Source organism: Acomys russatus, chromosome 21 (genome assembly GCF_903995435.1).
Source record: "Acomys russatus chromosome 21, mAcoRus1.1, whole genome shotgun sequence".
In the NCBI taxonomy this organism is placed as follows: domain Eukaryota; kingdom Metazoa; phylum Chordata; class Mammalia; order Rodentia; family Muridae; genus Acomys; species Acomys russatus.
The window spans coordinates 30846667-31135024 of NC_067157.1; the positions used below are offsets into that span (position 1 = coordinate 30846667).

General features: G+C 40.4%; 1 protein-coding gene across 11 annotated transcripts; it reads left to right on the plus strand.

Moving 5' to 3' along the window:
• Positions 1-26277: 26277 nt before the first annotated feature.
• On the plus strand, positions 26278-240444 carry Eya4 (EYA transcriptional coactivator and phosphatase 4). Of its 11 annotated transcripts, none has more exons than XM_051164321.1 (20): positions 26278-26586; positions 51599-51698; positions 130795-130844; positions 178871-178995; positions 180310-180378; positions 187325-187417; positions 191579-191645; positions 193513-193655; positions 193779-193925; positions 196057-196136; positions 200250-200415; positions 207914-208050; positions 209273-209356; positions 222147-222236; positions 228926-228984; positions 229084-229244; positions 231731-231845; positions 234207-234328; positions 236446-236546; positions 239630-240444. In XM_051164321.1, the coding sequence occupies exons 2-20, from the start codon at positions 51666-51668 to the stop codon at positions 239708-239710; spliced, it is 1923 nt and encodes a 640-aa protein (XP_051020278.1). In that variant the 5' UTR covers positions 26278-26586; positions 51599-51665; the 3' UTR covers positions 239711-240444. The 11 variants fall into 11 exon arrangements, with proteins under 11 accessions (XP_051020278.1, XP_051020279.1, XP_051020280.1 ...); XM_051164322.1 differs by lacking the exon at positions 236446-236546 and adding an exon at positions 236305-236405 and having other exon boundaries at positions 193782-193925; XM_051164323.1 differs by having other exon boundaries at positions 193782-193925.
• Positions 240445-288358: the final 47914 nt, after the last annotated feature.

Consider the following 288358-nt stretch of genomic DNA (forward strand, 5'->3'; position numbering starts at 1 on the left):
ACTAAGGTGACTCAAGAGGAAAATGCATGTCTCTAAGTACTCACACAAAAATTAGAGAGAGAGCTAGTGAGATGGCTCAGTGGGTAAAAGTTTATCAACAAGCCTAATGACCTGGTTTAGTCCCAAGAAACCATGTACTGGAAGGAGAGAATCAACTTCTGGATGTCACACAGGTGCCATCATGAAAATTCTTACCAGTACATGTACACATAAATATAAATGTGAAAAATTAAATCAAAGAGATCATAAATAAATAATCTAATAGTGCCTCTTAAGGAACTAGGAAAAATAACAGGAAGCTAATATCCATTCCAGTGGATGGTAAGAAATTATTAAGAGTAGGGAAGGAATAAATAACTATAGACGAAAGGAAGAATACATATGATCAATCAAACCATAATCTACTTTTTTTTTTGAGACAGGGTTTCTCTGTGACGCCTTGGCTGTCCTGGACTCGCTTTGTAGGCTAGGTTAGCCTGAAACTCACAGCAATCCACCTGCCTATGCCTCCCAAGTGCTGGGATTAAAGGCGTGCACCACCACACCCGGCTTAATAATCTACTTTTGTTGAAGGCCTCAACCACGTTGACAAACCCATGGAGAGAACATCCAAATTAATAAATATAGGAAAGCTTTTTATGTTGCAGATTTTAAATAAGCTAAAGAAATTAAAATATTAAACTGTATTGTCTTTTTGTCTAGAGAGGATTTTTTATAACAATGTATATATATATATATATATATATATATATATATATATATATATATATATATATATATACACACACACACACACACACACACAAGTGTTAGGTGTGGAAAGCATAAACATTTGTTGTATGTATGGATAAGCTGCCCTGTTCTGTTCCCAAGAATGGTTCTTGAAGAATCTATAATATTTTGGTTTAAGTTGGTTTGACTAGTGTAAAACAACTGAAAAGTTTAGTCAGGGAGTATTTTAAGGGGATAAAATATTGGAACAATAAATCTGAGGTACATTTTTAAAAGAAAACCAATCAACTGAAATTTCTTATACTTCTGTGATAAACTCAGTACTCTGGCTAGTTTTAGAGTCAACATCATACAAGCTATAGTCATTTTCAAAGAGGGAACCTTGACTGAAAAACTATCCATACCGATTTGCCAGTAGGCACGCCTGTAATTGATGACTGATGTGAGTGGCGCATCCCTGAGCTAATGGTGCTATGTGCTATAAGAAGGCAGGCTGGACCAGTTAGTAGCAGTATTCTATAGGACCTGCATCAGACCCTGCCCTGACTTCCTTGAATGATGGACTACAAAGATGAAGTAAACCTTTTCCTTCTCAGATTAAATTTGGTTGTGGTGTTTTGTCATAGTGATAGGAACCAAGATGCTGAATAATATTAGAAATTTGTAGAGTTCATTGAAATACTCATTAAAGTCCATAGGCTCTCAGAGGATGTTTTTGCCAATGTATGAATATGTGTGTTCATACATGTATGGTTGTGTGTGGGTATGGAGGTTCAAGTGCATGTGTGTGCACATGCATAAGTGTGTGTGGGCCTGAGAGTGATATTTGATATTGTCTTTAAGTACCCTCCACTTTATACATTGAGAATCAGTCAGTTGCTGAACCCCAGCTTCCTGTTTTGACTAGTCTCTCTGACTAGCCAGTTTTCTCTGAGCGTCAGTGACACACTTCTGGGATTACAGGGCCTCCACACCCACCTGGCCTTTACATCAGTTTTGGAGCTCTGAACTTATGATTGCTTGGCAAGTGTTTTTACCTGCAGAGTCATTTCCCCAGAACTAAAGCCAGAGTTTTAATAAAAACTGTAACTGTGAACATTTGGGGGGGGGGGGACTTAAGAGGAAATTTACAATTTTCATTATATTTATAGAGAGTATTTATGAGCCCCAAAAGGGCTAAGAGCATATGATACATCAACAGAATATCCAAGAATAAGGATCATAATGGTAGAAGACAGTTCAAGTTAGTGTTTTTCCATTTCTCAGCATCAATTTTATTTGACATTTTCCATCCAAAACTTGGAAAAGTACATCAAAATTCAAGTTGAACAGTAAAGTAGATAACTTACTGAGGATTCACAGAAGAGCTCTTAAGATGAGGAAGGGGTAAGAAAATAAGAGTTTACTAGATAAGACAACAAAAAATGAGGTCAGTTACATGGTAAGCTAATAACGATTTTACATTTAGAGTGTGTCATATAGCAATATAGATCAACTCTTATTTACCCCCTTTTGGGTTTTAATTTTTATCATTGACTTGTTACAAAATTTCCATGTGTGTTGGGTCATGCTAAGCACCATCTATCAATCATCTTTTTTTACCGTGAGTTTCATGGCAAACCAATAAAGGAAAATAGCCTCTTCATGTTTCAGGCAAGGAAAGAATAAGTCATATTGGAAGAATACCCAAAAAAAGATACAGTGGGTTTTCTTTTTTTTAAATTAAGAGTTTAAAAATCATTATTGTGTTTACGTGTGTGTGTGTGTGTGTGTGTGTGTGTGTGTGTGTGTGTGTGTGTGAAAGAGAGAGAGACAAACAGAGACAGAGAGACAGAAAGATCTGAATGTGTCAATATGGGCATGGCCTGTGGAAGCCAGAGAACAACCTTTGGGAGTTGATTCTGGCCTTCCCACTCCTTCTACTGTGGGTTCTAACAGCCATCTGTCCCATTTCTTGGAGTGCCATTAAACCGTGCACTTACAATGCTTATCATGATAGGTCTTATATTATGTGTATTTTATCACTATATGAACAATGATATGTAGTATTAGACACTCTATATATACCTGTTTATTATGCAAACTTATGTGGTATATGTAAATATAACATGTATATTTGTAAAGAGAACATAGCATAAGTAAGTTGACATTCTTACTACTCCTATAAAGCAGGTTTCCATTCCTAGCCTTTAAACACATTATATGCAGTTGAAATCCACTCTGCACAAAGCTAGGTTCAAACTTATACAGAACATATTTGCTAACAGGTTTACATATTTGTAGTCATATGAATGTTTTGCCTTAGATACCTAAATGTTACACAACTTGATTTAAAATCACTTGGAGTAGCACATGGTTGACACATATCTCTTAGTTATTTACCAGGCACAGTCGGGTTAGGGCTTCGTTATCCACTTGGAAACGCTATTGGCTACTATTGATGGGCAGTGGCTAATGTGTTGGGAAACATTTCACAGGAATTCCTAAGTCGTGGGAAGGCCAAAAAGCTGCATTATCAACACCTTACAATGGTGGTCTAGTCGCAGAGGGCACTATCTAATAGGTGTCTAGCAATCTGACAAATATATTTTTAAAATTAAATATACTGGAATGTCTCTGTAATGTTTTCCAGGGATCTGGGCTGTTTTTCAGCAATAGACGATCCCCTTTGGGCTCTTAGCCAGCCCTTTAAAAAATGACCATGAACTGGAGGAAAATGTTAAAGGGAGGCACATTGTGAGGAATTTTACCGCCTAATATTTATTTTAAAGGGTTTAACCTAATATACAACACGGAGAAGCCTTGCTTTCTCATGCATAATGGTTTTAAATTTTTACTCTCTTTGAAAACATTACCAAAGAGCTACAGTGAGTAACAAAGCTATACCTACTTAGAGATACAGGTTTTTGTTTTCAGGACAGTTTATTTTTTCATAGCTATTCTGAATGAATATTTTAAACTTAAATGAGCTCCATTTCTCCTCAAATAAAGCATCTTTAGAAGAGAAATTTGAAGGGAACAGATGAAATTTCATTACGATGCATACGGCAACATCTTTGGAACTCAGGTCCCCTGAGTTTCACTGTAACACTGTTACTCGTACACATTTAAAGTGTGTGCCCTTTGGCAACTGAACAAACACTCATTTTTTTCTTCAAGGCACATGATACTGACTAACCATCTACTACAAGGCTAAAACATTTTTTTAAAATCACTTGCTAATATGATAAGACCAGGCTCATATTTTTTAACCTCAGTTCCAGTTGCCTTTTTGCTCAGGCAGTAGGTGAAGAACTGCTGGCAACTGACAGATACAGCTATATTTCAAATGCAAAAACCAGCAAGATCCTCACCGGAAATGACTGACTTTTGTCTTCATGACCATAAATATTTTCTTCTTTTTGCATATTGAGTAGGGCTTTTAATAGAATGGCTTAGCTTGACTCCAGACCCAGGGTTCTATCTCTGTGAATGCACTAGTTGGATTAATTTTGCAAAATATATTCCTGGAAGAATTCTGCTCTAGAGAAAAACTGTAAAATTATCAAAGACCTTTTTTCTGTTCTACCAATTACTTTCTTTCTTGGCTCGTCATAGAGAATCTGCCAAGCTAAATAAATTCACCAGATGCTTAGACTTAACGTTTATCATTCTCACTGTCCATAAGTGTGTCCCCAGTTAATGAATTTTTTTGGGTAGGGTATTTAGTAGAAATTCAACTGTTCCACTTTGACTTTCCATAAGCTGTACAGATTGGTGGTGTTGATATCTCCCAATAATATTTAAAACAGTTTTGGTTTTGACTGACTACCTGGAAAAGCCAGGCTTATCACAGTATGGTTGCTGTTCGTAGGTAACACATTAGGTTGTATCTTCTACACTTCTTATGATTCCTCTTTCTCTCTTTTCCTATCTTCTTGTGAACAGAAAAATGCTGAACTCTTCATTCATCCCACAGCCTCACCACAGCTATTGTCTCTGGGACCCCTTTTGTGCAGAATCTAGATTATGGTCAAGGAGTGGATGGATCATGCCTCCATGTGAACACATAATTATTTGCCTCTCATGAGTAGCTTCTTCAATTCAGCATCTGATTCGCAAATTATAGAGATTGATGGTATGAAGGCAATCATTTCAGAAATTACCATATATGGCCAGATTAACAAATAAGATACAATTTTTAAGATAAAATGTTTTTGTGGGAAGCAGGCCCGCCTGGGCTGCCTACCTGTCTTTGCTGTTTCATGTCCTGTTTTAGCAGCTTCCATGTCTGTGTTTATGTTGGTTAGCTAGTCATGTTTACTACTCTGAGACTGCACCCCTCCCCGCCTCAGGACTTTCCCTGCTGTGAGCAATCACCTCTTGAGGGATCTCACCTGCGAGTGGCATACCTATTTTGCTGCCTATAAAAAGGCTGTTTGGACACTAAATAAAAGCTGCTGCAGCCGCTGCTGTTCTCTTAGCCCAAAGGACCCGCTGTCTTAATGTGTGTTAAATCCGCAGTCCCTCACCCTTGACTTGGTACCGCGGTGGCGTGGGCACCTCAAGTGGATGTCCCACCGAGATCGGCAAAGAAGGATCACCTCGGGAAGCTGGCCAGCGCCTCAGAGAGGTAGGAAATGGGAGTGTTGGAAATAGGTGCCCGCATGTTCTTCCACGGTTCTGGTGGATCAACTAGTGAGACTGTTAGAGGATCAAGGCACCGGGGTTAAGCAGAAGACTGTAAAAATTTTATAAAAAAATAGAATCGAGTAATCCCTTGGTTTATGGTATCAGGAGAACTAAATATCCAAGATTGGCATCAGGTGAAGTCTGATCTCCAGAGGATTTCACAAAACCAAGGATCCAACAGTGTTCCTTTCGCTACCTTTTCATTATGGTGTCTCGTTAGAGATGAGCTTAAGAATGAAGATGAGAAAACAAGAGAGTAGCTAGGAAGTATGGAACTTGCCCTGAATGAAGTGCAGGAGGAGCAGTCTGTAAAAACTTTGGTCCAGTCTGAGGTTGCCTCTGATATATCTTCTTCTAATTCTGAGGAGGAAGAGGTAACTTTAATCTCCGAAATACGGGCCCTAAAGAAGAAGTCGAGGGAGTGTAAGGTCAAAGAAAAAGAAACTAGGGGAGAGTGGCCCCTGGCGTATAACCCAGATTATCAAAGTCAATTATCTTTGGCAGAGCCTTCTGCTCCCTCTCGGGGAGTAGTCTTTCCAGTAGTCGAAATGCCTCACCCAACTAACCCAGGGCAAACACAGAGACAGTATGAAGCCCTCCAGTTTAAGACATGAAATAGCAAGACACGCAGGCAGCACAGTCGGGCCTGGTTCCTACATGTTTTATTATTTTTTAAAATATAATTTTAGGTGTGAGAAGCCTGGGAGAATAAGGAAATAGAAGGATCCAGAGGGTCCTGGAAAACTACAGGCGGGTCTGGGCCCTGGGGTCCTCCTCAAACTATGGCACCAGCCAAGGAAAATATAGGCAGTAAACTTCGAACCCCTACCCAGACTAGCCGTTGGACAGGACATTCTCCACCGTTAAGTGGAGAAGGAGATTCGACTTTCACAAAAACTCTGGTGCCCCATATTTGACCATGTCCCTTGGATGGGGACGCCTGGAGGCACTCAGAGGAAGGATAATAGGTCACCAAGAAGAGACTCGATACCCTATGAACATATACAGGGGGAGGAGGTCCCCCTCAGTCACAGACATAGGGGAGGGGAATGGGGGGGGGGAAGCGAGAGGGAGGGAGGAATGAGAGGATACAAGGGATGGGCTAACAACTGAGATGTAATTTAAATAAATTAATAATAAAAAAGAAAAAAATTTAATTTAAACATCATAAAATTCACCCCACTAATGTATACAGCTGTCTGTTTCTCAGTATTTCCACAAAGTTGTGTACTCTCTGCTACTACCTGATTCCCATACAACTTTAGTATTACATTTTCCCAAAAGAAATCTTATACATATTAATAATTGATCAGTCCTCATAGTTCCTTTTTATTTTACTGTTGCTTAGTTTATCTTTTGTTACTGATGTTGTTTGTGTTTTGGTATTAAAATCATGCCAAAGTTTTTTTTTGTTTTGTTTTGTTTTTTTTTAAATGTACGAGTGTAGATGGATTTATTTTCTTAACCTCACTTTCACTGTGATTATTAGTTTATTAGTGTCAGTTTGTTACAATCTATACTCGCCTAAGAAGAAGGCTTCAAATGAGCAGTCATTTATTTTTGTCATGTTGGTATGTAAGCATATCTACAAATGATTGTCTTGTTAATTAATGTAGGTAGACTCAACCCACTGAAGGCAGCACCATCCCCTAGGCAAGGTGTGCCGAGCTATGAAGGAGAGGAGAAAGCCAGATGGACCAAACCAAGACGGTTGGGTACGTTCTTACTTCTTTTCCCTGTTAATATGGTGTGACTAGTCCCGCCACCATTCCTCAGTGACAGACTACAACCTGGAACTGTAAGCCAAATGAACCCTTGATTGCCCTAAGGAATTTATGGTTAGAGTGTTTGTCACAGCAAAATAGATGAAATTAGAACAGTTACTAAGTAACCATGGTTTTTCTATATTGATCCTGTCTCCTATTATTAATTCTAGTAGCTTTCTGTAAGTTCCTTTAGATTTTCTACATATAAAATTATGTCATCCTCAATTAGAAATGGATTTGCTACTTCCATTCCAATCTAAATGTATTTAATTTTATTTTCTGGCCTAATGACTTTGACCAGAATCTCCAGTATGATGTTTTCATTGTTAGAGTTATTATTTCTGTGATAAAATACCATGACTAAAAGTAACATATAGAACAAAGAGTTTGTTTGGCTTAAGCTTCCATATCATTGTTCATCATCTAAGGAAGTCAGGACAGAGGTTCAAACAGAACAGAAACCTAGAGGCAGGGGTTGATGCGGAATCAATGGATGGATGCTGCTTACTGGCTTGTTCCTCATAGTTTTCTCAGTTGGCTTTCTGATAGAGCTGAGGACACCACTCAGGAATGGCCTAACCCATAATAGATTGGCCTTCCTACATCAGTCACTAATTAAGAAAATTCTCTAGTGATAATCTCCAGCTTGATTTTACGGAACTCTTTTTATAATTGATGTTCCTTCCTTTCAGATGACACTAGCTTGTGTTAAGTTGGCATAGCCAGCACAACTGATCCCCTGTGAACTTGACACACAAATGCATTGCTGATAAGCCACAACCTTTATTTTTTAGTTTATACCCAATATCATATATTAACAAATATCACAATATAAAACATAACACGCTTAAAAGTCCTATAGACTTTACAAATTCAAACACTTTAAAATTCAGTCTCTTTTTTATGTACAAAATACTCTTAAAAGGTCAAAGTCTTTCTATAAAAACAAAATAAGTTAAACAAGAAAACTGTCTACTGTCTTGCTTACAGCCTTATTTTACAGAGGTATTTTCTCAATTGAAGATTGTCCCTCTCAGGTGTCTCTAGCTGTGTCAAGTTGATATAAAAGTACTCAACACAGAAGTTGAATAACAAAAAATAGTGTGGTCTTTCTGCCCCTGTACCTAATAAAACTATTCTCTGCCCTACACTTATTCAGCCAATACTGAGTCCATTCAGTAAACAATGAGTATATCCTCTATACAGGGCCTAGTTTTAAGAGTGGCATTCCTCTTTGAAATTTTAGTAGTAATACCTCACAGCCACTAGAAAACTACATAACTTAACAGAACATCTGGTCTACCCCTGGCCAGATGTCCAATGCTTGGGATGAATGTCAATCTCCAAATTCTTCCTGATGACCTTTGAGCTCTATTACATAGACAAAATTAATTTATTTGAGGCTTTCAGAAGTTAATACAATTGATCCTCAATATTTATAGCTTCTATATTAGTAGATTTGGCAGTTGAGTTATATTTATTTCTAACCAGCATCAAAATGCATGTTGCCTTCTTTCTTTTTACTTATTTTTAATTTTTAAAATAGAAATATAATTATAAGCACATCCCCTTTCCCTTCTTTTCCTCCAGTCCTTCCCACCTACCCTTCTACTCTCAAGTTGATAGCCTTTTTGCTTTGGTTATTTTTGATATGTACACATATGTACGTGTGTACATACACAAATACACATGAGTATGTCCTGCTGAGTACATTTTAATTGTTTATATGGTTTCAAGGATGACCACTCTGGATTGGAACCTATAAGGGAGCTAATCATTGGGAGAGGTTAAGTCTCCTTCTTCTACCAGTCAGTGGTTGCCTAATGGTCTTTGTCTAAGGGTAGGACTGTATCAGCATGTCCATTGAGATTGCTATATTTTCAGTCTTGTTTATGCAGCCATTTTCCCCAGAGGGGTCATTTCATGTCATATTACATACTACTATTATGGCTCTTGTAACTTTTCCACTCACTCTTCTGTGATGTTCCTTGAGCCATAGATACAGGAGCTATGATGTAGATGTATCCATTGGAGCTAGGCCTAATAAAATGGGAGCTACTGATATCTGTATTGTTTCCAGTTGTGTTTTTCTGTGATGTAAAGAGATGCTTCTTTGATAAGTACACTTATCTGGGAATATAAAGACAAGATGCAGTAAGGAATTGTGCTGTTCTATATGAATATATGAGGTAAAAAATAGAATAAAATGGTGAAGGCTCCAACAGGAGAGGAGGAAGGAAGGTCAATAGAGAAAGAGAAAGAGGGATAGGTACCACCAAGGTTGTTTGAAAAAGCCTTGAGGAATCATATTATTTTATATTTGTCTGAAATTGTACACAATACATAAAAGTATACACACACACACACACACACACACACACACACACACACACAGAGGATTTAAACCACTCAAGCTGATAGCAACACACATGCAACAATCATAGACCCACACAATCCCAGTACCATACACGAAAAATCTTCTTTCCAGTGTTGTGGAGGGTAGTCCAGTTGACTTTCAGAACAACATAGATTATGTATATAGGCCTTGGTTGCTTCTTGAGGGTTGAAGGTGGGCCACTATTGCTGAAAACATCACACACTTACGACATAAAACTTGAATGACTTGAGATGCCTTTGACTTGAAAGCCTCCTTCCTGCAGTCTAGCTTTCATGGTTCCAGAAAATCTTTGTGAGCTGCCAAGGGAAGGAAGTAATTGAACAGTTCTACTCAGCTGCAGTGCCTTTGAACCACAATCATTGCCAGCATGGCAAGATATGCATAAAGGTGCAAGAAGGATCATTCACATGCCAAGTACAACCAACAGCTGTTTCATTGAACTTAAGTTCTCCTCCAACAGGAAAGAAACCTATCCAGCTTTTTGGAGTTCACAAGATCAAAGACCTTAGAAAATTCATCTTACCTTCAGGATCTTTTATCAGACAACCAATTTCAGGCAAGGGTGACCAAGATCACATTCTGTATTCTTATCTAATTCTGCTTATATGAACAAGTGTCCCTTAAATGAATGCTGTAGTTAATATACTTTTGGCATTTGTGTGTGTGTGTTTGTTTTGTGAGGTATTTTGCTAATAGAATACATACCATGTGTACTGATAAAGTCTACACAATGTTCTATGCATCTAATATGCATATAGAGAACATACAAGTGCAAGCTCGGCTTCACTTAGGAGGGAGTTACAGTGTTGTAGGCTTGTAGGTTCAGTATTAATATATTACTTGCATGTTAAATAAGGCTTTAAAAAGAAACATGCATCCAACAAGGTGATGTGTAGCTCAGTAGGTGAAAATATTATTACCCAAAACGTACTGGACTCTAACTCTGTATTATTTTCCCTAGGAGTAATAGGTCAGCATTTAGTGATTCAGTGTCCAGATGGACTTACCACAACATATCTACTGCAAAAGCAAGAATTCTCAGTAATTAAAAAAGAAAAGAATGACGATGTTAAAATATATATTGCATTAATTGTGAGGAAGGCACTGCATAAATAATTGGCATGTCCTGCCTTGCTTAGCTCCCATTATTTTATTAAATTCATGAGGAGGGTATTAGGAATGACTTCATGTTATTCAGTGTAACTGAATATAACCAAACTTCTCCATGAAGCTGGAATATTTTTACTCTATGGTAGTATGAATTCATCGCCTGGTTTATTAATAGTATTAACTCAACAATGAAATAATTTTACATATTCCACTCTACATGGGGTGAATTGTAAGTATAGTCATCAATATTATTACTTTATGTTTTAAAAATATAAAAACTTATAATTTACTATTACTATTCCTGATGCATTCTAAGCACACATGTATTTCCCAATTTCTATGTATATCCTGTGCCATTTTAACTCATCTTGCCTTATTCTAATGTACACAAATAATAACAGTTTTGAGGAATAGTGACTATTGACTAGCTGAGCTCCAGGTGATACTGACAGAGCTGATGTCCTCAAATCAAAAGAAGGAGGAAAGCAGGGAGCACCGTGTTGACATTCTAGAGATCAGGTATATTGCTTTGAAAGTCAAAAACAAAGCCTTGAGTTTCTAGAGGAGTTAAGCTTCATACAGAGGAGGCATTTTATACCCAGCTAACTTGACTTTGTAGAACTTGGAGGTTATCTCTACATCCCGCTGATACTGTAAAACACTCTGAGAACTGTGGTCATTGCCAAATTCAAAAGAGTTAACAAGTTCCAGGAAAATGAGAGGAAAACAAATGTGTCTTTTTCTTTATATTCTTGAGGAAGAAATACAAGAATCCATAAACAACAGGATTCTTGTTTATGGATTCTTCTTGAAGAAACAGAGCACTGATGTGCTTACCTCTTTTCTTTGTTTGTTTGTTTGTTCTTTTATGTTTGTTTGTCTTTGTTTGTTTTGTTTTGTTTTGGGTTTTTTTTTGTTTGTTTTTGCTATTTGCTTCATTCATTTGTTGGTTTTCTATACACATTTTCTTGTCAAGTCACTATAGGTTTTTATTTATTTTTTATGGATTTATGTTTTCTGATTTCTAGATTTATGGATTTCTGTCATCTATAATTGCATTTGTCTAGTGAGCTTTAATCATCAAGAGGATACTGTAGACAAAATATGTGAAGCCTGGGAAAGGAGCGTAGACATTGTGTTGTTTCTGTATTTAGACACTTCTCTGCATTGCTGTCCTACACTACATGACTAGGCAACATAGGAATGCATTCCCCGTCTTTGTCTTGTATACTTCTTAAATGAATACCGTCTTAAAGTTGATATGTAACTTCCAAAACTGCATATTTATGTTACATTTTTATTCCAAATTGAAGTTGAGAAGACTCTGGCTCAAAGTTCAAGTTCTGTGGAGTTCACATCAAATATTAAAACCTGTGTAAAAAAACAAAACAAAACACCCAGCCAACCAAACAGAAAAGCTTACAGACACTGTATCATGTGGGGGCTTAAAATTCTGGCCTTCCCTGCCATGGCTGTGGGCTGTGGGTGCCACCATTGTAACGGTATCCCACACGGGTAGTCACAGTAACTGGAATCACAGCCTTCCTGAAAGACACCACAGGAATAGATTAGTCCATAGCATTGGGACCAGTCCAAGGGATTTTCCCATCAGTGCCCCTCCCCCTTCCCCTCAAAGAGGACCAGCAGTACAGGGGAATGACCGCAATACCCAGTTACAAATACTGTCCATTCGATTTTCCTTTATTATTTTTTTTTCCTGAAAAATTTCACTTAGTCACGGCCCTACTGTAAGTTTGTAGTTTGGCAAGCATCCCTTAATTCAATTTGTAAGACGGTTGGCCTGCTGTCTGTTTGAAAAGCTGCTGAAGAAATGCTGACTGGGGATAATTTTAGTTCGTTCCTGATTCAATTTAAACTAACAGCCCATACCCCTCTATGTGTTTTCACATGGTTTCATACATTTCACAGCAAATAATTATCTTTGGTTTTGGCTTTTGCCTGTTTGTTTGCTTTTTTTTTTCCCCAAATAGCGAGAGCCAACCATAGTGAGCCATCTCCCAACGCTAACAGTATCTCCTAGAGTCTCATGCATTGGCCTGTGAGTTTCTGCTGCTCTTCCTGCTCAGCAGAATGAGCTTGGCTGACTTAGCTGACCTCCCCAAGCCTTTGTCTTGTCATCTGCAAATTGGACTAAAAACCATACCCACTTCTTAGAGTTGTCACCGTTGAAGGAGAAGATCCATGGGGCAGCACAGGGTCAGCACAAAAGCAGAGAAGCAGCCAGAGTTACACACTCACAACAACAAAATCATCATGAAGCTCTTGAAAAGAAGACATTCATCAGTGGGACTTTACTTTTCTTCCCCCCTCTCTCTTTTGGTGCTGATTCTCTTTTACATGCTTACCCTTTAGTCATGGAGTAGTCTAGAATCAGAAATCACGACAAGAGACCTTTCATCTTTATAACAGGCTTAGAAGAGTCAACAAACCATCCTATGGTTATTCTAATTTATACGTGAAGAGAACCAATAAAAGAGTGCTGTATGCAATCCTCCAGGTGGTATATGTATGTATATATATATATATACATACACACACACACACACACACATACTGTTCTTACAGGGCGTCTAGGTCCAGTTCTCAGCACTCATGGTGGTGGGTCTGATGGCCTCATCTGAGCTCCATGGGACTCTGCACTCACATGTGCATGTACGCACCGCACGTGCATGCATGCACACACACACATACACACACTTAAAAATAATAAACACAAACCTTAAAAAAATACCTGAACATATATGCACTAGCAGCAACACTCTCAAAATGCAAAGAGTGCCTGTTGAATCCACTGGCACCATCATGTCTCCCCTATGTCTCTTTACTCTCTTGGTTCTTATTGTCCTCCTGCTTGCTGACTGTCCTCATCCCCTTGTAGGATGCCTGTCATTTTCAAGACACTCAAATGTTGTCCTTCTCTGCCCCGTAACACACACAGGGATGTGTGACACTGTTTTAAACGGTGTCCCATGTTGACAGAGGAAACAAAAGTACTCTAATTGGCTTGAAAGACTCATGGGACCATCTGTTCAAAAGATATGCCCCCCAGGAAGGGGCAAATCTTAGGTTAACCTAAAGGAATCATCTTCAATAGTGAGAGACTGAGAGTCCTTTTGGATAATGGTGGGTGGAACATTTGGCGAGAAATGAGTTTCCTGAGTAAATCAAAGGCAGCAACCCGTCACCGCTGCCTTGTGGTGGCATCGCTGTTCCCGATTAACCGCATAGCTTCCACTTGAACACATACCACACAGACACTTTAAATACTGAATATGGGGGTGTGCATCCTTACGCTGTCCTGCTACTTCATTCCTTACTGGCTATCATGTCTACTGAAAGAACTCGCATCTCTCCCCACAACTACTTGAAAATTGTTAAAAAGACACCGCTAGCTTAACAGCCATGTTCTCACACACATGGTGATGTACACAGGAACAGCGACAGGAACAGGAACAGAAGACAAAGGTCTTCTGATGCTAACTTAGTGGCCAGACCCTGCACATGGGCACTCTCTGATCCTCAGTTGCTTGGCACAGAAAACCTACCGACATCTGAGTAGAGCAGTCCTTATGCTCTTGGCTTAACTTACGAACTGTTTATAGATCTGGCGGCCCTGGGGAAGCAGGTTTATTTAGGCACTAAGAAATTTAGCCAACCTTGGTGCATACTAGACAACTTTAATGTTCATCCATTGACTGGCAGAGAAGAAAGTAATTTGAAAAGATTTGGGGATGGCAACATTTATATTAAAGCTGGAGCATGGTATCAGGGCCATATTCCCTTTTATGAATGCTAGGAAACTGAGAACTGTAATGATTTTATTTGTTTTGCAGTATTGGAAGCTGAATTCAGAACACTTGAATGTCAGACAAGTACTTTAGCATGGGGAAATATTCCTGGCTATACATATTCCCTTGGAGAGTGAATGAACTTCTTGCTTTCCCTTAACCAGCTGCGCAGCCCAGAGGCATAGGACATGTCACTCTTCTACCTGGTTTGGATGCTTACAGTTTTCAGTGTGCGAGGGTGATCAGTCACAGGCAGGCACAAACTAGCAGCATCCTCAATATGTATGAGCTCTTTACTGTATCTAAAACCACACCATGTACCTTCACCCTGTGTGGGCTACCATCCTCGCAACTCCCCACAAGGACTATTTCAAAACTGAATAGACCTGGAAACAAAGTGGTAGGAGGTAAGATGGGCTGCATCCAAACAAGAGAAAGCCACAGAGCAGAAATGGTGGGGTTGGAGAAATGTGTCTTTGGTTTAATTGATTAATACTTTGTCTCTGAGGAGCAATTTCCTTTGAGGTCCCCTTTCCTAAAGTCTGTCATGTAACTGGTTTAAGTGATTCTTAGCTGAACTATATATTAAAGAGAAATCTGCCACTAACTGTAAATTTTGCATGTTTGGTGTAATTGTCTTCAAAGTCATCTATCAGTACACAGATGGGTTCCTGGTGCTGATTGGCATCCAAAGCTAAAAGATGCCTGTGTACTGGTGATTCAAGTTAGTCCCTGTCAAAGGGACTCGGACTCTCTTTCCACTATTGCTGCTGGGAGTTCACTAGCGAAATTAACTTTATAACACTCAGTGTTAGAATAATAGCTTTTGAGTAGAAATATAATGATGTGTTTTAGTACAAGATTGAAAACCTCGTCAAGTTTTAAAATCTTTTGTACATTTTATAACCAGCCTCACTTCTTTTCTTATTATCAGTGTGTCATCAATAAAGTCAATAAAGCCAGCACCTAACTAAAGCTGAGATAACAGAAAAGCCAAAAATTTTCTGAGTCCAGAAACCTTAATGATGTTTGGAGAAAGGCAGAGATAGATAGATGATAGATAGATAGATAGATAGATAGATAGATTGAGAGATAGAGCTAGATAAATGTTAGATAGATAGATGATAGATAGATGAAAGATGGATAGATAGATGATAGATACATGATATATGATAAATTGATCGATAAATAGATAGATAAATGATATATGATAAACTATATCTGATCAATAGATAATATATGATAGATAACATATGATAGATAGATAGATAGATGGTATATGATAGATGATATGTGATAGATAGATAGATAAATAGATAGATAGATAGATAGATAGATAGATAGATAGATAGATAGATAGAGCTTTTCTCCTCCAGGCTTGGGAGTAGAGTTCAGGACACAAATCTAAGGCTTTGTGCATACTTGTCAACTGGTCTACCCACTGACCTACATTATCAACATGGAGCGATATCCTCATTTGGTGATATAGAACGTTTAAAAACACACTTAACTAGGATGGTCACAAACCCCAGCAAAGTTGTTTCAAAGAAATACACAAAGCTATAACTAGTACAAAACTCTTAAATTTGGGTTAAACTGTTTATGTGACAAACACTTACTGGGTATCTGCTATGGAACTGGCCCAGAGCTTATTTGATTCTAACAAAGGAATCCTTGCTGAGAATGTAACATGGGCATCTTTATGTGTGCCTAACTATACTCGGCATACAGGGGTCCTTTATCTAACTCCTTTCTTCCAGTCTCCCTTCTGTTTTCCAGTGATGGGCACATCTAAGGATGCATTACCAGGACAACACAGAGCGAATATAGATTTGGTGGAACTTAATGGGCTTTTGTTCAGTGACTGAGCATCTTGTTTTATCTCTCTTTACTAAACAGTGAAGGTACCAAGTGTCTGGTAGGTTTCCAATATAATTTTGAATTTCTCATAATTTTTCAGACAGTATTTCCAAGACTGTGCAGTAATTAATCCTCCTTTTATCTTAACATAAACAAAAATAAAATATGTATTTCTACACAAAATGACTGGTAAGATTTTAAATGTTGAAAGACTATTTTGGAAGGGAAACATTCTTTTTTTGCTATTGCTTTTGTTTCTTATTTTTTGATTGCTAAATTATTTCTTTATCATTTCTCATATCCTAAGTTATTGAAAATTTTCTTTTAATGATGATTTTAACTGGCATTCACTTGGAAAACAGGAAAATATAAATACTAATATTTATAACAGGATAGTATAAGTAGCATTCTGGAGTGTTGTGTCAGAGTATTGAATAAAGGAGACACATGTAATCCTGATGAAGATAATACAGAGGGAGAAATGTTTAATATCTAACCTTTGGATGGCAAGGCTTTTCATTTTGTAAAATGACAAGTAAACATCCAGAAAGGTGCTTAAGGCTGGGTGCACGCACAGCTCTATGGAAGTGAATTTCATGATATAACATACAAGCTTCTTAACTGAAAGTACCATAAATAATAGTTTTGGTGATAACTTATTTCATTCATTTATTTGTTCAACTTGGTACTTTAGTTTGGACCGTTCACCAGGGCCCTGCACCCTTCCTCCCCTCTGTCTCCCTCTCTACCTCCTGTGCTCAGCTCCTGGTCCAGCACCATGCCTGCCTGCCTGTGGCTCCCTTCCATGTGTTCATGGACTCCTCTAATTTTCTGGAACCCTGAATACCAAATTAAGATGTTTCTATGTTACCTTGGCCATGGTGCTGTGTCATGGCAATAGAACAACACCTAAGATGATACTAAACTTAGAGCTATAAACTCAAGTAGTGATTTATGTTAAAATAGTCAGTAGAAGTTGTTAAATGGCCAAGGTGTTCTAGACACACAGACACTTCTAGGTCACTGTTATAGGACAGCTGTAACTTGCTGCTGAATTATTGCCCACTCTGCATGTAATACTGTCAAGGAGTAGGGGCGGGTCTCTAAATGTCTGAAGTTTTATAATCAATCTAAATAGACCTTTTATTTAGTATTTGAGATGATATTTTGAATTATGTGCAGAAAGAGACCCATGCTAAAGAATATCCTGCAGTTTTAATGAGAGAAATATAAGATGCTGCAAAGCATCCATCTGAAACACACACCATACACACACACACACACACACACACACACACACACACACACACACACAGAGACACACAGAAAAGGACACACACACATCCACAGAGACACATTTAGACAGACACACACACAGACAGACACACATAGAAATGCACACACACACATCCACAGACCGACAGACACAGACAGACACAGAGAAACATACACACACACACACACACAGAGACACTCAGACAGACAGCAGAAACATACACACACACAGAAACACAGAGAAGAAGCATACAGTCAGGCAAGCAGACACACACACACAGAGTCAGTCAGACAGACAGACAGACACACACACAGAAAGACACACACACAGAGACACACAGATATACAGAAACAGATACACAAACACAGACACCGTCATGCACACACACACAAAGACACACACAGAGGAGCAGATACACACATAGCAACACACACATGAATAGAAACAAACACAGAGAAGCAGGCATATAAACATGCATGTATACATAGAAGCACACACATACATACATACACAGACAGAGATAAGGAGAGAAATAAGAAAGGATGGGTCTTGGCCTATTTATACACTACTTTTGACTAGTTACACATTTTTATTAAAATACTATTTTCTGATTATTCCCACTAAGGATGTGTCATTAACAAGCACTATGCACACTATACCTCAATGACTTCAGACCCAGTGGGATGAGCAGAGAGAGCCATGTCTTGCTTTCACTTCCAACACAATGAATGAGCAATCATCTTTCTGCAACTGAACTTTTAGTAGCTAGAAAAGGAACTGTTTTAGCCTAGTTACAGCCAAAGCTCTTTGCAGGTTTATAAACACTACTGTTTACTATTATTCAATGAAGAAAAGAAGTCAGTTACCTGAAGCCTGTTTGAAGAGTTCTGACAAATGTAAAATAAACAAGATAGAGAAGGAGTATAAAGGAATTATTTTATAAAAATTAATTTATCTTAAAATACTAGACATAGTTCCTACAGTCCTTATCCTAAATTTATGTGAGTGAACTTTGCCCTAATATTTGTTATATAAACACTCAAAATAGTATGAGTACTTTGAAAAGCTATTTATTTATTGGAAACTTAACCGGGTGTAATATAGCTAGATTACAAAAGAGGGGGTAGGAGAAGAAAGGGTGGGGTCTTCATAGAGCAGGGGGAATGGTGGGGAGACTTCACAGCAGCCAATATATGCCCTTTCTGGAAGCAGATATCCAATATGCTTCCTCCCAACATGGACACTTTATCAATAATTCAAAAAAGAAGCATGAGTTGTTTTCTGATTTTTAGTGCCTTGATGAGACAAGTAGCCCATGATTCTAATGATACTAAGACTAGTCCACAAAAAAATATACTGTGTGATTCGGTGCATTCATTTTTCAATAACAGCTTATAAAATATGTATGGAAATTCCTTCCAGTAGACTATTCTTAATATGAGGCCTCCATTGCCTCTCTCCTTCCCTCTTCTCTTTTTTCTTCTCCTCTTTTCTCTTTTTCTCTTCTTCATCTCTCTCCTCTCTTCCTCTCTCTCTCTCTCTCTCTCTCTCTCTCTCTCTCTCTCTCTTTCTTGGCTTTTTCTAATTTAATAGGCAAAGTATATTTCAAAGAAGCTCAAGCAATATGAGAAGTCTCACACAGTATGAACCAATGTGAACAATACGAGCCATGGAGACCCAAGACCTACTCTTATTATTTAGACTATACTGAATTGGGGGTCTAGGAGAAGACTGCCACAGGCTTTTACCCATTCGCATTTTCAGATGAGGAGGAAGGAAGGGGCAACAGCACAAACCTCCAGGGGCCTCACCTCATCTGAAAATAAAGCACGTCAGAGACCGTTAGTTATGTCATACACTGAATCTTATTGCGTCTTAAGATGCAGATTTGCAGAACTGGCCTCTCATTTCAGACTGGGCAGCAGGGCCCACTTTATCTTAAGAACACATTAACAGGGACTTTGCAGTTGTCGGGTCATTGAGGTCCATGCAGGAATGAAGTGTTCCCAGCGCTGTTATGTGAGACACTACCAGAACAGGCAAAGCAATAACTGGCAGCCAACTTGAGTACTCCTTGCTTGCTTTTGTCTACCCCTCCCCCTTCCTGTCCTGTGGATGTGCAGTTTCTCGTGTCAGGAAACCACCTGTGTCCACCAAACTGTGCGTCCCAATCTAAAGATTGTTTCAGAAAGCTTGTAGATGACTTTCAAAGTTATCTCATGGAGGCAGAATTGCTCAACACGTGTTCTAACTTGCAGGGCATGTGCAGAATTCTTTGTTTCTGATAATGTAGAGTAATTGCTTTATTTATATTTGTTTGTTTTTCCAAGTGGGATGGAATATGAATAAGAGAAGCTGTTTGGATGTAAAGCCTATATCAAATTACCCACAGGGCTGTGTAACCTGACATCCCTCAAACCAACTAAACATCCAAGATGAGGTTCCTTGAGATTATGTATCTTCTGCTATCCTACTATAACCTGTTATAAACTGGACAATATTTAAGAACCATCTATGGGGTACAAGGCGTCATGCAAGAGAGAGAGGGAAACGATATTGGGTTGTTGTTTGCGGCGTGGGCTCTGAGCACTTGTTGGTGCTCCGTGGAGATGTCTTAAATGGGCGTTTGGAGCCTACTGGGAATTTTTAATGGGGAGAAGAATCAAGTTGCATTTACAGAAAGGAAACACTCGCAACTCTTAAGAGATTTGTCATCAAAGACCCTAAAGACTAAGAAATGAGCAGTGCCTTGTTGGCTACCTTACCAGACTGGGAGTGGGGGCACATCTCCAGAGGTCAGGAGAAATAGGAAATAGATGTCCTAAGAGCTGCCACTCCCACTCTTCCCTCCCTGCCTTCCTCCTGTCTCTGCCCTTCTTCTGTTCCTTCCTTCTCTTCCTCCCTCCGTGCATCCACTCCCTTTTTAGAGGGGTATGGTAAAATAAAAGCTTGAGGTAAACACGTAAAGTAATTTAAAGTGTGTTGGGGAAAATGCTCAAATGTATATGTATAATTGAAAAATGTTGACCAGAAAAATTACGTAGGTTTTTTTGTTCTTTTTTTTTTTCCATTAAATATAGTGGAAGGAACATTACCAAACTTTTGTTATAGTTTTAAATGATATTGTATCACAATAATTTCATTAAAGTATTCAGTGTTATTACATAGTTGAAATTAACCATGTTCTAAACCTTGATTTTGTGTATATTTATATGTGAATGATGGAGTCATCAGTGCATTATTTTAAGTGCTGTTAAAATCAATTTCATATACCCCTAAAGTTGAATTCTTCTTCCAGTAACCACTGGAGTATGTATTCAGAGGGATTTAGGTGTAATCATGGGGTACTTTTCATAAGCAGACAAAGGAAAAATTTGAAAGAGTTGTGTAGAAAGATAGTAACATGGTAAAGCGGTGTGTATTTGTAACCTTAACATATGGAAAGTGAAGGCAGCATCAGAAGCTCAAGGCCAGCCTGGGCTACCTGACACCCCATCTTAAAAAGGATGAGGAAGAAAATGGAAGAGGAATTTAACTAGCTCTTTCTCATTTTGAAATGTAGGTGATTATGAACCAATGAAATCAATAGGACAGCAAAGTGTCATTGTTCGTCTTCTGACTGTTCTCATTTGCACATATGTCTCTGAAAGATTAGAGAAATCAGGTTTGGCACAATGTGCCAACAAATACACTGTGTGGTGTGAAGACAGAGAAATAAATTTTGTGTGTGCACATGTGTGTGGGTACGCATGCGTGTGCTTGTGCATGTGAGTGTGTGTGTGTGTATGTGTGTGTGTGCATGTGTGTGTGTTACAAGTCAAAAGGAGCATGAGCTGATGGGCAACTAAATTAACCCAAACACAGTGCCATAGAAGAAAAGCGGGGCTCCTCGTGGGTGGCAAATGAGGTCACATCTAGGTTACAGCATGGGGTACCTCCAAAGAGAAGGACCATCCAGGAATTGGAAACAGGGCAGAGACAATCGGTAGGAATGCTTAAGGGTTTGAGGAGGCCAAACTGCAATAAGATTAAAAAGCCTGCTATTTGTTTAACATGGTTAACAGATGACTAAAAGTGGGCATGATGTCTGTTTATAAACATCTGCCGGCTGGCTGTAAACACGGACGCTAGAGCAAGATTGCATACTGTAATACTAAAAGGACTTAGCTTGAGAAAAGAATTCAAAAGAGAATTGAAAAGTAAATATAATGAACTTCTCTCTCCCAGAAATCCCTTCACCTCAGGAGCTGCCAGGAAAGAGCCCCAGAGAGTATGGTCCCGCCCACCTCATTTCTTCAATTTAATGAACTAGTAGAACCTTACAGTCTGATCGGTCTACACAAAATTACTCGGCAAGTGTTTATTTATAGGTTTGTAGACAACCAGCAGCGCAGAGCTTTAGATCTCTGTTTATCCCCATTTGTTCTAGTAGTCTGTCATTCGCAGACAGTGGTCAACCTTGTTCCTATTGAGGCTGGCCTTTAAAACTTCATTCTTCCAGAGCTCAAAGGATTTGGCTTAGGAGCTAAGGAGAAACAATTGAGTGACTGTAGTTTTGGAGACCTGGGTGTGCTTCCAGCTGGAGTTCAAAGGTATACTACCAGGGTGCTCAAGAGGGTTGCTGTGGAATTAGTTCTCCAAATACCCAGCCCTCTGTTTTCTTTTCTTTTGGAGAGTAGTGCGGGGTGGGATATAGCACGCTAGTTTGCTTTTGAGTCTTAAAAAAAAAAAAAAACCAATCTGTTCTTACTAAAATGATGGTATTATTTTTCCCCTTAAGGTTGCTTTCCAATGAAATTAAGATAAAAATTGTGTTTGGGATTTTGTGCTGCAAGAGTGTTTTGTTTGTCTAATTTGACTTATACAAGACTGCTTGCCAAAAAGAGTGCTATACACAACTGAAAAATAAACACCAAATGGTAACTGTGGCTGTGCCCAACCCCAGAGGCACAGAGCAAGCGCAGGGAACAGCTTGTAAGTACATCTTACATTCTCACTGGTTTTTTTCTAAGCCACCTCCTCCCCAATATCTTTAAAAAAAATTTTTTTAATAGCTATCCTAATGCTGTGACTGGTGCGGAAGAGAACCTGCAAGCTTCTGGAGCTCTCCCTGAATTCGGCAGCAGGTGTCGATCTGACCTTGGGATTCTTTATGTTTTTTCTCAGGTCCTCTGGGTGCCTGGCATCTTCTACTTTTCCAGCCTTGTCCTCCTAGGCCTCCAATCCTTGCCCTCCAGAGCTCAGCTGCAAGGACCTGCTGGGCCAGTCCTTACTGTTGTCATGGTGTTACCAAGGCCTCATATGAAGAGAGAAAAGGGAAGAAAGGAAAACAGGACAAGTAAGTAACTGGTAACTGGTACAATCTTTTAGAGAAGACTTTCCCCCCCACAGTTATATTTATAAGTTGTATTTCCCCCAAGTGAAATAAATATAAAACCCTCCACAAAAGATTCCAATTTTTAATAGACCCTTCGAATATATATATTTTGGAAAGAAGTTGAATAATGGATGAAGGAACAATATCTAAAAAAGTTACTTGTAAAGCTGCTGAGAGGGCTGGCAAATGTGCTTGCAGCTAAGCCTAGAGATCTGAGTTCAGTCCCTGGGGCTGATGGGGTGGGCAAGAGGACTGACTCCTGTGAGTTTCCCTCTTTTCCTCCACATACTTCCATTGGCACACTCGCTGCCACACACATACTAAATATGAAAATAATAAAAAAGGAAATTCTTAAATTAACTAAACCTTCCTCAACATTTCTCTCCTGTAGTAGAAAGAGAATGCCTAAAAATATATTTTGGGAAAACTGGGTGAGGGATTGGGGATTACCTAGGAATACAATGCTTTAAACCATCATTTCTTAAACTTGTGAGATAATTTTAGATAGTATAGAAAAAAAAACCCTACTATTTCTACATTATAAATTCATTTATAAGGTTGTCTTCTCTTCTTTGATTTCCATTTAGAGTGACAATAGAAATTTTCCTTTTCAAATAAACTTATTTAATAAAAATAGATATAAAATGACAAACATACACCTATAACCATATTGTGATTAAATATTTATTGACTACTATAATGCAGGGTACATGTCAAGAATCATAGAATTGTTTAATAGATGCTAGAAAAGGCTTTGTTTGAGTGAACAGCATACAGGACTTTGCCTTGCCAACAGTAACCTTAAAACTCAAGATTCCTGTTCAACCTCTCACAAAGGTGGACTGAACACAGGGCAGTTTATTTTACTCCTAGATGGCATCTGTGCAACATATGCATAGGTAAGTACTGTTATTAGAAGAGCAAGTAAAAAGTTGAGTGGTTAATATTATCAAATAATTCTGAGGTTTCGGAGGGATAACTTCACAAATATATTTTTAGGAAAATGCATACGAAGTTAGGAGGAAGAAAAGTAATTGCAAAAGCCATTGTGCTGAAAGTTTAGTTTAGAAGAGAGCAAGGAAGCACACAACCTCTTTTCCACCAATAATTTATTAAAACATCAAATTTTATTTAATTATGAACCTTCCCATATGTTTAAGACATAAAGCCAATTTATGAAGTTTTATACCAAAAAGAACTAGAGCCTTTGTGCCTTTTGAGGAGAATGCTAAATACACAACGCTCCTTAGTTCTTACATAGCATTTACTGTGTTCATGTGTTCATACAGACTCCTATGCACTGTATTTAAAAAAAAAAAAAAAATCACTCTTTTCCTGACCACCACAGCTACTAAAAGTATCACAGAGGCTGAAAAGTATAGATTGTGATGTATCAAGAATGGGTTGAATCTTAGCTTTGTCATGGGGAACCAAGTTGCCAAAACAAACAAACAAACAAAAACAAACAAACAAGCACCAACAAACCACTTTGAGCTATGGGTTGGAGACAATTGAATTAAGGAGGTTTTCTTGTTGCTATTGTCCCCAGAGTGGTACTTCTCTGTGCTTAATTGGTAAGTCTGTTCAAACCCAGGACTGTGCTCTGGATGATGCACCCTAGGCACCCAACCTATCACCACTAGAAACCTTTCTACCCAGAGGACCAGAAAAGGGAGAAGTTCTGCCTGACAGCTCAAGCTCTCAGAAACTGATCTGCTGGAGGACAGGGCCAATGAGCGAGCAGAGGGAAAGGTGACCTCCATCAGCTTAAATCTGAGGCCACATCTTTCCCATATCCTCTCCATCCTTGAAGACAAAGCCCCACTCATTAAGAACAAGTATTCAGAGTGGCTTTTCCTTTTGCCCTCGGACAAGGCTCCTGCTAGTAACCTAAAACCCGAAGCTCAAGGGAAGGATGGAATTTGTTTTTCAAAACTTTTCAGAATATAATCTAGTTGATAAAAATGTTAAAACTAAATTTTCCTGGGGGGGGGGCAGTTTTTCATCTCTAAGGCCCACACCTAAGGCAGCAGCGTAGGGGGTTCTTGAACCATGAACTTTGTGGCTAGAGGCCGCTGCTTGGTTTGTCTTTGGGGGGGGGCGTAATTTCGATTTTTTTTCTGGCCTTGTCTATCTTTTATATAGGCTTAATTGTTCTTGGGAAATTAATTAAAGCAACACACATGAACCATTAGGTGACCACTACAACGACTGACAGTAAATTCGAAGTAAAGTCGCAGGACAGATGTTGCTAATAGATGGTGGATTTTAGGAACGGAGTCTCTCTGTGGGGGTGAAATTTGGGGATTCTCTTTGCTTTGAGGCAGGAGTGTGACGTTTAGATTTGTCTGTGTAGAATGAAATCCTATGTAGGTACGTAAGGCATAAGCAAAAGGCATGGGCTAGAAATGTCATTTCAGCAATGTGCCCTGAGCAGCTCTGACTGGCCCTTGGAAGTCAATTCATTCCTGTCTGACCTTTGGGCGCCTGGGAGGGGTGCCTATAGCTGCACCCAGCGCTGGAAAGGGCCCAGGCACTTCCCAGGGCTGCCTATCTGCACACTGGTAACTCTTTCATCGCTTACATCTCCACGGAAAAAGCTATTCCCACAGCCCAGAGAAAGCTCCCGGCGCTGGTGTTGGTTGGTGTTTAACTGTTAGAAGAAGGCAAGAGTCTCTTTTGCCTCCTACCTTGGGGTAAGTGGTAAGAGTCCTACTGAGGGGACAGGGTAGCAGGAAAGCCATAGCTAAGTCAGGGGACTGCTGCCTAGAAGCAGGTGGGGACTGGGGAGCGCAGCGGCGGGCTGGTCCCTTCAGCCCAGAGGCCTCGGCCGCTAGCGCCAAGCTGAGTGGGGGCGGGGTGGGGCGGTGCAGAGGGCGCGGAGATTACCGCGGCGCCACCAGAGACGCGCAAGGCCCGAGAGCCCCGGAGGTCCCCCCACGCGAGACCGAAAAAAAAAAAAATCCGATGACACCAGGCAGTTTCCCGAGGTCGAGTAAAAAGAAAGAGCTTCTACGCTCGCCTGGGTCCCCTGCTCTTCCAGCGGCCTGCCCGGAGGCCCCCAGCGGCCACCCTAGCCCAAAGACGCAGGCTGCGACGTCCCCTCTGCCACTAGGCTCCAGCTCCGCGCGCAACTGAGAGGCTGTCTGAGGAGCGGCGGCGCACGCACCGCACCGGGCGGTTCCCGGCTTGGGCGCAAAACTTCCACCGAGTCGGCGCCCTAGAGCGGGGAAGGAGCTGGGGGGACCAGCAGAGGGACGCCCGGCGACGACGCGGGGCGCGCGCTTTCTTTTTTCTTCTGCTTTCCCTGCCGCTCGGCAGCCAGGACTTTTGGCTCGGCTCCTTTCGTCCTCCCCCCCCCTCCTCTCAGCCGGTTCCCCCACCCCGCCCTGTTTCTTCCCCACTTGTGTAAGCTATTTGTTAGGGGGTGGCCGAAAGGGATGTCCTGTTTTCACCAGAGACACAGCGTGAAGGGAAAACTTAGACACTGGAAGGAGCGAGACTAAATACCCAGATCGGACCTGCGGATCAGGGACTGGGACAGACAATTGAACTTCTGGAGCCCAAGGCGGTCCAGGCCGCCAGAGGTTAGTGTCTTCCTCTCTTCATCCAACCGGGTTCCTGAAGTCCGAAGGGGTTCCAGATTTGGACGACCCTCAAACTGTCCCCTAGAAGTGCTAGCGACTTTGTAGTGCCTTGTGGGGAGCTCTAGGGATGAAAGGCGCGCGCTGGGAGAGTGTGCAAGCCCAGGAGTTCTCCCGGGGTGACCCAAGACTGGTGTCCCAAGGCTAGGGCCGCTAGGACCTCAGTGGAGCGCTCCTCCAAGGAAGACCCTCAGCGACCCTAAGGTCCTCAGTCAACTCTCTTGTCCGCTGCTGGCCGGCTGAACAGAGGGAGCGGGACCCGGATGAGTCTGGCCATATCAAGGGTGAGGATCCTACCTGCCTGCACCCCGCCCCTGTGTCTCCGGGGAGCCTGCACCAGACTTTTCCCACTCCCACCGCGTGACATTTAGTTCTTTGTAATGACCGGTTACATGGAGTAAGGGTGCTGCCCCCAGAATCCCCCTAGAGGGCTGTGGGCACCTGGATGTGCGAGGAGGCCGGGTGAGCGTGCACTCAGGGGCTGAGCTCTGGTCCCCAGGTACCGGTCGCGGTCTAAATAGCGGCTGCACTTTAATAGTTCTATGTGGCGTGGACGAATGTCTCCAGCAGTGCGCCAGGGTCTGTGAAATTAGAGGCGCCTTGTCAGAGGAGTCGCGTTCATTGGCTCCAGGGGAGGATGCGGTGGAGAGATTCTAACTTCCCCAAACCAGAGGCACCGGCTGGGGAGAACAGGTTTCTCTCAGAACTCTCTCCCGGTCGAGAGAGGCCTTAGGACGCTAAATGCTTGTAGCCTAGTGAACAGGGAGCCAGAGAGCATGAGCCCGTTTCATTTTGCACGGCAAAACCTTTAATTTTATTTTTCTGTTGGCATTTCTCTTTTCTTTCTTTCTTTTTTCTCTTTGTATTCGAGATTCAGAGTGACTATGCGAGGAAATGGGGAGTTTTTGGCTGAGTCCAGTGGCTGAGCGGTGGCAAACGAAGAGGGTGAAGTTTGGTTTTTTGTTGTTGTTGTTGGTTTTTTTGTTTTTGTTTTTTTCTTTTTTTGTAACCTTCTCCTTGTTTGAGATGTTAGCGCCTTGTTTCGCTGGCACCCGTCTTTCATGTTCCGGGGAGGCTGAGGGGGGTTGCGATTTGAGTGGCCTTCTCCTTCACTGTGGACAGCACAGGATGATTCCGGAAGCCTCCTATGCCAGAGGGCCCCCAGGAAGGTGCGCATCCCCGCGCAGGGGACAACCTAGGTGGCGGCTAGCTCCAGGCATGTATGTGTTTTGGTTTCCGTGCAGCTCCACGTGGGGCACCTCCGTGTGCGTGTGTGTTGTGTACTTGATCTGTGAGGAGGTAACTGGAGTCTCGTGTTCAAACCCAGTGGGCCCTTGGCCATTAATTTGCTTTCCTGGCTGTCATTACAGACACTTCCAAAATCTGATACCTAAAGAGATCCAACAGGTTGGGTTTCACATTAAGAGCCCATACTTAACAGTTTTCTTTCTCCCTTACCCCCTTTGGCTCCGCACTCTGGGACCAACGTAATTGTTGGAGCGAAATACATCTTCTCGAATATGGCATTTTGTTGCTCTTCTCTTAGCGACCGCCTTTTTGCACCTTCTGGCGTTTGTCAGTTTCAGCGTGAGCTCCTGGGGGACATAGGTGGGAGTCTTTAGGAGCCTTTAGCAACCGCGGGCTCCCATCAACAACTTCTGAAGTTTCATTTACCCCTGGGTGACTGACAGCATTGAAAGTGGACCATGACTTTTTTGTTTGTTGAGTTCTTCTCTTTTAATTTAATTTATGTTTTTAAAAACGACTTCTCCAAGACAAGACTTGTATCTGATACAATTCCCCAGCAAAGTTTGATATTTAAGAAGAAACAGTGCCTACTTTTTTTTTGGTATTTTTTTAATAACATGGGTTTTTTTTTGTTTATTTTTCGTTTGGTTTGTATTGTTTTGCTTTTTTGTTTGTTTGTTTGTTTTTGTCAAGTTTATAGCTGAGAAACAAAAAGAGGCCAAGGGGAGAGAATTTTAAAACAAAATAATTTGAAGCATTTTACTATGAATTTAAAGAGATTTGCATTTAAGGACACTTACATTTAAACAATTATCTCAAGAAATAGAAAAAGCTACAGCATCACCAGGCAGACTGTTTTGCAATAATACCCAACACTTTTACAAACAGTAGAAATAGTTTGCTCCACCTGATTAAAGGCTGTAGGTAATTCAAAGACAAACATTTTTTGTGATGTCTGCACATGAATGTTAGAAACAAACAAACAAACAAACAAACAAATAAACAAGCAAGCAAGCAGCCCTTTTACAGTAGCAGCTTTGGCCATAACATAGTTGAACCGGCTTGAAACTTCACAGTCTAAGGACTGAGGACTAGTCTTTATCCTAGCCACTAAATGAGAACCCGATAAAAGCTGGTTTTCGAAAGAACGCCTGTTCGCCTTTGTGAAGTAGGTGAAAATAAATACCCTTTCATGTTTTGAGACCACCTCATCAAAGGGAATTTCACAGTTATAAAGAAAAAAGTGTATTTAATTTTCCCCCTTTTATTCGTGTTTATTTCATTGAACATCACAAATTTTAACTTCTCATAACTCCCTGTATGGGTGTTTGTAAGTAGCAGTGTTAGCTAACACAGTCAAAAGAAAAAGTTTCAGAACCCTGTAACTTGTGTAAAAATAAGTTGATTTGAGAACAGTTTTATTCTCATTAAGGAATACAGACATGGACGCTTAGGCATTTTCTAGAAGCTGAATGAAAAAAAGTCTTTGTGGAAAAGTTTCTTTTTGAAGACAGATTTTTCAGATGGGTGGTTTGCAAGTTTAGTATTTCTTAAATCTCTCTGGGTTTTTAAAAAAAAAGCATATTCTCCATCACTAAATTGTCTTTTATTTATATTGTGATTTATGGTGTAAATAAATTTCACATGGCAATGTGAGGTACAGTGTCCAGTTTCATGTTTTCAGTCACTGATGCAAGTTCTGCATGGCTGAGGCCATGTCTAAAAATATATTTATGTGGCTTGGTACTTCATTTGTTAAATGTGATGAACCCAGAGTTAAATTGTGTAGAGATTTTGAAAGGGTAAGATGATAGAAAAATCCATGGCTGTTGATAGGAAAGTTAGAGTTTTGGAAAAATACAATCTAAACTTTTAGATAATAAAATTAAGCCTTTCTCCCCCCTCCCCCCCACTTATTTGCAGTAGGAGCCCACAGGTTTTATGTGGAATTAAAAAAGAAAGATAATGCCTTTTTGAGATCCGGTCAAGTGCTATGTAATTTAAGAATGCAAGCATTTATTATGCTTTTACATTATCTTTTGTGTGTAAACTTTAGAATACTCAACGTTCAGTAAAAACAACCCCCCCACCCACACTCCCCCCTTACAGGGAGTTTATTCACCATAATTCTGTACTGCAGCTGCTGATCATATTTCATGGAGCTGTTAAAGCACTTAAAACCTAAAATTAGGTACTGTCTGGTTGTAAATATTTCAGATCACTTATTTGAGAAACAAACAGAAAAGCCCCGTTATCAAAATATGGAGTCCTATCACAGGAGAGCCCCGGGGCAGACCTTTACCAAACTCCTAGTTATTTTCTTGGTGGGAATACAACCCTGACAGTTTCTTTTTCCGAATGAGTATTAACCTCCCATATTCTCAACTCTTGCACGGTGCGCCTCAGTAGAGTATCTTAAACTAATTGTGTTGAGAAGTACAGTTGGGGATTTTGTTACAATGGTTACTGGGTGTAGGAAATCAACACCACCCGAAATGGGAGGCAGTGGTGCCTACCTGCTCCTCTCATGGAATTTTCCTGGTGAGCTTAGCCATGACAACGTGTTCTTTCAGGCATTTGCCCTCCAGATGGGTTAGGTGCAGAGGTGTCTTTAGCTGCTCCTGTGTTCCGTGCTGCATTTCACGGCTTGACGTGTTTGAGTGCGAGGGACTTGAATATTCATTAAATTGTGCACTGGAGCCAAGCTTGGCGACAGTTAGCCTGAACTTGAGTGGAAGAAAATAAACAAGAGCCACATATTCAAAAGTATCACAGGCCACTCTGCTGGCTTTAAGGGGCCTGAAGACTTTGTAAACATTACTGTCACTTAATATTGCTCTGGCATAGCACATTAGCGTATGCCCTGGTGATGCATCCCTTTCCTCTGAACTTCCTGTAGATTATTCTTACTCTATCCACATGTTTGCTGCAGAGGGGTGCAAGGAAGTAAAAATGAACATGCCACTGTCCCTACTCTCACTTCTCTTTTCCTGAAAAATAGATGAAACTGAATAATTAAAAACAAAACAAAACACAAAACAGAAGCCATTTTGACCCATCCAGCTCACATTTATAAAGAGCTTTAAGGCAGTTTTCAAAGAGTCGCCTCTAAGTCTCAAGTAACCTTTTCTGTCATTGGAAGGTGCTAATTGATCTTAACACTGACCTAATAGTACAGTTTGATATTTGAAACCTTTCAGTACTGGTTTGGCCTTTTTTTCTCACCCTTCAATTTCAGTGCATGATCGATTAAAAAGGACACCCTATAAAGGTATCAGAAAAACTTTCCAGTATGAAACATTTACATGAAATATGTTCACAATTTAAAATGTTTGAGCCATTGTACTTTAATAAGCTTTTGGACAGTGGAAGAAAGAACCATATTGTCCTATTAGTAAATTTGGGTCATTATCTGAGAAGCAGTTTTGTTGGGTTATAAGACAATGTCTGTCATCACATTTGAGTATTTTCAAACCAAAGTCTCATTACAGCCGTACAAAGTAGATACCATGAGGATTTATATCTAAGATTGCATTTTCTTAAGTACATTTATGCCTTAAGGTATGCTTTTAAATAAAAGCAGTCTTCTCAGAATGGTTGCCTAATAACTCTCAGCTCAAGTCAACACCCTATGGGCTCAAGTGACCTTCCTGATGGCCTAGCTAGCAGCAATATGGGATCTAGTTCATGCAAAGTAAGTGGGGCTCGTTGCTCTTAACCCTTCAGCTGTGATGTGAACCAATGAAGAAGATGCTCTTATTAGTCCTGTCTTATCTGTGAAAAAGGCTGAGATCCAGCTTTACAGCAGCAGAGTGGAGGCAAGATCTTAACATCTCTATCCAACCCTTCTCCTCTGGCATCAGGCTAGGCAGTTGCTCCCACCAGTTCTGTGTGGGAATCTTGCCAGAAGGGGTATGATGACATTCGTCATTTATTACCTAAGAGGAGCTAGATCTTAAGAAATTAAGGTTAACTGTTCATTGCACCTGTGACATCACAGAGCACCTGTGATGTCATAGATAATGTTGCTCAAGACAGTCCATAATAATGTACTAAAGTGAAACAAATTTAAATGCCCATGTATTATCTTTTTATTTATTTATTTGTGTGTGTGTGTGTGTGTGTGTGTGTGTGTGTGTGTATGTGTGTGTGTGTGTGTGAAGATAATTCGTGGGAGTTGGTTTCTCTTTCACACCAGGTAGGTTCCTGGATGGAACTTGTTCCATTAGTCTTGGTGGCAACTATCTTTACTCACTGAGCAATCTCACCAGCCCCTTAAGTGCCCATGTAAGGAAACAGCACGTGCTTGGCCCAAATGGGGAATGGTGGTAGTAAGCACCGATGCTGTGAAAACTTGGGGGACATTTTGCAGTCATCAAGACTTCATGGCCATAATTTCTTTTTTGCTTTTCAAGCTTTAGGCCTTTGGTTTGATGTTACCAGTTTTTGTTGTCATTGTTGTTGTTGTTGTTGATGTTGTCTGTTTGTTTGTTTTTGTTTTGTTTTTCTGCTTTGCTCTTTTTTCAAGCTTCAAAGCTGATTAAGAATCAGTCTCCACCTTTATATTAAGTTCACTAGGAATGAAGTGCCTAAGAGTGTGCAGTGGGTTCCTAAGGCTTAAGTGACAAGAGGCCCAGGCATATTTCAGAAACACTTTCAATTTATATGGCTATTATACTTTACATGTATAAATTTACTCTCCAGGTGAATATTTTTCCCTATTAATACCTCTTTTAAAATTTTAATGGTTTTTTTTTTTTGAAGGAAGTCAGTGGCTCTCCCTGCTATGTGTTTATCTGTTTAGCCTCATTTGTTCAAATGAGAGCTGACAATGTGGCTGCCAGAGAGATGTCAGGGCTCTGTGTGATTCAGGAGTGCATAGCCTCAGACTTACTGACCACACTTGTCTTTTAATGTCGGGGCCTCTGCAATTCTCTATAAGAATCTTCAGGTGTATGAAAATAACTGAGATGACAAGTCTTTTAATGACACTTGAGAGTACCTGCTCTCGCATTTATACAGTGTGTCATCATTATAGATTGGTGGTGTGAACCTCTAGTCATAGCCACTGGAGAGGCTGAGGCAGGAGGGTCACATGAATTAAGGTTTGACCTCATGAATTGGGGCTTTGGCCTGGGGCATGTTAAGAGACCCAGTGTCAACAAATAAGCAAGCACACAGGCTCTCACGTGCCACACGGATGTAGGTCCACCGTAGTGTTCAGCAAAGGCTCTGTTTCCTGGATTACAGCTAAGCTGTTGTATTCGCTCCTCACCGACTGCACTTCATTTCAACTCTGAGAACACAAAAGTGAGTGCAAACATCGAATGTTCTTCTCCACCTGTGCTTTCTTGCCTTGCTGAGGCAAAACACAAAACCTAGGTACCTCTGTGTGGGCTCTCCTGGCACATTTCTTCTTTAAAGGCTTTATGAAGAAATGCCATCCCTAGGCTAAATTGATTTTCAGGTAAATTATTGCTACTGTCTCTGTTATTCTTTCCCCCAGTTCTTTATAAAACTAGAGGGGCATTTCTCCCAAAAGACTCCAATTAAATCATAGAAGTTTACATTCATATGCTATTAAGTTTAAGTAGGCTCACGAAGGAGGCAGCATCAGGGTTGAAATTCCATCTTTAATCAACTAGGTGTAGCTCACACTGAGGAGGCCTAATCTGCACAAGGTCAGATATACAATTCGCAGACCTCTGCATACTCCCAAAGGAGTGATCTTTTCATTACATTTCACCCCTGGCTTTGAAATCCCTAATGTTCTAAGATTTGAAAAGACCCTAGTGTTGTGACTAAGAGGTTGGCTATTTCTAATGCAATGTTCCCAGTACGCTGAGAAGCAGTAATGACTTGGAAAGCCTACAGGCCTCTTCTTTAGCTAATCCTTTCTCCCAAGCTTTTGGATCCGAATGCAAATGTCTATTCATATGTGGGTATTACTTAGGAAATTTTAGACAAATTTAATCACAATGTGGGTAAGTCACATTTCAAATTTCCTTCTACAAGTCTGCCTGTAAGCTCAGACTGGGCTTCGGGTAGGCAACTAAGAATGTACCTCCTGCACTGGGGAGATATCTCAAAAGAGGAGCTGAGTTAGACCACCTCCGGAATCCACATGAGAAAATGCAGTGTGGTGTGGTGTGGTGGCACGCATCTGTGATGTCAGTGTGATCTCACCTGTCTCAGGCCCAAGCACCGAGACAGGTAGATCCACAGATGACAGGTGACTCCCTGGAAGCTTGCTACCCAACCAGCCTAGACTATTTGGCAAGCTCCAGGCCAATGAGAGAGACCATGACTTAAAAGAATGGATGGTGGATAGGACCTGAGGAATGACTGTCCTTTGGCTTTCATACATGTGCATCAAGAAATGAACTTGTACCTGCATGCACTGGAACATGTCATACACACAAACTAAAACTGCAGTAAACTTGAGAGGTTTTCTTTTTCTTTTCTTTTTTTTTTTTTTTTACATGAACGTTAGGGGTTAAGATAATGGTAATGTTTTGTTTTGATTGAATCAAAAGAACTTTAATTTAGCTGTATTTTATATCATTAGTTGCTGCCTTTAATTATTAAAGGCTTTCTTAACAGAAGTTGAGAAGTTGAGTTTTGTTACTAGGAAATGCTTATTCAGTGCTTTTAATTATTAGTACTACTGAAGACGTGAAAAATTAACATGAGACAAAGAGGCCCAACTGCCTCTACTCCACATTGTTTTGAAGACATCGAGCTTTGGGTGTCTTGCATACTTGTTTTTACATCTTTCTCCGAAGACGGTTAGCCACTGTAATCAACTCAACAGGTTCAAACCTTGGTCATTCATGTCAGTACCTGATGGACACTCGTTCTCTATGGACATGGCCACAGTATTGTCATAATAAGATGCCATAGTAATTGTGACATCCTAACACTTCTCTCGGAAGACAGTTCTGTACTACGCATCATCATATTCCTCAAATATTCACATTGGTTTATACTATTATCAAGTCTTGTCTATAGTTGCATTTCTGTACAAAACTCTGTTGCCTTCAAGGCAGGTTCCAGAATTCCTTACAGGATCTTCAGTGTCCTTCATACTTACAATTCTGACCAGATCGCCATGTTCCTCTCTCAACAAGCACTCACAAGACACTTCTCCTCCAGCCACAGGGGGCGCTGCACTTCTCAGATGCGTGTTGGTCATTCCCTCTTTATCTCTTTGCGCATGTGGTCCAACTTCACAGTATCTTTTCTTTGCCTTCGCAACTTCCTTTTCCACTTCTTTCCCAAGATTTGAAATGCAAAGTACTAACTACCTCCTTCAGAGCCCAGGTTGGATATGTCTTTTTCATTCCTCCCAAAGCACACACTTTCTACCTTTAGCACTTAAGCCTGTTGACTGGAAGAGCATTGCTGTGTAAATCCTACTCGAGACCATAGCTTCTCTATCACCAGTTATGGTACACAGTTTGAGAAATAAGTCTGTGTTCACTAAACTTTCCTTTGAGTGAATGACTAAAGACACTGTGTATGAGAGCAATGGGACTGAAAGTCGACATCCATCACTGCCATGAGGCTGGTTGCAGTGAAAAGGAAGCATCGCATGGTTGGAAAACTTTAGAGAGACCTCAGGGATTTAGGATATTAACCCAGTAAAATTGGAGCCATGAATCCGTATCAAGACCCAGACTCTCTCTCTCTCCCCCCCCCCAATATGTATTACATGTGTACATAAGTGCGCACATATCCAAACATGTGCATATGAATCCATGTGCACACATGTGCATGTATGAGCATGTGTATGTGCATGTGTGTGTGTTGGGGGGGGGGGTTGTGCACATTTTCTTTTTACCAAAGTATCATTAACTCAATGCTTTCATGGGTAAGAGAAAGATTCTGAAAACTTCTGGAGGTGTGGGCATTTTGTAGAAATTTGAGGGACCCAATTCTAACCAGAATGGGGCCAGGGCAGTGGTGGGTTGGGTCCAAACACTAGCTCTTAGAAACAGGCATCAGAAAAGCTAGTTCACACTTCATGTGATTTTGGCTTGTTTCCTTGTATGTCATAGAGCATACTGCAGGAAGGTGTTTGCTTGTTTGTCAATAAGAATTCCGTCGGTCCATCAAGTAGCCCATTAAGAACGATGTCTTATGTGAGTAGACTGATTTTGGTTCTACTCTTTGGTAGAACACCCTCAAATGATGCAGGTAATTAGAGTTGAAGGGGTTTTTCTTTTTAAACCTCACGTTGTGACCCATAATTCGCCTTTAATTATAAAACTTGAGCCTTCCGGGGTCATCTTGGTAAATCCGAGGCTGCATGCAGAGGCCTAGCTCTCTGGGCAGATATCAGACCTTCTCAAAATGTCGCTTGATTAGCTATATTGTGTTATATTTCTTTTATAAAATATTTACAGTACAATTATCTAGTTATGCTTGGACTTGCATTAATGTAGCTCTTCAACCGAGCTAAGCAATTGTAAATACACTGTACAAGCTAACACTTGTGCCCCCACTTGCTTTCTGAAGCCTGGAGGTTTGTTTGATTGTAAGTGAAGATGAAAAATTTCAAATATTCACAGACATGATGAACTCCGTGTAAAATAAAATAAAAAAAAACTTTAGCCATTGCTATGATTCTTACCTCACCTCCGACAGCTACAAATTATCAACATCCCTACTTTTAGAATTTACCACTCGGTCATTGGGTTGAGATATGACAGACAGCAAGATGAAATGGAAGCAAAAATGGGGAGTTAAATGGCTGACTCTCAAGATGCAGCACCTAACCTGCACAAATGTGGTACCGTGGATTCATTTCCTGATGTTTAGATCTTAGTTTCTCAGTCTCTGATTATGGGGCCTGGGACAGGGGCACTTGTTCAGGGGGTGTTCTTTTGGCCATGGCAGAATGTTCAGTAATGCTCTGCTTTTATGTAGTAGATTCCAGGAGACTCTGCCTCCTGCATGTCTGCAGTCTCCAGCCACTATCTGGTGTGCTCCAGTAGAAAGGAATTGCTCTCAGTTGAGAGCACACAACCCATGCAGCTCTTCGTATCTCTTGATATCGTGACAGACACCCAGAACTCTATCGAAGAGGACTGTTCTACTCTCAGTCAAGTGTGGAGAGTCCTAATTCCTTCCTCCTGAGTTTAAACACAAACGCAAACAATTCTCATTGGTCTGTGTTGATAGATGCATTTCACACACAGAGGATTTACAGATAAGCTCAGGCAGGTTAAGAATCACAGTGGTGTTTCCCTTTTCTGTGTTTATGTGGGAAGAAAGGCAGACTTCCTGGGACAATAGTCAGTAAGTAAACATTTATCTGAGCTACCTCTGCTATTTCTTCTTCTCATGGTCACTATTATTCTTCATAGGAGTATTTTTTCAATTTTTAGTAGTGACAATTATCTAATTACCTATATCATCCTATGAGTAAAAATATTCAGTAGTAAGAAAATTTTACTTTCTTTAGTGTAGAGTGTCCTAAAGATTTCTTTTTTTACAGATAGCACTGTCTAAAATTTAAATACTTGGTGCATTGAACCATTCATTTATTTGTAATGAGAATTTTTCAAATGGGGGAAGGTGTGACTCAGCGGTAGAGTCCTGGCCTCTGAATGCACAAGGCTCTAGGTTTGGTATTTATGGAGACAGGCAGGAACAGAGACAGAGAAAGGCATACAAAGACACACAAAGAGAGAGACACAGAAAGGGAGAGAGACGCAGAGAGAGGCAGCGAGGAGAAGAATGCAGAGGTTACAGGTATATGTGCCACTACAGCGAGCAGAAAGAAGTTTTTGAACAAATTTCCTCTTAGCTTTCAGTTTGTACAACAAGTTTGGAAATTTGAATTTAGTAACAATTATACAACTCCGAAGAAAGTAATAACTAAGAATATTACATGAAAAAAAAACCCTGTCTATTGATGTGGAAGCAAATCTAGGCTTTTACTGTGTAATTCTGCTGGGCTTCTGTTTAACATACTGTTTATATGAGACTGGTGTGAGTTGACTGGAAGCTGGGGTATAGTCTGGGAGTTGCTGCCCATGAGCTGTTTAGGTGCAGGAGAAAGATGTTCTAGAAATCACTTGAAATGCAGAAAACAACCTGTGATGTCAAACACAACACGAGGGAGGATGATAGGATCTCCATCTCTGAGCTGAGTGTTTAACTGTGAAACTTTACTGTTGCAAATTCAGGATCACCCGCATATTCTTATGAACTCTGAGAGGTAGATGATTACTCTTTTTACCTTATAAATTAGTGGCTGAACGGGTTCCTGAAGTCCCACGGGACGTGTTGTCTTAAGGGGATTTATTCTCACTGTGTGGGGTCTAAGAACCATGCCACAAGGACAGAACCAGGCCAACCTAGAGATTTCACATGACTCACTAACTGATACTCATGGACAAGCTCATGGAGAAACTCGAGAGAAAGAAGGAAGGGGGGTAGGAGGAAAGGAGAGGAGAGGGAGAGAGGGAAAGGGAGAGACAGAGAAAGAGTGTGGGATATGTCCTATGGCTTATAATGTAATTTTTAATATAGCTTTAGGGGAGAAAATCATGCAAACTGAGTTCACCTTATGTGGCCAAAACAACATCTTCCTAAGGCAATCAGGAGCCTGCATGCATACCTGCTAGCAGAGAGGTGTAGTAGGTGCTGAAAACCCCAATGCGGATGGGAAGTGGTGGGGGTGGGGTGGGGGGATGGGGGGATGGGGAGGGTGGGGGGGTGGGGCGGGTGGGGGGCGGGACCCATGGGGGTCCTTTCTGGAAGTGTTGGGTTGGGAGTGATTTAAGTGAGGGGCTGAAAAGATAAGACTTTCAGTCTGCGAGGAGGAGCCGTGTGCAAGGACAGGAAGCACGAAGAAGACACAGCAAACCTCCTGCCCATCCAGGCACTGCGTGCCAGACATTGAACAGGAAACCTGGTAGCTGCTTATGTACTGGAGAGCAGCCAAAAACCTCAGAGATTGTGTTCTTCCAAGTGAGCACTTCCCTGCTTCATAAGTCAGAGAATGTCCGGAGTATTCGAGCCCTGTATCTACTTTCTCAGGCTGGTTCTTTGCTCTCTAGTCCTGAACGTGGTGGGACTTACTAATTCATATATATACATATATTTTGGCATATAATACAAGCAGTCACTTCCGTTTCTCTCCCTGGGCCTTCCCGCCCCCTCTTACTCCACTGCCCTCCACTACCCAAACTCCCTTAGCCCACCTATCTGACCAAAAAGAAAAATATGTCATCTGTCAAGGCTTAGCTCAAATATCCCCTCCTAGGGGAAGCCTTCCTTGATGCTTGGGAGGACTGAATTCTTTTTCTGTGTAATACCATAATACTCTGTTTGGGTTATTAATACAACTGCACATTGTGTTGGACTTAACTGAATTCGAGTTTGTCTGCTGGAGAAATTCTGAGTCCTCTGATGAGAGACTGTATCTTTACCCCTCTGTACCCCCAACAGTGTAGATACTGATGGCCTTTGAAGAGCTGGGCTAGTGTATACATGCCTTCTAAGAATATATGCAAAGATAGATAGCCACAATTTATGGTTTAGAACATTAATTCTCTATTGCTTCTATTCATGGAGACTATTGGGTACTATCTATTTTAAATTATTTAAAGTTTCTTTTTGTTTTTTGTTTGTTTGTTTGTTTGTTTTTACCAAACTAGTGCTGTTTTTCTAGTGGGAGGAAAGAAGTTCCCAGCATGAAAGATTTTTATTTGAGGAACCGCAGTGCCCATACTCCTGTTCCCTCTAGAATTGAACACTGACCTCGCCAGTTGCTTCCTGACAAAACAAAACACACATTATGTTATTTTAAAGGGCAAAAATGCCCAACCTGCAGAACTAAGGGTTTTGTGGGGGAGAAAGCATGCATTTCGGTCAGTGTTTCAGACCTGGAGCCCAGACCTCCCCAATGTGTGAGAAGCCCACGAAGCCCATGGTGAGAGGAATGAGGTCTTTGTTCAGTTGCAGTTGAGGAAGGAGCTGGTTCTGTTCAAGTTTTTAGTTGTTTGGGTTTTTAGGCATTTTCCACATAGAGATGAGTACGATTCTTCAAAACCACAAACTTGCTTATGTAGGAGGGGAAAAAAGCCCTTCCCACGTCCAAAAATAACATTAAATTAAGACTATTGTTTCCAATAGCCTCAAAAAAATTGTGGTTTGATCTCCCTGTCTGAATCATCTCGGACGAAGCTCTGCATCACAGTGACGCGTGGTTGCTCACTGTCAGAACAGGAGCAGGAGCAGGAGAATGGGTGGAGCCTAACCCTCCCATTTTTCTTAAGATGCTTGAGTAAGTGACAGTAAATAAATCTGTAAACAAATGGAGCTAGAATAAATAGATATAGATCTAATGCCTTAGACACCGTGTATAATGCTTTGCTTGTGTCTGACACAGAGTCACAGACCGGAGTTAAAACAACTGCGTGTATGTCCAGACTCTGACCCAGAGTTGTACTAAGAATAAGCAGTGACATTAGCAATAGCTGCCCCTGGAACTGAGAGATGGGACAACTGAGGTCACACAGGGCAGACAGTTGGTACCGTACCAGAGTCTTTTTCTTGAACCAATTCCGTTGAATAAACTAATGAATGTATTTAATAATCCAGAGCGGGGTTGGGGGTGGGGAGGAAGGGGGGAAACCAATGCACAATCCATGCTACCAAAGCAAGTTTCTTTACTGTAGTCACTATATTAGTTATAGTTGATTTAACATTGAAACAAGACCTAAGAAGGGTTACCTATGAAAAGTAACTGGGAGGGGACAAGGGATAGGGTCCTATGGTCTTGTCTTAGTCAGTGTCCTATTGCTGTGAAAAGACATGGTCATTATGGCAATTATTATAAATGAAGGCATCTGGGGCTTGCTTACAGCCTCCAAGAGTTAGTTCATTATCATGGTGGGAGCATGGCAACACTCAAAGGCAGACATGGTGCTGGAGAAGCAGCTAGAATTCTTTATCTATGCCCTCATGCAGCAGGAAGAGAGAGCCACTGGGCCTGGCTTGGGCTCTAAAAAAACATCAGAGCCCATCTCTAGCGACATCTGTTCACTAATGCGACCACACCTCCTAATCCTTTCAAATAGTGCCATTCCCTGGTGGTCAAAGATTCAAGTCTATGTACCTACGGTGGGGGGGGGGGGCATTCTCACTCAAACAACCATCTCTATAGGGCTCAAGTTCTTGTTCTTGGTTTGCTAGCTGGTAACTTAGGCTTGTCTATTAAATAAAAACTCAGCAGCTGTCGGCTTTATGTGTTTTGTGAGTGTGTGTGTGTGTGTGTGTGTGTGTGTGTGTGTGTGTGCATATACACGGGGAGAAATCAGCTCAACCTTATGCATCATTACACTGTGGCTACCCACCTTGGTTTTTGAGGCAGGGTCTCTCACTGAGACACATTGTGAACTTGTCACTGTCTCCCCAGAGCTGAGGTTGTAAGTGTCTGCCACCGTCGTGGTCATGCTTGTCTTTTTATGTTGATGCCACGATCAGAGACTCTGAGACTTAGGTAGCAAGCACTTTACTTACCAAGTTAGGACTGTGACATTTGATTTGTACATTTTGTTATGTATGTATGTGTATATATATATTTTTTTCTGTACTGGGATTAAATCCAGGCTTTGTACATGCTTCATGGGCACACTCAGTGTGCTGAATTCCAGCCCGTCCCTCTGTGTGCACTTACCAAATTAACCTATGGTTAAATAGATAAACGTGGATCAGTAGGTGAAGGTGGATGTACATTTTGCATGGAGATTGACAAGAGGCTGTGGAGGAAGGCTATTGTGCCTGCCTTGCATTCCCTGTGATTAGCCTGGAGTCTTCCTCAGAAGACGCAACTGTGAAGAAGATATTAGTGTTGCAAATATTTATATATTGTTTAACAAGTATGTTTACAGAAGTGGATTCTTTGAAATGAACATGCTCATTGGAAAAATATTAGGACAAATAAGCTTATTAACCGTTCACACAAAAATATGCATAGTAGGTATAATTGGTAGCATAAAAATTTTTATATTTGGTCGCATAAATACCCATTGTTTATATTTACATTTCTTAAACTAATTGGTAAGAAAGAAACATAGCAGTGTATGTCATATCACAGTTTTTATTGAACACTGCATTTATAGGAATATTTAGAGTTGTCTCTGAGTGATATGACTGATGAGAACTTATGAGGAATTATATATTATTGTTTGTTCTATTTATAGCCTATTTAGACACAGTCGAAAGCACCATATGTATAACTTTATGCTTTATCTTATAAATACATAGATATGATAGTAAAGTGACATTTCCTCATTCTGAGTGTGTTAATAGTATTAGTATATATGAAACTATCAACCACATTGTATTAGTTAATCTGTGAATCTGAAGAGGCAATCGTTTTCATAGTAAAGTTAAACTAGTGCATCCAAATATGAAAAATTGCTGCTTACTCTTGGCTATCAGAATGCAATCAATATGCAAAGTTAAAAGTGATACATATTAATGTGTTCCTTGTGGTCACATGCTTATGTTAGCTTCTTTATAATCAGACAATTTATTTTCCACAGCTCTGATTTAGATTATAGTTGGCTTTCAGTGGTTATCTAGTGCCTTTAAAGATCCATCCAGCTCAGAGTAGCTAATGTATTCCTTCAGTGTTGGAAAAATATGGCTATCAATTTTTGTTTTTTCTTTTCTGCAGAATTTCCTGTTATTCTAAGGGATTCACTAGGACTTATGCACATAAAACTGAAAGTTATAGTCCTGTGGGGAGACGCCTCTGAGCCCCCGAGAAGACACGCTCTTGCTAGCTTAAGTACTGTGTATATGTTAGAATGGCTAACATTTTCCTCCCAAGAAATTTCATGTATGCAGTTAAAACACTCTTAAATTGATTAAGGATTTGTTATATATTTCCAGCAGCACTCAAGAGTACTTTTATGGTTATAAGAGTGGAGTGCATTAGAATGCCAGAAACCAGCGAATACGCTGGAGGCCCTCAAAACCATGCCCCACATTCCTGCCTCTACCATATAAACATGTGGGGTAGCCTGGAAAAACAAAACAATTCTCTTTGCTCCAAGGTAGGAGCAGCCTATGAAGATAGGATTTTCACTGTCTTGAATATTAATTTGATACTTTCTCTGTCAGAAGTGATTTTTATTACTTAGCAAATGGGACAGAAGGGCTATAAATATGACTGATATTTGTTTCTCGAGTAAAGTATTATTTTACATTGATCCAAGCCGTTACCTTTATAACAACTATTACAGTATTTGGCCTATTAATCAGAGAAGCTAAAGAGCATTTTATAAATGTTGAATCAAAATTCTCTCCACAGTGAGAGAATTAAATTTCAAGCAATATACTCCTTTTATGGGGTGAGAAAATGAAGTAAGAAGAAATTACAAGATTTTCCTAAGGCTGTACATTGAGTCATAGCAAACAGAAATACACGCTTCTGTTTGCCTGATTCAATCTGAAACTCCTTAAAATAACCCATTTCCTGGCCTGCTCTTGAGTAGTTCCCCCCTATTTAGTGATTTATCCATCTATTCCCCCACCTATCTGCCCATCCATCCATTCACACATACACTTAAAAAGAATCAGTGTTTTTGTAAGATGCAGATTTTGGTTCCAAACTCCAGCATAAAACCTAAAATGTTTGTATCTTCTGTATTGTTTCTTGAAAAGAATTGTTCAAGTGTGGGACTTATTAATGGCTGTCATCGGCAGCCCCAAGCCTTGCTCTGTCACAGATACAGACTGGCCAAGTGCCTGAGCTACAGTTTAACAGCAGTGGCCCAGGGTGGGTGTGCAGGGAAGTGCTGACCTGGAGATACTAGGGACTCATGCAGAGCGTGGAAGGACTAGTGTCCCTACCACTAAGACCAGGTGCCTTTCGAGGGTTCATCTAACAAACAGGGGGATAATTATTGCAGTTCTCACTCTAAGTTATCCTCACTCATTTTGATAGAATACCAAAACGCCATTGGTTGTGGTAATATTGAATAGGTACAGCATTTTCCCTTGTTTTTGTTGATTCCCTAGCTGCCCTTCTCTGTTCCCTCTCCCTTTTCCTTCCTTCTGGTCTCCCTCTTTCCAAGTTATGTCCCTTATACACTCTTCTTCCCCATCTCTGTCTTTCTGTCTCTTTCTCTATGATTTTACATAAAACAGAAAAATGTGATTTTTGGTTTTTCTCATTTTTGCTTCTCACACTAAAAAATAAAATACACTTAAAAATTCACTCAGTGCTATTTTTTTTTACTACCATTTTAACCTATATTTTCCAGGCTTTCTTTGTCTTTCCCCTTTCATTCATACAAGTTAGAAGCTCTTGTTAGAGCAAGATTTCTATTTGTATGGCTCTTCACCTCTCCACCTCTCTATTTCCCTATGGAAACTGCCATCAAGGGACTTTAATAACATTCCAGGAAGACAGGATGTGGCAACTGGTCACACAGATGCCTCTAACCCATGTTCCAAGGTACTACAGATGTGAGCATCATCCTTCTACAGGCAGGGAGGCAGGGGCAGCATCTGCTACTTGCTTTCTTGTTCTTTTAGTGGCTCCTGTTTAAGGACCCTTACAGCTCTTTCCTTGAAAAATTCTTCTTCCAGGAGTTTGTTGGATCAAAGGCCATCTGTAACCCTGGAAATTCAATCCATAGATTGCTTAAAATCAGCCTCAGCTTACTCTAGTGTGAGGCAAACCAAACTTTCCTGTAGTTTAAGCATTAATATCTTTTTTTTTTGTCTTTAAGTTTCCTAAGGAATAATTTAGTCTTAAGTGAACTAATTAACCTGCTTACCAACTAACTAACTAACTAACTAACCAGCTAACTAGCTAGCCAACTAACCAACCACCTAACAAGCCAAAGAAGCATTCTTACTGCTTTGAAAATTTATTGTTATTTCAACCAATTAGTTTGCTTTCATGTACTTGTTTAAGTATAAATGTGATACTTGGGCATACATTCCTGTTGACCTGTATCCGTACAATATCAGTTTATAATTGAGTGACCTAAAAATAATGATGTACTATGGCCTAGTTCATATCTACCTTTTATTTAATGCATTTCCTAGGCAATTGTGTTTTCGTGGTTGACTGGATTTGCCATGATTCCTGTTGGGAACCAAATATTTTAAGAATTTCATTAAAGATGTGGTCTGGTTAAGTAGGGGTATGTAAGGAAAGCATGATTTAGGGGCGGCATGGGTGAGAGTAGGCTTTTAATATCTCTCAGCCTGCCAAGCCTGTGAAGGCAATATTTGGTTTGTGATTGGTGGCTCTGGTGGACAGAGCAGAGAGTGGAAGCTCTGACATATGTGTTTTACACTAAAACATAAAGGAACCACTGAAACCTGGGAAGGAGAGGAGGGGGTGGCTTTGCTCCCTGAAGCTACAGCGTTTCATGTATTCTATCTATAGATCTATAGGTTTGTCCTGTAAACAAGTACTTTTATTCCCTAAACAAAAAGCGAGGACTGAACTGTCCCAATCACTACAATACTCTCTTGTCTCTGTCAGGGTTAACTATTTCTGTGGGGATATACCATGGCCAAAGCAATTTGAAGGAAGTCAGGACAGGAACTTAAGCAGTGCAGAAATCTATAGGTAGGGGCTGATGCAGAGGCCATGGAGGCCAGGCTTACTGATGCGCCTCCCATGGGTTGCTCAGCCTCATTTCTTATTGAATCAGGACCCCCAGCCCAGCGATGGCTCCTCCCATAATGGGCAGGACCATGACATCAATCACTAGCTAATGCTGGTTCTAATATGCTTTACTGAGTTTACTCTACAGTTTGAAATCTAGGTGATGACTACTTTCCTGCTGCATATGTTTGTGCCTGGGATGAGTTTTAGTTGGTTTCTTTTAGAATCCTTTCTGTCCTGTGGGTCAGTTTTGCTCTTGTTTCTACACAGTCGTAAGGTCTTAGCCCTCTTGGTCAGTCTGGGTTTTGTTTTTCCAGCATGGAGTTTTTCATGCCATGAAGCACAACTTTAGAATTTACATTCATGTAAAGCTGAGCTTCCAATGATCCGTCTCACGTGTTCTCTTTTTTCCCCTCCCCAAAGGCTGCCTTACAGGATCAGCTCCCATGCTGAGTCTGAGGGAGTCTGAGTTTTTCTAGCCTCCTTTCAGTCAAAGTAGCAAGGTTTTCACGCACTTGTTTCAAAGCATCTCTCTTGCCTAAGCCGGCCTGCTCATCTCTATGAAAAGATAATGACTTGACAAAGTGTAAACATAAACACCGTATGTCCTTCCTCAGTTTGACCTCACTATCACGACATGCGCAGTCCTTAGTAGTCATGCCTGACTTTCACTTACGTTCCAGCGCTTTCTGTGTCCTATTGATTTCCTTCTCATGTCTTCTCCCTATTCAGTCTCCTCTCAGCTGAGGCATCATTCTGGGCTCCCTTGGCAAGTTCACCTGCAACACCGCAAATCAAAATGTAACGGTAGTTAATCATTTTCTTTCTCTCACATTCATTCTATTATTGACCATTTCACCATTTCGTCCTTAAATAAATCCACTTACAGTTAGAATTTATGTAGAATGACCAAGTTAAAATGATGGGGAAGCCTGGTGGCACTCAGAGGAAGGATAGCAGGCTACCAAGAAGAGACTTGATACCCTATGAGCACATACAGGGGAGGAGGTCCCCCTCAGTCACAGTCATAGGGGAGGGGAGTAAGGGGAAAATGGAAGGGAGGGAGGAATGCGAGGATACAAGGGATGGGCTAACAATTGAGATGTAATATGAATAAATTAATAAAATATATTTTTAAAATGCAGGCAGTGAACCTAGACCCCCTGTTCAGATCTAGCCAATGGAAAGCACATTCTTCAAGGTTGTGAGGAGAGCAGAGACTGACTCTGACATGAACTCTGGTACCTCCAATTTGATCGCTTCCCCTTGGTGGGGAGGCCCAGTGGGCACACAGAGGAAGGGGAAGCAGGCTATCTAGATGAGACCTGTAATTATATGGTGGGGGAGGGTTATTCTTAATAACGGGAAGAAAATGTAAATTCTTAGCCTCGCTACATAGTTGGTGCTTTACAGAAGCAACTTGAACCGTAAAGAGAATTGAGCTGAAGACTGTGAGGATGGTCAATGAAACCCTAGGAAGAGCGGTGACAGGGTCCAGCGGCAAAAATGTCCAGCTGCTCATGGTGCCAGGATCTCTCCAGCCCCACTCTTATTCCGCTTTGTAAGTGGACTCTTTCTGTCCCTCCCTTCATATCAGTATTTCCCCCACAACTCTAAAAAGCTCCCAAGGTCCACATTTTGCCACGGAAGGAGGACTAGCTTGATATTTTCAAAGGTCCGTGTCCTAAGCAAGATGTGTCGTCAGATACAACTCATTTGGTGCAACAGGATAAGCCCTGGGGAAAAGCCTCGACTTCTTAACGTGAATATCGGTCCATGTAAGGCACATACAGCATGGATATATAATACACTCCCATGTGAGCAGCTCTTAATTCCTGGTTTGTTTTCTTCATTTGAGCCACAGTCTCTCCGGCCTCAAATTTGCAATTTCTCGCCTCAGCTTCCTTAATGCTGAGACTTCAGGTATGTATCACCATGCCTGGCTACAAACTTCAAATACTTTCTCCCAAAATATGTTTCTGGACTTTTGCATGCAGCTTGAAAATCTAAGTGAAAAACCACAGGTGAGCCGTTCTTGACGGCATAATGGAATTGAGGGGTGTCTTTTTTTTGACCCGGGCAACTGTATAAGTACAAAAGATTCTTCAGAATGCCACTTACATCACAGAGCCTGGGTCAGACATGATGCACCATCCATGCATGTAACTGCATCCCAGTGTCTCAGCCAAGCTGCAGCAGATGTGTGGATATCCTGTGGTCTAAATCTCCTCCTAAGGCTGAGTTAGGAGTGGAACACGGCTAAGGAAATCGAGGTTCCTTCTTTCCCCTCTGTTTTCCTACACATCACCTCATCTGTGTTTGCATTGTCCAAGATGTTCTGCCTATATAGCTCTGACTTTGGCTTCTGGACATAGTCCCTAGGGAGAAAGCACACAAGACCCGTGGTCATCCTTCGAAGGGCCTTTTGGCAGAGCGGTCATTGAGATCGATTCCGACACAGATGCAAATGGGACCAATGAAGGAGTGATGATTTGTCTGCAGAGTAGAGTCAAGTTCTAAAGAGGTTTCAGAGAGTAAAAAGGAGACAGATATTGTAGAACTGTCACTCTGGCTGTGTGTGACCTGTGATGATCAGAAAACAGGAGCGAGGACAAGCTGCTTCTCCTGTCGAGGCATGTGTCTATCATGTGTCATCTCTTCCTATGATTCAGGGGAGAGAAGGCAGTAGAGGGATGGAGCAAACCCTGGGATGGATGCTGAGGTCTCGGTGATTCCTTGAATGTGAAAAGGACTACACAGGGGAGTCAGTGGCAAAGCCTCTTGGTGTCTGGCTTCCTTGCTGGTGAAATGCATTCCCACCTGTGTGCACACTCTGGTGGTGCACGGTTCCTGGTGTGTAGTTCCTGTTCTCGGCCCATCCCTTGCAGACATGTTCATCTTCCTTCTAGCTGGGCGATCGGGTTTTGACTGGAGAGAGGTAGATGAGGGAAATTGCCCTCATTAATTAGGGCCGAAAGTCCCCTGATCTCTACCATCTGGACCATCCTGCGTTGTCATAAATGCTTCTTAGAATTCCTAACATTACACACACATATAAGCCTATATCAGACTATGTGTTTGAATTAGAAGGATCACTAATTTTTTGTTCTAATTTTTAAGACTGAAGAATATATAGGTCACTTCTACATAAGAGCTTAGGAAGAGGATTTGATGAGTTCTCTGTAAATATAGGAGAAATAACCCCACACAGAGCTGGCTGCTGCCATTCTGTCTAAAATTCACCTTTCTGGAGGAGTGGCCTGCTGTAGAACAGGTACCCAGATTCTTCCCTCATTAAACAGCACGGGGTTACTGTAAGCCCTTGATTTTATGTCTTTATTATAAGTTTATTCTTTTCTTACTTGATCCGAGGAGTGTTCTCGTCTTTTTCTCATATATTTGTGAAAACTAAATGTTAAAGGATTTAGTGTAACAGCCATTGGTAAATTATGATGTAAAACAATCCTGTGTCTGCAATTAGCCAGGGGAGTTCAGCATGGTTCAATAATACAAAGTCACTGGGCTCATAACATTTTAGGGCCCCAAGTGAGTTTGGCAAAGAACAAAAATTATGTTAGCATTAAAACTCAAGCAAAGTAACGATTAATCTCAATTTCAAGGAAATCCAAAGCAAGGCATTTTGCTGTGACATGGAACACTGACACAAGTAACTCCCCAATGGAACACTAAGTAGATTCTAAACTGGTGGTTAACCAAAATGAATGAATGAATGAATGAACGAATGAATGAACGAATAAAATATAAAATAAACCAGGAAGTTTTTGTTTAGTTCTCCAATGCACCAGTATCTGTTCTGAAGTCTTAGCTTTAATTTTGCTCAAGATAGTAACATCACCTGCACTAGTGGTTCTCTGGAAGATAGCTGTTTCTTTGTCAATCATTCCACCCTCAGTTTATTCTACAGGTTGCCTCTCTGGGTATGTAGCCTTTACGCATTCTGATCACATATGTAAAGTAAGTTTGTATGGTAATTGGACATGTGTTATGGTGAAGTTTTGTGTTAAAAAGATACGCCTCCATGCCTCCATCCCCAACCAGAAGTCTGTGAGTGTTACATTCTTTAGAGTTTAGATGTTTGTAGATCTAGCCAAGTGAAGACGGACTCTTAATGTGTTCAGATGGTTCCTGATCCTATGACTGGTATACTTGTACAGGACAATTTGGATACACACATAACACACACACACACACACACACACACACACACACACATAACACACACACACACACATAACACACACACACACACACATAACACACACACACACATAACACACACACACACACATAACACACACACACACACATAACACACACACATAACACACACACACACAACACACACACACACACATAACACACACACACACATAACACACACACACACACACACATAACACACACACACACACACACCCTCCCCTCCTCTCTCTCTCTCTCACACACACACACTTACTCACACACCACACACACGGACAAAGGAAGAGAGAGGCAAGGAGAGCATCATGTGAGGCAGACACAGGATTGTTGCATCTGTAAACCACAAAATGGCAAGAAATGTTGAAAGTACCAGCAGAGGACAGGGGTGGAGGTTTATTTGTTTTCGGTTTTTTTTTTCCCTACAGCCTCCAGAGGGACCGTGGATCTGCCTTGGTTTAGGGCTTTTGGTTCATAGAATGTTTCAGAATAAATTTCTAAGTTACCCAACTCCTAGAAATTTTGACACAACAGGCTTGTTTGGAAATAAATGCATTCAACTGGCATCAGTGGTAACTTCCCTGATAGCACTTCTTATGAATAAGACAGATGAGGAGGGAATTGTCTACTGATTTTCAATACTGACCTTTATGAATAGTGAAACCATTCTGCTTAGCAAATAATCTTTCTTTCAATATTTCTGTTTTATTGCCCTAACACAAACCAAGCTACCCAGAAAACTGGGTTGAGACAGAGTCTTCCCCAAAGGGCTATGCATATGACAATAACCTCTCACCACCAGCTGTCTCCTCCCTCTCCTTCCCTGCATCATCAGCTACCTCCTGAGGGCTGCATTTGTCATTCCTGCAGTCAACACATGGAACAGTGAGCTAGTGAGCTAGTAGCCCTGTGTAATGCAGAGGAGGACAAGCCTTGCCTCCCCCTACAGAAGTACTCAAGCATCCAAAGTTAATGTTAGAATGAGTCATGGAGGCTTTGGAGAGCCTATTTATAAAATTCAGTTTTCACTGTGTTCTATAGTTAAAGCCATTTTTAACGCATTACTAGGTCTTACATATTCATTCAAGAGAAGAAAGATGAGAACTTGGAGGACTATTTGGCTTTTTTGTGTTATCTTATATTGCTACTATTATAAAAATCTGCTTGTATTTTGGGATCTAAAGGCATATTTCTGCTTGGCCAAGAAAAAAGTATCATACAGTGGGTTTATAAAGACTAACTTACCTTCTGAGTAACTAACAGATTGTGTCACTGTAGTTTATGGAATACTTCCCTTACTTATCTCTCTTAAAATAATTACTTTCTTAGTCTCTTTAAAACTGTGTCTTTTGACACATACTAGCTTCCTGTGGTCCTCCTAAGCCTCAGTATCATGCTTTGTAGAAGAGATAGTTTAGCCGCAGTTTCTAATTCTAAAAACAACAATAGTAGAACACACTGCACTTTCCAGTTTGTATTATGCAATAATGATTAATGTGGTTCACCTCCCGTTTTTTGTCTAAGAAAAATAGTGTATTCATTATTTTTAACAACCTGTGTCTCCAAAGTTGTCCTCAGACATTTTTCTTTAGTCGAAAGACCTCTGAGGAGCTATTCACATAGATCAGTTTCACTATTTTTTTTTACAAGATCATTCTTTATGTATGATATGGAAATAAATTAATGCCCCGCTTCTTTCTTTAAAATGCTCACCTACATCCTACATACTGCCAACTATCTTACTAAATCTTTGTGTGTGTAGATGAGTTTGAACATGAATAAAAAATAATCCTTTGCTTTTCCTTTCTATTTCTACCCTTTTTGTTTTAGATAGTCAATTTTGAGTTCACGGACCGCTGCCTCTGTGTGGGAGTGGCAAGAGAAGCGAGAGAGCCACATGGAAGACACCCAGGACCTAAATGAGCAATCAGTAAGTCTTAACCTCAGTCCTTCTTTGAAAAGAAATGGTAAGACTAGCCAAATTATTCTTAGAAAGGAACCTATTGTCAGCAGTAAGGCTTCAGGTTGAATATATTTTGTTGATTTTGAATTGTCTTGTAAGGCCATAAAATAGCTCTCTGGCAATGTGTGTAGTTCCTGCTGAATGATGACGTCACATTTTGATGTCTCCCTTGATGCTCCATTTGCAGAGTCTGAGGCTGGAGGGCTAGGGGTGTTGAAATCATGCCATGTGTTTAGACAGTCTGAGAAATTTTATGCACTTCATTTGTTATGTTTTGTTCCAAGACAGCTGGATGGCTCATATATTGCTGGCTATCGGGAGTATAATAGGAGAGAGGATATCATTGGCCAATTGCTCATCTTGTGCATGAAAACCACAGTACTCAAGGGCTCTCCTTATCTCACTAGATTTATCATAGGACCAAGAATGTGGCAGCTTGGTCACAATCCTATTAAGATTCTGTCTTCCTGTAGGGAGAGGCTTGGTCAGCTTCTCCTCCTGACTCATTAGTAGGGTCTCAAAGACATTGTGTGCCACTAGGGGCCTGATTTCTGAAGTCTATCGCCCTGGTTGTTCTGCATACAGGCAACTAGTGCGGCCATAGGGAAAATGATATTCATGCCACCAAGAATGCGTTCCATGGAGTAGCTATTCCTCCTTAGCTTGTAAGAGCATCATTGACCATAAAGTATAAGGTTTTCCAGGGACAACCAAGGACAAGACACTCGCATATAGCAATGACACTAAAGAACAGATGCGTGCAATGCATTCCATGTTAACACAAAACCCAATGAGTGTTGTGGTCAGAAGCTGCTATTCGAAACTGATTTCATTTGTTTTCTAGCAGATAATTAAGATATATACATCAACATTCTAGAGTCCGTATTTAGAGGACACCTTAGTACGACTTCATTACATAATTATAGCACTATTCACTTCCTGTGTCATCATCACAAGGAATGCATGGCGAGCAGTCACAGTGCTGTGATGCTTGAAATTGACCAGTAGACAGGGGAGTCTTAAAAACTGATTTCATGGACAAAGCTGACAATGACAGGCAAAGGCTTTAAAACAACTTCCAAAAGTAGAACTCAGGTAAGTAGGTTCTAGTCATCATGATGGCTGCCTCTCTCCCACACGACTTTGTATGATTGATGGCTTTTGCTGGGAGCATATGTCTGTGAGTGAGACCATGTGCCTTAATGTCAACAGTGAAATAGTTATGTCATCTGTGGCTGTGATGTGTCCTTTGTTCTAACACTCTGAGATTCACTTAAAAACGTCTCTCTCTCTCTCTCTCTCTCTCTCTCTCTCTCTCTCTCTCTCTCTCTCCTTTCTTGACTCACCAGTTATTCTATGGAATACATACAAATGAGAAGGATTATGTACTTTATTTTCTAATACATCTTCAATTAAAAAATGTAATGTGATTATATCATTTTCCCACTTCCCTTCCTCTAACCCCTCCCATGTACCACCTTACTCTTTCTAAAAATCCATTACTTTTTCCTATAATTGTTAATATATATGTAATTATATATATTAGTACATATATATATTCTTAAACATATCAATGTAACAGAGTGTCTGCATTAATGCAGTCAAAGTTAAGGAAAACATGTAATCACACTTAACATAAGGCTGAAGTGTCACTCACAGTCTAGATCACCTTTGACAAGACAGTGGCCAGCACTTGTGAATTGTGTTTCTAAATTCTTCCGGTGATATTTCATGGTTGAAATATTGCTTTGGTTTAAGTTCTTGGTGATGCATCTGTGCAGCCAAGTGCAAGCCAAGTATCTCAGTGATGTCTGCGGCTTTGCTGAGTTTAAACTTGTAATACATAGACCACCTTACTCATCTCAAAAGCACGCAGACATGGCTTCTCACAGTGTTGTGTCTGTGGGGGTGATCTTTCTCCAAGTTCATGGTTTTCTTCCTCATCCAGCTATATCTGACAGCAAGACAGTTTATATTGTGTCATCCATCATTATGGACAAATAAAAATAAACTTAAGACTTGCCCCCTTTAAAATAAAATAATTATTGATATTTTAATTAAATCATTAAATAACTTTAAATCTTGGGGAATGCATTAATTTCTCAAAACTTTTTGAAGAGCATAGTATTTATTGATATACAGAATGAACGAGATGGAATTACAGGTCATAAGGTGGAAATTCCAGGGCGGGGATACAACTGTTAGTGTGATTCACGCCACCTGCACGTGCCATCCAGGGCTTGCACACGTTCTTCTTGATCTTCACCATACCCTTGCACTATAAACCTGTGTCTGATTACACAGACGAAGACATTGCATAGAAACTGTCAAAGTCAAACAGCACTTAAGGACCCAGATTTAGAACTTAATGCGCATTCATTTCATTCTAAAACCTTTAAAGGCTTTTTCGTGATGCAGCATAGTCTTGGTAGTCAAAGGCTCAGGCTGTAGGGTCAGACATCGCTGGAAAACACTTTATAGACATTGAGAAATCACGTGATCTCATTCTCATCTGACGAGTTGGGGGGATGATAAACGCACGTTGCATGATGTGCTGGTGCGTGTGCTCCACCAAGCATCCATTAGGATTAGTGCCTGTTCTGAGGATGGCTCAGTCAGTACAAGGTCTACTGAACAGATGAGGGCCAGAGTTCAGAGTCCCAGCACACAGATTAAAAGCTCGATGTGGTCGCTTGCAATTATAACTCCGGTGCCATCTCTCCGGCATCTAAAAACATTATTCTTGATAACTGCGAAAGCTATGAGTTTAGTTCATATTTAGGAATGCTTCCCTTGATAGTGTGAGCTAATCGTATTCCTGGAATTCAAATAAAGAATGGACAGCTTGTAGCATTTTTATAACACCTGTAAGGTCATTGCACACTAACCTGTATAGGCGTTGATGGAGTGGGGTATCACTGCTGGTTTTATAGCACCTGTAAGGTCATTGCACACTAATCTGTATGTGTAGGCATTCTGTAATGATGGAGTGAGGTATCGCTGCTGGTTTTATAACACCTGTAAGGTCGTTGCACACTAAGCTATATAGGCGTTGATGGAGTGGGGTATCACTGCTGGTTTTATAACACCTGTAAGGTCATTGCACACTAATCTGTATGTGTAGGCATTCTGTAATGATGGAATGGGGTATCGCTGCTGGTTTTATAACACCTGTAAGGTCGTTGCACACTAAGCTATATAGGCGTTGATGGAGTGGGGTATCGCTGCTGGTTTTATAACACCTGTAGGGTAGTTGCACACTGAGCTGTATGTAATGATGGAGTGGGGTATCGCGGCTGGTTCCCCCCCCCCCTTTTTGTCTCATTCATTCAAACTAATGTGATAAACTCTGGCTTGAATTTATGATATAACACAAAATACTTTGAACGAATAGACTGTTCTTTATTTCAAGCCTATAACTTGATCATCCTAAATCAACTTTAAATACTATGTTACACAATGGCATATTAGTGGATACCAGTGAAATCAGGTGAGTAAGTTATAGTTCGCTGTAGAATTACTTCTTTAAATGTTATATACCCAGGGCCTCAGCATTCCTGACTATTTCAATGTGGTCACTAGCTCAGTCCACTCTCATGTTAGTAACATGTTTTATTAAATATTGATTTTGCAATTTTTAAAATTTATTATTTGTGATTTTTTTTCACAAATACTAAACTGGAAATCAAATGGAGATTTAATGGCGTGACACTTTTCCACATTTGGAAAGCCATCCTTAGGAGAACCTACTGTCAGCGGACATCCTTATGCCCAAATCGAGGTTGCTCTCATCAATTGAAATAGGTGCCTTGAAGTAGGTATGAAGAAAATCAGTTGGGTTACAGTTTAGTTAAATGTCAATCAAACGTATTAAATATGGGTCTAGGAGAGAAGTGTAAATTATACTTTTTATCATTATAATCACTATAATTATAATAAAATTATAATCATGAACCAATTGCGTAGTCTTCATCAGTAAATGTTTTAATGAGCAGCTCTAAGACTGTGAAGTGTATGGAATTAAGTAAAATTCAACAGTCTCCACAAATAAGTATTCATGGATCATGTGCTGATGTCTAGGAAGCATGTTCAACTTTAAACAAAAAGATAATGCCACAGAATTTCTACTTTGCCACACAGTTGAGTATCGCACAAGTTCGTGTGGTATTCTGTTGGTGTCCATTCTGTAGTTGTTTTAAAATGAATTTGGACAGTTAACAATTAATTTATTAAGTTATTATTTATGGAGTACTTGGCAAACAAATCTAGAAGACATTACAGTTCCTGCAATTTGTTGTATTCTGGTGTAGGGTAAACCATTAAGCAAAGTATGCAGAGAATAATAATGTAAGGGGGAAAAAATCCAAGTAGGTCAAGAAGGAATGCAGGAAGTGCTTAAGGGGCAGGTTGGGTAGGTGAAGGGCTGCCATAGTTTAGGGAAAGAGTCAGAAAAGTCTAACAGAGCAGATGTCATGCGAAGACCCAAAGGGAATGAAGGAACTAGTCATGTGGACATCTGGGTCAAGGGGTTTGGGTTAGAGGGATCAGCAATAGGAAATCTTCAGGGTAATAGTTGTTTGGCACTTGGGATGAAGGCCAACCAGTGCTGCTGGGGTGATAGACAAGGGCAGTGAGGGGCCACAGAGATTACCTCCATGGCAGTGTGGAGGTGCTTCTGGTTGTTCCAGGAAGGTCAGCATCTGTCTAGTGGCATCTAAAGCCATGGGATGATCTTGAGCTCAAGGATTTCTTGAGTAATTATCAAGAAATGGGAAAGTTTAATGTGATGAATGTGATGTAATCTGTTGGAAAAAAATATATGGCAAAGGGAATAATTAACTGATTAAACAAGCTAACATTCTTTGAGCAGCACCATGCTAAGAACTTTTAAGGCCATGTTATGACACAGATTAAAAAAAAAAAAAAGATGACCCTAGATTTTGGTACAAAATTGAGTTACCAGAAGAGCATTAGAGGTGGTGAGAAGTGCTTGAGTCAGAAACCATTGTAAGGACAAGAAGAAGGTGACCTCTTGCTGATGCGTTGGTCGCACACTGTTGGAAAAAGAAGGGAGTCACGAATGATTTCTTTGTCCTGACTCCTGAGAGGGACATGACTGACACTGACTGAGATGTGATGTCCTGAAGGGACTAGTCTGGAGTGGAGATCAGGAGCTGTATCCACCTCAGACACAATGCTGTTTTCACTAACCTTGTTCTACAGTCTTCTTTCCTCGGCTGTCAGTCTGTACATGCCAGTCTTCTTCCACTAGGACCAGTCCACATAACACGTTCTGGTCTGAAATAGAGGAGCACAGGGTATTGGTGTCATCTGCAGGCCGAGACTGTGAAAGCTCCTACATATTCTTTTGGTTCATCTGTGCTCCTAATTCTCGACCTGTGGTCACAACCCCCTTGGGGGTTTGTATATCAGTTATCCTTCTTGTCAGGTAGTTATGTTATGATTCATAACAATAGCAAAACTACAGCTATGAAGTAACTTTATGGTTGGGAGTCACCACAAAATAAGGAACTGCATTAAAGGGCATTAGAAAGCTCGAGAGCCGCTACCCTAGGGTGATGAGTGAGGAAGAATCTGGATTGCCAAGACATTGCATGGAGGAAAGATTCTTGTTAAGCTAATAGGGTCATGAGGAATCCTACTTGCTGTTAGCCATAAAGAAGAGCTGTTGGTTGGTCATATATTACCATGTGGACCCAAAATAAGGAGGCTAGGCTGGGCATAGAGAATTGGAGGGCTTCAAGGTATCAGGAGCAATTACAGAAAGGAAGCTGATGGAAGCCAGCAAAATAATTAAGTCTAGAGAGGAAAAGCTAAAGGGATGAAATCATCAGTTACTTCAAATGTAAGGATAGTGGAGATGGCATTATATACAAAATACAAGATAACTGCTCAGATCCACTGCACAAACTCATAAGACTGAATTGTTCCACAAGTATATGTTTCCACATGTACTGACTTTTGTTTGTTGTGCTTCCTTCCAATATTTCTAGTAACCACATACCCAGGTTTTAGTTACTGGGCTCATCTATATCTCAGTGTAGGGAGGACCGGCGTAGGTGTACATTTATGAACAGGTGCTGATACATCATTCAGTTCAAAATTTCCATCAAAGTAACCAGAACCATAAAATATTTAGGCCGAATTATTTCTTGTCAGAGTTATAATTTCTTATTAACTACATCTGTACATGTGACATCTAGGCTTTCTATCTTGGCAAAGATTTGGCCACAGCAGCATGGTCCTTGACTTTCCTCATATTTGAGCTGGTTAACTCTGTTGTGGGGTGGCAGCAGAGGGATGGTCTTGTACAAGGTATGATTCCTAGCAGCATCTCTGATATATACCCACTAGATGTCAGTAGCAGTCCCTTCCTTCTTTTTGTGACAATTTAAAAAAAAAAAAAAAAGGTTTTGAGACATTACCACTTGTCTTCTGCAAAGTGTGTGTGTGGGGGGGGGTATCAAGGACCATGATCGGTAGCACTCCTCACTTCAAGGAGTTACTTATTTATAATCTTGAATGTAGTATCTTGAATGTACTACATTAGGTTAGATTTCTTGAACTTTTAATATATCATGTTGTAAAACATATTTGAGGGACCTAGGATGGGGAGGCAAAGACGTAAAACATATGAGAAGAAAAGAAAGCAAAGTGTTTCAACAGTGGTGGATTAGAGTCCACTGTGCCCTGTCCTACCACCAGGAAACGCCTCTGCAGGAACACATCACATCTGGAACTCAGACAAGAACACATTGTTTCTGCGATTCAGTCAGGAACACATTGTATCGGTGATTCAGTCACGAACACATTATATCTGCAATTCAGTCAAGAAAGCATTCAGTTATCTCCAGGAGCTCTTCAAATGGTGGTATATGTTATATTGGCCACAAACATGGGGAAATGAATACATATCAGAGGTACAAACAGAAGGGGTAAGGGTTTTGTTTTGTTTCTATCAGCCCAGGATGGACTGGAATTTCCAAATTAGACGTTCTGGGAGTATGAAGATGTGGGGAATGGGAAGTACAGTGGAGAAGCCGAGAACAGACTAAAAAGAACTTTAAAGTCAAACTGATATTCCTGGGCAGCCATCATGATGCTCTTACCTTCTGTCACCTCCTGTCTCTGCACTGACAACTCAGACATGATTATATCAGTTTTGAGTAAGAAAACAATAGAGTATTTTTAGGAAAATTAAGTTGTTCATGGGCATGTAAATGAAGAATGGCAAGTTTTATTGTAGGGTTGCTTCTATGAAGAAAGAAAGTCTAGGGAAATGGCAGGAAATGCGATTAAACCTAGAAGGCTATCAGACTTATGAAACAGGAGTAGGAGGGTAACTTAGGGAGTCTTAAAGCTGGTTATGCATGAACTCAAATGACCTGAACTGGGGGGGGCAGGGGGGAGGTCACTCTTAAAGATTTTCCCTAAAGGAAAAGATCATATGTAGTAGTTTTGATTTTATAATCATAGTTTCTGTATGAACTAACCATTTGGGCTGAAATATGAAGTTGTCCATGTATATCGATTTAATATACAAATATATTGTGATAAAAGCTTAATAGAAGCTTTTATGGTCTGACAATGGAAAAAGACAAAGATTAGGGGAAGGAGCTTGAAGAGGAAGCAGTGCTGAACTTGGTACCTAACTAGAAGAACCTGTAGGTGTAGAAGTGGACACAGAAAAGAATCGTTATGAAGCTTAAGTCTTTGGAGATGCCATAAACAGAGTTCAGGAGTGGGAGTCAGTGACCTAAGGAAGGAGACAAGTATGTTGGAGTATAAGTTTTTCCAGAAGATGTCAAACTATCAATTAGTGGAACTCTGTTGGGCCACGTCAGGGTGCCCGTAGGAAGCAGAACAGTCCTTTGTTTCAGGGACGCTTCTGAGAAGGACCAGTGTGTAAGACGAGGACAGAAGAAGGAACACAGACTTAGGAGACTAGCACACTAATGAAGGAGCAGAGGACATGAACTGGGAGAGACTGAGAAGTGCTGATGGAAAACAAGATAACTAGTGGGACAGCAATCCCCAGAGCCATGGACCAAGAGAACTTTCTGGAAGCATGACTCCTACTGTATGTTTGAAGAGGTCAAACAGATGGTGACTGAGAAAGAAAGTTTTTCACAAGTTGATTGACAGGTCAGCGGTGGCATTTCAGAATGAAGTCCCATTAGAGATGTGGCCAAAAGGCCCGTGGAAGAGAATAAGGAAGTAAGAGAGCACTTGGGAGCTTGAAGAGAAACAGGGTGGCGATTTAACGGAGACCTGTGTACAATTGATAACAAGGCTTGAGAAACGATCCATCCACGGACAATGTAATCAGGTTATTGCCTAAGGGGAATGAGTCTTGATGGAGAACAGAAAGAAGACAAGGTTTTTCACACTCTGACTCTGGGAATGTTCACCCAAGCATCCTCGAGAATTCCAAGGCCCTTTCCCATGTGGCACTAGTATTTCAGCAATGCCGAAGCCGCGTACATCTGTTCATACAAGGTCAGGGAGTACATGGGAGCAGGGTAGCACCGAGGGCTTAAGTAGCATAAAGAGGATTTGCAATAGCCATTGTCTAAACACGGTAGGCGATTTGAAACCCAGCACATAAATAATTCAGGTGTTTTCAGCTTCAGCAAAATCATGTCATCGAGTAAGACATAGACTCTGTGTTGGAATTGAAAGGTTTATGTATTTTTTTTTTTCATTGAAATCACGAGAAAAGACAACTACTGAATAGTGAAAACATTGTTGTCACCAGAAGGAGCTGCTTGTGTGATATTTGGTGGACATCAACATCGATAACAAAGGCGACTGTTTTTATTGAGGTAACTAAATCAACTTTGATGGAAGCATGCCATATGCTACTTGACGTAGACTTACAAGGCGCTCTTCTTACGGCAGTTAAAATGGACCTTCTGTTCAGATTTCCTCAGGATGGGGTACGGGGAGGGGGAAGCCTCAGAAAGGCAAACTTGTTGCAGAGCATGTGTTAACTCTTTCGGCAGGAGATAAGATAGTGGAGTGGAAGAAAAACAAACAAACTAGGGTCGAAAAAGAGAGCAAACCTCAGCTGCTTCCCCTGCTTGGCTTCCATTTAGCCTCAGCTGCAGCCGGCCTACATGAACAGGCAGACACTAGCGTCCGAGCCCCAGATACCCACTCTGACTTTTATGTTGCATGCAGTAGCTGCCGTGGTCTTTATCAATGTTGTAAGTAAATGCGCACATAACACGTGCGAGCACGTGAACTTGTCTACTCACCACCACTTTGATCACGTGGGCGTTGTCGCTGGCCCTAGACTCCAGTCCCGAGGGCCATCTTGCTCGCAATAAAGGTAGAATTTGAACCTAAGAAGTCTTGCTCAAGAGATGGTAGTCTCCAAGCACTACAGGGGTGCATGGAGGATGCATCCTTATCTTCTAATTTCCCAACCCCAACCTGCCTATAACAAAAGATCTTTAGCAACATTGTACATATTTTATACAGAAGATGGAAAATATTAGATCTGCGTTCATTTTTTTCCTTATTTAACCGTTTCTTCAATTCATTGATTTGTCATACCGGAATCCATGTGAAAGAGGCAAACTGAGGACAGCATGAGATAAATCATGTTTACTTCTCAATTTACTGGTTAAGTAAAAAGATATTAGGCAGAGTTTAGAGTATACAATGGCTCTACAAGACAGAAGGCTCAAAAGCACCCTCTCCTTTCTTTTGCAACACAGTTCTTGCCCGGTTTCTCTCCCTCTCTTCTTGCCACACTCGCGAGGGCTGGAGCTCTTGTTGCATAGGCCAAAGGGGTCGATTACCTTCTCCAAATTTTGTATTCTACAGAGGCAAGTTAGACGGACAGTGCCTTTGCTCCCCATCAGATCCACAGCAGCAAGGTTCCTTGATTGACTTCAACACCCATGCAAAGTATCGAACAGCGGTTTGGCTTAGGCTTTCTTGATATTTGGGTAAGGCCCTGTAAAACACATAGACAAACTCCTGCTTCATATAAAGGCTTATTAAATTATTATATTTGAACTCTAGTTGAAATTGGCAGCTCAGGGTCATTTAAAAACACTAAAAAAGTGTGAAGCGTCCTACTTGGTGTGAAGCGTCCTACTTGGTGTGAAGCGTCCTACTTGGTGTGAAGCATCCTACTTGATGTGAAGCATCCTACTTTATGTGTTTGGTTTCCCCCCTAGTTATTATTTACTGCTCAATCAGCATTAGCGGTAGACAAATAATTTGGCTGCTAAGTTACACTAGTATAGAATTTCAAAGGACCTTATTAGAGAGAGATGTAATTTCATCCTCTGGGCCTTTTATGTAACAGAGTGTGTATTTGGGTCACTTCATTTTGACCCGGAATTGAACAATGCATTTAAATTGTGAACAGGAAGTTAAAATATTTACTCAACAAAAATTTGAAAATTCAGTGTGATTGCTTTTGAAGTTGCCAAGGATGTCTTTATACTTCATAGCGCTACACTCTTATTTTAGATGACTATCCTATGAATAGACCCAACAATTCTAAATCTGTAGGTTTATTTTAAAAACTCATGTAAAATGTATACATTTCATAACTAATTTATCTAATTGGTATTTAACAATAATATCTTTTAAAATTGATATATATATGTATATGATTTTACACATTGCTTAACTATAATGTCATAGTTGAGGGATGATGTTCACTAGAGAAAATGTGGAATAGATGTCATGTGGTAACAGCGCTTGAAGTATTAATATTATCCAGTGAGGAAGACAAATTTTAATATCATAAAATGTGCAGCTCTGGGAACACGTGCAGTGTTCTGTAGAGCCAGAGGAGGCACCCCACTTGAGACTCTGTTTCAGGAAGATATAAGTCATTTTCTTCTAATTTCCCAGTTAAATCCATAAATATGAGCATGGGCAAAGGAGAAGGATGAAAAATGAAAGAAGATTGCTTTAGGATGAAGGACTAGCTGCATCAGAGACGATGGGCCGTGTGCAGTGCACTAGGAATCACAAACCGGAACATGTATGGAGCAGCCTGCGGGGCAGTTCTGAGAGGGCTGTATGTGCTATAGTAAGGCACATTGAACTCATGTTGTAAGACGCCGTAACACAGCAGTCACGTGTATGTTCTAGAGTGTGGGTTTTGCTCTCGCCTTTTCATTTCTATGAAATTCTACTGCCTTCCGTTTTTCTCACATGTAAAGTGGAGACATGTCTTTCCTTGATTGGCACGGTAGGCAACTATTGGCAACTATATGATAATGACCTTTATCCAAGACAGAGAGAATAATATTTCATTCTCAGTTAACATATTACCCCAAAACAGCTTATAGAAGGAAAGAGAATTATCTCTTAGCAGATAACTTTTAGCACATGCAATCTCAGCGTAGCCTCTTCTTGGCAGTCCACTGTGCTGGCTGTGGTTATACACTGTCCATATCGTGCCACCAGGGTGCGTGAGCACATCCAAGATTGTAGCATCAGCAACTAGAAACCAGGGCTATAGTTTTCCATTAGACTTCCCTTTATATATGTACTCAGGTAGAGTATTCCAAAGAATAAATATGTAAGAAAATAAGCACATATAGGACATATCTACACTACATAGGCCTATCATCATTTGAAACCTTTTTAAGGAATAGCAACTTTTCTCACAATTATGATATGGTGTGTGTGCGTGTGCGTGTGCGTGTGTGTGTGTGTGTGTGTGTGTGTGTGTGTGTGTGAGCCCGTGTGTGTTCTAAACTGTATTAATGATGTTATAAGATTCTATCATGCTTGTTGATCCTTTTCTCTATTATGTGGAAAGTGCATTTATATTATACAATTATTGTCACAAATTACAAGAACAGGGATCAGAGCAAAGATATGTTATATGATTATCTTAGTTAACTAGCAGTTTAAGTGAGTATACAATGTTTTGGCTCTGGAAGCCATGCTCTTATGGGGTGGAGTGCACAAGGTTGTCACAGGATGAAGAAGAAGAAGGAGAAGGAGAAGAAGGAGAGGGAGAGGGAGCGGGAGAGGGAGAGGGAGGAGAAGGAGAAGGAGGCAACAACAACAATGATGTGATGAAGGACTTTAGAGACCAGCTCCTCACTTCGCATGTGATAGAACTGGTAAGCAGAATAACTTTCTGTTGCCAGTAACTGGTAGAGCCAGTGCTACAATAGATGTCCTTCGTGTTTATTACCCTGTTCAGCCTTAGTTTGATGAGCTCTTTGTCCCATTTGCAAGTCTATTCCCCTGCAAGGCGGGGGGTGGGGGGGTATTTCTTTTGTTCTCTCTAGGTTTCTGAACAACTGAATCTTTTAACATGGTGACTTGTTAAAAGATTTATATTAAATTATCATATTCAGATTATGAATTATATTCTTACTCGTTGCTCTCCAAATTCTCTTCCCTTTTCTTCTCAGTAACACAGTGTTATGGCCATTGACACATCTTACAATGTTTAACACATAGACTGATGTATTTATTTAAATAGTTATTTATATTTAAACAGTTATTCCTATCAGTCAAATATAAGGGATAAACTGTTTCATTTATAACTCACTTGAACTTGTCATAAAAGAATTGGACTTGACAGAAATTCTCAGTAGAGTCTTGAGGAAAATAAGCATCATGTATAATTAATCTGTGCTTTGCAATCACTGTAACAAAGCAAGGATGATTTATGTACAAAGAAAACATATTTTATTATTTTCCTAGTAGAACATTTATTGCATACACAGTAAGTGTTATAACCCAAACAAATATACAGTTGGGACATTGCATTTAAATTACCTTCTGTCATGTACTATATAAGCCAACAATAGTTTGAAGTGTATTTAAGCCACCATCTGGGACAAAGCGAAAGCTGTTCCAAGACCCAGCACATGATGGATGTGAGCTGAGTCTCCGTAGGAACCTCCAGCACGTCTCTCATCTCTGCATCCTGAATCAGTTCTTCCACTCTTGGAAAGAATTCCAACATCCATCCTAGCTCCCTGAGGTTTTGAGTGTTTTTAATAGATCGTGACATTCATCCTGGCTGCACAAAGAGCTAAACCAATGAAGTTAAAGTGTTGTGTTCAGGTTTCCTTTCAGTCTTGGGAGATAAAGTTCAGAGTTCCCTAAAGCCATCAGCAGAATGTGTCATGTGCTGAGCCGGTTCTTAGTGGGAGTCTGTAGCTAAGCGCAGGCACCTCTCCTTAGGATTTGACTTGTGTTCACTAAGAACAGACTGGGAATGTCACTAGGTTCTTCAGCCTAGTACCTTCTAACTTCTATGAGTCAGAGGCAGGTCAGTCCTCTAAGTAGCCTAGCTGGAGGGATGGCTAGGTAGGCAAAGGGTTTGTCTTACAAAGGAAGGAACCTGAGTTGGATTGCAAGCCTTCATGCAAACAACTGACCTCAGAAGGTGGGGAGGAGGGGACTGAGACATGCATCTGGGATCCCAGCAGGAAGCTGCTGGGGAGGTAGTCCCAGATCCATAAGAGACCTGTTTCAGATCTCAAGGTAGAAAGCTCTTGAAGAATGACACCCAAAGTTGACTTTGGGCACACGCACACCCAGCCACCCATACATGCTGAAAAAAAATTCAGCCAGTCTTGACTCTTTATGTGGGTTCATTTGATTTCACTGTTTGGCTAGACTTTTCTCCTTTGCCACAGTGCTTGCATCATTCCTACATAATAGCAATACAGCAGTAAGTAGTAGCTAATGAGCCATTTCTATAAGCCAGGCATCATCCCAAGCACTAGCTATAAACTATCCCACCAACTTACATTTACAGCAATAATCTCATGAGACAGACATCCCTACGGTCACCACTTTTGCCTACTAGGGAATGCAGTACTACACAGAGTGTGTGAGTCTTCCCAGTGCTCAGAGCTATGAAAACTTTATCTCCTTTAATAGGTGGTAACTCTGAGACCAAGGAGAGGAAGGAAGCCACTCAAGTCATAGATGCAGCATGGAAAAGCAGGCATTGAATTTAGGTTTTCTGGCTCCAAGTTCAACACTTTACATAAATTCATGGTGTTTTATCTTCAAAAACTCTGTGTCTCTCCATATAAGTTTCACACTGCTTCTAAAATGCTCAAAACAAATTTAGTATATCATTTAAAACATCTTTTATTGAGTTTTGGTTTTAGAATATTTTACTTAAATTGAATCAGAGGAGATCTAAGACTGTAGTTATGAATATAATTGTTGTAGTTGATAGATTTTTTATGGTTGGACTGAAATATTATGTTTACTTTTAAAAATAAAATGTATAAAACCCCACAAAACTATTTTTAAATATTATCTTTAAAGAGACTTAAGTATACATTTTTTTCTATAGCTTCAACTTAATATTTTTTCTTGACCAGAATAATATATTGTTTTATAAGACATGATAGTCCTCAACTTGTAGAAAGTAAAGGTGTTTAAATTGAGATTTCATAAGATACTATCATAGCTTTAGGAGAGAAAAATCATTATTTTAGAGCTTAAGCAGAATAAGAAAATGGACATATAGCTATTCTGAAATGTATACATTTTAGGCTGATGAAAGCCTCAAAACTCAATGGAATATTTTAAACTGTTTAGTGAACTAAAATTACTTATTCTCTTAAAATATTTAAAAATCTTTACTTAGACCCTTATAGCTTCTTGTATTCACCTTAAATGTGGTGAGAATATAGACATTTTTTTTTTTGTCACAGAAAATTTTGTTGTAAAGCCTTGTAAACATTTTCCAACAAATCTTTGTTTCATATTTTGATTGATAGTACTATTTTAAAAAATGCTCAGGAATGGTTCCTAATAATTTGGTATAAATCACACCTTCTGGCTCACCCATTCAATAGATGGCCAATAAAACCATGCATGACATTTAGATAAGGTACCCATGTCAATGTTTATTTTGGAGCTAGATCTTTTCCGGGTTGACATTTGCCAATCTTGGGGGTTGTCTACAAGGAAGGCAAGTAAACTTATCTCTCGGAATGAAGAGCTTAGTCACAGCCACTGTGGTGGGTGCACTGTCTTCCGGAAAGCTGTGTAGTATTCACTTAGGTTCTGAGGTATGTGCACTACTGATTGGAGAAGATCAGGAAAGCCTTGAGGACTGGCTTGTTTTAAACAATCTTCTCTCTGTGAGAATCTTCTGGAATGGACAAGGAAGTATTGTATTCACATCATTTCCTCTGGAGTCATACAGCCTGGACGAATAGCTAAAAGATACTTACCCACCAGCTTAGTGGGAAAAGCCAGCGTGGAAGCACTGTGCTGCATTTGGATTAAAAATTGCTTCATAAGTTGCAGAAAAAAAAAGATGGCTCAGTGTTTAAGAGCACAGGATGCTCCTGTAGAGGACGTATTGGCTCACAATTGTCTACAACTTTACTTATAGGGGATTTGATGCCCTCTTCTGGTCTCTGAGGGCACTGCATGCACACAGTGCACATACAAACATGCAGATAAACATACATTAAAAATAACATAGTTAAAATTGCTTGATAAAATTTTTAGTAATTTCTACCTCCAAAAAAAAAACCAATCACCTCACTTTTAAAAACATATTAGCTGATCACTGGGATTTCACATTCTCTTTACCATCTCACTCTGCTTTGGAAACAGTTTAACTTCTAGGTGTATGTATGTTAAATTTCATATATATGCAATTATTTCTAATATAAATATATAATTATCTCCTACAAATGTTATTTTATCATATATTTTTGCCCTCATACAGCCATCAATCCTCATTGTAAAGTAAAAATATCATACAAATATCCTATGCTTCACATGAAAAATTATTAACTATCCCATGGTAACTTTGGGGGTTCTTATGGGCCAAGATTTTGGTAATAGTATTTCTATAGATTTTTAGACTTCAATGACTCTACAGACTATTTGGAATAGTCCTGGGACGTGACTAAATATGATAAGCCCTGAAAATATTATTTTGTGAGACCAGTAAAGGGTTTACTAGTGGATTCCATGGTAAATCCTAATAAAGATGTGTTTGAATAATCACATATTACAACAAAATAATTGGCTACATTGTCTAGTGTTTAGCCAAATCTAAGTGAAAAATATATTCAATAATATTAATTATTAATTTAATGCTCAACGTCCTTAGTCATAAGGAAAATGCAAATCAAAATGACTTTAAGATTCTATCTAACACCCTTCAGAATGGCTAAGATCAAAAACTCAAGTGACAGCACATGCTGGCGAAGATGTGGAGAAAGGGGAACTCCCCTCCATTGCTGGTGGGGGTGCAAACTTATAGTGATTTTTCAAAATCATATTTTTATTATTATTTTAAAGAAGCTACTATATTTTTATCTTTTGAATTTTCCTTTTTATTAAATTTCAATGATATATACTGTTTTTTAATTCAGTTTTTAGGATATTTTTTTTTGATACATTTTGACATGTAATAAAGCTCTTTTTTTCTATCATACCTTTTACTCTATAATTTTTGAAAATTATTTAAATTTTTAGTTTTTAATTGAAAATTTTTATTCATAAAATGTATTCTGGTTGTGGTTCACCTCCCCCATCTCCTGTCATTTCCTCCCATCTCCTCCCCAGCAATCCAACTCTAACCTATTACTTTAGGAGACAGACAAGTAAAATAAACAACCCAGAAGAAAAGAAAACAAAATAAAAAAAAAAATACAATAAACACACACACAAACACACACGAAACCGAAAACCATAATATACAAGCAAAGACAAAAGAGTCAGACAAAAAAAATATCCTCCAAAGCAATATGGCACCAAAAATCCACAAAAAGACCACCCTTGAGTTTGTGTCCCCTTGGCCATCTCCTGCTGGCCATGGGGCCTACCATGAAGCATGGTTTAGATACCCAGGAAGAATCCATTGCATAGAAATTTCCGTGTTTCCTGTCTGTGTGTTATCCTCTTTCTTGTTTCAGTCATAGTATCCTCTTCTTCCTTCTTATGTGTTCTTTACAATTTTTATTAAAGGACTGCACTCTCAGAGTATAGTTTTAATTCAGGCATTACAACAAAATTATGCCATTTTAGGAAAATTTATAGAAATGCTGTTCAGTGTGTTATGTGAGTAAGAAAGACTCACATAAGCACCACATTATTTTGAGACGGGGTTTCTCTCTGTAGCCTTGGCTGTCCTGGATCACTTTGTAGACCAGGCTGGCCTCAGGCTCATAGCAATCCACCTGCCTCTGTCTCCCTAGTGCTGGGATTAAAGGCGTGCACCAGCACGCCTGACAATACCACATTTTAAAAAATCACATTCAGAACTCAGAACATGGGCTTAAAAAAGAGTACATGAACGTAAAAGAGGGAGGGTCCTAGTGGGGGAGAAAGGAGGGGACAAAAGTTTTAGTGAAAGTATGATCAAAGTATACTATATACATGTGTAAAAATAGCATGACAAGATCTATTATTTTGTAAAACAAATGCACAATAATAAAATGCTTGAATATTAACAGAATAATATGACTTTCTTATATTCCTCTACGGCATCACATATAACTACACACTTTTGTGTTTACTTTGCATCTCCTTGTGGAGTAGGGCTATCTGGGGTTATATATAGAGTTATTTATTTTTTAAAAATCCCCAATATTTGAGGATTACTATTTTTCTCTTGATTCGTTTTTAATGTTTTTGTTTATTTTTAAATGGCACATAAACATGATCATTGTACACAGTATGGTGGTACCATCTGATGTTTCCATAAATGGGTACATCTTGTACCATTTGAAACCAGTGCAAACAGAGCTAGCTCTTGAAATATTTACCATTTCTTTATGATGAACAATTCCACAGCTTTTCTTCTTGCTTTTTGTATACACAGTAGATGCTGCTTGGGACCTTCAACTCCCCATGCAGTAGCTCCCCCGAGTGCCTTCCTCCTAACAACTGTTAGAATCCACTCTCCCCATCCCCACTTCTCCCTAGTCTCACCTACATTTTTTACCTGTTAGCTTTTCATGCTTTAAAATTCCTCCCATAACTCATGCATATCATGTTTTATTTGACCTTTCTCTTTCTTTCTATCTTTTTCTTTTTGGAGACAGGGTTTTTCTCTGTAGCCTAGGCTGTCCTGGACTTGCTTTGTAGACCAGGTTGGCTTCAAACTCACAGCAATCCACCTGCCTCTGCCTCTGGAGTGCTGGAATTAAAGGAGCACACCATCACCACCTGGCTTATTCCACTTTTCTTAAGGACAAAGGTCCCACTCTGGATGCATGCCTGTGAGAGGGTATGGGGGTGAAAGAACTTGGGGAAAAATTTCTTTTTGGGAGCTGGAAATTCTCCCATTCTTGTATGGTAAGGAAAAGTTATCCTCCACCTCTGGAGATGGGGAGAGTGTCCCAGGACAAGTGTCTTCCTGCGAGGCCTTGGGAGACTGTCTTCCAGGCTGCTCCTATTCTCCGGTTGCCTTCAGGTAGCTATGTGAAAAGTAGAAACTGCATCTCTGGTCATCATATATGCCTCGCTTTGATTCATATTTAAAAATTGCTCTATTATTTTAGATGAAAAAAAAAAACCTTAGGTTGAAGAAATGTTCCTTTATCTTTGTATTCTGGTTGCTCTATGGTATATATTCTGGCTTTGAAAAAAAAGACAGATGTAAATTGGGATAATTTAATTAGTCATAAATCTTTCTGGGACTAATTTTTGCTGTTCAATTGGAAAAAAATCCAACTAATTTAAGTATCCAATTGCAAAATTCTGTGACCAAAATTCAGTTAGTCAGATGCATTGGGCTTTCAACAATTTATTTTTATGCTATAATTTTGAACTCTGTTTTCCATTGTTTGTTACAAAAAGATCTGCCATAACTCTCGCTTCTTCCCCTTTAACAGCTGCTAGTTTGGGGCACTGCTTGCTACGCTCTTCACCCATTTAATTATTTTATTCTAAGCCTATTGAGAAATCAGCTTCACAGACGTACAGGATTATGTTAGAATTATACCTATTGCATGAAAATATAGGCTCTTTGGGGGGCTGACGGCAAGTTGTTTATTCCTGTTGAATTGACCTCGTAGCGGTTTTTGTAAGATAATTAGAAACTGAGGATAGTTCAGACATAGTGATGCCAAAAAAGAAAATGTAAGTAAACAAGAATTCTCAAGTGCTTTCCATGGAGATCTTCCTGAGGTCGTACTTTTCCAAGTCAGGCTATGTTAGGATGCTTATTATTCATCTTTCAAAATAATCTTTATAAAAGAAAAAAACCTACTAAACCTTACTGAGTTCGAGGCCAGCCTGATCTACAAAGTGAGTCCAGGACAGCCAGGGTTATACAGAGAAACCCTGTCTCAGAAAAGAAAAGAAAAGAAAAGAAAAGAAAAGAAAAGAAAAGAAAAGAAAGAGGGAGGGAGGGAAGGAAGGAGGAGAGGGAGGGAGAGAAGGAAGATGTTTTTGGTCAGGACAAGGGCTTGCTATGTAGCAAAGGCTTGCCTCAAACTTTTGACAATCCTGCCTCAGCCTTCCTAGTCCTGGAAGTACAGGCATGGGCTACACTGTGCATGAATTAACATCACTCTTTTGAGCAATGGAAAGCTTGTAAGGTTTTATGTTACTATCGAGTGGAGCCTTTGAGTGCGGTGCGTGGTTAGAGTGATGGAAGCATACATTTGGCAAATTATTCATCTGTTACAAATTACTCATGACTTCTGAGTTGAATTTCAAAAACTGAAACATAATTTGAGTATTATCTATTCAGTGCCAAGCTTTGGAAAATACACACGAGATGAGTGTTAGTAGGACTGTTCACGCCTATGTGTGACTGTGTGCTTGGGGAGTGATACTGGGGTGTCATGCACAAACATTATTGACATCCCCAGAAAGCACTTTGAGAATTTCTAATTTCTGCTGTTGATTTCCATTTGTGGACTTTAGGAGGACTATTTAAATTTGTATTTAAAACAAACCTAAAGACAAATTTCCATTTGTAGAAAAAATGGGACCATCTCTGGCATTAATTTTACTTTTAGGTTAGCCATACTAACTCCTTCCATTGGTATGCATGCCAAATTTAACTATTGTTGGTGTCATTTTCATGAAAACTTGTATACGTACATATCTACTTTTATTATTCTTAACAAAGAGGAATAATTTTTCTACATAATAATAAAATGCTAAGCTATTTATCCTCTTTTTAACCTTTGGGAACAGTAATATAAAGCTGCATTCTTCATGGAAATCACATTTTTCAACTAAACTTAACACAGCAATAGAAGTACCATATTAATAAATGCTAATGTTAAAAATGGTTAATTTTTATTTCTATTTTATTGTCTTCACTATGTTTAACTGTTAAACATTTTAAGCCCATAAAATGTTTTATAGGAAAATATAAAATACTCCATAGCTCTTTCCTTTTGGTAGTTGGCGGTAGGAACTTCCCCAACCATTGGAAATTTCTAGCCGAAACTGGACTTTACAGTGAACCAACCTCAAAGTCCCCCTGTTTTCCCTCCTTGTCCATTACAGTGTGTAATTTGGGCTAGCGACCGACTTATTCATAGAACTTTAAAGATCATTCTATATAAATGGTGGCATCTCTCTAGCTACTCCCAGCAAAAACCACATGTTTAAACTGAGGGAAAACTTACCCCCATGGAGAGGAGGTGGCTCATTGGAGAACGAGGTGGGTGGGACACTCCAAAACAGTACTGATCTATGATCCCCGGTTCCTTTAGGCTTTCAGTTTCAAGATCACTAAGCTATGTTTGGCCAAAGCAGCTCAGGATAGCTGCAGGTTGGTGACTGTAACAGTCTGTTTTTTGTTTTTAGAACATTTTCCTAGCACTTGTAACCTGTTAAGTGTCTTCTGGGGATAGTTGAATGTTTTCCCCTCTTAGGACAACTTCAACCTTCAGGTACCGTACTCCTCCAGTTATGCACATACTTTGGTTTTTAGTTGAGAAATTATACAGAGCTGGCCCAGAATGAATTTTGCTGTGAGATTCTGAAGTTCAGAACATTTGCTAAATTCTCCCTAAAAACGGTAAAAGAGCAGGGATGCAAGATACATGTAACTGATAGAAAAGAGGAGGAAATATTAAAAAAAAATGTTGAACATAGCAGCAATAAAGGTGACTAAAGTGGATTCATGGGGCTTTGAAACAGAAGGACTGAGGCCGGGCGTGGTGGCACACGCCTTTAATGCCAGCACTCGGGAGGCAGAGGCAGGCAGATCGCTGTCAGTTCAAGGCCAGCCTGGTCTACAAAGTGAGTCCAGGACAGCCAAGGCTACACAGGGAAACCCTGTTTCGAAAAACCAAAAATAAATAAATAGAAACAGAAGGACTGAGTACCAGCAGGAAACATGTGGCATTGGGATGTGTTGAAAAATCTGCTCCCAGTAACCTGGACTGATTCACACTCTTTTGTTTTGTTCTTGTTTTTCTTTTTTGTTTTTGTTTTTGTTTTTAGTTTTTTGTTTTTTGAGACATGGTTCTTCTGTGTAGCCCTGGCTGTCCTGGAACTCACTCTGTAGACCAGACTGGCCTTGAACTCAGACATCTGCCTGCCTCTGTCTCCCAAGTGCTGGGATTAAAGATATGTGCCATGACCACATGTGTTTTTCATTTACTGCTGTTTGGATTTTCCCTACTGAAAAGATGTTTTACATAGTAGAACTTCATATTGCAGTACAGTAGCGACCAGAATGGGGACAGAGTGTTTTCACAAATGGCAACAACAGATGTGACAAAAGCTGTGAAGTTCATCAGGACACACCATGACAAACACACCTTCCCTCTCCTGGGGATCATGAGAACACCAGCAAGGCTGATGCCCCTGTATGGGCAGATATGGGTTTTTATTACAATGGGAGCCTTTTCTACTTCTCACTTCAATGATTCTCTTTTAAAGGTTGGTGGCTTTCTTTTCTCCTCAGCAGAATGTTACTAGCCATGTAGACTTAGTTGGAGATTCATTGGATATTCTAAATATGTACTGATAATCATAGAAAACTGTGATTCATTCACTGACTCCCTTAAACCTTCAGGGATGGAATTCATGAGCTGCCTCTCCATTGTGATGATGACTATCTGAGAGAATCAGTTTATAAAGAGAACTTCGTTGTTTGGGCTCACACCAGGGAAGGTGCAATCTACAGCTATTGGGCTGGTTGCTTTGAGTCTTTTGTGGCACTTCTGTCAGACATGCAAGGCAGGATAAGACAAGGCCATTCTCCTCAGGGTTATGGCTGCAAAATGAATGAACAGACCAGGGTTTCACAGTCTTTTTTAGTTTAAATCCCCAATGAGAAGAAGACTCGCTACTGGGCTCTAACTCAAAGTCTCCCCAATGACAGAACCAATCTGGTTCTTCTAATACATGGTCCTTTGGGGGACACTTAGCTCTAATGCGACATGTGCAATATTCATATGCCATGATTACTTCCCAAGGGGAAAATCTCACAAGCTTTAATAATGAATGGTTCTAGAATTAAATCACTAAACAACGTTTCAACAAGACTGTTGATCAAAGTAGGTGCATACTAGGACATTTTCTGAATGGCATAAAGACATGCTAGGGCATTTTTCAATGGTAAACTTGTTTTATGTATGTGTTCAATAGTGGAATTCATGGAAATGACTTGATAATTTAGAAAAGAAATTATGCTTAACTGAAATATTACCTTAACCCATCACTCCTATAATTTTGTTGTTACTTTCCATTGACTTAAAAAAAACCTTGCTACCTTTGGCACTTACTTAAAGATGGTTTCATATTAAATTTTTTACTCAGTCTACACTAACAGGCTCATGAAGTGTCCATCTATCTATTTTCCTTTTAAACTGTCTGGTCCAGGCTTTCTTTGCCTTGTGTATGTTCATGTAGCGATTTGTCCCCCCACTAGTTGCCAACTGCCCTTGGATGCTCTCGATGTCTCTTGAGGCAGTAGGCATCAGCCTTTTCTCTGTGTCCTTGTGGTTCACATAGTGTTCTGCTTTGGCCTGTGTTGAACTATAAGATTACTTTATTTATTTTAGATCATACAGTATAGGCATAAGGTTATTGTGCAATTCAAATGCTGGTTTCTGTATCTCCTATATCTGTTTGTAATCCTTGTTCTGAGAATCTCCTGCCTCAATGTTGTGTAAACACTGCTCCCCAGTTGTCCCCCAACATGGCAATAAAGCATCTTACAGCCAATCGCTGAGCAGGGGAGAGAATAGGGCTGGACTTCCTGTTAGCCAGAGGAGGAGGAGTTAGTAGAGAAAGTAGGGTATTGAGCCACAGGCAAATGTCCAGGCAGGACCAGGAGAGAGAGAGAGAGAGGAGAGAGAGACAGACAGAGAGACAGAGAGAGAGAGAGACAGAGAGAGAGAGAGAGAGAGAGAGAGAGAGAGAGAGAGAGAGAGAGAGAGAGAGAGAGAGAGAGAGAGAGAGCGCCCAGCAAGGAAAGCTACAAATTCCAAGTATCTCTGGGATGTCAGCTGGAGGGAAGCCAAATTAGCTTAAACGGTTAAGAATAGAGCAATAACTGCTCAGTTCTTCTGCTGTAAAGCTTGTTAAAATAATATAAAGGAGTCTCAATTATTTGTATAATAGCTGGGTTAAGAGAGACACTGAAAAACAAACACAGTTATATAAAAATAACTCTAACAATATAGACCCATGTAAATTGTTTGGTTGTTCTGAATAAGAAAGAAAATGATAGGCAGAAATTGAAGTGAGAGAGATTGAGATTCCACAAGGGAGTGTCATCATCCTTAAACAGTTCTTCCAAATTAAAATGCTCCATTCATTCCCTGAGTCCAGCCAAAAATCAAAGGCTTTAGGGAGTTAAGAAATTAAAACACCTACAGGCAACTCATTTACACACACACACACACACACACACACACACACACACACACACACACACACACACACACAATTGCCAAATAACAGGTGTCTGCCAGCCTTCATCCTTCTTCCTAGAATTTCAGTCCCATTTGAGGAAAGTATTATAATGGCCCATACAGACAGATGCTCAAAGATTGCTTTAGTTTCAAGACTAGCAGTGACCAAACTGTGTTTGTCATAGCAAACTCATCCCTCATGTCTCTTAGGCCAGCAATGAGAGCAAAGGACCTCCCCCACCCTCTCTTTCTACCTCCTTCCCTCCCTCCCCCAATCCCCTCTCTCTGTCACTCCTGCTCCCCCAGAAATATATAATACCAGTAATGCCTATTTGGTTTGCCATTGAAATTATTCAAACAGTGCAATTCTACAGTTATTATTTGTTTGTTTCTCCTTTAATTTGTTAAATGTGCTTGGATTAACAAATACGTAAATCATTGCGAAATGCTGCATTATGTTTCAGGGTAAAACTACTCCTAAGTACATGAAATGAAAGAGAGATGTGTTTTCCCTTCATACAGTCGTTTCCTTCCTCTGGGGAAGCACCCAGTAGACTGGTGTGGATGCATCTGAACGTCCACACCATCATTTTCAGTCTTTCCCTCAATTCTCTAATCAGCCATTCATCCATCCACATGCAAGTACAAACCCACTATTATTTTAGGATGAGTCTCAGAGCATGCGTTTGTACACTGTGTTTGTTCTTGAGGAGGGTGGTGTTTCGGTGATTTGCCAGAAACAGACGTCATCGTGACACCTGCACGCTCCTTTTTACTCCTGCCCTTCCTACTTGACGCAGTGTGCGCTTGCTTTATTCTATTTCTGTTCGTTTTGTACTTTCATCCGTATTCCTCTTAGTTCAACAAATCCTTTCATCACCCCAAGCCTGCTCAGCCAATCTAATCGTCTCAGCAGTCGTAATGCCAACGAGACATGCAGTACAGCAGGACGCGCTATACGTCACCATTGCACGCCCTTTTCATCATGCTTGTAATATTTGTACTCACGTTTATTTTAACCTAACGTTTCCCCGCTAAGTTATTCCAACTTGGAGTCTCCCTACAAGTCATAAAGTGGGGTTCCTTTTTCTTCTTTAGCTTAATTCAGGATTTTATGCCATTATGCTGTACTAATGTGATCACTCAAACATATAATGTTTCCAAAACTTCTATAAACAAGTGGAGTTCCGTCCAAGGAGAGCGTCTACCTACAAGAAGTCACATGTACAGCATTCCATGGAATGGCCTATGCAGAGGTGACGCACAAGCCATCCCGGCATCTAGTCCATCTCTGGCATGCATGGCGAGCTTCATATGTGCAGGATAAAAACCCACCCCCTCCCTTGGCCTCTCCCGTCAGAGTTCAGAGTCAGAGAGCCTCGCCTCCTTTCGCTGTAGTTCTTGTCTCTGACTTCTTAGCTGTGCACGCTGAGGATGTACGTGGGGACGCTGGGGTCTGTATCAGGGCACTGCTCAGATAGCAAGTCAAACCCCGAGGAGTTCACCAGCAGGGGTTCTGCCTCTGGGATGAAAACCACCAGTCAGAATGTGGATGCGAGCAGACTTCATGTGCGTCCAGGCGAAGGGAAGTCTCACGATTGCATGGGTGTTGTTTCTGAACTTCCATTTTGCTGCGCATGCGGGATGCTGGTAGTGGGCTGGCTTAGAGGCTTCTCGGTGGGGCTTCTCCCTGGCTGGGGAGAGTGGTCCTTCTTAACAAAGTTAATGCTTCTTGGTTTGAACTGTGTGCTTTCATATCGGCATTTTTGTACTGGATTTCTTATGGTGAGTGGTAGATGGTTATTCCTTTTTGTATGCCCATGTTCTCATTCGCTTAATATATTTTGATGGTTTTGCTTTTTAAGGCTGTGTCTTCTAGGAAAAATAAGCACTGCTTCTTAAATTTAAAAACAATTCAAAATTTCTGGAAGTCTCTTGCTTACATTTCCTTCATGTTAAAGTTTACTTACTAAGATTATGTTAAGGGGACGGAGAGATGGCTCAGAGATCACTGGCTGCTCTTCCAGAGGTCCTGAATTCAGTTCCCAGCAACCACATGGTGGCTCACAACCATCTATGGTGTAATCTAATGCCCTCTTCTGGCTCTGAGGTGTAAATGCAGGCAGAGCACTGTATACATAATAATAAATAGATAAATCTTTAAAGAAAAAAATCAGAAAAATTAATGCAAATATTTAAAAAAGATTATGTTACTTTGAATTTTCTGTTAGTATCCCACATCCTCCTCTTTCTAGCCATTGCTTTCTAATATACTGTGGTAGCTTTATTCCAAATACAGGCATATTTGTACACATGTGCACAAAGTTTACATTTTTAAATAAAACTTTTGATGACTATTTAACTGTTATGTGTATTGGAGGTGGGGTGGGTGGATCTAACCATTGGTTTTCTAGCTCAAGTTGCTGTATCACTTATTAGTTGAACTGAAACATGTCTGAGACTGAAATGTTGAAACATTTCATACATACAGTGCCTTAGAAATGATTACCCTCTTCCTAATGAAGGCAAAACATTTGGGATTCAGACCATAGAATCCTCCCACGGATATCCTTACCCAAGGCTACAGAACAGCTTGTTCTACAAGAAACATTACTGCTACATAAATGTAAAAGATTTAAGGTCTGAAAATTTGGTGTGGAAGGCTGCTGGTAACTGTAAGTTGTCTGTTATCTCAAGCTCATGCCATTTCTGAATTTATTCAATAGATACATATGATTTCTTCAAAAATATGTATGGAATTATATCTCCTGGTAGAAGAGTCTACTTCCCAATAAACAGAGGGGAATGTTGGCAGTAGGGTATGCGTGAATGTGTAGTCTTACATTGTATGGTAAGACTATCTCTAAGTTACTGTAGTGAGTTGCAGTTCGCAGTGTATTATGTAAACAGACACCCAGGAGAAATTCCCAGCTGTTGTGTCTGTAAACATTGAGTGACCAATGACAAGTGACCAGTGACAAGAGCTTTCTGCTGGTTCTTTTACTTTGAATTAAAACGTAGAACAGAAAAGGATCATAATGTACACGTATATTTTAACTTTATAGGTTCTCCGTGTGCCACACATGCTGCTACTGAGGGGAACCTGTTACCAAACTGGAGAGATGGCTCAGAGGTTAAGAGCTCTGGCTGCTTTTCCAGAGGTCCTGAGTCCAATTCCCAGCAACCACAAGGTGGCTCACAACCGTCTATAATGAGATCTGGTGCCCTCTTCTGGCCTGCAGATCAACATGTAATTGGAGCACTGTATACATTACAAATAAATTAATCTTAAAAAAAAAAAAAAAAAAAAAAGAATCTGTTACCTTTAAGGACTTATGATTATAACCTCATGGCAAGTTTTTCAGCATATAACATACTTCATTGTACACATATGAATACATATATATATTAATACATTAATATATTAAGCCATTAAGAATTAACACCCCCACACACAAAAAAAATTAATATCCCTCTTAGAAGAGTTAGGAGAGTTGGAGCTGTGGGAGTGTTGCCTAGGTTTCTGAGTTTGAATTTCAGTGAAAGTGACAAGGTTCTGCCTGTTGGTTGTTCCAATATTTTAAGTTAGAGAGAGTAGTTTGGCGTCTTAGTCTGAATTAAAGACAGGAAACTACGTGAACTTTAGGTATCTAAACATTGTATTAGTTTCTGTTCCTTACATAAGTTGGAATTATTTGTGCCAGTAAAAATATGCTTATATATGTATGTATGTGTGTGTACATGTGTGTGTGCATGTGTGTGTAATATATATAGTGTGTGTAATAGCAGATAGTTCAGTTCTAGTAGAACTAAGGATTTTTGTGCACTACACATGTGTATGAGGAGAAGGAACAGGAGTGAGTGTCTGTCATGGATACTTTTAAAACTTCATTTCCCAACGATAGTTTTAGCATGTGAGTGCACACGAGAGCAAGGAAGCACTCCCCAGTGGTGCTTCTGTAGTCTTACCAATGTAGGCAGCTCCCACACATTGCAAGAGGAGGAGAACACGGCATTCCTAATATAACCCTCACAAGCTAATTGAGTACTACATAGAAATCTGAGCGGTCACCCTTGTTTATCACAAAATAAAATAACTTCTTGAAGCAAAAAACTCACCTTCCTTTCAATTTTCAAAATTTTCATCTTTATTTAAACGAGTTTACAGATTATTGATTCTTCCTACGAAGATTAAGCCTTCACGGTTTTAAAGACAATTGAAAAACAAGCTACCGGTCAGACCAAACATAGTGCGTGTTGACTGTCCACTACTCTCAGAGCTCCAGTCCCGTAGCTTCGTGGTAACCACAGCTTCTGACACTGGAAGGAAATAGACAAAGCTTAAAGCATTTGAAAGTCCTCAATTCCTATTGTCTTCCCCGACACTGTTTTCAATTTGAAGCGTGATGAAAATTCCATCACTTGATTGCCCCCACTTTACATTTTAAAGTCTGCCCAGTTTCAAAAGATCTTCTTTCTGACAGAATACATGGTTATAGTTGCTATTTGTTTTATGAATTACTTTTTCTCTGTCAGCACAGTAACTCTATATAATTATTCAATGTGCCTCAAGTGTTGGGAAAATGAGGTGTTAGGAAAGTGAAACATTTGAAAACAATAGCAGACAGTTCCTGATACACAGGAGTTCCCAGCAGTGTATCTCAGACCCAGGGTTAGGTCCTTAGGAGATGCACACTGAGTGGGAGATCACATGGCCTTCCTTAAATGGGGATTTACAATAACATAATAGAAACCACACCTCCCTTTTCACACTTTCCTAGTTTTTCTTGGAAACACACTCCACATATTTCAGGCATGATTTCGACAGAACAGTCTAGTCTCCTAAAGCAATCAGCACGTGTTCTGAACACCAAATTAGCTCACAAGGGAAAATGTCCATTGTGGCACGTGGAGATCCCCACGCGGGCAGGCGGAGTGTGCTCAGTGCTGCATCACTGTTCAGGTGAGTGGACTGTGAAGAAAGGTTTAATATTCTAAAAAGAGGATTGGTAATATGTGGGAGAAGGGAAAGATAACGTTGGAGTATTAAAAACATGTACCTATCAGGTGGGTGAAGGTAGCACATGCCTTTAACCCCAGCAGTGTGGAGGCTCAGGCAGGTGAATATCTGAGTTCAAGGCCAGCCTGGCTTACACAGCGAGTTCCAGGACAGCCATGGCTACACACAGAAGCCATGTTTCAAAAAGGCCAAAATAAATAAATAATAAAATGAAGTTAAGTAGTAATAAATCTTTCATCTCTCATCTACCTGTCTATCATCTATCTGTCTGTCTGTCTATCTGAAGAAGTGGACTATGCCACATTGTTGTGGACCATTCAATATTATCAAAACTTCTATTGTTTATACCCTCAATTCTGTGCTCTGGCCGATTTGGTTTCACTGGGTAATAGTTATATATTCTATCTTTTCTAACATTGCCATTTAAACCTTTCACTGTTACACTTATTTTTACATGTGCGTTTACATCTAGAATGATTGCTATTTCTTGGGTAGGGTCAGCTGCCTTTTTCTGGAGTGGGCTGGATGGTGGGAGTTTGTGCTGTAGTCTCTTAGTTACAGTTACTCAGCTCTGTGGGAGGAAAGTGCCTACCTGCAGGATAGCCGTGGGCGAATGTGCCTTCGGATCCCTGTCACTTCAGCACAAGTGGGATTTAGTGCAGATCCTCCTGCAGTGCTCTCTCCTAGGAGGCGTTGGTCTCATGGGCACTTCTACTGTAGTGTAGAGCCTGCATGTCGGGTGGACTACCATTGCCTCCTGCGATTCATAGACCCACCTCTGAGAAGAATTGGACGAGCTCTTGCTTGGTTTTCCTGAATGATAATTCTGCTTCCGGAGTGTGTTTTAAAATGCTTCTCTGATTCGGTGGATGACCACGTGTGAGACTGGCAATGCTTCGGCTCCCATATGGAGCATCTGTAAGGCGGAGACCAAGTGATAATGCTCACCGATTCCAAAATGAGTGCACACAGACTGCTTCCTGCACATGTGACCAGAGCACTCCATGCCTTGAGGCCAGGTCAGAGACCCCTGCTGCAGTCTGGGTAGTAGAAGGTAGACCAGTAGGATGGGGAAACATGAAAGAAGTCCTGGAAACTGAGGACAGCATCCTTACTTCCCAGTGGGTCACCCTGCCTGGTGGGCTTCTGGGAAGTCAGGATCATTCACTAAGCCAACCTAATCTTCTGGGTGAACCATCTTGGGGAAGGCAGCTGTTTACCGAAAATATCAAGGGATCCAACTTGCTAACGCCAAGGCCCAGGACTTAGTAGCAGGAAGGTGATTGAGTCTTATTGTACTCAGTTTTCTCATGATAGCGCAGTGACACTAAAAGTAACCACTGGCAGACAGAGTACATTACCTAAGGACTAGAAGAGATAATACGGGTTAGGCATTTCAAACAGTTAAAATATCATTTAGAGTCACAGAGATATAGGGTGTTAATGCTGGCTTTAGCATTTACGAGCTATCCAGCAGTGAGCATATTAATGAAACCCATTCAGCAGCCTTTTGCTTTTTATGAGAGTTAATATTACCTGTTCTGTAGGATTCATTCAGATAAGTGTAGTCAGCCTTCTAATTTATGCTTTCTATTCATGAATGAGAACACCCACTATTATTCTCTGGAGGGAGACACCTGATATAAATGACCAGGCTGCTGCTAGGAAGAAAATACACACAGAGAATCAAAACATTTTTATGACATATCATTTATTTAGATTTTCAGTTGTTATCTAGATCAATAGTATAGAATATAATCACTAATTAAGCACAGTTAAGTGTTTTCTTTGCACAAATAGCTAAAAAACATTAGAAAGTATATACGGAGCTGTCCTTCAGAGACCTACTGCCTGGGCTGGAAAGACGGATTAACAGTCGCGTGTTTGCTACTCTACCAGAGGGTCTGAGCATGATGACCAGTATCCATGTTGGGTGACTCACAGTCACATGAACTCCAGTGACAGTGCATCCAGTGGCCACTTCTAGCCTCTGTAGGCACCTCCACATGTGTGCCATATGCATGCACGTGCTCAAGCACACATGTGCATGCCATTGCACACACATAAGAGAGACAAGCACACAAATGGTTATTTTAAAGACCCGATTCTTGTGAATCTTCAAATCCTGGAGGTGGATTGTTTTGCTCAATCCCCAGAGTTTGAGAATGTACTATGCTGTCACAGGTGAACATCTGGCTTGTAGATGTAAGCGCTCCGTTTAGCATTAACTTCCAAAACACAGAAATGTGCATCAGTTCTACACAGAGGGCTTCTGGGTGCAAAGGGATGCTGCCCCCCCCCCCATCCTGACACTATCCTGTGCATCATCTTCCTTTCCTTGTCTAAGCCTTTTAAGCACGTTTAACGAGAAGCCCATGTTAGGTCTTGGAGTGACACGGTTGCGTGCTAGAGGCCTTTTGCTCATGACATGAGTGTCAGTGGTTGGACTAGTCAGAGCGTGATGACTACCTCTGTGCTTACAACATCCAAACCTTACAGCGTTGTCAGGCAGTTCCCCCTTTCCACCTCACGTCCACCTTCCTCATCAATAAGACACATCACACGACTCGTGTTACGACAGCACGCCCAGCCAGCTGCTTGAGTTTCACAGCCCTTGAGCAGCTGCTAAGAAAGTTTCACTAGTAATGGAAAGGAGTGGAAAAGTGACACTTTATAATAATTTGTGAAAGAATAACATCACATTCCAGGTAGAATTTGGAGTGGACAACTCCCCTCCCCTGCCCCCCAATCTACTGATATCTCTTTCATCTCTTTCAACCTAAAATAATGTAAATGCTCTTGAGTTGAGAATGCACAGACTGTGCACATCAGTTGATGGGAATGGCTGAGGAACAGCCAGTCTTCACTGGGTTATTAACCAGTTATTTCTATGGTTCATGTGCTCCCATGATTTTTTTCTTTTTAAGTCTTCGTGTCTGGTTACAAAACTGCTATGAGCTCTTTCTGATAGACAGAAATGTCATGGTGCTTGCTACTTCTCAAAAGACCTGGATTTTCAATTAATTTATCAATTTTCTTCCTCTAGTGAATGTTTTGAAAACGTAGCCACTAAGTCTAGTTTAATTATCACCAGATTCATAAACAAGTAAGTAGGAAATACAAATTCCTATACACTGTCTGCGTTTTCACTCTGTATAAGACCATCACCATAATAATAGAAACCTGTTTATGAATTGCCATATCACAGACAAGAAATATATATATATATATATATATATATATATAACACATATGTGTATCTACATGTACATACATATATATGTATCTATATAATGTTTTCAAGGCAGGGTTTATTTGTGTATTGTGGCTGTCCTGGAACTCACAGAGATATGCCTACCTCTGCCTCCTGCTAAATTAGTTATTGAAGTGAACGATTATTGTAGCGAAGGACCTGGGTTTGATTCTCAGCACCCACAAGGAGGTTCACCAGCTCCCAAGCACCAGTGCATGTGGTGCACAGACACACACAAAGGCAAAACACTCATACACATAAAATAATAAAAATAAATAAATAAAAGGGTGTCCACTTACTAGGAAGTCAGACACTGGGTAGGAAGACAAAGTAGATGTTTTCAAAGGATTTTCTAGCTCTGAGATGCTGTGACTCTGATTTTTCCTGCAGATGAGGCAGCCAAATACGGTATGTGCATGCTATGATGGGACCAAGTGCTTTGTGGTCAGTCACAGGTTATCTTCCTGGGTCAGAGTGATTAAGTTTTAGGGATTCGTAAGTAGAACAATGCTTTTATTTTAACTAATAAAGAAGAGTATGTGGAAAATTTACACTTCACTTCTTCCCATATCTCACATAAAGTAAATTAGAGGTAAAAGTTCAGAACTTAACTTCCAGACAGATTTTAGTGTGAAGCACCCTGGGTGGGTGGGGGGACCTGAATCACTAAGAAAAGAGTCATTCTTACGATCTTTGTATTTAACAACTGCTGGAAAAAAATCAATTTTGTCAGAAACCGTGGCTTACATAAACAAGCACACAAGCTGTCAATGGTGTAGCTCAGTGGTGGAGTGTTTGTCTACCACCTATAAAGCCCTAGGTTCAGTTCTCAGCACCAGAAACACAACAAGACAAAACCAGTCAAACAAACAAAGAAAAAGGTACTTATCTTTTTTATTTACAGATGATTATTATTATTATTATTATTATTATTATTATTATTATTATTATTATTATTATTATTTACAAAGTACGGCATGGGTGTTAACCTCTAGAAGCTGGTCCCTCATTTAATTACACGTAAACGCAGAGAGACCCTGTCTCAAAAAACCAAAACAAAAAAGAAAAGAAAGTCAATAAATAAACGACTTCTTGAGCGTTTTTATCTCTGAGAGTCCAGTAGAAGGTAATCAAGACATGACTCTCCTGTGCAGTATAGGAGCGAAGCACTTAGTATTAAAACCTGAGGCTTAGGAGGCCTTTCAGGAAAGAAAAAAGGAAAGAAAGAAAGAAAGAAAGAAAGAAAGGAAGGAAGAAAGAAAGAAAGGAAATGGCGGGGGTGGGGGTGAGCAGGCAGCGGGGGGGGGGGGGCACCTTTACTTAGGAGGCTTTCCAAGTTATTTCACGCAAACAAATCAAGCAAAATTCTCAAGTTCTATTTGTAATGCTACTTGGCTCGTTTGCAGAGTTGAACTTATCTGAACCAGAAACAATGTTGTAATTACAATATCCTTTCTCTTTTCTTTGGAGTTTCAACTTTAATTCTCAGATCCCTTGATATGCTTATTCTATAAAATTCATAGGCTCCTTGAGTCAAAATTTCCACTAACTAACCCTCCCATACCTTTTAATGAAATAGTTAACAAACTGGAGAGCCTGAATTTCCACCAAAGACTTGTGAAAATATCAGAAATCTGGGGCAAGTGTGACTTTGGGAAAGGTTAATGCATAGTTGTGAGATCGATAGCATTTATTATCAGCAGAATGGCAGGAGCCAATAAATAATTCACTCTCCCGAGGCCCCACTGATACCCAGCAAAGCCTCGTGTCATCATCGGCATTATTTAAAAGATGGCATGGAAGGTAGCATCTGGGAGCCAGTTCCTCATATTAATTAAATTATCATGTAATGAAATCTTCAGTAATGAGATTAATTTTAATTATTCATCGGGAGTTGACATGGGCACAGGCCGCATGAATAACACATGAGCACTTTGGCTGCTCCGTCTCTGAGGAAGGACCCACTTCACCACCACAGCGCCTCTTCGCTGAGTCCTCACAGTGCGGTCAGTCGCCCAAGAAGCTGGCCTGATTTTCACTTCGAGTTGGCTAGTCCCTGCGGATTCGAATTCGAAACCTATACGTCCTTAGCACATTCGTCAGTTTTGAATTGAAGCAGTTTCCAGTTTTTAAAATACTTGAAAGGTGACAAAGATAAAAAAAGATGTTCATAGAGCAATTTAGGGGCTGTTTCTTCTTGAGACACATCAATGTCTCTCTTATAAACTACTAAAAGTGGTAACTACTCCCACATTGCTATCGGCCTGAATTGTGAAGCTAGGTTTGGATATGGGTGGTTTACTGACAGAAATTTATAACATCAGGGTGTCTGCTCCCAGCCATGCCGACCCAGGTCCTGACAGACAAGACAAGGTGGGTTATCAGATTTACCCACAATGCACTGGGCCTTCTGCAGTACCTTGCAGGTGCCATCAGCCAGGCACCTGATGCTAAAGCAGAAGCCTCCTGATGATGCCGGCTCTTGACTCTTTTTCCTTAAATGACATAGTTAGAAGTCGTCTGAATCCTGTACTTTGGAAAACAAACAAGTCTTAAAGAGAAAAACAAACTCTAGTTGATTATCTCAGCCTCCTGGATACAGCTTGTTTGTGGACTCCTTGTTCTATCCCCACTGACAGGAAGTGTCCAGGGTGAGCCAGGCGAAGCTCGTCCCTACCTCACCTGTGCTTCATTCTCATACCTGCATCCTCTCCCCCCTCCTCCTTGCAACCCTTTCATCCCTGCTCTCCACCCCCTTGGCCCCCCATCTCTTGCTTCCTCTCACTCCTCCCTCTCCCCTGTCATCTGACTGGCATCCTTGTGTCCCTGGACTATTATTTTAGTCACTTGAAGGGGCTGGGTTTTTTGTTTGTTTGTTTGTTTGTTTGTTGTTTTTACATCTCCGTTCATTACTTCACCTGGATGTCTGTGGTCATGCTCGTGGTCTTAGCTGGAGGCTGCTTCCTCTCAGGAGCCTCGCAGAATCCTCACTGATTCTTTTCACTTGTTACACTATCTCATGGCATCTTTTTGAGTTTATGCAGCATTGTGTTAAATCATCTTAGGCCTTCTCCGTATTCGCAGCGGCCTTTTCTTTCTTTCTTTTTATTTATTTATTTATTTGAGACAGGGTTATCTCTGTGTAGCCTTGGCTGCCCTAGACTCACTTTGTAGACCAGGCTGGTCTCGAACTCACAGCGACCCACCTGCCTCTGCCTCCCAAGCGCTGGGATTAAAGGCATTCGCCACCAAGTCCGACCTGGCCTTCTCTTTCTTTTCTGTACTTCACCCAAGTATTAATTAACTCGATGGTGGTTTTCTGTGCTGACTAGTTTCTCATTCCTGTTACACTGGAGGCGTGGAAAAGGCAAAGGGCATTTTGGGAGCCCAGCACAGTGCCGAGGACATATTGCCGAAAATGATCTGACCAATGAGTAAGCACAGCAGAAATGGGATTCTTACCCTCCTTAGTCTGTCACACTCTAGAACGATCCAGCCGAAAGGCCCTCTTCACTAATAAGGAAATTTGAAATAGAGGAGCTAACTCCCTTATGGGCTTGGCCCCAGTGGATTTAAACACCAGAATAGGAACCAAAATACATAAATTAAACATTTTACTTTAATTCCAGATATTGGCCATTCTGATATCTAGAAAATGATAAAAGTAGATAGCGCTGGACACAGATACGAGTCTTAGATGATCATCAAATATCTGCTTTATTGAAGGCGTTTGATATTTTTAGAAAATTGGATATTTAGGCACTGTGTGAAAACTAAGGTATAGCTAGTCTTTTATACTTGTGGTTTTTTTCCCTTTTTACTCCCCGTGTTAGCAAGAACATTTAGTATTTTGGTGTACAGATGAAGGAGAGGACAGTTGTAGACAGATCACATTCTAAACATCTCATTTTGTAGAGTTATAGGTTTTGTGTGTTTTACAACATAAAAATGCAAGAATTCAGATAAGTGCTCAGGCATAGTGGTTCACACCTATAATACCAGTACTCAGGAGGCTGTAGTGGGAGGCTCTCCACAAGTTCAAAGCCAGTCTGAGCTACATATGAGTTTCAGACCAGCCTGAGGTACAGTGCAAGAGCCTGAATTTTTTTTTAAAAATTAACAAAATTCAGACAACCAAGTTAACTTTGTTTTCTGAAGAAAAAAAAAAAAAAACCATTACTTTGTTCTTAATAATCTTACCAGTGGTTTAGCCACATGTGGTGGCACATGCCTTTAATCTCAGCCCTCAGGAGGCATTGGCAGGCACATCTCTGTGAGTTAGAGGTCAGCCTGGTCTACAATGTAAGTTCCAGGTCAGCCAAGGCTACACGGAGAAACCCTGTTTCAAAAAACAAAACAAACAAAACAGAAAAACAAAAAAACAAAACAACAACAACAACAAAAAAAAACAAAAAAAAAAAAAAGAAAAGAAAAAGAAAAAGAAGATTCTTACTGGTAGGAATATCTATCTATCTAGTGTGTGTGCCTTGGGATGTGCTTCTGTTTTAGCTAATTACCACTGGACTCTAATAAGTTTCCAAGACTTTGCTGGTTTATATGTTTTTCGTTTGGTTGGATTTTTGTGCATATTTTTCCCCCAAGTACTTTTATTCTACATTTGACACTATTCACTGTGTTTTTTGTTTATTTCTCAGTCACCCTAATGTATGCTAGAAGCTGTATCTTGTAATACATATAATACATTGTGTGTGTGTGTGTGTGTGTGTGTGTGTGTGTGTATTTTAATTGGCAGTATTTCTTCTCTTTCTCTCAGCCTTGATCACTTAGTGTTATGAATAAGATAGACCCCAAAACACTGAGCTCCAAGTTCTCTAGCCCAGCTGGCTGTTTCAGTGAGCCCCAATCCACTGGTTTGTGGGGAATATGAGTCTCAAACTGTTTGACAGTATGAGATGTGCAAGACAGCACACATGTGACTTTACAGACGCATAAGTTGAACTTGCAGCACCTTTTACTGTGCTTGCACAAGACGGAGTTGTCACTGATGTACTCCAAGGTGACACAGAGAAGGACCTCACATAACAGTGCCCTTGCACCTCTTGTGTGTGTGAGAGGAGCGATCCAAGCTTTTAATGTTTTGCAGCCCAGGATGGAAAAATTTCTTTCAACAGAATCGGTTCATGTGCAGGCTGGTAGCAAAGTGTGGCTCTCAAAGCGGAAACTGTGCTGTGAGTGCTCTTGACGGGCACCTGGAAGTCCTACTGGTCTGCCTGGATGCATTTTTCTGTTGACCTCAGTCCAGTTGGCATGGCCACCGGGGCTGACCATTTTAGCACAAACTAGAAGTTGTATTGTGTTTCAGTAGTTTTCCTACATGAGGCTGACTGCGTTTGCCAGTTCACCCAGCTGATCCTGCCTGGTGAGGACAAAACCAAATCGAAAGCTACTCATCGTCACTAAGTTCTTTGTAAAGTGAATGTGCTCTTTCATCCGTGATCACCCTGTCAAACCCACCTTAGGTCCTCTGGAGGTCTTAGTGAGTATACAAACATGTAACTATTACAGGAGGTGCCCATTTAAAACATCTTGTGGTCTGTTTCTATTTGACTTGGGAATTTGCTCCTTTGCTGAAATGTTGCAACATAGTCAGCATAAGAACCACACGTAGCTCAGCCAGTAAGCAATAAGCGTTAGCTACCTGGGGCGTGAGAACATCATGCAGGCTCCAATTGTCCATGTAAATGCAGCTGTTGTTATAGATGCTGCACATCTGCTATCATGTGGAATGCCTTATTTCACAAGCAAACAAACAAAAACAAAGGAAAGGAAAATTATCCTCAGACGTGGATAAAGACTTGGTAGGACCTTTGGCCATTTTTGTGTTAAGTTCTTTTTCTTTGTGTCCTTTATCTTGAATGACTATAAAATAAACTGCTAGAAAACTGATGTAAAAAAAAACCATACCAGTGAAAACTTAGCAGTGAGCATTTGTGTGCCTTGGGTTATGCTTCTGCTTTAGTGAATTATGACTGGACTAAATGATAAGTTTTCAAGACTTTGCTTGGTAGTTTGTATGTTTGGTTGTTGTCTGGTTAGTCTTTGTACATGTTTATTTTTTTCCAAGTGCTTCTGTTCTGCATTGGACACTATTTACTATGTATTCTTCTTACTTATAAAGGCACAGTACTGTATGCTAGAAACTGTGTCTGGTAAAGAAGCAAACAATTTTATTCTCATTTCCAGTCAAGTTGGGGGCAGAGCAAAAACCATGTAAGCAAGTATAAAACCCAACTGTCTTAAGCTCTGCAATGTTAGGTATGTAACCCTTCTCTGAGGGACTGTTTGAGAGAAGACAATAACTGATGGGCAGAGCAAAGGGAAGAATATCCCAGGTAGCATATGTTTTCCATAGGGGTAGGAAGGATGCATTGGCAGTATGACCCTGCGAGCAAAGAAAAGCATTGTGTGTGTGATGAGGCTTTCCAGGTCAGGGGGACCTCACCAAGGGGCTCCTGCAGACCTCCATAGGAAGTGTTTAAAGCACTAAAGTGAGACAATTAGAGTAAGATTCACATCCGGAGGAAGTGACTCTGGCTGCTTCCCAGGCAACCGATTAACGCGGGGTAGAAAATAATGATTGTGGTTCATTGCAACTGTTGGAAGAAATCCAAATCTGTACGTGTACAAAGATGCTCATGGCTAGAGTGGCATCCGAGTCAGTTTCTGCCACCATGGAGATGTCCGAGAGAGGCAGCGTGCAGACAGAAGAGGAGTCTTAGAGATTACGCTTGGGAAGTCTCAGGTCACTATGTGGGGCCCTGCTGTAGTTTGTGACAGGAGAGTGTGGCATATCAGAAATGCTCGCCCCTTTCCTAGAAGTGAAAGTGAGGTGAGGAAAGTGCTGGGGTCTTTTCTTTCACCTTCATGGCATACTTCCAATTGCTCAAGGTCGTCCCAATAGGCTTCATCTTGTAAAGGCTCCGCTACCTCCTCCCAGTTTCACCAAGCTGGGGACCAGATATTTACAGACATTAGACAGACACAAAAGACCCGAAGTTTAGCAGGCAGAGTGAAGGAAACCTTGCTTTAACCTGAAAATGCCAGTTATTCTAAGTAGAGGAAATGATGGGTCCGTAGGATAGCAGACGATGGTATAAATAACAAATACTGAAACCATTAAGTAAATATTTATTGGAAAGAGTTCTCATTGGTTCCTAAGTTGCCAAAACTTCAGCCTGAATACTATTTCCTAATGAGAAAGTAAAATAAAATATAATTTTAAGTGGCAGGAACTGGAAGTCACCACTTTAACTTAGTGATTAATCTTTACAATTAAACTTTACAAATTGTAGGAAACCCTGGAGCAGCGAGCGGGCTTGAGATGTAACATGAAGCCAAATACCAAACCTCACATAAAAACTAATTATGCAGAAAAATGAATATTCTATTTAACCTGCCAGAACCCAGCTCTAGATTAATAAGATGATATGAAAACTGGAGAGGGAATTAAATGACACCAATAGATGGGTCCTGGACAAGAATTCTGGCCTAGTTGTTTCTAAAGTTTGGTATCACAGAGAAAAAGCTGAGGTAGCCATTTGGTATTAAAAGGGATTGAAGAAACATAATAGTGAAATGTCTTGTGGAAATCTTGATTGTATTTTGGTTTTGCAAAGCTTTGTGAAAGTCGTTCTTTTGACATGTGGGGGTGCTGGGTAAATAACAGTTTTACATGTTGGATGATGAAGCTATTCTTGTGGCAAGGCATGTTTAAGACAAAACGTGATGCAAACGGCGTTCTTCCAAATTACTTAACAATAATGATGATAATGTGAACTACAGTGACGTTATCTGCCTTAGCACGTCATTCTCTTCTAGAACCTTCGATCTGCCTAGGTGTTGAGGAAGCGTGCTAATAACGTCAGAAGTGTAAATACGGTGTGTGGTAGCTTTGAGACTGTGTGGACCTCCAGTGGGAGCCAAGGGCGTGGAGCTGATTGCAGCACTGCGAGCCACTTGAAATAACCCAGAACAAGAGGATCTGGAACACCACTGAGGATGCTGTTCCAACAATCCTGATATTTGTTAACACGATAGCTTTGTACCGGGTTCAAGGTGATGAGAGACAGGCTAGAGGATGTGAGAAATCAATAATTTATAGGAGGTAAGAAATGATCAGGTCTAATATTAGGCTGTTAATGGGGGTGAGAGAGGAGCGTAGGAGTGACTGCTAGGTTTCTGACTGGATAATTAGAATGTTGGTGTCAGACCCAGAGGTACAGAGCTCTTAAAGTAGACAACTTTGGGGGAAATGACAGAGTTAGTTTTAGATATCTCAGGTTCTTATACATTTAGAGAGGCAAGTAGAAATGTGTCAGTTGATCATTTTGTGTAATGAACAGTTTATCAGGAAAGAAAAGTAGAAGAAATATGATGCTATTTCTTTTGCACCAAAACAGCTCTTATTTGATATATTTCTATTTGTGTTTTTACTTATGGTGAACAACTACATTGAAAGTACAGCCTCGTACAAGCTAGATAAAGGCGCCATCTCCATTCCTTATTAGTCATTTACTTATTTATATATTTATTTATTTATTTTTCAATGAGATACCATCTCTCTGAGCTTCCTTGCCAGCCGGCCTTGAACTTACTCTCACCCTGCCTCAGCAGCTGCCAACTGCTCTCCCTCTCCTCCAGTGTAGCTGACATACAGTTTTATGGGACCAAGCAAAACTCACTCACACAGTTAACTCTTCAATCTGACATGTGCAAGAAGCACGTTCCTGCATTGTTTATTCTCTGTGAAGCTTCACCACATTAAGTAGCATATGAGCCATTTTTTTTCCAGATTTTCCTCACCTACAAGTGATGGGTTTTGTTTTGATTTTTTTTTTGTTTGGTTTGTTTACAATTAGAAGAAGAGTGACATATTTATACTTTGGAGCATTTAATTACTTACCAAGTCACACTATAATATTCCTACTGTAAGTAATAGACACTTATTTTGGAAGTATTTGCAAAATTCTAATGAATGAGGAAAAAAGTCGCTTGAACGTCTAGTGGCATGTGGCTCACATCATGTATGCATATCTCAAGCTCAAGTTACATGACTAGCTAGCATGTAATTAAATGGGACAATTACCTTTTAATTATTCGTGGATATTTTACTGTATTCACTAGACAAGAGGTTTCTGGATGGTTAGTTCAACCTTATCTGGGTATGTGTTTATCTGTGTTTTAATGCTCATTCTGTTGAAAAGGCATCTATTTATTTAAACGGACAGAAGTTACCAGAAAGGAAACCTCTTACCTCTTGTTGACAGTGTAGTGGTACAGCCATTGCCCCCTGGTTGAAGTTTTACTGATGAACAGAATGATTCATGCTTTGACATATGGCCACAAGCCTTGCTACGGATCACACTTTGGTTTTCCTCTACTTTAATCACGGCCCCCAAACAGTTGCTTAACCAACATTCTGACAGCCCTCCTTGCTGGCGTTTAGTTTAACTAAAGCATAATGAAGAGGTAGCAATTCTAGTCCTTGCTAAAGCTCAACAGAGCTTTGTAAATATAGAATGTAGGTGGTGTTGTCCTCGGGCAGGTGGGCCTGAGTTGTATGAGAAGGCAGAGGAAGTGAGCCTGTAGGCAGAGTTCCTTTGCGGTCTCCAGTTCAGATCTGGCTCCAGGCCCCTGCCTCAATGTTCTTTGATGACAGACCATAACCTGTAAGCCAAATAGTCATCTCCACGAGTTGCTTTGGGTAGTGTTATGCCACAGCAACAGAGAGCACTAGGACAAAGCCTGAGCCTGGGACTGGAAGAGTTTAGCCACCAGTGGAGCTAAGTTAAGGCAGTGGGAAAAATTAAAGGGAAAAGGAAAGTTTAGATCCTAATACTAGTAGCAGTCATAGGGGTTAAAAATTATTTCCAATGTGAAGACAATAGATGGGATTGATACGCTAGAGAGAGGGTGAGAGGTCACTCCACAGCCTCGCTGTTTGCTGGAGGGGTTGTGATTATAGATAGAGGATCAGAGCTGAAAGGAAGGAGAATGTTGTATCACAATTGCCAAACTGATTTTAGACCTCTGGATCCAATCATTATTTTTCTCCCTCTTTGACCCAATAACTGTGCCAATCAAAGGAAATGTCTAGTTAAGCCACTATCAAAATCATACTAAGTACTCTCCTCCCACTCCCATTATATGATTTACTCAGGTAGCATATATAATCACAGCTTCATTTTCTAGAAACTTCCTTGGAAGATTATCTCAAAATCAATCAATCAACCAATCTCTCTCTCTCTCTCTCTCTCTCTCTCTCTCTCTCTCTCTCTCTCTCTCTGTGTGTGTGTGTGTGTGTGTGTGTGTCTGCTTTGCCTGTCTTTCTCTCTTTGTCTCTATCTCTGTCTCTCTCCTTCCCTTTCTCTTTTTCTTTCTCTCTAAACTTCCATCCTTTTCTGATTCATTGGCGGTATAAGCTGATCTCAGTATGAACTCTCCTGCCTCACTTTTCCAAGCTTTAGCAGACTCAGTTCAGGACCTTCTCCTAAAATGTACATATGTTCAAAGCCCCCATTTTAATATCCTGAGCTCTTAACACGGTCTATTCTAGAGCATGTACAAAATAGGGCAGCCTTTCTAAGTTTTTCACACCACGATAAAGAACTTCTATTTGAAACCTAGTTCACAGCAAGTTGAGCCATCTCTGCACTGTAGATCCGCCCATGTCTGGAGCAGCTCTCACTCCCCCTCACTGTACTTGATCGGCAGCACAGGCTGGCCCTGTTCCTTCGTGCACAGAACTGATTCTTTTCAAATATTATCACATTGCTCTTGCCTTGTGACTCACCCTGGAAGCCAAGCCCTTTATTGGCCCCACCAGGCAGAACAGCAGGACTTTCACCTCTCCCACTGGTCTTAGCTCTCAGGTCATTTTCTTTTCTTTTTTTTTTTAAATTTTATTTTATTAATTTATTCATATTACATCTCAATGGTTATCCCCTCCCTTGTGTCCTCCCATTCCTCCCTCCCTCCCATTTTCCCCTTACTCCCCTCCCCTATGACTGTGACTGAGGGGGACTTCCTCCCCCTGTATATGCTCCTAGGGTATCAAGTCTCTTCTTGGTAGCCTGCCAGCCTTCCTTTGAGTGCCATCAGGTCTCCCCATTCAGGGGACGTGGTCAAATATGAGGCACCAGAGTACGTACTCAGGTCATTTTCTTACTCTTCTCTGCCTCTGCATAACTTTCCTGCTGCTCTTAACTGGGATGCCCATCTCCCATGTGCACGCAGAATCCTTACGTGTCTGAATTCTGTGTAATCTTACAAGAGTCCACCCCTGCCCTCTGGCCTCCTTGCCAGTCACGCCTTCTTTATGGCCCCTCAGTGCCATGCGTTTTACTTCTTAACCAATGTTTCTTTGCTAATTCTAGGACAAGTATAAGCACTGCCACATAGTTTCTTATTTGTTCTGTTTGGGTTTTATCTCAGGGTGCCTGCAAAGGGCGTGGAGCATGTTGGGTACCCACAAATAAGAGATTGAAAATGGACAGGTGAATGGCTTTAGCCCTCATAGCAAATTAAATTATCAAGATGAGCAGAAAATCCAGGATTGACACTCGATGTCTCATTTTGGTCAAATCCACCGTTCTTTCTGTTTTACCCTGTGAACCGATCTGAGCTGTGTGGATGAAATATCAACAGCAGAGTTTTGTTTTTAGGAAGTATTCTATTGCAAGAGACCTTAAGTCCCAGCTGAATTAAGCTTTATAGATTTCCAAATGCAAATTGCCTAATAAATTGTAGTTTTTAAAGGTGTAACATCGAACAGAATTTAGAGGATTCTTTTCTGTGATTCAAACAAAGAACTTTTGCAATAGTTGGATCAAGAAAAAAAATATCGACTCACATACAAGTTAGGGGAGAGGGAGGTTTCTAGATAAGCAGAAGAGAGATTTCCAGTGTTTCTCACCAACTATGTAGCTAATGGGGATGATGGCTTCAAGCCAACTACCACTTAAGGGAAGAAAAAAAAACCCATCCAACAAGTGAACTGCTGCAGGACGGATAGCATCCATCGAAATTTGATATCCAAGAGTCTCCCCACGTGAATGAATAAAGTTTTCAATCTGTTTACTTATGGAACATGTCTCCTCCTCATCAAATTCGGGGTTAATTATATGGCAGGACTGGTTTAATGCTATGAAAATTGTCTCAAAGATATCTTCAATGGTGACGTGAAGCATGCAGCGGCGGCAGGGGGACCCTAAAGGAGACTACTGCTGTAGCAGCCATGGGTCTGAGTCCCAAATCCAAATCAGAAAATGAGCTGAAATTGAGACCATGCTAATCAGGGACCCATATGTGTTGGTTTTTATCCAGGACAGGGTGAAGTCAGCTACTGATATTATACAACAGTTCGGATCATAGCTGATAGGAATCTAAAAGTACAGTCTAGCCAGGAGGTAAGTAAGGTAGAAAGGGCGTGCAGGTCCCTAAAGGCCTTCACATAGTCTGGTGGTGTTTTCAGGGTCCAGCCAGGTGGGATGAATGTCAGAAGGATTTTATGCACTGATCTGAGGGACGGAATCACAAGCTTGCTCATGAGCAGCAGGGGACCTGCCTCAGCTTTGGCCATTCAGTACCCAGATAGGACAATGCACGGATACATCCATACATCACTTTTCTCTATCTTAAGGTGTCCCCTGTAATATATGTTACTCTTAGTATTCTCCTGGGTTTAACTGAGCTTACTGTGTGGAATGTTTTGGGCTCAGTGATTCTTTATCGTTTTTACATTTGTCTAGAGGAAGCAGTTATCATAGCATTGGGGGATTTCTGAAAATTTCCTCTCATACCATAGTCACCTAATAGCTGGATATGAGCTACAACAGCATTGACTTTAATGGTGAAATTTTCCCAGTGCTTCAATGCTTATGTTTATATATTTGATTCTTTGATATATTTCTTAACAGATCTGCACTGTGAACATGTAATCTATTCATGTACTAGTTGTATTGATTGATGTGATTTGATAAAGGAAATTTATGTGTAATTCACTCTATATATTATAGAGAAGGAGAAATATGCTGTAATTATGAAAAATTGGACACCAATGGTTAATTTGAGTTATTTGATTTATTCTCTTGGTTTCTACTCTGAGGACAGAAAATAAATCGATCTCTGAAATTCTGTATGGATAGTTCTAAAATTTATGCAGGGCTCTTGGGAAATTAGGGGTGTACTCCCTTTATGAAGAGATTTGTGTGAGTTTACCTGAAATAAGAATAATTGCGAGGCAGACCAGCAGAACAAAATCACGTTCATTAACAGAGATGGTGACCATACATGACCGCTCGGCTGATTCCACTGCAATGGGCCTGTCTGTTCTCTATTTTGTTTAATTAAGATGCTTTTGAAATAAATAGTTCCAATTTATATATCCATTGTTGTTGCAATTAACTTATCCGTATGGCCCAGTAAGCCAATAACTGGTACAATCTGAGTATTTTAGAGCTGCAAACCCTACTCTGGGCAGAATCTAAACTACTGCTAATCTATTAGTAAGCTAAACCAAACTTCTAATTCTATGGCCTCAGAACCTACATATATCCCAATCACTTGCCAATCTGATCCGCCTCCTCCAGCAGCTACTATTCTCAACTCTCAAATGTCCAGCCACTAGCTCTTCTAACCCCCTTGAAAGTGCCCCCTTTCACTTCCTGTCCTTCCTTCTGTCCAGCTGATTATCTAAACAGCACTTTATTGACAACTGTTGTATCCACTGAAGGCATTCTTCCACAATTCCCCCTTTTACTCTAATAACACTCCACACACACTCCCCATACTCTGTATCAACCTAAAAACACCTTAACTCCTAAACAATTAATCTTAATTGTAAACTAAACTATATGTCTTCAACCCCATCAGAGACTTGAGAAGGAATAAAATGAATTAGCCAAGTAAACAGTAGGTGTATATTAGCAGCTTCCAAAATGAAATAAAAAATGACAGTGACATTTTGCTGCTTGAATAGTCACTCAAAACTCTGTCTCTCTAACATGATGGAGCATCATCTTCAGCCTTCTGGCCCAATATATCTGACAGGTGTATTTGTGAAGCAGGACTAAACATTGGTTTAGAGATTTGTCTTATCTGGTTTAAAAAAAAAAGTGAGTTTTTACTCTCAGCATGAGAAGCAGGTGCAGAAGATTCCTCACTCAGGGTAAATGGCAGTGGAGGTTGTGGCCCATAGCATCACAGTAAAATGGAAGGGCTGTGTTGACACTGGTTAAAAGTTAGGCACAACTCCATATCAAGGGCACTAACCTACAGGTCAGAAGACAAAAGCTTGTCTTGGGTGTTCCACCTCCATTTGAAATATACTTAAACGCATCTTGGCCTCACTGACTTCAAGTATCGTGACAAGAGGTGCCCACCTTCTTGGTTTGTGAGGAGAAGTATATCTTACAGCTAATTCTCAGTGCCCGAGAATTTGACTTCTTCTGTCTGTAACAATTTGTTAATTCTTTTAATTGAATTCGTTTGGTTCAGATTTCAAGTAGGAATGATAATATATTTGATTTGATTTCATATATGCTTTAATCTTAGGTGCCAGGCCAGTTAGGAAAGAAAACTGCCTTAGACAAATATCATGAAGTTAGAGATTTCATAAATGATGCCTATTTCAATATAATGCATTCAAGTTCATTTGCAGTGTACTTGACTGCATTTGTGGATTTTAATAAATATACCTCTAAGCGTGTCAAATTGTATCTTTTCCTTTACTTATTTTATCTTCATGTTTATATTTAGTATTGTGTTTATATTATATTATTTTTAACATTTTATTTTCATACGTAAAACATTGTGAAAGATATAACACTTTATGGTATTTACGTAAATAGCTACTTCATATATCAATCACTAGTTAATAATTACTCAACCAATAACATATCAAATAATTACTCCAAATATCAATATTATCAGAGCCGAGAGGCTTACTGAAGGAAGGCGGTGATGCCATGTCTTCCTTGTCTTCACATACTATGGTTAAACAGGTGAGTTGTGCTTCAGAAAACAATAGTATTTTAAGAAAAGATTAGATAGTTTTTGAAGTTTTTTAATTAGGTATTTTCTTCATTCTTGATATGCTGCTTTCATGATTATGTATTCACAGGACAACTGGTTGCAGCTATGCACCTTTTAAAAGTAAATAATTGCAGCTGAACAGCTTGAGACAAAACAAAAACTATGTAAAATGATCTATGAAAGAAATAAAAGCACTAAGTATGTGTTTTCAGTTTATTTTGAGGTGTTTACTGATTTAGTGGAGGAAAACTTATGGAAATAATAGTGCCTTTGTCTTACTTATTGTTAGCTTTTAAAACTGAAGGTCTTAATGAACAACCTGGTGAATATTTGTATAGAGTAACTAGACTTTGGGCTCTGGGTCTTAATTTATGTATAGTCATGGGGCCTAGAGCATAAAATTTACATATGATGCAAAGAGGTTTCCTTTTATTTCAGGTCTGTATCCTATGGCAATAGATACCTTGTGATATGTAGCGAAATTATACCCAAAGTATCTCTGCTAACATTGACGTTGTAAAGATGAAGACCTGGTTTTTGCTTTGAGAAAGTCATAGTTATCAGGATGACTTTAAGGCATAATTGCAGCATATAAGTCAAAATATTATAAGTCCCAGAGAGGCTTAGTGAGTAAAGTGCTTGTTGTCACAAGCAAGCATCGAGGCATGAGTTAGGATTCCCAACACCGAAGTAAAGGCTGAGTGTGGTGCAGTGCATGCCTATGATACCAGCGCTATGGGAGTAGAGGCTGGTATCTACTAGAGGTTAGCTAAAAGACTTCCAGGTTCACTGAGACACCCTATCGCAAAGAATAGAGTGAAAAATAATAGAGAAAGACTCGCAACACTGACTGCTGGCCTCCACACAAGCACATACCAAAATAAATTAAACAAATAAATCAGTCATTAAAAGGCTGTCAAAGAGGAATGGATGCCTGGGATTAATAGAAAAAGACTTCCCATTACTTTGTATGATATTCTTTATGTGATTTTTATTCATCATTTAATGATAGCTTTTTAAAGTTAACCCAGATAAATTGCTGATCATCATGCTGGTTTTTTTTTTTTTCTTCTGTATTTGGCATTTCTTTCCTGTCTTGATATTTGTATGCTTTTGGTATAGATGACATTTGTGTGGTTTAATTTTCTCCTTATGAATGTATAATATTTGTATTTTAGTTTTTTGAGATTCTTGAACAAAATTAATGATTGTTTTGTATCCCTTTTTCATCTTTTCCCCTTAGTATAATACTGATGCATAGTCAGTGATAGTGTGCTTGACTATTGTGTGCAAGGTCTTAGCTAGATGGATGGTGATAGATGATAGAAGATAGATGATAGGTTAGATATAGGATAGATAGGTAGGTAGATGATAGATGATATAGATAGATAGATCATAGATTAGATAGATGATAGGTAGATAGACAAAAGATAGATATATAGCTAGATGGAGAGAGGGGGGGTGAGAGAGAGAGAGAGAGAGAGAGAGAGAGAGAGAGAGAGAGAGAGAGAGAGAGAGAACCCAGAAAAAGCACACAGAAGGTTTCTGCAATAGGAAGGGAGATACATTACAGTAACTTAGCTCAGGGCTAACACTGTGCTGATGGAGAGAAATATAACGAAAAAGGTGGAATAAACACAAGACACTTTTTGAAAGATCAGATTTATGTATAATTTACCTGAAATAAAATGTACCTGTTACTGCTATATTTAATGTGTTTGACAAATGTATACACTCGTATAACTACCAGAGTAATCAAGACATAGAACATACTCATTATTTCAGAAAGTTAGCCATTCTTGGCAGCCAGTCTCCTCTCTTTAAACAATGATAGATCTTACTGTAACCATAGATCAGTTTTGACTTTTCTAGAAAATCCCCTATGTGCACCTGGCTGTGCTTTCTTTTGTCTGGCTTCTTGCTACCAGCATGATCTTTTGGTGCTACAGTGTATTCAGTGAGAATCAGTGATTTCTGACTTCATCTGCATAATGCATAATTGTGTGCCTCTAATGCTATTTATGGTCTTACTTTTCTTGAATAGATACTAAAATTATTGGATCATATGCTTAGTGCATACTTAGCATTTTAGCATCTGCCAAGTTAAGTTTTCAAAATGGCGGTTATCTTTTTACATACCCAGCAATATTGTCTGAATTCCAGATGGTCTACACTCTCATTAACATTTTGTGTCAACTTGTAGAGTTTTATCTGTGTGTTGTCATTTACATTGTCATTGCTGATAATGCCTTTTTAAAAAAAATGCTTCAGTTTGTTTTACCTTCAAGTTTCTGATATTTCTACCCCAATGTGCCACATGCTGCAAATCCAATTCATGAATTTATTTTTACAAGTATTATATACTCTCACTTTAGAAATGCTACTTTGTTGTTTGTAAGGATAAATTTCATTTCTTCTCAGTTTTGTTCATGGTTTCACTGAAGTTCTAACCTATTTATGATAATTGTTTCAATATAAATTTCTCTAAATTATATTATCTCTGTTATTTCTAGATCTGTGACTAATAACTAATATTTCATCTAGTTACATTTTCTTTGCATAAGTAGAATCATTTTATGGATGCTGAATATAAATTATTGACAATCTAGATTTTATCATCTTCCCTCGTGGAGTTTTAAATCTTGTTTCTAAATGCCATTAAGTAATTTTTGAAGTAGTCTAAGCTTTAAAGGTTTGGGTTTTTAAGTTAATCAGAGTGATTTTACCATATTATTTTTTTTTCTAATGCCAGCTTTGAAATAGCTGAGAATATTCAAAACCTCAAGTGAATGTCCCAGAATGTGTGTGTGTGTGTGTGTGTGTATGTGTGTGTGTGTGTTGTGTGTGTGTGTGTTTTAAACAATCTCATTTCTGTGAATTTAATTATTTACATTGTTTTTTTTAAAAAACATTTTCATTAGTTCTTTGTAAATTTCATATCATGCAGCCCAATCCCACTTATCCCCCTCTCCCCTCATACCCACCATCCACCAATGCAACCTCCCTGACAACAGAGAAAAAGAACTATCACTGTGGAAGCTATAGTGTGTCACAGCATGTCCCACAGTATACTCTTTTGCCTACACTTCTTTGCTTGCAAATGTTCATTGCAATGACTCATTAGTTTAGTAGAAGCCCTCTAGCTTCTGCTGAGACTCCTTTTGGATATCCTGTTGTTGCCCTGTGTCATGGAGATCTTGTAGTTTTGGATCGGTAGGATTGGCCCCTTCGTGCACTCTAGTAATTCTTCAATGGGGTAGATTCAAAGCTCTGGATCTGAGCCTGAGAGGCATCTGAACAGGTCATCCTGCTGCCTCTCCTGCTCCCACACCCTTAGGACCATCTCAACTACAACTCCACAACCAGGCTCAGCTCTACCCTGCTGCTCAGGTGGTGTGCAGGGCCTGCTCTCCCAAATGTTGGAGCTGGTGAGGGACATGACCAGTTCTTCTGCTCTCATGACTGCAAGGCCATCTCTTCCATCTGCTGTAAATCATGCAGGACAAGGGAGGGAAGAAGGGCGCCCATCCCTCCTCTGTGCCAACGCCCAGAACATAAGAGGCAGCGCCTGCTCACCTGCAACCCCACCACCAGGGCCAGTCAAAGTATAAGGCCTGCTCTCCTGGGTGCTGCAGTAGGTGAGAGGTAGGAATAGTTCTGCTCCCATGACCCTATGGCTAGCTCTCCTGCCTGCTTGCCTGCCTGCCTGCCTGCCTACCATAAGTGTCATGAGGCAAGGATGGGCAAAGGTCTAGTTACCCACATGGCAGACAAGTTTTTAGGCCAGCTCTCCCATTTGCATACCCTTGGGACCTGCTCACCTGTACCTCTGCCTTTAGGGTCAGCCCTACTCTACTGCCCAGGTGAGGAGCAAGTCCTGCTGTCCTGTTATCATTACTCTGTTGGGGCCAACTCTCCTGCCTGGTGGTTTGGGCAAAAGGAAGGAGAGCTGATCTCTCCAAGAAGCAGGGCCATCTCTTCTACACTCATGCTGATAGGGATGGCTTATCCACAGCCCTACATCCAGGACTAGCTCTATTATGCTGCCCAGGGAAGGTGCATAGCCTGCTCTCTCAAGTGCTGCGGCAGGTGAGGAGCAGGGACAGCTCTCCTGCTCTCAAGACCCCAGAGCCAGCTCTTCCACCTGCTGTAGGCAACAAGTAAAGGGGTCATATTTCATTTGTCCAGGGTCAGCACATGATAGAAAAAAGGCATGTTTATTTTAAAAATTGCACACAGGGCTAGGATTCAATACTAGGCCTTCATGCAAGTGAGACAAGTGTTCTATCATTAAGTGGCATCTCCAATCCCATGTATTTCCAGTCTTTGTGTATGTAGCTTAGTTTTGGACATCTGTATAGTTGAGACCCTGTCAGAATCTCTGACACTCATTTGTCTCCAGCGTCTTTCCCCAGTGCATTCAGCGTAACCTTTCAGAATTATGATAGCTGCATGGCTTCTCAAGTCAGGCTCTATAGGTCATGCATTGCTGCTGAGCTACAGTGGCTCCAAGGAAAAATAGGAAGGTCTACATGCTCATATTTTTATTCTTCATTTCCGGATGGCAGTCCTCAGGTGGGCTTTTTTTTTTTTTATGTCTTAGAACCACCCTTTCATATATTTGTCTCAGCCTCTCTATATTTCTTTATTTTTAAAAACTGAAAATAATTTTTTTTTCATAAAATATATTCTGATCACTTTGAGTTTTCCCCTCAACTGCAACTCCCAGACACTCACCCCTTACACTCAAACCCATCTGCTTGCTTTCTTTCATTAGAAAACAAAGATGAAGGTAACAGCCTAGACAGAAGCCACCGAAGAGAATTCTTAGAAGTCATGATAAGGATGCTAAAGAGTAGCTCCTTACAGTTGATGGCTCCTGACAGGGGTGCAGGTGGGAACGTACTCAGTGTCCTTTACGGGACTAGCCGCTGGGAGTTTGACCACAATCCAATGAGTATATAAGTAACACACATTGGATGTTTTTTTCTTTTTTTCTTATTATTCTTTGGGGTGGGGTGGGGGTCACAAGGGTTGGAGAAGCATATTTGGGGGAAACCAGGAAGCCAGTGTGCTCTGGGTTCGTGATGTGGAATTCCTCAAATAATCAATAAAAGCAGTATGAAAATAGAAAAAAAGGATGTTTTATTACAGGCAACATTTCTGGTACAAACTCTTCAGCATCAGGAACTGTCTGACTGTCCTTTTCCCATAGCATTTTATGACGGGCAGTCTGAAATGCTTACAAAAGCAGCAAAAGAACTCCAGGGAGCACTATCTGCATCGTGACCACTAATCAAAGAGTGGCAGCCTTGTTTGCCTGATAGGCTTCCTTGTCCCCTCACCTACGTAAGTTATTTCTAAATAAATTATTGGGAATAATTTAAGAGACCGTATTATAAGAGTTATTTCTGTGTTAAAGAAAAAAAAAAAACAGTAGAGAAACCAGTATTTATTAATCTTTTATTTTTTATTTGATACTCATTCTTGAACAATGGTTTGTTAATCTCTTATTTCAGAAAATGTATAGCAGGTCTAATATTTTAAGAGAACCAAGTGCTTTTAAAAATATACACTTCAAATGTGTCTATATTGTGTTACTGCACAGCAGCTTTGAAAGAGGTTAATCATCTGACCAGTTTGTGGACCTTAAGGATTGTCTTGTGCACGTGTGACCTGATTCGGCTAAAACTGACCACACAGCAGAAGCTCACATTCATGGATGCTATGGGTTTACCAGTAATTTCATGTCCAGGAGGAAATTAATGCTGAATATTTAATGAAAAAGAATATTCTAGAAGTTAAAAGACAAACATAAGACATCATGGAAAATATGCTATAATAATGATATAATAATAAAAACTAACAATTGTTGAAAAATTAATTATACATATTGTCACGAATTCTAATTTGTAGCATTTATTCAACATTTTAAATAAACAGCTAAAATGTTGCATGCATACTTAAAACTGATGTAACGTTTGGAAAATATGGTTTCTTTTCTTTTCCTTTTCTTTCTTTCCCCTTTTTTTCTCTATTGTTTTTCAGTGCTGGAGTTGAACTCATGGTATTGTGTGTTATAAGCAAAAACACCACAGAGCTATAGTCTCAGCCCTTTGAAATTACCTTAAAAGGAATGTAGACAGCAATACTGTGTATTTTTCTAATATATTAGTGGTAATGTATATATATATTTAAATTCCCATTACCAACATCTCATTAGTAAATTCAAACTGAAACAAACAGAAAACAATAGACTTATTATTAGCAAACTTAAATATGTTTAACTTCATGATTGGCTGTGATGAGGGGAGAAATCCAGCTGCATCTAAAGTGGTGTGGTAGACAGAAGCCTCAAGTGAGAGCCAAGTTTCACAAAAGGAGGAGCTTTGCAAAACAGAATAGAAATTGGAAGGTCAATCAGCCATAGCTAAACCAACAAATTCAATACCTCTAGGAAAGCACCAGATTTCAGTTAAAAACACCACAGTTGACATTTGGGAATAAGTTGTTATCCCACCACCAGTGCTATTTAGGACATGTATCTACAAGTTCATGATAATGAGTCCATAGACTATTATAAATGAAAACATATTACAATGCAGTTCCATTGTGGACAGTAATTAGATTATTTTGAAGTAAGCTTTACATACCATTTTAAAAGATCATGGCTAGAATTTGCAATGAATATATCAGTTTCTCCTGAAATGGGGAGAATTTTCTAGAATAATGTGTTGGGAGTGCTGTTGCATCATCTCCCATATCAATTTGAAACACGAAGATTTCAATTACTTATTAACCAATATCCCATTTTTAACCTTTTCTCAGAGGGTAGCACTGGCTTATGAATATGCATTTGCTTCTGTGGTGGGTTTCTTTGTGACTTTGTAAAGTGTGTGTGTGTGTGTGTGTGTGTGTGTGTGTGTGTGTGTGTGTGTGTGTAAATAAAAGTGCCTTAGTTCTGTTCTGTTCATTAATACTTAGAGATTCTGCTGCCCAACATAACTTTGGTTCAAGCAAAAATGAAGGAAGCAGCAAGCAAAATTCTGCCATATGTATAGAATCTTGCTCTATATTTATTATCAAACATGCAAAAAATTGTTTCCACAGTTTTCTCCATAAGTTCTAAGAAGCTTTATCACCAAGTCCTTTAAGAGGTTGTGAAAGTGGCAGCTAAGGCAATTTTCAAAAGCCCACATAGGATTCCCTGCTTTGTGACCATCGTTAGACCATCACAGTCTTCTCTATGCATGACTTTAAACATTTCAAAACATCCCCATTTGAAGGACAGGGTCTACAGGATTCCGTGCTTTCTATACTTCATGTGTGTAGTTTGGAGACTATGGGTACAATGCTTTGGTGATCAATTTCCTTCGCCTATTCTCAATCCCATCCATGTGTGCCCATTTCTTTCTTTCAGAGTCAAAAGGCCAAAGTTTTCATCAATGAAAAGCCAGGCTTCACAGGAATCCTATAATTGTTTTAGAGCTTGCTAGTGAAGGTTTATAAGCCAGAGACATGTAGTACTCACCCCAGTGAAGTGATGAAATGGTGCCTCTCCAGTCCAGTCTTTTCTAGAATCGAAATTACACTGACATCTAAGCATTTGGTGCTAATCCACTGCATTTTCCCAGTATCTGAATGAAAGTTGGAGGTATGTAGCAGCATGTTTGCAGTATGAAGGGGTAGGTTGTATAGGTTGGATATCCTGAATGTGAGAAAACAAACCCATGCTCACTTGTAGCACTGGTATTGAGCCCAGCACTTTGTCCATAACCAGCAAGCACTCTATCACTGACAAGTCTTCTCTACCTGCAAAATCCAAAACCTTTGAGAGTGACATAATGCCATAAGCAGAAGATTTGACACTCTAAAATATGTGGTTTATGTAAAAAACTAATATTAAAATACACTAAATTCCTATCATGCTATTTATATGAGGTGAATTTGAAACATAAATGTGAATTTCATGTCTAGATTTGGATTCAATTTTTAGGAAAACTTGCATCCAGTAATTCCTAAATCTTTTTAAAAATATTTTAACACATTTTTATTGAAAATAAAATAATTCATATTACATCTCATTTTCTATCCCATCCCATGCATCCTCCCATTCCTCCCTCCCTCTCACTTTTACCCCAATCCCCCTTCCCTATGACTGTGACTGGGGGGGACCTCCTCCCCCTGAATATGGTGCTAGGGTATCAAGCCTCTTCTTGGTAGTCTGCTATCCTTCCTCCGAGTGCCATTGGGCCTCCCCAACAAAGGGACATGGCCAAATATGGGGCACCAGAAATCATGTGAAAGTCAGTCCCCAGGCTCCACTTAACTGTGGAGAATGTTCTGTCCCTTGGCTAGATCTGAGTAGGGGTTTGATGATGACTGCATGTTTTGTCCTTGGTTGGTGCCTGAGATCAAGCAGAACCCCTGGGCTCAGATCCACCCATCATAATGTTCCTCTTGTAGGTTTCTAGGACCCTCTGGATCCACCTACTTCCTAAATCTTAAAACATGTGTTGCCCCAGATAGTTCAGGTAAGTGCAGTTCAACCTACACATGCTTCTGAAAGCCTAATCCTCAGAGTCTGTGAGCAAGTGTCACCCATTCTTAAGTGTGTTATGTAAGTAGAAACTGCAGACAATAATAATATTTAATAATCAAGGAGAAACATCCCACAAATAAAATAGGTGCCACCGCCACCACCACCATCATCATCATTTGAAACTGTGGGGGTAATGGATGTCACGTTTGAAAAGCTGTAGTGACGATATTAGTCATAATAGTTATGGTAGAGCAAAAAGCAAGGCACTAGCTAATGTCATTAAGTAAGTAAAATTTTGACATTTTATTGTAATTTTTGTGACATTGCAGAATGCCACATAATATGACACAAATTTTTCACTTGCCAATCCAAAATGTGTACACATTTCTGCTCCCTTATGCTGTTTCTTTTCCACCCAGTCTTTTTATAAGAAATTCCATGAAAAATTAAAACTAAATTCATGAGAGGGCTCTTGGAATGAGAATGGTTTATAAGGAAGAAAGGAACAGAGATCTGCAATGTATTAAAAGTCATGCCAGGGAAAAAATAAAGATGTGGAAAGCATTTCTGTTTATGGAGTTATTTAGCTTCTGTATAAAGTGAGAACACAAATCCATTGAAAACAGATTGAGCCAGGGTATGTGTGTGTGCATGCACACACGCGCATGCGTGTGTACATGTGTGTGCATGGTGTGTGAGTGTGATGCTTTGGGGGTAAATTTTAAAGCAAGGCTTTTCTCTAGAACTTAGCCTCTTCCTAAGACAATACTTCTTGACAGTGGACTAGACAGTCCATCTTTTAGGTCCATTCATATCCTAAAAAAGATTACAGCAAATTGTTTTGAGCAAAAATATCTTCAATGAAAATTCATTTTTATTCATAAAACTAAAAGGTTAAACATTATCTTCAGAGTCTGTAATATTCTGTATATTAAACACAAATGAGCTTCTTGTTTTGTTTTGAGCTTCATTCTGGTGCATTCCATTAATTAAACATAAATGTTCCAAAAATGCATAAGCATCTGAAATGCAACCACTTCTGATTCCAGGAGTTTTGAATAAGAGATGCAGTTTCCTTTTTAGAATTGTTTGATAACTTCATGAATAGATAGATATAGATGATATGGAAATGGCACATTTTGGTCCTGTCCTGTTCATCTCTCTTCACTGTTACCTTCCTACCTACTACATCTCCTGTCACCACGTCTCTATCCTGCTTTCAGTTTTCCCCTTTGGCTTCATTTTTCCCTTTGTGGCTCAAATTTAACCAAGGCTGCTCACTTGGGCATGGGAGTCATCAATGGGAGCACGGGTAACTCACCAGTGGCTGCATCAGTGGAGTCAACGACTTCCCAGCAGCCCTTGCTGTGAGCTTGCTAAGGTTGGCTTGTTGTAAAACTCCCTTTGGTAAGGTCTCTAGAAATAGCACCCACACGCCTACAAAAGCAAAACGGCCAGGACGTAGAGGGAGAAAGAGGAGAGAGACCTCGGAAGACACCAACCCTGCCAAGACCTTGACTGTCAATATTTATGATTGAAGATTAAGGTTCATGTGTAGGAAAATATATTAATATTTTATCCATTTTGGATCTTGATTATAAAAAAAGCCATACAGAGAAAACAAAAGGCATGCTTTTATCAGAAGTAAATTCTCAATGATATGTCCCAGTGTGTAGTTGCAGACTGACTTGCTTGGCACGAGATGCTGTCCCAAGATATTTTAGATGGGTTTATACAGAAGCTTACTCAAGGATTTTCTAGTCTACCAGAAACCAAAGCACCGCACACTGTGCTCTAAAGAGGGAATGGAAGGCATTGGTTATGAGAGCGAGGGGTTTGTTTTTAAAGGAGGAACTTCTACAGCATTATGTTACAATTAATTTCTTTTTTAGCTTATTTATTTATTTATAGACAGGGTCTCACATAGCTGGGGTCTGCCTCCTACTGGCTGTGTAGCCAAGGCTGGCCTTGAACTCCTGATCGTCCCGCTTCCTCCTCACAAGTGTTAGGATTACAGGCACGCGCCACCATACCATGGCAGATGTAACAGATCTCTAGTAGAAAAACATGTAATAAAAAAACAGTAAATGTATACCTGGACAGTACTCACTGAATCATTGTAAGTATTTATTTTAGCTAATGTGCAGTCATTTTTTTTTTCAGAAAAAAATAAATAAACCTAAAATTAGGTTAATAATGAAAAGAGTCTTTAAATAGTAAAATCAGTTTATGTAAATTGTGATTCTGGGCACACATTTTTTTTTTTTTAATTTATCTCGTCATTTATTGTAACCTTGTTAAGAGTTACTAACGTGGAACCAGTGTGTGTTTATACTTCTTGGTTTTGTTTTGCTTTCTTTTGTTTTGTTTTTTATGTATTTGTGCTTAAGCAGCATTTGTTTCTTCGATTTTTCCTTTTGTTTTCTTGTTGTTGTTATTTTTGAGTTAAGTCTTTCTGTTCTCAGGCATTTGCTTTGTATTATAACTGGACAGACAACATTTTACAGTCTCCCTTTTCTAAATAAAGGCCATGGCAGTTTCATGTCCTAACCAATAAAATGGAAGAAGTTATACTCTTCTCAAAGCGAAGTCTGTTTTTACAGATATAGCAGAATGTTGTTAAAATAGCCAAATAATCATTAGAAAAAGAACTTTTCTAGTGTAACCAAACTGATGTTTAACACTGTTGCAAGGTAATTTTTGAGCTGGAATTATTGATCTTACCTTCTGTAGTGTCTTAACATTCTTATTTTATACTTTTCAGAACTGACACAAACACAAACAATTCCATTTCCAGGTCAGGTCAAAGATCTCAACTGCTTCTTAATCAGTGTTTTTCCAAGACCCAGGAGCCCACTATGCGGAGGCTGTGTTCTGGCTAGTGTGCATTTCCTCTTGGCGGTAGTCACACACCAATGGCCTGCCTTTGTGGGCGTTGTTTGTTTTGTAGTTAAAGGAGGGACAAGGCTTAAGAAAATAATCTTTCATGGCACATAAATTTTATATATGGTTAATAATGTCATTTAGATAAAGTGACATTTTAATACTCACGGAGTCATGCATCTATCATATATTGGGGAAATGGTTATGTAGTATATCTATGTGTCTATCTATCCCTACACATTACTGAGCCCTGTTTACATGAGGCAGTGTCAAGTCTTGCTGCCATATAATTTTCCTTTCAATATGGTTTGAATTAAGGCAAATGAACCCCACTATTAACTTCATAGCTGCTGTTGACTTACTGTAAATTTTATTGAAGTTTGTGCTTAAACGCAGCAGAAACCATGTGTCTGAAACTAATTTGAAAGTAAGAAACTACAATGCTCCTACATATTTTTTTTTTTTCTTAGCAAAGCCTTCTTTAACTCTGAACTAGAATGCTGGGTGGCAGGCGCTGGTTTAGATTAACCTAAATTTGGAGCTTAAAAATTTTTGGTGACTTCAGAACTTCACTAAACATCTAAATTTCCAAATAGTATCTTTAGTATAACTGAGGTAATATGACAAGGATCAAATAAAAACTGAATAGGTGGATCTGAATAATTTTTTCATTGCTAGGAAACATATCCATAGCTACAATTCTGTGTCACCCCCACAGTGAAAAGCAGTTACTGGTTTTAACTGGGGCTTCACACACTGCAGCCTTAATCCACTTAACACACCAAACATGCTGTGTTTTAGTTGAAATGCTGAATTTATAGTTGAGTACTTCTTAAAGATTATTTCATATCTGTCTGCTCTGGGGAATATTATTATCTCATGTTTATGCATTTGTTTCTTCAGTTATCAACAAACAATTGTTGAGTGCCAGGCACAGCTCCAGGAAGAAAGCTGACAGAATAAAGGGAAGGCCAGGTTTGCACAGAGCCTATGATTGACAGGTAGGGAGACACTAAACAGGTGAACCACCAAGTAAGTAAGTAACATTCACATTGCCATTGTTAGGAAGAAAATCGAGATGGCATTGAGAGCCAGCGGAAGACTCCTTCAGGGCAAGTGGTCAGGAAAGCAGTTTATACAGAAGTGAACTTTAAGCAGAGATCTGAAGCATAACAGAGAAAGTCTCACCCAAAGTGTGTCCCAGGCTTTGCAAAGTGAGAAAAGGGCACTTCTTGTTTTCAGGGTGCTGGCAGAACTCAGCATGACTGGAACCCAGCACCCCCGGGAGGGAATGCTCTGACATCTGATGCAGAATTCTGTAATTTTTAAAAGCATATTTATCATCTTAGTTTCAATTCTGTTGCTGTGATAAAATATTTTGACTGAAAAAAAAATCAACTTAGGGGAGAAAAGGTTTATTTTAGCTCACACTCAGAGGTCACTGTCCAGCACTGTAGGGAAATCAAGGTGACAGGAACTCGAAACAGATATATCACAGCTGCTGCCAAGAACTGAGATAAGTACATTCCTTCTTGAATCCAGCACTTACCCCACTCTCACTTTCTCCACTCTTATATAGTCCAAGGCCAACGCTCACAGAACAGCACTGTCAATAGCAGCCTGGGTCTTCTAAAGGCAGGCAACCCAACCAGCAGAGCCCATGTAAGCATGCTCAACAGGCCAATCTGTTCGAGACAGTCACTCACGAGACTCGTCCCCATGACTGCAGAGCGTGTTGAGCTGACAATGAAACTAACATTTGTAACCAACGGAGATGCAAATGACTGGTTTCACGTCCATGGGCGGGGCGGGGAGTGGCGATTTTGTGGTTCTGAGGACAGATATTGAGGACGAAGGATGACTTGTCCAAGTTCCCCCTGACACTAAGCAAGATAAGAGCCCTAATCTTGGTCCCCTTGACCTAAGACATCCAATGACAACGTCCAGCCTGCTTGATGCCCAGAGCTGTCACAGTCAGTTAACAAGATGAACCCTAACAGAGAGTGGGAGCTTGGGGGTACAGTCGCCACTGCAGAAAGATCTTATGTATTATTATAGCCGAATCCTGGGCTTTCTGCTTCTGACAGCTCTCTCACTTCTTGTCAATCATTCCCTTGTCTGTTTTTTTTTTTTTTTAAAGAAATTGAATTCAACATATTTTGTTTTCCAAATGTGCATAAATCACCTGTGAATAAGAGACCTGTGTACTGTACTGTTGGTATCTTCCCTTGACTGCTTTGTTTTGGCTCTTCAGAGGCTAACCTTGGCCTTCGTGTTCTTGTCCTTGTATGCGAAATGTAAAAGGACCCAATGTTGGATAGATGACATGTTTTGGGCATTCTTAATTAGAATTACATATCTCCCAAGATTTTGTTGTCTTAATAGAGGAAGCAATGGTATGCAATTTTTCTTAACTATAATATGGATTTTACTTTGAAATGTTTACCTGTGAGATAAAGCATAGTCCGATGAGGGACGTACTGTTTGTGAAACTGTTTACCTTTAAGGATTTCCTTATGACTTTTTTTCAATTTACTGTGAATAGCTTCGGAATGTATTGTTGGTGATGGCAGATAACAGAACTGTATTGGAAGCCAAGACCTAAAGGAATCATGCTTGCTACTTATTTATCCAAACTGAGCTTAACAAATACAATTAGGCCTCTGTCCTCAACTGCAGAAGGCAGAAGACACAGTGCCACCATCTTGCAGACGGGGACCATCTAGAGATGATAACACCATCAAGGGCTTCTTTATTCTGCTAGTGACCTTTTTCTCTTAGTATCATAAAGAGAGGTGTAGTGCCCGATACTCACATGGGCGTATTTATGTTTTTAGAACAGGACATCAATATGAGTAAAGGAAACAAAAAGTTCCCTCACTATCATGGCAATGTCAAACCATTTGATTCCATTTAAACAGTGTTCCATGAGCAAGCCCTGTGTTTTGTGTTAATACTGGGTAGATAAATCCAGCAGCATGGTTTATGGGCCTTGGGGATGGATTTCCTTTCCTTGCTCTGTTACTGAGGACAATCCACAGCAACATGATGAGCACTGGTCTTCTCATTTGTCATAATGAGCACTATAAATACGTATTCAGCCTGAGAGACACAGATGTCTGAGGAGGAGGATGGTGGGAGAAAGACAGTGGCTCTGAGTCCACTCTATGCTAACTACTGCTTCCAGGATTTCTTCAGCAGATCACACAATAGCCATTTTCCAAGTGCACATGACATTTCAGTCTCCATAGGTGCGATAGATAGCAGCAGGCGCAAGTGACTTTTGGCCTACGTCTTGGCGGTTGACTTTGGGAGGTGCCGTGTCTGGGGATATGTTTCTCTGCTGCAGGCTGCTCTTCACCTCTCCCCTGAAGGCCACCTAAATCTCAACCAAGCCAAGAGTTTAGTGGGCCTGAAGATCCTTTTATTTTTTTTTGACTATATAGTCACAGGTCTAAAGTTTCTGGAAAAGAGATCAGGATTTTCAAAGGACACAGGGAGAATATAATTTCTTGAGCGTTTTGAGACAGGGCTGTGATATAAAGCGGATAAGGAGACCAGCAAACTGTTTCAGGCTGGGAGATTATGAGTGAAGTCATGAAAGACCACACCCTCTTCATCCCTTACATTCCTATGAAGGCATTGCCTGTGTTTTCAAGGTTGCTTGTGCCTAGACTTGGAAAAAAGTAAGAAGACAGTGCCCTCTTCTGTAGAGAGCAGAGGCCTTGTCTACTGTGCAGAGCAGTAAAGATACTGCTTACTTGTGGAATTAAATAGCATGCCTGGCCACTGACCATTATAAAATGTATTTGAGCTTCCCAACCTCAGTGTTGCTCTAAGGAACTCCATCACACACACACACACACACACACACACACACACACACACACACACACAGTCTACATCTATACCATATCAGCATGGCCATTGACCATTATACAATGTATTTGAACTTCCTAACCTCAGTGTTACTCTAAGGAACTCCATCACACACACACACACACACACACACACACACACACACACACACACACACACACACACAGAGTCTATATCTATGCCATATCAGCGTTGGGAATGCAATCTTGGGAAACATCACAGAAACTGCTGATCTTCTTGCTTCTATTCTTGATGTGTGTAGTAAAGTCCCTGACTCAGAAGTCTTGCACCTCTGCCAACATCTGTGAGATTATGGCTGCCTTAACAGTTAGCTGTGGACAGGCTACAGCCTCAGAGCCATCTCACTTTTTGGAGTTTGGTGACAAGGAACAGATGCTAATAGATTTTCTGGAAGTGAGAAATCTAACCAGCTGTCCAGATAATGAGATCTGAGAAAAATCTGTCATCATAAGTGAACATGTGAGCCAAATTGTTTGATACATTGGGAAATACAATGTCTACCCACCTTACTGTATTAACAAGGAGGAACAGGAGGTTATGTCCACCTTACTATATTAACAAGGAAGAACAGGCCTGGTATTGCAGCTGTGAGATGTGGATGTAAAGATGAATTCTGGGAGTCTACAGTGAATAAAAATAGTATTGAACATGTAAAACAGTATTTATTATCTAGAGAAGTATGGCATTTCGATGATTTGGGGCACTTAAGGTTTTGGCAACAATCCCACCTCTCCTTAATCTGTTTCATTATTTCAAATTATCATGTGTTTCCCCAATATTCATTGAGTGTGTCAGTCTTAAAATGAAAAGAGGATTAAACAAGTAGCAAATATAACCATTGCATTGATGCCATGTTGTGATTGTTACCTAATGGCATAGTCATGATTTGCTGAAAGTTTATGTATAAATAAGTTTCCATATCTTGCATTTATATCATGTAGCCACGACATTAATACCTGCTTGAGGAAAAGTGCATTCTTGTGGTTACTATTTAGTTTATATTCACACAATCATTGTAAAGCTGGCATTTAGGCACTTTATTGTACATGTATCAAATTTCAGTCATTTTCCTCTCTGTCATAATTTCTAATTGCTGTCAAAATTATTTGACTATAGTTTTTTCTCTATGCTCTTGCATGTTAGTTCTACTGAAATCTCTCAATTTCAAGTACCTTTTCTTAGAGTTGTCTAGAGCTATGCCTTATGGTTAATTGTGAAGCACTACAAAAGGCCTTGAAGATATTTGATCATTTTTGGAGTGGAAAGTTATCAGGTAATCCAAATAAATAAAAGGGTGTCACAAAGTGGGGAGAACATGAAATACATGAAATAGTGGGCACCTACAGTATTCTGCAAGTAATGTATGCTGAGTAATGAAGTGGAGGATAAAGGAGGCATGCCAGGGTCTGTACTAAATGATTTTTTTTTAAAGCAAAACCATCAAGACTTTGCTCAAACCTAACAGGTATCATAATTGACTAGACTTATTTTACTTTGCATATTACTTTGAAGGAAAGTCCTACATTTGACAAGTGCCAGGGTGACACTCATCACCTGCAAGTCACTGCCACAGCTGTCAGCAGTTTGTAATTGTTTTACCATTATCTAACATGGGGCAAACCTTCACCTTCGCTGACAGGACATGAGTCATTGGCAGATGGAATCCAAAGGACTGTATAATTTGGGGAGATGAGCATGGCAGTTTCAAAGTATAAAATGTAATAGAAAGCGAGCATTTTACCTGTAAGAAGTCCTCACCACTTTAAACATATCTGGTTTCTTCAGCTGGGCCTACTTTACAAACTCCCTTGCCCCTACAATTTTATTATAATTAGCGGCATTGTTGCCTAGTTTTGAACTGAGAGTAATGAAAAAAAAATATTGTTCAGTGAAACATTTGGGAGATGAAATCTTCAAAAATCTCTTGTTTATGTTGAAAAAACTAAGTAGGCTCCTGTTAGCAGTTGAAACAAAACCCACCATTTTGTAGGAGGGCAACTAACACAGAAAAGATGCCGTGTATTCGCTTTGGCCCACAGGCTAGTTGTGTTGGAAAGAGGAAGACACTGCAGCACACTCTTGTCACAAAGTGTTAACAAAAATCAAATGCCAATTTTCTTCTTTGTTATCACGGCAGCACAAAGCATACTACGATGCAAACAGATAAGATTCCACTCATCAGAAAGTTTGTGCTTATTAAGAAGATAAACTGCCAGTGACTTGTTTTCATGCCTTTATTCATAAAGTGTTTGAGTCCACATCCCCTATGCTCTCTCCTTTCCTCCTCTTCCATGGGGTTAAGAAAGAAAAATGACAACCCTTCCATCCACCCTTAAAGCATGGACAGCTGACTTTATCCTCCCTAGAGTTTTAGGCATGGTTGAGTGGGTCCCTATTGTACCAGGAACAGACATATTTTGCTCCGGTGAGTGATGCCAGAGCTCATAAATATTCAGCAAATATCGAATGTCTTATAATCCCTTAGGAAAGTAGACGACTTAAAAAGCATATTCTCCTGGACTTAAAGAAATATAATTTATAGCGCAATACCCAAGAAGTCCTAACTCCTTGAGAAGATTTGGATCTCAGGCATTGCTTTCAGGCTGGGAACAAAGATCTGCCTTCCTCTAGTAGGCTCTCTGGTTACTCCCACAGAACGGACACTTTTCATGAACTTGAACACAGTTGGTCAGCATGACTGCGGTACAAGTGTGGAGGCTGAGGGTGGAAGATACTCCCTTAGCTTGCCCATCTCTGTAACTACAGCAGCAGCAGCAGCAGCAGCAGCAGCAGCATTAGTCTGGAGACAGCACCTACGCTAGTCACTGAAGAGCTGAGGTTTCTGTCTCAAGGCCCAGAGTTGAAAGAGGGAGAGCCTTTTATCAGCTCCTCCCTAGAAAATGAGATTCTCTAAAGGTGATACTAGTAGTTGAAGCCATCGACTCCCTGCCTGGAGGGCATGGAATCACTTAGCATTTAGCTGTAAAGATCAAGACAAATGAGAGGAAAAGAAATTATCTGAAGATTATGTAAACAGCTTGGAGACAATGATTCCCCCAGTGCCTATAAATGCTGGGCTGTAATTTATGAAGAACTTAGGGACTGGATTTATCTTTATTTTTAGTTACATTTTTTTTAAAGGGACGAATGAGATGCATTTTTAAAGAGATGAGTGGTGAACGTGATGTGTTACTTTCTGAAAAGAAAACAGCAATCTCGTACACTCTTAGGAAAAGAGGGAAGACCAGTGTTCAGGAATAAACTTGTGTAGAATTCAGCTGTTTGCTGATCTGTTTTCATGCCTACTCAAACTTAATGCATCGCTCCTTCTCTTTTGTAAATATGAACAGGTTTTATCTTAGGAAACTCTTAAATAAAAGGACGACCTTTTACACATAACCCCTAATTGCACGAATCTCTTCTGCATCAAAGGAACATGCATTAAGGGTGAATTAAGTGAGAATATAAATATTCTCCCATTTTGTGGCTTGTGTACTAAAGGGGACAGAACTTTTTTTTGTGAGAACTGGTAAGGATAACGAAAGTGAACTCTCACAAGATTTGCCCTCCTTCCAAAAACAAGCTCAAATGTCAATGTAGGTTGGGGCCCTAATTAGTGTCATCCTCACCAGAGTCAACATGCCATAAAATATGCTGCTTTAAGAGAAATTTAGAGTGAAATCTGCTTTTGTTGAAAATGTAGTGCAGGGTTTTAATTCTGTCAGATAGGACAACAATGGGCTGTGAATGTGTCAAGCGACAGCCGGTGGACAGAGCCTGGGAGTCAGTCCATCAGGACATGTGGCTTTGTCAAAGTCCCTCCGGATAAATGTTTCACATCAGATCCTATAGGGATCTGAGAGCTGTGAAGAGGTTGGCCTTGGCCAGCAAGTCATCTTATTATACACAGAAGGGCGTGGAAAGCAAGTGGCCTGAGCCAAGTGTGTGGAGTCTCCAGGCCTCTGCCTAGTTAACCTACATTGCGGCACTGTTCAGGGAGCTACCTGATTGTTGACTCAGGACCATAAACTTCCCGGTGTTCTGTAGTCCTCGGGCCAGGCTTTATTTTTCTGACACTGCAAAATGGAATTTATTGGCTGTTGAACTTCACACACACACACACCTGCACAAAATTCACTTGCAAATACAACTGGAATCTGTTTCAGGTGTTTGGGATTCGAGGTAAGTTGTAGTTAGCTTCTGACAGAAGCATTTATCCGTGCGATTATTCTGGGGCACAGCTAGACCTCCATTTAACTGGTGGCATTTCTATTTCAGAGGCAGATTATTATTTTTTCTAGCAAAGATGGATATATTTAGGATAAAGATGATAGGATAAATTTGTCTAAAAGTTAGGCAAAGAAGTTGATTAGATAAAATTCTTAATCCATCCATGCTTAAAGTAGAAACTATAATGTGTCTTTCTTTACTCCAGAAACTCTAAGAAAGGCAGGAAAGGTGGCAGCTGTAATAGGTTACACCACCACAGTGCAACTGTGACTTAACAGTGGCAGGTTACAAGATTTTAAAATCTATTCATGTCATTTATGTTGAGAACTTTTTTTTCCTAGGTAATGTGTTTTGGAGTCTCGAGAGGAGTTTTGACTTTCATGAGATCTGAGGCACGTTCATCTCAATCATTAGCACTTTATAGGCCTAAGGCAATGGATGCTTTCATCCATTTATGATATTTTATTGTGTGTGTTTTTCTGGAACTGCATTGTAAGAGCAGGCTTAACTTCTAACATCTTAAAAGATTTCATTGGCCTTATTATTTTTTTTTTAACCTTCATTTGGATATAAACTTCAGCCTGCACGTTGACTTCAGACCTTGATGTAGAAAGTTTTGAGATGCTTTGTCTTGCATCACTTAAGCACAACCTTAGGCTTGTAGGCCGCAGATATGACGCACACAAACTGCCTGTCTGCCTGTACAAAAGGGGAAAGAATCAGATGGATTATCACAATGGAAGGTGTGTTGTTGGTGTTCTCTTTTAGTCTTTCTGTACACACATACATACACACATTCGTGCACACACACTCACACATCCACACACACGCATGCAAGCATGCACAGACACATGCCCACGCACATGCCCACATACGCACATGCACACACAGGCAAGCAAGCACACACACACACACACACACACACACACACACACACCCGCATCCACACACTGTAAAATATAGTTCAGGAGGAGGAAGTGTCCTCTGCTTCTAAGTATCCATGAAAACTGATTTACTGCCAAAGTCAGAGTGTTTAGGGACCTTACAGGAGAAAGGAAAAATAAATTAGTCAGCGAGTGAGCTTTTCCACGTGGTATGCAGTGGAGTCCACTGAAGGGCTCCAACTAAGCCCTGCTGTCTCTTGCTTCTTTCTGAACTGAAGTTGCTATTTTAAAAAAAAACAAAAACCAAAACAAAAAAAAAAAACCAAAAACTCTGTGACATTATTTTGATTTTCATCTTGTAATCAGCATTTTACTTAAAGTGTGCTTATCAAAATAACTGCAAAAAGCAAATACCAACAGCTATCTATAGTATTGTGTGGTATAACGTCCTTGGTCTTTAAGTTCTAAGATGGGAAGGAAGAATGAGACCAGCTGATCTCTTATCTGTACTTTGATTTTTGGCTCCCCTACTCGGCACTTTTTAAAAATATTCTTGGAATATTTAAAAATTAAATGGTATAACTGTGGAGCAAAGCACCGCCACACAGAAATTCAGAAAGGTACCCCTGTGTGGGCCCAAGGGTAGCCACACCATTTACTTTAGGGAAACGGGGCAGGGCGATTTTAAAAGCCATGCAGCTGTTGAAGCAATACAAATGCCAGGTGACCCCAGGAGAGTGCAGTGAGGAGAGCAGAGAAATCGCTTTTAGACCCAGGTCTCAGAAAGCCACTTTAATTGAGGTCAAAAAAACCAAACAATTGTAAGTCTACCTCAGTCACTTATTAGGCTTACCTAGAATGAGGCCTTCACAACAGATAGACTCAATATATAATTCTTCTTCGCTGTCATCTTTCAGTCATGCTACTGTGGAGATATGTAGTACGGTTAGGAGGCGGTGTATGCCCAAATATTTAGGATCGAAGAATATTTAGGGCGAGAAAAATTGTGGCGTGCACTGACTGACTCCCACTCCATCTCATCTGCCAGCTCCCACAGTTAAAGGGTTTTGCAGGAGGCCGCTTGGTGGTTTGTTGAAGTCACCAGGCTAACGGTGTTCCCTTCTTGAACCCTAGTTGTATCTGTGAAATATGTGTGTCATGGAAACTGTTTCCTTTCACTCTTTTTTTTGCTGGCAGGCAATTCAAATTGTTACTTTAGTTTGATAGAAAAAAATGATTCAAACACAAAACACATCATCTGTGGTTTTAGAGTGTAAATTACACTATCGTCTGTGTTTTATTAGTTCTGTCAATGAAGAATTTCATTTTTAGATTAGGACCTAGGGAGAAAAGGTTTTTTTTAAAATAACAATTTCCATGCAAGACATATTTAATGAAAAATTACCTTAGAATAGATTCCAAAAAATTAAAACAATTCATAATATTGCAGAAAGTTAGGCTAAATTGTGCCATACTGTAAGTACATGCTTTTTGTGTACTATGAATTTAAATGTAGGAAACTTGGTGCTAACAATTAGGATTATTTTTAATAGCTATTTTAATAGATCAAGAACACAAAATTGGAAACCACAGGAGTCTTTATGTTTGAAACAATACCTTGTAAATCAATGCTTGCATTGCATGTAAATAAATGTATAAATATGCAATTTAATGTTGCCTTTAAGTTTTTGTTTGCATTGTGTCAACTGGTTTTAAATGTTAAAGGGTGTCCTGGTTGCTCTCAGAGTAATGATGTTTACATTTGGTGCATTAAGAGGGATTTTAAATGTATCATTTGACAATGTAGTCTTTCAAAAACCACGCAAGTGAGGAGTGTGGTGTGTGTGTGTGCGTGTGTGTGTGAGAGAGAGAGAGAGAGACAGAGACAGAGAGACTGACAGAGACAGAGACAGAGAGAGACAGAGACAGAGACAGAGAGAGACAGAGACAGAGAAGAGAGACAGAGAGATAGAGAGAGAGACAGAGAGAGATTTGCATATGGGTTCACTACTGTTATAATTCCCCAATAGGAACCTCCTCTTAGGCAAATTGCTCACAATGGGAGGGCCAGTTATCAGTTACACACACTAGGCAAGTGATGTCAGGTGAACTAGAGCATTCTACACAGTGATTGATAGTAGTTACCCTTCAAAATGTGATGGCTAATCTGTGCCTGTGGCCAAACTCTCTGAAGCTTCATGACGAAGAGGCGCTGGCTTTGTTAAGTGGTGGAGGGCTGGGTTGTTTAGGGTCCTGTTGTGCTTGGCAGCTCATGATAAATGGGAGAGTTTTTCTTAACCTCGTGGCCATAACATCCCACTATCTTGAAAAGGACGTTGTGGGGTAGAAGACACTGCCAAACATTACCGAGTTTTCTCTACTTAGGGGTTGGGGATAAATTGTTTAGATTGTTTTAAAGCATCAGTTTTCCCTTCCACAGAGGGAAGCCTACTCAAAAAGGTGCTGGCATGTAAGAGTGGGGGCCATTAGTCTTCGCTTGCTCCTCGTGATTGCTCAGGACCACGAGCAATATCACTTCAGTTGCAGCAGAGTCAACCAGCGCAGCATCGTGTTCATTTTGCAGAACTTCACAGTGTAGGCAGAGTGTCCCATTTTGCTTCTTTTTCTTACGATATACCTTGTACCTTCCTCACGACACAGGACTTCAAAAAATAATGAGTGAACGTTAATCAAAAAGCCTTAAAAGAAGACAAGAAGCAGGATGGGACATGGCTTTGATATTTATTGTGCATATTTGTAAGGAGAAAGCAGGTCCATATAAAAACACTTATCTGCAGTATTTATTATGTAAACTGTTAAAAACAGATGACCCAGACTTGTTTCCAAACTTGGGGGTTGGGGGTGGGGACGAGGAGGGGGCTTTCCCCTGAGCGTAGCACAGTGTGTTCAGGCATCTCTTGGTTCCTCTTCTGGACGTTTAAATAGTGAGTCACCTTTGCCCTGCTGGGTGACAATGAAACAACATACCACTGGGAGGGGTTGAAATATTTCTACATAAGTCACAGCGCATGTGGTATTTCTGGCAGATGACAAAGAACTATGGCATAGCCGAGGAGAAAATAGATGTGGTAGGAATTTTTAAGGGCTGATACGGTTTGACATCTGGTTCCATGCTTACGGACAGTACATAAATAATTATGCTTTATTTTCCTGTGGTGTTAAACTAAGTCGTTTTTCAAACACATGCAGCAGCCTTGCAACAAACTCTGAGACAACTGGAACGTTGTTGTGATGGTTGCAGTTGATCGAGAGTTATAGACTGTAGGGCTTTTCCCCCCATTTAAACATAATTTCTCCCCAGTGTGTAATTTTGTCTAGCCTCCCTCCCTAAGCCAACACCTCTGTACAGAGCACCAGAAACAAGTACTGCAGGAAGAGAAAAACTTCCACTCCGTTATTTGTTAGCATTCTTCCACCACTGTTTTTTTTTTTTTTTTGGGGGGGGGGAAGGGGTTTGGTTTTGTCCTTTTTTTTTTCTTTTCGTGTGTGTGTGTGTGTGTGTGTGTGTGTGTTTGTATGTGTGTGTACCTGTTTGTGTCTATGTGTGTTCATATATGTGGGCACACATGTATGTGCAGGATGCACACACACGTATATGTAACACTAGTGTTTTTAAGATTTATGCTTCTTTTGTTGAACGTTGTACTTAGAATATTCATTTGTATCTTTGATAGAGCACTCAAAGGAAAGCATGTCAGTTTTTCTTTGACTGAAACAGATGCGGACATCCAATTATACACTAGAGATCACCTGCTATTACAATAAATGAGTGGCAATACACAAACTGGCCTTTAGTGGTGCAGGATGGGATTTGGATAAGGACTGGTAACTAGCTTCCAAACTCCATGAGACAGACTTCAAAGATATATGTGGTTAGGGCTCGAGATTTGGGAATCTACAGAAAAAAATGCTGTATTAAAATATCTTCATATTATGTCATAAATAGATGTTTCAGAGTCTATTTTTAATTGTTATGTCTACCAATTGACAAAGTGGCATTCTTTTTCCACCCCCCCCCCCATGAAACAACTATCAAATGTCTGTGACTGTTTTAAAACAAATTTTTCAAAGTTCCTTATAGCAGTCTGTGTTCTGTGTTTTGAGTCACTCAAGATCAAAGAAATGAATAGTGACATTTCCTTTAAAATATCAGGTAGATCTTGTGAAGAAATGCTGACATGTTTCAGGGTTGGCCAGTCAAGATTACACTTTTCTGAGTTAATGCAGGTACAGATCTGGGGGTTCCCCAGTCATATGACATGCTTCCCAAGAAAACTGTGATGCCCAAATGACCATAGGTCATCCCAGGGACATGTGAACATCTGCTAAGCTTTAGGTTGGTATCAACTTGTATTATATTTAGAAATGCACATAGATTTTCTTTCACTGATTTAAGTAAAAATTGAAAGGCCTTTTGGGAAACACCTATATTGTAAAATTAGGTGTTGGTACTTAAATGTGTTATATCTGTATTCATATTTTCTAATGTTGAATGCACATCTTGAGGCATGATAAAAATGACATTTTTAAATTAATACTTAGTAAATTATATGAATTAGAGACCAGGGAAGCCCTTCAGACTCTAAAGTCAATTGATTTAGACTATTAACTGAGAGAACACAGTTCAGCTCTTAAAGGAAGATGGGTAATTGTTAACAAATACTCTAACGTACAACCATGTCACTTTAAAATTTAACTAGGACCAACATTTTTATTAAGAATCAAGAAAAAGTCACAAAATCACTGTTGTTATTTCAAGAAATATAACTTTCACTCTTTCAGAACATAAAAACATTAGGATCATTGCTGTTATGCTGTATTGGGCTACTCTTCAAAAACTTTATTCAACCCAGCCATAAAACATGCATTACAAAGTATGTGTGTGTGCACGTGCGTGTTTGTGCATGTGTGTGAGCGTGCATGAGTGAGTGTGCAATTTCTGTTTTTACAGTGTCCTCTGTGTATCATTTGTTCAGTCAGATTCACACTTAGAGCATTCATATTTGAACTGGAAATGGAAGCAAAGCTTACAAACTTAAACTGTTGCTGAGAATAATTTGTATCTTATTCCCTTTTCTTACAAGGAGTTTTACACTCAACAGTCTACGTTTTCATAGGTTTGGAACAGATTCTCTCCAAGGCCCCCACTTTCTCCCTCCCCCTCCCCCGTGTGCCAACAATGTGTGTGTGTGTTCTTCATTAACAACACGCAAAAGTATCATTTGTGCTTTAATCCCCACGCATGTCAGTGAATAGCTACTGCCTCACATGCCACCCACGAAGGTACAAACAGTAACTTGTCCGTTGTATTGAGAAGCTTTCACTTTTGCTGTTTCTATCTGAGATTTACAGCTGCAGAACTGACCTTTAGTTTTCTCTGTAGAAGATGTTATGAGATGTAAGGTTGACTTGAGAACACTAAAGCTTGAAAAATGATCTTTCTAAGGTATCATTTTTCTTTATTTCTAAAGTTATACATTATTGTTAATGTTTCAAGAACTGGAAACAGCAAGATAAAGTAAAAAATAACTGTGAAAATTGATTCTAGCTTTTTAAAAAAGATAATTAGTGGTGTCAAAAGTTTGTTTTTATTTATTCACTTTCTTAGGAGTTGATTTTGCTTTTACTGGAGAGACTGTGAGTGTCTCAATGCACCTAGTGGTTAGAAAATGTGAAGAAAATATTTAGACTTTAAAGTGCTTGTCATAATATAAGACATTCTAGAAATTAGGATTTTTTTTCTAGCTATTAAAATACTGTTTGTAATATCCAATCTCACATTCTCTACAACTTATTTTATACCATTCTTATGTTATTCGTGTAAATCTATCCTAACATTTCTGAGCAGTAAATTGTATTTGAAATAGGAAAATGACTTTATAAATGGTGATTGTCTAGCTAAAATAATAGTGGCTGGCTTTCTCAGGCCAGTTGTTTTTCTTTGTTTTCATCTGGGCTCTTGGCCCTGCTGCCATTGTTTCCTTTCTTTATTGCTAACCTGTTCCTCATGCAGCCCTTCCTGCAGACTACCTGACCTGTGCAGACACGCTCATGCTAGTCAAGGTTAAGGGTATTCAGCTGAAAACTGAGACAACCACAACTTAAACTTTCTAGGGGCTATGTGATAAAAGTAAGAGATAAAAAGGGAAAATGCTTTATCAAACCTAATATATTCAAAACATCATTTCATTTACCAACATAAAAGCTACTGTGATATTTTTCCTTTTTTTTTTTTTTTCATAACTTAGATTTTTGAAGTCCGGTGTGTTTTTATGCCGAGATAGATTAGTTCATTCAGTCCAGGATGTGAGTTCTCAGCAGCCAGTGACATGGGCTATGTGTTTTTGGTGTCCACTCTGCTGAACTTCTGGGATCCTGTCCGTCTCTGTGCCTAGAGGGTAGCTGATATTTCTAAGGTTTTCAATGATGTCTTGCTACATGAACACACTTAGGTAGGGTTTTATTGCTGTGACGGGATACCATGTGCAAGGCAACTCTTTATAAAAAATGTTTTTCCATTGGGTCTGGCTTACAGTTTCAGAGGTTCAATACATTACATTAGCATCATGACTGGAAGCATGGCGGCGCGCAGGCAGACATGGTGCTGGAGAAGGAGCTGAGAGGTCTACATCTTGATCTGAAGGCAGCCAGAGGAGAGTGTCTTCTGCAGGAAGCCAGGAGAAGGCTCTGACTCCATACTGGGTGGAGCCTGAGCATAGCAAACCTCAAAGCCCACCTCCCACCTTGACAGTTTCCTCCAAGAAAGCCACACCTCCTAACAGGTCCTCTACTCTGGCCAAGCACTGAAACACATGAATCTGTGGGGGCAAAACCTATTCAAACCACCACAGGGAATATGTTGCTTTTCACATCAGACCTTGGCTGTAATTAATACGGTAGTGGTGACAGTATGGTAGATGCTAGAGGTACTCAAGGTAGTTTTTTAAGATTCCTTCTTTCTTCTTTATATGGAATTTTGATGTTACCAGCCTTTGATTTTTTTTAAAGCCGTTATTTCAGTAGCCTAACTTAAAAGATGATCTTAGAGATGAATATGTAATAGGAAGGAGAAAGTATGCTTTTCTTTGGAAAATGGTCCATGGGACTTTAATTCTAATGCAAGCAGTTTGTGACTCAAGGGTACAGAGTTTCCATTGGATAAGATGAATAAGTGCTCAGGTCTGCTGTACAACATAGTGCCTACAGCTAACAATAGTCTGCTATACATGTAAACACTTCCCAAGAAAGAAGATTTAAAGACTCAAGTAGGAGGAGAGCTATTTTTTTTTTGGAAATGGTTGACATCTTCATAGTAGATTATGATGGTGACATCTCAGTTATATTCTTGTCACAGACTCATCAAATTGTCATTATTAAATATATACATGTCTTTGTATTTAAACACTATCTTGGAAAGAAAGAAAAAAGAAGGAAGGAATGAAGAAAGGGGGAACGAGAAGGATGGGAGAAAGGGAGGGAGGGATGGAGGGAGGGAGGGAGAAAAGAAGGATAATTTGAAAAAATAACAACTTGCAAATGTGGAAGGAGAGGAAAACCTTGATGTACTTTACTTCTGTTTACCGGCCAGTTAATGTTAGTGCTGGGATTTGGGCAAGTTGTTTAACTGTAATTTAGCTTTTTAATCTTATTCTTCCTTTTCTCATTCTTTTTGTATGTATGTATGTATGTATGCATGCATGCATATATCTCTCTCCATCTACCCATTTATCTATCATCTATCATCTGTCATCCACCTATCACCTATCTATCATCTATTATCTATCAGTTATCTATCAACTATGTATTATCTACCTACTCATTTATTATCATCCACCTATCAACCATCTATCTATATCTATCACCTGTCTATCTATCATCTATCGATTTATCTATCATCTATCTACCTACCTATCATCTGTCTATATATCTGCCTATTTATTAATCTATCTATCTGTCTTTCTTTCTTGTCCTTTCATTGGTTACTTAGTTAGCTGAGGTTTGGAGCAAGATTCTTACTACATATGTAGCCCATGCTGCCTCTAAACTTTTGGGTATCCTAGGAAAGCCAGTATTTGCACTTAAATTATGACCATGGACTTCAGCTTTATTTCTTGTCCTTCTTGTCTCCATATTGTTTGCAAACAATTCCAGAGTCAGTTGGAAACTCACTGGGGACAGAGGTGGTGCGTTCTGTAACAACATGCTCACTGCCATAACACGTGACTCAGAAGGCACAATCTAAGGAGAAGAGTGAGTCGTAAGCTAGTGAGCCATCTAATTCCACCATAAAGAAACATAGTAAACTTTAGTAAACATCTAAGGTTTTTGAAGTGCCATTTAACTTTGTCTCCATTAATTAATAAATAAGATAGAGGCTGGGTATGGCTTAGTGGTAGGACACTTGCCTAGAATGCCCCAAGTTACAACTTCTGACAATGCAACTGAGAATAAATGAATAAATAAACAAGTAGAAATTAGAAGTCATCATGAAGTAGAAAGGGCTTTGGACTTTGGCACAGCTATAGCTTTCCAAGGACAGATACAATTTTCAGATCATATTAACACTTCAGTCAACTGTGATATTCAGTCAGTTTTGCTCAGAAATGCTTGTACAGAACGTCCTTTCATCTCCCCCTTGGCTCCTATTTCAGCTTGGATCTTCACTGTCCTCACTGCTGAGCTGCTGACTCACCTAATGAGCAAGCATCTACTCAGTGTTAAAGGTGCAATATTGGCAAGGTCAATGGCATCCGTGTACACATGGAACCTAGACCCTGTGCTCTGGTCGACAGCTTGTTTCTGCCCTTCAGCATTTGCTTTGTCCTCTTTCCACCTACCTTCCAGGCCATGCCCATTCCAAATGTATCTCAGACCTCTCAGCAGTCTGCTCTGCCCAAAGGCAAACTTCTAAGTCCTCACCTGTATAGGAGCTTTGTCATGCAATGTGTCTGGTAAACCCTATGTTAGCAAAGTACCTGCTTTGGGGTGTACAAGCTCATCATCTGCAGCCTCTAACGCTCAGTTCAGGGGCCAGGTCCCCTGCTTCTTTTCTCATCTCCTTTTGGCAGAGTTAGTTTGTTCCCTGAATACCCACAATGCATTTGCTCAATTCTTATGCAGTGCTTCCACACCCTAAGGGCTACGTTTCTTTTGCCTGACCATGAGCAGACCTGATACAATATTAATAATTAATCCCTGAGGTGGAAATATAACATGAAGACTTGCTAAAGAATAGCAAACTCCTTCTTGTAAGTTATAAGCTTGAAAACTGCACAAGTTATCTGTCTCATGATTGAGCGCATGAGTCTGCAGTGATGGGTTCTAAGGCTTCTTCAGCCAGACCCAGAATTATGGTCTCGAGGAAAGTGGCATCCACTTTGGTGTGACTTCTGTGTGTTCATCTGGTCCCTCTCTACAGCCTCTGGTAGGGGGAAAATGTCAATGTAATAGGAAATCTGTATCATGATCTTATGTTTAGTCCTTCTTTTTCTTGGACAATGAAGCTGTCAAATACTTTATGATAAGCTTAAATACCCATTTAGTTTTTAGAAATTAAATTAGCCATTTGTGTTTTGGAAAAAGAACTCTGTTAACCAAGTGTGTTCTTTGGTAATCTCATATGTGTGTTCTGATTACTCTAACTCCCACCCTTTCTTATCCCTACCCTTGACTTTCAACCACCCATTTAGATAGAGAGAAAGGCTGAAAAAAAAATGTCATTCTCCGAGGCATTATACAGGGGGAGCCATGTCCACTGGGCCTGCATGAGACTGGCCCTGTCAATAGTCGTGGATGGGGACAGGACTCACAGGCCCCTAACTCTCTCTCTCTCTGCTGATCTGCTGTTTACTGATATGTTCTCAGAAAGTGAGTCCTGGTCTTTATTTACACATCCACTTTGAGCCCAGGCTCCAGTGGACAGTTCCACACCCAGTGTCACACAGACAGCCCTGGGAAAGTATTCCTTCCTCTTCTTTCTTTCTTCCCATGTGCATTTTCTCTTCTTAATTATTTTGAAGATGATTCTTCACCCCTTGGCTTCCTGGTGCTGAAGCCACCCAAGAGGACAGTACGACAGTCTCTCGGCTAGTCAGTGTTATTTTCATACAGAGAAAGGAAAACAGAGTAGAATAGAGCTGATCCATAAAAGGATTGGCTTCCCCGCTAACAAACACAACTAGGCTGAGAAATGAAGCTGGAGTGTAAGGCTTTGAGTGTTTGAGTTTTAAGTGTTTCTTCTGCGTCATCAGAGGAGGAAGGAACCAGATTGTGAACTGGAAACCAGCAGTATACCTTTACAGTCAAATAATGTCTTGTCAACTAGAGCCATTTATTTCACAACATACACGACTCAAATGTTAGCATGTTTGGCACTGAATAGACATTTTCCCCCTCCAGGCTACATATTTGGAGTTAAAATCCCCACAATTCTATAGGTTGCACACAAAGCCTTTGAAATGTACATCATAATGTATGACAACAAAATGTATGTTAGACATTCCTAATATGAACCAAAAAATTTCTAAAGAGTCTGACGCAAGTACAACATTCTTATAAGACCAGAATAACAAAGCTGGGTGTGGAGGCACACACCCGTAGTGCCAGCATTTAGCTGGTAGAGACAGGGAGACAGAAAGTTCAAGGTCATCCTCAGCTATATAGCAAGCTCTGAGCCAGTTTGGGTTCCATGAGACTGTGTCTCAAAAGCCATCCCACACGAATCAGGCAAGCATCCATTCTTTAGGGGTAGTGTAAAGGGCAACGGATTTATGATTTGCTTTACTTTAGGAGGTGAACTGTGTACCTCTACACGGAAGTGGATGGCAGACCTCAGGGAGGAATTGCTATTTTCATTCCTCACTTATATTGTGGGTTTAAAAACCTCAAAGTTAATCTGGAGTTTGTGCATGGTACTGCCAACTTGTGTGAAAAGTCCACGAGCAATGTTCAAACTTAATTGACATGCCGAGAATATATAAAATTCTCAGTCAGGATTGAGACGATGGAAAATTAACGTAAGAATGATTTCACTAGCACCATGTTTATTATTGCATGCTTTGGTCAGAGACAGAAGCCATATCCAAAATGGTCTCAGTGGGCTGAAAATAGGGAGATTTTGTGTTCCTAACTGGGAGACTTAGTTCTTTGGTTTCTTTGTTCCCAGTTCTTCTGGTCCCTGCCTATTTTAACCAAACATTTTGCATGGTAATGGAGTCTGGGAAAGTACATTTGGCAGCCGTTCCTGTGACAATAAGGAAGTTTGGTACCTAGTGCTGTGCGGTATTGCTGTAAAGTGTAGGGAGTATTTTATAGAGATGTTGGTGAGCAGAGCTGTAGCCACCGGGGATTTAAAGAGCATGTGACCCTGTCTGAGGAAGCTGTATTTTCATAAGAATAACTAGTGTTCTTTTCCTGCAGGTAAAGAAAACGTGCCCAGAATCCGATGTTCCAGAACCTCAGAATTCCAGGTACAGTAATAAAAATTAGTACTTCATTAAGAAAAAAGATAGTTTTTGAGAACTATCAAGTTGTTGCACTCTACACGTGATATATACATATATCATATATGGAATATATGTATCATATATGGAATATGCATGTATGCATATATATAGAGAATATGCACATCTGGCAAGGGACTCGTTAATCACAAGATTATTTTTTAAAAGAGCTTGGTTGAAGTCAAAGAATAATCCAAGCTTCTCTAGCCATACTTCAAAAAATTTCCAACAGATATTATTTTGAAAAACTTAAATTTTATTCTAAATATTTTCTTATAATGTATTTGTATCCAGAATTATACTTGGCAATGAGTAATCATTTTTTATTAAGTCCTGTACTTTTCTTTCTAATGAAAAATGACTAGGTTTTGAGAAGACTAACAAATTTAAAAATTTTTAAATTAACATTCTGTTTATTGTTTGGGGAAAGTGGTAGAAAAGATTAATTTGGATTGTCAAGCCCTTTACGTAGGAATTTAATGGTATTTAGTTGTTGTGGTTGGGCCAGATGCCCAACAGATTTGTTCTAGCCTATGCATTGTCACTGCTTTCTTTTCAAAATCCAGGATTGAAATTTAAATGGACAAGTAAAAGTACGGCGAGTACATTGGCAATAAAAGCACATGCCCTTAGCATGCTAATGGTATGGCTTAGTCTTTGTCACTATGACTCTACTTGTTATAACATGGGTAATAGTGTACTGTGACTTTTTTCTGCATAGAATGGATATAGTGAATTTTCTCAGTATACTAAAGCAGTACAGACCTCATTAAACTGATAAGGCTACCATGTTTTCCTTTTGGAGAGTCAATGCACATCATAGACCATCTATTTACCACTCAAGTCATTCTTGTATGCTATGATAGTGCTTTAATTGATTCTTCTAAATACTAAGTTGTTTTTTGTACTCTTTTTCTTTAGATAATTTATGGACCTATGTTATGACACAGACTTACTTGATATCTGGTCTTTTGTTTTTAAAATTAGTTGTCAAAATAGGATTGGTATTTGTTGTGTTTCAAGGCCTTACATGGTAGATGAATCATCAAATATTTGCCCAAAAAGCAAAGTAATCTAGAATATGTGGGAAGGAGTCTCAAGAGTCTGTTCCTGGGGTACTTCCTAATAATTTCACTGTATCTATGACTAACATAGCTATGGCTTATTTTGCAGGAATTATATGTAATTAGATAACTTTTGTAAGCAACATATGGGAGGGGGGAAAAGTTGGAAAATAACAATGAAATTACCTTTATTATCAACATTTCATGTCAAATATTTTGTACTTAATTCTATTTAGAATCTTTTGACATACAACGTTATCATTAAGTAGAACATTTTAAGTGATCAGAAAGCTATAGCAACAATTTATCCTTGGTTACAACTGGTATCACTGAGTTAGAAAAGGATCACACAAATACAAAGTTTAATGATCTTAGTCCTAGAACTGGACCGTTCTTTACTATATGGAAAATCCCTGACTGTGTGCCAATGAAACTCAGTGGTAGAAGACTTCTATGACAGGATCAGCACTCTGGGTTTGAGCCCAACATTACAAAAAAAAATATATAATAAGGCATAAAAGGAATACTTTTGCTTTTAAGATGAGTAATTACTATTTTGTAAAAGTGCTTAAAATATGTGCTATTATTTAATATTATATACATCTCTGAGTTAAAAGGTGCTTGGGTTCCTTAGAATTCACAATTGTTTGGCATGAGTAGGCCATTTCTTAAATTTATCTATAAAATGGGTAAATAGGGAAATCAGTTTCTATGAACTCTAAGGTTTTTAACAACTGAAAACAAATAAAAGAAACAAATCTTAGTAAAACTTAGAATGTAAAAACCTTCAGGACAACCTAGAGACATTTTCAACTCAGGGGTGCCAGATATTTTATTTACGGCTGCCATTTCTCCTGACTGATCTCTGTCTTGTTGACGCCCAGTGGCCACCAGCTTCCCTTGAAGTCTTAGGAAGTGGGAATGCCCAAACCAGCACCTAGTTAATACAGCAAAAAGAGGGAGAGAGACAGAGAGAGAGAGAGAGAGAGAGAGAGAGAGAGAGAGAGAGAGAGAGAGACAGAGACAGAGACAGAGACAGAGACAGAGACACAGAGAGAGACACAGAGAGAGAGAGAGAGAGAGAGAGAGAGAGAGAGAGAGAGAGAAAGAGACAGAGAGAGGAAGCACTATTTTCAAAGTGTGCTAGTTTCAGGTTAAATTTTAGGGTATAAGATTTGGTAATAGTATTCTGAAGATATCTAAAAGAATTGAAGTCCGTATGGAACAAGGTATCACATAAAGTGTGCACTGGGGAAAACACTTCCTGACAACATGTTGCCCTACTTAGAGCCTAAAGCAAATGTCATTCATGTATTTCGCCTGCTTTACTGAGTGTTTATTTTGGGTTAGTAACGATTAGGATAGATGCACATGGGAAACGTTTTTATAGTGGGGGAAGTAATTAAATTGCATGTGGAGACTTAGTAAGGAGTATTCTTGGAGTGATATATATGTATCAGCGAATTCCTTGTCTTGCTTGGCCTTAACTTCTCTCTTGGAAAGAAGTGCTTTGGCTGCAGATGTAAGTGGTAGATTGGGAAAAGAGAATTTATAAATGCATGCAGTGCAAAGTGAAGCAAACTTGGAAGCAGTGTTACATGTGTGTACCAAGAGCCAGACTTCAGGGGCTGCACTTGCTGATTCCTCAAACCATAAACTTGATGTCACAGGGAAAAGAGTAGCATGTGCTTCATAGAAAAATGTACATTCCTTGAATACCTGCCACTGCCATCTGTGCCGCTCGCCGTGTCCTGGGCACACCATTCTTCCCCAGTATTCTTTTTTCCTACTTTTTAACCATAAAATGGGTACATGGAACAAAAAACGTAAATGCTTTTTCTCATGTTTCACAATACTCTATGCTTAAGCATCCTACCGGATAGACTATCTTGCAACAAACAGAAACACTATTTTTAAAGCTCTTTTTGTCCTACAGTCACTGTGACGTGACTTCAGTTGTGTAAATGTGTGCCTCTGTTGGGTGTCTTTGAAACGATGTCATTCTTGTTTAATACAATAAGTAGCTCCTAGACTAATGATTATTGTTTTGTTTTTTGCTTTTACCAGGTGTTTCCACAAATCTCTGTTTATAAAGAAAAAACAACAAACAACAGCCCCAAAAACAATATTAACAAAAGTCAAAGCCTTCTTTCATTCCCTTTTATTCCTGGTGAAGGAAGGGAAATAATTTACCTTGTTATTTAATTGCGTTTGCCTCCAGTGTCTTAAAGGGCCACCACGTTAAAGCAGCCCCTGTCACACTCTATAGTTCCCTGTTTTGATCTTCTGATCTGCCCCTCTCTGTCCTTTCTACTTTGAGACTCTGACTGGCAGAAGCTTTTTGCCAGGAAGAAGTCAGAGTCATAGGAGGAAATACAATTAAAACAAGGCAATTTTGTGCAATGATTGTTCTGTTACTTAAGACATGGTGGAAAGCTGGGCTGTCAAACAACCTCCAGGAAGAATGCCAGCTGCCTTCCCATGGCAACATGGTCTCACTCAGTACCATCTCAGAAACCCACTAAAAGGATCAGAGGAGGATCATTAATCCCATGATATACAGGAAGTGAGAGGAGAAGATATTTGTACTGTAAAAGAAGGGGCGGAGTCCTCGGGGTCGTAATGAGAGTTGGTTCTATCCCACTTCATGTGTTAAAGAAATTGTTTAAAATTTAACAACTGCCTGAGCTCAGCAAAGACCTTGGTCTCTGTCTGCTTGGCCCAGCTCCTTCTAACTGTGTGTTATTGGGAGGAAGGGAAAATGGACAACCAACTTTAAGGATGTGTTGAAATTCGTTTCAGTTTAATCGCTATTAAGAAGCCTCGATGAGTTTATTTATTCAAGGGTCATATACTTTTCAAAGTATGTAATTCATCATATATTTTAAAAATATATATATGTTTATTAAGCTGCTCACATATTTTTACTACAAGTCTAGCCTTTCTCAAATTAATAAAATTATGCACCTACACATTTTTTTTTACCTCACAACTAATTCTGTCTGCTGTTTTCAAATTGTAATTTATGGCAACCCTATTCTTAAAAGTTTCTTAGACCAAAAAATAATTAGTTAACAAAAAGACAGTTATAATGAAATCACTTATAAATATTTTATTTATTTATCTATTTATTTTACATCCCAACCACAGTGTTTCCTCCCTCCACACCTCTTGGCCCCGCCCACCTCTCCTTTTCTCTTGATTGACATTCCCTCCATTTCCTTTTCAGAAAAGAGCAGGTCTCCAAGAGACAACAGCCAGACAGGACAAAACAAGACACAATGAGACCAAGCGAAAGTGCGCATAAATAGTTAAGCCATGAAGTTCTACACTTCTTTTTTTCTAATAAAACAACTATTTCAGTGTTTCCAGAAACCTTAACCCTTTATATGGATATAATTGCCTACCTAAAAATTAAATACTATTCTGTTTTCACAGCATGGAAAACGGGGAGGCTTTCATGAAATTGTGGGTAGGATTTATGGTGGGTAGGATTTTACCATGTCAAACCAGCAGTCTATGTAGCAGTTCCGTCTCTAATATGTATCTAAATTCATTATTGATAGTCTGTGTTTCCTTATGTCTTGATATAGTCACAGTAACCTAAGTTTCTGTTGATAACACAATACAGCTTTAGAGCCCATGCAATTCTGAAACTATTTCCAGTACATTGTTGCATTATTAGAAAACGCTGTTTTTCAGAATCCGGAAACCTCACTAATTAGAAGACAAAGCATTACCCCCCCTCCCACTTACTTAAGCCACTTCTTTGACACTGTAAAGCCAACTTCCCTGGAAATGCTAGATGACTGACGGATGGATAGACCCTAAGACTGAGGTTTCATTCTCTTGTGGTTTAGTTAACTCAAGTCACAACACGGCTTAATCCCCTTCTCCCTATCTGGGGAATGTTTTGTCTCATTTCAAAGTCTGACCTCATGTGGATTCCCCTCCATTCTTTTCATTATTTTGGCTGGCATTCGCTGGAGGGTTTTAATTCATTTTGCCTTTTCTGGCCTGTGTTGACAGATCCTTCCAGGTGTGGATGCAGCTGGAGCCAGAACGAAGATGAATGATGTGTTCCGCTTTGTGGAGCATTGTCCCCATAATAACTAGCATATCTTGACCCTCTGGTCATGGGAGCAACTTGAGCAGATTTCTTAGAAAAAAGTGTCTATTAAATCCCTGGCGTCAAGCATAATTGAAGATTTAAATGTGCTTCAAAACTCAGATTTGTATGTGCGTTTTATTAAGTATATCATCACCAGTCATTTCTTCTTAAATGTCCTTGCAAGTGTCTGGTGATTTATCTTCGCTGGTCAGCAGAGTGTAATACTGGCCTTGTATTTGTTGCCTTCCTTTTAGATTCAACCAGTGGTTCTCAAACTGTGGGTCGTGACCCCTTCAGGGGCGTCAAACGACCCTCTCACAGGAGGCCTGTAATACCATCAGAAAACACAGATACTTGCATTACGACCCGTAACAATAGCAAAATTATAATTATGAGGTAACAGCTAAGATAGTTTTATCATTAGAGGGTCACTATTAACAAGGCACAGTGTTAGGAGAGTTGAGAATCGCTGGACTGAACTCCTAGAGTGGGGCTTCCAAGACTAAATGAGCAGGGTTGGTTTCTCGCGAAGTCTTGGATGATTCACTGGTTTTTGGTAAGACTAATCTGTAAACACACTGAAGTACGAGATAGTTTACAACTCAAGCCGTATTCTTGGTGTCTCAACTCACGCTTTGTTGCTTCATGGTTCTCAGACTCCTGAGTTTTATGCTTAGAGCTTGGTTTTCCTTCCCTTTCTTTTCTTTTCATGTGTACTCTCTAATCACACCCCAGACACAGCTCAGGAGACCCGCACACTCTGCTCAGCAGAGACTGCGGTGAAAGCTCCATTGCATATAGCCGAATAGTCCCTCCTGAGTGGTGATGAGACTGCAGAAGAGGCTGGAGACCCGGAAATGAGACAGATTGTACAGCTGCCTGGGTTCCTCCTTGTATTAGTTTTGTTACCACTCACTGCTTACTACTGCAAATACGAGATAGTTAAAGTAGAAAAGGGGACACTAGAGTTTTGCTTATTCTGTGTTTTGTTTTCTAAGCTAGAGTATAAATTTTTAGAGAGCTTGAGAACGGGCTGGCTCCTTTAGAAGGTGGATGGCCAGGCGCGAGCCTTTCTGTTCATCTCTCCTCCATCTCCATGCTCTCTCAGCTGCCTCAGTAGCTCTGTCTGTCTGGCTGCAAGTCACACAACCGGAATGGTGTGAGGAAAAGGCTGACATGACACTGATCCTGGTTTTATAAGGTTTTCCCATTTATTTTCCCAGATGTTAGAACTTCTTGTTCTTGATGTGCTATACATGTTTAAGGAAATAGAGTGCTACCAGAGAAGCAGCAGCATCAACACTCACAAATGTGGCTGATAGAAGCTATGAGCCCGTAATCCACCAAGCGTTCAATCTACTCCTTCCCCTCCAGAATGCACACCCTCCTACTTACCAGACACCCTACGTCCACATCCTTTACTTTATGTCCTCCAGTTTATGCAAGGGAAGCAGAAGTGGCAGGTACTTTTCAGTGAGGTATGACTCTATGACCCATCATCCATTTCGCTACGATGGAGACATTGCATATGCCAGACATCTGTGGACCAAGCCACACAGAGCAGAGGTTGCTCAAGGCACATCCTTAAGTGACACGACAGCCAAAGATGAATGTAGGAACTATTTTCTTCATACATTTTCGTCTGTTACACTTTCTGAATCCACCTAAACTGACTGGTTATTATTATAAGCCAGTCTCCTGCTTTCAAAAAAAACCAGTCTGAATGTAAATTACTCTCTCCATTTCCTGTAATTAATCTAGTTATTAGATTGTCTGATTAATGCACTTCATATTCTGGTTTAAATCATTTGACTTTCTGAAGGTAATTTTGTCAAAATTAATATCAAGGCTTGGACCCTATTTTTCAAATGAACCCTTAAGGACTCCCAGTGTTTGACACAAATACAAAACAGCCAAGTTTTTAAATCATGGCAAGCCTTCTTATAGTTACGGGGAGGTCACCCATGGGTTTCTGATCAGGTAATATCATTATTGAATTTGTGCTTGTGGTGACAGATCAGCTGTGGCTCAGATTCTCAGAAGTAGGGATGCCAGCTTGGGAAAGGCAGTGGGTACTAATTTTTCTCCTGGTTTAGCACATTTTATACATTGAATATGCATGTCTTTTGTCTTGAGAAACACACACACACACACACACACACACACACATACACACACACACACAGAAATCGTCAATTTGACCTGAAAGAGGCATGATGAAAGATGAAGACCTCTGGCCTTCTGACAACTTGCATTATTCTCCAGCAAGGAGGAAGTGCCTGCCCTTCTCACACGTTATTAGTGCCTGGTCAGTTGTTGGAGCTATGAGAGGGCTCTGCTTCTCTTCAGGCGGATTGTTGAACTAGATGAGGTGTTGAGCACCTCTAAGAGAACACCGTGCTGGCTGCGGATCTACTTGGAAAGCTCTGGCAACACCACAGGCAGGCAGGGCATGGCTGGCACGATAGGAGCCAAGTGTTTAAAGTAGCAAATAGAAGCAGCACCCTACAAAGAGCTATTTCTTGTTTTTCCCACATTTTGAAAATATTTGCTAGGAATTTAATAAATGAGTTGCGGATACTTTTTTTTTCTTGACTAATTGGTAATAACTTCACAGTAACACTCCATCTATCAAATGCTATAAGATGGAATTATGCCCCAGCAAGACAGCTCTCTGCCACACCATTCATATCCTCAACCCCACAGCTCTATTCTGAGTGGAAGGCTTCAGGCTCCACCCACAAGTGCTTCATCCTTTTAAATACTAACACTCTAAAAGTTTCTATGTAGCATAGTTGAGGGCTTAGTAACAATTCCAAAGAGTTGGTTTCTAGTGATTCAGAGATGCCGCTCATTGTGTCACCATATAATTATCATATTTCGGTTGTCTTAGTGGCCTGCCATGCTTTCATTTCCTTTTCAATAATCCAGTGGATGAATGAAGGCTCTGTTCCTGTGTGTAGGAATTTTGATCACCTGATACCTGGTGTGTTTGGATATGCTGACTATGCCAAATAACTGTCTTTGGGGTCTTAAAACTCTTGTAACTAGAATCAAACTAGGTTTTTCCTTAAGATGTCGATTCCTAATGAGAGGATATTCAACCTAACAATAGTTGGGAATATATATATATATACACACACACACACACACACACACATACACACACACACACACACACATACAGTTTCAGTTTTAATGCTTTCATGTTAATGGCAATTAATTTCCACGCACTCGGCAAATATGTTTATCTAACAAACCTGTACCTTCGTTCGGCATGATGATTCCAATGTGTGTTGCTCACTCTGGCTCCCTCAGTAAAAACTGCACAGGTTGGCATCATCACATCTGACAATTATCTCTAATGCAAGATGAGCCACTGTTGGCTAGGCCTTCGCTTCTTAAAATGAACAACATACAAAACGCAGGTGCACACTAATGACCAACCCTCAAATGTCATGGACTTGCTCAGGGCTGCTCAGGGTTGTAGAACACCTTGTTCTGTCCACTAGCAGAAATAACTCAAGGGTCTGTCTGGCTCCTTTGGCTGTTTTTAGTTTTGTTGTGGCTTGGTGTTGGGTATTTGGTTAATTTGGGTCAGGAACATAGCATACCAGCTGGCACATCGTAGGGATCTCGTCCCTTGGCATTATTGTAAGGACTGAATAAGCAGCTGGTTTGTGCTTTTCGTGGGTGGGAAGAGCCATCTAGATCTTCCCACATGATTCCATCTAGGGTATGTCCCTATGCCCAGTAACTAAGGAACTTTCAATGCTATATGCAAACAAAGTTATCGTGGAAAATGGCCTCTAAGTTCTCCACAGAAGTAGGGTCACTCTACAGTCTAGCTCACTCTAACTTACTGCCCTGATCTGTACTTTCTCTCCCTGTGTCCCGTTAGTGAGGCACACTTGATTTTAAAGAGAACCTAAGATACAACATTTGGGTCACTGTGATTAAAGTCATCATGGCCTTAGCAAACATTCTTAGAGAAAAATGAAGCGATGGAGCAGTTGGTCCCCTCCAACCATCTTCTTCAGTCCTCGTAGGATAACACTGGTAATAGAGTGTTGTTCTTTTATCTTCAAAACAGGTCACCATGGGAAATGTTCCTTAAAACACAGGAATTGGGGTCAACATCATTGTCTATGTCTGCCCTTTACTGCCCAAACCCTGTGGAGATAAATCAAAGGACATATCATGGATACTGAGACCGAGGGTTTCTGGGTTAAAAGGAATTTTGATAACTTAGCTTAGGAGGGCCCAGGATGAGTCATCGTACTTTGCTGCTCTTAAAGGTGCTCTCCTCTATGGCCTCTAATAGTTAACTGAGTCACGGCTGCTCCAGACACCTGACACTGCAACAAGGCCACCTCGTGAGCTGCAAAGCACGGCCCATCAATACCTCAGAAAAAGCATTCAAGGTCACTGTCCCAGTAACAGCACTTGACTGTGGGTGCTGCTTAGAGAGCCAGTTCCTTCCAGACCATAATATCTGTCTCTGACCTTGGGAGAAAAATATCGTGAGGTTTCAGAACCTTTTTCCCCCCAAACCTATTTATCTAGCATATTTTCACTCTTTGCATTCAGATGTAATTGATTTGTAGTTGATTTTTACTTCACAGAAATTTTATTTTATTTTATTTATGCAGTAGAAATGAATGCTTTTTGAGGAATATTGAAAATAGTTTGCTTTTCAAGTAATTGACAACCTAATGATTTATTGTTTGTTAGTACACTACTCTAAACAGGGTGGGAGAATCTTTGGAACTGGCTTGTTTTGTGTGTGTGTGTGTGTGTGTGTGTGTGTGTGTGTGTGTGTGTGTTCAGTGGATTCATGGTGCACTCAGGAAGGCCAGAGGTTAGAGGCCAGAGTTTTGTGTCTAGATGACTCCCCTTAATCACTTTGTTACCTTATGTTTTGAAACAAGGTACCTCAATGAACCCGGAGCTTGCTGTGTTGGCTACAGTGGCTGGCGAGCAAGCCTGCAGGACCCACTTGTCTCTGCCTGCCTGCCCTGGCCTTACATCCATGAGCTACCATGCCCAGTTTTGGAGGTTTTGTTAGTTATGGTGATGGTGATGATGGTGATGGTGATGGTGATGGTGATGGTAGTGGTGGTGGTGGTGGTTTTGGTTGCTGGGAAACCAAACAGTTCTGAGCCATTTTCTCCACCCTAGAACTGACTTTTAAAAAATAAACCCTGTTTATGAGCCAACTCCCTATCCCCATGTGTTTTACATTATACTTGTTGTCCTCTATGGCCATATATATTGATTGACCACTTAATTAAACAATCAAGTACAGCCTATATTTATTAGCTTCTCTGATACCTGTGACCAAGTAGCCAATAAGAAGCAACTTAGGGCGAAAGGTTCTATTTCCTCTCACTGATGGAAAGTGCAGTTCATCGTGGAAGGGAGGCAGGGTGGCCTGAGCACACTGTGGCCACTCCCATTGTGTCCTGAGTCAGGAAAAGAGAGAGCTGAAGGCTGGTGCTACTTGGCTCACCCTCCCCAGCCCACGGGATAGCGTCACTCCCATTCACGATGGGTTTCCCCTCTTCCATTGAACAAGCTCATCTTTCCAGATCCACATCCAGCACTGTGTCTCCCAGGCAATTCTAAAGTCTAACCAAGCGGCAATGACGGTTAACCAGCACAGTAGAAACTTTATGCTTTCTAGTAAGTGGAGAAGTTAACTTGCAATGAAGAGAGTGGGACAAGAAATCAGCCTTGTCTTCATTCAAGTCAGGAGCCAGTTAAAGCATTGCTTGCTTGCTTTGTGTGCAATTCCTAAGAGTGACTGAACGGGCTTTAAAGCCAGAAACTGAATTAATTGCATGCATATGGTAGGAGGGACTGAGTCAATTTGCTGGAGGTATTTTGATATTTGTTTTTTTATTACTTTCTTACTTTCTCTAAGTAATCTTACCCCTTTTCTAATGGGAGATGAAATTTTATGGACTAGATTTGTATTCGATTGAATTTTCACAGCCAAATTGAAGCTGTTATCAGTTGGTTGGGCCTTGCCTACCACATAAAGGATGAAGATAGATCTCAGTTTCTTCTTGTTCAGGGTGCCTGATGCTTTTCAGCTGTTCCTTTTCTTTCCCTTTATATTTTGATGTTGCTTTGACCCAGTTGACTTTTCTGTTTATTTTGCCAGTAATAACGTTTAGAACCTTTAAGTCTGACATGTGTTTTTTATTTCAAAGTCCTTTTCTAAAAACTCCTGCTTCGCATGTATGCTCTGGGAGGCTGGTTGAAAACCTCAGGAAGAGTGAGGATTAATACCGTCCAGAATTCCCCTAAAATAGATGTTTTCTTTGGTAAATGGGTCAGTCTGTAGAATGGGAGAGGCCACTTTTTAAAAACAAGGTTCCTTATGGCTGTATTAAAAAAATGCAGTTCAAAACTGTAGTTAGTAAAATCTATCCCTAAGGGAACCTGGTGTGTAATGCGTGTGGAAGAGAAGCTTGCTAACTGGTGCAAGCTGTGGGAGGATTGAGAGACCATGGATGATTCCTAAGGCCTGTGGGCAAGCACGAGTGACATCAGTGTAAGCCCAGCACTCTGCAGTCTTGCCTGTCCATCTTCTGTTTAGACCAGTTCCAGCTTACCTTAGCCAGTGCCCACAACAAATAATGCTCTCCTCAGGTCAGCATCAGAGAGGAGTCTGCTTTTCTAATGGACACTTTGGACATAATGCATACATGCCCAACTGTTCTTTCTTTGTCAGGCTCAATATTTTCATGTGAAAGCTTTCTTTTATGCTCATAATATATTTAATTTGAAACAAGCATGATTTCGTCCCAGTGAAGCACTGGCAAACCGAAGAAAATTACTTTTGGTAAAATAGTAAATTTAATATATTTGATCCCCTTTCAAAATGAGGGAACTATACCCACTATTATTATTATCTGGTTAGCCTAAGATGTTGGTGGGTGGTGATGAAAAGGGAGGCAGGACAAATAGTTAAGGACAGGTTGATACAAGCTGAAGAGGAAGAAACAACTGGAGAGGCCACTTATGTTTTAAGTCAAGAATGTGTTTTCAGTGAAAATATTTCTAATGATTCACAGGAGAATGCTGTCAGCATTGAGTACATCTGCTGGGAATCAGGCTGTCAGTCGTCCTGCAGCATTGAATTCTGGCAGGAATTTGTACTCGGACATGAAACAAAGTCCCCATCAAATGACAATGCGTTTGTGCTTTCTGCCTTTAAAAGCAGTTTCCTGACTTGTAAAAATGTTAATGGCATTTTTCTCTTATATTTGACAGCATGCCTGTATGAGTTTAGAACAAATTGCTGAAAATAATTTGGAAGTGCAGGTAATTGTTTGATGTTAGCTTGTAAAATATTGCCATGGTTTCAACACAATTAGTAGGAGAAAATACAAAAAAAAAAAAAAAAAAAAAAAAAAGAGGTACTGAATACTGACTGGGGCCAGATGAAAGATCATTAAACAGAAAGTGCTACAAAGACAGGAAGTGGGTCCCACAGTGCTCACGCAGGGCCCTGCTGCTTTCGTGCTTGCTTGGTTCTGAATTTGCACAGCAGAAGGCAGTAGTCTTCTCTGCTTCTCTTCTACTTCTTGTTTGCTGCTATATCTTGACCCGAAAGACATCAATATTTTCTCTCCTCTGTGGAATGCAGACTTTAAAATGTGCACGTGCACATATATATGACCTGAAAGTGGAAGCAAGAACTATGTAGGGAGGATGACACCTAAAGAACGAGTGAAAGGACAATGAAAAAGAGGAATGGGGAAATCTACCATTTTCTCTTATGTACAAAATATATTTTAAGTAATATATACATAATTTTATATCAGGTAGAGGTATATAAGAAAATGCATGAAAGCACAAAAGAACCTACTACAGGGATGAAGGGGACCAGAAACAATGGAAGGAAGGATACACTAACAATGTCAGTCATGTGAACAGACTACAATGTGTATATGTATGAAAACATTACAGTGAAATCTATTAGTTTGTGTGCTAATTTAAAGAGTGCATGGTTCCTGCTCAAAGAAAAGACTTAATACATATTACACATGAAGCATTATGCTATTGATGGATGCTTTGTAGGGGCGAGATTCTTACAGTACATTAGTAGTCTATAGTTATGAAAGAATAAGCTGTTCCAGAAACAGACTAGAGAGCCATGCCATCCCTCTCGTGAAACATCAGATGTGATTTAGGAGAAGCCTTGAAAACAGAGCAGATATTATGCCTTGGGCTGTTGAGTGCTATTGCACCCAAGGCTAGGAATATAGTTACTCAAAGTATTATTGGTTCTCTTTCAGCAATGTCATCTTTTAGGTACGCAGGTGCTATGCATTCTGGTTTACATTTAAGCTAAATCCAGTTAATATTTGCCCTTTATGCTAAGTGATAGGGATTTTCTTCCTGGGTTGACACACATTCTAATTCTTTGCATGAAAATCAAAACAACCCAAAGTTATTCATATGTGCAAGTTGGGTTTGAAATCATTGTGGAGGACACAGCTTATGTTTTCCTGTTTTGTCCTACAATGCTTTTAGAAAACTATAGAATAAAAAAGTTTAGACACCAAATAATCTGCATTCCATTGACATCCCCTTACCTACTGACTTGGAGTTTTACATTTTGTTTTGGCGTCATCTTTCATTCCAGAAATCTGGGACCTTCCTCTTCCCTTTATTTCATGCTTAGTGTTTGGTACATAGCCTGTTTAAGAGAAGGTTGCTCAGTTGGTATGAGGCTGGCTGCACACACATGAGGATCTGGGTTTACTCCTCCAGGCTTCCTACAAAAAGCCAGGGGTGGTGGACCTGTGGTCCTACCTGGGGGAGCAGGCACAGGTGGATTTCTATGCTTCCTGGCTTAGCACTCTAGCGCAATCAGTGGGCTCCCAGTGCAGTGAGAGACCCTATCTCAAAAACTAAGCAGGAGGGTGATCTAGGAAGGGACCTAATGTCAATTTCTGGCCTCCACATGCCAGTGCACTCACATGTATGTGTTCATACACATGTATGTGTCACGTGGACACAGACACAATGCACTCACTCACTCAGTCACTAACTCACTCACACACTATTCCAAGGGAGAGTCTAGCTATATTAGGAAGCTTAAAATGCAAATTATTTAGTTATGATAAAAATGTTGATATAAGTACTGAAGCAGATTGGTTAACTTTTCTCTGAGGAAACTCACATTAATGAAACACTATAGAATATATATATCCTATAAGATATATATAAGATATATACATATACATGTATATTTTTTTTCTTGAATCACAGGTCATTTGCTTGCATTAGTCTAATGATCCAGGGATATGTGCTGTGTTTATTCCTGTCATACAGAGCCCAAGAAATCACTGAGCATGGCCTTTATGTGTTAGTTCAAGCAGTAGTAATTAGGGTTCTATTAGGTAAGCCAGAAGGAATAGAATCCAAAACCCGAGAGAACAGAAAGCATATACTTGAAATCATAATTAAATCTCATGTTTACAGAGGAATAAGCAGGGAGATGACAAGGAACAAGATTGGTAACAGCTGGAGACAGGTGGGGATCACAGAATTACTATGTTTCTGTTCCTTGAGAAGTGGCATAGTGCAGTGCTGAGGAGGGACGTGGCCTCGCAGGCGGGGCAGGAGTGGGACCCTAGCTTCTCCAGCACTAACGTGGACCTTGGGCTTCTCTCTCAACCTCTCACTGTCCGGCTCTGGAAAAGAGGTGGAAACAGGCATGTCAGGGGACTCGCCAGTCAACCAGTCTCTCTGAAACAGTGAGCTCCAGCTTCCCTGAGAGGTCTGTTCCTGAAAACTACACTGGGAAACAATGGAGGAAGATACGTGTGTATACACGGCCATAAGTACACACACACACACACACACACACACACACACACACACACACACACACACTTTTTAATAAAGAACTTAGGAAGAAAATTTAAAGTAAATTCCAAGGACTCTTCTTGGTATTAAGAAATTTACTTTTAGTGATTGAACTTCTTTAAAATTATTTATTCAAAGTTGAACACATTTGTATTATATTTCCACAGAGGTTTGATGAGAGCACCTTTTTTATAAAATAAAGGGAGCCACGTTCTATGTATTACTTCAGAACTGGAAAAAATATGCCTGGTCAATATTTGTTTGGGGGAAATGGATGGGATTTTTATTGTTGTTGTTGTTTGATTATTTTTCAAGACATGGTTTCTCTGTGTAGCCATGGCTGTCCTGGACTTTGTAGACCAGGCTGGCCTTGAACTTCCAGAGATCCACCTGCCTTTGCCTTCCCTGTGTGCCATGGTGCCTGGCTCTGGTCAATATTCTTGACAAAAATGTCTCAGGATTTTAACCCCATGTCTTGGGGCTGATTTCTCTGGGTTTTTGTTTTGTTTTGTTTGTTTTTGCTTTGTTTTTTTTTTTTTTCTTCTGTGACTAGTTGAAAAGTGAAAATTAGAAGAAAATACAAAGGAAAAAATGTTTGATTTTCTGTTTTGTTGTATTTTGAAACAGGGTATCCTGTATTCTGGTCTGGCCAAGGATAACCTTGAACACCTAATCTCCATTTATTGTTTTCCAGTGTTGATTTTAGGGTAAATGCGGATAAGACACTTATTGCTGAACTTCTATGGGTCCTCACTGGCTCAGTCCCCATCCAGCCAGTCCTCACCATGAGCCCTTTTTGTCCTGTCAGCATGCTCCCTCACACAACACTGTCCCCTGTTAACTGGGTTGGGACAGAAGAGGCCTCTAGTTCTTTCTTTTTTTCTTTCTTAAAAACATTTAGAACTGACTGATTTAATACTATTAATCTAGTATGGCATAGAAAATGTAGATAGAAAACACACACACCTTTATTACGGAATGTAAAAACCATTAGCAGTTCCAACGTTCCAACTTCCCAACCTTCAGTCATGGTGAACAGTGTCAATAGCCATCCTAAAAAAAAGAAAAAGAAAAAAAAATAGAGTTTATTTTGATTTTTAACATAAAATAGGTGAGACAGTAATTTCCAGTGTGGTCAGTTACTAGAAGATGCAGTCACAGCTCATGGCTAACAGAAGTCATTTTTCTTGAGCTGTGGAACCCTCCCCATTCACAAGTAGCCAGTCTTCTCCAGCTGTCTTACAGTCCCTTAGCTCAGTAGCTGTGGAAACAAGTAAGCTCAGTTTCCCATTCCTGCCCTCCGGAGGAGGGAAAAACCTCACTTTGTTCCTCATCTGTGAGCCCAATTCACCCAGAAGCAGTTCCTTCCTCTTGTGGGTGGGAGGCACCTGCCTGCTAGGGTGTCTGCCCTGTGTCCCCCAACTTGGTTGTCTTTATACACTGTGCTAGGATGTGGTGACTTCCGCCTTGCAGGCCGACTTGGAGTTGGTAGGGATGGTGGTTTTCACTGTGTTAGACGAAAACTAGCCATTTTCTGCCACATGAAAGGGTGTTGCTCATCTGTTGCGTGAGAGAATGAATGGATCAGTATCATTTTGGCAACGTCCTTTCCAAACAAAATCCCAAAATGAAAACACTTCTTCGAGTCCAACTGGTTCTCATTGAAATACACTATGTATATAATTGAGAGTGGCGGGGTGTAAGTAGCAAGCAGCGTATTATAAGATACTGAAGACTGTTTACACACTGCCCCGCCCCTCCGCCCCCCCACCCCGGCCTCTTCATGGCAGTGTGACTGGTCCACTGATGCCAACCATCATTCTCAGGAGTTAACTGGCTACTAGCTTATTGTGGCATGCCAGCACCCTTGACTCACGGCTTTCACAAGCTAATTCAGAAGTGCGTAGGATGGCGATAGAGCACACTGGGAAAGTGTTTCCCTGTGGGGATTTACATTCTGATTAAGAGAAACAAATGGTTACAATGACTGCTGTACTGAACAAGACACTGGGGGATAAGTGAGTGCTATTGACAAAGCTATATCAGGAGAAGATGCCAGTGAGTGAGAGGCAGGAGGCGCTCACTTTTCATTGCTCAGTCAAGGAAGAGAAATATGAAGTAGAAGAGGGGACGGTTTTGTCTATGCAGACACCAAGGAAAGAGTAAGCAAGAGGAGAGAACAGCGTGTGTGAAGGTCCTAAGAAAGCGAATGCTTGCATTTTAGGAGCTGTGCGCTCAGCTCAAGAGCAGCGAGGATGAGAGGGCAGGGTATTTCAAATCTCCTCTGGCTGAGCTAAACGCCACTGAAGGTCTAAGAGGTGGGAATCAAGCAGTGTCAATATTTCTAGTAGGTTCATTTTATTTCTGTGGTGGGCAATGCGGTCTTAGAATTTCTAACATGGCACTGTCGTTCAGGTGTGCTGTCTGGAGCAGTGGGCACTGGCTACATTTGGCCAATGAGTCTTAGGCTGATGTAGCCGCAGGTGGCTAGGGTTCACTGTACAGCATAGGACAGAAATAGGAAAGACTGAGGGGAGGCCAGTGAAGCTCACACCAGCATCCTCCTAGGTTTTACTTATACACTGCTGGCACTGAGAGCAAATGGACATTGCTGTTCCTCTTGGTTTGCTCAGCTATGTTTTCAAGCAGCCCAGGCCCACCTGCTTAGGTATGACACGGCCTATGGTTGGCTGGGCCCCCTAGATCCGTTAACAATCAAGAAGTGCCTGGCAACATGCACACAGGCCTATCTGATGGAGACAATTAGCTCAGTTGAGCTTCTCTCTTCCCAGGTCTATACTGATTATTTTATGTCTCACTATCTCCTCATTAATCCATTCATGGTTGTTTGCTTATTTCACCATCTTGGCAGTTGCGGATAATGCCTCAGAGAATGTTAAGATGAAGATTCTTTCCTGTAGTCCTGAATTCATCCAGCTTGCAGTGTTTCTCTGCCAGCAGGAGCTAAACTTCTTGCATGAAACCTGACAACTACACAGAGAGATCTAAGAACCAATAGATCCATCAATCCTGTTTCACTTACAATTAAACCCAGAGTGAAAAGACATTTCAAAAGATCAAAGTCAAGCTAGTGAAAGTGATTATGATTATTATTTTACTACTTACCAAGGAATTAAAAGTTGTTCTTCACTGGAAATGACACAAACCTCCATGCACATGATTAAAACCAGCATTAAACCACTTGACAACTGAACTGAACTCAATCACACGCATACGGGGAGAAGGAACACAGGTCGGATGAAGGTTGTGACTAATTCTCATGCTGGGCCTAACACAAGTGACCAGTGGCTGCTAGGCAATGTCACAAAGGTTCTGGTTCTGTAACCAAAGGTGATCAACAGCTCCTAGAAGCAAGTGAGATTGGTAATGTTGAGCTTACATCATTTCAGAATGGTATGCCATACCTCATATTAAAAACCAAAGGATCTTCCCCAAATCTCCATCTGTCATGCAAGCAGTTCATGCAACAACTTGAGCACATTGGTTCCTGGCTTGACCATGACTTTAGAATGCCTTTGTTATGCAACCTTGTCTATTTTGTCTATAACTTAAATCCCACTAAGAGTCAGTCAGTCTTATCTGCAGATTCTAGAAGCCACAGAGAAGTGTTTCTTTTTAAGCATCACACAAGTCATGCAGGAGGCCAAGACTGGACAGACAGTCCCTCTGCCATGTAACCAAGAGGGAATTCTCAACAAATATGAACCATTTCCCAAAGTGGTTATGGAGTTTGCCAAGGAGACACAAGTCACCCTGGGAGACATGCCTTTCCTGCTTTATGAGTGAAATGTTGAGGACATTTCTCCTCAAAAGTCAAAGGAGCGATAACCTAACCACCACACAGAGACCAGTTGTATGCTTATCATGTTATTTAGTAATAAATCCCTAGCTTGTTTCATAAAATTCTCATTAGTAGGATCCCAAACACCAATAGTAATGAAGAACACACTGTCAAGCCATGAATGCTAATTATGGGGAGGTCTGTGTCATTTCTAAGTCAAAGCTTGTCTTAATATAATTTTTGTGTTTAATTCTTCATAGAGTCCAATGTGTACTCTCTCTCCACCAAGTCCTCCAGGGAGCACTAGAGAAAACCAAGTGTCCACAAGAAGCAGCATTTGATTTTCTGACACTCTTCCCTTTGGAAAGCAAACTTGAACTTCATGACAAATAGTAGTCTAGGAATGTGAGAAACATGGGTTTGATTTCAATAAGAAATGCCTTCACAGGGAAAACTAGAAACAAAAAGGAAGGAAGAGAAAGAAAGGGGGAAGGAAAATAAGCAAAGAAAGAAAGAAAGAAAGAGAGAGAAGGAAGGCAGCAGCTATGTTTGTACCCCACTACCACCCATTATTTTTTTTTCTGGAAAAAAAAAAGTGAAACAAACACTGAAACCCTAAATTGGCTGAATCTATTAAAAAAAAAGTCACAATTTGTTTTACAAATTCCTAGTAGCCTCCACTTAATTGAACCTGGGAAACTAAAGTCATCAGAGCGTAGAAGGGTTTTGATTGCGTTTCATACGAGGAACAGAGGATTTGGGGGCTGATAAAGAGTCAGGCAAATCTGCTGCTTCCAAAAAACTGGCTGAACACTGAGGCCTGTAGCAAAAGAAGGATCCAGAATAAGCAAGAGCAAGTCTGTCACTGGGAGCTCAGAACTGTGTCAGGCTGTCTCCTTCTATCCCTTCTTCTCCTTGAACATTTAGTCTAGTTTTGTCTCAATCTAGCAACCACTAACACATTCTCAAACAGAACGAAACACTCTACCACATGGAGGATGGAAACCTCCCCTCCAATTAAAAACTGGCCGCGCCATTGTTCATCAATGAGGCTTCATCAAAACCTGTGAAATCACGTGGGTGAGGAAACTGAATTAGCACCTCAGTGGTGAACTTAAGTAGTCCAGTGTAAGAGCTTGAATTAATGAAGTTCCTAATTATAAAGGAATTACAAAATCTCTTTTGTTTCTAAATGTAAAGAAAGAGTATCTCTATATTCCATTGACATACATGCACATAACATAATAACCCCTCATATAAATTCCACTTAAGAGAAGCAGAGTCCAGCTAACGTTAAACGATCATAGATACAGTGTTTCTCTAATATATTCTCTAATTACACCTTAATTTTACATCACTGTCCTTTGTTCTTTATTGTACTTAGAAAAATAAAAAATAAAAAACTAAGAAATAGTTTTTATTACATTTAAATAAAACATTAACATTCTGATCATTTTATTGTACATAATGCATTTGTGATCGTGCTCAGCCCCATGGCTTCCTCTTGGCACATTCTTACTCCTGTTGACCCCTTCTTTGTCCCAACTCAGTCGCCACCTGTTGTCATATCTTTTTAGTTTTGCAGCTCAATGAGTTTAGTTAGGGTTGTTTCCATGAGCATGGTTATGGGATTATTTACGGCAGTGTGGGCATTTTACTAGTAGCTGCACCACTGAAGAAAAATGTATCTTCTTCTCCAGTCACCATTACAGTCAACAGCTCTTCCGAGACCCGTGAGTCATGTTCAGTTGTTAAGTTACACAACCAGTTAACACTTCTACATTTGAATAACTATACAGGCTACATAATCTAATTGATGTATATTACCATTTAGCCAAGAGTCAGTAGGAATCTTAGGGACCGTGACATCAAATGTGTGATACACCTTGGGACATTTTTAGTGAAGATAACCCCATAGTCTGTGCTGTACTCACGCAGAACATTTCCAACACTGACTAAGGTCTTCCCATCCAGTCTTACTGGCTGATCCTGTTTTCACAGGTGTTGGGTTATGGCTTTTCTCATACTTTCATCATCACAGATGATTTTGTTTCAACTGAATGCCTCTAGGGTGCAAACAGTTGCCACCTCTTTCAGGAAGTCCCAGTGTCATTCTCTGCTAGAAAATGTCTGCCTGCCTTGTTCATTTTCTTATCTTGGCCCACTGTAATAGTAACTCTTATTCTCCTGATGTACTTGTCATCTTAGAGGCATATTGCTGGATAAGCTCATGCTTCCTAGCTCTTTCTGAACTCTGGCTGGCTGGTTCAACTCAGCTGTTCTGGCTCAAACTGCTCTCCAAGATGGCTGATTTCATCTGGCTTCTCTCAGCTTCTGACTTAATTAAGTTCTGCTTGGTCTCAAACTATCTCTGGAAATCTGTTCTAATCTTGTGTCTCCTTCTTATTCTCTTATTTCAACTGCCTCTGCTGACCAGCACTGAACTGCATGAACTCATGAACAAACTCAACTCCCTTGCACTGCACTCAATGCACTGACTCTCTCCTGGCTGCCAACTGACTAACCTCAACTACACTGCACTGTCTGCTGCACAGAACTCTCTACTGTACTCAACTCTGCTCCTTTCTCTACTGTACTATCTTCCTACTGAACTCTCTGCTGTATTCTACTCTCTTGTAAAAGACAGCAGGCAGACTTTGGGAGGAAAATAATTAACATTAGATTACATAGCACCAGATGAACCCCCAACACCTTGCCAGAGAAACCTTGTTGCTGGATTGAAATTTCTCTACTGTCTGTGATCTGTTACTTCGTCTGTTTGCATCTTACGTCTCCTACGACTCTGAAACCTCTTTGAGGCAACAGCTATGTCTAGGGGATTTTAAAGTACCTTCAGTATCTAAGACAGAACTTGGGCCATGCTATGTGTTAAACATCTGCTTGTTAAATTAATGAACATAAATACCCATTCTGTTTCAACACAGCAAAATAAAATAAGTTATAACAAGCTACAATGTACCTCAGGTTGGAGCATATTGTTTTATATGGAAGAATCTACTTATATTTTAATGCAAATAGCATCCTATTATGTTAGACTAGTATTTAGGAAAAGAAATAATCCCAGCACTAAGGAGGCAGTGGCAGGCAGATCACTGTGAGTTCGAGGCCAGCCTAGTCTACAAAGTGAGTCTAGGACAGCCAAGACTACACAGAGAAACCCTGTTTCAGGAAAAAAAAAAGAAATAAACATTAATAACATAAAATAACACATTGTATTTCAGAAATGAGTTGTTTATTCTTCTTGTAGTGTATTCAGTGGAAAGCTCTTAGAGGTGCAGACTTATTGGCATGCTTATATGGGCATTAGTGAATACTCCTATCCTCTCATTGAAATAATTACAGAAATTGAATCAGCAAAGCTTAGTAGCACTGAAGATACTTGGGCCACATCATACCTGTATTTTACTGTCTTCCTAAAAACTAGCTGTCTCAGCATGGTTCTGGAATTGAGGTCTGAAGCCTTGCAAATTCTACACAAGTGCCCCACCACTGAGCTGCATCCAAGGCCTTACGGTTTTCAAACACTAGCAATATGCTACGTCCTAGTTGTGTCAGAAGTATTCTAAAGGCCTAACAGCCCTGTGCCTTTTAGCAGCCATTGAAATGACCAAGAAGAAGGAAACAGAGAATTTTAATATATATTTTATTGTATACATGCGAAGCAACAATGATTTTAGATGTATATAGAAAAATGATATATTATACTCAGAGCAATTAACATGGTCTTCATTCTGTTTAAGTGCCCTTTTGTCATTGTTTGGGTTGGCTGGTGGGCTGAGCACTCACGATTTATATTCTCAGCAAACTCCTAGTGTGACACAATATCGTTAGCTGTAGTCTTCATGATATACATTAGCTCTCTGGACTTATTCATCCTGCATATCCACAACTATATTCTTTGACACACATTACCTCATCAGCTTCCTGCTCCTCTCTGCTTGCCATTTTTTCTATTCTATTTCTAGTCAACACCTTAAAACATGTAAGGGGGATTTTTAGAATAATTTGTCTTTTCTGTGCCCATATCACTTAGCACCATGTCTTCTAGATTCATGAATATTGCTGTAAATTCGGGATCTCTTTACATTTTAAGACAAAATAACATTTTAATATATGTTAGAATCATTAATATTATCAGGATATAAATTGGAAGGCTCTTCAGCCTTAAAAACGTCATATTCTAATATTTGAATATTCTGTTATATAAAACTTTTAGTAGTATTCTGCCTCTCCTTCCTCAGTGCTAGGATTATAGGTGTGAGCCACCATGCCCAGGTTGGTGGTTCTTAAACACAGAATGCTCATTGTGTTTATGCAACTTGATATCAACTTTAGATTTAAACTCAGCATGAAGAGGATAGAGCAAAAACACATCGTCTCAAGAAAGGGTTACTGAATGGGATATATATTTAGTTTATCTAAGGACCATATATAGTTCTCAATGAGCAAGTTTTTTTTCTAAGAATTGCAGTTTATATGAATATTTTACAAAGGAAAAGGCACAGTCAGACTGTGAAGGCATACCCCCTGCCTTTCCTCACTGAAGTATGACGATGTTAATTCATTCTATTCATCATGTGCGTCCCCCACTCCCATGAAGGTTCCCTACTTTGCCAGTGTAGGCATAGCCCTCTGTTGGCTAGGCTTTCCTCTCTTCCTTGAGCTCCCCTGCAGTTCACTTCAAAGTGGACTTCAGTCCCCGAGTAAGGTGGGTAAATTATTACCCCCAGGTGCTCACTCGCCTTTCTCCTTGTTGGATTTTGCCTCCATTGGCTTTAAATCCTGGGGGAAACAGAAGGGTGTTGGAAGGAGATCAAAGTATCGGGGCTGGAGTTGGAGCCTTAGACACAGAGCTGAGACCTAAGCCCTCTCCCCTCGCCCAGCCCCAACGCCACCTCTCTGCCCTTCTGCCCTTTTCAGACAACCAGAAGACAGAGTGGGTCCTGTGGTTGGGCTGTATGCTGTGCACTTAGACATGCTTTATTTATACCTTTACATACAGGCAGCCAAATACTGTTTGATGTCGGTTTCATTTTATAGCGTAAATATAGAAGACAGATGATTTTTGATGGCGAATGTTTGAACACCTATTTCTGTTCTCACTGTGGGAGAAGAGTCTGGGAAGTGAGAGGGGCCTTGTTCTGAGGCAGCATGGGAGTCAGAGAGTGCTACCAGGTCCTGTGGAGCAGGACACAGCTGTTATTCATGTTAGAAATAATACGAAGTTTCATTTTTTTAAAAATTGAAAATGTGATAGCAGGATGCATTTTTAATCAGTTGTCAATAAAATAGTTCATGTTCTTTCCAGAGAATATACATTGATTAGACTAAAAACAGAAACACCCTGCTGAGGGTCAAGCACACTTTGGCCCATCTCCTCATATATTTTGAAATAATACTGAATATATTGGAATTCAGATATGTATGTGTATGTAGAGTGCTGAATACTAACTTCCTATCCTGAGTTTTATACTGTACAGTATGCTACAGATAATTCACTATAAATTTGAAAATTACATGCATAATATCGTATCACATGGCATTTAATAGTTTATCTAATCATTTCCTCACTTAGAGGTACTCCTGGTCCTTTCAGGATCTTCCGTGCAATAAATAATCCACTGAACATATCTATGCACAAGTCTGCTAGCATTACCTATCGTTTTAGAGTGAACTTCTAGAAATGTAATCTAGGTCCAAGCTTGTGCCTGCTTTTAAAGCAGGAAGCTGTTCACCCATCTTGTGTCATTCTAAATCAAGGCAAAGCACAGGAATTTTTGTTTCATGTGCCTCATCATTGAATTTTAATATATATATATATATATATCCTTATTTTGCAAAATGGCATTTTCATTGCTTGATAATTTCATATATAGCCAACATTAAGCATGTTTGAAAAGCCATATCTCTTTACTTAACAAAACAAAACAGACCCTTATTTGGTAATAGAAACTGGTTTGTAGTGTTTAGTTTGCTTGATTTTTAACTTATATATTTGAAGCATAATAACATACAGAAAAATGTGCCTATCATCAATGTGAACCTTTATGGTTTATCAAAAAGAAACCTGTAACACCCATGTAATGACCCCAAAGAAGACCAATTCCAAGAATTGCCCCTCGTGCTCCCTTCTCCATAGCAAAGAATCTTGTGCCCTTGCTTTAGATACAGGTTTGTGTAAGGGACATTTTGTGTGGTGCAAATATTTCCTGTGTCTGGAATCTTTGACGTGCATTGGTACACATTACTGTGCAGGGCGCATGTCTGTTCTCAGCTTCCCTGACTTCTATCTGGTGGCTCTGAGGCTGAAGGCAGGCTCATCAAGGGGCCCAGTGTTTTAGTATCATGCCTTCTCTACAGACCTTCACCCGTCTCCTGTCCAGCGTCTGGCTTATCAACCTTAGGCTGATAACAGTCTTAAGTCCTGCCTGGTTTTTTCTCATGCTGCTTAGATGTACCTGGGCACCTTGCTTGGCATCTGTTTTAGGGCCCCGAAGGTTGGCCCTGTGTCTCACCATATCCAGAAGCAGCGGGAGGTAAGGGTGGGAGGAACAACTTGAGTGGACAGCGCCCAGCACCTTACTGTCCCATGTGTTGTGTTCAGGTCACATGTCTCTACCTTGGTTCTTCTCTTCTGCACAGTCACCTGGGAACTTCCAGGAGAATTACGTGCCTCCCTGGATTTTCTCTTTGGCTCTCAGGAGTTGCCCTACATTGCTTCTGAGAACCATTGTCTATTCTACTCTGTTAGATCTTATTAGTTTTTTGGGGGGTAAAAACATTATCACGTGTGTAGCTATTAGATATGGTTGGCATTTAAGCAAGTGTTTCTTCAGTCAAAAGATACCTCAGAAGAGAAGCTAACATTTCTTGGCATTTTTCTTTTTTCTTTTCTTTTCTTTTTTTTCCTTTTTTTTTTTTTTTTTTTTTTTTTTTTTTTTTTTTTTTTTTTTTTTTTTTTGAGACAAGGTTTCTCTGTGTAGTCTTGGCTGTCCTAGACTCACTTTGTAGACCAGGCTGACCTCGAACTCATAGTGCTCCACCTGCCTCTGCCTCCTGAGTGCTGGGATTACAGGCATATTTTTATTCTCTCCAATTTATTTCATTCTGCTTGAAAACCCTTAACACGTGACTTTCAGATGAACAAGCAAGCTCAGAAAAGTGCAGTATCTAATGGAAGCCACAAAGCTAACAACATCCTAGTTCAAGCTCAGCCTTGAGTGCTCTGGAAGCAGCTTCCTCATTGGCACATGTGTTCATAAACTTCCGACTTTTTTCCGTGTTGATAAGCAGAGCTCCAGAGTGAATTGGAGCCTTGGTCCTGACATGGGGCAGGCCATACGTACTTACTGGTGTCCTACTTCAAAGCTGTCTAGGAGGTCCACATAGGTCCAGGAATAAAGGCCCAACTCACAGTAGCTCAGATGCATGGCCACTCCATACCCCTACTCCTTGTCGGACACTTTTCTCATTTCTCTCACTTCTTGGTCTTTTCAAGTTCTCCGCCATCCTCACTTTCTCTTGAACTTGCCACATGTATCAGTGCCTTTGCTTTTCAAGGCATCTTCACAGGCTGAGCTTTCTTTATAGAGTTCTCTTCCCTCTGATCTCCTTGTGGTCCATTCCTATACCAGATTCAAGCTAAGGTCCATAAAGGTTTTGAGATGTGTTGTATCTGCCGAGTCCATCTCTGATACAGTCTTTTTCATAAACATTTGCCATATGACTCTGTAGGATATTATGTCCTCCTTTTTACACACTGCTATCTCCCTTCCACTCAGAACGGTGACTGGTACTTTGTAGGTGACCAATTGATCTTTCTTTCATTGGTTAACTAATTAATGTTTAGGGCCCTAAGCAATATGAGGCATCTTTAGAAATTTATAATCAAAGAGGAAGGTGCAGACATGCATATAAGATGGTCTGGTGAGGAAATCGGAGAGTCTAGAGAAAATCAGTGCCCTTTGCTAACTTCTCACATTAACTCAGGGAGTGCTGCAAGGAGAAGGTAAGGCCTTTACTAACTCTTTAACTGGAGTCACTTAGTTAAGGAGGAAAAACAGAGCTTATTCTAGGTAGGACGGGCCTTTGTGCAAATACGGGAGTTAAGAAACAGCAAAGTTGTGTTGTTCTTGTCACATGGAAACGACAAAACATTGCACATACCTAGAATCGTGTCATAAAGAAGAAGAACTACATGTGTATGAAAATCTGTGCCTACCCTTTTTCATTGCTACTAATGATGCCAATCCTGCTTATTATAATTTTCTTGGCAATAAGCGCAGTATAAATACATTTAAGATGAAATTGCTTGTTTTAGAATATCCCACTGCTTTTCAAAAAAAAAAATGTTGGCATAAACATAAATGGGAGAATAGGATAAAACATCCCTCGTCTCCTTCTGGTATTCAGACTGGACTTCATGGAGCTTATGAATGAAGATGCCTGGGGCCAGCTGCCCACTGTACTAATGTCATTCACTGTGGGTGGAAGGACAGATTTGGGCACATGCTTGGCACCAGTTGTCCATGTGGAAAGCTGCAGAGCAATGTGTGACTACATCGTTGTTCCTGTCCTGACCCTTGCCTCATTTGACAGAATTGTCTTGACGGGACTTTTACAGTGGTACGTTATGGCATTTGAAAGTTAAATATAAAAATAAATACATCCCAGAGAGAAGGCATCCAGACATCCTTTAGAGTATAACTTCTCAGCTCATACGTGGAATTATTGAAAGACAGAGAATGCAAAAGGTTTGCACAATATTTGAGAGGATTGCAGGCGATCCAAGGCTAGGCTTGGCTCCCACTTCGGTTCCTGTGTCACTTCTCTCCATGAGCTATGTGGTACCTAAAGAGATTCACAGAGGTAAATTGATTGGCGTGCCAATAATTAAATCAAAATCAAGGCTCAGAGAGATTAACCCTTTGCCTAAAATCACAAATTAGTAGGTAGCTGGGACATGGAAACAAGTTCCATGATTAAACCTCGATCTTTTCACTGAGAGGCTTTTTGCCCACAGCATGTGTGTGTGGGGCTTTTTGAACTCTGTTCTCTGATTTTGAAACTTAGTACGTTGACATGTACTGTAGGCAGTGCATGACACGCCCAGCTTACAAAACCAAATACCCCTCATAGTCTCCTCTTTGTTTCCAGGTTGATTTGAATGTTACAGGCTTCTCCCCTGTATTGTGTGTTTGCCAGTTTACATGGCGGTGCTTACAGATGTAGCTCATCCTGGCCTTAGCGCTGTTTCCTGTGAGCTCCTCATCCTTAGCAGCCAGTGTGGGTTGTGCTTTCCGAGCCTATCAGAATGCTGCAGAGTCAAGCCTCCCCTTCCACGGCAGGCTGGAATGCACGATGGGTGGGGGTGTGTTGGGAAGAGCCTGTCCTTCCACTGCGGCTCAGAGCACCAGCTCACATTTTTTATTATTATTTTTTTTTAACCAGGGGAATGCGACAGCTGCGGCTGATCCGTCATCTTTGTTATGCACATGCTCAGACTGTTAGACGTCACACAAATCTCTTGTCCCCACAATGCCCACCACAGTACCACACACACACTAATTGCTCAAAACTATGCATGCTTAATGGAAGTTATTTTGGGCATCATATACTGCAGCATTTTTCTCTATAACATTGAACACATGTTACAATGGCAAAAATGACTGGGATTGAAAACATTTTACCCAAGGCTGTCCTGTGGTAGTTTTTAATCTTGGTCTGGACTTTGCTTGGATATTTTCAACATTCTAAGAACTATATACACATAGGAAATATTAGCTGGGTGTGGTGCCACATGCCTGTAATCCCAACACTTAGGGAGGCAAAGGTAGGCAGATCTCTGTGAGTTCAAGGCCAGCCTGGTTTACAAAGGACAGCCAAGGCTACACAGAGAAACCCAGCCCCCCCCCAAAAAAAAATACTGTTCACATATATGTGAATATATTTTAAGTGCACTAACTGAAAATGCAGTATACCTATAAACTATGTAGAATCTGAAGCACAAATGTGAAGTTATTTTTAAATGAGTATTTTCTGCTTTGAACAGATCATCTAAGAAAATAGTGCTGCATGAACTGAGCACAGGCGTGTAAACAAGGGTACTGAGTAGTGTCGCACAAGCGTGAGGACCTGAGTTCGGATGCCCAGCACACACTTCACAATGCATCACTGTGGCAGCAACTCCTTTGCAGCTGCCACATCTTTGGGAGAGCAGGGACAGAAAGCACACTGGGGGCTTGCTGGACAGCTAGTGTTCTCAAGTTGATGAGCCCCCGGTTCCCTGAGAGAGCCTACCTCATAAAACAAGAGCAATAAAGGAAGGTGTCCAAGCTCAACATCAACCTCGCCGTCACACGCACACTCCCACAAATGCCCCTGCAGTAAACACACAAGAACAAACATATATTCACACACCACACACAGAGCAGGAGAGCGAGGGAGGTGAATTATGTCTATGGATATATCCCAATGGTAGAAAGTTATAGGGTTTCTAATTTTCCCATTGACTGGTTAGAATAATATAAGCATATATTTGAAATGTACTTCAAAAATGAGGAAAATGGTTCACCTGGGAGCAATAATTTCTGAAGAAATAGTCATTTTACCTAGTGTGACTAGAGCTGTGTGACACTGGCTTGACCTTCTTGTCTTTGGGTCGCTCGCTGTTCCTCTTGGCGTCCATCCATACTCAGGATGCTGCTCTCCTCTTTAAAGGGGTAGAGGTTTACCCAAGTGTTTGACTGTTTCTTTTATGAGTTCCTTCAATTCTGAGATGCCAGGTGTGGTTCTGGAAGTCCAAAACTCCACAGACTCATGGTGACTGAAGGAAAAGGGTTAATGGAAAGTCCTCTGGTGCAATTTCACTTGTGTGTCATCCGGCTTTGCTCTCTGTGACAGTGAGACATGTAGCTCCCAAAATATTCTGTTTTCCGATAGGAATTTACTTCTCATGCTCGAAATCTTGCACCACAATGTACTGTAACTTTACTTAAGACTCTGTCTTGCCACTTGTGATTTTATCTTTCATAGGACGTAGTAATTTTATCTGTCAGTGGCCCCAGGGTACATTTGTCTGCTCATCATTTCTCAGCCTCTATGATATTATCTATATTATCTTTCATGTTTGAGTATTTGACTGATCTTCCTAGCCAAAGCGTGAGCTCTCTTGTTGGAAGTGGATTATCAGTTATAAAACTTGCCTCTGATAAAGTAGATTTCAGATAAACATACATAACTGAATAAGGTGCTTTGGTCTTGAATGAAAAAAACTATGAGATGTGAGATAATATGCAGATAAATCATAGATTGCCACCTCTTTATATAAAAGAAGAATCAAACCACAACACGTGAAATTGACTAAACCAAAAGGCAGCTGATCAATGGCACATGTCAAAGCATCCCAGGAAATTCTAGATGCTGTAGAAGATGGGCTGCCTTCTGGACAATGCTTTCTGATCTGATAATTGATTTTTTTCCTTTATCACAACTATAACAAATAACAGTATTTTCATGCAATGTACACTTTAATGGTATCTTTCTAAATATACATCTGTCTTTACTCCATCTTCCTTGTTAGGCAGTGCAAGGAGTATTTTCTGAATCTTGTGTACAGGAGAAAACTGAAGTGCATACTGGACCAATTAATGTGTTCATTTAGGAAAAGTGTGGCTGAGGAATAGCACCATGTCCTCCAAGCATGTTCTTTCTGCAGGCCCAGGTGGACTGTAAAATATATTTACTCGATTTATCACATTGTGCATGTGTGTGTGTGTGTGTGTGTGTGTGTGTGTGCAGTTGCCTTTGAAGACCAGAAGAGGGTGTTAGATACCTTATATCTGCAATTACATGCAGTTGTGAGCCACCTTACATGGGTGTTATGAACCAAACTCCAGTCCTCCAAAAGGGCAGAAGGCACTCTTAACTGTTGAGCCATCTCTCTAGCATATTCTTAAGTTTTCTTTTTACTATAACAGTTTTAAAAGAAAAGATACCGATGACCTTGGACAACTTAAGTAAACTCCCTGCCTCCACCCTAGTCAATTTTGCCAACCTTGTGGTGTCCCTGAAGGTGATCATAAGCTAAAAAGGCTTCTCTAGGGTTTGGCTACACAGGAATGACACAAAAACCATTAGAGTTTCTCTTAGTCCTGGAAGGATCCCCAGGGACTAAACCAACTCCCTTTCTGTTGGTTTATTTTTATCCGAGAAGAGTTGGCCCTGCCACAGCTTGGGAGATGGAGTTGGTATGCAGGAGCAGCCACAACTTAATGGCTTTATCTGCCTCACATTTCTTCTTACTACTGTTACTACAGGTTTGTTTGTTTGTTTGCATGAAGAAGATGGGCAGAAACTTCATTCTTATGTTTGATCTGTCCTTAGACAGTGCATTTTCCCAGGGAAGACAAGGTAAAACATGACCATCATATGGGAGCAGACCCATAGGACAGAGATGTCAATCACATAGGAGCAGACCAATAGGACAGAGCGAGATTGCTGCCTTTGCTGCCTGCTTGCCTGTGGATGTGCGAAGCAGTAGTGTCATATAGAAGTGTTATTGATGTTCCTTCCACATGCTGCTTATAGTTGCACCTGGACTCATACCCAGTAGAGCTGTCATTCAAGCTAGCTTAGCTCTTCTATCCGTATATTACACAGACGTCAGGAAGAGGTGGTGAGGTGGCCAGCATGTTAATCCAAACATTCCAGGGAATCTAAATAAATCAAGTAGTATCACATTTGGGATAAGGTTTAACACACGGAGCTCTTGACAAGCCATGATGGTTTGGATTTGTCCCATTTGCCTAAAATTAGGTTACAATATGTTTTATTTAACGTGGATTCTTAAGAGCGGCCATGCTATTTATCATTTAGTATTTGGGTGACCCTTCTCAGCTTCTAAGTGACACTGAGAGTAAAAGAATTGCACAGTCCAGACTTCTCTGAAATGTGGGGATAATATTATGGGATAGAATGGAGCCATGTTTATTGATTCTTTTGCTAAGAGCTAACTGTGAACAAGAACAGGTTCGGCCTATAGGGACAGCTAAGAGCTGAGCCATGTCCACAATAGCTTAAGCAGGATAAAGCTACGGACAGCCACATGCTTTCCCAGTGTTCATAACCTCATAGGTGAGGAATTAAATTAGGAAAGGAAACTGAGCCACCTTGTATTGCCTCTGTGACAAATGAGAAGCTCCCGACTTCTCACTATAGTGAAGTTTAAAGCTCTTGTGTGTGTGCAGTGCTAACATTTTTTTTAAAATTCTTGTATTTAAAATGAAAAATTAAATCATTTTAGTAAAAATGCTTTTTTACTTTGAAAGAGATAATATCTGTGTTTTTAAAATGTACCCTTTTCTTTTTCTATTATCATATCTCAGATAAGTACATTTGTATATATCACTTTCAATCTATTTTCTGTGTTCCTTTTAGATCTTAAATGTAAGTAAGAGAGAGTCTGTGAGAACAATGTTGTGTCCCGAGACACCCATCCGCCTTCTCTGTGGGAAAAACATTACCCTGAACTCAAAAGTTCAGGATATTGTCCACATGTGTTAGCATATATTTATCAACTTAGAAACAATATATATTATGTTATATTCTTATTAAATATTCTTCTGATGATCTTCAAACCAACAAATCTATAAAATGGTATATATAATTTTGTTTTGTATTTTATCTAATATTACATTCTATACTTTTATTTATATTAAGTCATGTAAACCTACCTATTTTTATAGCCATCATATAACATTCCACTGTGTTTATGAGTGCTTTTCTAGAGGAATATTTAATTTTGAAAAATTCTTCACTTTTACAAATAAACAATGCTAATAGGCTGAATTTTCTGTAGTTTAAACAGAAAGGAGAAATCTAAGGGTTTGGCGCATGGGATCTGTTCAGCATTTATTATGTAACGCAAGTATCACCAAGCATTTTGAGTATCAAAACATGTGAGCTCAATTTAAAAAAAGTATTTTCTAAACTAGATAATTCAAACATTTCAATAAGGCAATGTTAACTAGAAACTGTACACTTAAAAAATATCCCTCTAGCCAAGACAAGTGAGCATTCCATTCTCCTGGTCCTTAGTTCCCTCTCTCCAGAAAGCCAGCCCTTGGAATTTCCCATTCCCTGTCTGATTTGCTTAGCCCTTGGCCTTCCGTTCTTCCACGGTGATTATGCTGCTAGGATTAAGTTCCTGATGGTGTGGCTCAGGCAGCAAGTTTTCCATCTCTCTATGCCTACCGACAGATTGCTCCCAATCCCAGGGGCAACCCGGGTCAGCTGAAGACCAAATCTTAGCCTTTTAGGGGAGTTAGGTGGGTGAGGAAGGATTAAGGAGGGCAAACAGAAAGCAAAGATGCAAGGGCCAGTGGTGAAATGACCCAGAGGTACACACCTTTACATTTCTTCTAAGCAAACATTAAGGGTACATTAATTCTCTCTGTTAACTCAGAGCCCAAGACAGTGTCTATCAGAACTGAGATTACTCATGTCCTTCCCTAAGGCCCTCCACTGCTCACTGCATCTCCAGACCAAATCACTGTTCTTTCACTGAAAATCTCTCTCCTTTTCTTTTGTTGAATTGTTCCTCTCTGACCGTCATGCAAGGTAAATTATTTCTGAAATTCCTTTGTCCACGTCTAATGAGTTTCCAGGCTCTGGCTGTACAGCTTCCTCCACAGTTCCCAGTGCTGTGCCTCTGCTTTCTTGTAGCCTTTGACCCTGCCTCCTGTGATATCCCAGCAAGCTCTTTTCTCACCTCCTGACTCCAGTTTGCTTGCGTTCATCCCCTATGAGTGCTCGACACACGTACTTTCTCAGAATGGTATCACTTTGATCATCGTGCTTAACCTTGTTTTGCTGCACCTAAAATTGTTGAAAATGGGTCTTATTGGGCATATTTAACACAGGCAGCAACAAGTCCAAGTTGGCACACGTCTATGCCTCTCAACTCACACTGAACTGAACTCATTGATTTTGCCACTAAACACAAGATGTGTCCAAGTTCTGTGATGCAGAAATACTTAGGCTTACAGGAACCTCCTTGAATTATGTTCTCACACACATCCTTGCCATTGAGGGTATCTGTCTTTCCATATCCTAAATCTTTCTCCGGACAGGAAAAACCTCAGAGCTGTTTGAGTTCGGCAATCTAGTGCACCTGTGTTGACTCACATAACCCTCCCCCTGCCCCGCGCCCGCCGCAACCAACAGCTTCTCCCTTATGCTGTAGTGACCACTCACTGCCCTGGCTCAGTGCTTTTATAAACACCTTCTTCAATGGCCACAGGGAGCCCAGATCCCAGAGCTTTGTACCCTCGGATCCAGTGACAACTAAGATGTCATTACTTAATAGGCGCCCAATAAGCTTTCCGTGCCCAATAAGTTCACACAACTCAAAGCATGATGCTCAGTGAATATGAATTCGTTATGGGTGACTTAACGACTGAGTCATAGTCCTCTAGTCAAAATATGGCTAATGCCTTCCACTTATTTTTAATTCTGTCATCACATTAGTCAAAAAAACCACTTAGCTTCCTGCTTGAATTGTTGCAGCAGCTTCCTACATCTTGTGTCAACGTTGTCTGCGTTTTTCAGAGCAGCACTAACACAGATTATCTAGATTAGTCTGGTACAAAGTCTTACATTCATTCCACTACTCTCCTATCATATTCCACGGCCTGGCTTCCAAGAGCTGCAGCTACGCAATGCGTCACCGTTAATTATATTTACTCTGCTGAGTGCTGGGGCTCCATGACTTAGTTCTCTTATCAAGCGACAGCGCCGTACCTGTTGATGGACTTCTTCCCTCCCCACACCTCCCCGTGATTATTCTCTGGTGTTCCGTGAGATCAGTCTTTAGATTTCGTGCATCCGAGCCCCTTTTCCTCTCTTGTCCATCTGTCTCAATTCTGTTATTAATCGTGCCTTGCTGAAGCTGTATAAACACGAGAGAGCCACAATAGCCGTCAGGGTTGAATTGCATCACCAACATTCATGTATGTGAATAATGAGATAACCCAAGGCAAAAGTATTCAAAGCCAATAGCAATTACAATGGGAGCAAATTTAATTTTCTCCCTATACCCGACACTAAAATACTTGCCTCATAAAGCACAGAAAATTTGTCTTTTTTTTTTTTTTTTTAATCCAAGGGCCTACATAGTTGGCTATTTGTCAAGCAATCTTTATAACTGCAAAGGGAAAATGTTGTAGTATAAAATCATTTGAGAAAAATCTCTGAATTTTAACATCTGCTATGTTTTCAAGGTGGTGTCTTAGATAGATCATGAGATCATCAAACTGCTCTATTAGTTGATTTTAAGTGCAGCATCTGAATTCTGAGCTTAAATCAAGTGAAGTTTCTCAGTACTGTAACCCCAGCCGCCTGAAGCTGGCCCAGGTGGGTGTGATGAACTCAAGACAAGCCTGGCATGCGGAGTGAGACTTCGTCTCCACAAACCCGAATTAACTAATTCATTAACTTTGGGCTGAAGAAAATTTTGTGCCCAACAGTGAGAATAAAAAACAACACATAGAATATTTATTAATATAGGTTAGAATTAACTTGATAGGCTCTAATACGAGTCTAGACAGGTGGAACATAAAAATATGAGAATATCCTACCTCAAAAATACATGCCAGTTCTAGTTTGGTACAGCAAAGATACATATATTTGCCATGGTTGAGACTATGTCTTTCCTAAATCACATGCATACACACACACACACACACACACACACACACACACTTGTGTGTGTGTCACAACTAGGTGGCTGGAGCGATGGATTGCAAATAAGCAAAATGTCTTTTTTTCCAAAAGACCCAGATTCACCTCCCATGCAGACAAAATATCCATTTACATGGAACAAAATTAAAAAGCTATTAACTCCATGTCACTTTTCCACATCATATTGCTTTGAAACGGAAACATAGAAAATACTTGTAAGATATTTGATTTGGGACCACAGAAAACTTATTCCTCTTAGGCTGAGGAGAAGAGAGATTTGGGGAGGGAAGTGACATAGTGACATAGTATGAACTTGGGGGAAGAAAATCCTGTGATTACATGGGCGGTGAGATGCAAAGAAGACACAGGAACAAACAGAAAGTGGTGTTTGCTTCGCTTTGTCAGGATGTGGTGAGAACACCCATTACAGGGTGTGCCCTTAAGGAAAAGTAATGGCTAATACAGATAGTTAGCAAGAATTCACATGTTCTGTGATTGAGGCAAAAGGGATGGCTATAGGCAACACCTGTATTGATGTAAATGAATTGAGTACAGACTGAGGGCTGGAAGGCAGACAGGTTTTTTTTTTTTTCATGTTCAATCTAATAATGCATCTACATATGAGTGTGTGTGAGAGAGAGAGATAGAGATGATAATGAGATCAGATGTAAAGGCATGAAATTAGAAGAATCTGAAAAATCCCTGTAGGCGACCATTATACAACTGGAGGTACGGAAGACATGGATTTGTGTTTAGAAAAGAGGACTGATAAAAGATAGATTTGGAATTGGCTGGAAAACAAATAACAAGAACAATTAAAAATGAGCTTATGAAAACATAAATACATGTATATTTTCGCCCAAACGGTGCTTACTCTAAGTGAGAAGACTTGAATGACTTAGTCTGCAAGATAAGGACATAAAAAGGCCAAAATGATGAGAATATCCCTCAAGAAGTTTGGAAATTGATGGCCAAAGTTGACGTCAAGAAACCAAGGAAGAACAGCCGTATCACTTGAAACGTTTTCAAATGCAAGTAATGGAGAAACTGACCCACCTAGCTTTGAACAATGAGTGATTGTTACATATTGCTCACATACCCAGAATTCCAGAGCCCAAGTGGCCTCCAATAGCTGACCCCGGAGCACAGTGATCTCATCAAGGAAACACTCTCCTTTGTCTCCATCTGCCCCGCCCTCCACAGTTTCCACCAGCCTTGTGCCTCTTACTCCTCTCACGAGAGAATGATGACTGACTGGAAATAGAAAGCGGGGCCATGTGCTCCTCATTCACATGTAGCCAAGAGACAGTTTGACATAGAATGTGCTCGCAGGAGAATAAAGACAGACCCACCCGTTCCCACTGTAACCCTTAGGTTCCATCGGCACAGACTGAGTTACCCGACAACGATTTCTGAAACATCCATTTAGGACTTAGGAGAAGAATTAGATTTCTGTCTTCTAGAGCTGATACTGGATTAATTTCACAGAAGCACTGGTCTTTGGTAGTACAAGATGAATGCCTCTACAAACTCAAGATTTTCAGGTGAAAGAAAGTGGGAATTGGACGAGGCCGTAACAAGTCAGTGAGGCTCACCACCTAAGGATTAGATAAACCTGGGAGCCTGCAGTCTGAGAAGTCATTGACATCAACATCTGCAGGCGGCAAAGGGCGAAGTCAGAGAAAGAATGAAGAGAACTGGACAAAACCAAGTGAGATTTCATATTAGGTCAGTAACTGGGGAGTAACTATCCCAGCTTCTTTTGCAGTATTTTCAGATGGGTTGTGATAAAGACTATACCAATGAGTAGTTGCATGAAATCTGTCACCTTCGCAAGCTCAAAGTTCCCAAACAACTGAGGAGAGAAAGGGCAGGAAGCTAGTTTTTAATCTCAGAAAATCAGAAGAGGGGAGTGAGAGCAAGAGCCAGAGAGGGGGAGGGAAGAGAGAGAGAGAGAGAGAGAGAGAGAGAGAGAGAGAGAGAGAGAGAGAGAGAGAGAGAGAGAGAGAGAGAACTCATGTTTAGATGCACATGCAGGTAGCTATAGAGGCCAGGCGAAGGGGTCAGATCCTTACAGGCAGTTACAGGCAGCTGTGAACTGCCCGATGTGAATCCTGGAAGTAGAACTCAGGTCCTCTACAAGAACACCAAGTACACTTAACCACTGAGCTATCTCTCCAGCACCTACAGAAAGATTTCAATATTGGGACTGGAGAAATGGCTCAGCAGTTAAGAACACTTGCAGAGAACCCAGACAAGGTCCCCAGCCCATGCAGGCAGCCTACACCCTTGTGTAACTCTAGATCTAGGAGACACAACTTCCTCTGCTCTCCTCCTTGGGTCCTGCATACAGACGGCACATATACATACATGCAGGCAAAACACTCATGCACATAAAATAAAAATAAATTGGGTTCTTTAGAAACCCAATAATATGGAGCAGTACGATAAGATGAAATAGCCAGGTCTAGCTAAATAGTTTTAATGATGTTTCTGGAAATTTTATTTGTTCATCCAGCAAATGTTAATTTAGCACCAGCCCAATTCAAGCTTTTGTAGATACAGCAATGAACAAGATCTCCCTGTCCTCTTGGAGTGTACATCCCAGAGGAAGGAAGAGAAGATGGAATCAACCAATATACAATATGTCAGGGTGATAGATGCCATAGGAAGGATAAAACGGGGGTATGGAGATGGTTGGCAGCTATAACGTGATATGTGATAGACTGCTGTTTTAAATAATGGTGGCAGGGAGAAATCTCTGGACAAAGGAGATCTGAGAATAATAGATCCCATGTTTTAGGGTGGGGCAAAGTGTAGCTGGTTTAGTCTGGAGATGCATTGGGAAGGTTTGGAGGAGAGCAAGTATATGGAGAAGGGGGTGGAGAGCACTTGGAATTCTGGGAGGAGGGGAATCACTTAGAGGATGAAGTCAAAGAATCAGGGTATTGGGTATGATGTCAGGAGTAAGGCACAAGGAATTTGGAATGGCTGTAAGAGATGAAAAGACTTGATGGTGAAGAGGAGAGGCCTGGCTTAGTTAAATCGGTCGGTGCCATAATTACCATAGGAAAATGGGTTCTTCTAAGGTACGTGTGACACTAGAAGATAAAGTTAAAACATTACAGTTTGTTTCTGTTTAGCCTAAAGCTAGCCACATGTGGAAACAAGACAAGAAAGACGAAAGGTTTAGGAAAAGTGCTATACAATTTGAAAATCAATGATCCCCAGTTTATAGCGGTTTAACTGGAGATGATTTCTTTACTTTTTAATGGTATAAAAGCATGCTGACAGCCCAGCCACTGTGTCGGTTCCCACATAAGAATCCGTGAGTTACAGAAGATGTTCAATGCTTGATATAAGTTTTGGGTCTCCTGGCCTTGACTACTCTTAGCATGCTTAAGGTAGGCTAACTCAAGCTAGGATGTCATTCATTAATTATATACATTTGATGAGTTTTTTTACTTATAGTATTTTAGAATGTACAATGAATGTATTAGGGCATCAGCCCACTCTAAACTGAAGAGGATTCATAATAGTAACAGTACCTCCAAGTCAATTTTAATAAATAGATACATTTGCTTTGCATTAGCACCACTCTTTGTGTAGCAATACCCTTGTTCACGTTGCCTGTCAACTTCTCATCCTCTAGTTGGCTAATTCCACTTTGTAGTTGGTGGAACACAACTGCACTCTCCCCTCTCCTCATTGACAAGTTGTCGCAGACTGTTGAGGCTCACGTCCCTAAAATGCAAGGCAAAGCAGTATTTATGGTAAAGAGTCACACACTAGGTTTCTTGCTGTTAAGGTCTCAGGAGCTATTAGATGGTTTGAACATGAAGCACCTTGTGTTTCCCTTAGATGCTCACACGTAGGCCATATCTGAATGTCCACACTATGTAAATGCTTTCGGGGTACAGAGATATGTGAAACTGTGACCCAAGGTTTCTCTCATCTTACATTTTGCATGCCTCCCTCAGGTTTTACAAGCTGCCGTTTGTATTTTCCGTGGAGAAGTTACAAAGTAGTCTTGTCTTAGAAAAGAATTAAAAATTAAAAATTGGGAGATAGGAGATCAGAAAGCTGAAGGTTGCCCTCAGCCACACTGTGAGCTCAAGGTTCTACTCCTATAGCCTGGGCTACAAGGTAGCAAATAAATCTAACGAATTAGTCATTCAGTTGCTTATTGTTATTATTATTTTTTTTGCCAAGCTCTTCATCATGAGGGCACATCAAAGCACTTTATTCCACACCCACTGCCAATCATTTCCTAAAGGGTCTTAATAAATGGAAGCGTTGGGTTCTCTGCAGGCAAAGGTGCCTCCTACCTGGGAAGACACAGCTCTGTAACAGAATCCCAACAGCACATGCATTATCTTCCCTTCTTCCTGCCCCTGTGATCACACAGCAAATTAAAAGGTCTCCCAGGCTCAGGCTGCCTTCCAGCTGCCAGCCCCTGGTAGACACGAGGGAGCCAGAAGGGACCAGGTGGAGTGGTGTTGAGTTGCACTAAACACACAGCGCAAGATTGGCCATAGCTCCCCAATTGAATATTTATACCAGCCCCATTTCTCATCTTGCTCCTTGGCACTGACCACAGTGCTGAGCTCCTGCTGATTTCAAGGGTGCTGCATTGTGTTGGATCTGCTCCGTGAACTATTACGCCAGATGAGAAATGGGCCACAGGGTCCTATTGCTGAGATGGCTTGGTGACTTTTTTTTTTCTCCCATGGAGACTATCCTATTACAGTGTCCTAAGGAAGGGGCAGTGGGGGGTGGGGACATTTCCTGACATCATCTGCCACTGTTGTTCTATGAATCGTACACAAACTTCATCACTGCCCTTAGTGGAATGGAACGTACCTGCAAGTGACAGTAAAGACCACACAACGCTCGGTGTGGGGCATTGCTGCGTTTCCATCGCTTACTAAGAGGCTTTATTTTTGCTTGTTAAGGTCAGACACTTATCACAGGGCCCTCTCATCACATTTCACATTCTGATTCCTCGTGGCAGGTGCTAACTTCCTAGCGCTCAAAGTGAATGGGCTGGGTAACCTCATAAAGATACAAAATGCCTTGGAAGGGAATAGAGAAAGCCTGCCTAAGGAAGAGGCTCAGGGTTACTAAGTAAGCCTTGGAAACCCAAGAAGCTGCTTGGAAAACCATCTACACACACACACACACACACACACACACACACACACACACACACACACACACACACACACACACGCCCATTAACTTTTTCAAGGCAGTGATCATGGACTTAAACTCACGTCCCATTTTCCCAGTCAGGATTGATGAGGTGCCTTCCTGGTGTGCCTTTTATCCTCAGTTTTACTTAAGAAAAACTCATCACTGTTTCTTTTTTACATAAAATATTAGGGTTCTTGAGGATTGTATATGCAAGTACCGGATTTGCATCAATCCACCCCTCAATTTTCCTCTCCAACTCTTCATGTGACCCCCAACCTCTCTGAAGTTCAAGACGTCTTCTTAATTATTATTGATTCTCTCTCTCTCTCTCTCTCTCTCTCTCTCTCTCTCTCTCTCTCTCTCTCTCTCTCTGTGTGTGTGTGTGTGTGTGTGTGTGTCCTCTGTCTCTCTCTCTCTCTCTCTCTCTCTCTCTCTCTCTCCTCTCTCTCTCTCTCTCTCTCTCCTCCCCTCTCTCTCTCTCTCTCTCTCTGTCTCTCTCTCTCTCTCTCTGTCTTTCTCTCTCCGTGTGTGTGTGTGTGTGTGTGTGTGTGTGTGTGTGTGTGTGTGTTTATGATGTATCTGTAACCTACCAAATCCATACAGGGTTGCTAGTACATACATGTGTTTAGAACTGAGCACTTGGACTTGGACAACCTAACAAGAAGCTCATTCCTGGAGAAAACAAGATTCTCTCTCAGCAGCCATTAGTTCCCTGTAGCTCGAGCAGTGGAGCCTCGTGAAATTTTTCCCATCTGCATTGTCATTGCTGTTTCTTTGTATGACACAATAAGTTGCCCACCACTGTATTTCTTGTGAATTGCTGACTCCAAAGTAAAATTCTTTAGTGGCCAAGAATAAATCAAAAGAGGGTGATAATCCTGAGGCATCAGCGTAAGCCCCCTAAAGAGAAAGCATACCAAAACAGCTCCCTAGTCTGATGGTAATGCCAGAAAAAGAGAGTGAAGGCAAGCATTCTAATACAGAATTTAACAGTGTGTGCACATGCGGTGTGTGTGTGTGTGTGTTTGTGTGTGTGTGTGTGTGTGTGTGTGTGTGTGTGTGTGTGTGTGTGTGTGTGTGTAAGGCTTCATTAGGAGAAAAAGTTACCACACAAACTGAGTGCCAGAATTTGTGTTACATCACTGCCTTCTCTCAGAAGGAGTGGAGTCTTGTGGTGAACTTCTGCAGCCTTCAAGGCCTGTCCTAAAGGTGGATTGCTCATCCCCTACATATGGAGAGAACATTAATGACGCAGGGAATAAAGCAAGATCACAGTGCAGTAGCACTGAAGAAGAGAACACTGAGTGAAGAACTGAGACTTACCAGGGCACAATCAAACAGTAGGTTCAGTCCTACCCCGTGGCATTCTGAGGAAGGCACTAAAACTATTGATTTAGGTGCCAAGTGTCAAAATGCATGGGCGGTGCTGGATTAAACAGGGCTGTACAGCATCTGCCTGGGTACAGGTGTGGAGACTTCTATGGCCAGAGTTAAGACTGTCAGGTAAAAGAACTACTCAGGCACATTCCAGGTGACAGTCCAGAGGGATAGCCACCTCTGGAGGATTGTAACTATACACCTACATAAACTATATATCTACAGATTGCTAAGAGAGCTGATAGCCGGTGAAGCTTGTAATGGCCCCAGAATGCTGAAAGATGGGGAGGCGCCCCACTGGACAGGGGAAAGTCACCTGACATGACTTCTTGATATTAAAAGGTCTGTTTTAGGAAGGAAGATTTAGTTTAACTTGTGTCAAAGTGGCCGTTTTCTTCTAAGTTCCAAGGGAAATGTGGATACAAAACTCTCTAAGACTGAATATTGTCTGAAAGTGAGATAGGCTTCTTAATAAGTGAGTGGCTTTCTTTCGTATGTTTTCAGACACAGCAGGTGTGTGCTGCCAACAGTGAAGGAGTGACTTCATTGAGTGCAAACATGTTAAATCCATACTCCACTAAACTAAATGTGCCATTCAGGGACTTATTTATCTCCAGCAAATATTTAATATTCACATTAAATTATATTTGATCTACTTATCAGCTTCAGTTTTGAGCCTAAGATCCCATGATTGGTAAATTATAGAGGTGAGGTTTAACGCTCAGGTGAGGGTTGACAATACTTGATCTTAACCCTACACTTAGCCTAAAGCAAAGTATGGTATTTTCTGTTGAAGACTATGGTTTGTCCGGCAGAAACAGAACTTCATTTTAATAGGTAACTATCTTTATCTTGCACACTACACGATGCTCTGTTATTGTTGGTTCAGCACTCAAGGACTGGAAATGTTTTTTCTATATAACATTTGAAACTCCTGGCAGAGCATCTCTGAACAGGAAGAGTTGATATATTTCTCAGTGTAATTGATGGCATTGAATGTTTTGGTTGTGGTCCTATAGCTTTACCCTGCTACTTGCTAGGGGAAAATAATTTCCTGCTTCATTAACCATGGTTTGTAACTGATCGTATAGAAATTTGACTCCTACTCCATTCAAATAGTGCTTGAAGGATCTGGAGGGTTTTGTTCTTTTCTTTGTTTCCCAAAGAAGGGACTCTTTTCAAAACCAAAATTTAGACATGCTCCCATTAGTTTGAAGTATTTGCTCACAGTTTGTAGAGGTGGAGTTGGAGGACTCATGTTTTATCAGAATAATCTCTTGGATTCAAATGAGAAAGAAAAAGGGGGGGGGGGAGAGAGAGAATGTTCCAGGCCTCAAGTGGAGAGTTTTGAGCCCTGCAAAAATGGGACTGTAAAAGTACCCAGAGAAAAGTATGTTCCCGCCTTTATTTGCTTCATCTCCAAGGACTGAGATCACTCTGACCAAAGAGTCCCACGCTGTGAATGCCCACGTTGGCCTTTTGTAAGGCAGACATGGGGACAGTTGTAAAGGTGCTGGAGAGCAGTCCAGCTCTGCACTGTCTGTAAGGCCCCTTTCTCTGGTCCTTCTCACTACTGCTTGGGAGTTCTTGCTCATGTGGTTGCTGGTTAGCATAGCTCGCTCACTCTGTTCTAACCATGTTTGGAGAAATGAGCTGGTGAAGGCTGCCTCCTGGGGCTGCTGGTCCACCAGAGCACAGGTTCTCAGCACCTGACTCAGGGGAATAGCTGGGCCAAGAATGCCTAGACCCTATTCAGAAGTGTGTTAGTGTTGGTGATCTGGTGCTGTTGCTATTTTCATGGACCTGTGCTTTTCTCAGAGAATGAAAGCTGGTCCTCAGTCTGTTGTGCTCTGCTGTTTTCCCAGACACCAACTGACTGAGTTGCTTTATTAGTTTGTTTTCATATGCAATTTATTTTGTATCTATGTAGAAGCATTCTCTTCCCACTGCCCCCCTCCCTCTCTCCCTCCTCCTCTCCCCACCCCATTTCTTTCTCTGAAACACACGTGCATACACATTTTGTGGAAATTTCAAGGTGTGTGTGTGTGTGTGTGTGTGTGTGTGTGTGAGAGTATGTGTGAATATATACATGCACATACACATATTCCATCTGAAAACTCAACACACGTTGATTCCAAATAGTTTGAGTCTCTGGCTCAGGGTTCTTTTCTATTGCTCTGTTATCATCCAGGAATTATCATGGCTAGATACTCCGTGTCCTCATGACAGTTGGGGGGTGGAACAGGACACACAACAGAAACAGTCCCTGCCATAGTCAAATGAGAAGACTCCATCACTTCTCCTTTTCAGGTAGGGAGACTAGGAGGTCATACTGTATAATAAGCAACATTGTGGGCAAAAGCAAATACCAAGCTCATATCATTGTATGCATCCACCTGGTGGCCAAATTGCGGTCTTTCTAGGTAGACACTGAGGTCTAGAACCTCGCTTCTGCAGTGCCCATTTCATACAAAGAGAGAAGCTGGTGTGGTGGGGTTGTAGAGAGTCTAGGACACTTGCATTCCTTGGGTCCCTAACAGCTAATGGAGGGACGTCTATAAATAAACAGGGTCATGACTCATTACCAGGATCTGAAAAGAGTGAATCACAGCATCTGAGCTGGAGTAGATTCTACAGTACACAAACTTAAAGCTTGCCCTTCCTTAGGTTTGAAAAGGACACTAGGCCATTCAAACCAAGTTCCATCTGTTCTACAAACAAACAAACAAGCAAACAAACAAAAAACACTCTAGAATCAAACAAGAAATGACTTCCTGCATCGTGGAATTCTCTCATTTCTCCTTTTTAATGAGCATGTCAGACTAAGATTGAGTTCACTTAAATTGTCCAGACAGATCCTAATGTTTAAAAGCCTGATTATATAAGGCTTATGAAAATGGAGTTGAAATAGACAGACATCTTTAAATGTAAAGAGCAGTGTGTTAGATGGGGCAAAATAGATGTTTGTGTTGACACTGGTAATTTTTGGAAAAAAATACTTTATTACTATTGAACTTTCCAAGCACCTGAAGTTTCACCATGAAATGCATTACAAAGCAAACACACGAGATGTCAAGAATACACTCCTGGACTCATGTTGGTAATTACGAATTTCTGTTTGCTAAAGACCCCTTTACTTGTAGGAGGCTTCAGCCCACTAGAGCAAATATGACTGAGGAGCCGCAGTGTAGAAATCTAGATAGCTGTGTCTTCATTTCCTGTGGACCGGACTGCAGCACCGGACTGTGTTCATGTCATGGGCTGTTTTGTTGTTATTGTTGGTTTATAGGAGCAGCATGTTTTGTTTCTCCTCCGCTCCTTTCTGCCGTGTATGCTACATTCTTTCATTCCTGACTGATTATCCTGGCTTACACATCTTGCACATTATCCAAACTGGCTAGGAGCCCCACACTACTTTAGTCTCCAGTGATACCTCTAACCAGAAGCCTCCCTTAGGGTGCTTTATTTGAACCAATCAAAATCCAGCTAACAATTTCAGAAACATTTTTCCCCTGACTCTTTAAGCTTGCATTACCCACTGTCCCATCAGTGGGCTGCTGATATTGTAAACCTTAAATTCTTAAGGCAAAGGCTCTCATAGAAAAGACTTTGCTTGCGGTTGAACCAGTTAAGACATCTAGTAGAAATCTGTGATTGTCGGGTTATCACTGAGATGGTCCCCGCTTCAGCCTCAGGCTCAGTGATTGGCTGAAGGAATTGCAGAATGCAGACATACTGACTGATTGATGACTGTGGCTTATTACTGTAAGAGGACCCAAATGAAAACCAGCAGATGATGCAAAACCCCGTGAACACAGCATCTGTCTGACCGATAGAGCAGTGATCTTCCCGTTCCTCCTCATATGCCTATTTCACGCTCCCTTTAATGTTCCTCATAACATTACCCATGTAAATACATTGTCTGGACATTTAAACTTCTATCTCTAATTACAGAAGATAGAGGAATTAATTTCTACTTGCTTTCTGTCAGTAGAGGTGTATAGAAAATAATAACATGTACAAACAATACTGCCCTTCATGGAGGCTGCATCAAGTGTTGTCTGCTAATGCACGTTCTTTCCACTAGGGGTCAGGTTGCTCTGATTCCTCACAATAGTTACAGCTTTCATAAGCAAACTCAATTAATTCAAAACCATAGCATTTGTTTTCTTTTGTTAAATTTCCCCAAGCACAAGCCTTTACTGCTACAGAGCAGTTATGGCAAGAGATCTGATCCTTCAGAATCTTGTTGGGCTAAGCTGAAACACAATCATACCATGAACAGCTCAACTTCCAACCCCCAACCCCAACCCCCACTATGCCCACCCCCCACCATGCCCAGCCCCACCATACCCACCCCTACCACGCCCATCCCACCATGCCCAGGCCCACAACACCCAGCTTTTGCGTGAGGTCTGGGATTTGAACAGTATCTCATGATTGCAGAGCAGGCATTTCCCTGTCTAAACTTTTTAAAAGCCTCATCTCTGGAACTTTCTTCCATTGATAATTGGTTTGGGGATTTTCTACATTCTTACTAAGTCCAGTTTGACCTATTTCAGAAAATTCACCAGTTTTGTCAGTCTTTTTGAGGTCATTGACATGATTTATAATGTCTTTCCATCCTTTGAATACCACCAGCATCTCTAGTGATCTTTTGGAATTAAAAATTATTTGTATTGACCTGGAGTTTTCTATTTCTATTTCTTCCCCATATTGTTTCATCCCACCGGTATCTGTTTTTTCTTCTGTTTCTAGTTTCTTGGATGGAAACATAGATCATAGATTATTCAGAGCCTCTCCTTGTTTATCCACCACTGAGTTTGCATGCCACATTTCAAATTGATGTCCTATATGCCACTTTTATATTTATTTTTGAAATTTTGTTTGACTGACATAAGATTACTTAGAAGTATAACATTTAATTTGCAAATGTTAGGGCTTTACATATATCATACTATCATTTTTTAATGACTTCATTATGGTTGGATATCATATTCTATAAGATTTACATTTAAAGTCCTAATAGTATTTACCTACCAGCATAATCCACTTAGCAGTGTTCCATATATAACTAAAAACAACTTACTTCTATAGTTATTATTAGGTCTTGTAAATTGAGCCATATTACTGATAATACTATACTTAAGATTTTTATTTATTTTGGAGTCTTTAAAGGAAAACATTGACTTTTGTTAAATCACAATCTAGGTGTTCCGACTGTGCTTGTTGCTTCCCTCTTCCTTTAATTTTGTAAAAAAAAAAAAAAAAAGTTCATCCATTCAGGGTCCCAAATTTATTGGGCACACCAATTCTTTCATATTCTCAGAAGGAAACATATGTCAAAGTCTCCTTCTGGGTGGGTGTTAGAAATATCATGACTGTAGATGTCAGCATTGGGTTTGTTTTTAAGCCACTTGGATCAAGGGGGTCACTAGAATTTTCTCTGCTTCTGAGTTCTGTTTATTTCTGCTGCTGGTTACTTCCTCATTGGTGACTGGGGCTATCAAGTTCTGGGAGTTAAGCAATTACCCCATCCCTCTGTGTGGATAGCAAAAACGATGATTTCCATGCCAACATAGACAGCCATGATCAGAGACCTTTCCTTTGCCTCATTGCATGCAACGCGCATGTAGGACTGCACAGCAGAACAAGTCATGTGTTCTCCTTGTGGAATCTAGTCTTATTTTTAGTGCACAGTCACCAACACACATGAGCATGCAAGGATTTAGAGGAAAAATAACTATTAGCTGAAATTTCAGTTTGATCTCTGTTGTTCTTATTCTAACAGGTCTATGGAAATGCAAGACCTAGCAAGCCCCCATGCCTTGGTCGGAGGCAGTGATACACCTGGAAGCTCCAAGCTGGATAAATCCAGCCTCAGCAACACTTCAGTCACAACAAATGGGACAGGAGGTAAGCACCATCACAAGGATGCCCAGAGGCACATCGAAGACACATCAGGGGTTGTCAATAAATGGCTATCTTACTATTGATGCCATGATCATAATTATATGCAAGGAAATCCAGCTAATGTATTTATTATTAGTGTTCTACTCATCTCAGAAGTTGAATGCTATGAGCATTCAGAGAGAACATATATTCCTCAGAAACACTTCAAAAGACTTTCAAAAGGTTATCATTTTCTATATGTCCTTATAAATATTCCACAGAATTTAAAAGTTGTGGATAAAAGATATCACATATATATGCACAAATTTGCCTATTCAATATTTTTGTTTTAGCTTAAATTTTAAATAAAGGTTTTACCCCATTTTTCATTAAAATTGTATTTGATTCAATTAATTTAAAATACAGTAAAATGTTTATATCTGCTGCATTTTGTCTTCAAAAAATAATACTGTGGTGCCTAGCACTGATATGAAAGAAATTTGCATTTTCCAGATTTTTTTTCTCATTTTATTAAGTAATAACTATGCTAAAACTTACAATAACATGTAAGTCATTATTTCAAACAACCCCCATTATTTTTTTAAGAAATGCATTCATCTTGTCAAAGCATATGCTCTGACTGTGTAAAATATGCATATTTAGAGATACTGCAGCATACACACACAAGCAATATGCAATTAATTATCAATAATTTAAATTATCCACCATCATGCTGAATTTTGTAGATGTAGCCTGGGTACCAAAGTCAAACTCATGCAAAACCTGTTTTACTCAGCAAACTATTCATACTGCCAGATATCAGCATTTGCCACATCATATTTTCTTGTAAACTTTAAATAATCATCCGTGAGACTGATAAACCCTTCCCAATTAATCTGAGGCCCATGGTTTTCTTTGTCGAGTTGTGTGCATTGCAACCTATCCTGCATTTAATAATTTGTTACACCAAACCCTTTGTAGATTAACACTTCCCTTGTTTATTTGTCTCTAAACATGCATCCATAATTTCAGCTAATTAATGGATATTGGACATTAAGGGATATTTCATCATAAGCACTGGGGCGAGAATATTTACCTTTGAAGTCAAAGCTGAATACAGATAATAAGATTGAAAAGTTCAAGCACTCTGAAGGAAGACTTGGAGTGCACATCTCACATTTATTTGGGAGCACCAAAGCAGACCTGATACACTGAAACATGGGCGGCACACAGGACAGTTAGTCTTGCTCAAAGAAAACTGGTGCCAGCCTTCAGGACTGCTCAAGTATACTCAGCACGCCTTCAGACAATGAACTTTTATACTGTTCCTGTTCTCAGGGGACAACATGGCTGTCTTAAATACAGCAGACTGGCTGCTGAGTTGCAACACCCCCTCTTCCGCAACAAGTATGAGAGCCGATGGTACACTGCATGCGTTTGGGTGTGTGCATTTGACCTCTGCTTTGCTGTCTTGCTGCTGCCTCTATGTTTGGCCCCTCTTTCCTGTGTTCTAAATGTATAAGCAAAAAAAAAAAAAAAAAAAAAGAAAGAAAAGTGAACAAGCCTTGTAGCTGTTCATGTTCAACAGTTGGCTGCAGGTTTCTTATCATTTATTACTCTAATCTTATATGCTTAGATCAGTGGTGGGGGTATTCTTATATTTTTTCCTAACTCTTCACCAATGGGGATTATATTGACTTACAGCTAATTATTAGTTTCTCATGTGGTTCTTTCCACCCAACAAAGTCAGGTCAATCAGAGCAGTCTAAGCCAATGAGAATTCATAGAGACCTAATTATCCAATGACCCACTTAATTCCTACAGTTTAAATTCTTAATGCTGAAACAAGGGTTTTTTGTTTTGTTTTGATTTGTTTTTGCATTTGCAATTTTATAGTCTTTGACAAATATTCCTAAGAACCTAAAATAGAATTAGCATCCAATATCCTACAATTTAAAAAAAGTACCAGTAATGAAAGCTGTGCTTATAAAATTTTTAGCCTAGCATAGTGAAATATGCCTGTAATTCCACCTGTGTGGAAGGCTGAAACAGAAAACTCACAGCTTAAAGTCCAATAATAAAACCCAATCTCAACTAACTGAATAAGTAAACAAATAATAAAAGTATAAATTAAGTCTCCTCAAATGTTCTGATCTATTGATATCACCTGTGTTCATGTATGCATCCATGTAAGCATTCTCCTAGAATAAGTGCTAAAGTGCAGTCAAAAGTTAAAACAAAACCTTCACAATCCTGCAGAGACGCCCACTTTAGGATTTAAATGGCATAGAGACAGTTTGGCTGGACACTGCTCCACTTCAGATTAAATTAAAATGTATGGCAAATAAAAAGCATATTCTATTATGTTCATTATTTATATTTTCATAGTTTGAATTGCAAATATTTTCCATTTTCATGCTTGAAATATACTTTTCATGCTTAAAAGTTATTGCCAGAATGTAGTTATTCTTGATTCTTTTTGGTAAAGAGCCAGATAGTGAGTGCTCTTCCATGATGGTAGGTCAGTCCTTCGGTATGTGCCAACAATATCTCATCTCCGCTGTTTAGAAGCAAAAGTAGCTCTAGGCTGTATGTAAATGAAGGCACATGGACTGGTTCCAAGAAAACTGTATTTATAGGCCCTGAAATTTAAATTTCACATGTATTTCTTGTGTTACAAATATTTTGTGCCACAAAATATTCTGATTTTGCTGGTTTCTTAAAAAGCAATTACAATGTAAAATTCATTTATGGGTCAATGATATTTGTTCTAAGATGGTTACAATATAATCATGTGGGACTCAATGTTGCAACGGTGAACTTAGTGCAATGTATACTTCATCCCATCCATGTCATCTCACCCAGAAGCATCGTCTTAAGAACAAAGCATCACTTTTCCCTGGTTCCTAGTGCTCAGGTGGTGTCTGTAAGAGCAAGAATATACAAGACAGAAGCTCAGTGGATCTGGACCATAGCACTCAGCTACACTGATTGGCTGTGTCACCTTGAACAAGTTCCTCATTCTTCCTATGTTTTAGCGCCTTCATGTTAAAGGGAGGTTGTAGCCTTCCTGGCAGGTATCTTTGTTATCAGATAAATTGGTTGCCAATAAATACCACTACAGTTTTATTTGAATAGATAGTTCCATGATAATTAGGCAATAGTTTTTTTTTTAAGGAAACTGAAAACGTTCATTGCATAAAAGTGATATTTGTCATTCTATAAATTCTCTGAATTTACAAATATGTAAACTGGACCAAAGAAACCAACTATACTATCAATATATTAGAAATACTTTGATACCATTGTTAAGTGGCAATTGTGATAACTAAAGGTAGAAATGGTTTGGCATACAGATAGGAACATTTTAATGAATTTTTAATGACTTCTCAGTAGTTCTTTATGACACAAAATAAATGTTTTCTGTTTGATGTCTCTTATTGAGGATAAAGTAGTTTTTTTAAAGATTTATTTTCATCATTATTTTTAGTTCTGTGTATGCACACGCATGTGTGTGTGCATGTGTGTGCATGTACACACATGCGCGTGCACATGCCCCAGAAGCAGGATTTACAGGTAGTTGGGAGCCCCTGGATGTGGATGCTGGGAACTGAACTCAGGTCCTCTGCATTTTCCATTGGCGGGCCATCTCTCTGTCCCTACATGCTTTATTTTAATGCTGGGTTTTAGAATTAGAAGTAGATCCTTTGATAAACTTATTATAACAAAACAAAAAGAAAGACTAGTAGCTTTTCCCAGTTTTTCCTCAGCATTAAAACAAGTTTTAATGACAAGCTTTTTATATAAGCTGAGACGTTGCCTTAAGACTCTGACATCTTGTGTCACTTCAGCATGTCATAATATTTCTTAACCTGAATTAAGACATTATATCACCTTAATTCCAATATATCAAACTATCTGAAGATTTAGGCTGAGACTTGCACTTTCACCTCAAGTTTCTATCATTTGTAAAAAGTCAATAAAATGTAAAATGTAAGAGCCAGGTGTGGCACTGTATGCCTATAGTCTTAACAATGGGGCCACTAATGGAAGGAAGGTGGGAGGGAGGGAGGGAGGCAGAGAGGGAGGGAGGCAGAGAGGGAGGGAGGGCAGGGAACTTAGCAAATGAACCAGTGGTGAGACTTTGTGGGTTATATGGACATGTGATTATTTCAGCTTTGCTGTTAATACGTTGATGCAGCCAAGAACAGTCCCTAAATAATTGAGCTTGGCTGTGCTCAAATAAACTTGACTTTAAAACATGGGGGTACAGATTTCACATCATAAACCATTCTTCCATAGCGTTATAATCATTCCCATCCCATAAAAAAAGAAAATACAGGCCATGGGGAGATTTGGCATAATGACTAATACAAGTCTACTGAAACATTCTAGATTTTAAAATCTTTTATCTGTAGGCATCTGAGAACTTTCTTCCAGGTATAGGTAACTTCTGATTAGAATTTTAGAAATAGTGTCAGGAGTGTAGAGTCAGTCATATACATGCTGTGTACAAAAATACCTAAATCTGTCAGGCACACTTAGGACAATGGGTAAAGAAAGTAAATTTTATTTTCTTATTTAATTAAATCATATCAAGATCCAATTATATTTCATCTTCTGTACTAGAAAATAAGAACCCATTGCTCTAACTAATGTGCCTCTGGCCATTCATGCACCAAAACACTGCACAATGAAGCAGACATGAAAATGACAAAGTCATGATGTGTCGAAGCTGAGTGAGCAGCTAGGGTGCGGAGCTGACTTAATACCTCGTGGAGCTTAAGAGGTCCTGAAGTAAAGATCTGGGGACCAAAGACAAGACACTGTCATCAGCTGTAATTTTAAAATTTGAAATAGGTACCAAGGAAACTTCCGGAACTCTTTTAACATTTAGACAACTAACTCACATGTAGTAAATTTGTTTCTGTATGTCATTTATTTGGGAAAAGAGCCCCCTACTACTAAACTCTATGCTTCTTGAATTCTACAACTATACTCTTTTGATATTCTTGTAATAGCACCATGTAATAACTTAATGTTAAAAAAAAAATTGTATCTGAACTTTATATCGCAGAAACAAAAGTAAGACAGACCAAAAAATTTAATATAAACCAACTATATTTGGAAGCTCAGTAGATAAGACATCCTTTATTAAGGATTATTTATAATTTTGGTGTAATGTATATTTTCTGTTACTTAACATATTCCAATGTCTCTTTCTAATGTTTTATGCCAGTTTTAATGATGTGAAAAGTATTGATTTACCTTTCTGAATTTTCTGCCATTGAGACTAATTAGATTAGTTATTGTTACAATGTATAACAACAAAATAGCTTAGCACTCCCTTTAGCACCTCAAACAGTTTGCCAATGACCATATAGTGTAAAAATAACTTATCTGTTGGGAAAAGATGACTGACTTTGTTCCCTTTTCTGTCACCTAAAATTTAACCAGGGACAGCTTTGCTTAACTCACAAAATTAGATAGACTCCACAGGGCTGTGGCCATAAATATACCGCTTTCTATTTTATACTACCCTTATCTAAAAAGAAAAAGTCATTTGATATTAATGTTCACATTTTCCCTCCAAACATTGATATCAAGTTTGTTGACTTGTTACTTTAAAATTAGCTCATTTTAGAACACTGAGCATCCCCTGACGTTTCTGCATTTCTTCACTTTCTTTCTAGCATATGGCTTTTCTCAGTAAAATAAACCACTTTTGTCCTGAATACAGGCAGTTTAAATTAATGAAAGATGTTACCAGCATTATGAATGGGGCCAAACCTATCTTTCTTGTCTTCATCCTCCTTCTGACTGCCTGAAGCTTTCAAGTGCAGGAAATTATAATCAAAACCACTGCTGAGTAATGCTTAAATCAGCTTTCAGGGTTTGTATCCAGCTAACAAAACCAAGCACCATCAACATGTCTGCCTTCTAGACCAGTTCTGTCAGACACGGCTCACTTCCTGCCCCTCCCATCTCACAAGCGAGACATCTTAGTAGAGGTGTAATAAATCTCTTTTACAATTTTGTTATAGATATAGACATGTGCAAATGGGAACGTGGCCACATTAGAATTTGGAAGCTCTAAGGTGCCTGTCGCCTTCACGTGGCAGAAGTCTCTGGGCTGTGCTTTTTGTCATAGGCATCAGAAGTAAGACGTGGGGCTTGAGTCACACAGATTCCAACCCCTCTAGAGCAACCCCTGCATTAGTTTTACACAGAAAGAAGGAAATCCCATCGAACTGATGATGCCTGCAGGCAGTCCAGTGCACAGGGGCTCCTGCAGGTTCACTGGCTGGGGTCAACCTCGAGCTCTCAACAGCAATGTGATCAGGACCAGTTAGTCTGTGTTCTGTGCTTCAGTCATGTGAAAAGTGAAGACAGTGATAGTGTTTGCTCACGGTGATGGGAGTGAGTTAGTTCATCATTTACATGACGCACTTCCACTCATCTGGAGTGCCTGGAATGCGTTAGGCACATTTGGAGTACATGTTATTGCATCCTCTTTCAACTGTGCTACTTCTCTTTTCTTTTCTTTTTTTCATTGTGTTTTAAAACAGTAGTCCGTGAGGAAAAGACACATAGCAACAGCTTAGTAGCCTACCCCAGTATTTTGGAGTTTTTCATTACAGTGAAGTATTTTGAGTTACTCTAAAAGGAAATCATGTTTTTGTTTGTTTTGTTTTGTTGTTCTGCTGCTGTTGTTGTTACACTCTGAGGGACTGTCTGGCTATGACCAACAGGCTATTATGGTACACAGACCATAAATGTTAAGTGCAAAGATCCATCGGGATTCCAATCAAGCTTTGCTGAACACATGTGTTCTAATACAGTCACATGTGAATGCATAATAAATAACCTCATAATAATAAGTACTTTTTGCAGTGGTAAGTGTAGATCAGGTATATCGGTTAGAATTACTGAGTGTGATAACTACAGACTCATTATTATCACACAGATAACTAGACTAAGAAGATTGTTGTTACTTTTGAAAAAGATGCTAACCTTTAATTTCCCCTCTTCAAAAATAAGTAATTCTTGTGTGTGTGTGTGTGTGTGTGTGTGTGTGTGTGTGTGTGTGTGTGGTTTCACTTCCTGCATTCAACCTCTACAGTTCTCTGAATCTTCTATCAATTCATGTTATTATTCAACTGTGTATACTAAACCTAGGCCTCAGCGAGGGCTTGGCTACAGAAGTGTCTGAGTTCCCTGCATGTTTCCCTGTGGTCGGCAGCTTCTCCAACAGGGTCACATCCTCCCTTCCTTGGTTGGTGGGCGCTGGGTGAACCTGTCTGTCATTTCTAGCATGCTGACTCACAGTTGGCTACCGTTCAACTCTCTCCTCTAGTGCTTTGCTTCTTGCTCTCCTCTTGCTTCTAAAGTACTTAACTGTACCAGCCCGCTTACTACCTGGAGACAGAGGAGGTGCCAAATAGAGCTACCTTAGTCTGTTCCCTGACTCCTCTGATATATACATGTGGCAGGGTTTTACCAACAAAGGGAAAATATGGTGTGACCAAATGGGTAGAGGCTTTGTCATTGCCCTCCCCGTTTGCATGTGATAATGATGACAACGTGTGCCAGCCTGCTTCAGCGCCAAGGGAGGATTTTGTGAAAATTACATATGGCAAGCACTTTATGAAGAAACTCGTAATGTTGTGGGCATCATCTCTCATTCAGTGCTTATCTCAGTATCATCACAAATGTTATGCTGTTAAATAGAAAATACCCCAAACTTTAAGAACCCTTTTGTGTGTGTATGTGTGTGTGTGTGTGTGTTTTATTTGTTTGTTTTATCGTAGTATTTACTGAGTGCCTTAGTTTTTTTCTTTCTTTTTTGATTTGTTTTAACCTTTTGTGAGAACAGATTCAGATTTTCCCGGATTTGAATAGTCCTCCATTGGACTCTTATGCAATTGTCTCTAAATATTTTCTTGGGAAGACTGAAACCTAAGGTTTTTAAATGTCTTTGCTATGACTTAAGTGTGGTGAGGATCCTGACAATTTCTCTTCCATCCGTTAACTGTGTGAAAGTGTGCTTAAGAGAGTTTTAAAAATGCAAATCTAAGTGTTGCTGTTTTACTTTTGAAGGCTCGCTGCCTTTCAAAGCCAGACTCTCAGAACCAGCCCAGCCAGAGGGTTTTAGAATAAATCCTCCATAAATGCATGCCCGTTTAGAAGCTAAATTAACAAGACTTTCCTGATTCACTTCTCGAGTTTTCTCTTGCATGCCCATCATAGCTAGAAAAGTATATCTATAGAGAGAGATAATCTGTCCTCGGCAGTCAGGGGCTTTGCTACGAACCTAGAAATAAAACTCACATGTCCTTATTCTTCCACGTAGTGTCTCTTCTTGCAGTCAAAACAGAGCCCTTGAACAGCAGTGAGACCACAAGCACGACTGGAGATGGAGCGCTTGACACTTTTACGGGGTCAGGTAAAGCCTTTAGCTCGTGTCTCTGTGTCCACGTTGGGGTCTTTACCCATCCTCCTCCTTGACAACAGCATTGGCCCAAGGCTGCAAGAGTTTTCACCATTAGAAACTCAGCCAGAAACCCACTTTCCTGAAGAACTAATTGTCTTAAAATTACGTGTCTTTGGAAATGGGGTTTGGAAGCCTTTTGCCAACTCTTCGGGCTGCACTGTAGCAACTCCCATGACTTTCTCATTAACAGAGCCAGCTTTCTTCATTATTTTATACACTGCTTGATCAATCTAGTAATTAGGTCCATAATAGCTAACTTTGTTCCCCCAACTTGCCTGTTTAAATTACATTAAAAACTGCCTTCTGTCCACCCTTCTAAATGTAAAACTATCCATTTGATTCCTTCTAAATAACCTTGTTTCCTCTCCGGATTTAAGAAAGTCCTCCTGTGCAGGCAGCTGAATGACAAGTATTAAAGGTTAATGTGTTTCTGGAGAACACATGCTGGTGACATTAGAGCCCAGCCCAGGAGAGTAGACCTCTGCTTCAAAGAGAACAATAGTACGTCTTTAAACACCAATCCTTTTTAAATATAAATACCTGATAACTCCCAGCTGGGCATAAAGAATACAAATTAAGTTGACTCAAAGGCTCTTTTTAAATTACTATTTTCTGCGGCTTATTATCTAATGAATAGAAGTTTGGAAACCAACCCGAAAAAAGGAATGTGTATGTCACAAACATAAACACGAAGCCCAGAAAAGCGTTATGGCAGTTAAATCTTGGTAAATCTGTAATTCAGCTTTAATATATTTTATGCTAATCTATGATCTCATGTGCAAGGATTTTTATGTGGGTGTGCTTTGTGTAGAGAGAGTTGAGGTATACCTTTGAGTCTATGTAGTGTTATGAAATACATTCCACTTTTATGGAGATAGATGATCCAGCTTTATCAGTTCACACCAATTGGAGCAGTTGTCATATGTGCACCTAAATACTAGTGCTCCAGGCAGACATAAATACGAGTGAGCCAGCTTGGCATGGAGACTCATACGTGCTGACGGGCATTATTTTCAGCAGCTCACCTGCCTCACAGGAGATAAACAGGCACCAACATATTACAATGACTCTGTAGTACCCACTAACCATAACTACTATTAGCTTTCTACAAAATAAGTGCATACAAGAGATCTGGGGGGAATGGGTATGAGATTATTCAGCAATTGCTTTTGTGCTTCAAAAATATCCAGGCTATTTGAAGGATGAGTGGCCAGTGCACGGATTGTTCTCTCCAGACATAATTTCAGCACTGCGCAGTCCAAATAAGAATGCCTAAAGTCTTCAGGGACATCCAGAGTGCTGTGGCAGCATATTCCAGCATAGTTGAGTTAGAGCTACATGCTGATAACAGCCCCTAATTGTGGTATTGCATTGGAAAATATGATGAGAGAGAATTTACACATAAGCAACCATCCCACTCGTGGCTCACTCATGCCGCCTCGAAAGACGCTGTCCTAGTTTTCTGCTAAGAACTCTCCAGGGCTCTATGGTCTCACTAACGTAGCCACTTCCTATAAATGATTATTTAATTTCAATCAATTAAAACTCAGTGCAATAAAACAAAACTTGTTTCTGGTTAAAGTAGCCACATTCCAGTTATGTAGCTTCTGCCCGGCGCCTGGTGGCCACCTGTGAGTGAAGAGTCAGATGCAAACGACACCTAACACTTTGAAAACTCTACTTGGACAGCAACGGTCCAGGGCTGGACCTTCTCCACCAATTTTGAGGATTTCTGCAGTCTGCATCCACGCATCCGTAGTGCCCTGACTGTGGTATCATGAAACATCCCCTGCCAGGCTAAATGTCCCCACTGATTCTCTTCTTCATGCTAAGTTAAAAATAAGAAAAGTCATGAAATAGAGTAAGAGCACTAAAATTTCTTGATCCCACCCTGTGAGAAACTGGTAATAGGCATTATAAGTTATGAAATCAACTCTCAAGGCATTCCAGGGTAACCGGCTCTTTGTCCTTCTGCTTGTAGAAATGATAAAATGTGACAAATGTAGTGAGCGCAGCGCTTTGAAGAATGTGTGTGAGTCACTACACAGCAGTGAGGCACGGCGCAGAGGCTTATAGATTTTTCACAAAGCCGTCTGCAGATCTCTCTGGCCAGAGAGCATCTACAATGATCAACACAATCTCAGCTCATTGTAAACAATTGTGTCTGCTTAAGCTCTCTAGAAACTTATTGTTTGAATAAAAAAATATAAGATTTTGTAAAGAACTTTTCATTACTTTCATAATCATCTTAGTTTTCTAAGCCAATGGGTTTGTTTTCTATTTTATAGATATTAATATAAAATTTCAAAGGCCAATCAAAGCCTCTCCAGTGTTTGGAGTACATCATTCTCGTAAGATCTAGGCTCATTCACTGAAGGGAAAATGCAACCTATGTGTTCAGGATGGTGTTCATGTCTGTGGGTCTTTTCTGCAATATAGAATTCTGCCTTCTCTAATTTAATAAAGGACGTTACAAGTTAGTATTTCTTGTTATTTTGTCTCATTTGAAATCCCTTCAGTTTTTTAATCTTGAGGATGGCCAGTTAGGATGGATTGCGCCAACATGGAGTCCTAAGAAAAGTCAGGAAAAGGAACATGGAATTAAGCTTTCCTTAACCTGGTTTCTATTTATAATATTTAATATTGTAGAAATTTGAGAAGGTAATTTAGTGTTCATGGCATATAGTATAAAGGCCTTTTCTCATTAATTTGACTTCCAGTTTTTTTTTTTTTTAATTCTTTCTAGTTTTGAAGAAACTAAGTGGAAAGTAATGTCTTATTTCCAACCACATATAGAAAATTCATTTAAATTTAGTTCCCAAAATGTCTAGCACTTAACACCTTTATGGTCACATTTGATGACTTTCAAAATTGATTCATAGCATGGGGGGCCATATGCTTGCTACACTACTGCTTTGGAAGATAAAATTTGATTTCTATATTCTGCACTTACCAGGTAAATAGCATTTTAAGCACATTGCCTCATGTCCGTGAACCACACTGGGGCACTTGATAGCAGCTGGACATGGGAACAGATCATATTGCATGAGCCAACCAGCAACCTAAACCTATTTGTCACTTCTTGCCGTTCTAAAAGTTTAGCTCCAGAATTCATATGAACAACTCAGAGAGGATGTAGTGCTTTGAAGTTTAACTTTGATTGATTAGACTAAACTCGTGCCAGCACTGTGCTGTGTACTACTTTAATCTTTTTGAAATGTGAATGAACAGCAGATGGCCTAATAAAGACACTCTGTGTGCTTGCCCGGTACAGACTGGCTTGGGGAGGACTGGCCCAACACATTAGAATCCATGTATGTGCAGTACATCTGTCTTAGTCAAGGCAGATGGCTAAAGGGAAAAAGGACTTCCAAACTGTCGGGTACATTCCACTGCGGGATGCATATTTGGATGAAATATTAAAATATCCTGACTTTGCCTTTTAAGGTCTTCTCCGAAAAAAATTATCTTTGATGGTTCAAAACAGAGTTGAAAATATAATTGGTACAACATTTTACATGGCTTAAACTGAAGTGACTTATCACCCGGGCCGTCTGTGCACATTCTTATGACTAGAACATTTTGACTGTGCTTTTCTTAGCATCCATTTGATTCATAGGATGGAAGGAAATTAGAAACAGTAGCATTTTTACAATCTAGGAATGAAAGTTTGAACCTCAAATTTCTTAACCATTTTTATTTTATTTTATTTTATTTTATATACATACAGAACCAGTGTACCAGTATCATATTTGGATTTAAGTTGTAAAGTTTGCACACTTAATACACTGACTTTCATACTATGAAAGTCTGCCATGCAATCAAAGGTATTTGCCAATAAGCTCTCCGCGCAGAAGTGCGTGGCACCGGCGTGAGAAACCGGAAGACTAGCAGTGCTTGTGGGAGAAATGGATGGACGCTTTATGCTCTTGAAACACTTCAAAACGAAGACAGTTTCTCATGAACTGCTTCCCTGTGAAATGAATTTGAGAAAGTGAATGTACCGTAAGAATTGTGTGTTTAATCTGCAGTTTCCTTGAGTAGGTTGTGCACTCTCTAGTGAAGATGTGTTCATGAGGCGATGCTTGCGCACTGTCGTTTTGTGTTTTATAGTAATAACGAGTAGCGGCTACAGCCCCAGGTCTGCACATCAGTACCCACCACAGCTGTACCCCTCCAAGTAAGTGGCCAGCTCATTCAGTTTTACTAGAGATGTTTTTGAATCTACGTGTGCTAATTCTTATTCTCATGTTATGGCAACTCTAAATTGGAAACATCTGTGTATACGGCTATTGACGCTGGATAGATACAAAGTTAGACTAGAAGTGAGAGAGTGTGTACCTTACGAGAACTGGAAATAGAAACATCCCATCTATCTGAACGATTCCTTTCATCCCCAGTGCTTTCATGTTCTGAGCTAAACAAGAAGCACGTAGACAAACAAAGCTTCAAAAATTCTTCAAACCAGGACACTTGAATGTTATTGCTGTTTTAAAATTCAAGCATTTGATGCACACATTTGAATTTTGTTTAAAACATACGGGGCTTTCTACTAGACAAGGTTTTCTCTTTAAATGTTTAGTATGTAATGATTTTGTATGCTACCTTGAAAATAAGTAACATTCTTTATTTGATGCTAATTACAAGATCTGGGCCCAGGGGTCCTACTCAAACTATGGCACCAGCCAAGGACAGTACGGGAAGTAAACTTTGAACCCCTACCCAGATCTAGCCAATGGACAGGACATTCTCCACAGTTGAGTGGAGAGTGGGGACTGACTTTCACATGAACTCTGGTGCCCCATATTTGACCACGTCCCCTGGATGGGGAGGCCTGGCGGCACTCAGAGGAAGGATAGCAGGCTACCAAGAAGAGACTTGATACCCTATGATCATATACAGGGGGAGGAGGTCCCCCTCAGTCACAGTCATAGGGGAGGGGAGTAAGGAGAAAATGGGAGGGAGGGAGGAATGGAAAGATACAAGGGATGGGATAACAATTGAGATGTAATATGAATAAATCAATAAAATATATTAAATAATTAATAATAATAATAGACAAAACTTAAAAGGTATTTGAGCATTTAAATGAATATGCACTGAATTTGGATTTTAGAATTAATTTATGCTCTATTCTTAAGGAAAATTCAAGAAACAATAATTAGTTAAAAGAAAATATATACAGATCACATTTTACCCAAACATCAATATTTTACTGAAATATTCTTAAGGGTTCCAAGTTTCAATAAGTTACACTTTTGAGAATTTGTTTGTTGTTGTTTTTAACTAGCATAGTCATGTGTTTCGAGCACTGGGCAGATAGTTAAAGATTTCAAGTTTAGCTATATTGGATCAATGGGTTTTTATCTGAATTTACTTATTTAGAGATACGCCAAGATTCAAGTTTCCCTATGCATGCACATTAAAATGTTACCCCACATTCAGGATGCCGTAAGTATAGGCTAACGACTGGATTCCAGTTGGGAACATGAACAAAATGGCCCTGACAAAGAGAATGGCATCCCATTTCTTTACAGAAAGACACTTCCCCTTTTTTCAGATGTCCAACTTAGAGAAGTAAATTCTCAGAAGAATTGTTCCGTGGACTTTTTTAACTGATACGTGTCGCCAGGATGCTTGCAGTTGTCTGTGACCATGCTGAATACAGTCACTGGCTGGCTTGAGACCATTCTTCCCCAAATGTGCACTGAACAGAGTGCTAGTGTAGATGTAAACAGAAAATGCAGGCCCAGAGAACACTCTAAATATGGCGTCTAAGCCCAGTTGTTTAACTGCTTTTATTAGAGATATGATGTAGTCTTCAAGCCTTTAAGTTATTTTTCCAGGGTCATCAGGCTAGCTTGTGTCAAAGCCAGGGCTCTGTTTAAAAAAAAAAATTCTATTTTTCAACTTTTATTCATTTCTAACAAGTTGGGGATAAGGAGGGGGACTAGTTCCTGGGTGTTATAGGATTTCACTGACTCTAAGCTGTCTGAATTACTATGCAGTCTTTGTTGCCACAGTAATGCTATTTTTCTGATATTTAGGCCCTATCCACACATTCTTTCTACACCAGCAGCTCAAACAATGTCGGCCTATGCAGGCCAGACTCAGTATTCTGGGATGCAGCAGCCAGCCGTCTACACAGCCTACTCTCAGACAGGACAGCCCTACAGCCTGCCTGCTTATGGTAGGTAACATCCGCTCTCTTCTCCGGATGAGGTAGCGCCCGTAGCTCTACATACTAGTGGAGGTTCCAGCTCAGAGAAAGACTGTCTCACTAACCACGCACTTTGCCTGTGTATTTCCTAAGCAGATCTTGGTGTGATGTTGCCAGCCATCAAGACCGAAAGTGGGCTTTCCCAAACTCAGTCCCCATTACAGAGTGGTTGCCTCAGTTACAGCCCAGGCTTTTCTACCCCACAACCAGGCCAGACACCTTACTCTTACCAAATGCCAGGTAAGTGGCCAGCCATAAAGCATGTTCTTGGGAAAATAAAAATAAAGAACAAAAAAACAAACCACAGACTCTTTAAATGAGACTCAGTCTAGACCTAATAACATCTTAGCACCTAAACAACTAAGCTTAATCGTAAAACTAAACTATCTGATCTTCAATCCCATCACAGACTTGAGAAGGAATAAAATTAATTACCTGAGTATACTGGGAGTGTAGGTTAACAGCTTCCCAAATGAGAAGATGGCAGAGACAGTTTTCTACCTGAATAGTCACCCAAAACTCTCTATAATGTTGGAGCATCATCTTCAGCCTTCTGGCCCAATATATCTGACAGACATATTTGTGAGGCAGGAACTATTGAGGACTTGCTTACCTTGTCTTGGCGGAGTTTGGTCATTGACTCTGCCTTTATCCAAGCTTGTCCATTTTTAGACAGAATTCTGTCTGTGGCATAAACGATATTTTGTCCAGTGGCTTGTTTGCCATATTTGAAGCCATCTCCATAAAGAGGTTCTTTGATGCTAATCATCCTCTTTGAGGTAGATTGGGTGTTGCCAGGAGTTAACCTGTCTCATTGTCAATGATTCTTTAAAATAATAAAAACATCTTTAAATGCTGTATTATGATATTTTTAGGTCTAGATAGATGTTTTAAGTTGATAATGAAGAGATATGATAGATATTGATTTACATTCAGAATTTTAGACACACCAAGATAGGAAAGATGTTTTCCTCAAGGTTGCCAAATACAAATCGCCAAAACATTAAAAATGTAACATTTATGTAATTCCTGATTGTTTTGTGGTTCTTCTTGCTGTAAGTAGTTTATTGTATATATGTATAATAATATGTGTATATGTAAAACATAATAAAACAAAATGTCACTTCAATATTACATGGCCATTATAAAACTGAAAATAAAATAAAAATGTAAATATGACTCAGTGACTTCAGACTTAGAAACAGTGAGTCACAGAGACAGTTTTCAGTCTTACCATAGCTCACACAATTTCCTAACAGAAGACAGGTACTTAGCATGATGAGAATGGCTGGATCCAGGTGGAGAAACCTGACTCACAACAAACACAAAGACTTCAGGTTAATCTTGGGCAGGAAATGAAGGGCCAGCAAAGGATCCTGAGGCCACTAGGCCTCCCTGGAAGGAGCCTGATGTCTGTCCAAGGGAAAGTTATGAGGGCTGAGGACAGCTTTTTGGGTTCCCTTAGAAATCTTTGTCTGCTCTCAGCATCAGGCTTAGAATTGGGCACAATTGCTTTCAGATCTCTCTATTTCAAATCTCGGCAGCTACAACAAAACTCGAGTAATAGCTCTCAATGAATTCCATAAAATGAAATGTTTTAATCATGTCACAAAAAAATGGCTTAACTAAGTAGAAACTCTATTTCCTAAATTATATTTAGTAATTGTACCTAGTTCCTGACTGGGGGAGCATGTTACTTTGACATATATTTTAATATGGTTTATCATATAGAAGGTATATGCAGAGTTGTGTGTGTGTGTGTATGTGTGTGTCTGTGTGTGTGTATGTGTGTGTATGTGTGTGTCTGTGTGTCCTCAAACTTCCATTATTTATTTGTGGTGAACACACTCAAAATCTATTCTTTTGGGGTTTTTTTTGGGGGGGGAGGACAAGGTTTCTCTGTGTAGCCTCGGCTGTCCTAGACTCGCTTTGTAGACCAGGCTGGCCTCGAACTCACAGTGATCTGCCTGCCTCTGCCTCCCGAGTGCTGGGATTAAAGGCGTGCGCCACCACACCCGGCTTCAAAATCTATTCTTATACCTTTCTTGCAAGCTATGTTATTCTCAGCCATTGCACAGTAGAGTATCAGCAGGTATTTCCTGAGTTGCTTGGAGCCCCTGGCTAGCATGTCTACCTGCACTCTCTGCACCCTGACTCCACTGCCTACCACTGTCCTCTCAGCTCCTCTGATATCAGCTTTACCTGGATTCTACACCTGGCGTGTGTTATGCGTCGTTCTGTGCTTGGCTTACTTCATTTGACGCAGTGTCCTCGTGTTCCATCCACACTGCCACAAGTGACTAAATCTCATTCCCTTTTACAGCAGAATGAACATAGAAGCTGTTAAAGTGTGTTTTGTCTTTCCTTCCAGGCTCCAGTTTTGCACCATCATCTACTATTTATGCAAATAATTCTGTTTCTAATTCAACAAATTTCAGCAGCTCACAACAGGTACGGTAGTTTTGCACTTTTAAAAATTTCTATGGAAGATTTTAGGTTTCTTCAACTTACAACTTATAGTTATTTATAGTGTATAATTGCTTATGGTTCCTTTATATGCAGATTTAGAAGAGCTCTGTCTCTACTTTCTCTGAGTTCTCGGGATTGAGAAGGGTCATTTTTATTTATTCTTCAAATTTTTTAAATTTGTTTTTATTTTTGATTTTTTTTATTAATTTATTCTTGTTATATCTCAATGTTTATCCCATCCCTTGTATCCTCCCATTCCTCCCCCCCCCTTTTTCCCATTATCCCCCCCCCCTATGACTGTTCCTGAGGGGGATTACCTCCCCCTGTATATTCTCATAGGGTATCAAGTCTCTTCTTGGCTACCGGCTGTCCTTCCTCTGAGTGCAAAATATAATTATATCACTTTTTCCCTTCCCTCTTTACCTCTAGTCCCTCCCACAAGGTCCCCTGTCTTCCTCTCTCACAAATTTATGGTCTATTTTTCTTTAATTCTAGACATATGTACACATTCTGCTCAGTGTGTGTGATCTTACCTGCACATATGTTATTTTAGGGCTGACCACTTAGGGTTAGATGCACAGTTAGGAGGCTCTTTTTTTTCAATTCTATTAGTTCTTTAGGAATGTCATATATTTATGTTTTGAACTTAAATAGTTCTTTTTGGTTGCCTTGTAAGTGTCCATGATCTAAATATTGGGTTCTTTACTTAAAACTAAGATAAGAATTCAGCAGAGTAAAAAAATTACCTATTCAGAATTACAGGTTACTTATTATTCTTGTTGGCTGTTAAAGGTTTGCCCATTAAACACCTGAATAACAGTCATTTTAATCACCTGTCACGTTATTATGGGATCCAGTTCATGCTTTTATCTTAGTAGAAACAGTTTTATTTCCCCTGATAGAAATCGCTTATGTAATATAACATTACTTAATAAATTGAACTAGAATCAATCATAAAATTGTGATGTATGCTCTAAGACTGAATCCTAAAACAGAGCAGTGGTAACTAAATAAAAACCTGGCAGAACTGCTGTTGGCTTTTTGTTATTCAGATTTATATTTCTTTTAATAAGTATTTGATTCCTACCTCTCTGGCAAGTCTACTTTTCTCTTTGGTCACTGAGTCTTCCTCTAGCCCTTAATTCTTCTCCTCATCATGTTTTCTTAGTGTTTTCATGAATTTTAAGATCTATGATGATAGAATTGCATCTGGAATGAGAGTAAATGTCCCTATGTGAGCATCCTGAGCACACACATATGAGCCTGAGCATCCTGAACACAGATGATTCGTCACTATGTTGACACTTTATGTCCTTGTTTGTGTCCTGATTCTCAGTCATGTTCAGAATGACTGAGTCTGAAAGGAAGCTGATTTTTGACATATAATAGACTCTTTTTATTTTAATATAATTATAGGTACTATGTATTTATACCTTTAAAAATGTAAATTATTTCACAAATGCTTTCTCTTTAGATTTAATAAAAAGATTTCTATTAATGCCTTCTTGTAGTTTTAGTAACATAACAAAAGGCACAAAGGGATTTTTGTTAAAATAGCATGTATTTAAAATATTTGAAAGATCTAAACTGTATAATTTGGCATTAATTTAAAACTACCTTCTAGCACTATACTTTCTGGGGAAAAACTGATGATTTCTGCTAGCTTAATTTTACATATTAGCACCGCAGAATATGACTTGATATTCCTCATATTCTTGACTGGACATTTAAAGACCAAAAATAGTTAATTCTTTGTTTACTGGTCTCTCAAAATGCATATGCTTTCTGAAGAAACAGACAAGAGATGAAACAGACAGAAGGTAGACCAGATGGCTATAATCACTGAGGAACATGCTTGACACAAGACTACATAAATAAAACACTACCGTCCCTGAAAAGACAAAAATGATACATAAAGGAGATGAAATTTTTACAGCATTTTGATCATAAATGGATCGAATTCTGTTTGAGGATTTACAGTAGATCTGCATACACTATGATGTATTTTTAGATCAAAGTTTGAGTGCCAATTTATCACTTAAAAATGTTGAGTACCTGATAAACACGGAAAAGTCCATACACTTTGGGACCTGAGGATGGTGGCCTGACTGCACAGGCTTCCTTCCTGCCTTGTGGAATGTTCAGTCTACGGAGAGAAGTAGACATCAAACTAGCAGGAGACAAAAGGCTGTGCTAAAATGTTCATAGAAATCTAATATTACACAGGAGCGTATTGTGCAAAGGCTTTCCTATGGGAACCATGATTAGGTTAGAACTCCTCAGAATGAGGTCATGAACCAGGACAAGAAGTCATAGGGAGAAAAGATGGCAAGGGTCAATGTGATCTTGAGCTGAAGGAAGTCTGCCATCTAGGTCACAAAGAAACGGTAAGCTAGGTCCAGTCACGTAAGATCTTCTAAGCTTCCTCATGGGAGGAGACCAGGCCCAGTCCCATAGGGCCTTGGAGGCTTCGGTAAGGGTTGTGACTGTCGTCTTGGACCACTGGAAATACATTAATGCTTAGGAGAATGTCATATAATTTGTGCTTTGAAGCAGTCACTCTGAAGAATTAGCAATAGAAATGTGACAAACTAGAAAACCTGCACAGTAGCTTCAACAAGAAGTAAGGAGTGTTTTCATAAAAGCAATAAGAGTGGAAATAGGAGGAGCGGGTCTTGGAGATATATCTGGAAACAAGAGGCCATCACTTTACTCAGAGGCCACTGGCAGATTTCCCTGGTGTATGTCATCCTTTTCTGGAGAGGCCAAGCAGGCCAGCAGAGCTATAGCACACACATGCTAAATTTGACTGACGTCTCGTGTTATAATTCCAGCCTAGAAATCCATGCGCTGTGTGGCCAGGATGTAAGTCACTTAAAGTTCAGTGCCTTTGTAGCTTTTGATATAAAATGATAACTATGATACCACAGACATGGTTCTGAGTGGCAGGTAAGCAAGTCCATTTAAGCCCTTAGAACAAAGTCATGGCCCAAAGCCAGCATTTGTTTCTTGTCATTACTGTTTCACTCTGGAAAAGAAGAGTTGCTAAAAAAAAAAAAAAAAAAAAAAAATCTTTGTTCCAACACTGAAGTTTTCCATTTGGCTCACAGAATGTGACAGGGAATGTCAGATCCTGAGCTCAACAGACTAGTAGAATTTTAGTTTTCTCCTGTATTACTTAATGCTTCCTGGTAGTCCACGTATTTACTTATATGGAGAATTTTCTCCTTTTGGAAATGACATCAAATACTGATCTTTGTTTCCTTCAGAACTTATCACAACAGGAGATCTTCATCCTGACCAAGAATTTGTCATCACTGATAACATTCTTGGCTAAACCACACTAGATGTATTAAACACCATTTATCACAAGTCTTTACTCATCATCTTAATATGTAAAAGGCTATTGAAGGATCATTTTCCATCATTGTAAAGTTTTTTTTCTTTAATGGAAAACAGGTCAGGGGAGTTGGTTCAATGCTTTCATTTTTATATTAAACAAAGGAAAAAGGGTAAATTTTTTTTTAAACTTTACTGAAGACTATAAGCTAATCTGTAGGTAGCAAGTAGCTTGTGGTGGCTATGGATCCTGTTTATTTGCTTTAAAATGCCTGCCAGATAGACAAGATAAAAAAAAAAAAAGTAAGGCCAAGAAGAGGAACAAAACTAAAGGAAAAAATCCACAGAGAGGTTTGTGTAGAAGCCAGGAGGACACGTGGCTCCTCCTTGCCAATGGTGTCAGGCAATGTGTAAGAATGTAAGAGCTACGTAAAAATAATAAAATATAAACTTTGTCCAAAAAAAGAATGGGTTGAATGACTGTGAACTACAGGATACAACCCCATCAGTCAGGTTCACACTCATGTATAGACCATGTTTACAAACATAATAGAGACATTAGTTAATGCTGCATGTGTGAGGTGCCCAGAAGGTGGGCTCCACTCATTAGCACCAACTCCAAGCATGGACTGGAAAGCAGATGAAGCTGAGCACTAATGACTTAGTTACCATGATGGCGGTGTATGTTTGCTTCCTTGGACTATACTAGATGTTAACTGTTCTCCTGTACTCATTCAACCCGTTTATTTGTTTCAGGATTACCCATCCTACACAGCCTTTGGCCAAAACCAATATGCTCAGTATTACTCGGCATCAACTTACGGGGCGTATATGACATCAAACAACACAGCTGATGGCACATCATCGTCAACCTCAACTTATCAGCTGCAGGAATCTCTCCCAGGACTGACTAGCCAACCAGGTACAGACCTTCACCCAGATGAAATACTTTTAAGTGTCTTGGCCTAGCTAATAACATGGAAGAAAATGAACGTTACAGAGACATGCCTGAAAGAGCCAGACAATCCTGCCCATGATTAATGAGTTTCAGCTCATGGCATAAGACTCCTGGGAATTTCAGAAACCCCCTTCTTAGTTGTAAGACAGACAGGAGATTTTAACCTCAAAACCATTATGTGTATAAGAATATCAATACGGGTGAATGGCTCTTTTGCCAGACCCATTCTTTATCCCGTGCAAAACTTGACAACAAAGAGCAGCTGTAACGCTATGCCTCTTGAGTGTAATTGTGGGTATTTCCTTTTCGCAGGAAGGGCTGTATAACTTCTTTACCTTTTGAGTCATCAGTAACTCTAGCTAGTCAACATTCCTACGTTCTTAGGATGTGTAGGATCAACGGTAGGAAGTTTAATATCTTTCTCTGATCAGTGCATATTTAAAATCTATGGTGGGTTTTTTTCCCATTATCTAAAGCCTGCTGTCCTCTTGTCAGAATTGCATTTGCTACCCAGACTTTAAAGCTTAAAAACCAGCCTAGCCAGCACTCAGTATCTTCCCCATCAAAATCCCAATCAAATATCCTGAAGGAATTAGAAAGATAACTAATTCTAAAATTATAACAAAAAGTAAAGGAACATGAATGTACATTTACTTAATATTTATTTGTTTGTTTGTTTGTTTGTTTTAAATCAGAACAAAGGTTGAATAGTATTGCCTGATCTTTAAGGACTTGTTTGGTACAATAACCAACACTCCACACTGATGACCAAAGCATACATGCACAGACAGTTAAAAGAGAACAGAGAATCCAGTAACAGACCCAGACACACACTGAGAAATGATTGCTGAAAGTTGTGTGGAAATTTTCTAGTGGTTTTTCAACAATGTAATCGAAAAACTGGAGATCCATGTACAAAAAAAAAAATCACAATTTATACTTTTATATAAAAATTAAAGTAAATCATTATCTTTGTATACAACACTGCTAAAAGAAAAATATTTAGGAAATCTTTGTGATCCTGGAAAAACAAATATTTTCTTAGGTATTATAAACAAGTCTTAAAATTACAGCTAAACCTTATAAATTTTATAAAATTCTAACTAAACAATCCTTAAAATTATAAAACGATAAAGACATAGACAATTCTTAAAAGCAAAGGAGTAATAAATTGGATTTAATTAAAAATTTCTTTTTGAAAGACAATGTTTAAATAAAAAGAACCAAAAGACAAGCTACAGTTGCAGACAGAATTTTTGTTTAAAAAACATGTCTGATACAGGACTTCAAGTATAATATATATAAATAAAGGATCCTTAAAATTAATTAAAACATAAAACTGATTTTTTCATGTTATGTATATGGTTGTTTTGCAAGCAGTTATGTCTTCACACCATGTGCATTCAATACCTGCAGAGGCCAGAACAGGTCATTGGGTCCCCAGGACTGGAGTTAGAGATTGTTGTGAGCAGCCATTGGGTGCTGGGAGTTGAACTTAGATCCTCTGAGAGAGCAGCTGGTGGGTCTTCTTAACTTCTGAGCTGTCTCTACAGCCCCAGAATCTATGCTATTTTATAAATAATATTAAATTCAAAGTATATTTGTCATCCTTTTGGGTTTTTCTGAATTTACTTATTTGTTTATTCACTTTACATCCCAATCGTAGCCCCCTCCCTCCTCTCCTCCTGGTCCCACTCTCCCTCCGCTCCAGCACGTCAAGTTGCATCAGGGCTGCTGCGTGCACACTCTTCCCCAGCCAGGGGGAAGTGATCAAAAATCAGGCAACAGAATCCATGTCAGAGACAGTCCCTGCTCCCTCACTAGGGGACCCATTTCTGCTTTCTTTCTATCCAGTTTGCAAGAGGGAAAAATAAAAATATGTTCAAAATACTGTAAATTGTTTCTAGCTAGAACAACGAGACCCAGACAATCCAGTTACATCAACCAGCAGTTATTTAGTCTCTGTTTGGCCCCAACTGTGTGCTGAAAAACAGTACTTCATCGGAGACTAAGGTCTCTGCATATGAATAGTTTAAGTGAGAAAGCATAGAAGCAAATAGCAGCGAGGATGAGAAGAGAAAATCTCAGATACTAGTAGAAGATTAAGAAGTAAATCGTTTTGGATATAATAAAACAACAATGACTCTTATGTCGAATTGTGGCGTGAGCACACTAATCTTGGTCTTGTGTTTGGGATACTGAAGGAGCCCGCCATCCATCAGTTTCCCTCTGTCATCGCAGTTAAACATGCTTAGTTGAAGTCCAAGCTTACTAAATAGACAAATAACAAAAATTTGAAGGGAAGTTTTTTTTCAGACTTGTTAAATATTTTGTTTTATTTTTAATTAATATCTATTATTGTGCTTAATTTATGCATCAAACTTTATCATAGCATCTATATGTAGAAATTTTTAATGCCTTCAGGGGTCTGTGTCTCATTGTGGTAATCACAGGAGACATGATGTCATCATTTTTAGACCTCTCTTTTTAATCACCGCAATTGTTCATGTGTCTATGTGTGTTTACATGTGTGGGCATGCATGCAGCACACACAAATAGCTCATGCTGACAGGCACAGCATGCTTGATGAGCTCAGAAGACAACTTGCGGGAGTCAGCTCTCTCATTCTGTCACATGGGTCCTGGAAATCAAACTCAGATCGTCAAATCTGGCCACAAGCCCGTTACTCACTGTGCTATCTGCCTAGTTTCCCCTGTATCATTTCTAGCTTTGGACCCAGCAAATGTATCATCATGGAGTTTGTCTTTGGTGACCCTACGCTGCAGTCTGTGTCTCCTTTTTCCTCTTACATTTTCCCTTTTACAAATACACATCTCATCCTGATTTCCTGGCCCTTGTTTCTCTTAAATCTTCTCTCCAGGCTTTTCTCCATCCTCTGCCTCTCGGAACGTTTGTTTAAAGGCAGAGCCAGTCCCAAGCTGAGGCCAGTGAAGCACCTAGGGCTCCAGGTCTGAGTAAATGCTTAGTCTCAAGATCTTTCATCCTTAGGCCCTTTGAGCCTCACTTGATCACCCCAGTCTCAGTTGTGCCTTTGTCGTCCGTCAGCCATGATTTTCTCAAGAATCTGGCCTTAACTGAAAGACTTAAGAGAATCCAAGATCAGTAAGCAATGAAAATACTATAGGCAAGAGGGTGCTTGCCTTGTTCTTCTAAAGCATCAGAGAGATTTCTCCATGGTGAATGCATGGAGAAAAAAAATATCACAGACCTGCTTATCATCAGACTCAGAGACAGAAACCAGACAGCACGAGGTAGATGTATCTGAACTCACAAGACTACAGCTAAGATGAATGAAAACTCTTTGCACACCCAGCATGTATGCTGTGTGAGGTGTACCGCTTTCATTCAAATGGCTGTCTGATCATAACCAAGTTTCTCCTCTGGGGATTTCATTCCCAATAGTCAGAATCTCTCTCTCTCTCTCTCTCTCTCTCTCTCTCTCTCTCTCTCTCTCTCTCTCTCTCTCTCTCTCTATCTATCTATCTCTTTAAACATTAAGGAAATACCAGGTGCAGGCAAGTGTTCCTGCTGATGGCAGCCTGTGAAGGTGGCGTATTCCAGTGCAATATTGCTTTATGCACTCCCAGAATGCAAAGCTCTCTTCCTCTTCTATTGGGTACCATTGTCAACAAATACAATTTGACACCATTTTCAGATTCCATCAGACTGAACTTAGAAAGGAACTTGTTTCTTCAAGTAGCTATTATTATCACATGTGATTCTTGTGGGATTTTATAACCTCAGATCTAACCATACTTTTGTTTTAGCCTTTTTTCAGGTATGGCATGCATCCAAAAAGCAAGTAAATTCATAACTGTACACTTTTTTTCTTTATTAATGATGAGAGCTGATGGATTTAATTCAAGGGGCAGGCAAGAATTTCCCATGAACCCATTGTGCATTTTTTTGGGCTTACAGGTCAGACCTGACAATTAGGTCCACAATTTTTTTATAGAATGTTCACCGTGGAGTTCCATGTTAAAAACAGAAACACACTTTATCCTTACGTTCAGTAAATGACAGCTGCTTGCTCTGATTTACAGAAAAATCTAATGGAATAAAGTTGAAGATAAATATCAAAACCCTAGAAACGACAGTTCTTCATCACTGTACTGGTTAGAGGATAATTACTCAATGCCTAGAAAAGCCCAAAGCAGCTGGTAATGGCTGATGCTATTTAGAAATTGCAAATAGCATTTGGTTATTTACTTTAGCTTACTAAGTAGTTTGAAAACGGATTTAAGGAGACACTACCACACTAATTAGAAGCGCTCATTTTCTAGCTCGTTACCTTCATGAGGTTTATCTAAGGTAAATTATGGCTTTAATTTACATTCTAAAAGTCAGCAATGAAGATGAAAGACCTCCTTACAAATATTTTACCCATTTCAAAATTAAGTGTGGCTAGTAATATGTAACTGCGTAATGCTTAGCAAAAGACCTTGATTAAACACTGTAGAGCATTGGGTAACTGAACTTAGCAGTGCTAAAGTTGAATGAAGGAACCAGTAAGGCCCTTCCCTTTCAAAAAGGAAGCTAGCTTCTTGGCCAGGACTTAACATCCCTGGAACAACTTCCCAGAGCAGAGTGCAACATCCTCATTGTGATACTGGCAAGAGAGTAAGTGTACACGGAGAGGACCACTCGGATTTCTTTACTGGACCACATTTGCCACATATGCCTTGTTACTGTGCCCTTGTGTGGCTACCTGAGTGAAATTGGCAAGGATGGTAGATATGGCAGCTCAGTCACTCTTAAGCTCACACTCCTGGCTCTACTCTTCAGTGGGAGAGGGCAGCCCCTTCAAAAGTTATGGAGGTCAGTGTGCTTGCAAGTGGGTGTTTACTGTCAGAGCCTAGGCCTTCCACAGGAAGGGCTTTTTCACTTCTGTGAATGCCTTTCAATTAATGTTTGGGCCTCCTCTCTCACACACAACAGTCATAGCCTATAGGAGTCCTCTGAAAGCTTTTACATTGGAATTTAAACACCTGCCCATATTTATCAGTCACGGCATCTTGTTTTGAAACTCGCATGCTCAGCGAAGCAAATGACTACATGCAGGAAACTAATATATACAACACAATGCTTTCAATGCTTTCTTTCTGTGCTTGACTATACTTAAATTTTAGTAGCTCGGCAATTTTCAAAGCCACAATACATTGAAATTAGAAGAGTTTCCACGCCGTACAAGACCATAAATGTCTTGAACTTAACCATTGTCTGACACCTCTCCTTTAACTGCCCCATCCCCACTCCTTGTGACAATGGCCATTCTACACTCTATTTCGATGGGATCAAGTTTTTTACACTCCATATATAAGTGAAGTCATGTAATATTTGTCTTTCCATTTATGACTTACAACACATTTGTGTTGTCATGAAAGGGAAGGATTTCTCTCATCTTTAAGGTTTAATAACATTTGTGTGTGAGTGCGTGCGTGTGCATGTGTGTGTGTGTGTGTGTGTGTGTGTGTGTGTGTGTAGGTATCTTGTTGGGGCCCTATCTCCCCCCCCCCCAACTATTTGGCAATTTTATTTAAATTATCTTCATATATATGTATATATTTTAGGAAGTTTTTACTTCCATATGACTCCTCAAATGGCCCATTATTTTAGTTGTTCCTCTTTATAGTCCTCTATCTCCTCCCCTCGCCCTCTATTTATGGGAAAGACAGCTAAGATATGCTTTTGATCCTGTATCATATAGTACTTCCAAAATAAAATGTCATCAAAAGAAATGGATAAGATGTTAGCTCTATAACAGTTGCTGTTTCTCAAAAACAAGGCATGTTTAAGGTATCATTTATTCAGAATTACTTAATGCTCTATAAATTGTTGTATTATATTTTAATTTAATGATAAATTAAGATTATCATATTACTTTTTCAAATAAGCACATTATTTAAGTTTACTGCAGCTTTCTACCTGACTTGCCTAGAGATTTTCACTTTATACATATGGTTTAAATTAAATTCAAATCTGATTCATCCTCAAAAAAATTTAAAAGATACTTATCCAAAATTCAGTATGCACTGAAACTGAGTCCTTGAAGTACTATTGAAAGTCCAACTGACTTACTAGGCTGTGCCTTGCATAGCCTCAGTTTAGCTCAGCATAGCCTTGCTACTGGTCAGTGCTTTCTGCCTGCTCAGATCCATGATCACTGACTTTACATGAGTCTGGATTTTAGGAGCCTGTACAATATACAGAAGCTAACTAGATAAAGTGTCTGATACAATCAGATGACAGCTGGGTGGAGGGAGTGACTTGCTCTGGGTCCTCATGTACAGAGGTATTTGGCATACATGCAGAGTAGGAAGACAAGAACTCTGTGATACCTGTCCTGAGTGTGACAGGACAAGAAACTCTGACTCTTTTGTAGAAAGACACTGGAGAGAGATTAGAACTGTCCCTCCCCAAACAATAACTCTGGTGGGGGATATTTAATAGGATCAAAGATATCGCCTGTCTGGAAAGATAAGGGCTGAGCCTGTCTACTGAATTTGTCAATCTGATGGTTATCTAGAGCTCTCAGTAAAGTGTGTGTATTTGAGTTTTGGTGAACAGAAATTAGACTTTAGTAAATTAGATATCAGGGAGTAGAAGGAATTGTACCATACAGTAGTGTAACCTTCATCCATTTATAGCTACGAAGCACTTACAACACAGATATCACACATTAAATAACTGTGATGTGCACATGATTTCAAAAATTTGTTATAAAACTACTAAAGGTAAAATTCCCATGATAGTTTTTGTATTGATTACGTGCTAAAATAATGTTTTGTGTATGTCTAGTTAACATAACTGCTAGAAAATTTAAAACTGTATTTTCAAGCTTATGGCTTTCATTTCTTTTCATTGAGTAGCACTACTAATATGGACTATCATCTCAAGACAGTTCATTAGGAAGGGGAGGCAAGCGAGGGATGAGGTGATGAGATGTGGCTGGGAGTCAAGTTTGTAGGTGTAATGTGAGGTCAACCAGAAGTCTGAAGTGATGAGGCACATTCAATAAGTGGTGTGTCTGGGAGTCAAGTTTGCAAGTGGAGTGTGAGGTTGACTAGAAGTCTGAAGTGATAAGGCACACTCAATAAGAAAAGTCAAGTTTGCAGGTAGATTGTGAGACTGATACAGAAGACATGATAGTCTCTGGGATGTGACCCAAATGGAAGTGAGACTAGACCTAAACAGATTTAAAAAAATGGAAGTGAAAGCGCAGCCAGAAAGCTGAAGGTGTTTGGCATATAAAAGGCATTCGGGTTTCTGTGAGGAATTCATGTGACCTATAAGTTTTTTGACTAAACTACCACTTTACATACTTGAACTATAATTTTTGTCATCAAGAGATCACTAATGTATAGGAATTTGTTAAGTAATGTGAAGTCTTGTAGCTGTTCTGACTTTACTGATCTTGTTGAAACAATCATGCCATTTGTAGGAGAGTTTGACACGGTGCAGAGTCCGTCCACACCAATCAAAGATCTTGATGACAGGACATGTAGAAGTTCTGGGTCAAAGTCTCGAGGAAGAGGCCGGAAAAATAATCCTTCCCCACCTCCCGACAGTGACCTAGAGGTATGCCTACTTTATTGCTATGGGATGCAAGGTACTTGATTTTACTAGATGTAATAGTCCATATTCTATACATATAGTAAGATTCAAACTTTGTCTTAAGTAAGTTATATTTGAATTTTGAGAATTCTGCCCATCTGAATAGCAAAATTTAAAACAATAAAATCGAAGGTAAAGATAAGGACTAAGATAGTTTCATTTTTTAAATTCAAACTGACAAAAAAAGCTGAAATTAAAGCTACTAATTGTGGGATAATATCCTGATGAAATATATTTTTAGGAAAAGGAAAGGAAAGGAAAATAGTAAAAATGTCAAAGAATATATATGTTATAAATATTGTCATATTTGTAGACTTTTAATGTATTTCCCATTTGTGTGCTCTTGAGATATAACTACATTAAGCAAGTTGAGTTTCTATCACAAAACACCAAAAAAAAAAAAAATAAATAAATAATATGTTCTTACACAATCATATAGTGTAACTGAAGAAAATTAATTTCCAGATGAAATACAATCATTTAGCACACACGTGCCTCTTCCTAAGAGGTTTATATGAACATATGAGAGAGATGCAATGATTATGCATCCTGGTGGTGGTGGACATGGTGAATGACAGCTAAGAACCATAATAGACAGAGATCATGGCAGAGACACTGGCCCACTCCAAAACATTCACCATCCCACACTCTTGGATTTGTCATTCGGTGTGGTTAAAACTCCGGATTCTTTTCCAAAGTTAACTCCCTGATACTTGGGTGGAACATTCTAAGTTTGTAGGGGACTGTCTCTGACTCTTTTGCCTGCTCTTGGGACCCTTTTCCTCCTACTAGATTGCCTCGTGCTTGACATGAGGGTTTGTGCCTAGTCTTTTTGTAACTTGTTATGTCGTGTTTGGTAACTATCCCTTGGAGGCCTGCTCAGGCTTTTTATTTAAGGGGAATGGAGAAGAAGCAGTTCTGAGGGAGAGGAGAGGTGGGGGGAGGAATTGGGAGGAATGGAGGGAGGAGAAACTGCAGTCAGGATGTAATGTGTGAGAGAAGGATAAGGAAAGAAAAAACTCACAAAAATAGAAATAGGATTGAATTTTTTAAGTAATAAATAATGGAAGGGGATGATTTTTTAATAAACCAGTCAAGTTGTTACATATAGCAAGAAAGGGAACATTTTTGTTAACTTTAAATATCTGTGCCTTAAACCATTCTGACACTGGCCTTTTCTCTTCAGCGTGTGTTTGTCTGGGATTTGGACGAGACCATCATCGTCTTCCATTCCCTCCTCACGGGCTCTTATGCACAGAAATATGGCAAGGTAAGGAATGGGGAGCTTATCCCAAGCAATGTTCAGGATATCACTGGTTAAAAACCCAAGGTCTGCTTTAAAGGGCTTTGTTCTCACTACAGCCTGTCAAGTCTTAGGATAGCCATCCTTCTGAGGAAGCTTATGGCCCTCTAGTGTGTACCAGCATTGTTGCAGAGCTAATTACACATTGCCTTTACATTTTTTTACAGGAATTTTTTCATTTTCTATCTCCAGACCAAAGTCTTACTCGCACATGTGGTAACAGCCTTTTGCTTACACAAAGGCTCACCCACTTCTCCACTGCACCATCTCACCACCTCACTGTCTTTCTGTCTTGCTATTGCTTCTGTAGTGAATTTCCTAAAACAGCATCACATCTGTGTGAGTTGTATGCTCCGGACCGATGCAGCTATGGGAGGCTGCTGTGATGGATGCATTGGTCCTTAGGCCATCATTGGATTTGACTCTTGTCAGAAGGATTCATGCTAAACAGAGTCTGGTGAGACCATGTCGCACTGGTTTCCACTGCTGTATTAAAATGCTTGGTTGACTTTGATTCTTCAACATTTCACAGTCACACCTAGAGAAATGCCTGCCGTGCCTTCACAGCATGACACATTAGTCAGTGGTGGCTCATGTTCTACCAGCATGTTACATAGCAACTGAATTCTTGCTCCATTCTGAGAGGCTACCAAACCTTTAGAAGGAAGAGCATACATAGCAAGCAGTAATTGCAGGCCTTTGGGGGTGATAGCAAGCCTTTGATTTCTCCTCCTGTCCTCCATGATAAGACCTGTCTACCACAACACACATCCTACCACTGTTCTGGTCCAGTGCATGAGACAAAGTGACTGTGAAGTGAAACCTTTGAAACCAGGAGCCAAAATAAATCCCACGTCAAACACGAAAGCCACAGAGCAGCAGGGAAGCTCAACTGACTTTCAATTGACTCACAAGCTGGCTGACTCTAAGAGCAATGGAGAAGCAAGAGCTCAGAGGGTCTCTCTCAGCAAGGGTGCATCGCTAACAAATCTCAGGGATGCAGAGGCATGAGGAATTTTCTAAGTGTTTCATCTTGGTAAAAAAATTAAATAAGTAAAAGTCCAATTCTTAACATGTTATTTAGTAGTCTTTAAAGAAAGTCCAGTGTGATTTGATGTGAGGGATGCTTATATCTAATGGTGATTCAGTACAAACTATATTATCAAAATAGCTCTGAGATAGTTGCTGAAAACAATCTTCTAGTGAGATCAAATCTGTCAGGTCTCCCAACAGCTTTATGGGCTGGTGGAAATGAAGTCATTTGAGCCCTTAATTGAAAAAAAATAATTTTCACTGCTCTTAACAATAGTAACTAAGATGGGGCTGGAGAGATGGCTCATTTGTTAAGAAGACTTACTGCTCAGTCTCCAACACACATGTGAAGGCTCTCAACCATCTATAGCTCCAGCCCAAAGGTTCTGATGCCCTCTGCTGGGCTTTGCAGGCTACTGCACGCACATAGTACACATAAACTCACAAGGACACAGAGTCATAGATATTTTAAAAAGTTAACTAGGACTCAGCCAGCCTGAGCTGTATGGTAGGTTCCAGGCCAGCCTGGGGTACATAGCAGGACCCTATCTCAAAAATAAATAAGTGGTTTTCAACTTAAAACTTAAAAAGAAAGTATTGTGATTGGCTCCCTTGTTGGAGTTAGTGGGTGTGTTAAATGAGAAGATGTGAATAACAGTTAGCTATGAACAACAATGTCTGCTTCTCAGGTCAAATAAATTTAAGTAACAATACACACTCTTCACCCCTAAGATAAATCACTAGAGGCTGGTGCTTTCAGAGATGCAGAAGGTCTGGGTTGGCTCTTGGGTGTTTATGGCGGAAGTGTAATTGAGCCTGAAGTGGAGGGCACACCCACCTACTAGTCTGCCTCTATCTCTCCCAGACCTGTAGGTCGTAGCAAGTGTTGCCTTTGGCTTCTGGCAGCATGTTTGTCTGCTCTGGGTACATCTCCTTCAGTGCACTGCTCACCACACTTGTCCACATAGTCTCAACCTCTGCTCTGTGCCACTGAGGATGTACAACATATTTTGCAAGTGGCCCAGAACTTGTCTCTCTGACATGGTCTTAAGTCTTTGTCTTCCTTCAGTCTCTTGCTGTCATGTGGGAACTTTGCAAATAAAATTCATAGTCTCCAGTGTTCTAGAAATGTCATCATCTTATATATTCTCCCATGTAGTTAGTTTTATTTATTCACTTAAGAACACTTGTTGAAAATTCTACATCCACTTGTAAATAATATAAATTGTCCAAGGTTCTTCTTAATGTGCTATCACTTTATGATTCTGCTCAAATGTCACCACTCCCTCTCCCAAAGCAGAACTATTTCTGGCTCTTTCTGAGGGTGGCAAGGGCAGGCTCTGATACCAAGAGGCTGATGATCAGTTCTGCGGCTGTTGACATGCCTAGCTTCATCACTGAAAAAAATCTAAAATAGGAGTTCATGAATTTGACAGGATGGCACCCAAGCATCATCTACCATCTGGGAGTTTATGAAGATGGTTCTGATGCTGTGAATAATTGTGTATATTATTTTTTAAAGATTTATTTATTTATCATGTATATAATGTTCTGACTGCATGTGTGTCTGCTGGCCAGAAGAGGGCACTAGATCTCATTATAGATAATTATGAGCTACTTTGTGGTTTCTGGGAATTGAACTCAGGATGTCTGGAAGAGCAGACAGTGCTCTTAACCTCTGAGCCATCTCTCCTGCCCCTTTGTGTATATTATTTTACCTAAATAACAGTAGTTCCTTTTTGTGTGAGAGAATACATATTGACATTTTTTGTTGTAGGGATTCTATTTATGTGAGAACACTAATGACTTAATCCACAATTATCTGAAGCCATTCTAATAGCCCAAGTCAGAGAAAAGACTAAGGAACAGCAAAAACTTTATTTTAATGTGTAATTGTAATTCAAGCTCCCAAGGAGATCTGCCTTTATGAAACAACATATATGGAAGAGCAGAGCTGGGGGGGGGGCAGGTAATATACTCATCAGAATAAATCACCTAGTTGCTTTTGGACCGGAACATCTACACACATAGAAACAGGATTTTGGATGTAGCACTTCCTGGGTTTTCTATAACATCGTGAGGAAAGTGGTGTGTGGTTTAGTAGGAAATTGCTGGTGTTGGTAACTGACTGGAACTGTGGATCTGGAACAGCACCCAGGGCAGTTAGTACCATGGCCACTAACTCTCTCTGAGTGAAGAGTTTATACACCTGAGTGCAGATTCTATCTCCACCTCTCGAGCTCAGTGACACTGCAAAATTTGTTTACTATGTGCTTCAAAGGGATTTTTGAAAATTGGGCAACTGGATGCTTTCCAAGAAATATGGTTCTTCTATCTGTATCTGTTACTCTACCCTTCAGTATAAGACTCTAAGTTCAGTGACAAGAACTCAACACTAATAGTCCAGTTGGGAGGTAGATAAAGTAAATTTGAATTTGTAAGTGTCAAAAATAGAGTAATGTGTGGTTGTATATTCCTTAATCTAAGCACTGAGGAATGTAAGGCAAAAAGAATTCCTATGAGTTCAAGGTCAAACAAAATGGGGAATATTTTTGTGGGTGCTCATAGCATGTTCATGTGCCCATGTGTGTAGTGTGTACATACAATAGAATGAATGTACACACATAGAGTAAAGTTGAATCCAAGGCACTGACATATGTCAAAATCTGCCTGTCGGGGGTTGAGATGAAATGGTACCTATTGTCTTCTTTTGAGAGGTTTGTATCCGATACATATTTATTTTAGAGGGTTTTTTTTCTGCTAGGTTGAATGGATCTAGGTGATAATACAAAAGTTCTAGGGCCAGGGAACTGCTTCTAAAATGATTTTGATGTTGGGGTGTGTGTGTGTGTGTGTGTGTGTGTGTGTGTGTGTGTGTGTGTGTGTGTGTGTGATTAAAAGTTATTTCCTCTGATGAAGGTATTAGATGAAAGCCATACCCAAGCTTTTCTAATACATGGCTTGGACTGAGCCCAGAGTGTCTCTATCTAACTATCCTTAGGCCTACCCCTGGAAGCTTCTAGCCTCCCTACAATCTAATGTAGGCCTACTATGTTTTCAGCCTCTGAGACTTTACTGCTGAATAAGCTCACCCTTTCTAGCTCTTTTTGAACTCTGGCTGCCTGTTCAATTCAGCCATTTTGGCTCAAACTCCTTTCCAAGCTAATTGATTCAAACTTAATTTTCTCAGTCTCTGACTGGATTGTTCTGTGTGGCCTCAAACTAACTCTAGCATCTGTTCTAATCTTCTGGCTCCTTCTCATTCCCTGGCTTGGTTTCTCTTCACCTGTGTCTACCTTGTCCTCTGTCCAACCTGTCTCTGTACAACTGTCCTGGTAAAGCTGCCTCCTCTCTCTCTTTCCTTCTGTGCTATTCTCTCAAGACCTCTCTCTCCTTTCTGTTCTCATGAGAGTTGGGTGTATCCTATTTCTGACTTATTCTGTCAAATCTTTCTCTGATTTTTCACTTTGTATGCCCCTCAATTAAATATCACTCTTTAACCTGGGTGCTTGCTTCTATAAACTAACTTTACCTTCATTGTTTGGGATTAAAAGTATGTGCTAAGGATGTGTCTGCATTCCAGTTGGATCACACAGACCTATATCTGTGTGTGTCTGTGAGTATATATGTGTGTGTGTTTGTATGTGTGTCTCTGTGTGTATCTATGTGTCTGTCTGCTGTCTCTGTGGGTGTCTATGTGTCTGTCTGTCTGTCTGTGTGTGCATGTGTATGTATGCATGTGTGTGTATGTTGTGTGTGTATGTTATGTGTGGTGTCTCTGTGTATGTGCATGTGTATGTTTGTGTGTATGGAGTGTGTGTGGTGCATGGTGCATGTGTGTGCATATGTGTGCATGCTTGTGCATTATGCATTGTGCATGTGTGTGTGTGTGTGTGTGTGTGTGTGTGTGTGTGTGTGTGTGTGTACATGCATGAAGGCCAGAGGTCATCCTCAGTCACTCATCTTCAGCAACTAGACATTTTAACTTATTGTGTGAGGCAGGGTCTCTCAGGCTGGGGGTTGAAGCTCACTGGATTTGAGTCTGACTGGCTAGGAAGTGTGTGTGTCATTCTGGGACCAAGCACAGCTATTTGTGTAGGTTCTGGTGATGAAACCCGCATGCGCACGATTGAGCTACAAGCTCTTTACCAATAGAGCCATCTCTATGCCCCCCTCCCCACAAGAGAATCATCTCTGAGCTGCCACACATCATTATCCGGCACCCTCCCCTCCCCTACTACCTGACACAATATGCTGAAGTGACACAGGAAAGGCCTTTTGAGCTACATTCTTCCCAGTTGCCTTTCTCTTTCTCCTTTTGTCCCCAAATTACAAAGGAAAACACTCATCTATGGCCTGAGGAACAACTGTGGCAAGGCACGTGGTCTTTCTCAGTTTTCCTTACTGGCATCTCTTCTGTGTGCATGAAGCTGGTGAGCAATTGAGCTTCCTTAAAGTACTAGCTGCCCTTGCTAGGCATGGGCCCCACCACTCGATGCTCTTCCCCACAGGATAGGCACGTGCCTGTTTCCTTTATCACATCTGTGTATAGTTAACTCCCTGGCTTTTTCTCTGGTCATTAATCCTCCTGGAAAGGGGCATCCCTTCTTGACTTCACATTGGCCATGACAGCTCCTCTCCAAGGTTCCGTGTCTACTTACCCAGGTTTCTTTCCACTAGAAAGGTATCACCACCTGAAATATTTACCAGGCTGTGTGTTTATCAGCTATGTCACACAGTAATGATAATCAAAGCCCAATTTATTGTGTGTATGTGTGAGTTGGGGGAGGGGGGCTTCTGTATACTTGTTCTATGAGGAGTATGTGAGTGTCCATGTGTGTGCAGGTGCACATGGAAAAATGTGTGTGCGTACATGTAGAAGCAAGAGGTCAATTTAGGGCATCTTCCTCAATCATGCTCCAAGTTGTTTTTTAATCAGCAAAAAATATATTTATTATTAGATTAATTTTAAATTTTCATGTGTGTGCACAGTATTTAAATCATTTTCCTTCCCTGTCCTCCTTCTACCCTTTCTCATAACCCCATTCCCTTTCATAATCCTGAATTCTTTTTCTTTACTTACTATTGCTACATCTATACAAATGCATAAATATGTAGACACACATATACATATACATGTATATATCCAACTGGTATTAAATAATGACTGATTCCTGGGGAAGAGTAACTCTCTTCAGCTAATCAGAAGTCATTAATTTCCTGCAGCCCTTCATCTAGACGTGCCCCCCCCCCACCCGCTGCGAGCTTTCCTCTGTCCATGGTGACAAGTAAACTGTGTGTTTTCATTGCTCGGGTATTGTTTAGAGAGCTGTATTGTTGAAGTTTCATGAGTGTACCTCCCCCGTCACATATAGAAGACACAATGTCACAGTAGATGTCTGGTGCTCTGACTTCTAGAATCTTCCCTTCCCCTCTTCTGTATTGTTTCCTGAGCTGCAGGTGCAGGAGCTCTGTTTTGGAGGGATCAGATAGAGCTAGGCACCCCCACAGTCTGCTCTCTGGATTTGGCCACTCATGTCTTTCTGGAATGGTCTGGTACAAAAGGAGGCATCTCAGATGAGAGACGAGGGCTACTAGACTAACTTGGGGGAGTAAGGATCAGCATTTAGAATGTAGTTAGGAGTTATACTCACTTAGAATGTGCTAGGAAAATGGCCATAGGAGGTTCCCCACCTAAGAGCTATGACCTTACTAGACACTGGTATTTGGCTAGGTTTTCAGCACTGGGCATGATTTCCATCCTGTTGAGTAGCCTTGGTTACTGCCAAGACTTCAGTGCCACTATTGTATCTTTAGGGATATTGGGCTATGATTTTTTTCCCTCCCTTATAGCTTGCACAGTGACTTCCAGTGTTATGAAACCTGGCTGTCACTGAGGAGACTTTTGGGTCAGATTCAACTCCATTTCTTAGAGTCCTGTGTCTGACACATGTGGCGCATTGAGTAGTAGAGACTTGCTTTCAAACTCTGGAGATAACCAAGCACAACGGCAACACCCTGTTCTGTCTTATGATCCTCTTGGACTCCCTTGACTAACAACTCAAAAGGAGTCTTCTCATGCCTCATCACAGGGTTTTTACTAGCTAGTGTGTTGCCCTTGGAGACAATACTATCACCTCAAATGGCACAACTTCATTTAAACTGAACTTATATGCCCATACGCTTATTATATATTTTGTGCATTTTAGGTGTGTTATTATTCCTTATGGTACACAATTCATCCTTAGTGATATTTTATCTCCCCTTCCTCCCTCTCCTGTATTGACTTTCCTACCCATTCTCCAAATGAGTCACACATCCTTTCCCCATTTGGGGCAGAGTCTCACCCTGAACCTGTGTCTTACCGGTTCATCTATTATCTGACACGTGAGCTCCAAGAGCCTCTAGTCTTTGCCTCCTTAGCAATGCGATTATAATTGCAAGCCCAGCTTGTCACGTGAGTGCTGGGACGTGAGCGTAGGTGAACCACCTCTCCAGCCTTACTTTCCTTGTTGGTTTTGTTTTGTCTCACTGTTCCCTTCCCAGGATTTGAGCATGAAAGAGGCACTCAAGACCATATGAACAAACGATCAATAAAGGAATGTCTCTAACAACATTTTCTAACTCCCCCTAAGAGTTCCCTCCTCCTCCTCTTCCTCTTCCACCTCCTCCTTCTTCTTGCTCCTCCCTTTTGGAAATACTTAGAGTTGAACCTAAGGCTTCATCCTACCCTACTAATCAAACACTCAAGCGCTCACCCAGAGGCCAATCCTTCCCTTTAAGAACTTTGAAAACTACTTCTTGTTCCTCAGACAAATAAATCAAATAAAGTTTCCCTTACAGTTCATGACTGGCTTTCATTTCATCTCTCACCTCTAATTAGAAAAGTCCTTGCATAGAGAGAACCCAGGAACAAGCTCCACCTTGGCTCATGTGGCTGGCTCATTGTCCTTTTCAGTGTGCTCAGGCATCTTCTGTCCCTTGTGTAAGAAAAAAAATCTACAAATATGCTTTAGGTCCCAATGGAATAACTGGTGCAAAATCCCAGCATCTTAAAAAAAAAAATAGCCCCTTCCCCAGTTCTTTAAAAAATACATAATTATTGCTTCTCCCAAGATATTTTTTATAGTGTTTCCCTAGAGGAGGGATTGCAGCTGATGACCCAGTGCAGGGCAGAGACCCACAGACAGACAGTCTGGCTCCAATTTATGTCCTGTGCTAACATGGCTAATAGGCATTAGTATTTTGATTTAGAGAAGTGCTCTACTTGATCCTGACTTGGGTGTATACGCTGGTAACATCTGGCTTAGAGTCACACATTTCAAGGCCGAGTGCTGTTTAGTTTTCTTCATCTTCTCTCTCTCTCTCTCTCTCTCTCTCTCTCTCTCTCTCTCTCTCTCTCTCTCTCTCTCTCTCTCTCTCTCTCTCTCTCTCTCTCTCTCTCTCTCTCTCTCTCTCTCTCCCCTTCCTTCCACTCTTCCAACAAAATGTCTTGGAAATCATTTCAATGTTTTGATAGCGCAGCAGTACACAGCATAACTTGGCAGACGTTCCATTTGCCCCGTGTTGAACTCTGCTGGCGACACGCAGAACCTTTCAGAACACTTATACATGTGTAATATGTATCGGAACATTCATATGACCCTCTCTGTGCCTTTATTTTCCCACTCTTTTTCACTCTGTCCAAATCTTTGCTATCACTTCATTTTCAATACTAAACTCAACACTCACTCCAACTAAGTGGGGAAAAAAATGCAGCAAATCCGGATTCCTAAGACACCCTATAAACATCTATGAAAATGAGTGAGCATTTCAGTGCAAGCCGTGGGTTCTCTCCAGGTGTATGTCTCGCTTGTGAATGCTTAATAAAGCAGTGACACTACAGCCACTGGTAGCTCCTTCCTAGCCAAGAGTGTCCACCATGACCAGGTTCTGGGAGGGATTCCCCCCCACTTAATGAACAGTCCTCCTTCCGTGAGTCTGAGCTCCGCGAGTCCTTCAGATGGAAAAATGTGATGCTGTGCTCTGCTTACTTAAAATTATCTGTCCCAGTGACTTGGTTCATTGGAAGTGGGGGATAAAATTATATATTTGAAAAGAAGCCCTCCCCAAATAGTCTCCAAAGGACAAGAACACCACCTCCTAACTTAGTTTTCCTTGGCTCTTGCCACTGATGACTGAAGACCTCTCTTTCAATGGGCTTGCCCTCTGAAAACCTTAGTAAAATTTAACCAATTCACACCCTGATGGAATCCAAATCTAAACTTACCCAGTTAAGAAATGAGATTGCTAAAAAAAAAAAAAAGAAAGAAAAGAAAAGAAATGAGATTCCTTCCAGAGTGCTTCCTAAGTGTTGGCTATAGTAGGGGGTGTAAAGTGCAAAGACCACAGCTTGCAAAACAAGTGCTTGGCCCTCCCAGTGCCATGGGGGTTGCATTCCAATGAAATGCTCAAATGCAGTTTCATCATACCATATGTTGTGCCTGCTGACTAAAAGAACCATGCATTTAAAAAAATATGTTTGTCTGCATGCTTATCAGATGCCCAGAAACTGTATTCTTCATGGATTTTTTTCCATCACTATTTGGATAGCACAGAGGGGGACACAGCTCAGAAGCATGCTATCAATGGACATATCAAGCACGGGGCTACTAGGTTTCCTCCCATCTTCCCATAAATCAGATCTATAAATGCGAAGAATGTAAAGAATGAACATGAGATAGCCAGTAATTTTATTGGAAACTTTAAAAGGGAAACAAATACCACTTGGGGTGGGGGGGGGAAGTTAAACCAACTTAGCCTCCAAAAGAAAAACCTTAAGAAGATATTTCTGTATCCCACCCCCCATCTGAAATCAATATCTTTAGGGCAGAAATCATCAGAGTACTGGGGGCGGGGGAGGCGCTCCCCTTACTGTCTTGCATCCTGGGCATTCCTCAAGAGCAGAGAGCGTCACTAATGGAATTATATGTTTTCATGCTGTGATTACATTTGATTTTCCTGATATTTCTGTAGACGTTTTGTTCATGGGTCCATGACTTAGCAGAATATTTAGAAGTTCTCTGCAACATTGTCCTAATTAAGACCTACTTCATTCCCTCTGAAAGAGAGGATTAGCTAGAGCAATTTTTTTTAACAGAAGAAGAAGAAGAAGAAGAAGAAGAAGAAGAAGAAGAAGAAGAAGAAGAAGAAGAAGAAGAAAGCATGCAGTTAAAAAATTATTCCAGCTTCAGAGAGTTCTTCCAGGAATAATGAGGATATTAGCAACAAAGGAGAGAGTTATATAATGGAAGGCAGCACAGTCAGGGGTCCTTCTGAGTTCTAAAATGGCCTGAACCAAAAAAAAAATCTGGGGTACACAACATGCATTTTCTTTATATTTGAGTATTTGTTAGACAAAACAATTTGATCTTTGCCTTGTATTGAGCTCTATTGTAGACCCTTTGAGCTTTCAGAACCCTATGTATAGTATGTATCAGAGTACCCCAACAACCCTGCTCCTGTCTTCATCACCACATCTTCTTGGGGCCAGGGGAAAGGATATATTGATCCAAAGTAACTTGTCACTGTTGGCAGATCAGTGTGGCAGTAGAGCCCAGGTTTGCCTGGCAAAGGACCTGCTCCACAGTACGCATAATCTGAATAGGATTTTGTCAACAATCCTTAAAGGACACACACACACACACACACACACATACACACACACACCTTCTAAGGAAATGGAAACAACTCAGTCCGTACTGGGGGCCCTACTCCCTCTACACCTGCTGACCCTCATCCTCACCAGGCCTTAAGTTTGCTCTGTATACCTCGATATCCCATTCACATCAGTTCCTATTTATTAATGTGACTCTCCTGTTCTCCATGCTCTGAAGGCTACAGAGCATGGGAGGGACACTGGAAATGTGCCTACATGCTAGAGTTTCCTGTAGATGCAGGAAGAAAAGCTGGCTGGTGCCACCGAGGGGCAGGTACTGGCAAAGGGAGCTGGTTAGAGGTATAACTGAACTCCCACTAGGCCTGAGACCTGGGCTGGGCGCGCTGGTCTGTAATTGAAATGAAACTGCCTACACATCTCCCCGTCTTTAGTACAGTTCCTAATGTGCCACTTACTGGAATGTGGAGATCCACATTGCAGTTGTCTGTTCTCAAATCCCCACAGCCCGGCTCACGGCTGAGGCTCACATCACACGCTGAGGTCTTCCCACACAGCGTTCTTGAAGACTTCTCAGCTTTTTGCCAACTCATTCTCTTCCCCCTGAAACATCCATGTGGCTTCAGATTCAAAGGAACCATCTCCTCTTGTTTCTGTACATTCTCCATCTCTCCAGGAACACCTGTAGTTCCTTGGATTTCGTTTGACCTCTGATCGTTTCGACACAAACTTGTGGATGACTGCTTACTGGTCCCTAAGCATCTCTCCTTGAGACTCAGAGTCCCCTGATACTGGGACTCAGATGCAGGTGACCATGGTAAAAGAACACCCCTGCCCCTGGTTCTTAAGACTTTGCTGCTATGTAAGACGTGGGTGACTGTAAGCAAACATGGGATCGTTTGGACTTCTCACCAAGCCCTCCAGATCTCTAAATCTTTAAAGGCATATGTTTTCTACATGGGTTGTGTGTAGTGCATGAATACTCTTTCATTCTCCACTTCCTGCAACCTCTGTGAAATTCAGGTTAGAGCACACTGTACATATAATTAAATAATCTGTTACCCTGTCAATCAAAATGCAAGTCATAATGAAGTGGCGACTGTACCATTCTCTATCTGCTCCTACCATCTTGCCTGAGTGCATTTGCCCTGTAACATCCACTTGGGCTTTTCTCCTCCTACTGTAGTTTAACTGTGACCACTCCTTTTTTTCTCTTTTCTTTTTAATATTATAATGTAATTATAACTTTTCTCCCTTGCCTTTCTTCTCTCCAAATCCTTCCATAGGCCTCTCCCCAGTCTCCTCTAATTATCACTAATTATCAGTGAATGCATAAATATAAGTATACATATATTTATATACATATATTTCTAAATATAGCCTACTTAGTCTATATAATTTAAGTGAATATTCTTTCAAACATTTAATTAGTTTTCTCTGTTCTTCAGCAGCCAACCAAATACCAAAAAGTATCTATGGCATATATCCAAACTAAATTATCTGAACTAATTGGCTTTCATACTTCTCTTATGAATATACTGATTTGGGTAGATAAATTTCTACTGCAATTCTTAATCAGCTCTATATACATATAAATTTCTGTAAATTACCAGATATATCTTTGGAGATCCATGTTTGGGAATAATTGGTAAGTCACCTTATCCATACATATGTAATTATTTAAATATTATAAATGCCATAATTGTGTGTGTTTTGGGTATATTATAAATTTCAATACATGTGTGTAATATATAATGATCAAATTGATAATTAATATTTCCATTTCAACCATTTATCATGCTTATGTTTGAGAATATTCAAAATCTTTTATTCTGACTATCTGGAAGACTACAGTAAATATTGTTAACTGTAGTCACTCTATACTATCAGTCACTAGAACTTTATCCTATTTTTAAGTATTTCACAATTCTTCAACTCCTCCTTCACCTCTGGAAAATGCTTAAACTTCACTAAAAAATAATTTACTGTATCCAAAAATATGTACCTAAAATATTTTATGAGTCACTTTGGATATTGAAATTTTACCTCATTTTCTATGCATTTTTTCAGGATCCGCCAATGGCTGTGACCCTCGGGCTCCGAATGGAGGAAATGATCTTTAATCTTGCTGATACACATTTGTTTTTTAATGACTTAGAGGTAAGAAAAAGTCAAGAATAATTAGTGAAACATAAAAACTCTCAGGTGGTGTCATGTATGCAGAACACCTTAAGAAACTTGAAAAAATGGATACTCATCCCACGAGAACTGTGGTTCTTGTCAGGTGGGGAAACTGCATAGAATAGTATGAACAGAGTGGAAACTTATGCTCTTGAGTTGTATATGTTTCTGGATACATACTATGGACACACATGAAGAACAGAATTGTCTTCAGAAGAGCAGGTGGTCTCCTTTGTGGCTTGGGTCAGAAAACTCCTCACTCAGTCCTTGCTCTTCTCATCTTTGATACCTTCAGCCTTCCCAGGTGACTAATCAGAACAGGATTCATGTTATTCACTGGACGATACTTACAGATCCCCTTCCCAAAAGAAGAGCGGATCGTTGTGTGTTGCAGTGTCTCTGGACAGGCTCTCACTCTCATTTTCTCTCCTTCTGGGTTAAAGAATGCTGGAGCTGTTTGCATAGCACAGCTTGTGAATAATGCATTGGGTCCTTTCTTCTCTCTATTCCTGATGTAAACTTACAGCACAGTTGTCTGAATGACAAACAAGAGACAGAAAGTAAAAATCAGCAGAGTGAAAAAGCACAAGGAAATCTGGCCTCAGAGCAGCTACATCCACACCATGATAAAGAACGTAACTCTGTGCCAGTGACCTGGGGTACCCAACATGCAGAAAGTGGAGTATGAAACAACAAAGTAGTTTGGACAAAGGACCCAAGTCCCTTGTGGACAAATACAATTGGGATAAGATAGAGATTTGTCATTTTTTAAAAAAAAAATAACATGCTCAATTTGTATTTTTATTTTGTGATTTCACAATGAGGTTAAAAAAAGTTAACTATAGTCACATTGTGAACAAGGATGATTATTATCAGGACTCCTCATGAGATTCTAGACATTTTATGTTAAACTTCCCACTAACTGTCAGGGCTTTGAAACAAATAGGTATATCATTTTTCAGGATATTACTTTTCAGGGGACAAAATGTAAGTTCAACAGAGATGGATGGATGGATGGATGGATGGATGGATGGATGGATGGATAGATAGATAGATGGATGGATGGATAGATGGATAGAATATATAATATATCAACATATTATCCATTAGTAATGTGTATATGTGCATAATACACACATGTATGTGTGTGTGTGTCCTATGTTATCAGCTAGCTCACTAATAAAATTGTGATTTTAAATCAGGTTTGAGGCAAGAGAGCACAGACTTCTGCCCCCTTACCTTGATGAAATTAGGGTGAACAAAAGAAAAACCACAGTTTAGTGCTGACTTAGATAAGATTATAGGCCAAGACTTGGTTACATCAGAATCACGCGGCGAAAACTGCAGGGTCAGACATGGCCAGTTGTTGTTTTCTCAGATCTGCCCATGTTTTCATTGGGTATAAAATGTCTGCTCAAAGCAGCTTTATTTGTTAATGAACAATATGAAAGGTCAGTGTTCTTCATCTAGTTTCCATTTTATGATAAGAAATTCTAATGGCCCTTGTAAAAAAAAAAAATCGACTTTAGCTAATCCACTGCTTATTATTCCCAGGGGTACAGAAGGCTTTGACCACGATGCCTACTAATAGGAAACATGATTGAGCTTACAGGAAACTTGACATCTTAAATACGGTGACAGCCGTGTGTTAGTCTTCTTGTCCTTCATATGGATGAGTCTCAGCTTAAAAAGTGTAAGATGACTAATGTTTTCATAGTCACTATAAAAATTGAGACGTGGGTTTATGTAGGTTTTGTCCCAGTTTTATGATATTTAACTCATTTGACTTCTTTTTACCAAAAGAAAAATCATTACATGGAATAAATGAAGTTTTAGCTTTTTTGGTGGCATATTATAAACAGGGTGTAACAGGGCAAACTAGGGTTATCAACCCATTAGACTCCACCGTAAAGGAAGAGAACGGGCTCCACAGGAAGTGTCCTCTGAACCTCCACTTAGGCTCCATCGCATACACACTGCCCCAGGGGTGCATGCAGGCAGGCACACGCATATACGATGTTAATAAATAAAAAATTTTAAATTGAATAAAATGCTCACCTTTTAGCATCAGAACATTAAGCTGATAAGGGGGGGAGGAGTGTTCTACCACATACCACAAATATGTAAACATTTTTACACGCTTGGAGTAAATGTCACAACATACAGGGAAAAAAAGCCATGGCTAGATACAGTGCTTTAAGGTTTATTTATTTGTTTTTTATCTTATGCTAGATCTCTTGGTAAAGGTACTTTGTAGATATTGGCTGGTATCGCTGACAAAAATAGTAAACTGAGAAAATACTGGTGCTTCTTTCCTGGGTGTCTGCTAGGATGTCACAGAGCCATTATTTGACTTAAATCCCACAGTTCAGCTGTCCAACTGTGTTCCACGTGATCAGTGAACGATAAACTTAATTAAGCAAGTGGACATTACACACAATGGGCTGCAAGCAGTGGCGTGTGCATACTCAGTGTGCATGTGTGTGTGTGTGTGTACATGTGTGTGTGCACACACATGCATGTGTGTGCGCATGCATGTATATGTGTGTGTGTGTGTTTGTTTGTGTGCATGCGTGTGAGTGTGCATGCATGTGTGTGCACACACACACAGGTTGATGAGCACAGGAAACACAAAAGTGTAGTTCCAAGTGATGTGAACTAATTAGCTCCAGGCAGTAACTTTCAGGTCAGCTTTGTGGAGTTCCTTATCTACATGCCTACTTTCCTATGTGGCTAATCTTGAATGTCACATTTATGTCAATGACCCTTTTGCCAGCCAACTTTTTACATTCCTCCATAAGAGGAATTAAGCCAAGCCTGCTTCCGCTGACACGCAGGGTTGCTCAAGGCAGCACATATGTCGTTATCTTATTGTGAGAATTGTTTTGCTTATATAGTTAATCTCTCAGGGTCCTTTGTGGAACCCAGATGTCTATTTGCAGCAGATGGAACATCGTGGGCAACAACAGCTGTTCCTCTCAAACGTCCTTAAAAGTCCCAAATCTGAACCGGGCTACTCAACACTTCATTGTGTTCTGCCCACCTCCGACCCAGCGAGAGAACGCTCTCTGCTCAAAAAAAAAAAAAAAATGTTATTTCAGTTAGAATAACTTCCGGAGGGGAAGGCACCAGGGAGTTGGGGTTCACGAAGGCGAGAGAGGAGCACTGTGCTTATAAACTGGAACAGATCGGAGACAACTCTGTGGTTATCGTATAAGACACATTTAAAGCGTTTCTGATTAACACCAGAATTAGCTCAAGCATTTGAGGTCTTTGCTAAGCTGTGTTCAAAACCAAAGCACTTGAATGTTTCTGGAGTATTAAGTTGAGGTTAAAATGACTCCTGCATGGGTTCCTCATGGTGAAAAACTAGTTGATGAACAATTATTTATCTTTCCCCTTTAAAAAAAAAACTAAGTAATTGAAGTTCAAATTTCTTTCACTGGACTGTAATCCTTGGGCAACTGTCCAGAGTCAACACAGAGAGTTCCTAAGCATAAATATAAAGAGAAGTTAGGTCTGGAAGACCCTCAAACCAAACTTCAAATACACAGTGCATGGTCCAATAAGTTTGATATACTGTTGTCCTCAGGAGTAAAAAAATGAAGTTTGGGGCAAGTTAAGTACAAATTAATCATGTGAGTTAATACTTGAAATGTCAGGGGAGCTTTTGAAAAAACAGAATGAAGAAGTATTCAAGAAATAGCTTGCGGTGGTTAGAGGGACTCAGAGAAATCCCCCCTTGGGGGGTATTTAAACCAGCTTATTACATAAGAGGTGGGGATTGTTTACAGGAGGGGAGATGTTGGAAGCTCAGTAGAGGGAGGAGCTTCAGGTATTTATTTCATTCTAAATGCCTCCCAAGAATACCACTGTGTCTGAGCCAGAGAGATGGGTCAGTGGCTCAAAGCACTGGCTGCTCTTCCTGAGGACCTGGGTCTGACTGCTAGCACCCATGCGGCTGAGGACCTGGGTCTGAGTGCTAACACCCATGTGGCTACCCACAACCATCTAACTCCAGTTCCACAGCGTCCAAGCCTCCTCTGGACTCAACAGAAACCTGACACACAAAAGGAACACAGATAATGCATACAGGTGGAACACCTACACACACCGACATTTATTTAAAGAACATTACCATGTCTAAAGAACAAATGCTTAGGTCATGGAGTGCTACCTCAGTGCCTCCATAGTCTGAGGGAAAATGGGCTTTCCTGCAGCTTCCATGTTAACTGCTTAGATCACTTTAAAGCCCAGTGCAACAGGTGGATATACTTGCATCTGAGAGGGTTTTTGGAGGTGCAGTGCCTGCTTCCATGACAAAGCATGCATTTCCCTCAGCTTTGGGGACCCACCGTGGCTCAGGCAGCCTCAACTCCTCTTTCATTCCTTTGTTTCTCTCTGTGCCACCAATGACACCCACACTCTCCCACAAGCCTCGCCATCTGGGGTATTAATTTACATCACTATAACTTTGTGCTAGAAACTCGAAATGAGTGTGAGTGTGGCAACCCTACCAATTACTATTGTTTGCCTAGACTTCTGACATGTAGTTAAGAAGCAATTCTTCAGCTTTTTAATTAGGGTTTTGTTTTTGTTTGTTCTGTTTTTGTATATGCTCATCGTACATGGTACCAAGTTACATAAGAGCTTTTCATCTTGTTTCATTTTTTTCATGGTGTATCCCTGGGCTGTCTCAGGACTCCCTCTGTAGACCAGGCTGGCCTCAACCTCTCAGAGATCCACCTGCCACTGCCCGCCAAGGGCTGCGACTGAAGGTGTGTGCCACCACTGCCCAGTTATGCAAGAACATTTTCAAACAAGTACTTTAAGCCTACCCCTCATTTCATGTCCCTGCTTCCTTCCAGTTTTTAATTGTTTTGTTCAAGCCCTTCATTCTCCAAATATCTGGGTTGATTATTTTCTATCTCTAAAAGATGCCTTTAAAACTCCGCATATCCCGGCTAACTCTCCCAGAAGTGCCCTCAGGTGGTCTCTAGGTAAAAATGAGCCTCCCCAACCCTTACCTGTGAACATAGGTAAAGTTTCATTCAAAAATTATCAATCCCATAACTTATGTAAACCTTATGGACTATTACAATAAGTATACATACATTTTTGACTAATTTTTTTTGTTTTCATTTTGTGTTTATGGGTGCTTTGCCTGTGTGTATGTATGTGTGCCATGATTATGCAGGGGCCATAGAAAGCTGAAGTGGGTATTTCCAGCTGTCGTGGGAGTGCTGGGAACCTGAGTCCTTGGAAGAAGAGCAAATGCTTCAAATACATTTTGAAGTTACATGCCAGCATTTTACTGACTGGGCTTGCCACTCCGTTTTGTGTTTTATTGTTTATTGAGTTCACATTTGTTTTACCTACCCGGGAAAGATGCAACTCACACAAGACACATGTGGAAATCAGAGGGAAGCTTGTAGGACTCACATCTCCCTTTCCACCTTCTGGGCTCCTGGGCTCAGATTCAGGTCCTCAGTCTCAGCAGCTCGCTCTTCCCCAGCTGCTGAGCCATCGCCTCACCTTCCCCAATTCTGTATGTTAAAAGATGTCCCCAAGTCAACTGCAATGTGATAAACAGGCTCAGGTGGAAGGCTGAATGCTAGACTTTCAGGCCTGCCACAAATTTGAGGTCAAGTGGAGAGTTTTTCTTAACATGAAATATTTTCAAATTTAATAATTTTTAAATTGATCTTTGAATGGTAAGCACTACTTGTCGCATCAAAACCGTCAGGTATAAGTAAGATAATCTAAAGCTGGAGAACGTAGCAAAGTAGTAAAACACTTGCATAACACGCATAAAGCCTGCTTCAGTCCCCCTCCCTCCCTCTCTCCCTCCCTCCCTCCCCCCCTTCTCTCTCACTGATTTCTTGTGAATTTTAATAATTTGTAACTGTTCATCATGGACTTATTCCTCTAAGGGCTAGGCATTTCAAATCTCAACAGCAAATTTCACCTTAAAGACTACTTACAGACTATTTAAACACAGAACAGGATTTTTTAGAACCCCACAGAACCCAATTCTCATGTGGAACCCACTATTTGCTTTAAGCAAACTCTGAACTTGAAATCAGATCCAGTGTGGACAGTCGTACCAAATTTATTTTCCTCAGACTTTGTATACTTTTGGGTATGTAAATCTTCACAATCTTAATTTTATTCACTGAAATTTTAAAAATGCTAAATCCTGATAAAAGAAGATGTCAGCTTCCATGGCTGCTAACCTCCTTCTGTGTCGGAAAACCAGGACTTGAAGTAAAGTAACACGCCTACTCTAGGGGAAAAAAAAGGCAAGAAGCCTTGGAAAGCGACTATTTCAGATGTTCAGTCCAGAGGCATGTTGGGTATTTTCAGATTAGCGGGGACACTGATCTGAAAGCTTCAAGAGTTCTTCCTATCAGTGATGTTAAGATTGAGCTTACTTTTCAAAGCACTCCATTTCCAGACTGCTTTATGTGACCTTATGGATTTAGATCAGAGAGAAGTGGAACCATTTCCCTCTGTGCATAAGAAACTGAGCCTCAGAGGGAGGGAGGGAGGAATGGGCCCATGCTGCCATCTTGTGGCCATAGCCTGATGCCACAGGAAGATGGAAAACCCTTTCCCGTGCGACGTGCTCTGGAGATAGGTAATGCCTGATGTTTCCATCTTCCCAGGAGTGTGATCAAGTTCATATCGACGATGTTTCCTCGGACGACAATGGTCAGGACTTAAGGTAAGCCACGCCTTTCCATCTTCCATTTCCTACAGAAATTCAGCCATGGAGTTTTGCACATGTAATTATTTCTTTTTTAATGTATTTTGGGTGTTGCAGTACCTACAGTTTTGCAACTGATGGCTTCCATGCAGCTGCAAGTAGTGCAAACCTTTGTTTGCCAACAGGTGTGAGAGGAGGAGTGGACTGGATGAGGAAGTTGGCTTTTCGTTACAGAAGAGTAAAGGAGCTATATAACACCTACAAGAACAACATTGGAGGTACGTGCGGCCTGCTCCGTCCGGGTCAGCGCCCTGGGTTTGGGTAGAATTCAAACTGCTGTTTCACAGTGTAGATCCGGGAAAACACATCAATGAAGGCTTGCATGGAAAAGCAGTGAGCCTGCATATTTGCTCTCTTTTAATTACTAGGGGGAAATTAAATGGACCCTTGTGAAAAAACTTGGCCATTTTTTTATTTTATTTATTATTATTATTATTATTATTATTATTACTATTATTATTATTATTATTATTATTATTATTATTATTATTATTATTATTATTATTATTATTATGGTGAAACCTTGTGTTCCATCAAGATTTACAGCTGGATGCTTTCTCTGCTTCAACCGTATTACTCTGACATTATCATTAACAGCAGACAAATGAGGGAGACGGTCAAAAGACCCTTGTAAAGATGAGAGCCACAGTTATTGAATGATTCGGTGACAATCACTGTTAGCATGTACAAGTGGCAGCTTGTGAGAGTTCAAAATGCACAGCAGGTCTCTTTGGTCTTTTTAAAACTCACACATCACCTGAAGATGTATCTATTCCACATATGATACAGTGCTCGCTATAATCACTGTGGATTTTAAAAGTTCTAATACTCCTTAGGCAGTGTCTAAGTCACACCATATTTATCCATAGGATTGGAGGCAGCATTTAAACCTTTAGCCTCAAACTGCAGCCCTGGATGTTTTTCTAGATGTGGGGGAGGGGGGAATGAATCTTTTTTATTGTTAGAATCAATTTTAGGTCAACAAATTCCCAAGATTAGGTCCAAAGTCAGGCACATACAATTATCCTAGCAAGGTGTTTTTCTTTTAAAATGAAATGTGTTTGAGGAACAAAAACCCAAAGTAATCCAAAAGGAAGTTATTTTTCTAAGTATGTGCATGCATTCTGCACACGTATGCCATCGAATCAAATAAATAAAAAATTTCATTTATATAAATACATTGCACCCATCCGTCTTCCCCTTGAGGGTGAGGCCTGCTTGTCTGTCTTCCTGTATTTGCTAGCATTGACTCTCATCAAATGTTCAGTGAATACTCAGTAAGTGTAAGAAAACAACAAGGCAGAACAACAGACGGTGTGAACGTTTGGACCAACAGGAAGCTTGGACAGGAAACTGCCCTGAACCCTGCAGGCTCTGCATCACTCCAACTACTGGGAGTGGAGTACCTAAGTCACTCTAATGCTTTGTACAAAAGACTTTTGTAAAATGAAATAGATCCTGTAGGTGAAACCAATTGTATGTATGTATGTATGTATGTATGTATGTATGAATGTAAACCAATAATATGTTTAATTTTAAAAAAACTAAATATCCCATTGAGAACTCTGAGACTTTTTATATTTGCGTAAGCCCCCTTTACAGGATTTTAATTATTTAAAAATCTAAGCGTATTGTTTAAAAATTATATAGAAGTTAAAAATATTATGGTTTAAATTATTTTAAAATTGAGAAGACTGTTAATATATAATCTTATATCGTAGAAAATTAAATTAATGATGTGAGAGTTTCTTTTCTGCCATATATTAACGTCTTTTATTGGAATGTGGAAAAATAAGACTTTCTAGAAAGTAAAAGTTTTAATATTAAATAGGACCTATCACATATTGTGTGCACTGGCTCCCAGTATCTGAAATACAGCTTAAGTGAGAAGCTTTCCTTTCAAATGAAGATTCATGTAATCTCATTTTATCATGAAACCAAGGTTGCTTTTCTTTTCTCTTTTTAAAATTTTTTTCTATCTTCTTTCTTTTCCCTGCTGTTCTTCCTTTCTCCCCACCCCCTTGTTTTGGTCAGTGCTGGAGCCTCTTGCACACTAGTCGTGTGCTCCACTACTGACGGGTATCCTAACATCTCTAAAATCTAACACACCTACCTATCTCCTCCCACCTCTGCTTATCCAACATAGCTATTTATGTCTTTTTTTTTTTAAGCACAAAATATCATTAAACGTAGGCCTCAAGAAGCATTGTAACAGCTGCACGGGGATGCTGTTGACACTTTCCTTAAGTGGACTAAGATGGTGATGGGACAGTAGTTTATGCAGCACATCTGTGTTCTTCTGGAGGAAACCCACCGCTCCTGTCTAGCTGACGGTCCCCAGCCTCATCAATGAGATCAGTCCTAGAAGCACCTGAGCTTTATAGCTATTAGGTTAGACCGGGAGGTCATGGGGATCGAGGAAGGGGGGCACTGGGGTCTCTTTTCCCTGTGTCATATCTCTGAGTGTCTAGCCAAGTGTCTGGCCCCTAAGTGTTGTCTAATAAGGATAAGAATAAGAATAAGACTACTGGATAGTTAGCAATCCATTCTGAAAGGGTGAATCGATATTGATAGAAATCTGTTCCTCTTTATTTATGACACAAGCAAATAAAACGTGTTTATTCCAGACAGAAGGCACACCAAACTCCGCCCTGCAGAGACAGTGTTCAACTCCTGACTGCAGCTTGTTTCCTTGGTGTTTCAGGACTCCTGGGCCCTGCCAAGAGGGATGCATGGCTACAGCTAAGGGCAGAGATTGAAGGCCTGACGGATTCCTGGCTAACGAATGCACTTAAGTCTTTATCAATTATTAGTACTAGGTAAGTAGGGCTGTTACCCTGCCACTTCAGTTACATGGACGGTCTGGGTCCAACAACACAACAGAGAAAAACTGTTCCAGCTCCTAGCACTTTCACCACATCCAGTGATATTCAGTGTGTGTGCATGTATGTGTACATGTGTGTGTGTTTGTGCATGTGCTTGCATGTGTGTGTGTGCTTATGCATGTGTGTGTGCGCATGCATGTGTATGTGTGCTTGTGCATATGTGTGTGCACGTGCATGTGCGTGTGTGTGTATGTGTGTGTGTGTGTGTTCATGTGTATGCCTGTTTGTGCCTGCGCATGTGCATGTGTGTATGGGTGCTTGTGTGTTTGTGTGCACGTCTGTGTGTGTGTGTGTGTGTGTGTGCGTGTGTGTGTGTTGGAACTATAGGAGGGCTGCCGCTTTCAGAGCACAGGAGATCACTTTTTTGAACTCATATGCCATCACAGTACTGATAGTATCACAGGTAGGTCACATAACTTGCTCTGAGAAGGCATCAGTTCTGTGTTGGTGACAAAGTGGAAGGATGGCCGCAAAATCAAAAGAAACGTTTTGTAAAAGGATGCATGGTGTAGTTCTAATAGATAATATGCTCCATTTACGTATGTCAAAAACTACAAGGAAGCTTTGGGAACCTCTAGCCTTGTGTTGTTTCTATGAACTTGCTAATATAAATGACAAAATTATAAAGACTAAAAAGTTGTTTTCCAACTTTGTACTATGAATGATAATTCAACAGTAGTATACAGTTGGGAAGTGATGGCTGGTGGGTTAGATATACCTTTGGTTTTTCTTATGTCATAGTTTCCTGGCTGAGGTGAAACAATATACAGTTAACCAATATGTAGGTAACACACAGGATTAAAAAGAGGTATCCTCCAGACAGATAGCAGATATACAAAATGTCTGCTAGAGTAAGAGAAGAGCCCAGTATTTAGGACATGAAAGTAAATTTATGTATCAAATCTGGCATGTGGCTCCTTCCTGATCTCATGGCAAGAAACTATAACAGAGAGCCCTTGTTGAGATGCGGGCTTGCACTCAGATTCCTGTGTGAAGTGGGGCAGGCTCCAGCATTCTGCTCAGTTCTTAGCGCCACACACTAATGGAAGCCCTGACAGTCGTAGCGTCTCCTGGGTCCAGCTTGGTAGTCCCTGGAAGTTAGTCTGTGGAATCTGCACAGGAGAGAGAGGTGCCAAGAATACAGCCTGAAGAGTCAAGTGTGGGACAAAGTTTTCCACTACACATGCGTGAAATTTTGGGCTCAAAATGAGTTAGATTTTACTCTGTGTCTGGAAAAGTGGAAATCAAGGTAGATGTGTAGGAGTCTTAGGAAGGGCATTATAATTCTGTATGCAAGAACTGTCCAACAGATAAAGCTGCATGGACATGGGACTTCAGGCAGGAGGATATCTGTAACTGTGGCATAATCCACCCAAAGGCCAGAGACTTTGGGCCACGTAAAGCTTGAAATTGTGTGCAGGATATAGAGTCACGTGCATTTCTTTAAGAATTAAGTCAACAGCTTTTTATAGATTTTCTATGACCGCCCTAAATCAAGGATATGTGACATTAAGAAATGAATAAAAAGAAAAGTTCTTAGAAAAACAAGTAGACATGCACTGACTAATTAGGTGCTGTGAAACTTGATAAGATATCCAGCTGTTTCGGCAGTAACATATTGGAATTTTTCACAGAGCACAAAAACGTAGGGCAAACGATTTATTTAATAAATTATGTGTCTGAATTCTCAGCAGAGCTGAGTTGTCTTTTTACCGTAAGTGTTCTATCACTAAGGAAGTAACTCCAGGTACTGCGTGAGGTGGGGGAAACAAAACAAAAAACCTCAAGATAGCATTATACACAGTCACGAGAGGCCAAAAACAACCTAAACAAAATTTTAAATTATGTTGAAACAGCTGGTAGAAGTGTGTGTTTGTAGGTAATCTGAGGATAATAGACAGAATGACACAAGCCATAGACTCAGAAAATCAAGGGAGCAGAGTAAGAAATTGTTTATGTAGTATATAATCCCTAATGGGAAAATACATTCACGAATGAAGACAGAAGCAATCTCCGAATGGGTAATTAATTGTTGCGGCTTCTCACTCCCTTCTTTGCATGTGTCCTTTCCAAGTTTTCTGTTGTAGTGTTGGTAGTTTTGAAAGATGACCTAAATGCTCACGTCACATAATGAAACCGTTTCAAAGCCGCATCTCCAAACTTGAAAAAAGGTCTGTGTCTTAGCTTCCCCCTGCCTTCTCCTCATCAGTAAAAGTTAGATTGAGCATCTTCAGTCTGCACTGGTACGAGTTTCTTACTACCAGAAAGCAAATGTCTCCGCTTCATCCCTGCTAGGAGTAACTGTGTAAACGTCTTGGTAACGACAACCCAGCTGATCCCCGCTCTCGCGAAGGTCCTACTCTACAGCCTAGGAGGTGCTTTCCCCATTGAGAACATTTACAGTGCAACCAAAATAGGTAAGGAGACATGTCGAAGTGTGCTACAAAGTGTATAGTCACGCTGCAGGGTGTTTCACACATACTATTTATACAATTGTGTATTATATATCTATTTCTGCGTGGGTCTTATGTAATCAATTTTCTATCATCACATCCAGAAAATTTGGAAAAGCATCAAATAACAAAAATCACATATGATTCATGATACCTGTGTATGTTTTTTTAAAAAATAATTTATTCAGATTCCATGCCAATTGTTATCCCCTTGCTTGTATCTTCCCATTCCCCCCTCCCTCCCTCTTTCACTCTATTCCCCGCCCCTAGGTCTGTGACAGAAGGGGACCTCGTCCTGCAATATCAGGTCTCATCTGGATAGCCTGCTTCCCCTTCCTCTGTGGGCTACCAGGCTGAGAGCTCTTAGCTAGTGAAACACTAAACTCAGTATGTAGACAATTCTAACTCATTCTGCCCATATCACATGCTATTCTAGTATATATTGTCTGAGCATTACATGTTCTAGCTGCAGTATTTAATAGTTCAATTAATATGAGGCGCAGAATTATATATTTGCATATTCTAATAATACTAATCCAAGGTTCAAAAATACACTATCTTGACATCGTTGGGAAGTCTCACACTAATTCTACAGCAATCAAAAAATAATTTCAGGAACAAGTGAAAAAATTTCATAAAGCAGAGTATGTCATTTTAATATTAATTACATGAGTGTCTGGAATATGCATTTCTTCCCAACATACAGTAGTACTCAAATAATTTCAGCCTCTATGAGCCCATCTTAAATATGGTCTGTGAAATCTGACTTCCAGTTGCCATGCCAAAAAAGAAAAGAAAAAGAAAAAACCAACAACTTCAGGTTTTGCCATCTTGAGAGAGTAAAAGATGTGGACGAAGCTCCTGGGAGAGCAAATAGGTTATGCAATGTTGCAATGTGCCCTGCAGGGCAATAAAATTACCTGATGGCACTTTGGCAAGTTCAAAATCCTAAAATCTTCCACCCAACATGGCTAGCCCTAGGTCTTGTGAAGGTTGCAGCCATTTGGGGAGAACAGTTAGGGAGAGTCAATGTGCCACATTGTCATGCGCCCTACAAATCAGAGCCTAGATTCCAGTGCCATGCGACGTTCTATGAAGATACACAGATTCTGCTTGTAAGATTCACAGGTAGAATGTGATTTTTCTTTTTGAAAACAAAATGATTGTTCTATCCAAATAAACATTTATTTTACTTAAAGGATGATGTTCTTCCCATTGGCCATTTTTTCTTTATATTTAATCTGAGAAAATCATTATTATTTTTCCTTTGTCACTAGCATTTTTTTTTTTTTTTAGCATTCTGAACTAGCAGATTAAGAAGGACAAAAAGAAGCCATCAATGGTATCAATGGCTGCAAGATCATTCTTGGAATGAAATTCAGGAAAAGATGCCAATGTTATAAAGATAAGCATGGATGCTGTTTCCATGGCAATTGCTCAGGGCGCAGTCAGCGACTGACTTCAGTCACTGCTGTGGTCAGTTAGATAGCATGCTTGATACAATAAATCTGATTATATCTGCTCCCATACATTTTTAAAGGAGTTATTTATCAAGGTAAATCTCTCTGTTAGTACTCAGTTTTCTCCAACAATATATCCAAGTCACTTGCCTACCCAAAAGATAAATTAGATAAAATTGATTCTTAGAATTAAACAAGTGCTGTAGAAACTTGTACTTGCCTATAAAGCTGCTTTACTACTCTTTCAATGGAATGAAAACACACGAACATTTTATCAGGTCAAATTCTCAAGCCTCCTATCTTTCTTAAAGTATCAAAAACGTCTGTTTAATAACCTATCCTAAATTAAAAGTGCATGTTGATTTGTAAATGCAGAGGTCATAGGTCACTCAAATGTTGTTCAAGAGATATTAACACTTTCTGACTCTCTAGACTAATGAGTACTGTGGCCCGAAGAATAAGCAATGCATTGTTTTTCAGGCAAGGAAAGCTGTTTTGAGCGTATAGTGTCCAGATTTGGCACTAACATAACTTATGTTGTGATTGGAGACGGCCGAGATGAGGAGCACGCTGCTCACCAGGTAACTTCGCTCTGAACTTTTTATCTCATTTATCTTCCAGGAAAAGAAAGTTGCTTTGAACGAATAATGCAAAGGTTTGGCAGAAAAGTAGTGTATGTTGTAATTGGGGATGGTGTAGAAGAAGAGCAGGCAGCGAAAAAGGTAACCTGTCTCGAACAGTGTCGGTGTGATACTTCTAGTGCAAGCCTTTTTGTTTGCATCCCTGTAGTCTGGCCCAGTGGCAGCTTGACATGTGATTGATGTCTATAGATGCAAATCAACAAGAGCATGAGAGAGTCATTGTTGACCTGCAAATTAACCATTTGGAGGCTAGCATTTTATGCCTGGAATTTGAGAGGAAATAGAGGAAAATTTATGGATATTTGTTCAAGTGTATATAAATGCATAAAAATATATTCATACATTTAGAGCATATGTTTAACACACAAACATATGCCCACACTGTGCACACAGAGGTAGATAAACTCAAGAAATTTACCAGAGGAAGAACTTTAACAAGCTTATAGCACAGTCAGTAAGGGAATCCTTGACTCAAATACCACATGTTCCTCCAGTGCCTGGAGTCAGGCCGGTCTCTTGATACCAAATGCTGAAGAGAAACTGGACAGCTGAAGGAGCTCTCACAAGGAGCCTTAATCAGCCCGGTTGCAATAGGTACATTGTTTATAATTTCTGTGCCATCTTGCCGGTTTCAAAGGCAACGTTCCTCACATCTAGAAGTTACTCACATGTTTCGGTGAATCACTGGTACTTGAGCTCCAAGCAGCTGGCTTTGAGCATTTACAGGAGATCTCACGGGCTCTACTTATTTAAATGAGCTTTTTATCTGATAACATATTTCTGAGGAGGAACCAGGGCAGTTGTAAGATCACTAAGTGATTGGCTCAGCACTAGACATGATATGAACTTTGTTCTCCACACCAGAAAACACAACGCTGTGCCCTCTGCTCCCTAACCTGAAGAGCCATGAAATAAAAGAAACTGTACATGACATTTTAGCTTATAAAAAGAAAGTTGTCCTCCTTACCTACCGGCTAATAAACACACACATCACAGTGTTGGCCCAATTGCTATCTTCTATAGAATAATCAGAATAAACAGTTTCCTAGAAGAGTGTATGCCCATAAACAGAAAGATAACCCAGTCAACCCAAACCCAGCAGACTGGAGAAGCGGAACAGTTCTACCTGTGGAGGGTTTGCCCACACCGCTGCACCTGCCTCTAGCTTCCCCGTGCTTTTCCATTCTGTTAAGGGAGCTGGTGACATGAAGCTCCCTGGGTGTTAATCAGTGGTGGCTGTGACTCAGGACAGCATGCTGCCTCCAGTCCCAAGGACGTTCTATACAAGGTCAGCCCTGTAGCCTCAAGCAACCCAACCTGCCCTGCTTGAGATGTTTACATCACACACAGATGCCATCTCTCCTGGAGTTTATGGGCATCTGGGATTCGCGTGGTTTTAATTTTCCACGTTGGAAGCATAGTCACACACAGCAAACAGCAGACCCTCGAACAGACACTAGTATGCCTTTAGCCTGGGTGAAATTTATTTAGGGCTAAGACAGAGTAAGTAGCACTCACTTTTTCCAAGCCAAGAGCAAGGGGTTTGCTAAGACAGACTAATCAAGTCCATGCTAGCTATGCACGCTGGGAATGACGGACTATGGACATGCGTCCTCTGCTTTAAAGCTCATGCTTCCGGGAAAGTAGCCTGACTCCAAATGGATCAAATCATCAGACAGAATGCTGTTTTCAAATGGTTGTTTAAGTAGGTACAGTTTGGGTGATGGGTGACAGCTATGATTCTCTTTGGAAACACAGGTGGCTGGTTTCCCTGGCTCCCAGAATGCATGCTTTTCTCTGAATGTAGAAGTAATCGCATGTGCAGGCGTACTGAGTACTGTTTTATTATCACAAATAGATCTGAGCTGAAATGCAAAACATTACACCTCTCAAGATTCTTGGCTCTAATTGAGCCAGAACCTGTGTTTATGAAATTTAAGAGGAAAACTAAAGATCAATTCTTAGAAACAGTAGTGATAACCATACTCTCCTGTCAAAATACACAACGTGAGATGGATATGTAAAATTTAATTTTTCTAGAAGCCACATTCAAAAGTAAAAATAAACAAGTAGAATCAGCTTCAATCATATATATTAATTGGCCCAATATATACCAAATATTATGTATCAACATCTAGTCTATATTAGAATTATTGATGTGATGTTTATATTCCTATGTTGGTCTTAGTCTGGTTTTGAAATTCAGGATGTATTTTAAATTGGACTAAATATATTTCAAGTGCTCATAGCCATGTGTGGTTGGTGGCTACCATGCTGAGCAGCAAAGAATTGTGTAACAATAATTATTATGATAAAACTTCATGTTATAATTTCTGCTACATACAAACTACCTTCCATTCATATATGTCCTAGAAGATGTTCTAAGTTCAGGCCAAGGAATTTATAATTTACTAAAGAACATTTTTTTTCAGTATTACTTCCAATGAGATATTATTTACAATAGTCTTTTCTGTAAACTCTGAATGCTACATCTGTCATGCATACTAGTACAGATCCAGAAGGCCACAGACCAGCATACCACCTAAGATTATCTCTGCCCACTTGGGAATGGTATGTCCCTGTTCAAACTGTACGTTTGAATCCTCACCCTCACTCTGTGGTACTAGTGAAATGAACCAAGCCACCTGCCGGCTTAAGTTGCTAGCTACCCTAGAGAAGTAAGAATATTAACAACTCTAATATTTTTATCTTATTTAATCCAGTTCCAAATTGTTTTTTTTTTTTCACATAGGTAGAAGTTCATTCTGTTTCCCCCAAATTGCCAAAGGCCTATGGGTTTAGGAAGTTCATAGTCTAAAGTTATCTTATTTTTAGCCAGGAAATTAACTTTCAGAGGTGGCATGCTATCCCTCAGCCATGCAGTATTCCTATGCTGACTTGCTTTCCCCAATGTTGACCTTGCTGAAACTCGGTATTGGATGTTATACCATTAAAATCCAGTTCAGATCTATTTCTTTATTCTTTGGGAGATTCCACAAGACCTCCACCTATGGTCATCCCTCTATTAAACTCCCACCCTTGAACCTGGGTGTGCACTGCATCCTGGTGTGTGCAGCTGTCTCCATGGGATGATAGTAATGTCTGTCTGCATCCTTCATCCCTACCCTCTCCTTCTCCCTTCTCTCTTTGTCTCAACTGCACAGCACAACATGCCTTTCTGGAGGATATCAAGCCACTCGGACCTCTTGGCTCTACACCAAGCCCTGGAATTAGAGTATTTGTAACTGTGTTCTCTAGCTGGGGATCCACTTTTTTTTAATATATATTTCAAGTACACTGAATTTTTATGTGTGATCCAGTGCTGCTGGCTTCTTCTACACATATAAACAACGGTCTTAAAGGATGAAATCATACTTGGAAGGAAAACTCCAGAGTGAAGAATTCAGGTTGCTGAATGGAATTAAACTTTAGTGCTACAGAAAAGGAAACTCTATGGTCTTATTATCTTTACAATACTTTCATGGTTGAAAAACAATCTGTGGAGGTTGCTGACACACACCAAATGAGTCCTAACTGGAATTAACAGCTTTAGTTAAAGAACTCGAACCCGCCCGAGCCACAGCACCTGTTCTGCCTCCGACAAGGTGGTCGAAAACATTCCTCAAAATGGGAGCTCTTCTCAACCCTGAGGTTTGAATATGACTTTTAGCCTACCTAGCCCAGAAAATCTGAATTGGAATGCACTCAGACTGTGTAATGACAGTCCTATCTAGACCTGTAATTTGTGTAAATTATTGATGAAAATAATTTACTGTGACTTTATTAGCAGCTGACTCTGAAAGTGGATGCAACTCTTATTTCTTGGGGCGGGACAAGGGCTGGGGAAATGGGAATATAATATTGTCTCTTTTTTTTTTAAGTTTGGCAAAGAGAATGTTCATATGGATGAGTTGTGCCTTAAAGACAAGACAGCGTTTGTGTGTTACAACGTAACTTCGCTTAAAGTTTCTGTAGATAATGAAAGGAAAAAACCCCAAACAAACAAACAAACAAAATGTGATAATTCTTCACATGACCAAATTTAAAATTCAGGCTGTATCATCTTAATACCAAATCATTAACAAACTGAAGCCTTGTTTGAATGAGAAACCAATAACAATAACAAGAAAGCTTGCATTTTATTTCGGTTCTGAATAATTCCAGTAATCAGTATGAGTCAACTATCTGAACATCTGATCATAACCAGAAGGTTTGGGAGACTTTGGGTTCTTTATTTAGAAAGTGAAATATATATTGAAGTCTCACATATCCTTTCTTACAGTTTTCTGGAAGAAAACTAAGAGCCATATTCATGTCAACTTACCCAATTTTAGTTTAAGACTGGATATGTGTCAGTTGCTTAGAGGACGATATCATGGTGCAGATCCTTAGCAAATGTCATCTAAGTCATCTTGAGAATGCGTTATGGATGTAGCTTAAAATGCACATTGAGTAGACACAGTGAAGTACATTTGTCTTCCATGCCATTGCAAAAGTGAGTATCATCCGTGAGATAAAGCAAGGATACCAGATATCTCACAAGGAAAAAACCCTGAATCTATGAATGTTTTTATATAATATCATCATAAATTAATTATCAAACAAGCTAGATCTTGACAGTATCACAAGGTCACAACAACAATCTCCTTGGAACGCATCAGTCCAGGATCTTCCCGTTACAGACAGGAATACATTGCTTCCTCCTGTATGGTTGCTGCATAATGCCTGTGTTCACGGGCGGGCCTGTCATCACTGTGTCTGCATGTCTTTCTGTTTTGCTGCTGTGTAGCCCATATTGGTAACATGATGCAGATTCTCCACTCATTTGCAATGAATGACATGTTTTTGCCCTGTGGAAGTTTAAGAGTCCAAGAAGTGAACTAATTTAGTGGGGCGAGCACCCGAAGAGCTCCATGTTCAGAATGGCATAAGGTGGGCCCTAGAGTCCACTTGTTAGTCAATGGCCCTCACCTGAGGCTGGCTCATCAAAGCCCCACACTCGAGACTTTGCACCTTAAGTGAGATCAACACTTTGCTCAAAGATCACAATGAATACTCCAGAGGGCCACGTTTCTTTAGAGAATGATGAGGCCCTGTTTGTGAAGGGCAGAAAGAAAACGAGCTGATTCTGCATAAGATGGGGACTAATTATAGAATCCTTACCTTCTAAATGTTGCGGATTTTGGTTACTCTTTCCCCCAATGCTTCAGTGACAAATTATGGTTGGAATATTTTCATACTAGTAATATTAATAATAAATTTTACACTTCTGCTGGTCTTCAGCTTGAAAGTGGTTGTTAAAAGGTCAAGCTCTTTCTTTTTATTACCACTACTCATTTGTGCACTTAAACCTTAAATATTTATTACTATGACTAAAACAAATTCAGTTGGGCACACAGCCAGTTTCTTTCATCGATAGACTTGTGCCCTTGCATCAAAAGTTGTAATTCTTTTTGAAGTCTGATGCACAAGGCTTCTTACACTGCTCCACTTGAGGGTCAGGCGGACTCACCTGTTCAAGCATTGAGGACTGGCTGCTGGCGTCCTCTTGGCTACTTTTCACTCATCCCTTTTCCCCCTTGAGTACAGTCTAGGGGGAAGCAGCCAGTGTAACACCTACAAGTGATGTTGACAGAAAACAGATTGTGTAGCACAGCCATGGTGACAGCCAGAAAGCTATGGGCCCAGCCTGGTCATTTGACTTTGAGCAGGCTCAAGCTACGACTCTTCCCTTCCCAGCTTAGGACAGGAAAACCCACTTCCCCTCTAAAGACACAACATCAGCCAAACAGCAATAAAGAAAACCAGCCCCAGGGGCAGTTCCTACATTCTATGTTTATGTAGAATATCGTGCCTTATTGTAAATGAGTTTGAAAACTGTTCTCCAACTCAGATGGGTTTTGGGCTACTACATATTCAAGCTTGGTATGATATTAGAAAAAAATAACTGCCTTATATTGCACCTTAAAAATATCAAGACCCTATCACTTGAGTAATAAAAATAGGTGGCCTGACTACAATATTATAGCGTACATCTAAAATGATAAAAACCTTGAAGAAATGTGTAAATCCAATTCAGAGGTGAAAATAAGATTTTAAGAGTATATGGTCTGTGCACAGAAATAGGTATTAACTCTCTTGGGAGCAAAGGTCAAAGTAGCTCCAACAGCATGCCCTACTGTGAAGCTTTTGTAAACTACTCACATGTGACAAGCCTACATCCTCAGCATCCTCAGTGAATATGGTGTTTAGTATTTCTCTTCAACCTAAGCCTCGTGAGCCAAAGCTGCATTTGACTCCCAGCTACAGTGGCGTTATGGGGATCTCACAGTCAAAGTCAAGGGTTTCTGTTAAGTATTCGTAAAGGATAGATTGTCGGGGCATACATAATTTAAAGAAATGTAAATTAATATTAAAAGCTTGTAAAAATATGTACATCTTTACTATTTCTCAATAAATACCTTTGCAACTGTTTTTTTTTTTTTTCCCTTATTCTCTTCATTCTTCCATTTTGTAGAGATTTTAATGTGCGTATATCCGCTCGATTCTAAATCACGTGAAATTCACACTTAGGTCTCTGAATGTAGTGTTTCCTTTTTGTGCCTATGCTGAGGCATTTTTGTTGAAGGCAAACTGAAATATAATACAGTAAGTGTCACAAATGAGCACTGCAAAGTGGCTGGCTTGTGAAAAATGTCGGCTGCCCTATAAGAACCCTCATTCATTCAAATATAGCCATAACACAGCCAAAATGTGCTAATAATTAGATAATGTCTATTAGAATTTGTACAAATTTACTATACTTATATTCATGTGTCTGAATGTGTGTGTGTGTGTGTGTGTGTGTGTGTGTGTGTGTGTGTGTGTCCCTTGTCATGTCCCACATGCCCTTGTGGGGGGGTCAGACAACAACTTGTGGGACTCTGTTCCACAATTTGGGTTTGAGCTCAGGTTACCAGTTTGTCTCTTAACCAGCTGAGCCCTCTTTCCAGCCCATAATAGAGTATTTAAAGAAACTCTTCTTAGTGGAGCATGGCTGTAACTGTTATAATCTATGGTTCACTGTTATCAGTATCTTCCAAGGTAATAGAAAAAGTATTTTAACAGAATGAATTTAGCAGTTTGTTATCCCATGCATGGGCTTAATTTCTTTACAAGGGTATTGCTTACAAGAAGATCAAAGACAAATTTCAGAACTGCTTTTACTCATTCACAACTCCTAAGAAATGGCTGGCCTCCAAACATGCAAACTGTGGAGGGAATTGTGTGAGGGTGCCCTAGCAAACAGTGCACGGTACCAACGTTCACTGAAGCCCACCAAACCCAACGAGTGTGCTAAAGAGTCATGGAAGAGATGAACTTCTTCCTACTCTCTCACATCTAATTACTACTGAAAGCTGAATTTTTGAGAAATATTAAATTTCCCATCCCCTGGGCTCCAAACAAGTATGTCTCCTTGGTCCCTTCAGTATACCTACTTGGATGAAAGGTCTCAGACAAATGTGTGCACCCTTCTCCCAGCCACATCACATCTCTCCACAATTACCATTCAGGCCATAAGCACCACTGCTTTCCATTTGTGCCACAGTTGGCCAGCCTCTAGTTGAGTGTCCTGATTGGGCCCTCACAAGTCTTGAGTACCTGTCATTACAGCAGCCAGAAAAGTCCTTGGAATCTGTTCCAAGAAGCATCCACCAAATGTCCACCCACCGCGTTCAACATCGGCACCGTTGCATGATGACTTACGACACCTACATGAATGGTCCCGTGGCCCCAAGTGGTTCCTCTTCACGTTTCATCCTGCTCCCAGTTAATCTCTTACTGCTGAATGTTTGTATTCTTGGCTCACACTGGCAACCAATGTCTGCAGAACCTCACCTCTAGTATTTCTCCTCCTCTAGAAGATTCCCACCGGGACATGTCCACTTCTAATCTTCTAACACCCCTTCAGGTCTTTCTCTCAGTGTTATCACCAACAAGGTTCTAATCCCTGAAAGCAGATGTGTCTCCAGGTTTGTATTGAATAACATGAGCCCTTTGCTTTGTCTAACATATTATGTATTTGATCTGCCGTTTGTACGGTGTCACTTGGCCACTAGAAGGTATGCTCTGTGAAGACACAGATTTTGCTTTGTTTCCCTCCGCATTTGCGAAGACAACTGGTACATGGTAGGCACCCAAAAAAGACCTGTGGAGTGGATGGCTAAACCACGGGACATGTGTACATAATCACCATCCTAAAATTAAGATGATTTCCGATGATATAACAAGATCTGAAGGAGTGAGAGAGAAAGAGAAAACACAGGTAGGTTGGAAGAGACCAGTGTAAGCCTCACGGCTATTGGAGTGCTCGGAAGCCTGATGCTTTATGAAAACAACAGCAATAGAAAGAAGCAGTAATGTATCTGAAAATGGGTGTTTTTTTTTAAAAAGTCTTCTAATGGTTCATAAATTGCTTGCTTCCTTTTTAAGTTTGTTTTCTGTTGGGGTGGTTCTTCACTTGTGTGTGACAGGGTCTCCCCTGTCGTCCAGGTTAGCCTACAACTAACTATGTGTTTCAGGTTGGCCCCAAACTTGTGGCAATCCTTCTGCCGCAGTCTCATAAGTGCTGGGATGATCTGCGTAAGTCACTACATTAACTTAAAAATGTATTAACTTTAAAAGGTATATGAAATCACTGCATCTGGTTAAATTACAGTATTTAAGCAAAATCATGCACAAAACACATCTCTCTGCAAGTTCTGTGATTCATAATTCTTAATTGAGTTTGTAAAAGTGTTTTCTATGTATAAAATCTATTTTGATTGTATCCAACCTCTTCCCTCCAATACTCCAACTACCCAACATGCCCCCTCCCAATTCTCTCTCTCTCTCTCTCTCTCTCTCTCTCTCTCTCTCTCTCTCTCTCTCTCTGGTAGATAAATAGATGGTAGAGAGATAGATATATGATAGAAAGAAGAAAGATGGATAGATAGATAGATAGATAGATAGATAGATAGATAGATAGATAAATATATAAAACACAGAGTTCAATTAGTGCTGTTCATATGTTCAACACTGTGGGAGCACCCACTGAAGCATAGAAACCTTCCAGAGTCCACAACCCTGAAGAAAAGTCATTCACCCAGCAGCCATCAACTGCCAATAGCTCCCAGGTCAAGGGTGGGTCCTCATGAGCACGTCCCTCATACGTGGTAGAAATTTGACTAGATTGATCTTATGTGAGTAGTGTGTTCCTGTGGGCTCATGGTCATATTGGCCACATCACACCCAAAAAGCCTTTCACAGAGCTACTTCACATCTTCCTGGTCTTTCTATCCCCATGATTCCCTGAACCTTGGCCAGTGGTGACTTTTGCCCAACACTTGGGCCAGTTCTGAGGTTCTGCGATAGCTGTTACCCAGGGCATAAAGAAGCTCCTGACTGCAGTTGAGAGAGGCACAGACCTACAAGTGTGAACATAAATAACATGTATGTGGCAATCTGACAACAGGATGATTTGGCAAATCAACAATAGGCTTCCCCCCTGGGGCCTATGTTCTCCCTAGTCATGGACTACAAAAGCTGCCCGCTGTGCAGAGCAGTATCTCAGTGGTCATCAGCAACTCTGCTACCCTTGTCATGTGTCTTTGATCTTTCTGCCTGGAAGCTGCTCACTAATATCAGTTGATTACTGCAGCAAACCTTCGGTAAACATGTGCAATGGGGGAAAAAAGACATACACCCAGGGAAGCAGAGAACAAGTATGTTTATCTCTATGGAATCGAGGCAGAAACTCCACACAGCCTAGAGCATGGAGGATCTACACAGTTTACTGGGGAGACTTACGATAGTGGGTAGGATGAGGGTACAATGTTAAGCATGAGGTGCATGGTGAATTCCTTTGTAGACATATGCCTGAGGCACTTCCTAGAGAATATTATTTCCACAGTGAATCTTCAAGAACAAAATGAAGGCGAGGGAGGGGGGGCAATGGTCAGAGGCATTAGACAAAGTAAAAAGCACACAAGAGAAAGAGGAAAGAGAGAAGAAGGTGGTTACGTAGGGGAACTATAAAGAGTCCCTCTTTTTTAAAATTTATTTATTCATTATTATGTATACAGTGCTCTGCCTGCATGTACACCTGCATGCTAGAAGAAGGCATCAGGTCACATTATAGATGGTTGTGAGCAACCATGTGGTTGCTGGGAATTGAACTCAGGACCTCTGGAGGAGCAAGTCAGTGCTCTTAACCGCTGAGCCATCTCTCCAGCCACTGAGAGTCCCTCTTAATGGAACACTGAATGAAGGGGAACAGTAAGAAACGAGACTCAGTTATAAAGCAAGCTGAGTGGGAAGCTTTCCAACATGGCTGTTTTACCCTAGATGAGAAGGCATCGAATGAGAGAGAGGTGTGTCCAGATTCAAATTTCACAACAGTTGTCCTGGCCACACCACGAAGACTGTGGGAGCCAAGAGGTTGACACAAAACCCTAAAGTAGTATTGGTTCTTGAATAAGATTATTGCCACAGATATAGAAAGAAAGAAATGGAGTCAATGAAATTAAGGCCTGGCAGCTAGCGCTGCTTCTCCTCCGGTCCTCAGGCTCAGCGCCCCCGATCTCTGAGTTCCTGCTTGGGCAGTTCAATAGAATGTGATGAAGCCACCAAGAGATCAGAGACAGAAAAGGAGGCGGAATGTTCTGGTTGATGCTTTTATTGGGGCTGACTGCTTGCCTCTGGCTGGAGGTGAGTCTGGTGCTGAGAAATGTCCGTCTGGAAAAGCCAGTGTGTTTCAAAGCAAAGTTGTTTGCCTAGTTGAATTTGCAGCAACTTCCCTGTTGTTTTTTTTTTTTTAAATGCTTTGCCAGATCACAGCGAAACCACTCTGAAAGCGGTAAGTAAAATCTGAGGTAATTTCATGAAATCACATCAATTATTTGAAAAACATGGCTCAGAGAGTAAAGGCTGTGGCCAAGACTGACCACCTGAGTTCAATCTCCAGGACCCACATGGTAGGGAACAAATGACTGTCATGAGTTGCCCTCTGACCTCCACAGTCTTGCCATGGCATAAGCATGTAGCACACACACATACATACACACACATACACACACACACTGTGTGTAATTTTAAAACATCTATGTATGAACTTGGGTCCTCATGGTAGAAAGTCCAGGAAGCAGGAATGATACCAGCAATACATTTGTGAGTGTGTGTGTGTGTGTGTGTGTGTGTGTGTGAGTGAGTGTGTATGTATGAGTCTATCCAAGTGTGTGTAACTATGGGAGTGAGTATGTATGTGAGTTGTGCAAGTGTGTGTGAGTGTGTATGGGTGAATGTGTGTGTGCGAGTGTGTGTGTGAGTGTGTGTGAGTGTGTGAGTATGAGAGTGTGTGCATGTGTGTGCATGTATGTGAGTGTGTGTGTTTAGGAAAGGCATTATGGGGAATGGTTTGGGCATCTCCAGTTTATTTAACATTAAGTTTTTGTATCCTCCGCTGGACTCTAGTTTCAAAAAGATAGAGTAGTAAATAATATGGCTGGATTTATAGCCTGAAAGAATTCAAGTTCCTCTATGAACTTTTCCTTCAGGGACTTACATATGGAAGATGTTGCCAGCTTACGTCTGCCTGGAAACAAATATGACACTAATTTATTTGGCAAAGAAATAAAACATTAGCAAAAAGCTCCATAACAGAATGACACATGGTTTAGTCACTTAGACAGACTAATGTATTCAAAAATGTGGTGACCATTAAAATACAAGTTATGATGGAAAAAATTATTTTCTGAGAGTAGCCAGCAATTTCCAGTACATGAACAGAAAGTAAAACAAATGACAAACACACACCTGTAAAATTACCGGGTTTGAGTCTTTAAATTGTTTCTCCATCAGTTAAGGAGTAGGATGGGAGAGACACCAGAAACAGTGCTGTGGGAAAGTGGTAGGATGATATCTTTTAAACGTGGTTGAGACCCTTGCCAAGGGCAAATGAGAACCTACTTATTTTCCATATTAAACCTACCAGCCCAAAATTGGCTGTATATATCATTGCTACACTTGATTCGAGAATCGAGTTTATTTTTAATCGTATACAAAGTGTTTTACTGCAGCATCTTCGCCTTTGTGTCATTACATTTACTCAACTCCAGTTGGTTCCCTTTCTTGCCTTAACTAGTCCCCAACTTCTCCTTCCTTGTTACATGTAAAAGTAAATGTTTTTTATTTAAGTAATCTATGCAGATTACATCCTGATTGCTATTCCTTCACTTGTATCTTCCTGTTTCCCCCCTCCCTCCCTCTTTCACCCTATTTCCCTCTCCTAAATAAATGGTTTTAAGGAAGAAGAAAGGCAGCATTTTTCTTGCCACTGCGGAGATGATGCACAGATGCTTACATCTGTATTTTGGCCGTCCTTGAAGCCTTTGTTGCTAGTCTTGTTTTAGGTATCTTACCCCGAGCGGTGTCCACTGGTTAGAGACGTGGCAGTGCTGTAGCAATGCACTGAGTGGGAAATTGTAGGAGGGAAAGTGTAGGAGGTGGCCAGACCTTGATTCAGGGCCTTAATGAATATTATGCCTTAGCCATTCAGTGTACCACCCACAACAATTAAGTACCTTCATCTGTGCTGCTACTACAATGACCATACCTGCAAAGCTGAAACCAACCACTGAGAGACAGAGAGATGGCTTGGAGGTTAAAAACACTCACTTGCTGCTCTTACACACACACACACACACACACACACACACACACACACACACTACAGTTCCGACAGATCAATGTACTGTTCTTACCTCCAAGGGCGCCATACATACACGTGATACACATACATACATGTAGGCAGAACACTGCACATAAAATACTTCTAAATAAAGAACACATCCTGGATGCTGAGTCTCCACGAACCCTCTGGCTACCCTCAGTCTGCTCCCTGCCCCTCATGGACTGTGTGTTGTCTCATTCTTATCCTACTCAACAGAATGTTCTTAGAGGCCACCCTTAGATTGTGTCAGTTTTCTTTGCTTTGGAAAATACAATTGTATCGTTCAATTTCTTTTCCCCACATTTTCACCAGTACTTTTCAGTTTGTTGTTTGTTTGTTTGTAAGAGGATCCAGCCTAATGGGTATAGTGGCATTTTATTATGGGTTTTGCATTTTCCCAATCATAGTTTATTGGTCATTTGTGTATAGAAATATCTAAATTCTTTCACTTGTTTTGCAGTTTTGTAGTTATTGAACAAACCCCTTATCAGATGCAATGATCATTTTTCCCTCCCATATGGAGAAGTCACACTTCTCTATAGAAAGTATAATTCTTATGAACTAAGTCCTAGATTTGTGGAGAATCATCATACCCCTGTGTATATTTTAACCCTAGCCAGTCTGCAGGTTCCATCCTTTTCACCACAACAACGTATTTGTCTAAGCATGGGTACAGGATCTGGCCTGTAAAAAAACATTCCAAGAATTTTTTTCAAAGCCATCATGGAAGCCATCTTTCTAAGACAGAAGTCTGGGAGTCTAGGTCCATACAGAATTCCAGAAACATCTTCCCACCTCGCGGAGAGAAATTTTGACTATGGAGTCAACACAGGAGGTATGTGCAGCCAACACATCCAATCGGTAATGTTTCTAGAGCTTGTAGTTTCAGCATGTCAAGAAAAAAGATCTTGAACTCAGTAACTGTGGCTGTATTTTTAAATGTTTACCCATCCTAAGGATTCTTTGCTCTTTTCATTAAGTTTGTGCAACTGTTTCTGCCAGGCTCAGTCAAGAAAATGTGCATTCGTTTTAATTTGGAAATGTTGATTCTTAGAGCCATGGACCCATAGCATGCCTGCTGATCAATGATGGAGACAATGTAACAGATAATAATTGGTCACTGTGTTAATTAGAGGTTCTCCTTCTATGATAAAACACCACGATGATAAGCAACCTGGGGAGGACAGGGTTAATTTCACCTACACTTCCACTCCATGACTGATCTCTGAAGGAAATCAGGGCAGGAACCTGGAGCCAGGAGCTGATGCAGAGACCATGGGAGAAATGGGGCTCATTGACTTGTCCCTAAGGCTTCTTCAACTTAGCTTTATATGGTGCCCAGTGCCACCAGCCCAGGGATGGCATCACCCACATTGAGCTGGACCTTCCTACAACAATCATCATGCAAGAAAACACCCTAGAGACCTCCTGCAAGCCAGTACTACAGACTTACTCCAAGCCAGTAGTATGGAGGCATTTTATTAATTAAAATTCCTTCTTCCCAGATGACCGTAGCCTGTATCAAGTTGACATAAAAATTAAGCAGCACAGACACTCAAACTCAATAAAATGGGTCTTTTTCCCTTTCCACATCCATAATCTTCCCTGGGCCTTTATGTGTTTCCAACAATAAAATAGTCAAGACATCTATGTCTAGAATGACCATAAGAGGTAAGGACTATTTAAAAACTATCTCAGGATAGATTAAACATACTGCTTTACCATATCTAAATTATGGTATTATGGACGAATCCTGACACCTCATTTTATGTCACCCAGAAATTTCCATACCCTTTGTAAACATTAGAATTTGATGACTCCTTTTACCTTCTCTGACCCAGAGACGGTATTATCTAGCCATCTTCAGAGTGCAGTTGAGAGTTTACCTAGTTTGAGCAGCCCCTCACTTTTATTTCATTAAGAACCAGTTTACCTATAAGCCTACATTGTTACAGTCCTAGTTACAGGCAACATGCTAGAGGAAAAGATGCCACTGAAGAAGGTGTCACCCGCAACACTCCACTGAACTAGAACACACATGGCAGTTAAAGGTTTGCTGTAATACACACCTTGGTTTCCTCTCAAAACTTCACGTCCTGAAAACCTACGCCCAGACTGTAAAAGTAAAGGGGAAGGGTTGGAACTTGAAAGAGTAGAGCTTGCTGGGAGGGCATTGTGTGTGACACCACACTGGAAAAGTAGAGCTTGCTGGGAGGGCATTGTGTGTGACACCACACTGGAAAAGTAGAGCTTGCTGGGAGGGCATTGTGTGTGACACCACACTGGAAAAGTAGAGCTTGCTGGGAGGGCATTGTGTGTGACACACTGGAAAAGAAAATCAGGTTTATCTATAGGAGTGAGATCTCTGGAGACAAAGCTGGTTACAATAGAGTGTGAGCTTTTATAAAACAAATTTGCCTTTCTCTGCTCAGTCCCTTCATCTTCTCTTAGGTTCTCTCTCTCTCTCTCTCTCTCTCTCTCTCTCTCTCTCTCTCTCTCTCTCTCTCTCTCTCTCTCTCACACACACACACACACACACCTGTGAGATGTATTAAAAGCGAATGCAAATTCTCAGAACTCCAAAACTTTAAGCTAAATAAAGCACCTTGTTTTCAAATAAAGTACTCAGCCTCAAGTATTTTGTTATAATAACACAAAATGGACTAAGATAAACTTGCATGGTGTTACTGAGAAAATTCAGAAGAACATTTTCTGTCATGCACGATTGTCAAGTTTTCAAATCAACTGGAATTCTTTTGTGCATAACAGGTAACAAGCTATGAAAGCACTTTTCCATTGCAAAAACCAGCGCTACCTTTGTCCTAGGAAGCACAAGTAAATAAAACAATATGCCATGAACCTGACAGTGATGAAGCTGGTGCTGAGATATTTGTCTGCCTTCATACAGGGCAATAATTTAAGTTTAAAGTTATTTCTTAGATATCTTATCTAACAATTAATTGTCTTCCTACCTTGACACGCTCTTCCTTAACTGATGACCAGGTTGTACATAATTGCTAGTGTTTTCGTTTTAAGTAGAGTATATCAACATTACCTGGTAAACACTTTAATCATGTCTATTAATTGTAAGACAAGATCCTTGCCATATCTAACCACCAAACATTGTATGCTGAGGCCACCTCTGTTTCTTGCGAGAAAAATAAATGAAATGTCTTCAGCGCAATCTTAGAAAAGCTTCAGTTGCTTTCCCTCTGGTTTTCTTTTTAATTAAAACAAACTAAAATGTAATAAAAACAAAATGATCTGCAACAGCAGAGGCCACTGGGACAAATTTCTACTGAAAACAATGTCTTCATGAAAGTCTAGGTCCCGTCAGCCTTTCACTGCCTAATACTGTGACATGTTTACAATGTTGAAGGAAATCAGGTGTTTTCATGCCAAATGGAAATAAAATTTATGTACAGCTATGGCCATTCCCTTTGCTTGCCATTTCTCACTCTATTCATCATTGAAAGGTGCTCAATAAAATTCGTGCAAATGATATGTCGGGCCATCATACAATAATGACTCAGAATCAACCGTAAGTGGCCTCTCACCAGTGCTGTGCAAGGTCAAGGACTTAGGCAGCATTTGTTAGCTAGTTGTCCAGGAGTGAAAGGAGAGTCACCTCTTCTCTGGATCCTTATTTGATATAGTAGTGACAAAGCCGGGACACTGGGAGCCACCCACCACCATCTGGTAAGTCAAAGCAGTCAAAGGAGTCTTTGGCGACCTAGAGATTTTTCTGACCAACCTCCTGGAGAAAGACTTACCTACAACTGTACTAGTTATCCAGCACTTGGTAACAAATTGCCCTAAATTGTAACAACCTAAAGCACCAAGTATTTGTTATTTCCCCTAGTCTTCACCATCACTGACTTGAGGACTAGGTGGAGTAGCTCCAGATTACTATTAAGCTGCCTGGCCTCTATAGTAACATCTAGGCCCATTTGGATTCCATAACAGGCAAACAAACAAAAATGCCCTTTTGTTATAGTCAACTGCTAAAGCGGCAGCCACAAAAAAATGACATTTAATTTTCAGTCACCTGACAGAAGCAAGAAGAAACTGTAAAAGTTTCCCAAATTTGGAAGATGATTATGTCTCCCCTTCTTTCAAAGATCCGAGACTGAAATGCAAAGCTTAGTCTACAGCCATTGGGAGGGACGATGAGAGGAGACTGTGAAGGTCACAAAGTAAGCAAAGGAGGTTGGTTGACAGAGAGAATGATCCCACCTACGCTGAACAAATACAGTGGGAAAGAGCACATGACACACGTGGCCACATGGGCACTCACCCCCAGAAAGGTGGTCATCACAGGCTGAACCTGGAAAAAGCATCCTAGAAAGATCCTACAATAGAAAGTTAAACCTCGGCAGGTAGGAAGAAACACCTGACGCAGCAACAAAGTGAGCGTTCATGAAAAACTGATTTACGTGGAGGCAGAGTCAAGCGGCAGGGGGGAGGGGGGGACTTGAAACCCTTTTCTCAATTTCTTTTGGTAGGAACCTGTAAAAATGAAGCACGTGAGCTGGAAATGACAACTGCCAATAGATCTTGCTGTTCGGGGATTCTGAGAATCTGTAGTTGATTGGAACTTGGAAACAGGCATAATAAAAGAAATGTATTACTTTGGTTTCCAGTCACAAAATGTTTTGACATCCGTCATCAGAATGACATTTTCTCTTTTCAGTAAACACATAATGAATGTCTATTTCATGCCAAAAATTCTGCCAGGCTTCAGGACCAAATGACAAAGAGAAGTGGCCCCTGAGGACTTAGGTGCTTAGGAACAGACACTGCCAGGAATGAAAACAAATACAGTATGTTGTAGTTGTGTTCTGGTAAGAATGGCAGGGTGCAGTATCTGAAACTGAATGCTGCTTCCAATGTGTTTAAGGAAGAATTCCTTTCGAGCCATGTTAGAAATGAAAATAGCTACCATATTCACACATATATAAACAACAAAAAGTAAGCCTTCTGTTAACCCATGGGAGAAGGCATACATGCTTAGACATATGTGTAAACCTACACCAAGAAAGTTGCCTGTCCATCTGCAGAGACCAGAATCACAGATGAAGCACACACAGCCCCAGACACAAGAAACCAAATGGTTCTGCTGTGCTGCCTCGTCTTATGTCAACTTGACACACAAACGACTTATCTGAAAGGAGGGGGCCTCAACTGAGAAAATGCCTCCATAAGATCCAAATGTTTAAGGCATTTTCTTAATTAGTGGTTGATGGGGGAAGAGCCAGCCCATCCCCTGTAGTGTGTGGTACCATCCCTGGGCTGATGGTCCTGGGTTCTATAAGAAATCAGGCTGAGCAAGCCATGGGGAGCAAGCTAGTAAGCATCAGCTCCTGCCTCCAGGTTCCTGCCCTGTTCGAGTTCCTGTCCTGACTCCCTTTGGTAGTGAACAGCAATGTGGAAGTGTAAGCAGAATAAAACCTTTCCTCTAACTTATTTCTTGGTTATGGTGTTTCACTGCAGCAATAGAAACCCTGACTAAGACAACTACCAAAAAATTTCAGATTGCTAAGGAGAGTGTCAGGCACAACAAATCGCTGACAAACAAAATCCCCATAATGAGGAGACATGACTCCTCTGTTCAGCAAGATCTTATGGCCCTCAACTGCCTCCTGTGGAACTAGAGTTTAAATCTTCCCACAGGGACAGGTACTGAAACACCAGCAAAGTTAGCAACATACAAAGGTGCTTCAGATCACTGCCAAAGGATGACACATTATTTGATAAGATCATATAAAGTCAAAATAGTCAGAAATAGACGTTTATTTTTCTATTGAAATTAAGAAAACTGAGAAGTTGCTGGGCATGGTAATGCATACCTTTAATCCCAGTATGCAAGAAGCAGAGGCAGGAAGATTTCTAGGCATTTGGAACCAACCTAGTGTACATAGGGAATTCTAGGACAGCCAAGGCTATTTGGACAGACACTGTCTCAAAATAGCAAATGAACAAACAAACAGAACAAAGTAACAAGAAAAAGGAAAGAAATAAGAAAGCTGAGAAGCTTAAAAACAAAACAAAAAACAAAAAAGGAAAGCTCTCTCATTTTCATACCAGTGACTTGATGAAATAAGCTAATGAGCCATTACTGCATTGCTCTCCTGGTCATTGAGAATAAAGAAAAGCATTGGTCCCTGAGCTCTCTGGAAAACCGTAGGAGTTTATAGCTTTGCCAACAAGTAGCGATCAGGAGCATCTTTAAACACTGCCCTCTGACCAACACATTTGCATTCAGGAGCCGTGGTAACATCCAAATGGTAAGCTGATGTTAAGATTCCTGACTCCATCTTGTTGGCAGCTTGCTGCTGTGATTGCAACTCTGAGAGCCAACCAATCAGAAGAAGCCCAGCATTCGCAGAATCAGAGTTGGACGGAGAATACTCTTTATTTCTCCCGGCATGACATTTTTATTAATTATTTGGGAATTTCATACACTACACCCTGAGCACGCTCACTTCCCACTCCTCCCAGGTCCCCTCTCCCCCCTCCCACCGCTGCACCTTCCTCCCACCCCAACCCCCGCCCCCGTAAAAGAAAAATAAAAAAGCTAAGTCCAAGATATGTTGCTCATGTACGCACTGACTGTGAAGAGCCACAATTTAGCATCTTTATCACAATTTTGTAAGGACTCTCTTCACGTCTGGACTGTTTTATTTTTGTTTGTTTTGGGGTGTTTGTTTGTTTGTTTTGGGATGGAGGTGGGGGAAGAGGAAAGTCTGTCATTCTCAGTTCTAGCCTGTGTTGACCGATTGCTTCTATACTGCAGATGCACATGAAATTGTGAGTTAAGGCTTTAGTTTCATTCACTTCGTGCAGATCCACCGTGATAATTATTTTACTTAAGACACATTGTTTCTCAGAGATAGACTCAGGCCCTGTCAAATATCTACCCACATTTTGTGAGTTTATCTTTACTGACATGCTTTGCACTTATTATCTCTGAAGTTCAGCTTTTTATATTTTTGGATGTGAGCCTCGCCTTTCACGGCTGAGCCGTCTCTCCAGCCCTGAAGTTCAGTTTTTTTTTTTTATGGGAGGCCTCCAACCGGTCTTTCTCTTCCTTCCGGGGTTGTGCATGATGCACACTTAGCTCCCCTTGATGCCGAGCTTGGTCTTACATTTTCCCGCTTCTTTCTCTCTTCCCTTTCCAGGCCTAAACGTACTCTCTGAGGAAGATCCTGCCTACTGTTCACACTTAAGGTCCTAGCCTTAGATTCTAATCCCTTTTGTCAGGATGGTAGCAGCATTCAGTCATAACCAGATATGTTCAATCTCTGGTCCATTCCCCCATGAGCCCATTGGAGAGAGAAAAACGTAGAACCGAGGTCTGGTGTATTGTGCCTTCTTGCTACCAGATGTGCTACTTGACCAACAAACAGCAGCTGCTCCCTTTATAGCCCATTCATTGCTTTACTGTTTCTTTACAAGTCTTTCATCAGCGAAGGATAGAATCCCGTCCCTTGTGTCCATATTCAATGTTTTCCATCTCTACTGGAAATATCTGAAGGCCAAATGTGGAGTGTTTTCCCCGGAGTTTTACTAGCAAGAACCATGGATAACGCGCAATAAGGTTTAGTGAATGCTACTTTTAAAAGATTCCGTTTATATGTGATCTGATATCTACATGTAGATTTCAACACAGTCATGGGATTTATGGAATTTGCTCGCCGAAAATTCTTCCCGCTGTTAATCCCCTGGACCCTGACCCCTCAGCGCTGAAAGCCTGTGCATTTCTGTGAGCAAATGTGAGTCTCTGGTTTCATTTTCCTCTCCTCTGCGCTGGCTCTGTGCTATTCTTACAGGAGAATGCCTAGGCATTCCACAGTGGAGGCTTGCACTGTTTCCGGAGGAATGTGCCTTGGATGTGGCTGTTTTCGCTGGCAGTTTAGAGGAATGACCCCTTCAGCGGCGGCAGAGCTACACTATCGCCTTGTTTGACTTGGCTGGGGCCAGCAATGACTTGGCAGTTAGTCTCCAACCTCCTAGTTTTGGAAACAGAAATTTAAAGAAGCATTAATTGGATACTGATTTTTATTATGTCAGTTATCACGCTAAAAGATGTGAATATAAAGACACAGCATACATTTTCAGGTTCAGGAAGTTGTACCCATGGACATGAGCTCCATAGCTGAGCCCAGTACAAATGTGGATACAAAAGGCATAAAGGGTCACCAGTGTGGACATGGGCGTGAAGAACACACTCCTACAGCTAGGGACACTGAGGAGAGCTTCCTGACTTGGAGCTACGTGTGTATCTCCACGTGTGTGTCACACAGTCACTTACACATTGCCCGAAGAACACATTGAAAGCAGAATCCTGGGGAAAATAAGAAGCTTCTATATATTGACTATGTTTCTTCTCACTGTGGAAAAAAAAAAAAAAACAAGTGACAAACGCGACTTTAGGGAGATGTTGATTTTGGCACATGGGCTTGAGGGAGTTGTGGAAGGAATGCCGGAGCAATCCAGCCAGGGTTCCTCACATCTCAAAGGACCAAGACGCCCAAGAAGCCCATAATCCCTAAGACCTGCCTTAACTGTAGCCTTTCATGTGCTGGTCAGTATCCAGAAGGTTCCGCCTAAAAAACTACACCAGCAAACAAAGATCAGGTGTGCAAAGGTGTGGGGCTATGGAGAACAGTTCACACCCAATGCTCTGGAACCAGAACAACTTGAGAGACTCTCTAGAGTTAGATAGCAGCAATAATCAGAAAAATGGAGAAGCCGTTGATCTGAAAGGGCGAGGAGGGGCACAGCGGGGGTTGCCGGGAAGAACGGGAAGGTGGAGTGGGGCAATTACATTTTAATTTTTAATTATAAAATGTCAAAATGAGTTTCTTTTTTTTTTTTTTTTTCCTTCATGGGCGATCTGTTTGCTTTGTTCCACCAACCCCGTACCTGCTGTATACAATGGTGCCACATTGCTGTAAAGTTATCATATTCTTTGAGTTTTAGGCACGCATGTATATAATCGGTTCTAGTCAAACATGTCCCCCCCCCACCTCCTCGTCACCCCACTAACTCCCACACTCCCCACTGAGTCCAAATCCCACTTTTCACATTCTTTTGTCTGATTTTGATTTTGTTCTGTGATCCAGTGCGTTTATCAAGGACATCCTGCCGGGCCACGGCTGTGGAGCTACCCACCGAGTACTAGTAACTGACCAGTGACTACGTCACTTAACCCAATGGGTCTTCTCCCTGGATAGACCTTCTCAGCATGAGTCATGGGGCATTGTGAGCCTCTCCTCAGTCCATAATAGAATACTGACTCATTCGCCCAGGCTTCTGCAGACACCATGAGGCAATCACAGCCAATAGGAGGTCATACATGCCCCAGCTATGTCACAGCCACATGACGACATTTCGTGCCTCTCCTCCCGATTGTCTGGCTCTTAAGTTATCTCTGACTCTCTTCCAAAATGTTCCCCGAGGCTTGGAAGGGTTGACAGAGATATCTTATTTTAGGTTAAGGACCCATCAATCACTGTTCTGAACATGTCGATCAGCTACGAGTTTCTACGTTAACCACTGTTCACTGCAAATGAGCGTTTTTATGGTCAAGGCTGAAGTGATCATTAGTCTATGGGTTCAAACATAAATACTCAGGAGGCAGTTTGATACGTCCACTTGATAAAAACAAAAGCAGTAGATTTACCCCTGACACCTGTGACATCAGAGCTGGGTCTTTGATAAGGTCTGCAGTACCAGGTATGAACTCCCTCCTATGCAATGAGCCTCAGATTCAACTTAAAATCAACTGGTTATCTCCACAACAGTTGTGCCACTGTTGCCTCAGTAGGCACTCCTTGCCTGACAGACACTGTAGCATGCAAGATCTAAAACTGGGAAAGACCAATGGTGACTCCCCCCACCCCCAACCCAGTTGCCTGTCTGGCAACCTCTGGCACTATGAAGCCATCAGGGAGGAAACTTCCCAGAAAGTTGCAGGATATTTTTTCTTGTGTCTACCATACCTCGTTGCTGTCTCTCTCTCTCTTCCTGGGCTGGAGGAGGCTTTGTAATATGTGTGTGCACCTAAAGAAGTATCACATCCATCCACCATTTTGAAACCACACTCCAAAGACACTCCCAGTTGTTAGTATGCACAAAGGGATGGGATTCTGAGAATGGGCTGGCAGCAACAAGGAAACGAATGAGCATCATGGATGTGGGTCACTTTTGATGGTGGTACCAGTCCTTTGAAAGGCTTGTTGACCGTGCCATTGTGCCCACTTGGCTATCACATGGTCAGTTTTGTGAGTCAGTGAGAGTACTCAGATGCTCCCTGCTGAGCTCTGACTATTAAATACTTGTTCCACATTTTACAGCCTTGGGGGCCCCATGACAGAGGAGCTGATCCCGGCTTGATGCCAGGCGCCCAGCAAAACGGGGATTAGTGAAACCTGTCTTGGTGTAGCCAAGGGCTCTCCAGCTGCTACTTGCAATTAGACTTGTCATCATTCTCTCAAGAAGCCCCTGTTGATGTTTAAATCCTAATTGGCAGGAGACACCTGTTTCCCACTGGAAAGGACTCAGTCCATTGCAACAGCACAGGAGAGAGACTGAAGAAAACGCCGGACCCCTCTCTCTCTCTCTCTCTCTCTCTCTCTCTCTCTCCCTCCCTCCCTCCCTCCCTCCCTTTTGCTCTCTCTCTCTCCCTCTCTCCTCCTCCTCCTCCTCCTTCTTCTTCTTCTCTCTCTCTCTCCCCCTCCCTTCCCCTCCCCCTGCCCCTTCTCCTCCCTTTGCTTTAGTTGTATGTGTTTCTGATTTCCTTCTTCCTTTACTCCTTCTATCCTGTGCAGAGTCTGGCTGCTCTTTGGAAACAAGAAAGCTCTGGGCTCTGACTCTTTCCTGGAACAAGAACTTTCCACTGGCCCTCCCTTGGGTCTCTTCTGTATCTTGCAGAAATCCTCTCTTGGCATCAGTGCTCCTCCCTGGCTAGTTTGTTCGCCAGCGACCTGGATGTCATTCTTTCTGGTATTTAGGTATTCATTAATTGCCTGCACAGTGCTTGAATGTGTGTGTGGTTTGCTTCCTCCTCGGGAGAGCACTGGGTGTATTTTTAGTTCCTGTCTTCACGGAGCTTGCATTCTCCACACAGGGAGGCATCAGAGCTGCATTTAGTAATGCATGTGAAATACCCCTATCTAAAACAATGTCTGTATAGACGGGGGAAACTGGTAAGGGGTCCTGAACAGTAACTTAAAAGCCAGAGCATGTTGGTTTTCCTCAACCCTCAAAGGCATCAGACCGCCATGCCAGATTTCGATCTTGCAGTCCATGTTGCTGCCTATAGAATCTACACAGGAGACACACACAACCAAGTTACACAAAAAACTCTCTTGTGCTGTTTTAAGACCTTTACTATTGTGTGTTGACCTGTGCCCACAGACGTCCTTGGCAAGTTACAATTTTCACTGGTAAATTCAGGAGCGTCTGAAGAATTTTCTCTGATTCTTCTCTTCGTACAATGAGGTGTCTGAAAAGTCATCCGTACTATTCACCTCACACTCATAGCTGAAGGAGCTTGTAGGTTAGTGAGATGAGAGCAAGCACAGACACACGGGAAGGCTATGAAGCTGTGTGAGCCGTGGCCAGCAGACTCACACTTCTCATTTTCAGCCAACTAGCTTTTCAGATGGCAGCTTCTGCTTTAGCCCTTTGCCACATTCAAGGCTTCAACTTACTAGGTAAGAACTTCCTCTCAACAGAACCTTGCCAGTCGCCAGTAAATTCCCCAGTCAACCTTGCCATACCCTTGTGGGCTTGAGTGAAATCAGGCAGCAGCCGAACAAGACTTATTCCAGAAACCCACACCCACTGAATACCAGTGTCACTCAAATGCAATACAGTAAGTCCTGACAATGCTCTCTGACATTGGACATATAGTTTTATAAGACTCGGTGGTGTCTTTCCTGGCATTGGTCACTGCTGTACAGAAATTCAACAGCAGTTCTGCCTTCTCGAAGAGTCATTATCCCCTGGGCATTGGTGACAGCAACTCTTCTCCCAGGATCCCGGAACCTAAAGGTGGCAGGTCCCTTCCATAAATGGAGCAGTATTGTCGTAAAATGTGCATATGCCCTTCTGTACTTTAAATCACCTCTCATTATGGTTAATGCCTAACACAACACTCACGCCATGTTAGTGGTTGTTATACCAGATTATTGAGTGACTGATGACAAGAAAAAAAGATCTGTCCATGTTAAGTACAAAAGTTATTTATATCAAGCACACTGTTTCCCATGTGCAGTTAGCTGAACCTGTGGACTCAAAAATCTACAGATAAGAAAGGGACAAGTAAGACCATCTTAACAGCAGTTGAATGTATCAGTCTCTACCTTTGTGTATTGGCTATACTTAAAAAGGTACTCTTGGGTCTTCAACTTTTGACGGTGCCTTTAATTTCCAGGCTTCTTCCAAAGATGAGTCCTTGACCTCTGCGGTGCAGAGCTAGGTCATTACCGTATTAGGAGAGAGGTGTACTAAAGCCCATTTAGGATGTTTGGAACAAAGTAAGAATTTGCAGCCTCTGTGTGTTTATGAGGTAAGTAGCAGAGCAGAGAGGCACAAAGAGCTAAGGGGAAGATCGGTGATTCATTCAGGAAGAAATAGCTTGCACCTGTGAGAGCTCAGGAGGTGGCACTTGGCGTTCTTGGGGTGCTGCCTCAGCTGGAAAGCAGGCAGGCCCTGTCCCCAGGTGAACTAACAGCTTGTGGCTCTTGAATGGCACTGGGCCTCTCTCACTTTGGGTTTTGTTTTTGGAGTGAAAGCAAGCCTGTGATTTTCACGGGAGGTGTGCGTGTGTGCCTAGAAGCATTCAGGTCTTGGCAGGAGGGAGCCCCTGCTTGGGATGCGACCATCAAACACGTGTTCTTACAGTAATGCCCCACGGCCAGGCTGCCTTATCTTCAGTAATCCCAATCTACGTCCCAGAATCACAGTGTTTGGCCACGGCTCAAACTCCTTGTATTTTTGGCTTGGGGGGGGGGGGGATAATGAAACATGATCTCAAGACAAGAAAAGATCAGAAGCAGACAGCGGCTCCCGTGGCCCCCAGCAGCGCGACACTAAAGCCAGCATCACATCAGGAAAATATATTTAACAGATGGGTAGAGAAGATGAATGCTGCATTCCAGCTGTGGAATACTGGCCCGGCGGTTTATGATCGCAGACAGGAACAAATTGATGTGTTAGATAAAGAAGCCCAGAAAAGAGAGCTTCAGTGACTGTCTGTCACCAGCAGCCATGCCTGTCTATTATGTGTGTCACTCAGAAGGCCATTCATTAGGAAGAGCCCTTTAGGGGACAGTAAAATGAAAAGAAACAATAGCTTGTGAGGAAAGAGTATGGACAGGGGAGGGGGAAGGGAGAGAGAGAGGGTAGAGAGAGGAGACAGAGAGACAGAGAGAGAGGGAAAGGGAGAGGGAGGGAAAGAGAGGGAGGGAGAGGGGGCAGAGGGAGGGAGAGACAGACAGAGAGGAGGAGAGGGAGAGAGGGAGGGAGAGAGACAGAGAGAAAGAGAGGGAGAGATGGAGAGATGGAGGGAGAGAGAAAGAGAGGGAGAGATGGAGAGAGGGAGGGAGAGAGAGGGGGCAAGAAGGAAAGAGAGGGAGGGAGAGAAAGGGGACAGGAGGGAGGGAGAGAGAGGGAGGGAGGGAGGGAGGGAGGGAGGGAGCGAGGGAGGAAGGGAGGGAAGGGAGCTCCTTAGGGTCTTGCTCTTCCTCCTCTGAGAAAGCCCTGGTTTGAGCCATGATCTCACTGACCTAGCAAAGGTCACAGGGGAACACAGCCTACAGAAAGGCTCCAGGAAGATTAGAGATGAACCCTTGTGTGGCCCCTGTGATTAAGGGCAGCTGGGGGTTGTAGTATCCGGGTGCAGAAAGGTCATGAGGTTAAGGCTAGCAGAAGCTTCACAGTGAAGACTATAGTTTTTAAAAAGGAAAGTGCAGTCTCTGCATTCTCTACTGCAGAGAGAAGACATCTGCTGTATAGACAGCCTGATTCTCCTACTGGGGATCCACACACAGGGTACACGCCGCCACACTTAAGAAAGGATCTTTCCCAAGTCCTCCCTTTGGCTGTAAGACTGGCTTACACTACAAAGAGCTTTTATTCAAAGTACAAACTATCCTATGATCAGTGTTCATAACGAGAACACATGCTTAAATTAGATAGAAGCCTAGCAGCCAAAGTCGTGCAGGATGGCTGGGGTTGGGATAGATGATCCTTTCAACTCTCTAGCTGTAATGAAGCTGTAATAGAGGCACATGTGTCTTGTCATCTTAATGCCACACACTACTAAGTGACCCCCAGAGTTTATATGTGAGATTACATATGTGTGTGCGATTTTATTTTATTATTTATTTGTTTGTTCTTCTTTTAAATATTACATCCTGACCTCAGTTTCCCGTCCTTCCTCTCCTTCTAGTCCCTCCCCTCCGCTGCCCTTAGGAGTAGGCCTCCTATGGACATCAACCAAACTTGGCGTGACAATTTACAATAAGACTAGGTACATATTCTCATATTAAGGCTGGATGTGGCAACTTAGTAGGAGGAAAGGGGTCCCAAAAGCAAGCAAAAAGAGTCAGGCAATCCTGGTTCCCACTCCTGGGAGTCGCCAAGAACACCATATTATATATACATATATATATATGTATGTATATATATATATACATATATATATATATAAAACATATATAACATAACATAAATGCAGAGGACCTAGCTCAGACCCATGCAGGTTTCGTGATTGCCGCTTCTGTCTCTGTGAGCCACTATGAGCCCTGCTTAGTTGATCATGTGTCTTGTGGTCTCCTCTACTCCCCTGACTTCTACAATCCTTCCTCCCCATCTTCCGAGGAATCCCCAGAGCTGTCTAATGTTTGGCTGTGGGTCTCTGCGTCTGCTCCCATCAGGTGCTGGATGAAGCCTCTCTGATGACTATTACGCTGGCGCCAGTCTGCCAGTATTGCAGATATCATAGAGACCCTGGCACTGACTGGTTTTATCTGAGATCTCTACCCAGGCTGTGGTTCCTGGCCCTCCAGACAGTATGAGGCATGGGTCTCAAGTCAGACCAGACACTGGCCAGCCACTCCCACAAGCTCTCTGAGCTGAGAGATGGCTCAGCCGCTAAAGGCTAGGCTCACACCCCCAAATATATTATTTTAGACTACATTTGACTCTGCCTTTCCAAGGGATTCTTTTTCTTCTTTATACTTAGAAAGAAAGGTAATGATGCAATTTATTTTTCACTAAGTAGCCAGCAACTCAGATGTTTCTTCTGTCGATAATTTAATTGTCTCAAGGACTAAATAGAACAGATAGCTAGACACAGTCACCCGCTGCCATCTCCTGGTGCGCTTCGGCATAGTTTTAGAGTCTGGGTTTTAGTGGGGCTCTGTCACATGGACAAGTGATCAGTGGTTCTCAATTTTCAGGTGGTACCTGAATCACACGGGAAAGCATGAAAGCTCAGAGCAGTGAGCACCACCTCCAGGTTCCAAATGTCATGTTCTGGGGCAGCCCTCCAGAACGTACATTGCTGACAGGTCACAGGGATGTGCCTGTTGCTGGCCCAGACACTGACCTAACAGAAATATGCAGCATGCCTTGATCGCTAGTCTGACAAAACAGTTTAGCTTCTGCAGCAGCTCCAAATGGACTGACTCTGCTTCTTATTTTAACCGACGCTGTAACCCACACGAGAAAGAGCCAGATATAAGAGCCAAGTACAAAGAGACTGGATCAGAGAGTTGCCAGCCCTTCGGGCAAGCATGTGGCTGCTGTGCAGAACAGCTTTGGATGGATTGGATGAGAGAAGACTGTTTACGTAAAGAAATAGCTTGGCTTGGAATGTGAAAGGTCCACATGTGCTGCACAGAGAACTGCTTTCAAGCTGAATGGACGCACAAGCCCTTGAAGGGCTGGGCAGGGTACCAAGTCCCATGCTTTTCTCTCACATGCCATCTGTTACTTCATCTTTCGGACTCGTTTACTCTGAAAAGCAGATGGCTAGAAGTGTGAAGGCTTGGTGGTATTAAGTCCCATCATTTTTATCATCACCGGTGTCATCAGTGAAACTGGAGTCATCGCTGACTAAACAGTTCCACAGCACAAAAGCTGTGCTTTGAAGCTCTGGGGAAGGGTGTGGCTTTAACTTTTTTTTTTTTTTTTTAATTGTGGTAAAAGTCATATGGTATTAAGCTTCCCATGCCAACCGCTTTTAGTGTGTGGTCTAGTGGCATATTCACACCATCATGTAACATGGTTCCAGAGCTTTTTCACCTTACAAAATTGGAATTTTATACAGACTAAATATCATTCATTGTGTCCTCTCGATACCCTGGTCCTTGGCAGCCAGCAGTCTTAGTGATGTTTCTATGATGTGAATACTCTGTGTCCATCAAATAGCATAGTATGCGTCTTTCTATTCACTTAGTGTAAGTCCTTGAGACTCACCCATGTCATAACAGTGAGGTAACTTCTGTCTTTGTTAGACTGTATACTCTCTTGTGGCATATAAATACTTCGTGTGTGTGTCTGTGTCTGTGTGTGTGTGTGTTTTGTGTGTCTCTGTGTGTGTTTGTCTATGTGTGTGTGTCTGTTTGTCTGTGTGTGTGTGTCTGTGTATAAGTGGCTGACCAGCAAGTCCCCTTGATCCTCTGTCTCTGCCTCTGCAGCCATGTCCTTGCCCTGGATGGAACTGTGTCTGATAATTTTTTTGCTTGAGTCCTGGGGATTAGAACTCAGGTCTTTGTGCATGCAATTAAAGTCAGTTAGTGACTGGGCCACCTCTCTAGACACTAAATATGTTTTCTATTGATAGATACTGGGGTTGCCTCCACTGACTCATGTCTGTTAAAATCACAATTAACAAGAGCGTGAAAGTATCTTTTTAGTCCTCTGCCTCTGTTCTGTTTGGCTACGTATTCAGATGTGTGGTTGCTAGATCATCACGGGGAAGGGCTCTGTAGTTCTTTGAAGAGCCACCATGCTTTTTTCCACACATAGGAGCTGTGACTTTACAGTCCATGGCAGTACCACACGACCATCCCGGTTTCTCTGCATTCTTTCTCACATTTGTAATTCCCTGGGTTAGGCGAGAACTTACAGTTGTTTTAACCTGTAAATCTCTAATAATTAGAATATTGAGCATCTTTCCACATAGACCTGACGCCATTTGTATTCTTTGAAAATTTCCTTTCATTTTTTTTTCTCCACATTTAAATTGGATTATTGTTATTATTTCATTGTAACAGATGTTTCTCATATATTGTGGGTAACTAACTATCCTTTATCAGAAATAAAGTTTGAAAATCATCTCTAAGATTCTGAAAAGATTCTCATTTCTTTGGATGCATGGTTTTAAGTTTATGAAATTTCATTTTGCTTTTATACACACACACACACACACACACACACACACACACACACACACACACACACACTAACCTGTATTGCGGAAGTTTTGGTTTCTTTGTAAACTCAGTTATGTTAAGTAAACATGCTTTTGTTTTCCTCCCTAGGGTGGGATTTCAGTTTGTCCACAGCTGATAATTGCCTTGTGCAGGGGCGTGGTCTTTGCCAGCTGGAGTTAGTTGAAGTCGGAGGACTCTAAGGGGTATAAAAAAGAGCAAGGAAAGGGAAAACAGCTGATGGAGGGCTGCCTGCTGTGTTTTCTGCAGACAAATGAGCTTGGTGTTGCCCCCAAAAGATCCCAAGGACTCTACCCAGGCAGAAGCAAAGAGAGCTACATCCCCTGGTTTCCTCCTTCTAATCTTCTTTCTCTCCAGCCTAGGGTCGGGGTTATGGAAGGAAGGTAAAGGCATTTAAGAACCCTAAATAAAGTAGGTTTGTGAAAAATCTAAGCCTACACACCTGCAAACACACACACACACACACACATACACACACACACACCAGCTCATGGCAGGTAATTTGTTTGATTAGATATTTTTTCCTAGATAGCAATTCTTTCTTGTTCCTAGTTAAAAATATGCACTGATGTACTGAGGTCTGTGTGTTTTAGGGAAGCTTTTTTTTTTTTAAAGTAATGGTGACAAAAGGAAAAGATCTCCTCAAAAAGCATGAAATAGAATATTTTTCTACTTTATACCTATGTAACCCGAAGTCAGAACCTGATTAGCCTTCCTGGTGCTGAAGCCAGATTTTCTGTGAAATCAATTGCACTTCAGGCTATGGACAAACTTTTAAAGTGTGGTTTAATTTTATGGTTCATCATGTCCTCTTCTGAATCCCATTTTTCTTCTTATTACGGGCCTTTTTATTTCTTTCTTTTTTTTTTTTTTTTTTTTTTATTCAAGCTCCTAACTCAAACAGAAACTTGTAGTCACCTGGCTAGCTTATGTAGAAGGGATTGTGGCCTCAGCTTATCCAGAAGCCACTTAGTCAAATCTGTTTCTATTGTTCCTTAATTCAACTGAGTACATCACCTTTCTGAAACACATATGGTCATGGATGCTAAAAGACACAGTCTCTGCTTTCACTGGTGACTAAGGCTGAGAGGAACACATGAAACGAGCCCAGCCGACACCGAGTGAACGCACAAACAAGTGTTTCAGAGAACATGGCGGAGATGTTCATATCCCCTTCTCTTCTCAAAGGCACCAAAACAAGACGGCAGGTCCGGATGCTGAAGCCGTTGTTTATTTATCTGTAGGATACAAAGGGGAAGAGGGCATTTACACAGAAAGAGGGAGAGAGCAGCCTTGTCTTCATAAGACAAGTGCATCCTTCATCCTAGAGCTCTGGGCTTTTAGCCCCCTGGATCTGAAGTCCCGGTTTTCCTTGGCAACGTGTCAGTTGCCACGTTGAAGCACGTCATGCAGCAGAAACAGCTATGGAACAGAAGACGGCAAGTGGAGCCCTGTCTCTGACTTCCTTCTAGATTTGTATTCATTGAGACATTTCTTTTCAAGACCTAATGAATTACATTGTTTCAAATCTGGAAAACAACTTCTCCCTCCTTTTAACTTAAAAACAAACAAACAACTCTAGATTTTTATGACCAGTGTTTTAGGATCCTGCATCAATGCTGACTTTAAAAACTAGCTTCTCCCAGGACTGTCCACTCCAGCCACAGCATAGTGCCAAGCCTAGACGCCAGGCACCAGACACTAGGGAAATGCATCCTGTGTCAGCCCCCCGAAGGCTCCCATTGAGTTGACCCCAGGCACGGAGCTTGCTGTGGTATTGTGACACATTTTCCCAGAGTGTCTATTTCTATCTTTGCCATTTTCTCTTTCCTACTGCAAGTCTCCCAAGCTCTCACTGAGCTCCTTGATTGATGCTGTCGATCACTTCTCCCGGCGGCCTATAGCTTCTGTTATAATCCCCATATAAACAAATGCCACAGCCTCCATGGATTCAATGCTGCCGATCTGTTAGTCACTGAACAAATGGAAACACAAGTGTCCAAAGCAATGGGCTGCCTCCTATTGCTCAGAGCTGCCCTTCGAATAGCAGCATTCTGTACACGTGGGGCTGACGGGCATGCGGACTTGATGCGTATGCGGACCATCGCTCCTAGGAGTGGTTCTATATGGAAACAGCTTAGAAAATAATTATCAAATACACCCAAGACATGTAAATATTTGAAAAGTGGCGGCACTCACCTAAGAGCAGGGATTTTCTGCTTACCTTCAGCTTACTGTCTGTGGGAAATGAGATTCAGAAACTCCTCAACAAAAACAGAGAAGATTCCAGAACAGGGAACAAAATGTTAAGTGATCCCGTTCCCCGTGCATTTTGATATTTAATACAATACACAACACATCACAGAAGCTCAAAAAATGTTTTTATTTCACTAGTAACCACTGTTTTGTGAGATCACACAAAAAAGTCAAAACCTTGGGGCGATAAACAAAACCGGCTCAGGACTGAAGAAAAACGTAACGCAAACAGCGCCAACCAAACCCTATGGTGTGTAACGATAAAGACGCCCCTCAGGTGGGGGTCACAGGAAGTCCTCACACTACTTCCCTACAAGTAGGCCTATCACTGACAACAAGACTCCATCTCTTTATCTTCCTCCTGGCCTCCAAGAAGACTCAGGGTTTGGTCTTCCCGTGGGCAATACCGCAGAAGACCACAAGGGGGCGAGGGCGATCTGTCTTAAGGGTCCCGACGCTAGCATGAGTCCCAGTCAAGATCAATTCTTGAAATAATCCTAGGAAAGGTAAGCCCTGTGGGACAGCAGTGCCTATCCAACGTTTTATTTCAGGAGATTTATGCAAACCGTTTGAGTACTGAATTACTCCGAACCTAAACCAAATCACCCGGGAAGAGGAAACGTTTGGACCTTTAGCGTCCTCTAAATCATCTTTCATTAGAGAGCAGCTCTCCCTTGTGCCAGGCCTGGACACACTGCCCTCACTCACTCTTGCAAAATATAATTAAGTAGAGTTCACATATGTGGAACCCAAAAGCGACAGAAGCAAGCCCTTACAAAGCAGCGCTCTGGGTCCAGGGTTGGGAATTAGGAATCGATGGTTTCACGGACAGCACCAGGGACTGGGCTGAACCCCGGGAGCGGAGAGGGTAAAAATGTGTTACGCCATAAACCTTCCTACCCACCTTCCTTCCTTCCTTTCTCCTCCTTTCTTTCTTTCTTTCCTTCCTTTAATGAAAATGTCACTTTCTTTCTTTCTTTCTTTCTTTCTTTCTTTCTTTCTTTCTTTCTTTCTTTCTTTCCTTCCTTCCTTTAATGAAAATGTCACTTTCTCTGGTACCTCAGGATTGGTGAAGAAAACTGACCCTCTAGCATTGATTGAACTATTGCTGATTTAGACTTCTTTTTATTCCAATCCTCTTGAAACCATATCAGAAGAATAATAGGCCCTATGTCCATAAAAAAAAAAAAAAAAAAACACCCTGATACAATACTGTATCAATAATACTGATACAATATCCAGAATTTTTCCTACGTATTGCAAAACACAGTTAACGCAAAACGAGCCAATGGTTAGAGGGATTTCTACCTGCCAAGGCTTCTCTCTCAAGTCTCAAAACATTTAAAGTACTTGTAGAACATTTGAAATTTTTAGAAGGTAGTTTATTGAATTCAATTTCTTATTGCTGCTTGTCACTAATATTGGCAAAAAATGGCATGCAAATCAAGTCTGTGAGAGACTGACATCTGGGAATGACATGAGTATACTTCCTGTAAATAAGGCCACAAGTACTGTAGCTAGGAGGTCTCACACTGACACACAATGCCTTACGAGCTACACTAATCAGAGTTACTGCTTCCACAGAGAAATATATTCAGGATGACATGGCAAAAAACTGTATTTCCTCATCAGGACACTAGAGGTTTGCTTAATTTCTAGTTGAGTATTTATTTCTTGATTATTATCCAAGCTCCTGAATCCTGTTTTCCTCACCTGAACCAACACTTTTTAAAAGGAAGAAGATTATTAGGTAATTAATATGACAATGTGTTCCTCCTCATTACCAAAACAGTGTGAGTAGAAAACATAAGAAAACTGAAATTATTTAGACATCAACAAACTATCTAACTTTACCAAGGGCACCAGGAAGCCAGGATGATTACATATTGGTAATTTTAATAAATATTGGAGTCAATTGAAAAGCAGTTTTACAGGGGAGTTTAATAGACTATCAGCGTCTCCAAGTCAAGGATTCAGGGGCTGAAGCACAGAGGTTAGCCAGAAGTGCAACCCCGCCTGGTCCTCACATTGCTTGTACTCGGACACTATTTTTAATGGGAAATAAGCAGATATATAGGTATATATGTACACATATGTACACTTCCTGACCTTAACAATGGAGAGGCAACAGTCAAACTTTAGATTGGCAACATTCTACAAAACTAAATTAAACAACTGCAAAAAAAAAAAAAAAAGCGTTTCTGAGACAGTTTTTGGAGTGGGGAGGGAGAGAGAGAGAGGAGAGAGAGAGAGGAGAGAGTGAGAGAGGGAGTATAGAATTAATTTAGTATTTCATATAGTGATTTCCACTATTTTCCACATTATTTATATAATAATTTAAAATGCTTAATAAGTGAGAAAATTGTATCTTTTTCCTAAAAAGCAGCATAATATTTGGTGTTCCTCCCCCCCCCCCCACATTCTGAAGAGTCCCATATAGATAACTCAAAAACACAAATAATTGGAGAAATTCCAATTTGCAAGTAAAGGCTTCTTGAGTCTCAAAATACTTTTAAGTAATTTAAAATAGTTTCTTCCCAAACTAGGTTTCATAAGCATGCTATATGACTTTCTCGCTTGAAATTTAATTATTTGGAGAAATTATTTCCCTTTAAATCTCTTTTGCTACTTACTAAGCGTTATCTACAGATTCTTTTGGTTTCACATTTTTATGTATATCTCTAAGTCATTTTCATCAATATTCGAGGGTCCCGAGAGTTTGGAAATGTCAAGAAAACAGATGTAGAACTGCACTGAATCTGCTCAAAATGGTTTGTAAGCAAGAGACGTATTTACTGTGCTGGACGGTTCCTTGAATTGTTTCTTTTTCCTTTATTTATACTAAGATTAGTTTAATAAGACTTTTCACTTGGAAAAAAAAAACTTTCTTCCGATTCCTCTCTGTGAACCAGAAAGACTGACTTCCCTGAGGAATGTGAAGACACAGTTAGTTTATTGTGTTTAAAAGAGACTTAGGGAGGAGCTGATAGAGCGAGCGGCCTTACATCATGAGAACAGTGTTGAAATCCAGAATGATCCACGCTGGCTACACGGAGAGACGGGCCAGGACACGGACACACAGGAAACGTCCTTTCCCTACAGCTCTCCAGCTGGAGAGAGCATCCGCCATGGGAAGGAAGGAGTGAGCAGTGAGGTGGACGTCATCGCGGCCCAGAATCTCTGAATCTGGGAAAGGAAAAATGGATTCCAGTTGTGAGAGGATCCAAGTTATGCTCTGGCTTTTCTGCCCCTTGGACTTGTTTTTGCTACTTTGTCTCCTCCGGTGAGCAGTAGACAGTCCTTTCAAAACTAACCAACAAAGCCTGGTCCAGGTTACCAAGAGCTTCGAAGCCGCGCTGGGAAGAGCCCATGGGGCTGACTGGAGACAGCAGGCTGAGACTGGCCGGAACCGAATGAGGACGTTATGGACGTTATCCGTCAGGTCTTATCTCTGTGGGCTTAAGTCAGTCAAGTCCACCACTGTGAGATGAAACACGACAACTTTGTCTCTTTTTCTCAGTATCACAGTCCATCTTTTATTATTTTACCACGTTCAAATATACAAAGGTGGATTATATATTTATCAGTAAAGGGTATAGATCTCAAACCCAAGTATTATTCTCTCAACTGCTGTCTAGTACCTTGAGTTTGTCCTTTTATCTTTATCTGTAATAATTTAAACTCACACTTATTGTCCTTGAAAGAGACATTTTCTATAACGGCTCCCTCTCCCCTTTTCTTGGTAAACAGAAGGGAAACTATGTGAAAGAGGAGGTAATGTGACTGAATAAAGATGCTGGATGAAGGGTGTTTTATGCATCTGATATTGGTATATATATATATATTTTTTTTTCATTTTAAAGGCGCTAGTATAGAATTTGCTACCTTTTCTTCCTGAAATACACTGTGTAATATTACAGGCATCCAAATACAGGTGGATAAGAAATACCATGGGGGAGGAGGCCCCCTTCTGTCAGAGGTCTAGGGGAAGGGAATAGGGCAGAAGATGGAGGGAGGAGGTAACAGGAAGATACAAGTGAGGGGATAACAATCAGGATATAATCTGAATAAGCTATTTGAAAAAATAAAAAATAAATCAAAATTTTACCTTTAGAATTAAAGACTCTATTACATATTACCTGTATTTGATCAAATCTTCTTTCTCCACCAAAATAATCACTCTCTCCTCTGTCCCTTTTATGAACTTTCAATGACTAGAATATTTGCACCTGTGTGATTCACACAGGAAGAAAAAACAATCAATGAACCTGGCGGTTGTAGCCAATTGAAAGCAGAAATCAAAATCAAGTCTTCTTGGGTTACAGGGTAACCCAAGTTCATAACTTAGTGAGTCTGTTTTCCTTTTATTAAAGAAAGAAGAGAGCTGGGCACGTGGCATGTAGAGCCCTTGCCTATCTCGTGTGAGGCCCTGGGTTTGGTGGTCAGTACCAGGGGGGAGGGTGGGTGAGTGGATAAAGAAAAATCAATGAAACAAAAAGTTCCTCTGAAAGACCAATAAAATTGTTAAACCTTTCCCATCTGCTAGCAAAGAAAAAAGACAGCACTGATCCCAAAATTAAGAATCAAATGTTGAAATACTCATGGACCAGTGCTTTGTTCAGCCATCATCAGAGAACCTTCCTCTTCTGGCAGCAGATAGGAGCAAATACAGGGAACCATGGCCACACTTTACACATAGAGTGAGAGACTTTGAAACAGTCCTAAATGGGATGTCTCCATCAAATCCCCCATAGAGCTCAGGGAACCTCACAGAAGAGGAGGCAGAAAGAGTGTAAGAGCCAGAGAGGGTGGAAGATAAACACACACACACGCACACACACACACACACACACACACACACACACACACACACACACACCAAACAACCCCCCCCAAAACAAGGTCCTATAAATCAACATGAGCAAAAATCATATGATCTCACAGAGACTGTGGCAAGCATGCCCCAAATCCCTCTGCGTGCATACTCCTGCTTCCAGGTTTTATGGGGCACCCGAGTGTGTGAACAGTGGGTCTCTGATTCCTGTGCCTTCACTTTGGCTCTTTCCTGCTATTGGCTTGTCCTGTCCAACTTTGATATGATAATTTTTATTCAATCTTAAAAAGTGAAAAGGATCAAAGATGCTATCCCTACAGAGCTTGCAAGTGAAAAGTACCAGAAAAGAGTACAACAGTGCTGTGGGCACAGATGTAGCATGTTAGAAGGTAATGGACCTTTGATGCCTTGAATTTAAAAAACAAACAAACAACAACAACAACAACAACAACAACAACAAAAACCCCAGATGACCTAAATCAATTTGGCACAAGAACAGTTCAATACACTAAAATCATAGCTTTAATTTTTTTCAAAAGAAATCATCTGATCTGCATAATTTTACTCTACAAAACACAGGGGAAGAAAGACTTCCACACAGTCTTTGCCGAGTGTAGAAGAAACCCACATCCAATGCAGACAAACCGTGCAGCGTTAGCAAAGCACAAAACAAAAACTAGCTTTTACTCAGTTATGGTGAAAATATCTCCCATTGAGTAATTTCTGTGTATTATAGTGAAATATGAACTGGTTGGGGAATTTTCATTCAAGAATTTTATTGCTATATGACAGATATTACATATATATATATATATATATATATATATATATATATATATATATATATATATATATATATATATATTCAAGGTGGGAGGTACAAAACTTATAATGCATTGAGTCACAGGTGCTTACAGATCTGTAGTGTGGTGTGAAGGGAGGGCAATCTGACTTAAGGCTTCTACAAAAACTCAAAGGATGATGGGATTTCTAGAAAGATGGGGTGATTGCGGCTATTTCTGTTTCCCCTCCTACATAGGACTAACTAAGAATCCTGGAAATTTCATTAAAGCAAAAATAGGAGATTGTGAGAGAAGGTGGACGTGAAAATGAACATGGTAGTAAGTTAACTCATTTTATTTATGAGTTTATTTATTCATTCATTCATTCATTCATTTATCTCAAACCGGAAGCTGTAAAAATGCAAAATTCCAAAGGGCCCTGACAGAAAAAGCTTCAAGATAGCTGAGAAGAGGTGGCCTGCAAGACAGAACTAGCTCTGCTACAGATGCACACCGTGATAGCCGTGTGTCCACTTCTCACATCTGCAAAGTTAATAATGAACGTACACTCTCCGGTCTTTCACAGCTATAACAAGGTGCCTCAACTTCCTCTCTGCTGCCGCCTGCATCCCTTCCTGGTGGCTTCCTTAGCTGAGTGGGGAGCTGGGTTTTTGATCCCTGCTAAAAAGTCACCAAGTCATCCCTTGCTGAAGTGTTACTAGAGGCCACAAGAGGACCTTGGAGTTTCCCCTTTCAAGGAAAGTGACCATCACCCAGCCTCACACTATCCTATGTGGGGTGTTGAGAGAAGAAAGAGAGCAGAGAGTTAGAATTTTACCCCTGTCGGCGCTGATGAGGCCTAGCTCCTGCCTCTCAGTGTCACTGTGGGTCCTGTGATGAACAGCAGCCAAGGGCTTCTAGTACTTCCCGACAGAGAGGGCGGGTAGTAGAGGTCCACTCAATCATCATATGCAAAATGCCTATAAAATTGTTACCCTGATAACTAGGAAGATCTTGAAGTCAATGTAAAAGATGACTAGAGATGTCAAACTCACTTAGCAAAGGGTTTAAAAATACCCCCAAAGAGGAATTATAAACACACAGAAAGAAATGACATTAACAAACAAACAAAACAACTGTCCGCACAGGAACAGAAAACACACAGAGGAACCCTGTGGAATCTTCATCGTTGAAAAAATGCTAAACGCTAAAGAATCCATGGGGTGAATTTCATTGACGTCACATTCTGAAATGTTAAAGTTCTAGAAATGGAAGACAGATTAATAGTTAACAAATTTTAGGAAGGGGGTGGGGAAAGAATCGGGTGTGTTTACAAAAGGACAGTGCAAGAGATTCCCACGAGGACTGAAAGATTCTTGTTCGTAATAGCTCTATCTGTACCAATATCCTGGCTGTAGTATTACACTATAGTTCTCCAAGATGTCACTCCTGAAGGGAATAGAGTAAAATGAACAGGAATTCTCTCTGTATGGTTTCTTTCAAGTGTGTGTGCAGCTGTAATTACCTGAAAATGGTCAACTTAATAAAAAAAAATAAGATATTTCAGCTCATACATTGTGTTTTATTTTAAGTCAATAAGTGGCCGTAGACTATTTTTAGTATCACATCTGACAACTTAGCTCTCAAGAATAAACTCCTGCCAATTTAAAATCCATTGCCCTCGACACAAGCAGACACAGGACACAGAGATTCTGAGTAACTCACTGGTCATTTTAAAAAGTTGAACTTATACCAAAAATATTACACACACACACACACACACACACACACACACACAGAGAGAGAGAGAGAGAGAGAGAGAGAGAGAGAGAGGGAGAGCTATGTGCTATGTTCTTTGGGTCTTTGGCTAATTCTATGAAGCATTTGAGGAAGAAACTGCATCATTACCTAGAAGTTTCCAGAAGACAGAAAGCAGGGAGAAACCCTTCCTTGGTGAGCTAATTAGGCCAACATAAGTATATAAGCCCAATAAGAAAGCTAACTGTACAAAATGCTATAAAACCGAGTGCAGTAGTATTCAGCCTCCCAAAGGATAATGCAAAGCACCGAAGTACAGTTTATTCTGAGGATTTGGATTCTGTTACATTATGGGTCCTGATATTGTAAAAAGAGAGATTCCCAGATGGTGAGGCCTTCAATTTAAAGAGGTGTTTAAGACCAGGATTGGAGAACTCTTTTTATCTCCTGGCTCAAGACCTTTTCCCAATGTCTTTATTGGTCATATTCCCATGAGTAGTATTGTTAGACCATATGAAAAGTCTAATTTTAGTTATATAAGAAAGCTCCATAGCGATTTCCATAATGGCTTTACTGATTTATACTCTCACCAGCTCTGGATAAGGGTTCCTTCCCCCTCCCCCCCCCAGCCTCACCAATGTTTGTTGTCACATTTGTAATGATAATTATTCTGGCACTGGTAAGACTTTCTATTTCTTTGTTGATATTTTCATTGTGTTCATCAGTTTTTTTCCTGACTTTTCTCCTATATTTCACTCTTTGGGCATCTCCATGACAGTTAAAGGTCTGATGTAGCTGCTATCAGGTCTCCCCACCTCCACTTGAAATACTTTGGTTTTTCTCGTGTCTTTATACAAGTTGTGACTTAGTGTGGCAGGCTGGGTGTTTATATCTAATAATGCAGTAAGATCAGAGCAGAATTCTCCCATTTGCTTGGATTAGCAGAATTTCTCTTGTCTTGTTGCTTTATTGCTGTAGGCTGTCTCTGCTGTGCCTTCTCTGAGACTTTCCTTATGCCTGTGCCGTCTCCCTTCAATTAGCCCCAGTTTTACATATGCTCACATTTAACATCTAGATCCTATAGGGAAAAAAAGAAAGAAAAGAAGAAGAGTGGATATAGTATTTTTATTTTTTAATTATGTTGTTATCCAGAAAAATGGATGGAATTGGAGAGCATCCTGGCGACAGAGAGAGCAGTAATCTCCAAAATGGACAACAGCCAAAAACGAAGACGTTGCCCTGTCTGTCTGTCCCAAGGTCCTGACTGCAAGCACACAGACTTATCGCATGCAACCATCTCTGAAAACCACGCTGTGGGGCCTGCAGACCCTGACTCTGAGTTGAGAAACCAGGCCTCCTCCTAGAAGCACGGTGTCTCGGCAGCGGAGATGGACCTGTTCTCGTCAGGTCTTACTAAATCGTAGGTTGCAGGCCCAACAGTGTTTTCTCCCTGAATAAAATGACTTAAGGCCACAACAACAACAAAGAATGGAAGGAAGAGAAACAGCAGTTGGGGAGCTGGGGAGCAGAGAGAGGAGAGCTGGTTTCACCAGAAGACAGACGATACAGAGTGGATGACCGTGATGTTTTCATGCCACCCTGAAAGTAGTTGCTATCACAGAACTCTATAAAAAACAGTAATGACAGTCAATCTCATGTTGGAAATATTGGTGGGGAGGGAGAGGCCTTCAGCTAGAAAAGATGTAGGTTATTTAGGATGAACCTCAAATGGACCAGACATCTTGGAATTCTCCAGCCAAGAAGAGGCTGAAATTGACTTTTCTTTTTATAATTCTAAATATCTAGAACTAAATCTGAGTAGTCATTGAACAGGTACCCCGTTCACATTTGCAGCGGTGCGTGGCCCATAATCCTGCCGTTCCACTGCATAATGACATATGTTGCTGCTCCATAGATTGGCCATTCTTCTGGCCTGCATAAGACACAGCAAGTATATCCTGACAGCAAGTAGCAGCTAAACTGGGGCTCTTTGGAAGCGATGTGGAAATGGTTTCAGTGAAGGGTCAGGGGCATCAGCGCTGAGAAAACTTCTCTTCTAGTCCTTGTGAAGTGATCTGCAGGCTGAGTTCCAGCGCGAGAAGAAATTAGTTGGTTTAAAAAAGGGGAAAAACCATGATAATCTAAACAAATTAATAGCCAAACACAAACAAAGGTCTGCTGTTTTTGTTACACAAGAGGTTTTGTCTTGTTTTTTAATTCTTGTCCTCATAATAAACACTGGTGTTTATTTTGAATGGTATGGAGTGCAGGGCGGGCGTCGGTGGGGAAGTGAACGTACGCAGTTGACTATAAGCTGTCTCAGCTAAATCAAATGTCTGCTCTGCCAATATATTTTTTTTTTTCATCTTTGTATTTTTAGTTGACATTTTTAAGTATTTTGGACATCTGGCCTGGACGCTGTCCTGTGTGTATATTAGCCTAATTAGTGTCATGGGCATAATGAATCTTAGACATGTGATCTACTGTCCCTTTGAAGTCCCCCAAATTCTCTAATCACAGGTACAAGCCCCACACATTTTCCTGCAACTTTTATCAATAAGGGGCTTAAAGTCTTCAAAACACAAAAGGCCAAGAAAAGGTTGAAAAGATTTCCGAGCATCAAGCGGGGAAAATAGCAATAAGAAAACTAGGATTGGACTTTGAAGTTAAACAGCGTGTTGTCTCACCAGGAGCTATCACAATTGACTTTCCTCTGGTCTTTCTGTATCTGCTCTTACTCCAGATTCTGGTATGTTACTTGGGCACAAGCCACCCTTCAGCTTGTAAACCATCAGCCCAAGGTTCATTCTCTGGAGAATAAAATACACATCTGAGCCTCAGTTTACCCCGATACCAGCTTCCCCTTAGAGTCCTTCAGTCCCATTACCTTTATGGGCCCAGTGACCCAACCAGCCAGAACCAATCCTGTTGTATGTGCCTTTCAGAGACTTCCCTGCCTCCAAGTCTTTGTTCTCTTGTCCCCAGCCCTCGAAGTCACTGTGTGGCTCACAAGCCTAGATCACATGCCACCTGCCGTTGCCCAAATGTGTCCTGTGTGCTGTTCATGTACGTATCACAGGTTAGAACACTAACCTCCAATATGATTATCTGAGGCCACAAGAGCCTTCAGGAAGGTAGTTGTGGCTCAGCGAGGCTGTAAGACTGAAGCACTAGCCCAGAAGGACTTTGTAACGTAAGGAGGAGACTCTAGAGATCCGTGTGTGCTTCTGTACACACAGGACACAGCACGAAGTTGGGTGGCAGAGAAGCCACACAAGACGCAGCTTTGCCTTACCCTGATGATGGACTTCTGGCCTCTAGCACTGTGAGAAACGAGTATTATTTAGCCTTTGCAGACAATTCCACTATCTTGTTGGCAATCTTTCCCCGGTCACCCTTCATTTCCTTTCTCTGTTCTTAAGGCATTTGATCTATTTGACCTACGATAGTATTTAATCCATTTCCCTACAATAATACTTTTAACTTCCCAGCATCGTTTCCAAAGAAGCTTGATTATTATCTAATATAAAGTAGTTGGGATGTTCGTGGCTCACCTCTGTGACTGAGTTGTTCTGGGGACCCTGCCTCATTCTGTCTTTCAGTTTGTTGAGTCCAGTATACTCATCCTGAAGGTCAGCTGATTGTTCAAGCTGGCTGATAAAGCTCAAGTCACTCATGCTCCAGAAACAGGAAGAAGGGGGATGATAAAAAGAGGGGCAACAGTAGTTGTCCTCTCCGAGTTACTGGCTCTTAGGAAGCCTCTTCAGAAATCCCAGCCAACCAACCATTCAGGTTAACCTTTTGATAACCACAGCCCCATTGTGTGCAACACATAGTTCCAAGCTGTCTACTTAAATGCTAAAAACACAAATGGCTAGAGGACAATTTCTACCATGTTTGTATTCATTTTTGCCACTGCTAGAAAATGGAGCACCTTATGAACATCTTCACTCATTGTGTCTTGTGCAACTTGAAATAGTGTATTGCACTGAGTTTTGTGCATATAGAATACTAGGAAAGAAAGATCTACTGAGTGTGTTCATCAGTATTAATTTATAGACTATTTTTCTAAACTCTTCTTTAAATAGTTAGTGTATACGTTTGTGCATGGTGTGTGTGTGTGTGTGTGTGTGTGTGTGTGTGTGTTTATGTGTTATCAATGGAGGCTAAAAGAGGGTGTTATAGTCTCTGGAGCTTCAGTTACAGACAGTTGTGAGTCACCTGATATAGGTTCTGGAAACCAAAATTCCTTGGCCTTCTAGAACAACAGCAAGCATCTTAACTACTGAACCATCTCTCCAATCCCTATTTGTCCAAACTCTTTTTGTCGATATGGATAGCATGCCCTTTCCTTCTCCCTCTGATTTTTATCTCAATAAAAGATCACAGATTGCTTGCATACTCCAAACAAACAAAATGGCTTGTGTGTTTCCAGATAGAAATTACCTTTCTCTTAAACACCATCAATGTTCATGCTTTCATCTTCTCTCGGGACCATGGTGGCATTGACTGGGCGGAATGCTGGAGGTTTTGTTTGTTTGTTTCCTTTTTAGCCATTCAAAACCTTATTCCTTGTTCTTGGGATGATATTATGTGCAAATCATTCTCCCTGTTCCTTTTATTCTCTTCTGGCAACTCTTGTATCTTTTTTTTTTCCCTCAATCTTGTTCTTCATTTTCCAAACCTGTGTAGTGATGTGAGATGAGACTGGCACTGGCCAATATAATGACAGGGAGGGTTAATCCCACTCCCTCAGCCCTTGTCCCAGTCTGTGAAGGTCCAGGAGACAAGCAGTCGTGTCCAGCCGACACACAATTCAGTACCAGAAGCAACATCTTGAAACTCCCACTTTTCCTTCAGTCTCAGCGGTAGAAGGGAGATGTGACTACCACGGGCAAGTGTTAGGATTCCCTTTAAGGTCCCAAGTCTGCTCACAGGGGTCTAAAAATCTCTCTTAGACTTCTTGTGTTAAAGAAATCCCTGATACACACAAAACAACCTCCCTGCCCTTTCTCTGAACTCCACTGTGCCTTTTTTTTTCCTGTGAGCAGTTAGCACAGAAGCATCCATACCTAGCAAGGAACCCTGCCAGGTCTAGCAGAAACACCTAGAGAAATCAGGGTATCCGTTTGTTTACTCTAACTCTTCCTTGCTCCAGTGTATCCAGGCAAAGCCTATGGCCGAAGCCAGATGTTGTGAGTAACATAGTAAAAGCCACTATTATGCCCATTTTCCCAGGAGTGCAACTGAAGGATTTTCTGTGAATCTGGTAACAAGTGACAAATTGTTCATGTCTATTTTCATGAAATGTTTTGACTGCTGAAGTTGTTCCATAGCAGTTCATTAAAGGACCCATAAAATATGTAAGTTTACATTTTATAAAAAGATCATCAGGAATTTCTTGGCTGATAGTATTCCTTCTATTAAGCATCTGTTTTCTATTTTCTAAAGGCTTTTCCAGCGGGAGTTGTCCAACTGTATATTAAGAGCAGTCAATTTCAGCCAGATGAAAACACTGTAACCTCTTATTAAAGATTAGCAACCCACCAATGAAGCTTCTTTTGGAGGCAATGAGCAATGTGTACGTAGCACATCTGGCTTCGAAATATTAAAAAATGATAAACACTCACCGATGCAACCCATCTGTTCCTCCATCTGCACAATTGTCCTATTTTTAAAATAGGACATGCACTGGACTTCATGTTGCACAAAGCTGAAGACTTTTTGCTGCTCGTTGTCCAGGCAGTGGTGACTGATGGAGGGTGATTCTGAAGGAATGTCACATTTATCCTTGCACATGTAGGCATTCTGGGACATAGTGGAAACAAGTTCCACAATAAGGCAGGATAGAATAGTGAAATTCACAGGTTAATATTTTTGATAAGAGTGATAAGAGTGCAACATTTAATACTTAGTAGCAACCATGCTTAGCCTGTGTCAGGTACCACACCCACCACTTCTATGCATTATCTCGGCATGTTTCATAACTGTAATCTTGCTACTGTTGTGAATTATAATGTAATTATCTGAAAGGGTGACTCGAGCCCCCAAAGAGGTTGCAGCCCACAAGTTGAGAACCATTGTTCTATAGGGTTAAGGAGAAGCAGTGAGCCTCTGCCTTGCTAAAGTGTTTACTGAGAAAGATGGTTAAGACCTTTCCTTTGGCTTGCACAGCCCTCCCTTCAATATTTAATACCAGGGAATCAAAGTCAGGATTATCGCAGATGTGAACTTCCGGTTTTATGCATTCATTGTTTTACGAGTTGTCAAATTAACAGTGTTTGTTGGCTCTGATTCATTAATGATTCTACTTTATTAGTAATTTATTAAAGGAATATACCTCCTTTAAAACCCAACTACCCTAAACAGGTGGGAAAGGAGATTAGGGAGAACAAAAATGAAACCTTATGGGTATCAGTTCCGCCCGCGGGACAATTCCCCTGCCGTAATTCACAGGAGTCTGGCAGATCCTCTATCAGACAGAAGAAGCCACACCATCCATAGACCAAACCTGGAGGAATCCACAGAGCTCACTTGCCAAATCCTTCAACTCCCCATGCCTTGGGCAGGAACCTCTGATCTTTCTCCCCGTGAACTCCCCAAAGTCCTTCTCCTCCTAATCTGATGGTCCTTTTTGCAATACAATACCCCAGGTAGAGTTGCCTTAACAGGAGCCTGTGTTTTGTCTTGGGCTGAAACTTCCTCTCTCTGAGTCTAAGGTCTTTATCAGTGTGTAGAGACAAAGTCTCAGTGGGGTCAAGCCACCCAAGATTGGGCCCAGCCTAAGGCAGGTTACATTCTCTCCACAAAAATCTACAATTTAGAATAAATTTAAAGAAGATATCACTAATAAGCAATTTCTATTACACATTTGTTGACAATTCCATCTTGCTACATACATAATTTATAATATAAAAAATATACTTTTTTTAAAAAGTCAGTCTTAGAAGCCCAAAACAAGGAGCTTATTTCAAAATTACATTTGTACTGGAGCTATTATTCCCCAGGTAAAATCATCAAAAAGCCAAACAGCAAACTGGCCCTTCGGTTTCCTATGAAGGCCACAATCGGTACGTTCAATATAAGCAGAATGAGAGTTTATTGTGACTGATCCTAGACGCTACCTGTGCGCTGGTTCACATTTGTACTAAGAGTCACACGCTACCCTAAACAATGGTTTTCTTCTTGGTAATGCAGTGAAGGTTCTATCCCTAACACTGAACGGAAAAAAAAACAAACAAGCTGAAGCAGCCATCGGTCCCTTGCCTGACCTTCCCTTGGATGTAAATCATCACTTCCAGGTCCTCTTGTTGGGAGGAGAGCTCACCCAAACTACCACCTCCGTCTCCAACAAGACACAGACAACTGAGTCCTTTCCTCCTTAGTATGAAGTCTTTACCATTGTGTCTGCCATGGCCTGAATCTGCCACGTCCTCCCAATGCCTTGTGTCAAAGAGTCGTTTCCCAGGGAGGTGGTAGAGTGAGGCTGTGGAAACTTTAAGAGGTAGGATCGCACTGACAGGGAATGAGATCACTGGAGATGCGAGCCCTGAGGATACCGAGGGACATTTTTCTCTGGCATTTGCTTTTGCACACCAGCCAGAAGATGGACAGCTTCTCTCTAGCACACAACGTGTGCTGCTCACCAAAACAGCAAAAACAATAGACCCAGCCAACCAGGGACATAGCCTCTGCAGGAAACCTTTTCTCTTTATAGTTTTGTTATCTAGTATTATTTGTTACAGTAACAGAAAACTGACTAGACCACTGTCCTTTGTAAGTGAAGAAGTCTTCAGAAAAGAAAACACACAGAATGGATTAAGTCGCCCTGGCCTGTGAGAGCCATTCTGCCTGGAGCTGAGGACTCGCATGTCTTGGTTACCACCTCAACATTAGTCACTGCTCTGCTACCTCACTCCTTTTTAAAGAACACTTAACTATAAATATACAAAGCTTCACAATGTGTGTTTCTAAGCACATCTCCCCAGACAAGTAAATGAGGTAACCAGTGGGCATTTATTACCTGAGCCCACAGACCCTCTGCCCGGAAGCTTCCTTGCAACATCCTTTGTGGACTCTCTCATGCTTTAATGTCCCCATTGCTGGTAGAAATGAAGAGTTTTATGGAAAATTGTACTTTTAAATTTCTTCAGTGAGAGAGTAAAAAGCAAGTGTCCACTGGTTTATTGATGAGTTGGTGCCTGAATCCTTCTGAATTGTGTGTCATTTTGATACACTATGAAAGAAGAATGGAACAGGGAGTGAGGATTTTAATATTGTGCACAGACTTGGTATTTATTGCAGTTTTCTCTTTTTTCCCACTTTTTAACCTTCTTAAAATTCTTCTAGGTAAAGGAAAAAATATCTTAAATATTAATAGACAATTTGTTAAAGTTTTCCCTCCACAAAACTCCATATAGAGCTATATGTGATAAAAATAAATAAAAAGAATCAATTTGCATATTTTTCATAAATCATCAGTTATCTTTATTAACTATGCATGTCACTCTTCCCCAAATGCCAGTCCTTCTGTACTCTCATTTGGCACATTTATACTATCAGAATGTAGGTGGTTGAGTCATAAAACACACACTTCCCTAGAGCAGAAGTTTGATTTCAGGAAGTGGACCACCGAAGCTTTTAGTTAGAGAAAAGCCATACTTTATGTGTTTTCTCTATACGATTGCTTACTGAGTGCATTTCAAGGACTGCTCTAGTGTCGCCAGTTCCAGTGTTAGGTCTCAGAGCAGGTGGACTTTCGAGGGTGTGTTAGGTATATTAACTTTTCCCAACTCAGGAAAGAAATAGCAGCACATTTTCCATGGCATCTTTCCTGCCCCTGTCCTTATAACAACCCACCATGCGTCTACTCTGAACGTCGTTTGTGAAAGTGTCTTCTATTTGCCATATCTAATTGTCATCTTGGAGAAGTACTGTTTAATGAGCTCACCCTTTCTAGTTCTTTCTGAACTCTGGCTGGCAGGTTCAACTCAGCTGTTCCGGGTCAAACTCCTCTCCAAGCTGACTGATTCCATCTGGCTTCTCTCGGGTGCTCACTGAATTTCTCTGCTTGACCTCACACTAACTCTGGCACTGTGTTCAAGTCTTCTGGTTCCTTCTCATTCTCTGTTTTCAACCTCCTCTGCAGGAGCCAACTAAACGAAGACAGCTCCACCGCACTGCACTCATTCAACTGCACTGCACTGAACTCAGCCCCTCTCAGCGTAACTGACTGAACTGATCTGATCAGCAGCCACTGTACCACCTCTCCACTGACTGCCAACTGGCTGACCTCCGCTGGACTCAGCTCAACTCGATTGCCTCTTTCTCTTAAAGCTATTGTCTTTGCTGTATTTGCAAGACTTGGGCATATACTATTCTCTCAAATCTTTATCTGATTTTGTCACTTTCACTTTGTTTGTCCCTTAATTAGAGGTCATTGTTTGGGATTAAAGGTATGTACTAAAGGCAGGTCTGTATTCCAACCAGATTAAATCTTTACACAGAACTAATAACATTTTTTAAAAAAACCCTGCGGGTCACATGAGTATGAAAATAACTTTATCACACAGACTTCTTTTTGTAGATGTTATTTGAGGGGGAAAAAGTCATTCTTCAGTCTTTCACTATACAAACAAAATTTGTTAAATCTTCAAAGCCTTAAACCAGACATTTAGGGTAGACTTTAGACTTCCCTGAGGGAAGTCCTGTGCGTCCTCATTCACCAGTGCTAAGAGCGGTCAACTATAATAAGCTCATAAAAAAAAAATCCTGTGTGGCGTGTCTGCATTCCAGCTAGATCACACAGGTCTTTGGATGTGATCAGCGCCGCTGGATTACTGAATGACTCTACAGTCATTCATTTGCAGAATCAAGGATTCTAGTGCTGTGTTGAATCAGTTAAAGAAGAACTCAGATGATCTGAGAATTTCTGTGGTCCACTTGGACTTGGAGACGATTTGTGTAAGGAATACTGAATACATCTTAGAGAAAGAAAACCGTGTTTGCTGTAGAGAAACAAAAATATATAACAGGTCAGGTGGGGGCCAACTAGCAAGTCTATCTGACAAAGGCAGGCTTTCTTCATTTACAGCATAGTAAGTGCTTAGTGGGTCGTTGTCAGATGAACCATTGTATGAGAGTCATAGACATAAGGTAAAAGCAGCAACTTCTAAAAATGACAGTAAAAAATAATGGCACACAGGAAGTGCCAGACCCCACAGAGGAAGTGCTTGGCCTCACACAGATGCCAAGCCTGGGAGCTTTTTAGGATGGATGAGAAGTTATCAGACGTGAGTTGAAGTTTTCTTTCCATAAAGCTGCGGGATGTAATGAATGGCTAGTTCATGGTTAGTGCTGTGTGAACGTTTCCTTCCCTGGTAGAATGAGAAAGTTGCATGAAACCTCAGTCAGTTCTCCACACTCCTGAGCATGTGTACGCCAAGGAGTACAGATGAGCAACTGTAGCCACGCCAATTAGAAGGAAGAAAAGAAAATAAAAATTTTTAAAAATCCATGGGAAAAATCTAACAGTTTTAATGGTACTGCAAGAAATTTTACTGATGTTTTAGCTAACAATTTTTTTTAAAAGAAAAGAAAACTAGAAGAGAAAAGCTGAGGTTAGGTCCAGGATAAAATGAGTCATGTTTTAATGACTAAACAAAACTTCCAGATTATAGGAACATAAACACACTCATATCAAGATTTGTGGACTGGACCAACTACACCAGACAATGACTGCCTTGATAGGCTTTCTTTTTTTACTAACAAACTAATTTTGGCTTTCCATTTACTACAGCAATTGTTATTCTTGTAAAATGATCTCTGAAAAGTAGCATTTTCCTTGTCTTTGTAACCTCACATTAAGAAAACACCCATATTTCTCCTGCAGTTATCACAGAGGAAGCCTCCCAACTTCAGAGAGAACAAAGTTACCCTCTTCCCAATACATGGGTGGTAACTTGAACTTGACCTAACAAAGTCAAGCTAGCAAGTAGCCTAACTTCCAGAAAGAATGCACAAGCTAAAGACAGAAATGCTAGACAATGCTGGAGCATGGAGGTGGCATGCATTTTCCAAAACATCTGGGAGGTAGGTGAGTCAAAGATGGCCATGAGGATCAATCTCTGTGTCTGGTGTTTTTATTTTCTATACATTAGTGAAAGAGTTAAACAACATGTTTGAACGGAACATTTAATAACAGAAGACATTTATGATGTTTACTCAATGTTCTGGACCATTAAGCATCAATGACATGAGTTATTGTACATACTATCTGGCCAAAAATCTTTTGACCAAGCTGCATTTTACAGCTCTTGGGGCTGCCAGCATCCCAATTTGAAAAAGCAATCTGTGGTCAGACCCTTATTTTCTCAGAGGACTTTGGATTCGAAAGTATCTCATGTTGCCAGAAAGTACCTTTTGAAGTTTACATTAAGATGGATATTTATTTATTTTTTGCCTATAACAATGACAGTGGTTGAGATAAACTGTTTAATTCTAAATAGAAAACACATCTGCTGTGTCTGCATTGTTTGTGGTTGCTGGAGGGGTGACAATTTAAACCAAGTAGCACACATGACATTTTAAGTGAGATGTTGGATGAGTGATCACGGCTGCCGACATTGTCCTCTTCTGCTCTGTGGGGCCCAGTGAGGGTGCCAGAGTCAAAGCCCCCATAAGCGAGCCTACTGTGGATGGACAGCCAGTGTCCTCTGAGGATTCAACCACCACACTTTCCCTAGTTATAGGTACTGGTTAATTTCTAAAAAATAAAGCAACAGGCACTTTTTCAGACTTGTTTCCAGTTTGTTTGAGCATGTAGAATGTATGTATTGATCTAGAAAGTGGATATCTTTATACTCTTTGATTTTTTCCTCATGTTTCATAAAAACTTCAAAAATGTCTTCATGTAGTATTACATCATTTGTTTACACCTAGTGCCTAAGTGTTGAAAAGAATAGTCATTTTGAGTCAGATGTAGCCTGTTATAGGCATCTTTCTTCATCATGGCATTTTGTTTTCATGAAGTAGAATCAGGG

Coding starts and splice junctions, on each gene's coding strand:
- Eya4 (XM_051164321.1), top strand. CDS start 51,666: ATGGAAGACACCCAGGACCTAAATGAGCAATCA. Junction 51,699..130,794: donor AGGACCTAAATGAGCAATCA/GTAAGTCTTAAC, acceptor CTTTTCCTGCAG/GTAAAGAAAACGTGCCCAGA. Junction 196,137..200,249: donor ATTTCAGCAGCTCACAACAG/GTACGGTAGTTT, acceptor TATTTGTTTCAG/GATTACCCATCCTACACAGC.